This window comes from Rousettus aegyptiacus, unplaced genomic scaffold, assembly GCF_014176215.1.
Source record: "Rousettus aegyptiacus isolate mRouAeg1 unplaced genomic scaffold, mRouAeg1.p scaffold_m13_p_9, whole genome shotgun sequence".
Classification (NCBI taxonomy): Eukaryota; Metazoa; Chordata; class Mammalia; order Chiroptera; family Pteropodidae; genus Rousettus; species Rousettus aegyptiacus.
In genome coordinates this window covers 41,551,801-41,840,158 of record NW_023416312.1, presented here as the reverse complement: position 1 = coordinate 41,840,158, position 288,358 = coordinate 41,551,801, and the positions used below count along the sequence as shown (strand labels likewise).

Below are 288,358 nucleotides of genomic sequence, written 5' to 3'. Positions count from 1 at the left end.
AATAAATAATGGCCAAATTTTCCTAATTGAATATAAATGATAAACCAAGAGATCCAGTAACTATACAAGCCAGAGGAAGAAGAAATATTGGGAAAGCTATACAGTGCGCATGACAAATTGAAAACAACAGTGATAAGGAGAAAAGTCCCACAAGCAGCCAGAAAAGAAAAGTATATTAAAGGAACAAAACAAGAAAGCCAGAAGAAAATGGAGTAACATCTTTAAAATACTGAAAGAAAAAAAAAATCAAACTGAAGTAAATGACATTTTTAGACAAACACTGAAAGAATTAATTACCAGATGATTTTCACTACAAGAAATATTAAAACAAGGTCTTCTGAGAGAAAGAAAAGGATTCCAGATGGAAATTTGTATCTACACAAAGAAATAAAGAGGACCAGAAATGATAAATACAAAAGTAAATATAATTTTTTTCCAATTTTTAATGTTTTTTTAATGTGTTTAAATGTCTAAATGTTTATTTATTGAGTAAACAGTTAAAGTATAACTTTCAAAAAGAATAACTCACTACTTTCATACAAATATAAAGTGATCACGTCAAAGATTTTATTCGATTCTTCAACTAATGAGTGAACCAGAAAGATAGCAAAACCAGTTCATCTGAGAAGCAAATTATGTATAGACAATTTAATGAAAAAATGGTTAGGATAAGATTGCTAGATTAGATACAAAATGGATGAATTCTTACAAGGCCATAAAATTTCACCTTTGAATTATCGGTTCCAATAGACAGAAATTATTTACATTTCTACCGTGGCAACCTGACCCTACCTGACCATTTCCTGCTCAAATGAGTTAGTTCCTGATTGTACCCCTTGCCCCATCCCAGGACTCTCCGGCTGCCTCGGCAGTCCAAAAACCTGCTTAAACGATTAAGCCAGTTTCCTTATAGTTTGGCAGCCAGTCAACGTTCTCCTTATGTTCTCCTTCCTTATATGGAATATCTATAGCTGTGTAGAAATGTGGAAGTACAAGATTGTATAAAACTGCCTGCCACACTACAATCAGGGCTCAGCCTTTGCATAAAAATTCTTTGAGCTAGTGCCAGCATCAATAAATGCTGTTTCCTGCTTATTGCCTCGGTGTCCCATCTCTCTGTTCTAGAATTCTGCAACATTTCTACACAAAATTTATAACTTACCATGTAACTTTACTAAGTCTAGGACTTTTAATCAATAACATTGTATCAAACTAGGCTCATTTTTTTCGAAATAATCCTTGTGTGTCCTTTGCTCTATATGACATTAAAAGATATAGTGCCCACATGTTTACCTTACTTTCAATTTTTGGATAATATTTTATAGTCAAATGGGTAGATAAATAATAGTTCTTTCTTAGGATAAAAGGGAAAGTTTCAATATCTACCATGATAAAATGAATTGGTATATTAAAAAGGGGGAAAAATTGAAAGCCACTAGGTTATTGAGTAAAGGATACTAATTTTAGAGGCATATGACCAGCTTCACATCCTAATTCTTCTACTTCCTGACCATATAGCCTTGGAAAAACAATGTGCCCTATACAAGCCAAGACACTCTATTTTGGAAATGGAAATGATCATGATCATCATGATCATCATGATCATCATTATCATCATCATCATCATCATCATCATCATCATCATCATCATCTCTTTAGGTACATCACAACGTTGTGAGGATTAAATCACATGAAATAAGGTTTGTGAAAATATTCTCTTATATCTTAAGGAATCTAAAAATCGATATAATTATCAATAGTAGAATAACATAGCCAATGGAGTCATAGGTAAATTTAATTACATAAGTTCTTGGCTATTTCTTAAGAAATCTCCAGATTTAGAAATGTAAAGTAGAAAAGTCCCTCAGATTCAGCTTTCTCCATATCTTCGCGACTATCCTTTTTCTTAACCTAGCTACCTCCTTTATGTCATATTCATCTCCCCCTTATTGAACATTTATTGCACAAAGAATACAAAGACTATCATTAGTACACAGTTTTTGTGCATAGTCATTTGCACAAATGTTATTTGATCCATGTATGTTCCTCTGGGTTTTGAAGCTATAATGTAATCACCTACAATCTAAACAGAAATATCAAACCCTTAGATTTTTTAATGCCTCTCGCTGCATAATGCACAGAATTATCATATAGTTGTTAATTAATATTTTGAATAATTGGTGAAGTAATTAAAATATAACTAGTTAGTTTTGAAAAGTGGAAATTCTACACAAGTTGATTGATATGTGAAGGCATAATGTGCTGAAATGGTGTTCTGTATGGTTAAAAAAAAAACATACATGGTTTGCAGCCAGAGTGCCAGGTTTTAAATCCTAGATTTTTATTTGCTATCTGTGCGCTCTTTGGCAAGTTACTCTTTGTGTCTTTCTTACTTTCTTCATCAATAGAGTAAGGAACATAATAGACTCATCCCACAGGTGTGATATGATGATTAAATTAAATAATCCAGAAATCAATTTTAAAATCATATGCCTGGCTCATAGTAAGTGCTCAAAAATGTAGGCTATTATGATTACTCATATCTACTTCCCAAGAGGCATTGTGTATGGAACAAAATGTAATTAATCTCAAAAGATGGTTTTAAACTCTTTAAAGCACACTAAATACCTTGTTTGGGCCTAGGGAACATAGAATATGGAAGAGTGCAAATCAGAGGAAATTTGAGAGAAGTTTCAGTATTGGTGGAAGTGAAGGTTGGGGGTTGGTAGTTTTTCAGGGTCAGACAACTTTTGTAAAGACTTGGTTCCAGGGTAAAACTGTAACTGTAAATCATCACTTCTTTAAAATGATGTTTTCACTTCTCTTTCTCCTTGATACAAACTGGCCTCGGGCTCTCTTGCTTCTTTTCTTTCCTTATCCTTCTGCATACTGCATGATGGCTCCCTTAATGTCAGCATCAGTCTTAGGAACAAAGCCTCAGGTCTGTTGACCACAGAAAGAGTTTTTGTCAAATTAAAGATACCATCTTGCAGCTCAACACTCATGAAGGTAGGATGACCCTACCAGCATCCCCTTGAAACCAGACAGAATGATAACATGACTGACATCAGGACCCGATGTAATGATCGACTGCCTCCTACTGTAGCCCCGACCAATCAATAGAGTCCATGATCCCAACTCCCTTAGCTACTAATGAGTTTTCTCCTTTATAACCTATCACCTATAGGCCATCTGAGAGCCATGTCTTTGAGCATTAGTTCACCTGTGTCTCCAAGCTTGGTGCTATTTCCTTAAATAAACCTCTACTTTATTTGCTGCAAATGTCTGTCTGTCTGTGTTTCTTTTGGCTTTGACACGTGCAGGAAAAATGAACTCCTTCAATTCGGTAACAAAACTCTAAAGACAACAATTATTTCTCACTGCTCTTCTCCTTTTCTCTTTCTAAATTCATGTCCTTACAGTGCTTGCCTTATCTCTCAACACAGAGCCCATTAAATTTTGATTAAATATTTTAGATTAGCATTGATTTTTGACATTTCACCAGCATCTCAAGTTTCATAGCTGCGAGCAGTAGTTATACAGTGGGATTAAGCTAAATTTGACCTTTGGTCATTGAGAATAAAGTGGAAAACTAGTGCCACTTATAACTAAGGAATCACCCAGTAGATATCCTTGGAAGTTGGGGAAAAACACTCCTTTGCCTGCAGTGGAGAAAAGAGTTGAACGGAGGGTGGTCTAGCTCATACAGCCTACAGCCTAAAACCATTAATAACAAACTTGCAGTTTAACAAAATCAAGTTTACCGACCCATTGAAATGAGGGAGATTGTATACTAGAGGAATTATGCAGCATCTCACCAAAGTGTTGTAAGAAATGTCCAAATCTGTAGAAAATTTTAATGACTTTATTTGAGCCAAACTGATGACAATTGCCAGGAAACAAAATCTCATCAGATTAAGAAAATGCTCCAGAGAATGGCAGTTTTGCATCTTATTTTATTCATTCGTTTCAAAGGAGATGTAAGGAAGATTCATTGGTTATAGATTAAGGGAGCAGGAGAAAGCGAAGTGGGTAAATCTCTGGGACTGGGTAAAAAGTAAACCAGAGGGACATATACTTATTTTACATTGGTAGGTATGAGTTAATAACGAACATTTACAGCACATAGAGATGGTATGTGGAGGACAAGGTAACCATAATGGGTTCTGTGGTTTTCTGCTCTGATGCAGTAGGTTGTGCCCTGAGGGGTTTGGAGAAAAAACTGATTACTCTGAAGTTCCAAGGGTATGTTAAACAGGCTTCAAGGTAAAGATCAATCTTTGTCAAGAAAGGCCCAGTATGTGACTACCCACCATGACCTGCTTTTAGTTAGAAATTCATGCCGGCCTCCCCTAAGTTTACTAGGTTTTGTATGTGGCCTTTTTTTTCATCCACTAAAAAATATATAGAATTACTATAGGATTTGAGAGAAGGGTACAGTTTTAAGAAAATTCAAATGGATCAGTGTTTTCATGAGTAAATAAAGCAGGACTGTGCATAAAGGAAACAATTTCTGCTCTGGACTTCAAAGTGGACTCAGGATCCTGTTCCCTTTGGAAAAAACAAAGTTAATGTAGATGTGGAATGTTACATCCAGAAATGCCTCATCAAAATCTTTGTATCTTAGCTGGAAATCAAAGTGTCTTCTCTAGGTCAAGTGATTTAGATCTATAACAGTGAAATGCTCTTCTCTCTGAGTCTGCCTTAATTCCAACCTGCATTTCTCATGTGGCCTTCAGGCTAATAGCTCCTGCTATAGATATGCTAATTAACAAAGGAATTCTGCTTGAGGCTTGAGTATTTTGGGAAAAAATGGCCTCTTGTCAGAAGGTGCCTCTCCTGAAGAAGTGGGGAAATATGTACAAAATAATGACTGTTTTTCAAGATTTATAGGAGCATGGCACCCCACTTTCAGGTACTCCCTCTCGCAAGAGAATTGTAACTTTGTGTTTTCAATAAACCCTATCACTATACCTCTTCTTTTGTGTCCATGTCCTCATTCTCTGGGTTCTCAAGGCAACAAATTTTGCATGGCTATAACTAACGAGCACACCAAAAATCCTACATCTCTTGGGGACTCATCCAGAATCCCTAGGAGAGGTAAGCTTTCTCACCATTCTTTAAAATTCACTCCCTTTAACTCTTTACTTTTCTCGAGGCCTCCATTAAATCTCTTGTAAGTCCAAAAACATCAGGACTCCATCAGCCAGTTAAGAATGAATAGTGCGGCTCCTTATCTTAAGACTCAAAGGTTAGGCTTTACAGAAAGGAACTAGTCAATTCCCTTGGAATCCCACCTATCTTCTTTTCACAGAGGACTCTAGATGACCTGTATCTGTGAGGAATCTGCAGAAACAACTGAAGGGTCCTGACCGTGGCTGTGGGCGCTAGGTCTGGCTGGCCCAAGGTCTGGCTGTGATCCAAGCTCATGGCTAGGAATAGGACTCTAGATTTAGAAAATATGTAAACATACTTCAGCTTATTGTATCACTAAGGTGTGGCTGAATGCCACTTTTGTACTCTGCTATGTGAAGAGCCATGCGATCCCCTGGAAAACAGAAGAGGAAAGCAGAAGGAGAGAGCAGAAGGGAAGACACAAAAGGGGAGCAGAAAGGGGAGAAGAAGTGCACGCAAGGCTCCGTGCCCCATGCAATAGACTTCACTCCCCAATAGAACTGCACTTCCCAATAGAAGTGTGCTCCACACAATTAAAGTTGGTGCCTACCATTTCATTCTCATGCCTGCCTCTTGCGCATTCTTCCAACTAGGTGTCTCACTATCGAACCTTCCCTTCTCAGTCAGCAATACTGCTGATACTTGGCGTAGTGGACATGATCCCCTTGGCCCTGACAATTGGCGTAGTTGGCAGGATTGATCAACTGGGCCCTGACAATTAGCGTTACAAACAGGATTAGCATCCTGCTGACAATTGGCGCAGTCTGCGAGATGAGGTATGTATGGCCCCCAGCACGTTGGATGGTTCCTGGGTGGAAGAGACTCAGGTGGAGGATATGCGGCCCCCTGCCTCCCAGTGGCATCCCATGGCTGCGCATCTGGCTACATGGAAGTCTGCAGAGGATTGGGGATGGAGTGAAGCCACGTCTGGAGGATGTCTGGAAAGCTCTGGAAATGTTACAGCATGTGGGCGCCAGGCCTGACTGGCCCAAGGTCTGGCGATGATCCAAAGTCTGGCTGTTATCCAAGGCCTGGCTGATCCAAGTTTTGGCTATGATCCAGGCCCACGGCCAGAAATAGAACCCCAGACCTAGAAAATATGTAAATATAATTCAGTTTATTGTATTATGCATGTGTGGCTGAATGCCACTTTTGTACTCTGCTATGTGAGGAGACATGTAGTTCCCTGGAGAGTAGAAAGAGAAGGGGTGAGCAGAGGAGAAGAGCAGAAGGGGAGACAAGAAAGGGAAGCAGGAGAAGTACACACAAGACTGTGTGCCCCGTGTAATAGACTGCACTCCCCAATAGAACTGCACTTCCCAACAGAAGTGCACTCCACACAATAAAGTTGGTGCCTGCCATTTCATTCTGATGTCTGCCTCTTCTGCATTCTTCCAGCTGGGCCTCACACCGTCAAACCTTCTAGGTCAGCAATATCATGGATTCTGACAATTGGCATAGTCGACATGATCGAGCAGCTTGGCCTCGGCTCTGACAGAGCTGAATGTCCCGACTGCATACCAGGAGGCAGTGGGTGGGGTGGCCTGGATTTGCCTGGCAGTGCTATGGCAGGCCAGCCTGGAGGTTCAGAATCAGGTACAGCAGGTGCAGCAGCCACAATACCAGGGAGAAGCACTGTAAAAACAGCAAGTGGCAGCGGAATGTACGCTACAGGACCCTGACAGGTTGCTGCCATTTTCCTGGCCTGGGAGCCCACCGGTGATACTGCTGCAGGCACAGCCCATGATATGGCAACAGGTTGAAGTGGAACAGCCATTGGCTCTGGGGGGACAAGCCGATGGCACCCCTCCCCTCTCCAGGTTAAAAAAGCAAACCACCCTGATCCAGCACACCTCCATGTAACTCCCGGACCTGATGAAACAGATATGGCAGAGAGCTTAAAAAGTGGTTCCGGGGTGGCTGCTTCAGCTGTGGAGTTACAGGACCGAAGGGACTGAATTATTTTTGGAAAAGCTAGCTCAGCTGGCCTCTGGAATAGTGATACCACTCCCCCACAACCCCTCTGCCCCTGAAGCGCCTCCATAATGTAGCACACACTGCAGGCAGGGGCCGGGGTGGGGCACAGGGAATCGTTCCTTGATTAACTGGCTCATGCCAGCTGCAAAGACAATGTGGGCTGACCAGGAGGAGCTGCCAGAAACAGTAAACAAGTGGACCGCATACTTGATCTGATCCAGATAATTCAAGAAATGGGCATGCAACAGATGATGTTCTGCGCCCAATATACAAGCTCCGATGAAGATGTATTTACAACTAGTAAGAAGAACTTGATTTTAACTTCTGGCCTGGCTAGTACTTTTGGCACCATGGTGACACTGCTGGCCCCTTACATGGATAGGTAGATACACAAAGTGACTTCTTTCATAGCTAGGTTGGGGAATATGGAAGTGAAATGCAAGGAGTGTTCCACCCAAATGCATGGCGTACCACCCGCCGCACTCCCCAACTGGACAGTGCAGGGGAGCAATGACCAGCCCAATCAGCTGTGAAAGTGAGCCAACAGCTGATTTTCTCACAGCAGGGGTTGCTGCAGAAATATTAAGCAGTAACCCAATGAAATGCCGCTGGCACTGTGGAATCAGCTGCACCCTGACCAGCAATTGACTTTTATTACCGAGAGGAATAAAACACTGACCTGTGTTGGCCAGTGAAGAAGACTGACAGCTCCTGGCACATGAAAATTGACTATCGGGAGCTGAATAAAGTTATGCCACCCCTGCATGCTGCTGTGCTGAATGTCATGGACATCATAAACTGGTTGTCACATAAACTTGGACAATAACATTATGTGGTGGACTTTGCAAATGCCTTTTTCTCTAGCCCTGCCCTGTGCCGTGGTCTCTTTGATCAAAACGTAGCCATGTAAAAATGAACACCTGTAGTGCACTTATATTATATATAATGCTAATTTCTGATTCTTTTGCAGAACTAGAAGCAGTGACAATCAGCTTATAAGAAGCTCTTGCTCACTGGGGTGGGGCAATCAATGAGGACAAGGTCCAGGGACCTAGGTTCTCTGTTAAATTATTGGGAGTTATCTGGTTGGGTAAGACAAAAGTAATGCCAGAGGCAATGATTGATAAGATACAAGCATATCCCGACCTGAGTCTGTAAAGCAGATCTAAACCTATTTGAGACTGCTGGAGTTTTGAGCCCTGCACTGTTTAGTGCAATGGGGTGCCCAGTGGAATTGGATCCCCAAGATAGAAGAGATCTTTAAGGTTGACTACAAAGAAAGCTGTAGCACAAAAAACGTGGACGTGCAATGTTTTTCAATAAGAGCGGGAACACTGGTTGATAGAGATACAACTGGGTGGCATTATGCAGTCCTACAGCCGTGAGGATATCACTGGCTGTAATTCCATACCCCATGGAAGGGTGGATGCAGCCTTAAGGAAGACTCCTTTTATGGGAATTGCACAGATCCCTACTACTGTCCAAGTGGAGGAATGTACCTGGAGCAGTGGGTGCAGTTTTCTGCAAGCCCCCTGTTGGGTAAACTGCACCCCCTATTGAAACAAGTGCAGATCCAAGCAGAGCTCCTGGTGAGCTTGCTAAGATGGGAAATATGCCGAATCTCTACGTAAAGGGTCGGACTACCATCCCTGAGGATGCCTTGTACACAGATTGTTTGCACCATGGAACAGGTAGTGAAATGATGGAGGCTATCGTTGATGCAGACACAAACACAAGTTGCCATATCACAATGTCCCTGGTATGTTGAGCAGCACTCAGAAAGACAGTGGGTAAAGAACACCCCAGATGTAATGCCCTGCAGAACTAAGCCACTCCAAAAATGGAAAGTGGACATGGGCCCAAAGTAATGCCCTCCAGTCCAGATCCTGCACCACGACCCTGTAAGGGTGGAGTGTGGGTGTCAGGCCTGGCTTGTCTAAGGCCTGATTTGCCCAAGGTCTGGCTAGTCCAAGGTCTGGCTGTGATCCACGCCTGTGGCTAGGAATAGGACTCCAAATGTAGAAAATATGTAAACATACTTCAGTTTATTGTATGACTGAATGCTACTTTTGTACTCTGCTATGTGAGGAACCATGTGATCCCCTAGAAAACAGAAGAGGAAAGCAGAAGGAGAGAGCAGAAGGGAAGACACAAAAGGGGAGCAGAAAGGGGAGAAGTGCACACAAGACTCCGTGCCCCATGCAATAGACTTCACTCCCCAATAGAACTGCATTTCTCAATAGAAGTGTGTTCCACATAATAAAGTTGGTGCTTGGCATTTCATTCTCATGCCTGCCTCTTGCACATTCTTCCAACTGGGTGCCTCACCATTACATCTTCCCTTCTCGGTAAGCAATACCACTGACACTTGGCATAGTGGACACGATCCGCTCAGACCAGACAGTGGCTACTTTGCAGTGGGCTCTGAAGGTTCCCCCCTAGCTTCTCTCAGACAGACTGCTCATTAGGGGGTCACTTTGGTAGGCCCCTTCTGTTGCTATCATCTTCTCTTTCATGTGATACTCTGTCCTCTCCGAGGTGATGGTCCAGGCCTCTCCCTGTTTGACCCTCTCCAACAACCACACACATCATCCACTGATGACAAATCTCCATTGCCTTCAAGGCAAGAATTATGGACACTATTAAATACCAGGCTGAATTGGTTTCTAAGAGACTCCTCCTTTCCTGACTTGCTAGGACATTTGTTGAACCCCCATCAAGCCCTTTTTAGGGCCCTGAAGGATAGATGGTCCTGATGCAGCAAGAGAGGAGACATCTGAGAAATGCAAAGGAAAGGGCTTACAGAATGACTGACTCAGCCGGTTGTAGATTAACCATATCCTATAGATCTCTGAATGGCTTTCTGGAAACTCTTGTCACACCAACAAGAGAAACAATCTATAAATAGATAGAATTGGTGGTCCAGGAATTCCTTCTCCCTTGCAGCCTCTGCCCAAAACTCTCCTTTCCTTCCTGAGTCACAAGGTGCATATAGAACAACAAAGGAATAATGTTCCCCTTGCATGGACATTGTAGAGGTATATAAGCTGTAAGAAATCTAACCAAGGTGAGCTCGTGCTTTTGTGCTGTTTAAAGCCTCATGCGCTCCGCTGGCAATAAATTCTCCTTCCTCTAACGAAGTTGTCAGAGTGTCCAATTTCCTCTGTCGGATGTCACTTCCTGCAACAGCAGGACAAGGCAAATTTCCCCGAGCTTGTGGGGGGAGACCAAACCTTGCACAGAGGGAAGAGGGTCCTTTGACTGAGAGTCCAAGTTGGAGTGAAAAGGAAAGTTTATTAGAAAAGGGATAACACTCCATAGACAGTGTGGTCTCCTCTCAGAGGCAGAGGGTAAGAGGGACCAAGAGAGACTTGGAAAGACAGTGAGTAGGGGGTCCAAGTATTCAGGGAATTCAGTTTGTATATCATTCTTTAATTCCTGTGAATTATTGTTTAAAAGACTTTGTTAACCCATTTCCTTTGATATGGACATACAGTGTACAATGAGGAAGGGGAAGGGTATATAACATGAAAAGGTAAGAGAATAGAGAGTGAAAGGCCTGCTGGAAGTTCCTAGCCTTTAATCCATAGGTTCTCCATGGTTTTAGCCATAGAGAATGACTCTTTGTTCTTGCTTCCATAGGTGTGGAGGATGGGCTGTTAGCAATCCCAGTAGAAATCTTCCTTTGTTCTGAAGGTGTCCTCCTGGCCTGGCTGCAGGGCTGATCAGTATATTGAAGTCTCTAAAATGCAGTGGCATTTTTAGAAAGGTTGAGAGAAACCTTAGTCAAACACTGCTCTCTCTCCAGACACCTTAGAAGGTGAACTAATTTTGAAGGATAAATTTGTTACTCAATCCATCTCTGAAATTTGGAGGAAATTTAAAAAGTTGGCTGTAGGACCTAAAAAAACTCTAGATTGACTCCTTAAGGTTATCACCGTGATCTTTAATAATAGAGACCAAGGGGAGGCATGGGATCAGGAAAGGAAAATTTAAGAAAGAGACAGAGATGTAACTGATGGCCTTATAAACAGCTGTTACACCTGTGGACAATCTGGCTACTGGAAAAAGATTGCCCACATTGACAAGGACCAAAGAGAAGACCCCCTTGGCCCTGTCCTATCTGCAGAGGTGATCACTGGAAAGCAGATAGTCTTCAAAGGCCTTTACCCTCAGGGCTAATTCTGGCAGCCCAGCAGACTCAACAGGACTGAAGGGGCCTGGGTTTCTTCACTGTGGCTCCTTTAACTCAGCTGTCCAAAGGGACACCGGAGCTCTGGGTGATCCTAAAAGTCGAAGGAAAGCCCATTGATTTCCAGGATACAGGAGCTACTTTCTCTGTCCTCCTCTCTAATCCTGGAATCCCCTCCACCCACAGTGTGACTATACAAGGAGTTACCGGGAAGCCAACTACCAAATTCTTTTCTCAGCCTTTAGTTTGTATATGGGGAGACTTTATATTCTCTCACTCCTTCATTGTACTGGAAAGCCTTACCCCATTATTAGGGAGAGACATCATGACCGAATTAGGAACTGTTGCTTTAGTGGCCCCAGAACAGACTTAGAACTGTCTTCCTTTAGTTGAAGCCAATGTTAGCCCTGAGGCATTGGCCACTCAAGGGTTTTTTGGCCCAGTTTTGATGGCCACACCTATTCCCATTCATCTGAACGACCCCACCTTTTTTCCCTGCCAAAAACAACATCCTTTAAAACCTAAGGCATAAGAGGGTCTCATTAAAATAATAGAAAACTTAAAGGGACAACGTCTTCTCAAGGAATGCAATAGTCTATGTAATACTCTCATTTTGGGGGTATGGAAACCTAATGAGGAATGGAGACTTATTCAAGATCTCCATATTAATAATGAGACAGTAGTTCCTATACACCCAGTTGTTCCCAACCCTATACCCTACTTGCTCAAATTCCCAAGGAAGCCAAATGTTTTGCAGTACTAGATCTTAAGGATGCCTTTTTCTGTATTCCAGTATGTCCAGACTCACAATTTTATTTTCATTTGAAGATCCAACCAACAAGCCTACGTGGATAGTGCTTCACCAAGGATTCTGAGACATTTGGTCAAGCTGTTTCTAGGGACCTCTTGGAATTAACATATAAGGCTTCAAAATCACATAGAACATGATCTTCTAACAGCTGAAAAAGGGGGACTCTGTTTATTTTAAAGGGAAGATTGTTGTTATATGGGATGTGGCCAAAATGCTCATGAATAGGGCCTCCAGAATCCTCCAACAATTAAGTGAATAATGGGGAGTTCCTGGTCTAAGATTTGGAACTAGACATCCTGGCTTTTTACCTTTGCAAGACCCATACTGATGATTATCATAGCCCTAGTGCCTGGGCCCTGTCTATTAAATCTTTTCACAAAGTATTTTTCATCTCACTTGTAGGCCATCAAGCTACAAATGGTCCTCTACAGGAAATATTCTACCGAGGACCCTTAAGTAAACCTCTGGACCGGCCCTAATTGCCGATTCTTTTGATGCCCCTTTTCAGCATGAAGCAGCCAGAGTAGTCATCATCCATTTATCCTGATAGCTGTTAAGGTTACATGTTCAGAGGGGGGATTGAGATAGAAAAGTTAGTAAATGTTAGACAGAACAAGGCAGTACACAGTAGGAACACCCAGCCACAGAGCCAGAGCCTGCACTCTGGAAGGCAGGGTGGAGACTCCAACCCAACCAATCAGAAAGAGGCATGTCCTATCAGACCACGTCTTACCAGGCCAGAACGAGTAGCTAGCATAAAAGCTTATGAAAGAAGAAGCTTTTTTTCTACTCATGGGCATCCCACTTTCAGGTACCTCCTCTTGCAAGAGAGCTGTAACACTGCACTTTCAATAAATCCTATCACTTTAATCACTTTATCTCTTTAAAAAAAAGATTTACAGGAGCCTCAAGACCAGACTCAGATCAACATGGGACAATGGACCAACTAGGAACAAAGAAATTTAGAGATTTCGCACTCTTCCTTGGAACCCTGTCCTCTCCTAGCTGTCTATCCTCACCCACCTCTTGTCCTGCCCCTCCTCCCTTCCCTTGACATAAAAAAATAGTCAATTTGGGTTTCTCTTAAGATGAATTTGCAGAAGCTTGAAGGCATCTCTCCCCATCTTCCAGCTGGTGACTTCCAGATCAAATAACCTTTCCTTACTCTAAACTCTGATGTTTTGAATATAGGCTTTTGAAGTTTGAGTGCACGAATTTGAATCAGTAGCAGATCCTCCAGGTAGAATTGGGCTAATCATTTTTCCTGTTAGAGGTTCAAACAGCAATGTTTCTAATAGTCTATATTTTAGAGAAAACATTAGTCACTCAAGGAAAGGGATCTTATGGCACTTTACAGCTGCAATGTGTCTTTGAGGAAAATATCATTTTCTGTTAACTTTTGACTGGTTTTATCTTTGTCTATTATTTAAGTCAGATTGTTAAGCAAATAAGTAGACCTGAGCTTAGGGGGCATGAAAGCCCAACCCAGAGACTTCCCTTAAGGCCTCCTTGAAACACTATTTTAGGTTTAAAGATTATCATTACATCCTGAAATGCATGGAAGTGGAGAAAAACCCACAAAACTAACCACTGGTTTAGTCTGGCCACAGTTAGTATAATATACTGACCTTCCTTAACCTTAGCCTCATTATACCATCATTATAATATCATACATATGCCTAGAAGTTCATGAATCTAATTATAACAGACTGAATTATGGGTAATGGCATGTACAGTAGACAGAATTATATAACAGCCAAATGTCAATCAAATGATTTCACATGTCAATCATCTAGCACCACCCCTGTAACCACCCATCAAGGACCAGTATGAGGTTTACTTCCTAAATTTCATAGTGCTGCAGCTGTCTCTGGCATAGTCCATTTCTCTCTTGAAATGTACTTTAATACATCTTACTCTTTCTAAATTTCACTGATCTATAATTTTTTTACTGTACTGGTGTATAGAACTGAGGCCCCCTCAGTGCCGCTGCAGCAGCGATGAATTTGGATCACCCCCAACAGTGACAAGAAGAATAGAAACAGTAGACTTTTACAATTCAGATTAATTTTTTTTCTTCAAGAGCCATTTAGATAGTTAAATTTCAGAAGATAGGTAGCTAATAAAGAGTGCTTGACTTTCTATAGCCCTTTTAGTCAACTGAATTTCCCAATTCTGACTTAAGTCTCTACCCCTTTTCCCTCTGTCAAGAATGATAAACTCTTGTGATTTCATGTCTGAATTGGTATTTAGAATATGGTGCCCTCAGACAATTCTATTTTGATATATGCTTCCGCCTTAAGAGAAGACTAGTATGCTGAAGAGGAATGATTGAGAGAGACTTGTTGGGTTGGGCCCCAAGGTAATAGTAATTGATAAGTGTTGGTAAACAAGTGCAGGGGGTAACCTCATCTACCTACCTTGAGGTTTTCAATAGATAAAGTTGTTCACTAGGAAACTGCTTTTGGGGGCTATGGTTACATATATTCTGAAAGGCAGTGCAAATCTGTAGCAGGAAACAGATATTTGCAACAGTGATTGAGAGAGTTCTGCAACAATATCACATGGAGATCTTGTTCACACCTGCCTTTCAGTGACAATTACTCATATATCGTGTCCTTAGAGCATGCCTCTGATTGAGAAAAATTAATTGAGAGAAAATGATGAATAATTTAACAATTGCAAAATATGACTAAATATATTTTTTGTATATTTGGTTAGATATTGGAATACTGCAACATCGAATTTATGTGCCCACTAAACTGAAATGAAGGATTTTTTTCTTTTAGTCTCTTATGCTTGATTTTTAAATCTACAAATTAAACTGACAAAAGACATCTTAAGGCATATTAATGTGTTTAATTTTCATGAATGGTTGGGAAGACTTAATTAAAAGAAAAAGAGTGAAAACCCAAGAAGCAGTTATACCCAGGAGCTTATACATCATTTTAAAAAGCTGATAAATTGTGGAGGAACTACTAGACAAAGGAAAAGGGGATATTGGTTCCTAAGAGTGGTAAATTGTGAGAAGTAAACTAGGAAATGTATAATAGATGAGGGTTGTTTGTAGTAAGGCTTGTTATGCATACTCAAGCCATTGAACTTTAATAAGAATTGTTCTCTTCCTGGTAAGGGAGAGGGTAACACCTTTACAAATGGAAATTAATGTCACCTTTACAAAGGAAAACCATCTGCCTAGCTTTTAGGTAGATAAGGGGAGGGCATAGAGCTCTTTCTGCATTTTCTCTCCCCTAATTGTCTTCAGCTCAAAATAATCTTTATGCCAAAGTGGCATATGCTGACACTTGGTAATTTTGAAAATGTTCACTTACCGATAGCTTTTAAAAATAGTTTTGGAATGCATTCCCTTATAAAAAATAATGTTTCGAATAATGATGAAGTTTCTGTTAGCCCATAAGGCTGATTTATCACGTTAAGTACCTGAAATAATACGTATTCATAATATAAAATAATATAAATAAAACTCCCAGAATATATAGATGAAATACAACAGAAAAAAACTCCCTTTCCTCCACAACCCCCACCCCCCGGAAAAAGATAACATCGTTATTTTGAACTCTGATGGAAAAGCAGATTTAATTAGAGGAGTATGAGGCCTGAGATACTATTATTGAGATTCCATAATATGAATTATAGAACTTATATTACAAATCCTGATCACTTTCAAGTGCTCTAAAATAGACCATGATGTCTAATTTTATTTCAAACTGTATAGTTTTTCTTTATACATTACTTACATAAAACTCTTATGCTTTCAAATTTTTCTTATTCAGGTTTTTCTTTTAACCTCTAAGTACAATAGTAAAAAGGAGAGAGATGGAAAGATTTTCTTAAGAGAGTAACTGGAAAAGATGTTGAAAGAGAGAGAAAGAAATAGGAGAGAAACTAAGATATTAAGTACCCACTCTATTGTTACTGTTGGGGTTGATCTAAATCAGTCGTTGCCCCAGTGGTGCTGAGCAGTGGGGCTTGGTCCCTTTTGCTGACAGTAGTGAAGAATTACAGATCAGCAAAGTTTAAGAAAAGTAAGATTTATTAAAGTATGTTTCAAGAGAGAAATGGGCTACACCAGAGAGAGCCTTAGCCTCTTAGAGGCAGAGAGGTCTCATACCTGGGCAAATCTAGGTTACAAGGGTGGTGCTAGCTGATTGGCCTGTGAGGTCATTGGAGTGACAGTTGGTTGTTATATAACCTATTGTCAACTGTACATGTCCTTACCCAGAATTCAGTCTGTTATAATTAGATTCATGAACTTCTCTGCATTTGTATGATATTATCGTGATGGTATGAGGCAGAGGTGAAAAAATCAGAGTACTCCTTTGTCCCGACCCGCGGGACTTGTTATTTGGTGGGGGCGAGGGAGACCCAGCCTGTAAGGAAAAACGGGCGGAGAAAAAGGAGTAGAGGCAAGACAGTATTCTGATCAAGCCTCAAATTTTATTTTTGGATAACAAGCATATTTATACGGCAAGAACAAAGGGGGGCAGGCAAAGGGTACCTGTTGCAATATGATTGGTCTTCAGCTGGTGGTGTGAGGAGCGGTAAGGACAGGGGGAAGTACGAGGTGGGGGGGGAGAGCAGGAGATTATCAGCACCTTTGGTGGTCAGCCAGTTCTCGGAAAGGCTTGTTTATCATGGGTTTGGTTCTCACAGCCTGAGGGCTTGAGAGACCAAGGGCGCAGCTCCCAACATCTCCTCCCTTTCTATTTTAGAAAGGTGGGCCTTAACGGAGTGGGGGAACATTGACCTGGTTCCTCCCGTGGGCTATATACGCCCATCTATTGTTGGCTCTTGGTATCTTTTGGGGAGGAGAGGCAGAGCCGGTTTTAGATTGTGATTTGGATACCAACCTCTATGCAAACCAGGTATGTTCTCAGGGAAGGACAGAGGGGACCCTCTGATGGGGGTCTTCCCTTGCAGTAGCTTTGCATCTGCACCCATCTCGATGCCCATACCTTCCCTTGGTCTATCAAAAGGTGAAGGTAGACATTCCTCTGTCTCTTATGTCGTTCCCCGTAGGGAGGGAGCGTTTTATCGCCACCCGAGTCTGGAATACCAAGGTTTGTGAATATCTTCAACGAGGGTGGAAAAGTGGAGGGCGGTGCTGGGGTCTTTTCCAAAGAGCTTTAAGGCTGACTCCCACCCCAGGCGTAAGAGGGTGGCCACTAGTTGAGGGTAAGTAGCTAGAACTCGGGGGGGGGGGGGGTGAAGCCGGTAGATGGATCCAGAATAACGGGTGATTTTGCCAAAGCAAGCCCGTAGGGGAGAAAGGGGTGGGGAGGATAAGCAGCCAAAGGCAGGACTGTGGTGAGTGATATCCTATGTTCTGTTGGCTGATAGCAGTTCCGACCTTTTCTAATGCCTGTTTGGCCTCTGGGGTGAGGCAGCGAGGGGAGGTCGGATCTGGGTCCCCGCGCAATATGTCAAATAAGGGCTTGAGATCTCCTGTGGTTAATTTTAGATATGGTCTGAGCCAATTGATATCTCCAAGTAGGCGCTGAAAGTCATTAAGCGTCTGTAAGGAATCTGTTCTTAATTGTATTTTTTGAGAAAACACTCTGGTAGGGAAAAGTTCAAAACCTAGGAATAACTGAGGAGGATGCATTTGTATTTTCTCAGGGGAGATATTTAACCCTCTTTCTTTAAGAGCTTTTATTAGTTCCTGACCGGCTAGATGTAGCTGAGCCTCCTCGGCCCCTGCCAAAAGGATATCGTCCATGTAATGAATAATGTACAGGGCAGGGAAGAGTTTGCGAAAAGGGTCAATAGTTTGGGCTACATACTTTTGGCAAAGGGTAGGGCTATTGGCCATGCCCTGAGGGAGCACCCTCCACTGAAAGCGGGGCATTGGCCCAACATTGTTTACTATGGGGAGGCTGAAGGCAAAACGTTTACAATCTTTAGGATGGAGAGGGATTGAGAAAAAACAATCTTTAAGATCTATGACAAGTTTAAGGAAATCACGGGGAATGGCTACGGGGGAGGGGATTCCAGGCTGTAAAGCACCCATAGGAACCATGGTTTTGTTAACTGCCCTGAGATCTTGTAAGAGACGCCACTTCCCTGAGCGTTTTTGTATGACAAATATAGGGGTATTCCAAGGGGATGTGGATGGTTCAATGTGTCCCGCAGCCAGCTGTTCCTGCACTAACTCTATGGCTGCATCAAGTTTTTTGTGGGGAAGGGGCCATTGGTCTATCCAGACAGGATTATCATTTTTCCAGGTTATTTTGTCTGCCTGGTGTGCAGGAGGAGCAATGGCCCTTACAAAAAATGGTTATTAAATCCTAGGCCCGAACGATCTGGTTTAGGCGTAGCCATTACAGGATTGGGGTCTCCTTGTCCTGTTTTTCCTAAGCCCCGTCCAGGGAGATAACTCTGAGCTAACATTTGATGAGTAACGATGTCATTGGGGCTGCACATAATGACCTTCATTTGGGAGAGAATGTCTCGTCCCCAAAGGTTTACTGGTAAGCCTGGAACTACAAATGGTTGAGTGGTTCCAGTATTTCCCTCCTCATCTTCCCAGGTTAATAATTGTGAACTTTGTAAAGTATTTTTCGATTGGCCAATCCCTTGCAGGTGGGTTAGAGAGGCCTGTACAGGCCAGCTAGAGGGCCATGAAGCCCGGGAAATTACAGTGGAGTCTGCTCCAGAATCTAGAATGCCTTTAAATCTTTTCCCTTGAATTTTAAGTGTGAGCATGGGGCGTTCTTTGGTGATTGCTTGGACCCAATATAGGTCAGAAGAGCCCGGTTTAGAGGGGCCTCTTTTTGCATTAAGGGCAGGCTGGGAGGTGTCTAAGGGCAAGGATAGCGCCTGTGCTAGGCGCTGTCCCTGCGTGATGGTAATTGGGCCCTGAGACGCACTGGCTAGTATCTTAATCTCCCCCTGTATAATCATTATCTACCAGGGAGGGATGTATAGTAAGGCCACTCAGGGTAGTCGATGCGCGGCCTAATATTAAAAAATAAGTGTCTTTTGGGGGTGGGCCAGAAATCCCCGTGGACAAAACTTGAACACCATCCTCTGGTTTTAATATCGTTGAGGAGGAGGCACAGAGGTCCATTCCTGCGCTCCCGGGTGTAGCTCTGAGGAGGGCGGGAGGTTTATTGGTTGGCTGTCCCCCGAGGCCGGCAGAAATGAAATCGGTTGAGGGGCCCGGGGCTGGCCCCTCTGGCCGTTTCCCTGACGGGAGGGCATTGGGTTACCGAATATGCCGGTGGTAGAGCGGCAATCCTTAGCCCAGTGGTATCCCTTCTTACATTTTGGACAAACTGAGGGGGGGAGTATAAGAGGGGGTGAGTTATTAGGGGGATTGTTAGGACATTGTCGAGCAAAATGGCCAGGCTGGCCGCATTTAAAGCAGGGCCTATGTTGATTTTGAGGTGCGTGGACGGCAGCTCCCACCGCGAGATTAACAGCCTGAGATACCTTGGAGGCAAGGGGGTCTATGGCCAGATGCATGGCTTGGGACATTTTAGAGGTGAAGGGATCAACGTCACGGCACATGCGCAACATTTCATCAAGGGTTTTTTCTCGCGTCTTTCCGCGCAGCACCGCGCGGCAAGAGGCATTGGCATTTTCGTAGGCCAATTGTTTAACGAGCCTGTCATTAGAGGCTTCGCCCCCGAGGGTTCTTTCCGCCGCCTCTAGGAGCCTACTGACAAATTCGCTATAATCTTCTTGTGGTCCCTGAGTGATTTTTGTAAGAGTAGTCGTCGCAACCCCTGAAATAGGGAGTGCCCTCCAGGCCCCAAGCGCAGCGCTAGTGGTCTGGGCGAGGAGTGCAGAAGGGAACCTTCTCTGTTTAGCCTCCGCGGAATATTTTCCCTGTCCCGCAAGTTTTTCAAAGGTCCAGGTGGCAGAGGGAGAGCGGGGGTCCCTGTGGTTAATGACAGCGGTAGACTGGCATCGTTCTAAAAAATCAGCCCGCCACGTAAGGAATTGTCCGCGGGTCAGTACCGCCTGGACTATCCGAAACCACTCGCTGGGCAGGAGCTGACCCCCTTGTGCGAGGGTTTCTAGAACCGAAAGGGTGTAAGGGGCATTGGGTCCGTAAGTTTTAACGGCCATGTTGAGTTCTTTAAGGTTTTTGAACTGAAGCTTATGAAATTCTCTATGTTCAGGGTTAGTCTGCTCCTCCTTCTCACTATCCTCCTCCTGAGCATGTTCACCCTCCTCTTCTGAGTCAGAGGCAGGGGCCTCCGAGGTAGCCTCAGAGGTGGAAGTGGGCGGCGTGCGGGTGGAACGGGTAACCACGGGAAAGTTAAGACTCTTTTTGGGAGGTTTGGACGAAACCTTCGGGGAGGACTTTTGTGGTGGCGCGGTAAGGGTGACATTTTGGAGGGTAGCTAGCTTGGAGGGAAGTGAGTTCAGCCGTCATCTTTAAAATCTGCTTAACCTTAATAATCTGTGCCGAAAGCCTTTTTTCCGTCTCGGACAATGTAGAGGGGGAGAGCAGGGGCGGCAAAAGAGTGAGTGTGGGAGCTTGAGAAACATAGGATGGAGGAGGCCCCGGCAGGGCATAAGGCGGCCATTCTGGATTATGGTAACGGGCAGCCTCATCTTCTAGCGTAGCAGCATCGCCGGGGTCAAGGGGGCTGTCCCCTGGGTCTTTAGCAATCATAGGAAGTGTCATTTGGACTTCCGAAGGGGGGTGTTCTTTGGGGAGAGGGGGGTACAAACAACCTGGGGGCGGTCGGTGAGTGATCGGTCATGTCTATAATCACAGAAGGGGGTTTAGAGGGGGCCTTGTCTTGAGGGAGAGAAGTAGTGGATGGCGCGCGGGAAAGGGGTCTAAGACAGTATTCAGCGACAGAAAGCAGTTGTTGTTTATCTGGGTCATCAGAGGCGGCCTCAACGATGTCTCGTATTAGACCCCAATATGAGAAAACGGTGGCAGGGACCACATCGGGCCCCTCCCTGTGGAGCTTATCGTTTAAGTCACGACCTACTTTCTGCCATTTTTTAGGGTGAATTTCAGGTCCATTAACAATGAACCAAGGGCAAACCTTGTCTATAAAAAGAAAAAACTTAATGAGATCCTTTTTCTTAACTCTAACTCCTCTTTCTCTAAGAGATTCTTTTAGGTCTCGAATAAAGACCGCTTCTTTAGAGAGCTGGGAGCCCATGTCTCAGGGCGGGGGCCCGTTTGAGGGCGGGGGCCCGTTTTTCTGGAGACGGACGAGGGGAGACTTACCGAGGATGGGTGACTCTCATGAGCGGTGAGAGGCGTCCTCAACTTCAACTTCTCTCTTCTGTGAGGGGGCTCGAGCGACACACTTCGGCTTCAGGGGTCCGTCTCGGCGAGGGTCTCTACCTCGGGCCCCACGTTGGGCGCCACTTGTCCCGACCCGCGGGACTTGTTATTTGGTGGGGGCGAGGGAGACCCAGCCTGTAAGGAAAAACGGGCGGAGAAAAAGGAGTGGAGGCAAGACAGTATTCTGATCAAGCCTCAAATTTTATTTTTGGATAACAAGCATATTTATACGGCAAGAACAAAGGGGGGCAGGCAAAGGGTACCTGTTGCAATATGATTGGTCTTCAGCTGGTGGTGTGAGGAGCGGTAAGGACAGGGGGAAGTACGAGGTGGGGGGGAGAGCAGGAGACTATCAGCACCTTTGGTGGTCAGCCAGTTCTCGGAAAGGCTTGTTTATCATGGGTTTGGTTCTCACAGCCTGAGGGCTTGAGAGACCAAGGGCGCAGCTCCCAACACTCCTTACTGCACAAGCATTTGTGGCTGGCCTAAACTAGTTGCTATGTTATATGATCATTTATTTCCTCGTACTCTAGGATGTAGGAGTATTGTTAATTGAAATTTTTTTTTTTTGTCTAGGAGGTTATAGGGGCAGCCTTTGGGTTGGGCTGTCATCGTTGTCAATTCTATGGTTACAGGGCTGGGCCTTCGCTTCTGTCACTCATGGCTACCTAAATGCCTGACACCAAGGCGAGCACCATGCTAGGTGGCTAAAAGGGATTCAAATGGACAAATGAGCAAGGGATTGCCAAAAATTAGTTTAAAGACAGAGGGAAAGGAAGAATGGCATGAGTGTATGATCATGTTGGAGAGAAAGAATATGCCTAAAAAGAAAGTGTTCTTCACTTGTCAAAACTGTACTAAATTATTAGAGTTGCACTGCTACTTTACAAAAACATTTTCTGAATGGGTGAGAGAGGAAAAAGCAATGTGTAAGAAAAAAAAGTGAGCAGAATGATCACACCATAAAGACTGCCTGAATAATCAGAGTATATCTAGCAAGAAATGAGCCTATTTGAGAGAATATTCTGAAAGAGTTGATAGGGGCGAGGAAGGTTAAGCAGGGACTCGTTACCTGCTTTTGTCCATTCCAAGTACTATAATTTTTAACCTACTATAATTAGATAGGAGCCACCTGTCCCAGTTAACTATATATGATACTCCTTGATGGAATTTTTTTAAATTTGGGATTTTATGAAGATAATACAAGAATTCAGAGAATACCTTAAAACTTTCTCTTGTGAATTAGATACAATTTATTCTAACTAGACTAAATAGGTATAATTATAATCATAATAAAAGTACTGAGTAGAGTTCTGAGATGGGCTTCCAGTTCCTCCTCGCTAAGGATCTGGTGAAAATCTAAGCCTGTATAACAAAGAGAATAAGGCCTGTCTGGTCAAGTCTGGAATCTTTTTCACCTTGATGGTCCTGAATCTTTTACATGTCCCAGAATTTCATGTCCTTCAAAGATTTATGTTAAAATTGCTCAGATAATTTGCAAGTTATTCTCAGACTACTTAGATAATTCCTCAAAGTTTCCTTTAAGCACATTTTTCAAATTAGTTTGTTTCCACAAGAGATTTGTTTCTTTCAATATCTTATGCAAAATCCTTCTCATCTCCTTTCTTTGTCAACCAGGGAAACAGCTCAAGTCTTTGCTGGTTCTGTGACACTCTAACCTGAATACCTCTTTCTAAGTTCCTCTCAGCGTTCTTTTGTCTCTGCTGTTAAAATGCTGTGGGAATGAATTAGTCTGGAGTCAAGAAAGATAGTTATACATTTCATTTATTTTTCTCCATTGGGTGGGAAGTATCACTATCTGATTGGAATTCACACTAAATATGGATTTTCTTCTCCTTCCCCATGTTGAACAGTACCATGACTTCCTGCAAAGCAAGATTAAATATGCTCTGGCTGCAGTAGTAAATCCAATTCTTTGTACTAATATATATCATTATGTTATATCAATCCAATTCTTCAGAGTGTAATAATGTCCAGGGCTTAACATACACTTCTTTTCTTTAATCATTTGGCTTCTGTCAACAAATACACTTTCTGAAAAAAAAATATAGAGATTCACCTGTTATACTTAAGATTTTTTATTCTAAACCTAGCCCAGAACATGTGGATCAAGGAGCTGGTTTAGGCAAATTTTAATCAGAGCTGGGTTAGAATTTCTGAACCTGAGATTCTAGACTCTGGTGTTCTCCTGAAGCCTGTGTAAAACTACCTTGTCTAGTAACAATCATTCTGGTAAAAGGTAGTAATATCACTACTGGGAAAATGACAAGTCAGCTACATGACAGTATATACATTGTTCTAGCCACTGTACATGGTAGAAACTTTAATAGAGTTTACTATGCCTTGAAGACTACATACGGCTTTTGTTTATAGAATGGTATTTTACAGGAAAGCACTCTGCTCATTTTCTCTGTTTTTGCCATTACTAAAAACCACAAAATCTTTCAAGACATACAACCATATGAGCTAATGTTTTCCATTCACGAAGGATCTGTTTTTATGATGTTTCACATCTGAGATGAAAATAAAGCTGTTTTTTTTTAAAGACAAGAATTTCAAGTCTACAGCCATGCCACCCTGAACAAGCCCGATCGCATCTGATCTCAGAAGCTAAGTAGCATCAGGACTGGTTAGTACTCGGATGAGAGATCACCTAGGAAGACCAGGTGCTATAGGTGTAAAAAAAAGAGGGAAAAAAAGGGATTGTAAACTAGCTGACAAGGTCCTTGTAATCTGTAAGGTCAACCAAGTGTTGCCTCACCTAAAAAAAAATTCAAGCCAGAGTAATGATTACATCTGTTTAATTTCTTGTATGTTCACATTCTCCTGCCATATGATCTAGAAATTCTTTGAGCCAGGAGGAAATGCTTAAGTTTTTATATATTTTGTTTCAATAAACTTAATTACCTACAGATATGTGGAGGATGTAATGGACCCAGTTTTTACAGTATTTGATGGGAGGACAGACAGAATGAACATATGCACGCAGCTGAGAGGTGTGATTGAAAATTTGCCACCAAGTGAAAACTTCACTTTTCTTTGTGGCTAATTGTGTTCTTTAAGGTTATGTGAAGTATTAGCTGTTTGAAAAAACATAGTTTGTTAGTTGTAATTGAGGGAAATATGATGACATTCATGTGCTTGTTTGGAAGATATAGACTTAAAAGTGGATTCCCTAGAAAATGAGGAGGCAAAAGTAAGTAAATTGTTGTCGAGTTTTATTTTTTAATTAAATTTACATTGATTCCAGATTATGAGGTAATTTTAGAAGTTGCTGGGAAAGAAAACATTAATAACACATTTTGAAAAATTGAAATAGCTTTGCCTTTTTCTCTGGGATCGTTGGGTGTATAAGTAATTCATTTTTTAATATCTCTATTTTTTGATGTACCGTGAGATTGAGCTCCCCTTTCTTCCTCACGCTAAGAAGGAGAAAGGTGGTATGTCATGTGGCAATGTTGAATTTTATCTAAGCTCCATGCTCCCAGAAAGCAAGGACAGTGGAGGAGTACCTCCATCCCTTTGTGTTCCAAACACCTAACCACAAAGGATCCTCCTGCTCTGGTGTTTTCTGAAAACTACCTCCACCTGTCACATAAACCTCACGTCCACTCTCTTCATGACTCCTTTGTCTACCTGCTTCTATAAAAGCTCAGCCTCTCTTCCTTTTCTTTGAGTTGTTCTCCTTATTGCAATAGCCTGAATAAAATTATGTCCTTACTTGTCCAATGCATTTAGTCTTTGATAGTTTTGTACCATGACTCAGATGGTATTCCACCTTGTTTTGGATCCTTGTTTATTCATCCAGATAACCAGGCATCCCAAGCCCTTTCTCGCTCTATTCCTGACTGGTGATTGGGGTATCCAATGGTGAGTCTGATTCTTAGTCCTGTGTTCCAGACTCTTCATTGATAACTCAGTAAGAAGTTGATTGTTTCTGAATACTAATTTTTTGTTGCCAGCTTCTTTTGGTTTTATTTATCTGACCATTCGGTGATCTCTGTAAATGGATTAATGATTTATAGATATATGAGTGAAAGATGGCAGGTTTGCAAGTCTTTTCTGTTTGTCTATTTATCTCTTTTGAGCTCAAACCAATTAAAGACTCTTACCCGCTGAGAAGAGAATGGCTTTTTTATGAAGATTGGTAATTTTTTTTTTTTAATTTTGTGATTACTCTTGACTCAGGGCTAAAATGGAATTGAAACTATATGATTTTCTATCTTAGCATGTGTTTGTTTATGTGTCTGTAATGCAGAAAAGCTTTTATCTCTCATTGCATAAGTATGTAATGTTTTCCTACCTCCAGGTAGCATTACCAAATTAGGTTATAAACAACCTTAAAAATCTACTCTAATTGGTTCAGAGAAAAATAATTGCTTGTATAAAAGAAATATTCCTAAAATTCCCAGAAAATAAGGAAATTGTACTTTCAGTATTTTTAGCATGTTAAAAAATAAAAAGTAAATGTACAGAAACAAACTCAGAAATGTTTTAAGAATTCTGGTTCCCATAATGTAAGAAAATCTTTGACAAATGAGATTAGTCTAATATTTTTTATTTAATAAAAACAGCTATGTCTTCTCTGATAGTCAGTGTTAAGTATACAGGTGTCTAGATTTTTATTCTACTAGGATTGTTTTTCCCAAACTCGTACAGGTTTATTGATTGAATAAGCTAGCATTAATTCTACTAAATGTTTGAGTACAAAAAATGTAATTTTATGTTTAACCAAATTGAATTATTATTCTTACAAACTTTATTTCAACAATAATTATATTTTATAGTATGTTAGCCAAAAGATAATTTTTAAGATCTTTAGTAACTTAAAACCTTTATTAATATTAACTTGATTAATATATAATCATCAGATGTTTAAATCATTTGTAAGTAAGAAAAATACTGAAACATTGATTACTAAGCACAATTTAACTTTTTATACTTTGGATTCTTATTTTTATATGCTGCAGAGAAACTGTATCTTTGGGTCTGTTAATGAATGTGTTCATTTTTTGCCACTTTAAGAAGTTTTATAAAGGATGTGTGTGGCTACATGAAACTATGTTATATGAATTCATGAGCTCTGATAGCCTGCTTAAAAATGCTAGTGTGTGACAGTTCACAATACTTACCTCTTAGTTTTCTCTACAAAATAGGTAGTTCTTTAGTTAAAGTTATAATCATACAAAAATAAGACACAACTAAGAGCAATAGTGACAGAGAGGTTCAACTTTGTATGCAAGACATTCAGGATGTGTTTTGTTAAGAGAGAAAGAGGGTAGTTTGTCCTAAAATAAAATGGTTTTTCCAGAATGCAAAAGAGTAAAGTATAGGACAGAAACTGAGTATAAATAGAAAGTTAATGGAAAGGAAATTTTATCTACCATGAACAAAGCTGGCTAAGATTTGATTGGTCTCTTCATAAGGTTTTCAAAAAGAGCTCTGTGTCTTTTAGTATCAAATATTATTTGGATACAGAACTAGAATTTGCTTTTACTCTGGTTGATAAACTTTCCTTGGGTTATTTGTTTGCTTTTAATAAGAAGTTGTGGAAGATTATTCTGTGTAATGTACCTGTGGTTTAGGCTGACTCTATTATGCCCTCGATTATTTAAGAGAATAAAAGTTTCTCACTTAGGAAAAATGTGAATCTATACAATCATGTTACCTTCCATGTTTACTTTTAAAATCCTTTATTGTCATTGTGGTTAAATAGGTATCCAAGTATTGTTTCTCAGCAACCCATAATCCTATCTTAATCAAAAGTTCAAATCTGACAACTTATTATCCTCAAATTGAATTCTATTATACCTTGCACCTGAAACTGTCTTTGAGATTTCCTAGAGGATCCCTGGAAAAGCACAAAGGATTTGATCTTTTACCTTGTAAAAGGAGAGATGCTAATAATAGTTAAGCTTATTTGATATATAATGATTGATCAGTTGCATGGCAAGAGTTGTCAAATCAGAAGATGCTTAGACTTTTCTAGGTTAAATTGGTACAGGTAAATGCTATCAGTATAAATATTTTAGAAATTGCACGCTGTATGGGGAAGTTCTTAGAGATTCGTCAGTGCCTTCACTGTCAATAATATATTTCTGTTTGTCAGTCCTGGTGCTGCTTTAACAGTTTTTAGACGATAATAGTATAGTGTTATCAGTTATAATTTTAAATATTTTTGTGTTAACTTTGTCATAGTTTCAAGTCTTCAATTTGAATCTAGAACTGAGTATTCACAACACATTATTACCTGTGGAGTTTTACTAATACACAGACATTTAAGGCCTACTTCAGACTTATAGAATCTCTTTAGCTGATATTCTTAATATATTTTTGGTATAATCTAACTATATTCTTGGAATAGTCATGGCAAAGTTTGGTTCAGGATTATTATATCTGAAGGTTGTTTTTTCTGAAGACTACATTAATCCATTAATAGCTTTATTGAGATTTGATTATTATTAACATGTGCATTGAGATATAATTCACATACGATATATATAGTTCAACCATTTAAACTGTACAATTCAATGTTTTTAGTATATTCACAGAGTTGTGCAACTACCACAGTCAATTTTAGAACATTTTCATTATTTCTTAAAGAAGTCCAGTATTACAGTTACTCCTCATTTTACCCCAGCCTACCATAACAAATCCCTACCAGTCTTCTAATATGTTAACGTGCCATGCCTTTCTATTTATTTAGTTATTCCATAATTTGGGGGCAATGTTTTGTTTGAATAATATCAATTTTACACCTCTTTTGTTAAATTTATTTTAAGTATTTTATTCTTTTTGATGATATTGTAAACAGAATTGTTTTCTTTCTTTTCTTTTTAGTTTGTTCATTGCAACTGTATAGAAATACGAGTGATATTTGTATATTGATCTTGTATCCTGCAACATGTTGAATTCATTTGTCAGTATAATACTTTTTAGTGGATTCTATAGAAATTTCTGTCATCTGCCTTTCCATTCTGGACTCATTTTATTTCATTTTCTTGCCTAATTGTCCTTGTTAGAATGTTCAGTATATGATTAAATAGACATGATTAGAGTGAATGTCTTTATTTGTTCTTGAAATAAGGAAGAAATTATTCACACTTTTATCATTAAGTGTAATTTAAACTAAGTTTTTCATAGAGGTCCTTAATCACGTTGAATAAATTATTTTTTATTTATTATGTTTGTTGTTTTTATCATGAGGTATTGAATTTTCTCAAATGCTTTTTCTGCATTTATTGAGATGATAATGTAGTTTTTGTGCTTTATTCTTTTGATATGGTGTATTACATTAATTATATACGGATGTAAACCCAACCTTGCCTCCTGGAATAAATTGATTAGGATATACTATCCTTTTTATATAGTGAAGGATTAGATTTGCTAGTATTTTATTGATGATATTTGTGTCTATATTTATGAGATACTGTTTTGTAGTTATATTTTTTTGTAACAACCTTAGTCTGATTTTGGTATCAGGATAGTATTGACATCACAGAATGAATTGACAAGTATATCCTCCTTTCTATTATTTGAAACTGTGAAAAATTAATATTAGTTATTCTTTAAATACTTTTTTTTATAATTTAACGGTGAACCATCTGGGCCAATGCTTTACTTTATGGGTAGATTTTTATATTTTTAATTAAATCTCCTTACTTGTTATAGATTTATTCATACTTTATATGTGTCTTTGTAAAAACTTATTCACTTCATCCAAATTATTTAGCTTTTTGGCATACAGTCATTCATAGTATTTCCTTATAATCCTTTTTATTTAGGTAAGCTTGGTATTAATTCCCCTTCTTTCATTTATACTTTTATTAATTAGTGTCTTCTCTTATTTTATTCTTGGTAAGTCTAGCAAAAGGTTTTGTCAATTTTGTTGACCTTTTTAAAAATCACGTTTTTATTTTGTCAATTTTCTTTTTTATATTCTATTTCATTAATTTCTTCTTTAATCCTTTTTATTTCCTCCTTACTTCTTTCTTTAAATTTAGTTTGTTCTTTTTTTGACAGTGTTTTAAGGGGGAAAGTTAGATAGATTATTGTTTTAATATATTTTTATTGAGGCAAAATTCATATAATATAAAACTCACAAGTTAAAATATTTTAACATTTAAGATTCAGAGGCTTACAGACATACATACACAACCTTCTCCATTAATTACAGAACATTTTTTATCACTCAAAATAATCCCTGTATGAATTAGTCATTCTACTTATTTTCTCTTCCTTCAGCATTTGGCTACCACAACTTTGCTTTCTGTCTCCATGAGTTTGGCTATTCTGGATACTTCATATAAATAGAATTATTTGGCGTTTTATGTCTGGCTTCTTTTACTTAGTATAATGTTTTTAAAGTTTATCCATTTTATAGTATGTACAGTACTTCAATTCTTTTTATTTCCAAATGACAAACATAGTATTATATAACTACATATTGCTTATCCATTAATTTGTTGATGGACATTTGTATTAATTCCACTTTTTAGCTATTATGAATAATTCTGCTATTAACAATCATTTTGAAGCTTTTATTTGAAAAACTGTTTTTAATTCTCCTTGGTGTATACCTAGGGATGGAATTGTTAGGTTATATGGTACTATGTTTAAATTTTTGAGGAATCATCAAAATATTTTTCACAGTGGCTATATTATTTTACATTTCAGACAGAAATGTATGAGGGTTTCAATTTTTCAACATTCTTGTACACACTTCTCTCCTTTTTTTAATTTAAACTTTTTTGAGTTTTTTGAGATATAATTGACATGTAACATTTTGTAAGCTTAAGATCGACATAATACTCCCTAGGTCTACCCACATCGTTGCAAATGGTAAGATTTCATTTCTTTTAATGGCTGAATAATATTCCATTGTGTGTGTGTGTGTGTGTGTGTGTGTGTGTGTACACACACAATAACTTCTTTATCCAATCATCTGTTCATAGACACTTAGACTGCTTCTATATCTTGGCTATTGTGAATAGTGTTGCTGTGAACATAGGGATATAGAGATCATTATGAACTAGTGTTTTCGTTTTCTTTGGATAAGTGTCCAGAAGTGCAATTCCTGGGTCAAAAGGTATAGCCATTTTTAATTTTTTGAGAAACCTCCATATTGTTTTCCATAGTGGCTATGCCGATTTGAAGTCCCACAAACAATGTATGGGGGTTCCATTTTCTCCACATACTCACCCACACTTGTTTTTAGATTTATTGATGATAGCCAATCTGACAGGTGTGACGTGATATGGTATAGCTTTAATTTGCATTTCTATGATGATTAGTGACATTGAACATCTATTCATATGGCTATTGGACATCTGTATGTCTTCTTTGGAGAAATGTCTATTTAGGTTCTCTGTCCATTTTTGGATTGGATTGTTTGTTTTTGTGGTTATGAGTGGTATGAGTTCTGTATAAATTTGGATAATAACCCTTTATCAGATGTGTCACTGGTGAATATCTTCTCCCATTCAGTAGGTTGTCTTTTCATTTGTTGACGATTTCTTTTGTTGCACAAAAACTTTTTAGTTTGATTTAGTCCCATTTATTTACTTTAATTTTGTATCCTTTGCATGAGGTGACATATCAAAAAACATATTACTAAGAGCAATGTCAGAAAATTTACTGCCTATGTTTTCTTCTAGGAATTCCATGGTCTCAACTCTTACATGTACGTCTCCAATCCGCCTTGAGTTTATTTTTGTATATGTTGTTAAAAGGTAGTCTAGTTTTATTTATTTATGTTTTTTTGCGTGTATCTATTCATTTTTCTCAATACCATTTATTGAATAGAATGTCTTTACCCATCGAATACTCTTTTCTCCTTTGTCATAGATTAATTGACTGTATAGGCATGGATTTATTTCTGGGCTCTCTATTCTGTTCATTGGCTTATGTGTCTGCCTCCATGCCAACACTATACTCTTTTTACCACTATAGCCCTGTAGTATAGTTTGATATAAGGTATTGTGATACTTCCAACTCTTTTCTTCTTTCTTAAGATTGCTGTGGCTATTTGAAATCTTTTGTGGCTCCATAGACATTTTAGGATCACTTGTTACAGTTCTGTGAAAGATACCGTTGGTATTTTGATAAGAATTGCATTTAATCTATAAATTGCTTTTGGTGCTACAGACATTTCAATGTTGTTAATTCTTCCTATCCATGAGCAGATTATACCTTTTTCATTTATTTGTATTTTCTTCAATATAGTCTTCAATGTCATAATTTTGGAGTTTAAGTCTTTTATCTTTTTAGTTAAATTTATTCCTAAATATTTTATTTTATTTTTGATGCAATTGTAAATTTGATTGTTTTCTTAATTTCTCTTTCTGATAGTTTATTATTGGTGTATAAAAATGCAACCAATTTCTGAATATTAATTTTGTATGCTGCTACTTTACTGAATTCACTTATCAGTTTTGATAGTTATTTTGGGGGAAAGGGGTAGACTCTTTAGGGTCCACTCATCTGTAAATAATGACAGTTTTACTTCTTTCTTTCCAATTTGGATGTCTTTTACTTCTTATCTGATACCGTGGTCAGGATTTCCAATACCATGTTGAATAAAAGTTGTGAAAGTGGACATTGTTGTTTTGTTCCTTATCTTAAGAAAATTCTTTTAGCTTTTCCATGTCGAGTATGATATTAGCTGTGACTTTGATAGATATGGCCTTTTTTATGTTGATATTATTCCCTCTATTTCCACTTTGCTAACACTTTTTTATCATAAATGGATGCCGAATTTTGTCAAATGCTCTTTCTGCATCTATCGATATGATATTATGATTTTTATTCTTTATTTTGTTTATGTGGTACATCGCATTAATTGGTCTTTGGATATTAAGGGAGCCTGTATCCCAGGAATAAATTCCACTTGATCATGATGTATAACCTTTTTAGTATATTGCTGAATTAGATTTGCTAATATTTTGTATCTATGTTTGTCAGGGATATTGGCCTATAATTTTCTCTTTTTCTAATGCCTCTGCCTGGTTTTAGTATCAGGTAATAATGTCCTCATAAAATGAGCTTGGGAGCATTACCACCTCTTGAAGTTTTTGGAATAAGTCGAGAAGGATAAGTATTAATTCTCTTTTGAATTTTTGGTGAAATTCACCTATGAAGCCATCTGGTCCAGAACTTTTGTTGAAAATTTTGATTACTATTTCAATTTAGTTTGTACTAATCAGACTGTTCAGATTTTTTGTTTCTTCTCGATTTAGTCTTGGGAAATTATTTGTTTCTCAAAATATATTTCTTTCTTTCAGATTGTCCAATTCTGGCATATAATTGTTCATAGTATTTTCTTATAAGCCTTTGTATTTCTGTGGTGTCAGTTGCATTTCTCTTTCATTTCTGATCTTATTTTTTGTGTTTCTCTCTCTTTTTCTGATAAATCTGGTTAAAATTGTATCAATTTTGTTCATGTTTTTAAAGAATCATCTCTTGGTTTCATTGATCTTTTGTACTGTTTTTGTAGACTCTTACATTTATTTTCACTCTGATCTTAATTATTTTCTTTATTCTACTCACTTTGGGCTTTAGCTGTTTATCTTTTTCTAGTCCTCTTAGGTATAATGTTAGATTGTTTATTTGAGCTTTTATTTGTTCCTTGAGGTAGGCCTTTATTGTAATGAATTTTCCTCTTAGGACTGCTTTCACTGTGTCCCATTGATTTGGGGCATCATGTTTTCATTTTCATCTGTCCAAAAACATCTTTCAATTTATTCCTGATCTCATTGTTAAGTCATTCATTATTTAGTAGCCCATTATTTAGCCTTTGTGCTTTTGCGTGATTTTGTTTCTTTTCTTGTGATTGATTTCTATTTCTGTACTATTTTTATCAGAGAAGGTACTTGATATGATTTTGATCTTCTTAAATTTATTAAGACTTGTTTTGTGGTCTAACATGTGGTCTATGTTGGAAAATGTTCCATGTACAGTTGAAGAGAATGTATATTCTGTAGGTTTGTAGTTAAATATTCTAAAAATAACAATTAAACTATCTGATCAATTGTGCCATTTAAGGCCACCATTTCCTTGTTGATTTTCTGTGTAGAAGATCTATCCATTGATGATGATGAGGTATTAAAGTCCCCTGCTATGATCGTATTACTGTTGATCTCTCCCTTATTGTCAGTTAATATTTGCTTTATATATTTAGGTGCTCCTATGTTGGGTGCATAAATGTTTACAAGTGTTATATTCTCTTATTGGATTAATCCCTTTATCATTATGAATTATCCTTTCTTGTCTTTTATTATAACCTTTATTTTAAAGTTTACTTTGTTTGATATAAGTATTGGTATCACAGCTTATTTTTGTTTCCATTTTTATATATTTTTTCTATTTCTTTTCTTTCAATCTGTGTGTGTCTTTTGATTTGAAGTGAGTCTCTTATAGGCAACATATCAGAGTCTTGTTTTTTTAACCATTCAGCCACCATATGTTTTCATTGGAGCATTTAGTCCATTTATATTTAAAGTAATTGTTGATAGACATGTGTTTATTGCCATTTATTATTCATATTTTTGAATATTTTTCTTTTTTTTTCTTCTTAAAGAAGATTTTCTAACATTTCTTGTAATACTGGTTGGTACCGATGACCTTTAACTAATTGTCTTTGAAGCTTTTTATCTGTCCTTTGATTCTAAATGATAGTTTTTCTGGGTGTAATAATCTTGGTTGTAGGTCCTTACTTTTCATCATTTTAAATATTTCTTGCCAATCCTTTCTGGCCTGTAAAGATTGTGTTGTAAAATAAGCCTACAGTCTTATGGGAGCTCCCTTGGAGGTAACTAACTGCTTTTCTCTAGCTGCTTTTAAGGTTTTGTTTGTTTGTTTGTTTGTTTGCTTTTAACCTTTGGCATTTTGATTATGATGTTTCTTGATGTTACTCTGTTTGGGCTCCTTTTGTTTGAGACTCTCTGTGCTTCCTGGATTTGTATGTCTATTGCCTTCACTAAATTAGGGAAAAGAAAGTTTTTTTTATTACTTTTTAAAAAATGATTTATTAATCCTTCATTTTCTTTTCTTTTTCTTTTTGTGTACCCTTATGTTGCAAATATTGTTACACTTGATGTTATCTCATACGCCCCTTAAGCTATCCTCATTTTTTAATTTTGCTTTCCTGTTCTGATTGGGTGTTTTCTGCTACTTTGTGTTCTAAATCACTGATTTGATCTCTGCTTCATATAATCTGCTGTGATTCATTCTAATATATTCTTCATTTTAAATATTGTATTCTTAATTTCTGACTTTTTAATGGTTTCTATGTTTTTTTTTTAATACTTCCTATCTCTTCATTGAAGTTTCACTGAGATCATCTGTTCTTCCCCCAAGTTCATTGAACATCCTACAACCAATGTTTTGAACTCTGCATCTGGTAGATTGCTTGCTTCCATTTTATTTAGTTCTTTTTCTGAAGTTTTCTCCTATTCTTCCATTTAGGACATGTTTCTTTTTCTCTTCAATTTGACTGCCTTTCTCTGTTTGTTTCTATGAATATGTTAGATCTGCTACATCTCTAGTCTTGGCAGGGTGGCCTTATGTAGCAGGTGTCCTGTAGGGCCCATTGTAGAAGTCTCAATAGTGCCAAGTGCTTAGAGTTTTCCTTGTGTAGGCCGTGTGTGCCCTCCTGTTATAGTTGAGCCTTGATTGTTGTTGGCATGCCAGTGGATGAGGTTGACCCTCAGGCTGACTGGCTGTGAGCATGGCCAAGACCACTGCAAATGAGCCTCTGTGTGGGAGCTGACTCCATGGAGTGACATTTACCCAGTGGGCTTTGGTGCCTACCAAGAATACCCTTTGGGTGTTTAACTTTTAGAGTTAATTGGGTGGTACTCTGCTGTGGTTTGAAACTTGTCACTGGTTTTGTTGGTTTGGGAGCCTCTTGGCAGGGGCTCTGGTGTGGGCTTAGGCCAGCCATTGTTTGTGACAAGCCATGCACTATTTGATTGCAACTACAAAGTGATTTGGAGTTTGTATCTGCCTGTGCTCCCCTGGAGGCATGTGGAAGAGGCCTCTATTGAATTGAGGCTGGCTACCACTAGTCCTGGTCTTGGAATCACTCAGGGTACCCTAAAGCTTGCTGCTTGCTGGCTGCCCATAAGTCTGAGCTGGTGAAAGAGCCTCAAGTTTTATGCAAACTGTGTGAGGCAGGATTTCAGGGAGTCTCTAAGGTGGAGCAAGTAGTTTATGAGGTTAATACAGATTCAGATTTGGCTATGTGGGAGGAGGTCTCAACACAGGGACAAATGGTGGTTGTCCCTCCAGGCCTTTCCCTGAAGCCAACGCAATTCAGTTTCTCCCTTTATGTCTCTGGTAACTTCCAAGCTGCTATCCCTCAGCCACAGTCCAGGGTGAGTGCCTACCAGTGAATGAGTTTGCATGTAGATCATTTAAAAGAATGTCTGGGTTTCTAGCAGCCTTCCATCTCACCTGAATAAATGGAATCTCTACTGCTTTTCACATCCAGATGTTGTGTGGTCTCCTCTTCCCAGTACTGGTGCTCCTGACAGGGGAGCCTGGAGTGAGGCTGAGAACTCTTGCTCCTCAGGGTATCTGCAGCTGAAATAGCTCTCTTGATTCTCAACCAACACACATGGGTGTGGGGCCAGCCTGTTTCACATCTCTGGCCCTCCTACCAGTACCTCTGCAACTTCTTTTTTATACCTTCAGTTATAAGACTTATGTTCAGCTAGTCCTCAGATGATTCTTCAGGTTGATTGTTCTATAATTTAGTTGTAATTTTAATGTGGTCATGGGATGAGGCAAGCACAGCATTTTCCACTCCACCATCTTGACCAGAATCCTCACACCTAATATTTCATCGTGAGCATTTTTCCATGTCATTAATGACTCTTCGCAATTAAGAGTTGCTTTTTGCCCAGGCTGGAAATATCATATTTGTAACCTATTGCAAGATTTTCTCATCCACTTATCTAGTCTGAAAGCAATCTTCTCACTCCCACTCCCCTGCCTCACCCCCACCTCTTTGGAGACATCGTAGGCCAGGTTTTTAGTTCTGTGATACAGGTCTAAATGATTCAGTGCTATGGAGCTGGGCCTTGTCTGTCCTGTCCTCTGTCCAGCATATCTAGCTTGTTTTAATTTCCTTTGTGTTTGTCAATCATTAGAGTGCTTTAGGAGCTATATACCCACAGTTACTGTCCAGTTATGAATTGTTTACCAGAACTTATTTTGTTAAGTTGTAGGAGAAAAATGTAAAAAGGGACAATTTTCTGAGTTGTTCAGAGGTTCTACAACTAATGTGGTAAAAGTTTGAGATGGTGTATTATTTATTTTATGAAACAAATGCTTAATGAGCATCTATTATGGGTTTAAGGTATCACTAGGTACTATAAGTGGTCCAAAGAAACAAAGAGTGATTTTTGCCCTAAAAATCTCTTTGGAAAAAGAAGACAAAAATTAATTAAAACCGACTTATGAAACAACTAAAAATGATACTATTATCACAAAATGTTTTAATGTAGAAAGATATTTTTGTTTAGTTGAATAGAATTGAATTTATAGTTTATAATGTATGCCAATTTATGAATCATTAATTAATGACAAGTGAGGTCCTAAGGCTATAGGCCTCAGGAGACGAACTCTGCTGGAGTGGTCAAAAAAGTCTTCATGGAAGAGAAATTAGGGGGATCATTTTATAAACTATATAAATGTCTAACCAATATTATGTATCTTGAAACTAATAGCAAAATTAAATTAAAAAATAAAGAAAAAGAAAGTCTTTATGGAAGAGGGGAGAGTTGTTTTTTTCCCTTGATTTTTCCTTAGTTTGTCTGGGTTAATAGGTCTTATGTTTGCTCAGTGTTCTGTGGTTTACAAAACATCAAAATCTCATTAGAATTAACTAACAACATTGTGAAGTAAAAAGGTCAAATACAATGATGCTCATTTACCTGACTTGGATATTTCACTTTTGTTTATTTTCTCTTTACTGGTATTTATAGATTTTGTCTATATCTGCTTTCTTGTGTTCTTGGGAAAACAAAATTGTTTCAGTAAGACTTGAGTGAGCAAGGCTAGGAGATACCAACTTAAAAAAGGTAGATGAGAGCTCTAAGTAAGACAAATAGAAGTGAATTCCCTATAGGCGGGCATCACTTATATGATGTGAATCACAGAGTATCACAAATACCTCTATAAGTCTATCACATGTCTCTCAAAATAACATTATTATCTACTTTTTTGACTTTAGATACTATTAGTGTAATTTTTAAATTATTATTTGGACTGTGTATTTCAGTATCTCCTTATTGGCTTAGAATATTTTGGTATTAGTTGTCGAATCCATTATCTCCTTCATAAGCTAGATAGAGCACTGAATCAGGCTAAATAATTTCTCTCAGTCTTTCCCTTTTGTCTCATCCATTGAATTGCAGTAAAACAGAAGTCTGCTGTGATTATAGCCAGGGAGAAGGAGTCCTTCCTAGAATAGGGGAAAATTAGAACACAAAATCTTGGCCTAGAATAATATAATTTGGGCAAAGGGGGAACAGTAAAGAACTTTAGAGAAAGGGTCCTTACCTTGTGAGTTTAAAGGTGAACCTGTGAATATTAAAAAACAGAGGTTATTTCTACTTTTTTTTTAGCCTGGAGACAAAATTTAGCTACAGGCGTGAAGCCCATTTTGGGACCTGTTTTGCCACGGATCAAAGGTATATAAAACAACCTCTACTAAATTTTCTACTTAGGATCTCTAAGATTTGGCCTATCATACTATTGTTTTTTTCCCCTTGATTTGTCTGTCCTGTCCTCTGTCCAGCTAGATAGTTGGACAGAGGACAGGACAGACAAATCAAGGGACAGACAAATGTACTGCTGACATTTTTTTTTTGATGCCAACAGCTGCCTGCTCAGATCTCTAAATATCGTGAGCTTCTTTAATAGGTCAGTGAATTTCATCTATCAGCTCAGGTAACAAGTTGGAGTTTACTGATATTGATTGCTATGTTTCATTAACACTTGTTAGCTGTTGAAATTCTGATCAAATTAAATCAGCTGGACCATATTTCTTCCAGTATCTTCCTCATTGCCGTTTATGAGTTATTTCCTGGTCTTGGCTCCTACCAGTTCTTTTCTCCACAAATAAGATCATACATGGGATGTTAACATGTCATGGGTTCTCTCAGGGCCGCTAGCCTCATTTAAAGCAGAAATATCCCCTAGAAAAGGTGGTCAGTTATCTTTACGTTTGTATGAATTATTTCCATCAAATCCCTCTCTTCTAACTTAAGTCAAAACATTTTCCAATGTTGGCCTCTTTCGTGCAAGCATGTTCCTGTTATATTCACTCTAGTACTTATGTGAGGACCTGAAAATTTAATGGAGAGATGGAAGGATGGGGGTGCTAAACACCTAAACACATTGCTATTATTTGAGTATAGATGAAAGGAACATAAAAAGAGAATTGAGAGGAGACGAATAAAAGACACATCTCTCTTCATTTTGGTTGCAGTCCAAACTTTCCTCTGCTCATCCTGAGGGGTTCTGCTGATGATTGTTGGTCAAGACAAACCTATTTATGTTGTCCAATTGAGCCATTATTATCCAGGGAAGGAAGCGTCCATATTCAAATGTGTGGGGTCCTAAATTATCTTTTTTAGATTTGCATTACACAAATAAATATGGTTTGAACAATCTATTAGAAAGAGGCATAACTTTAACAAGCAACAGAATAGTTTCTACCAGGTTAAGGGATCTATTTAGGGATGTGTCAGAGTGCTTCTTAATATTCAGACAAAGCCAGTGCTGGGCCTTTAACTGTAAGAGGAATTTTCACAAATGAGCACAGTAACTTAGGTTGAAGAAGAGACTCAAAATTTATCAAAGAAGCTGGCTATACTTTTTCTAAAAAAAGAGAAGTCTCCAGGAGTCCTATTTTTGCCTTTTTACATACTTGAAGAAAAGGCATATTTTGACTCAAAGCTTTCCAATAGTGGTTTTGGAATCAACTGCTTGAGTTTGAATCCTTCCCATTACTAACCATAAAACTTAAAGCAAATTACATAAAGCTCAACTTTTGTTATCTGTAAAATGAGAAATAAGGATAATATATACCTTCTGGTGTTATTGTGAGGCAATGGAATGTTACCGAACCATAAGATGAAATACTGCCATTTGCAAAAACATGGATGGATCTTGAGATCATCATGCTAAGTGAAATAAGTTATATAAAAAAGTTGAGAACCATATAATTTCACTTATATGTGAGATACAAAACTGAAAGCAACAAATGAACAAAACAAAAAAACAAAAACTTATAGACACAGACAAGGATTTAGTGGTTACCAGAGGGAAAGTGGATAGGGGTAGAGGTAGATAAGGATAAAGGGTATCAAATATATGGCAATGAAAGGAAATTTCATTTGGGGTGGTGAACACACAAAGCAATATATATGTGAAGTATTATTGAATCGTACATTTGAAACCTATTTAATTTTATTAACCAATGTCACCCCAATAAATTTAATATAAAAAATAATTTATTTGAGGGAAAACTGATGACAGTGCTGGGAAGCAAGATCTCAGATGCTGTAAAGAATGATGGTTTTGCAGTTTCTTTTATATATTTGAATTAAGGAGGTAACATAAGGAACATTACATGAAGATGGAAAAAGGTATGTTTCAGTTAGGAGTTTATGTTCAGAAAAACTTGTGTGGTTACTTTTGTTTAGATTTATTACAGTGTCCCTTTTTCACCCCCAAGTTATAAGGTGATCAAATAGCTTTACCTTACAAAAATGGCACTAGGGTTTTCTTTCTTAATGCTGGCTCTAGGCTCTTGAAGTTTAATTCTTTTACCTTTTGTCAGCCTATTTATTGATAGTGATGCTGTTGGCTAGAAATGCTTGGGGAAACTCATCTGGGCCCAAAGTGAACCTCACAGATATTTTCCCTTTTGGATCCAATGTTGTGGCTGGACCAACCCTTGTGGTTCTTATTATGATTGCAAGATACATCATAGCAACGATTATCAGACAACTTTGAAAAAAAAGAAAGTTTATTATTTATAGGCTCTGGAGGGCACACTGCATGCCTGGAACCACAATGAGGCTGACAGGAGAGAGAGAGAGAGAGAGAGAGAGAGAGAGAGAGAGAGAGCAAGCGCAATCGAACATGGCCTCTGGGGTTCTGTTTTTTATTGTGGTCAAGGCCGACATGTGTATGGTTTCATGGATTTACTCTTTTCATTAATCATTTTTTTTAATTTTTAAATTACAGTTGACATACAATATTATATTAGTTTCAAGTGTATAGCATAGTGATTAGACATTTACATAAGTAATGTCTAATTACATTATGAAGTAATCACCCTGATAAGTCTGACACTATACATAGTTATTGCAGTTATTCACTATATTTTTTTGTGCTGTACTTTACATCTCCATGTCTGCTTTTATAACTGGTAATTTGCACATCTTAATCCCTTCCCTTTTCACCCATCCTCCCAACCTCCATCCCATTAATTTTATTTATTTATTTTTAATTTTGGTATTTTAATTTTTTTCAATTTTAGTTGACATACAATATTAAATTAGTTTCAGATATACAACACAGTAATAATACATTTACATAACTTATGAAATGATCACCCTGATAAATACAGTACTCATTTGACACCATACATAGTTATTATAATGCTACCGACTATATTCCCCTTTCTATACTTTACATCCCCATGACCATTTTGTAATCACAAATTTGTACTTCTTAATCTCCTCCCATTCATCCATCCCCCACCCCCCAATCTGACAAACATCAAAATGCACTCTGTATCTACAAACTTGTTTCTGTTGTTTGTTTATCTTGTTCTCTAGATTCCACATATGACATTTCTCTTTCTCTGTCTGACATAATCCACTCAGCACAAGATCCTCTAGGTCCATTCATGATGTTGCAGATGGCAAGATTTCATTATGTTTTTATGGCAGAGTGATACTCCATTGTATATATGTACTACCTCTTCTTTATCCATTCATATATTGATGGACACTCAGGATGCTTCCATGTCTTGGCTATTGTAAATAATGCTGCAATGAACTAAGAATTCACATGTCCCTCCAAAGTACTGTTTTGGTTTTTTTTTCAAATAAATACCCAAAAGTAGGAAGAAGTAAGATTGTTGGGTCCGTCTTTGTCTCTTGTTATGGCCTTTGTTTTATTTTACATACATACATTTATTTGTTTGTTTGTTTGTGCCTACAGTACCTGATTTTCCTAGGTGGTCTCCCAACCAAGTACTAAGTAGGCTTGATCTTGCTTAGCTTCCGAGATCAGACGGAATCAGGTGTGTTCAGGGTGGCACGGCCATAGACAAGCCTTTATTTTAAAGTCTACTTTGCCTTTTATAAGTATTGCTACCCCGGCTTATTTTCATTTCTGTTTTTATTAAATATCGTTTTGCATCCTTTTACTTTCAGTCTGTGTGTCTCTTTCAATCTGAAGTGAGCCTCTTGTAGGCAGCATACATAAGGGTCTTGTTTTCTTATCTATTTAGCCACCTATCTTTTCAATGAAGCGTTTACGCCATTTACATTCAAAGTAATTATTGCTAGATATGTAGTTACTACCATTTTATTATTCACCTTTTTAATCATTTTTTTTCTTTTTTTCATCCTTCTTAAAGAAGACCCTCTAACATTCCCTGTAATGCTGGCTTTATAATGATGAGCTTCTTTAACTTTTTCTTGTCCAGGAAGCTCTTTATCCATTCTTCGATTCTAAATGATAGTTTTGCTGGGTAGAGTAATCTTGGTCATTGGTCCTTGCTTTTCATCACTTTGAATAATTCCTGCCAATTCCTCTTGGCCTGCAATTTCTGTTGAGAAATCAGCTGACACTCTTACAGGAGCTCCCTTATAGGTAATTAACTATTCTTCTCTTGCTGCTTTTAATATTCTCTATCTTTAGTCTTTGGCATTTTAATTATGATGTGTCTTGGTATGGGCCTCTTTGGGTTCATTTTGTTTCAGACTCTCTGCACTTCCTGGGCTTGTATGCCTATTTCCTTCATCAGGTTAGAAAAGTTTTCAGTCATTATTTGTTGAAATAAGTTTCCAATTCTTTGTTCTCTCTTTTCTCCTTCTGGTATCCCTATGATATGAATGTTGTTACACTTGATGTCATGCCAGAGACACCTTAAACTATCCTCATATTTTTGGATTCTTTTTTCTGGTTGCTGTTCTGATTGGGGTTTTTCTGCTACCTTATCTTCTAAATCTCCAATTTGATTCTCTGCTACATCTAATCTACTGTTGATTCCTAAGGTATTCTTCATTTCAGTTAGTGAATTCTTCATTTCTGACTGGCTCTTTTTAATGTTTTCTATCTATATTTTTATGTTTTATCTGGCTTTGTTAAAGTTCTCACTGAGTTCCTCTATTCTTCCACGAAGTTCACTGAGCATCCTTATAGCCAGTGTTTTGAACACTGTATCCGGTAGGTTGTCTTCACTTTGTTTAGTTCTTTTTCTGGAGCTTTGTTTTGTTCTTTCATTTGGGACATATTACTTTGTCTTCCCATTTTGGCTACCTTCTTGTGTTTATTTCTATGCATTAGATAGGGCTGCTGTGTCTTCTGGTCTTAATAGAATGGCCTTCTATAGTAGGCGTGCTGTGGGGCCCAGTGGCATAGTCTTCCTTGATCACCTGAGCAGGATGTTCCACGAATGTCCCTGGTATGGGTAGTGTGTGCTATTCTGTTGTAGTTGAGCCTTGATTGTTGTTGGCACATCTCACTTAGCTATTCCAGACCAGGCATTCTACGTCCTCACCCTGTCCTACCTTCTGACATTGCAGGGTGCTTTCTTGGATTTCTCCCTAGTTGTATGGCTTGGTCATCTGGATCCTAGGTGATTTTTCTTTGCCACTGCTCCTTATTTCTGTCACAACTTTGATTTGATTGCCAGAGGAATGAACAGAGTCTCTATCATCTGAGCCATTTTTTCCCTCCCCACCTTGTTCTTTTTTCTTGTGATGGCATTGGCAACTTGGAGTTGTACTTCCACACAAATCTGATGATTTTTTTATTTCTTTAAAAAGTGCTGATGAAATTTCGATGGCGATTTCATTAAAGCTTTAGGTAATAAGGTCATTTTAACTATGTTGATTTTTCCATTCTAAGAACAGGAAATATCTTCCCATTTCTTTGTATATTTTTCAATTTCCTTTAATAGGATCTTATAGTTTTCATTATATAGGTCCTTCATGTTTCATTAGGTTTATTCCTAGTTTTTTTCTTTTTGTTGCAATTGCAAAGGGAATTGTTTTTTCCATTTCTTTTTTTTTTTGACAATTTAGTATTAGCATACAGGAACACTATGGATTTTTGAACATTGATATTGTATCCTGAAACATTACTGTATTTGTTTATTATTTCTAGAATTGTTCCTGTGAAGCCTTTAGGGTTTTCTATATAGAGAATCATGTCATCCACAAGTAGTGACAATTTGACTTCTTCATTTCTTATTTAGATGCCTTTTATTTCTTTCTCTTTCCTGATTACACTTGCTAGGACCTCCAATATTATATTGAATACTAGGGATAGGGGACAGCTTTACCTTGTTCTTAGAGGAAAGGTTTTTAGTTTTTCACCATTAAGTATAATGTTGGCTGAGAGTTTGTCATATATGGCCTTAATTATGTGATGTATCTTTTATTAAGTGTTTTGATCATACATGGATGCTATATCTTGTCAAAGGCTTTACCTGTATCTATTGATATGACAGTATAATTCTTATTTTTTCACGTGTTTATGTTGTGTATCACATTAATTTATTTGTGTATGTTGAACCATCCCTGTGCCCCTTGGATGAAATCCACTTGATTAATGTGTACAATCCTTTCAATGTGTTGTTGTATTCAGTTCGATAGTATCTTATTTAGGATTTTTACATCTGTGTTCATGAGAGATATAGGTCTGTAGTTTTCTTTTTTTGTGTTATCTTTACCAGGTTTTGGTATAAAGGTAACATTTGCATCATAAAATGAATTAGGAAGTAATGTCTTCTCTTTGATTTTTTGGAAGATTTTGTCGAGAATAGATATTAAATCTTCTTTAAGTGTTTGGTAGTATCCACTAGTCCTGGACATATAGTTTTTGTCAGGTTTTTGATGATTATTTCAGTTTCCATACTGCTTATCAGTATATTTAGATTTTCCAGTTCTTGATTCAGGCTAGGAATCTTGTATATTTCTACGAACTTATTCATTTCCTCTGTTATTAAATTTGGTGTTGTATACTTTTTCATAGTATTCTTGTACGATTCTTTGTATTTCTGCGGTATCTGTCATAACTTCTTTTCATCCCTGATTATGTTTACTTTTGTCCTTTCTCTTTTTTCCTTAGTGAGTCTAACCAGGGATTTGCCAATTTTATTAACTTTCTCAAAGAACCAGCTCTTTGTTGCATTTATTTATTTTTTCTGTTGTTTTTGTTGTCATTGTTGTTTTGTTCTCAATTTTATTTAATTCTGCTCTAATATTGATTCTTTCTTTCTTTTGCTGATTTTAGGGTTCATTTGCTCTTCTTTCTCTATTTTTTAAGACAAAGCATGAAGTTGTTTATTGGGGCTCATTCTCATTTTTTGAGATGGGTCTTTAATGATATAAACTTTCCTCCTTTACCACTTTTGTGTCTCAAAATTTTTTATGTGTCGTATTCTCCTTGTCATTCATTTCTATGTATCTCTTGCTCTCTCTTTTTATTTAGTCTATGACCCAGTCATTCTTCAGTAGTATGTTGTTTAAACTCCATATATTTGTGGTTCTTTCCATTTTCTTCTTACAGTTGATCTCTAGCTTCAAAACATTGTGAACAGGGACTATAGTTGTTATGATTTCAATTTTCTTTTATTTGTTGAGGCTAGTTTTGTGTCCCAGTATGTGGTCAATCCTTGAGAATGTTCCATGTGCATTTGAGAAGAATATATAAGCAGCTGTTTTGGGATGAAAGGCTCAGTAAATGTTGATTATGTCCAGGTGGTCTAATGTGTCATTTAAGAATGTTATTTCCTTATTGATTTTCTGTTTGGATGATCTGTCCCCGTATGACAGTGAGGTATTTAGGTCCCCTACTATGATAGTGTTTTCATCTGTTTCTCCCTTTAGTTTGTTAGTAATTGTGTCTTGGAGAAGGGCTTTTTGGGTTGAGATAATTGTGTGCTCTGTTGACTTCTTGAATTCTACCCTCCAGTTCATTCCTTAGATTTAGGAAATTCTCATCAACTATTTGTCTGAAATGCTTTTTAATCCCTGCTCCTTTCCTCCCCTTTGAGAATGCCCATTATTCTTATGTTTTCTTTCCTTTCCTGACAGTATCAGCTAGTTCTTGTATTTCTCTTTTATTATTTTTCATTCTTTGGTTTATCTCTTCTTCCTTCTGATTATTTCTAGATTTCTGTCTTTGATATCACTGATCCTTTCCTCTGTTTGGTCAACTTTATTGCCTAAGCTTTTCGTTTCTTTCTTTATCTCCTTTAGTGTGTTCTTCATTTCCAGAAGTTCTGTTTGATTCTTTGTATGGGTTTCAACCTCCTTATTTATAAAACTCATCATGCCTGTCTATGATTTTTTTTTTCAATTCTTGAAATTGTTGATCTAAGTTATTTTGCATCTCATTGAGTTCTTTCAGAAGTACAATCTTCAATTCTCTGTCATTTAAATAGCATATTTCTGTCTTTAAACTTATTTTCTGGAGACTTTTCTCTTTCTTTCCATGCTGCCTTGTCACTTTGATTATTCACAGTGTTTTGTGGCCTATTTCTCCTCCTTGGCATTAATGGGAGGGTAGTCTACTTTTTTTTCCAGAAAGAAGATTTATTATATAAAGGTCTCTCTTTATTCTGCTGCAAAGAAGTTGATTTTCTTTTAGTTTCTAGTAGATGGCATCTAAGCCTCTTGGATCTCTGCTTTGAGACTAATAATGCCTTTTTGTCTGATATTCAATTCACCATTACTAACTACCCTAGGTTTCATCCCCTGTGAGTGGTATTGACAGTGGATTTTTCTTTCATTAGCATTTGCTAAAATTCTCTCGGTGGTCTGCATTGCTGGATCTGGTAGGATATGGCATGGAAGGAGGGCACACTCTTGGTTGTTGGGTGGGGGTTGCTACTCGTCTCTGTTTCTCAGTCTCTTGCTTCACTTTTGTGGATAGGAAGACACAGCTGTTGTCCCTCTGCATTTAGTTCCTACTCCACTTCTGTCATGCATGGGCTCTGATTCACAGAAGTCTCAGATCCCTCAGGCAGTTCTGTTCCTCCAGCTGGTAGAGGCAACTTCTTTGTTCCTTCCAATCTACCCACGGACTCCCATGCTTCTGAACTCTGGAAGCTCCTAAGCGCAGATCGCTCAGACATGTTTGAGTGTAGGTTGGCTGTTATCTGTTGAGTTTTAGATGTTCAGTTTATTGTTATTTTAAGAGGAGAGATCCAGGGTCATCTCTCACTCCACCATGTTACTGTCCTCTGTGCACTTAAAATCAGAAAATTAATGTTTATTTTTATGAGTTTTTAAAATATATTTTGAATATTAATTCATTATCGGAGCTGTTATTTCCAAATATCTTCCATTCAGTAAGTTATCTTTTCACTTTGTTGGCAATTTCCTTCACTGTACAAAACTTTTTAGTTTGATATAGTACAATTTGTTCATTTTTGCTTTTGTTGCCCTTGCCTTAGGAGATATATTAAAAAAGCATTGCTAAGACCAATGTCAAAGATATTACTGCATATGTTTTCTCCTATGAATTTTCTATTTTCAGGTATTACATTTCAATCTGTAAATTAATCCTGAGTTTATTTTTGTATATGGTGTAATAAAGTGGTTCCATTTCACTTTTTTTGTGTGTGTATATCTGTCCAGTTTTCCCAACACCATTTATTAAAAAGACTGTCTGGTCCCCATTATATATTCTTGCCTTCTTCATTATAAATTAATTGACTATATAGGCATGGATTTATTTAAGGGCTCTCTATTCTGTTCCATTGATCTGTGTCTGTATTTTTACCAGCACCGTTCTGTTTCGATTACTATAGTCTTGTAATATAGTTCAATATCAGGTAGTGTGATACCTCCAACTTCGTTCTTTCTCAAGATTGCTTTTGCTTTTTGGGGTCTTTTTTGTTTCCACATAAATTTTAGGATTATTTGTTCTAGTTCTGTGAAAAAATGGCATGGGTATTTTCATAGGGATTATATCAAATATGTAGGTTGTCTTGGTTGGTATCGACATTTTAACAGTATTATTTCTTCCAATTTATGAGTACGGTTTTTCCATTTTTTTTGTGTACTCTTCAATATTTCTCTTGAAAATCTTATAGTTTTCAGAGTACAGATCTTTCATTTCCGTGAATAAATTTATTTCTAGGTATTTTATTATTGTTGATGAAACTGTAAAAGGGGTTGTTTTCTTAATTTCTCCTTCTGAAAGTTTGTTATTAGTATATATTAATGCAACTGATTTCAGTATGATAATTTTGTGTCCTGCTACTTTACTGAATTAATTTATGAATTCTATTAAATTTTATTGGATTCTTTAGGGTTTTCTATATATAGTATCGTGTCATTTGCAAATAATAATCATTTTACTTCTTTCTCCCGATTTAGATGCCTTTTATTTCTTTAGATGCTTTTTATTTGTTTTTCTTGTCTGATTGCTGAGAAGGACTTCCAATATTATATTGAATAATAGTGGTGAAAGTGGGCATATTTATATTGTACCTGATCTTAGAGGAAAATCTTTAAGCTTTTAACCTTTGAATATGATGTTAGTTGTGGGGTTGTCTTATATACTTAATCGGTTTGACATTAGATCCTTCTATACCAATTTTACTGAGAGCGTTTATCATAAATGGATGTTGAATTTTGTCAAATGATTTTTCTGAATCTGTTCAGATAATCACATAAATTTTATCTTTGGTTTTGTAGATATAATATATCACATCGATTGTTTTCTGGATGTGAAAGCATCCTTGCATCCCTGATATAAATCCCACTTGATTATGGTGTATATTCTTTGAAATGCACTAATGAATTTGATTTGCTAGTATTTTCTTGAGCATTTTTGCATCCATCTTTATCAAGGGAGTTGACCTATATATATATTTTTTCGATGTCTCTGGTTTTGTTATCGTGGTGATGCTGGCTTCATAGGATGAGTTTGGAAGTATTTTTTCCTCTTCAATTTTTAGGAATACTTTGAGAAAGATAGGTATTAATTCTTCCTTAAATGGTAGAATTTGCTTGTGAAGCCATTTGGTCCTGGGTGTTTGGTTTTTGAGAGATTTTTTTTTATTATCATTTTAATCTCCTTGCTAATAATCAGTCTATTGAGATTTTCTATATCTTTCTTTATGCTCATGCCTTCATCATTATGTTCAGTTTGGAAGGTTGTATGTTTGTAGAAATTTATCCATTTCTTTTAAGTTGTCCAATTTCTTGGCCTATAATTGTTTATAATAGTCTTTAACAGTCCTTTGTACTTCTGTGGTATCGGTTATAATCTCATCTTTTCTTTCTGATTTTATTTATTTGTCTTTTCTCTTTTTCTCAATGAGTATGGCTAGAGGTTTGGCCATAGAACCAGATTTAGCTTCATTGACCTATTTTTGTTTGTTTTTTAGTCTATTTTATTTCTGCTCTGATCTTTATTATTTTCTTCCTTCTATTTACTTTGTGTTTTGCTTGTTCTTCTTTCTCTAGCTCCTGTAAGTGTAAAGTTAGGTTTTTTATTTGGGAATTTTCCTGCTTCATGAGGTAGACCTGTATAGCTATTAACTTTCCTCTTATAACTGCTTTTGCTGCATCTCATAAATACTTTAAAAGTGTTCTTATTTTTACTGATTTTTGGGCAATTTTTTTTATTTCTTTGATTCATTGTTTTGTTGCATGTTACTTCATATCCATGTATTTGTGTTTTTTCCAGCTCTTTTCCTGTTGTTGATTTCTAGTTTTATTCCATTGTGGTAAAAATATACTTGACATAATTTCAATTTTCCTGAATTTATTGAGACTTGTTTTATGGCCTAATATGTGGTCTATCTAAAAATGTACTATGTGCACTTTAGAAAAATGTATATTCTACAGTTTTGTGATGACATTTTCTATAAATGTCTATTATCTCAATCTGGTCTAATGTGACATTTAAGGCCATTATTTCTATATTATTTTTCTGCCTGGATGATCTATCCATTGAGGTAATTTAAGTATTAAAGCCCTCTACTGTTATTGTAATACTATTAATTTCTGCCTTTTATCCATTTATATATGCTTTATATACTTAGGTGCTCCTATGCTGGATGCATAAATAATACAATTGTTATGTCCTCTTCTTGGATAGAACCCTTAAAAATTATATGATGTCCTTCTTTATCTCTTTTTACATTATTTGATTTAAAGTCTATTTTGTCTGATGTGAGTACTGCTACCTAACCCTTCCTTTTGTTTCTATTTGCATGGAATATCTTTCCCTATCCCTTCACATTTAGTCTCTGTATATCTATAGACCTAGAGTGACTCTCTTTTAGGCAGCATATAGATGAGTCTTGTATTTTTAAATTCACCCTGCCACCCTGTGCGTTTTTATAGTTATTTATCTGTTTTGTGAATCTTCTGGCTATTTATTGTAGCTATAGTTAATTTTATCACTTTTGTTTTAGGGACTTTTTTGTTTAAATGATTTATGCATTTACTAAAGTTGGGTATTAAATACCCTACTATCATTCCATTGTTATAAATTCTTTCTTTATTTCTGTGACTATTTGCTTTATATATTCAGGTGCTCATATGTGTGCATAAATATTTATAAATATTACCTTCTGTTGTTGGATTGATGCCTTTGTCATTATATAATACTGTTCTTTGTGTTTTCTTACTGTCTTTGTTTTAAAGTCTATTTTGATTGATTTAAGTGTTGCTACCACAGCTTTTTTTGTTGCTGCTGTTTTATTTGCATAAGATACCTTTTTCTATCCCTACACTTCCAGTCATTTTGTGTCTTTAGGTTTGAGATGGGTCTCTTGTAGAAAGCATATAGAAGAGACATTTTCTTATCCATTCAGTCACTCTTTATCTTTTTCTTTTTTACTAATTTATACTAAAATTATAGTGCTAAAGGGTGTTCATTTTCTGTTTTCTTTTTTCTTTTTTTTATTATGGTGACATTGGTTAATGAAATCCAGTAAGTTTCAGGTATACAATTTGACAGTAAGGCACATGTATACATTGCATTGTGTGTTCACTGCTCATAGTCAGATTTCTTTCTATCACCAGATATTTGACCCCTTTTACCCCAAGTACCTCCTCCTTCCACCCTCCCTGCCTCCTTGTCTCTGGTAACCACTATTCTATTGTCCATATCCATTAGTCTCTGTTTATCCTGTTTATTTGTTGCTTTTAGGTTTATATCCCACATATAGGTGATATTATGCAGTTTTCAACTTTTTCTGTCTGGCTTATATCCCTTAGCATGATTACCTCGAAGTTCATCCACATTGTCACAAATGGCAGTATTTCATCCCTTTTGATAGTTGAATAATATTCCATTGTAAATATGTATCACTGCTTCTTTAGCCAATCATCTCTCGTAGGACACTAGTGGCTTCCATGCCCTGGCCACTGTGAATAATGCTGCTATGAACATTGGTGTGCAGATATTTTTTCCGGATATGTGCTTTCAAGTCTTTGGGGTAAATAACCAGTAGAGGGATTGCTGGATCATATGGTAGATCAATCCTTAGATTTTGAGGAACCTCCATACTGATTTCCATAGTGGTTGTACCAATTCGTAGTTCCACCAGCATTGTAAGAGGGTTCCATTTTCTCCGCATCCTCTTCAACACTTGTTATTACTTGTCCTATTGATAATAGCTATTCTAACAGGTGTGAGATGATATCTTATTATGGTTTCAATTTGCATTTCCCTAATAGCTAGCAATGTTGAGCATCTTTTCATATATTTCTTGGCCATTTATATGTCTTCTTGGAAGAAATGTCTATTCAGGTCCTCTGCCCATTTTTGAATTGGATCATTTTCTTTGTTGTTATTGAGTAGTATGAATTCTTTGCATATTTTGGATATGAGGCCCTTATTGGAGGCATTGCTTGCAAATATATTTTCCCATTCAGATGGTTGTCTCTTTACCTTGTTGATGGTTTCTTTTGCTGAGCAGAAGCTTTTTAGTTTGATGTAGTTCCATTCATTTATTTTAGCTTTTACTTCCCTTGCTTTTGAGGTCAAATTCATAAAATCTTCTTTAAGTCCAAGGTTTATAAGTTTAGTTTTTATATTTTCTTCTATATGATTTATTGTTTCAGGTTTTACATTCAGGTCCTTATTCCATTTCAAATTAATTTTGGTGTATGGTGATAGACAACACATTAGTGTCATTATTTTGAAGGTGGTTTTCCAGCTTTCCCAGTCATTTTTTATTTATAGCTTTATTCAAATATAATAATTTTTGCTCATATTTACATTGAACAATTCAATGATTTTTTCCCCAATTTTAGTTGGCATATGATAATGTATTAGTTTCAGTTGTAAGCATAGTGATTAGAGACCTATATAACTCACAAAGTGCCCCACTAAATCTAGTACCTCTATTCCCCCTTACATATTTATTACAACATTGTTGACTATTTTCTTTATGCTACACTTTATATCTTCATGACTATTTTGTAACTATCCATTTGTACTTCTTAATCCATTTGCCTATTTTCACTGTCCCTCACAACCCCCCTCCCATCTAGTAGCTCTCAAAATATTCTCTGTATCTATGAGTTTGTTTGCTCCTTTGTTGCTGTTTGTTTATTTTGTTCTTTAGATTCCATATGTATGTGAAATCATGCGATATTTGGCTTTACCTGACTTATTCCATTCAATGCAATACCTTCTAGGTCTATCAAGGCAATATCTTTTTCTATCCCCTTCCTTTTAGTCTCTGTGTGTCTTTTAATCTGAAGCAAGTCTCTTGTAGGCAGCATATGTAGGGGTCTTGTTTTCTTATCTATTCAGCTACTCTATCTTTTGGATGGAGCACTTAATTCTTTTCTATTTGAGGTACTTGTTGAGAGGAATGTAGTTATTAGCATTCTTTATTCCTTTTTTTCGATGCATGCTCTTTCTTCTTAAAGAAATTCCTCCAACATTTCCTGTAATACTGGCTTGGTGTTAATGAATTCCCTTAGATTATTTTTGTCTGGGAAGCTCTTTACCTGTCCTTCAACTCTAAATGACAGCTTTGCTGGATAAAGTGTTCTTGGCTGTAGATCTTGGGTTTTCATCACTTTGAGTACTTTGTGCCAAGCCCTTCTATCCTGCATGGTTTCTTTTGAGAAGTCATCTGTCAATCTTATGAGTGTTCCCTTGTAGGTAACTAACTGTTTTTCTCTTGCTGCTTTTAAGATTCTGTCTTTGTATTTAACCTTTGGCATTTTAATTATGATGTATCTTGGTGTGGGCATCTTTGGGTTCCTCTTTCTTGGGACTCTCTGAGCTTCCTATGGTAAGGGAAGTTTTCTATCATTATTTCTTCAAATAGCTCTTTAAATTCTTGTTTTCTTTCAGGCACCCCTATGACATGGATGGTTTTACATTTAATTGTGTCACTTAGGCTCCTTAACTTACAATCATATTTTTGGCTTCTTTTGTATTGCTGTTCTGATTGGGTGTCCTTAGCTTTCCCATCCTCTGTAATGGCAGTTCGATCCTCTTCTTCATCCATTCTGTTGATTCCTTCTAATATACTCTTCATCCGTATAATGTATTCTTCATTTCTGACTAGTTCCTTTTTATAATTTCCATTTCCATGTTTATGTTTTTTTATCTCTTCATTAAAGTTCTCACTGAGCTTATCTACTCTTTCCCTAAGTTCACTGAGCATTCTTATAACCAGTGTTTTTAATTCTGCATCTGGTAGATTGCTTGACTCCATTTTTCCTGGAGTTCTGTCCTGTTCTTTTATATGGGTTCTGATTCTTTGTCTTCTCATTTTTCCTGCCTTTCTGGGTCTGTTTCTATGTAATAAGCAAAGATCCTAAGTGCTTTGGTCTTTTTAGCATGGCTTTGTGTAGTAGGTGTCCAGTGGCAAAGTCCTGAGAGGGGTTTAACTGCAGGCCAAATTTAGCCCCAGTCTGTGCCTCTCAAGCGCGACTTGTTAATGTTCAGCAGGCAATTCACAGATGCTGTACTTACAGTTGCCTAAAGAAGCCATGCCAGAAACCAAACCTAGCTGCCACCAGTATGGTTCTTGGAGTTGCTCAGCAAGTTGTACAGGGCACACCAAAGAGACAACTGGATGTGGCTTGGGTGGGGCCACAAGTTGGGGGAGGTGGAGTTTCATGTAATCCTTTAGGCAGAGCAACCTCTGTTGTCCAGTTTAACGACATCTTAGCTATGGTGGTGCCTCGTTTGCACACTGGGAGCAGGGAGGGCTCAACAGAGGAAGAATGGATACTACCAGCACTCTACCTGGGAGAAAGACTAGCCTCCAACACTTGCTTGGAAAATTTATTGTCCCCCTGTACGTCCCTGCTGTCCCTATCCCAGCGGTAGTTCTCAGAGCAAGTGCATTTACTTTAAGCTTTTTTTCTTTCTGGTTGCCATGAGGTTCACATATACTATCGGATGTGTATTAATTAAAATTGAGTATTGAGTCTTTTTTAAGTTGATAGTAAATTAAGTTGGAACACATGCCTGAGCTTTACATTTTACTACTCCACGATGTTTTACATTTTGATGATATATTTTAAATATTATTATTTAACAGACCTTTTAACTAATTACTGTAGTTTTAATTAATTTTACTACTTTTGTTTTTCACTCTTTAAACTTGCTTTATAAGTGATTGATCCACTAACTTCATTATTTATTTAACTATTATTGTGTGGTTTTCATTTTCATATGCTTTCTCATTATTAATTAATGCCTTTTTCATTTAGTTTAGAGAAGTCCTTTTAACATTTCTTGTAATGCCAGTTACCGGCCACGAACTCCTTTAGCTTTTTCTCCTCTGAGAATCCCTTAACTGCTCCTTTAATTCTGAAGAATAATCTTGCCAGCTAGAGAATTTTTGGTTAGCCTTTTTTTTTTTTTACTTTTTTTTTTGCGCTTTTAATATATCATTCCAGTTCCTTTTTTTTTTTCTGAATCTGGTTTTAATTTTTTATGGTGACAGTGGTTAACAAAATCCAGGAAGTTTCAGCTGTACATTTGAACAATAAAGCTTATATATATTTACACTGTGTATTCACCTCTCATAGTTAGATTTCTTTCTGTCGCCACATATTTGACTCCTTTTACCCCATCAACCTCTCCCCTCTGCCCTTCCCCCTAACCTCTGGTAACCACTATTCTATTGTCCATGTACATGAGTCTCTGTTTGGTTGTCCTGTTTGTTTGTTGCTTTTAGGCTTATATCCCACATATAAGTGATATCATGTGGTTTTCAACTTTTTCTGTCTGGATGCAAGTTCCTTTTGGATTGTAAAGTTTCTGCTAAAAAATCTTCTGATACGAGATTTTCTTTGTATGTAATAAGTTGTTTTTTTCGTTCTGTTTTTAAGAATTTTTTTATCTTTACTTTTACTATTTTATTCATAATATGTCTTAGCGTATTGCTCTTTGGCTTTACCTTATTTGGAACTCTCTCGGCTTTATCTTATTTGGAACTTTCTGGACCTGGATGTTTTCTTTCCCAGATAGGGCACTTTTCAATCATTATTTCTTCAAATAATTTATCTGGCCCTTTCTCACTCTCTTTTCCTTCTGGAACCCCTGTATACACATGTTATTCAGTTCAATGTTTCCCAGAGGTTTTTTAATGTATCATCTGTTTTTTGATTTATTTTTTATTTTACTGTTTAGTTGGTCTGGGACTTTTCCATTGCTTGTCTTCCAAGTTGCTGATTTGTGGTTCTATTTTATCTATTCTTCTGCTGAACATCTCTAATGAATTTTTCAGTTCATTTATACCTTTTGTTTGGTATGTTTTTATTTGTTTCTATATCTTCGTGAAATTTTTCAGCGTGTTCATCCATTATTCTCTTTAGATTGGCAAACATTTTTTATTAACATTACTTTGAATTTTTTCTTGAGTAGATGTTCTTAAGGTCTTTTTATGGGGTTTTGTCTTATTTGTTTGTTTGTTTGAAGTGTATTTCTTTTTCTTCTAAGTTTGCTTGACTCTCTGTGTTGTTTCTATGTATTAGTTGAACCAGCTACCTAACTTTGTCTTGAAGAACTGGCCAGGTGATGATCCTTGTCATTCACTCTTGCCCCAGCTTTTGGTCATGTATCAAACTTTTGTGATTGTTCCGTTTCCCTAATTTATAATTTTTTAAATTCGTGGTTCAGCTTTTTTTTTTTTAAAAAAAAAGTTATTTATTTTAATTAGTTTCAAGTATACAGTACATTGGTTAGACATCTACATAGTTCAAAATCAATCCCCCAATTGCTCCCTCTCTCCCTTGGCCCTCCACCTAGCCAACATATTAAGGCTAACTGTGTTCCCCATGCCATGCTCCCCATCCCCATGCCCAACTATCAACTACTAATTTGTACTTTTTAAACCTTTCATCCCATTCTCCCAGTCCCCAATCCTCCTTCCCTCTGTCCATCACCAAATTGTCCACTATATATGTGAGTCTATTTTTGATTAGTTCTTTTTGTTCCTTAGATTTCGCATATAAGTGAAATCATATAGTGTTTATCTTTCTTTGTCTGACTTAAGTGCTTTGTTGTGGAGAACATCAGTTCATCTAGTTTTCAGATCATTTTCAGAGGGAAATGATCCATGTGTAGCTGTATTTTGGCGTGCTAATGGGAGAAGGTGAATTCAGGATCTTCTTACGCTTCCATCTTTGATTCTGACTCTGCAGCACCCCAAAACTTTTCATATATTGAGATATCATTTTCATTAGTTTCAAGATATTTTTTGACTTATCTTTCAATTTCTTCTTTGACCTATTTGTCATTCTTGAGCAAGTTGTTTAATCTCTACATATTTGTGAATTTTCCAGCTTTCAGCCTGTTACATGTTTATGACATTGTGGTCAGAAAAGGTACTTGCTATGATTTTCATCTTCTTAAACTTGCTAAGAATCATTTTGTAATTATTATATGACTTATCCTTTAGTATGTTTTGTATGCATTTGAGAAAAATGTGTGTTCTCTTGCTATTGATGGATCGTTTTGTATATGTCTCTTAGGTTCATTTTGTCTAAAGTATCATTCAAGTCCATTATTTTCTTATCGATTTTCTGTCTGGATGATTTCTCTATTGTTGAAAGTGAGATATTGAAATCCCCTACTCTTATTGCATCACTGACTTTTTCTTCCTTCAGATTGGTTAATAATTGTTTAAAATATTAGGCGCTCCAATATTGGGTGTGCATATGTTTAAAATTGTTATAGCCTCCTGATGAATTTTCTTTATTATTACATAATTACCTTTGTTATCTCTTGTTAAAGTTTTTGAACTTGTGTCTATTTTGTCTCATATATGTATAGCTACCCTTGTTTTTTTATGGTTTCCATTTGAATGGGATATCTTTTCCTGCCCCTTCACTTCCAACCCGTTAGTGTCCTTAAAGTTTAAGTTAGTCTCTTATAGGAAGTACTAGTTGTTGTTGTGTTTTTTTTAATCATTTAGCCATTCTAAGTCTTTTAATTGGATAATTTAAATCACTTATATTTAAAGTAATTGTTGCTAGTTAAGGACTTAGTATCACCATTTTGTGAAATACTTTCTGATTGTTTTGCATTTCCTTTGTTCCATTGTTCCTCTCTTGCTGCCTTTCTTTGAGAATTCTTCATGTCTTTTAGTGGTATGCTTTGATTTTTTTCTCTTTATTGTTTGTGTATCTATTATAGATTTTTGCCTTATGGTTACCATGAGGGTTTCATAATATGTCTTATAGTTGCACCCATCTATTTTAAGCTGATAACAACTGAATTTCAATTGAAGAAGAGAGTTATACCATTTTCTTGCCCCCCACAATATATATATATATATATATATATATATATATCCCAATTTATAACTATTGATATTGTATATTCATCAACATAATATTGTACTTATAGTTATTTTAACCCATTTGTCTCGTTCTATATGCTGGAGTTCAGTGTGATTTGCATACCATCACTGCAGTATTAAATTGTTTTTGAATTTCACTATATATTTACTTTTACCAGTAAATTTTATACTTTCAGGTGTTTTCATATTATTAATTAGTTTCCTTTTGTTTCAGTTTAAAGAACTTCAGCATTTGTTGTAGGACAGGTCTAGAGGTGATTAAAGTCCTCAGTGTTTGTCTGGAAAAGTTTTTATGTCTCTTTCATTTTTGAATGACTACTTTGCTGGGGAAAATATGTTTGGTTGACTTTTTTTTAAAACTGAGTATATCATCCCATTCTTTCTTGGTCTGCAGGTTTTCTGCTGAGAAATATCATTATAACCTTATCAATATTACATTATATGTGATAAGTATTTTTTCTCTTGTTTCTTTTGAAATTCTCTTTGTGTCCTTGATTTTTTAAATAAATTTATTTATTTAAATTAGTTTCAAGTATACAGTACATTGGTTAGACATCTATGTTGTCCATAAAATGATGTCCCCAATTGCTCCCTCCCTCCCCTGGCCCTCCGCTTAGCCATAATATTATGCTAACTGCATTCCCTGTGTCATGCTCCCCATCCTCGTGCCCAACTATCATCTACTAAATTGTACTTCTTTAATTCTTCACCCCATTCTCCAAGCCCCACAACTCCCCTCCCCTCTGTCTGTCACCAAATTGTCTACTACACTTATGAGTCTGTTTTTGATTAGTTTGTTCTTTTTGTTCCTTAGATTTCGCATATAAGTGAAATCATATGGTATTTATCTTTCTCTGTCTGACTTATTTCACTCAGTATAATAACCTCTAGGTCCATCCATGTCGTTGCAAATGGTAGAATTTCATTTTTTTAAATGGCTGAGTAATATTCCATTGTATATATGAACCATAATTTCTTTATCCAATCATCTGTCGATGAACATTTAGATTGCTTCCATATTTTGGCTATTGTAAATCGTGTTGCCATGAATATTAGAGTTCATAGATCTTTACGAATTACTGTTTTGGTTTTCTTTGGATAAATCTCACCAACAATGTTGCAATCTCACCGACAACGTATGAGTGTTCCCTTTTCTCCACATCCTCTCCAATACTTGCTGTTTGATTTATTGATGATAGCCATTCTGACAGGTGTGAGGTGATATCTCATTTTAGTTTTAATTTGCATTTCTCTGATGATTAGCCATGTTATGAAAAACAAGAATCTACAACCATGGATACTCCACCCAGCAAGGCTTTTGATTAAAATGGAAGGTGAGATAAAGAGCTACCCATACAGAAAAAACTTAAGGAATTCATCACCAACAGGCCATCATTACAAAAAATATTAAAGGGTCTTCTGTAACAGCCATGCATCTTTGGTTTTTAAGAGCTGCAATGTAATGTATCTCAATGAAGTTCTCTTTGGGTTCAATCTGTTTGGAGATTTTTGAGCTTCATGTGATATAGTGATATAGCTTCATGGCTATATCTCTTCCCGAATTTGGAATATTTTTAACTATTATTTCTTTATATAAAATTTGTTTCTCCCTCTCTTTACCTCGTGGCAATCCCATAATGCAAATATTGTTTCTGTTGATGGTATTCCATAATTCACATAAATTTTATTTACTATTTTTTATTCTAATTTCTTTATTGTACTCTGACTGAAAAATATCAAGCATCCTGTCTTCCAACTCATAGATTCTTTGTTCTATCTAATTGAGTCTACTGTGGAAACTATCTATGAAAAAAATTTTTTTTTAATTTTATCTGTAGTATTCTCCAGTTCCAGAATTTATTGCTTGCTGTAAAACAGTATACTGTGTTGTGCCGGCAGAAGTATAATACATCTTGTTTTTACTGTCTACTTATTGCATCGTTTTCTCTTGTACTTGATTTAATGACATAGGTTTTTTTGTTGTTGTTCATCATAGCTCCTAAGTATAAAAAATCCACTGCTAATGTTGCCAGTAAGAGACCACATTAAGTATTTAATGCAGGAATGAAATTAAAAGTGATTAAGGACTACAAAAAGGGAAAATCAGTTATGGTTTTTGCTCATCAGTTATCATGTCTCATTCCACCATAGCTATGATCCTAAATAAGAAGAACAAATTGACAGAAGTCATTAAAGAATCCACTTCACTGAAGACAATGAGACTAACAAAAATTTGAGAAGGGCCTATATCAGGCATGCAGAAACTGCTAATGATTTGAATTGAAGACTAGATACAGAAGCATATTTTTTCTCAGCACCATGGTGATCAAAACTAAATCAAAAATTTGTTTGCCATGTTAAAAGAAAAGGCTGGACCAACTACAATGCTGACCAACTGCTAGCTTTGTGTTGTTTAAGTTATTCAAGAATTTTTATTAATTATATAATACGAAAGTAAGTGGTGAGTCTGTGAATGTTGACGTGAAGTCAGCTAAAGAATTTTTAAAATTCTAGTTAAGCTGATTATGGAGGAAAATTACTTGCCAGAGCAAATATCCGGTATGGATGAAAACTCCCTATTCTGAAAACATATGTCTAAAAGGATTTTCATGTATAGGGAGGTCAAGTCAATGTCAGGATACAATCCACTTAAGGCCAGGATCACAATTTTTCTTCTAGGCAATGTTACAGGCTACAAATTAAAATCCTTTGTGATTTGGCACAGTAAAAACCCTTAGGCCTTTAAGAATATTAATAAGCACACAGTTTGTGGACTACAGGAGCAATAAGAAATCATAGATGACCCAGATGGTCTTCTGAGATGTCCTCATAAATTTTTCTACACCAACAAAATAGAGAAGTACTATTTGGTGAATAGCATACCTTTTAAGATCTTGCTTATTGTTGATAATGCTCCCAAACATCTTCTTTTTTGTTGTAATCTTCAACCCAATATCTAAGCAGTGTTTCGCTCCCCAAACACTACCTCTTTCATCCAACCAATGGATCAAAGAGTTATAAAAGATTTAATGCCACTTACCTGAGGAGGTCCTTTGCCCAAACTATTGCTGCAACTGAGAAAGACATTAAGAAGACAGTGATACAATTCTTGGATTACAACATCTATGATTACATCAAAAACCTTGCTTGGTTTTGGGAGGATGTGACCAAAAAGTGTATTAATAGTATCTGAAAGAAGATACTCAAGAGGTTTGTCCATGACTTCAAAGGATTTGTCAATGACTATAGTTGAGATGGCAAACAATCTTAACCTAAATATGGATGAAGATGACATTGAGGTGCTCCTAGAGGTAATTCCTGGTGAATTGACTAATGGGGAGTTGTTGGAACTGGAGCAGGAACACATAGCTGAACAAGAGGCAAGAGGAAAGAAAAGGCATGAGAAGAAATAGAACTCTCCTAAAAATTTACAGTGAAGGGATTAGCAGAAGTTTGTCAGATCTTAACAATCTTTTTAAAAGTTGAGTCTCAACACTGAAAGGTTTTCGTTAATAAAAAGGAATATTCATGGTACATTATCTGCTTACAAGCAAATCTATGAAAAAATATATAAACCAAGAAAACCAACATGGATGTATTTCTAAAAAGAGTTACACCTCCTCAAGGAGAGCCTCAGGCAGGTCTTTCAGGAAATATTTTTAAAAATGCATAGTTATTATAGGAAATGACAGTTCATTCATATTATTGTCCATGGAGACCTTCCAGTGGGACAAGATTTTTGAATTGAAAGACAGTGATATTTATGGTCCTGGCTTGTGTAATCTTAAGCTGATGTGTATGTTTGTGTCTTAGTTTATGACAAAAAGCTTAAAAAACAGAAAAATAGAAAAAAAACACATAGAATAAGAATATAAATAAAGAAAATATTTTTGTACAGCTATATGATGTGTGTTTAAGTGTTATTACAGAAGAGTCGAAAGTCAAAAAATATTATAAAGTAAAAAATGTTACAGTAAGCTAAGCTTAATTTATTATGGAAGAAATTTTTTATAAGTTTAGTATAGCCTAAGTGTTTATAAAGTAGTGTACAGTAATATCCCAGGCCTTTACCTTCACTTACCATTCATCCACTGACCCACCCAGAGTAATTTTCAGTCCTGTAAGCTCCATTATGGTAAGTGCCTTATAGATATACCATTTTTATCTTTAATACCTTATTTTTACTGTATATTTTCTATGTGTATATATATTTAGGTACACAAACACTTACCATTGTGTTGCAGTTGCCTATAATATTCAGTACAATAATATGCTATACAGGTTTGTAGCTTAGGAAAAATTTGGCTGTACTATATAGCATAGGTGTGTAATGGGCTATACCATCTAAGTTTGTGTAAGCACGCTCTGTGATGTTTTCACAATAATAAAATCACTTAACAACACAATTTTCAAAACATATTCCCATCATTAAGTGATGCATGGATCTAATAAAACATGATAAACAATATAAATTTTGTAAATGCAGAATAAAATTAGAGGAGAAACTTCAGACATTATTACATAACTAAGAAGTGATTCAGATCTATCTAGGCACAGAAACAAAAATAACTCAAGGAAACATTAGCTGTAAGGAGAAAAAACATAATAGTAAATGCAGAAAAAAGAGAAAAATAATGGTAAGAATTAGAGAAGATAATAGATATAGAAACTTCCTCCATATCATTGTTTTTTTTTTCTCCTGACTCTTCTTTGCTATTCTTGAATATTAAAATTTCCAAAGGAATCTAGAATTATCAAGTCAAGTTAAACAGACAATTCTACTAGGATTTTGATTTAGGTAGCACTGAGTTATACTAATTTATGAAGAGTTAACATTTTCGTAGTATTTTGATTCCTCATGCAGCAACAAAAGATGATTTCCATTTATTTACCTTTAAAATGGTTCCACATTAAAAAATATTTATATAAGTTCACCACATTTCATAAGATTTATAAGTATTTTATAGCTATTTTATGCTTATTAGAAATATTTTTTACATTATATTTTCTAAATGGTGCTATTTGTCTTAATATAGGTAGTGACCTATGCATTGTGTTTAAAAAATACCAGCCACCTTGTTGAACTTTAATTATCATTAAAAAGTTTTGTTTGAATCATTTTGATTTCCTAGTATGAAGATCATATCATTTATAGATATTAAGTTTGCTCCATTCTCTCCAATATCTATAACTTCTATTTCTTTTTTGATTGTATTAATTAGTTTATATAGAATGATGTCAAATAATAGGGATCTCTGTGGACTATTTCTGTTTGTGTTTTATTATTAAGCATTATGCCAATTTTCACACTACATATTATCGCATGCTTGATGTGCTGTGTATATAGTAGTGAACAAGAATTAAACAGTTCCTCTCTTCATGGAGTTTATGGTCTAATTGAAAATACAGTTCTTGAACAAGTAATTATGAGCATAATGAGTCTTTTAAAAGGAGAAATACAGGATGCCTTAGAATTTAATTTATACTATAAATTATACTTTTATACAGTTATTAATATATGCTTACATATACTTTTACATATTCTACTCATATTTAATTATATACATTGATATGTAAGTATGTGCATTTATGTATAACTGTATGTAACTATATGGTTTAATATACATTTATGTAAATGTGTATGTGTATAAATAATTTGGATGATTATATCTATATGTAAAATACATATATACTTATATAAAAGTGTATAAATAATTTGAATTATTATTTGTAAATATGTAATACATATATAATTATTATATATAATTGCATATGTACACATAAGTAATTGAAGTTATACTACAAAACAAGGGAATTTCTTAATCTGGTTCATCATTGAAGGGCTAGACTAGAAGTAATATTTAAACTGTAGCTTTCAAGGATGAGTAGACATTAACTAAGATTGGGAACATGTACAAAGGTCCTGAGGTAAGACTTTAATATCTGTGACAAAAAAATAAAAGACCAATGTAGTAGCAGAGAATGTATAGTTTGAGAAACATGGTAAATATTGAAGTTTGAAATGTAGGCAGGAAGCAGACTATTGAGGGCCTTGCAAAAAATGGTGAAAATTTTGAAATTAATCTTCATGGCAAAGAGAAGTCATTGAAGGCTTTTAAACAGTAGAGTGATTAGTTTTTCTTTTCTTTCTTTCTTCTTTCTTTCTTTCTTTCTTTCTTTCTTTCTTTCTTTCTTTCTTTCTTTCTTTCTTTCTTTCTTTCTTTCTTTCTTTCTTTCTTTTTCCAGCTCCCACTTTCCTACAAAGGCCTCTTTGTTTTTTTTTCTAGCTTTATAAAAATATAATAGACAATTAGTTGCTTGTACTTACATTGTACAATTTAATGAGTTTTTCAATTATAGTTGGCATACAATAATATATTAGTTTCAGTTGTACAGCATAGTGATTAGAGATCTATATAACTCACAAAGTGATTGCCCCACTAAAACTAGTATCCCTCTTCCCCCTTAACATATCTATCTATCTATCTATCTATCTATCTATCTATCTATCTATCTATCTATCTATCATCTATCTATCTATCTATCTATCTATCTATCTATCTATCTATCATCTATCTATCTATCTATCTATCATCTATCATCTATCTATTTATTTATTTAATTTTTTTAAAAAAAATATGGAATTTTTCACAAACTTGCATGTCATCCTTGTGCAGGGGCAATGCTTATGTTCCCTGTATCATTCCAATTTTAGTATATGTGAGTCCAAAGTGAGCACCCCCTTACATACTTATTACAACATTATTAACTATTTTCTTATTCTACACTTTATATCTCCATGTCTATTTTGTAATCTAGGTTTTTCTTTTAAAAATAACAGTCTGACAGTAGTTTGGGGGAATGGTTTTAAATAAAGAAAAACTAGATAAAAAAGGAAAACACACATATGAGAAAAAAAAGTGCTAAAACTCAGGAAGCAAAATTGACACTAAAGTTGAATGCCTATGATAAAATAGGGTAGTAGGATTAAAAGAAAAATTTTATTTTAAAAATAAACTCAATAGGGTAAGGTGTTTTTTTTGACCTTAAAGATTGCAAGGACCTTGGCAGTTTACAATCCCTTATTTATTTATTTTTTTATGCCTACAGCACCTGGTGTTCCTAGGTGGTCTCCCACCCAAGTACTAACCAGGCCTAACCCTCTTAGCTTCCAAGATCAGACAGGACCAGGCTTGTTCAGGGTGGCATGGCTATAGACAAATAGGGTAAGTTTATCCATTAAATAAAATGACTTAAAGATTGGATCAAAACATAAAATCCAACTGTGTACCCTAAATAATAAATGCATTTAAAAGAAAATCACTAAAAAAGTTGAAATTAAGGGTTAAGGGGACGAAATATATGGTGATGAAAGGAAATTTAACTTTGGCCAGTGAACACACAATGATACACACACACACACACACACACACATATTGTATTATTAAATTAGACACTTGAAACCTATATAATTTTATTAACCAATGCCACACCAATAAATTTAATTTTTAAAAGTCGAAATTAAAATAATGAGCAAAAAGACACACATGGACTTTTGGTACCAGTATAAGGTGGCATGAACTTACTTTTCCCCATTTCTCTCTCTAAATACTACAAAGTTACTATAACTTTGGCGTACAAGTATCTATTTAAGTACCTGTTTTCAATTCTTTGGGATATAAATGTAAGAGCGGAATTTCTGGATCATATAGTGATTATATTGTTACATTTTTGTTTTTCATAGTGGCTCCACCATTTTACATTACTCCACTAGAAATGCATGTGTTAAAATTTCTCATCCTTGTCAGCGCTTTTTATTTTCCTGTTTTTGAAAAATTATTATTATAACCGTCATAGTAACCTTTTAATGCACTTATTTTCCATTTGCATATCTTCTTTGGAGAAGAGTCAATTCAAGTCTTTTGCCCATTTTATAATTGGGTTGTTTGTATTTTTGTTGTTGAGTTGTAGGAGTTTTTATGTATTTTGGATATTAAACCCTTACCAAGTATATGATTTACGAATTTTTCTATTCCGTTGGTTGTAGGCAAACAAGTCTCAGTTAAGGCTTCAGCAGCCTACACTGGTGATCGTGAATCTGGGATGGCCTAGCATAGTTATCTTAACTTGGGACAAAGGAGTTAGACTTTTATGCTTTCATATTGATCAATCATTGAATGAGGTCCTATAATGGGGTGTGACCTTGAGTGAACCATCTTTCTTCAGTCAAGGCATTTTTCCGGAGGGTTGACATCTGAGGGCTGTCTGTCAGCATCACTTACAGCAGCAGGAGGAAATACATCCTTCATTTATAAATGGAGATGTGGGCGTGGGTGTGTTGCTTGCTCCTGATGTGAATTCCTGGGTGAAATAATTGGATATGTTTATATATGTTTCTGTACCCTATTTTCTCAGGTTCAAAGAAATAAACTATATATAGCATTTTGAAATTCTCTAAAAGCAAGTGGGGCCTGATTCCCACCAAAGCTTGCACAATTTCAAACTCCCGTAAACATAGACAAGAAAATTTAGGTGTTAGGAATTCAATTACCTTCCCAACTCAGTTGACCAATGTTTATTACATACTTCAAATATTTTTTTAGCATAGTAATCTCTAATAAGTCATTTCACCTTTTTTGATTATTCCTCTACTATGGAATATTTATATTATTTACTTTGTTGTAACTGCACAAATGCTAGAACAAGTATTTTTGTATCTATAATTTTTCTCATTTAAGATAAATGCTCAGAAGTGGAATTGCCTGGCCAAGTGTAGGCATATTTATATTTTGATAAATACTGTCAAATTACCTATCAAAAAGGGCATAGTAGGTTATTAATTATTCCCATTATTAGCAAATGAGAATGCTCATATTTTTCTACACTTTACTCAATACTAGACAATGTTGTCTTTTTAAATTTGCTAGTTTTAAATAGCAACACATGGCATCTTTTTGTTTGGATTTGCATGTTTTTTGTACTAGTGAGATTGAGCTTATATTATTGATTACTCTGTGAATCACCTGTTCAATTAATTTATTCAGTTTTGATTGTCTTTTCCTTACTGATTAGTAAAAATTTGTATATGCTTTGGTCTTTATATATGTTTATCATCTTTTTCTTTTGTGTTACTTATCTTTAAACTTTTATCATCTTTTATATAAAATATTTTTTCATATCTTGATATATTACTTATTACTTTTATTAATTCTGAGTTTTTCCCCCTTAAAAGTCTCCTACTCACAGATTATACATAATTCCTCTACGGATTCTATATATAGTCTATATTTTCTTTTTTATAAAAATTGGAAAGATCTTTATTTATTTCTTTTTTTTTTCTTATAATGGTAAAAATCTTCCCTTAAACATCAGCTTTATTGAGGTATAATTAACAAATAAAATTGTACAATATTTAAAATGCACATTGTGATTTGACATAGACTGGAAAATGCTACCCCCATTTAGTCATTTAACACATTCATTACCTCACATATTTATCTTTTTTGATAAGAATATTTAAGTTCTCTCTTAGCAAATTTCAGTTATATAATACAGTGTTATCAACTATAGGCCCCATGATTTACATGGGCAGATTTTTTAAGGCATTTTATATTGATGTTAAACTTTTTTGAGTGTGGTATGTAATTAAGATTTCATTTTTTTAAATTATACTTTTTCCACATTATTATTTATAAAATTGTGCATTACTTCTATATTGATTGCATGTGCTATTTTAATCAAATACTTGGTTCCCATAAATATATGGATATTGTTTCTGGGTTCTCTATTATTTTACTGAAATATTTTAAGAAATTATGTTCTAAAAGACTTTTATCTATTATAGCTTTGTAGAATGTTTTAATATTGGATAGGACAAATTATTCCTCATTACTATTTTTAAATTTCTTGGTTTATGTAGTACATTTTCTCTTCTGAGTGAATTTAATTTTTTTAATTTTTACTTTTATTTAGGTTATATAAACACATTTAAAGAGTCAAATTGTTCTGTAAGGTTTTTGTACATAAACAGTTTTGTCTTACTCATCCATTTTTCTTTTCCAAGTCAATCACAGTTGCTTCTATTAACAATAATTATGATATTTATCTTCATGTCTCTATGTAATATTAATTTTTTTCTTGATGTTTTGACTTTAGAAATTGTTTGTTAACATATCACTATGGGATATGAGGATTTAACTTTTTTTCTCTCCTCTGTTCTTCCTTACAACATACACAAACAGTGTCCAATCTTCCATCCTCCCCATGAACACTTGTTCATTCAGGCAACTATGTTTTATATATCTCTTCACAACCCAGCCTAGTGGAAAACATGTCTGCCTACTTCCTCATGATGAAGTAACTTAACTCATCCCAAATTTATTACTGCCTCCTCTTGATTCTTCACTGAAACTATTTTAGTCAAGGCCATAGACCTCTGCTAAAACCAGTATTTATCATTTTACTTGAATTGTACACAGCATTTGATGTGGTTTGCTCTTTGAAATATTCACACTTTAACTTTTGTGATCCACCTCTGGCTCCCAGTTTCATGGTTCCCCTCCTATATTTCTGAATATCTACCTCAGTCTTGTCTGGGGATCTTCCACCTCTCATACTTTTGAATTTTAGAGTTTCTTAGGGCTCAGGTCTTGACTCCTTTCTTTATATTTTTTTCTTTAGATGGCTCTCAATCCTATGCTAATTTTTTATATAATTTATTAGAACTTATTGTTTTAACATTATTCAATAACAGTTATTAACTCTAAATAGTTCATTTACAAAACTTCAAATTTCTAGAGATAGCTCAGTCACTCCAGACAATAATGTTACTTACTAGAAAATTAAAGGCTGATTGTTCCTTTTCCTTGAGGTATAGAGAGCTATATGTTACACATACTTTCTGAGTACACTCATGTAATTTAAGCTATAATTTTGGATGCTCGTATTAAACAGTATTGGAAATATAATAAAAGCCTTTGGTAACCTCATAATTTCAATATTAGTTGTCTTTAAAAGATTTAAGTACTACTTTAAGAACTGTCTGTGATAAATACTTAGACATTTTTGTTCTGTCAAACAAATAATATCATTTAAGAAAATTGTAAAATATTTAGTAAGGAGTAATTGGTAATACTTTTCTTGAAAAAATAATATAATGGCTTATTTTAAAGAAAATACAAATCATTAGTAATTACTTAACTAGTAGAAAATAAAACAATAGAGTTTTTAATTTAGTTGTATTTATTTGCTTATTTTCCTCCATCCAATTAGTCTCATTGTTTGAGTTACCAAAACTATGTCCCATAGCTTTATGATAAATCAGGATATAACTTGCTTCATTTTAGGAATCTTGTATTTGGATTTTGGTACACAATGATTTAGTTTTGTATAGCAGAAACCTCTTCTTATTGCTTCCATCAGGGCATTCCTTGCTTTAGTGATTATTGGTAAAGTTGATGGGGCTTGCTTTAAAGTAGCATTCACTGGATCTGGTAAGAATTGGGACGCTGATAGAGCCCAAGGGCTTGAAATACAAGATGTGATTGTGCAAAAGAAAACAATGACCATAGGCTGAAAGATCTTTGTGACTTCAAACTTGAAGATCTTGGTTGTGGTGGAATCAAATTCCTTCTTGATCGTGCAACTGAAGAATTTTGTGATTGAGCAACTAATGTTCTTAATGACTGTGCATCTACACACTTTGACAATGTGGTGACTGAATTTCTTGGTGACTGGGAAATTGGATGTCTTGTTGATGAACTCAAAGATCTTGATGTTTGCAGACACAAAGGTATTTATGGTAATGGAACTGAATTTTGTGCTGTTTGTGGAGTTGAAGATCTTGGAAATTGTGGAATTAAATATCTTCGTGGTGAAATAAAATGGCTTGGTGGTGGTGAAAGTGAAGATCTTGGTGATGATGAAACTGAAGAACTTGATGATTTTGCAACAGAAGGTCTTGGTGATTATACAAATGAAGATCTAGCACATGGAAAAACCAATGATGTTGAGGATTGTACAACTGATGCAGAGCCAACTAGATCTGTAACTGTGACCCTTTTTTGAACACTAGGTGAAGTTATTGGAGAAAGAGATAGAGGTGGAAGCGTCTCCAGGTATTCACCTTGTGGGAGTAGATCATCTGTTGTCATTTCATAATATTGAAAAGGTTCAGGAGGAGAGAAGTCCACTTTAGGTGGAGTAGTTGGAAGAATTGCCTCGGGAGTAGTTGCAATGCAAGCAGTGGGTGATGTTGCTGCTCTTCTCAAAACAGGTGATGAAATTGGAATTGGGGAATGCATGATTGGGGAAGGAGTTGCCATCTTTGAAGCTCTTAATTGAGCTAACCAATAGGCGGTAATGGAGGTGATGAATTTGGTGCTGTAGGGCTTACAAACACCTCTGATTTAAGACGATTTCGAGGTTGGGGTTGCAGTTCTCCCATTCTAATCCCATAATTGACACATGTAAATGAAATTTTTACATCTCTGGCTCCATGCATTGGCATATGTAGAGAGCTGAATAACACTTTTCCTACAGCTCTTGTTACAAGTGTACTGATTTCACACAATGAGGAACTGGAAAATGAAGAACTTTCTGGGTATTGCTGATTGATTTAGATGGCCCTCATCTTTCTCTATATTAAAGGACATTTTAAATATGTCTTAGTTTGGTACAAAATGAATGAGCGACCTCATTACAAGCAGCTGGGACATGGTCCACTGAAACATCATCTTTCATCAGTTTACTTTGAGGCACACTTTCTCGTTATTGGAATGACCTTTGTGCTTCTTTTGCTTGAGCTTTCCCCCATTTTCTTCTTTACTTGCAGGAACAATCTTTTCTTTACAAAGTTCAAAGCAATATGAAACATCAGGAGAAATCTTTAAACCTTTTGTACCATCTTGGCAAGAAGATGTAGATGTATTAAAAGGTAATGTCTGTACAGAATCATTGTGTCTCTTACATTCTTTAACAGGTAATGGCTTGGAGGAGTATACCTGCTGGGTCTGAATATTTATACTTCTAACAGTCCTTGATTTCTTAATTTGCAAGGACAAATTTTCATTTGGCTCTTTGTAGTTAATACCATTAGTGAACTGGATTACATATTTTTGTAAAATCTTAAGTCTGAAAGAAATCCTACAAACCTCTTTGGATATTTTTTCAAATTTATCTTCGGCATATTTACTTAGATTATTTACTTGTATACCTATATTGTTTAAAGACATCCGGATTACATAAACTAACTCATCCTGAATTTTTCTGGGTATTGCTGATTGATTTAGATGCCCCTCATCTTTCTCTATATTTAAGGACATTTTAAATATGTCTTAGTTTGGTACAAATGTTAGGAGGCACTTCCACCTTACCCTATTTTAAGTATCCACACCTTTCTTTAGACCCACTCCAGGCATTGCTAATTTTTGAGCTTCAGGAGCAACATCTGATTCTGGTAGAGGCTGTTCTGATACGAGGGTGAGAGCTCCCCACCTCCGGCAGTAACCAGGCAACCAAGTTCTATGTCAGAATTTTAGGGTTGCATCAGCAGAGAGAGGACAATAACTCTAAGTTATCACCATGCCCCATAGGCCTGCCCTCTGCTGGAGAGAAATCAGCTAGTGAAGAAGTCACAGAGCTACTACACAACTTCTCTTTTATTGATTTTCAACGTGCATCCCTAGATTTGAGGTCAAATTTTCTACGTGAACTCAGACTTAGTTATCTGACTTCAAATAATGTCTCTTTGAGATGTCTCTTTTGAGCTCCACTTGAGTATCACACAGCCTTCTCACACTTGTACTTAAACTTGTTTTTGACATACAAAAAGCTATTCACAATTAATGTGTACAACTTTATGAGTTTGGAGATAAATCCCTCATCACATACTATGACGAAAACCTATCCATCACCTCCAAAAGTTTCCTCCTGCTGTCTTTTTATTATTATTACTATTATTTTTTGTTATAAGAATACTTAACATAAGATTTACCTTCTTAGTAATTTTAAAAAGTTAATTTATTAATTTAATTTGATTTTTTAATTTTAATTTTTATTATTTTTAATTTATTATAGTGACATTAACAAAATCTAATAAGTTTCAAGTGTATAATTCAACAGTAAGTCATATATATATATATATATATATATATATATATATATATATATATATTGCATTGTGTTTTCACCACCCATAGTTAGATTTCTTTCTGTCACCACATATTTGACCCCTTTTACATCATCTACGTCCCACCTCCCCCCAACTCTGGTAACCACTAGTCTACTGTCCATGTCCATGAGTTTCTGTATGTTTGTCATGTTTGTTTGTTGCTTTTAGGTTTATATCCCACATATAATTGATATCATGTGGTTTTCAACTTTTTCTGTCTGGCTCATTTTCCTTGGCATGATTATCTCAAGATTAATCCTGTTGTCACAAATGGCAGTAAATCATCTCTTCTTATAGCTGGGTAATATTCCATCATATATATGTAACATATCTTCTTTATCCAATCACCTATTGTAGGATTTTATGTCCTGGTCACCATGAATAATAATGCTGCTATGAACATCAGTGTGCATATATCTTTTCAGAAATATGTTTTCAAGACTTTAGGGTAAATACCCAGTAGAGGGATTGCTGGGTCATATGGTAGATCATTCTGAGTCTTTTGAGGAACTTCCCTACTGTTTTCCATAGTGGTTTTACCAATTTTCAGTCCCACTAGTGGTGTATGAGTGTTCCTTTTTATCTATATCCTCTCCAACACTTGTTATTACTTGTTCTGTTGATCAGAGCTATTCTAACAGGTGTGAGATGGTATCTCATTGTGGTTTAGATTTGCATTTCCATAATACCTAGTCATGTTGAGCATCCTTTCATACGTTTGTTGGCAATTTGTATGACTTCCTGGGAGAAATGTCTGTTCTGCTCTTCTGCCCATTTTTTAACTGGATTATTTGGGGTGGGTTGTTGTTGTTGTTGTTATTGTTATTCAGTTGTATAAGTTCTTTGTATGTTTTGGATATTAGGCCATTATCAGAGGTGTTGCTTGCAAATATATTCTCCCATTTGGATGGCTGCCTCTTTGTCTTGTTCACAGTTTCTTTTGCTGTGCTGAAGCATTTTAGTTTGATATGATCCCATTTATTTATTTTTGCTTTGACTTCCCTTGTCTTTGAGGTCAGATGAATAAAATTCTATTTAAGTCCAATGTCCATGTGTTTATTTCCTATGTTTTCTTCTATGCAGTTTATTGTTTCAGGTGTGTGCTGATAGACAACAGCCTAGTTTCATTCTTTTGCAAGTGGATTTCTCATTTCCCAACACCATTTATGAAAGAGGCTTTCCTTATTCCATGGTATGTTTTTGGCTCCTTTGTTGAAAATTATTTGCCCCTATAAATGGGGGTTTACTTCTCAACTCTCAATTCTATTCCCCTGGTCTGCATGTCTGCTTTTTGGCCAATACTGTGCTGTTTTGATTATTGTGGTGGCTTTGTAGTATAATTTGAAGTCAGGCAGAATGAAACCTCTAGCCTTGTTATTTTTTCTAAGGATGGCATTGGTGATTCAAGGTCTTTTGTTTTTCCATACAAATCTGATGATTTTTTTGTTTGTTTTATTTCTTAAAAAGTGCCAATGAGATTTTGATGGGGATTGCATTAAATCTGCATAATGCTTTAGGTAATAAGGTCATTTTAACTTGTTGATTCTTCCAATCCAAGAACATGGAATATCTTTCCACATTTGTGTCTTCAATTACTTTTAATAGTCCTATAGCTTTCATTATATAGAACTTTAACATGGTTCATTAGCTTTATTCCTAGGTGTTTTGTTCTTTTTGTTGCAATTTCAAAAGGAATTAATTTTTCCACTTCTTTTTCTGACTATTCAATTTCAGAATATAGGAATGCTATGGATTTTTGAACATTGATTTTGTATCCAGAAACTTTACTGTATTTGCTTATTGTTTCTAGTAGTCTTCTTGTGGAGTCTTTAGGGTTTTCTATATAGAGAATCATGTCATTCTCAAATAGTGACAGTTCAACTTCCTCATTTCCTATTTGGATGGTTTTTATATCTTTCTCTTGCCTGACTGCACTTGCTAGGACCTTCAATGTCATATTGAATAGTAGTGGTGATATTGGACAGACTTGTCTTGTTCCTGATCTCAGAGGAAAGGTTTTTTAGTTTTTCATCACTAAGTATAATGCTGGCTGAGGGTTTGTCATATATAGCCATTAGTATGTTGAGGTAGTTTCCTTTTATACTTATTTTATTAAGTGTTATAATCGTAAACAGATACTGTATCTTGTCAAAGAATTTCTCTGCATCTATTGATATGATCATATGATTCTTATTCTTTATTTTGTTTATGTGGTATATCACATTAATCGATTTGTATATGTTAAACCATCCCTGTGGCCTTGGGATGAAGCCCACTTGATCGTGGTGTATAATCTTTTTTATATGTTGTTGTTTTTGATTCACTAGGATCTTGTTTAGGATTTTTACATCTGTGTCCATGAGCAATATTGGTCTGTAGTGTTTTTGTGTTATCTTTACCAGGTTTTGGTAACAGAGTAATATTGGCCTCACAAAATGAGTTGGGAAGTATTGTCTCCTCTTCGATTTTTTGGAAGAGTTTGAGGAGAATAGATATTAAATCTTCTGTGACTGGTAGAATTCACTGGTGAAGCCATCTGGTCCTAGACTTTTACTTTTTGGTAGGTTTTTTGATGATTGTTTCAATTTCAATTTTGCTGATCAGTCTATTTATATTTTCTAGTTCTTGGTTCAGCCTAGGAAGGTTGTAAGAACTTGTTCATTTCTTTTAGGCTATACATTTGGCATTATATACTTTTTCATAGTTTCTTTTGTGATCCTTTGTATTTCTGTGTTATCTATCATAACTTCTCTTTCATCCCTGATTTTGTTTGTGTCCTTTCTCTTTTTTCTTTAGTTAGTCTAGCCAGTGGTTTGCCAATTTTATTAACCTTTTTAAAGAACCAGCACTTTCTTGCATTTATTTTTTATATATTTTTTTCAATTTCTTTTAATTTTGCTCTAATTTTATTTCTTTCTTTCTGCTGATTTTAGGCTTCATTTGTTCTTTTTTTTTACCCTAGTTTTTTAAAGATAAAGTATTAGGTTGTTTATTTGAGCTCATTCTTGTTTTTTGAGACAGATCTGTAATATTACGAACTTTCCTCTTATTACCACTTTTGTCATGTTCCAAAAGTTTTGATATGTTGTACTCTCATTGTAATTTGTTTCTATGTGTTTCCTGATATCTCTTTTTATTTATTCTCTGACCCAGTTATTCTTCAGTAGCATATTGTTTAATCTTCATGTATTTATGGTTCTTCCTTATTTCTTTTTGCAGTTGATCTCTAGTTTCTAAGCATTATGATCAGAAAATATGGTTGCTATGATTTCAAACTTCTGATATTTTTTGAGACTATCTTTGTGTTCCAGTATGTGGTCAATCCTTGAGAATGTTCCATGTGCACTAGAGAAGAATATATAAGCAGCTGTTTTGGGATGCAAGGCTCTGTACATGTCAATCATGTCCACTTGGTTTAATGTATCATTTAAGGATGTTATTTCATTTTTTGATTTTCTGTGTTGATGATTTGTTCATATCCAACATTTGGGTATTTAATCCCCTACTATGATACTGTTTTGGCCTGTTTCTCCCTTTAGTTCTGTTAATAATCCCTTTATATATTTAGAGGCTCCCTGATTGGGAGCATAGATATTGATAAGTGTTATGTTTTCTTGGTTCTTGATTCCTTTTATCATTATGAATTGTCCCTTAGTACCTTTCTTTACCTTTTTTATTTTGATTTCATCCAATATTAGTATTGCTAATCCTGCTTTTCTCAGAATGTCATTTGCTTGAAATATCATTTTCCACCCTTTCACTTTGAGTCTATATTTGTCTTTGGAGCTGAGATGTGTCTCCTGGAGACAGCATATGGTTGGTTTTTTTTTTTTAATCCATTCTGCAACTCCGTGCCTTTCTATTGGTGAGTTCAGTCCATTTACATTTAGTGTGATTATTAAAATATGAAGTCTTATAGCCATTTTTTTCTTTTTCTTTTTGGCATCTCAGTATTTCCATTGCTTCCTTGTCTTTGTGTTTCTATTTTCTTTATTTTGTTTGGGTTTTGTAGGTTTTCCCTCTGGTCTTTCTTGCTTTATTTTATATACTTCGGTTCTGAATCTTTGGCATGTGGTTACCATTATGAATATATCAGTAGTCCCTTTTCTTCTGTGCATGCCATATCTCCATTCCCTTTTGCGAATTTGGATCTTTGAATCCTCCTCTTTTCAGTCATTGTTGTCTCAGTTTGTCTCTATGTGTGCCGAACATTCATTATTATCTTGCTATAGCAAATTTCTTCTTATTTTTAAGCTTATAGTGCCCTGTTCCTAGTAAGGGTTGCACTCTTCTGCTTTTATCAGCCTGCTAGTCACCTTACTTCTAATTATGCATTTTTTTGTCATTTTGTTTTAGGTGAGTTGACCTCTTTCAGTATTTCCTGTAGTGCAGACCTTGTAGTGGAGAGTTCCCTCAATTTTTGTATGTCTGGAAAGGTCTTGATTTCTCCTTCATAAATAAAGGAGAGCTTAGCTGGATACATTATTCTATGCTGGTAGTTCCCATTATTTAATAGTTTGAATATTTGATTCCACTAATTTCTGGCTTATAAGGTTTGTGCTTAGAACTTCAATGATAATCTAATGGATTTTCCTTTATGGGTTACTGTCTTCTTTTTCCTGGCTTCCCTGAGAATTCTGTTTTGTCATTGATTTTTGATAATTTTAATATAATGTGTCTTGGAGAAGTCCTTTTTGGGTTGAGATAATTGGGTGTTCTGTTGACTTCTTGAATTCCAAGCTCCAGCTTATTCCTTAGATTTGGGAAATTCTCATCAACTATTTGTCTAAAATGCTTTCTAATCCCTGCTCCTTTTCCTCTCCTTTGAGAATGCCCATTATTCTTATGTTTCCTCTCCTGGTGGTATCAGCTACTTCTTGCATTTCTCTTTCATTGTTTCTCTCTTCTTCCTTCTGATTTATTTCTAAATTTGTTTTTGATATCACTGATCCTTTCCTCCATTTGGTCGACTCTATTTCCCAAGCTATCTATTGCATTTTTTCAACTCTTTCAGTGTGCTCTTTATCTCCAAAAGTTCTATTCATTTTTTTTGGGGGTTTCAATCTCCTTGCTAAAGAACTCATTCTGCTCATCAATTTTTTTTAATTCCTGAAATTGTTGATTTGAGTGGTTTTGGATCTCACAGAGGTTTTTCAGAGGTACCATTCTGAATTTTCTGTCATTTAAGTCACATATTTCTATGTCTATAAGCTTATTTTCTGGAGATTTTTCTTTTTCTTTCTGAGATTCCTTGTCACCTTGGTGTTTCATGGTGTTTAATGGACTATTTCTTCACTTGGGCATTAATGGAAGTGTATTCTGATTTTTTTCCAAAAAGAAGTTTTATTGTATAATGGTCCCTAGCCTGTTGCAAAGGTGTTTTTCTTTTGGTTTCCAGTAGGTGGCGTCTAAGCTTCTTGGATCTCTCTGCTCTATGTAAAGTCTTATATAGATGTTTAATCACGCTCTCTACTCTCAGTCTCAGTTCCTGTCAGTTTTAGCAACAGCGTGGGTAGAGTTTGCTCAGATTCCCCTGGGGCTCCGCAGTGTTCTGTGTTGGAGGGTATGGGCAGAGGGACCATCTGGGTTGGGGGATGGAGACTGCAACTCAGCTTCAGTTTTGCAACTGTGGCTGGTAAAAATCAACTGTTGTTTCTCCGCCATCCCTGCTTTTCAGCTGTCCCCGTTTCTCTGCCTTCTGCCCTGATGACTGGGCACTGCTGTCAGCCATGTGGAGCTCACAGCTCTCCCAGACAGGGATGTTCAGGGAACTTGCCACTGCTCCTCTCCCCCTCCTTCTGCAGAGAGGGGGCTCCGGTGGCTGTGACAGATCACTTCTTTATTTCTCTCAGTCTACTGCTCAACACCCAGGATTCTGATCTGTGGTAGCTCTTATGCACAGATCGCATGCTCAGATGTGCTGGTGTGCAGTATGGGTGGTTTTTTGTTGTTGTTGAGTTTTAGATGTTCAGTTTATTGTTTCAAGGGGAGAGATCCAGGGACATCTCTCACTCTTGTCATGTTTCTCACAAATCATACTGGGTGATTTTCGTTCTCTTCCTAGTTGTATAGCTTGTTCATCTAGAATTCAGGTGATTTTTTCCTTGCCGTTTGCTCATTGTTTCTGTCACAATGATGATTTGGTCACCAGAGGGATGAACAGAGCTTCTATCATCTTGCCATTTTTCCCCCATTGTATATAGAGGCATATCTTTAGCCTGTTACTAAGAAAATGTTTCCTTTTCCTTGCTAGTAGGTGGTACCCAAGCCTCTTGGATTTGTGCTTTTAGACTAATCATGCCTTTTTTTCTGATAAACATTCAAGTCACCATCACCAACGTTCATCCTACTCCCTGTCAGTGGTACTGACAGTGGATTTTTGCATCAGTAGCATTTGCTCAAATTTTCTTGGGGGTCTGTAGTGCTAGAATTGGGAAGATATGGGGTGGATGAAGGGTATGCTCTGGGTTGGTTTGTGGGGACCTTTGATAGTTTTTGTGTCTCAGCCTCACTGCTGGAAGGATGTTGGAGTGTTCACAGAAATGATGCAGAAACTGGAACTAAGCCTGAGAAAATGAATCAGTAGATGGTAACATATAGCTAAGGTCATGCCACAGAAATAGCTGTTGTCATTGTCACTGCATTTTTTATTAAAATTATTGGGGTGACATTAGTTAATAAAATTATATAGGTTTCAAGTGTGCAATTCAATAATTGCATTGTGTGTTCACCACCCATGGTTAAATTCCTTCTATCAGCACATATTTGACCTCCTTTACCTCTTTCTATCTTCTCCCTCCCCACTTCCCACTGGTGACCACTAATCCACTGTCCATGTCATGAGTATCTGTTTATTTGTCATGTTTGTTTGTTGTTTTCAGTATTATATTCCACATGTGATTGAAACCATATGGTTCTCAACTTTTTCTTTCTGATTTATTTTGCTTACCATGATAATCTCAAAATCCATGCATATTGTCACAAATGGCAGTATTTCATCTTATGGCTGAATAATATTTCATTATATATATGTACCAAATCTTTATTCAATCATCAATCCTAGGACACATTGATCGTTTCCATGTCTTGGCCACTACGAATAATGCTGCTATGAGCATCAGTGTGCATATATCTTCGTGAATAAATATTTTCAAGTTTTTTGAGTAAATACTCAGAAGAGGGATTGCTGGGTCATATGGTAATTCTATTAGTTTTTTGAGAAAACTCCATACTGTTTTCCATAGTGCCTGTACCCATTTACATTCCCACCAGCAGTGTTATGAGGGTTACTTTTCCCACACAATTTCTTCAACACTTTTTATTATTTGTCCTGTTGATGATAGCCATTCTAAAAGTTGTGGGGTGGCATCTCATTGTGGTTTTGATTTACATTTTCCTGATAGGTAGTGAAGTCGAACATTTTTTCATATGTCTATTGGCCATTTGTATGTCTTCTTGGGAGAAGTGTCTGTTCAGGTCTTCTGCCCATTTTTTAATTAGATTGTTTGCTTTTTACTTGCTGATATATATATATATATATATATGAATTTTTAAGAACATATTTGGATATTATCCCCTTATCAGAAGCATTTTTTGCAGATATCTTCTCCCATTCAGTTGGTCACCTCTGTCTTTTTGATGGTTTATTTTGCCATACAGAAGATTTTTAGTTTAATATAATTCCATTTACTTATTTTTGCTTTTACTTCCCCATATGATGTCAAATTCATAAAATCCCTCTCTAATTCCAAGGTCCATGAGTTTAGTACCTATGTTTTTTTTTCTATGCAACTTATTGTTTCAAGTCTTATATTCAAGTCTTTGATCCATTTTGAGTTAATTTTGATGTATGATGACAGCGGTCCAGTTTTCTTTTGCATGTGACTTTCCAATTTTCCAAGCACCATTTATTTTTAACTATCACTAGTACCATTTGAAATGATGAGGTAATGGGGGTAAAATATGTGGTGACAGAGAGAAATCTAACTATGGGAGGTAAACACACAATGTAAATATATGTACATCTTACTGTTAAAGTGTACAGCTGAAACTTATTGGATTTAGTTAACCAATGTCACCATAAAAAATAAACTAAATTTAAAAACAAGAAATTGTATATCTTTGCCATAGCATGCATCCCAAAGTTTCTGCTTCTGTTTTATTAGCAGGTTGGATTCTTCTAGAAGTAAACTGTGAAGTAAAGACTAGCAAGCAGGAAATTGATTAGGGAGTGCTCTTGGGATTAATACCTGTGTAAAGTAAGGGAAAGAAGTGGGTTTGCACAGTGAGAAAAGCAGGGCTGCTCTGCAGTCCAAGATGACCTCACTGTGATTTGTAAAGCTAGGATATCTCAGCACTATTATACAGAGTTGAGGCAAGGGATCTGGGTCTCTATATTCCCATACTGTTAATTCATTTTATGTGGTCTGTTCTGAAAACAGCATGTGACCTCCATTTTCAAAAAAATAGATGTGGTATAACATAAACTTTGAAAAAAGCAGAGAATAGCTGTATTGGATTATTGGACATATATGTTTAATTGTTTTCTACTACATATAATAAATACTACAACAAATACATGTATCTATAGTATCTACATGTTTCTGTACATTTAGGATAGATGCCCAAAGTGGAATTTCTTTGTTAAGTGGAAGCACATTTACATTTTATTAGATATTGTCCAATTACATACTGAAAAGCTCATATCACTATATTTCCTGTAGTTTCATTAATATAAAATGAGATTGCTTTTTTTTTTTTTTTTTGCACTCTAGCCAATACTGGTTAATGGCATCTTTTTAGACTTTGCTAATCTGATGGATAAAACATGGTATCTTTTGTTTGATTTTGCATAAATCTTGTATGAGTGAGATTTAGCTTATAATTATATGTATTGCTTTTTTCTATGAATGATTTTCAAATAATTATGCCATTTTTATTGCATTGAAAATTTTTTCATATTGACTTTAAGATTTTGTATATTCTTTTGTATTTTTCTAAGTTTCTAATTTTTTCTCCTTTGTGCTAATTATATTTTAACAATTTAATGGTCTCTTTCATATAGAAAATTCGATTACGACTGATGACATATTACTTACTTTCTGATTCTAGGAGTTAATTTTTGCTTAATAAGGCTACCTTTACTCACAAATTATATATACTCATTTATATATTTTATATATTTTTATGTTTTTTTCTTCTAATAGTTACATAGAGTTTTTAAAACACATTTTATTTCAAGTTGTTTTTTTCCAAACTTTTTTTGAGTGTGGTATATGGTTAGATCTCAGTTTTTGAAATTTCACTCTTTTTATGACATTAGTTATGGAATTATCTATAATTTCCACCTTTTAGTAAATGGTAGTTTAATCATATATTTAATTTCGATAAATACATGACTGTTTTCTGGATTCTTGCTTTGTTTCACTGACATATTTTTATAAGTTTTGTGTTAAAACATAGATTTTTACTTATTATAGCTTTGTAGAATATTGTATTAACTGATAGTACAAGTCCTTTGTTCTTTTTAAAAGTTTCAAGGTTGTATTAGTGCATTTTTACTTCTATATAAAATGTAGTTATTGAATTTTTATTTTTATGCATATAAAAATATATTTACAAAATCTAATGGTTTTATAAGATTTGTTACAGAAAGAGCCATTTCTATTTCTTTCCAATATTGCTTTCTCTGAAGCAATCATATTTATCTGTATTAGCTCACATTTTTTATATTTACCACCAAGTCTCTAAATAACATTTTTTCACTGATACTGCTTTATGTTTCATTTTAAGCATTGTTTATTGACCTCTTGTCATGGAATATTAGTATTTAGGTTTTTTTTCATTTTCTCTTAAACCTTATCATACTGACAGCTTCCAAAATACCATCGACCGTATAATCTCACATGTCCATTCAGCTACCATCTTCTTTGCTTCTCTTCACAACCTAGATAAACTAAACATGTATCTACTCACTTCTTATTGCTGCCTCCTCCTGCCTCTCCACTGAAACTATTATTGTCAAGGTCAATAGACCTCTGCATTGCTAAGACCACTAGTTCTTATTCTACTTGTCTGCAGATTTTGATATATTTGAATATTCTCTCCTTGACATATTCACATTTGGATTTCTGTTAACCAACTATGATCTCAAGTTTTCTACTTTTCTTCTTATATTTCTCATTATTTACCCTCACTCTTGTCTGAAAATATTTTACCTGTTGCAGATCATTAAATTTTAGAGTTGGTCAGGGTTCAAACCTTGACTCTCATCTTACATTGTACTTTTTCTTTTAGGTGAGCTCATCTAGCCTCGTAACTTCACTTTGTAAAATAATTTATTAAAATGATATTTTTAACATTATTTAAGGAACATTTTTAATTCTGAATATTTCATTTAGAAAACTCAAAAAAAAAACTTAGATATAGTTCAACTACCCTAGGAAATAAAGCCACTAAAAAAAACCCTAAAACTAATTTGAGTTATATCGGATCTACAAGTTATATAGACTTTCTGATATATGCATATAGATGAGGCAGGAATTTGAAAACTTGGGTTAAACATTAGTTGAAATGGCATAAAAGACCTTGATATCTGCAGCATTTCAATATGTTATCTTAAAAGAAATTTTCATATCTAATTTAGAGCTGTCAGTGTTTAATACTTAGTAATCTTTGTTTAGTTGAACAAAGTATGTCCTTTGAGAAAACAGCAAAATACTACGTATTAAATATGCATTAATCATTTTCTTGGAAAAAATAGGAAAATAGCGATTAATTCTATGTAAAACATTAGAAACGACTTCATTATCAGAGAATGAGACAATAGACAGTTATTTTAATTAATTAAGGTTTATTCGTTTATTTTCCTCCATTTAACAAACTTCACTGTCTGCTTTACCAGAACTACATTTTATACTTTCTTGATGGATTAGGATATAATTTGCCTCATTTTTAATAATCCCCCTTTTTGCTTTTTGTATGCCCTGATCTTTAGTTTTGCATACTAGAATCTCTTTATATTATTGTTTCCATCAGGGTACTGTTGCTTTAGTGATTATTGGTAGAGTTGATGGAGATTACTTTAAAACAGGAATAACTGGAAATAGTAATGATTGGGACACTGATAGAATACAAGAGCTTGAAATGCAGGATTGTTGCATTGAAAAATCTTACTAATAGTGCAATTGAAGATCTTGGTGGTGGTGAAACTGAAGAGCTTGGTGATTTTACAACTGAAAGCCTCACAGGTTGAAAAACTGGAAGTCTTGGAGGTTGTTCATTTGAAGCAGAGTCAACTAGATCAGTAATTGTAGTTCTTGTTTGAATACTATGTGGGGTTATTGAAGAAGGAGATAGAGGTGGAAGCATACTGATACTGCTTTATGTTTCATTTTAAGCATTGTTTATTGACCTCTTGTCATAGAATATTAGTATTTAGGTTTTCTTTTCATTTTCTTTACCTTATAGGAATATATCATCTGATGTCAGTTCATAATATTGAAAAGATTCAGATCAGGTATTGGAGGAGAGAAGACCATTTTATTTTATTTTTTATTTTTTATTAAATTTAGTGGGGTAATGTTGTTTAATCAAATTGTATAGGTTTCAAGTGCACATTTTAATGATATATCATATGTATATTGCATTGCCTGTTCACCAAAATTAGATTTCCTTCTTTCACTATATATTTGATGTCCTTTTTCCTTATCTACTACTCCCCTACCCCCTTTACCTCTGGTAACCACTAAACTGTTGTCTGTGTCTATGAGTCTATGTTTGTTTGTCTTGTTCGTTTGTTGCTTTCAGTTTCATACCCCACATATGAGTGATATCATATGGTTCTCAAATTTTTCTGTCTGACTTATTTGGCTTAGCATGATAATCTCGAGGTCAATCCATGTTGTCACAAGTGGCAGCATTTCACCTTTTCTTATGGAAGAGAAATATTTCATTGTATATATGTACCACATCTTCTTTATCCAATCATCTGTTGAAGGGCATTTTGGTTGTTTCCATGTATTGACCATTGTGAATAATACTGCAGTGAACATTGGAATGCATATATCTTTACAGATAATTTTTTTTCAATTAGTACTTGGATAGAAGTCCACATTAGGTGGAATAATTGGAAGAGCTACTTCAGGAGTAGTCAGGGGGCAAGCAACAAGTGACGTTGCTGTTGAGGCCCTTTTTTTGTCAGCTTTATTAAAATATAATAGACAATTAGTTGCTTGTATTTGTATTGTACAACTCAATGAGTTTTTTTTTCCAATTATAGTTGGCATACAGTAGTAGTTTTAGTTGCACAGCATAATGAGTAGAGATCTATATAACTCACAAAGTGATCACCCCACTGAATCTAGTACCCTTCTTCTCCTTTACATACATTTTTACAACATTGTTGACTATTTTCCTTATGCTACACTTTATATATCCATGTCTATTTTGTAACTAATCATTTGTACTTCTTAATACCATAGCCCTTTTTCACCATCCCCCAACTCCCTCCCTAGTAGCCCTTAAAATAGTCTCTGTACCTATGAGTTTATTTCCATTTTTATTGTTGTTTATTTTGTTCTGTAGATTCCACATGTATGTGAAATCATGTGATATTTGTCTTTCTCTATCTGACTTATTTCATTCAGTGCTATACCCTTTAGATCCATCAAGGCAATATCTTTTTCCATCCCCTTCCTTTTAATCTGTGTGTGTCTTTTAATCTGTAGTGAGTCTCTTGTAGGCAGCATATTGTTTTCTTACCCATTCAAGCACTCTATCTTTTGGATGGAGTACTTAATTCTTTTCCATTTGAGGTACTCGTTGATAGGAAGGTAGTTATTACCATTCTTTATTCATGTTTTTTGATACATGTTCTTTTTTCTTAAAGAAGTCCTTCCAACATTTTCTGTAATACTAGCTTGATGTTGATGAATTCCTTTAGCTTATTTTTTGTTTGGGAAGTTCTTTACCTGTCCTTCAACTCTAAGTGATAGCTTTACTGGATAAAGTATTCTTGGTTGTAAATCCTGGGTTTTCATTAAGTTCACTGTTTTGTGCCAAGTCCTTCTGTTCCGCATAATTTATTTTGAGAAATCATCTGCCAATCTTATGGGTGCTCCCTTGAAGGTAACTAACTGCTTTGTCTTGCTGCTTTCAAGATCCTGTTTTTGTATTTAACCTTTGGCATTTTAATTATGATGTGTCTTGGTGTGGGCCTCTTTGAGTACCTCTTTCTTGGGACTCTCTGAGCTTCTTGGGGTTGTGTGTCTATTTCCTTCACCAGGTTAGAGACGTTTTCTTTCATTATTTCTTCAAAAAACTCTTCAGCTTCTTGTTTTCTTCAGGTATCCCTATGACATAGATATTTTTACAATTTAGTTGTGTCCCATAGGCTCATTAAATTATTATTATAGTCTTGTCTTCTTTTTTCTTGCCATTCTGATTGAGTGTATTTGGCTTCCCAACCTTCTTTATCAGTGTTTCAATCCTCTTCTTTGTCCACTCTGTTTATTCCATCTAATATACTCTTTATCTCAGATGTATTCTTCATTTCTGACTGGTTGCCTTTTATAATTTCCATTTTTATTTTTATGGGTTTTTTTTATTTCTTTGTTAAAGTTCTTACTGAATTCATTTACACTTCCCCTAAGTTCATCAAGCATCTTTATAACCAGTGTTTGGAACTCTGCATATGTTAGATTGCTTAACTCCATTATATCTGGACCTTTATTCTTTTCTCTCATGTGATTTCTGTTTCTTTGTCTTCCCATTTTGGCTGCCTTTTCTGTGTCTGTTTCTATGTACTAAGCAAAGCTCCTAAGTCTCCTGGTCTTATTAGTGCAGCTTTGTGTGGTAGGTGTCCAGTGGCAAAGTCCTGAGAGGGGTCCAGCTCAGGCCAAGTTTAGCCCCAGCCTGTGTCCACCTGTTAAGATTCAGCAAGCAATCCACAGCTGCTGTGCTTATAGTTGGCTCAACAGGTCACAGCAGAAAACGAGGTAAGCTGCCACCAGTGGGAGTCTTGGCACTGCTCAGCAAGGAGCACTGGACTAGCCAAGGACACAACTAGATATGGCTTGCTTGGGCCATGTGTTGGGGGAGGTGGAGTTTCAGGGAATCCTCTTGGCAGAGCGACCCCTGTTATCCAGTTTGATGATATCTCAGCTATGGCGGCACTGTGTCCACCCTCTGGGAGGTGGGTAGGCTCAACAGAGGAACGATGGACACCAGGGCACTTCTCGCGATAGAGCCTCACCTCCAGCCCTTGCTTGGACAACTCATTGTCCCTCAGTAAGTCCCTGGTGCCTCACCAAGCAGCCAACCCAGCGTTGGTGCTCAGAGTGAGCAGGTCTGTTACCATGAAAGTCTGCTCGTGTAACACAGCCCCTTTAAGAGGTGGCTATATCTGTAGCTGCCATAGCCTCTGTCTCACTTAGCTGTCAGGACTCATGTCCTCACCCCCTCCTACCTTCTACTATTGCAGGGTGATTTCTTATTTCTCTAGTTGTTGTGCTTCTGTTAATCTAGATCACATGTGATTTTATTTGCTGTTTGCTCTGTATTTCTGTCACAACTTGGATTTAGTTGCAGGAGGAATGATCAAAGCCTCTATTATCTATATCACTTTTTTTGCTTTGCTGTTGAGGTTCTTAAAACAGGTGATGAAAGTTGAGTTGGGGGATTCATGATTAGGGTCAGATTTCCATCTCTGAAGCCCTTAATAGAACTAACCAATGAGATTGTAAAGAAGGTGGCAAACCTGGTATTGTGGAGCTCACAAACACCCTTGTTTTATTTTTTTTATTTTTAAAATTTTCAATTAGAGTTGATATTCAATATTATTTTATAATAGGTTCAAGTATATAGAATAGTGGTTAGACACTTATATAACTTATGAACTGATTGCCTCCACCAGTTAGTCTAGGACCCATCTGGTGCTATACGTAGTTAATATAATACTCTTGACTATGTTTCCTATGCTTTACTTTATATCTTAATGACTATTTCATAACTACCAGTTTGTACTTCTTAATCCCTTTACCTTTTTCACCCGTCCCCCAATTCTCTACCATCTGGTAACCATCAGTTTGTTCTCTGTACCTATAAGCCTGTTTCTGTTTTGTTTGTTCCTTTATTGTGTTCTTTAGAATCCACATATAAATAAGATCATATGATATTTGTCTTTTTCTGTTTGTTTTATTTCACTAAGCATAAGGCCTTTCAGGTCCATCCATGTTGTCACAAATGGTAAGATTTAATTATTTTTTTATGGTCAAGTAATATTCCATTGCATATATAATCACCTCTTCTTTATCCAAATGTGCAATTAATAGGTCATAAAATAGTTTTATTTTTCACTTTTTGAGGAACCTCCACACTGTTTTCCATAGTGGCTGCACCAATTTGCAATCCCACCAACAGTGCACAAGAGTTCCCTATTCTCCACATCCTGCCAATACTTGTGGTTTGCCAATTTATTGATGATGGACCATTCTGACAGGTGTGAGATGATATCTCATTGTTGTTTTAATTTGCATTTCTCTGATGATTAGTGACATTGAGCATCTTTTCATATGTCTATTGACCATCTCTGTATCTTCTTTGGAGAAATGTCTATTCAGATCCTCTGCCCATTTTAAAATTGTATTGTTAGGTTTTGTGATATTGAGTTAAATATATAAATTTTGGATATTAACTTCTTATCAAATGTATCACTGGTGAATATCTTCTCTTATTTAGCAGGTTGTCTTTTTTGTTGTTGTTAATAGTTTCCTTCACTGTGCATAAACTTTTTAGTCTGACATAGTCCCATTTATCAATTTATTTATTTTTTATTTGCTAAACTTGCCTGAGGAGATACATCAGAAAAAAATAGTACTAAGAGCAATGTCAGAATGTTTACAGCTAATGTTTTCTTCTATCAGTTTTATGGTTTTGGGTCTTACATTTAAGTCTCCAATCCATTTTGTGTTTATTATTGTATATGGGGTAAGAAAGTGGTTTCATTTTACTTTTTATTTTTTGCATTTATCTATCCAGTTTTCCCAACACCATTTATTGAATATACTGTCTTTACTTTATTATATATTCTTGCTTCTTTTGTCTTATGCACTGTTGGTGTGATTAAAAATTGATGGAGCAACTATGGAAATAGTATGGATGTTTCTCAAAAAATTAGAAATAGACCTGCCTTATGACCCAACATTTCCAGTTCTGGGTATTTATCCAAAGAAATCCAAAAACATTCATTTGAAAAAAAACATATGCATCCCTGTGTTTATTGCAGTATTATTTACAATAGCCAAGATATAGAAGAAACCTAAATTTTCATCAATAGATGATTGGATAAAGAATAAGTGATACATTTATACAATAGAAAATTATGCAGTCATAAAAAAGAATGAAATTTTACCATTCATGACAACATAGATGTACTATGAGAGTATTATGCTAAGTGAAATAAGTCAGGCATAAAAAGATAAATACAATATGATTTAACTGATATGTAGAATTTAAAATGCAAAATAATGGAATAAAAAAAACAGATTCAGATACAGAGAACAAACTGATGGTTGCCAGATGGAAAGGGGGTTGGGGAAACAGGCAAAAAAGTTTAAGTAACTAAAAAGTACAAATCAGCAGTTACAAAGTACTTTACAAAGTACTTTGTATAGTACAGTATAGGGAATATAGTCAATAATATTGTAATAACTATGTATGGTGTCAGGTGTGTACTAAACTTATTGGAAAGATCATTTTGTAAGTTATATAAATGTCTAATTACTATACTATACACCTGAAACTGATATAATCTTGAAAGTCAATTGAATTAAATTTTTAAAAATAAAATAGAAAATAAGAAATCCAATTTTTATTTGGTTAATTTTCTCCATTGTTTTCTGTTTCTTATTTTTTCCATTTCCAATTTTATTTCTATTATTTTCTTCCCCTTATTTAATATGTTCTTTTACTAGTTTCTTAAGAAGAAAGCTTATAAAAAAGATCATAGATATTTTATCTATTACAACAGAAACAAATAAATCATAGGCCTGAATATATATTTATTTAATTGAATTGAAGGTGCATCCCTGGTAGGCTCTTTCTAAGATAAGAATTTCCCATCCTCTGGCCTAAGCAATCTATTCTTATCCTTCTCACGAGCCAAGCCCAGAAATGATCCCTCCAAACTAGATTTTTTTGTTTGTTTGTTTGACAAAAAAATAAATAGTAATAGAAGCAAAACAAATTTACTCATTTTGTGGTCATTCTAAGAAAATCATTTGCAAATTGGACCCAATGATGTTTTTAATGTCACAAACCCTTGAGAAAGGTGTAACAATTCTCTAGCTCTTTGTCCAGAGACAAAGACTTCCAAAAAATTTTTGACCATGGTCGCTGAGAAGCAGAACATATTAGTGGGGATGGTTGGAAATTGCTGACAATTGACTATCACTGATGTGCCTTTGGGAGATTTTTGATAGCACTATTTTCCTGCTGGCTTTAGTCATCCTTTAACAAAACATTTTTTCCTGATGCAGATTGACAAAATTTTACCACTGCCTTATCTTTTTTCTACCATATCCTTACTATTTTAAATTTATTGATTTTGTTATCCTTTCCATTACAACTTTCTTTTTAAATTAAATTTACTATTTTAATGCATTCCTAGTTCAAGGGAAACAGTTATGCTTATTAATATGAAGCAACACAAGACCCTCTATCAGCTGTTAACATTCATTAGCACTAGAAGACTTAATATGGAGGGAAGCTTCCCCCTATTATCTTTCCCTGCTTGATACTAATAAAATGCGGCAATGTGGATTAAATACATATGAGCCAGCTAACATAATTCCTCTGTTGGTGAAAGCATTATGTTGATGACTTGACTGATCATAGAGCTTGTCACTAACTATTATGATGGTGTGCCCCCGGTAATAGAAAGGGTGGTATGGAGACAATCATTTAGATTTTCTGAACAATGCTAAGCCTTCAGAGAGAGAAAGATTTTTACTTCTCTCACCACTTCTTAAAAAAAATAATAATAGAAAGCAGTTGTCTATTATCTTCAGCCTTCTCGCAGAATACTTGAAGAATGAGGGATATAGCAACCTCTGGGAGGGTCCCACTGCATAAGAGAAAGTCACAGACATCTGTAGAAGGGGTTCGAACTGTGTGTGTGTGTGTGCGTGCGTGTGCGTGTGCGTGTGTATAGTAAATATAGCTGAGCTATAGCACTGAAACATTTATTACATCAATACTTACTAAGTCCATGCTGTGTGGCAGGAACTGTGTTGGGGGTACTAAAAGATAATATATAAGGACGGCAATTCACTATTTAGTGGAGAAGATAATCAACAGGTCACATTATAACACAGACATCAGAATAATGTTGCCTAACCTATATAATATGATAAAAGTGTTTAGCTGTGGCTATAATTTAGACTTTAGGACATTTTGCATAAAAATATGTATTTCTAAAGGGAGTCAAGATGGCAGGCTAGATAAAAGCAGAGCTCACATCCTACCACGACTGCATTAAAATTACAACAAAATTATAAAACAACCAACTTGGAGAACCACCTAAAGTCTAACTGATCATAATACATACATCCAAAGATATGAAGAAAAAGTCACATTGAGATCAGTAGAAGGAGTAGTGACATGAAATGGGGGGTTCCATATCCACACATGGTGGTCGAGTGCCAGGAGAGAGTGTGGCTGCAGAGGCCCCAGTGAAGGAATGAGGGGCCTTAGCCCCACACTGGGGCTCCCTAGCCCAGGGTTCCAGTCACAGGAAGAGGAGTTCCTGCAAAATATGAATGTAAAATTCAATGAGGACTCTGGACACCTGGGTAAGAGGAAAGGAACCTGAGAACCCAGACATCTCCCTAAAGGGCTCACACACAGACTCACTTGCTCACAGGCACTCACCCTGGGTGCTGGCAGAGGGTCAGCAGCTTTGGAGGTGCAAGAGACATACAGGGAAAAACTGAGTTGTATGGCACCAGGGCAAGGGCTAGAGGGACAGCTGCTATTGTTCTTTGTCAGGCTCCCCTCCAGTGCAGTCTACAGATTGGTGCCAGATTGCCTGGATCGCCCTTACACAGCCAAGTCTGAAGCTGCATTGGTCTGGTAAGATGGCCTGCTCCACCCTGTGTTTCCCTGGGACCCTGCCCCACCCATTTCATGAATTGCCCTTGGAGTAATTGTTGCCAGAAAGCCAGCTCCACCCTGCGCCTTCGCTGTGCTGCACATTTGTCAGCAGGCAGTAGTCCTCAGTTTGCGTGGCCCATGCACAGCTTGCATCTTTAGGGGGAAGGCCTTTTGATGGCAGGCCACTGGTGCCAGCCTGAGCTGCATTGTATCTTGGGCATATCCTAGGGGTCTACAGGCCTGAGGCAGATAGCTGCTGGATTCCCTGTGATCTGTGACTTTTATGAGAGGCCACAGGCTCAGCACAGGCAACAAATCTGAATCTGCATTTGTCCAATGAGATTGACTCACTTTGCCCCATGTATCTCCGAGACCCCATAACACCCAACCAACAAATTACCTGTGGTAAGCCTATTCCGTGGCAACCAGCCTTACCCTGTGCTTTCCCTGGGTTGCAAATTTGACATCAAAAAACAGCCTTCAGCTCAAACGACCCATTCATGGCTCACGTATCTGGGGACAGACTTTCAATGGTGGACCACACCCCTGCCCCTAACTACAGTATTTCATGAACAGATCTCAAATGTCTGAGGGTCCAAGGTGGGCAGTGGATGGCCTTGCTGCAATCTAAAACTTTTACAGGAAGCCAGATTAAGCACTGGCATGAATGTAAATCTTCATTGGCCAGATGAAATCTACCCGCCTTTCTCCGGTGACTTTCTGGGTTCCCACCCCACTCAACTAGCATTACACTCAAAGGCTCTTTCAGATGTTGAGGTCTTACAGTCAGCTGACAGGGAGCCTCTGGCCTTGAGGTGCACTGGTCCTTTTCCTGAGCTACCCCCGGCCCAGTACTGGGGGTAACTGGACCTTGGCTCATAGCATGATTTCTCCTACTGGTCTCCAGATCCAGCATAGGCAACAACAATCCACAGATTGCTTCGTAGCATGTATCAGGTAGCCCTGAGCAATCAAAGGAAGCAGCTGAACTTGGCCTACATGAAAGCATCTCCCAAGGGGCCACAAACCTACACACCCAGAGTCTGGCATCAGGCAACAGAGCACCACCTAACTAGCCTCATAAGCGGCACACCCAAAGGGTGGCCTCAACAGGTACACAAAGCCAGCTGAGGTAAATACCACTTCATAAGGCCAGCTCCTACATAGCAGCTTATATCCTGTGGGCATGGCTAAACTTCATAGCCAGTTAGTCCGAGAGTCAATCCCATCTACTGGCGTGCTAACAGGTACATCAGGAGAACACACACAATCATATAAGGAACAAAACCAATGCTCCCAGAACAAGTGACCATGGAGATTGTGCAACTTGGCACCAACAAATAGTACCAACTACATAAGGCCACCTGGCCAAGGCTGCGAGATGTACCAAATCTTCCTAATACATAGAAACAAACAGAGAGGAAACTAAAATGAGAAAACAAAGAAACATGTTGCAGATGAAACAGGAAAATGCTACAGAAATAAAATTAGTGAAATGGAAGCAAGCAACCTACCAGAGACAGAGTTCAAAACACTGATTATAAGGATGCTCAATGAACTTAGGGGAAGAATAGATGATCTTAGTGAGAGCTCCAACAGAGAGATTGTAAGCATGTAAAGAGACATAGAATTCTAAAAATAGGAACCAGTCAGAAATGAAGAATACAATAACTAAAATGAAGAATATATTAGAAGGAATTAACGTTAGACTAGATGAAGCAAAACACAGAATCAGAGACTTTTAAAACAAGGTAACAGAAAATACACAATCAGAACAGACAAGAAAAAAATAATTAAAAAAATGAAGGAACTTTAAGAGATCTCCGGGACCACATCAAATGTACCAATATCTGCATCATAGAAGTATCAGAAGGAGGAGAAGGCAACAAATTTTGAACCTATTTGAAGAAATAATGACAGAAAACTTTCCTAACCTAGCAAAGGAACTAGACATACAAGTCCATGAAGAGAAAAGGGTCTCCAACAAGAGGAACCCAAACAGACCTGCAACAAGACACAAAAAATTAAAATGCAAAGGTTAAAGGCAAAGAAAGAATTTTAAGAGAAAGAGAGAGGTACCTAGTTATTTACAAGGGTACTTCCGTAAGAACGTCAGATGTTTTTTCAACAGAAAGTTTGCTGGCCAGAAGAGAGTAATACAAAATATTCAAAGTGATGAAAAATAACAACCTACAAACAAGAGTACTACACCAAGCACGGCTATTAATTAAAATTGAAGGTGAGATAAAGAGCTTCCCAGATGGAAAAAAAGATAAATGATCTCATCACCAGAAAGTCAATATTATAAGATATGTTAAAGGGGAAAACCATAAATACAAATAATAAAACGGCCATAATTATATACATATTTGTAACAACTTTAAATGTAAATGGATTAAATGCCCCAATCAATAGGTATAGGGTGGCTGAACAGATAAGAAAACAAGATGTTTCATATGCTGATACAAGAGACTCACTTCAGATTAAATGACACACAGACTAAAAGTAAAGGGATGGAAAAAGATATTTCATAAAAATAGAAAATTTATAAAAAGCTAGGGTAGCAATACTTATATCAGACAAAATAGACTTTAAAGAAAGCTATAATAAGAGACAAAAAAGGCATTACATAATCATAAAAGGATCAATACAACTAGAGGACATAACCATAGTAAACATATACGTACCCAACATAGGAGCACCTGTATATATAGAGCGATTATTGACTGAGATAAAGGGAGAGATTGACAGTAGTATATTCATTGCAGGAGACTATTTACTTTTGATATTTTATTTTGGGAGATTAATTTCTTTATTTTCATGGAGACATTGGTTAACAAAATCTAATAAGTTTCAGCTGTACATTTTGAGTAAGGCATACACACACACACACACACACACATCTTGAGGACCATCCACATTGTTGCAAATTGCAGTATTTCATCTCTTCTTATAGCTGAGTAATATTCCATTGTATATATGTACCATTGCTTCTTTATCCAATCACTTATTGTAGGACACTTCGGTTGCTTCCATTTCCTGGCTACCATGAATAATGCTGCTATGAACATCGGTGTGAAAATATCTTTTCAGATATGAGTTTTCAAGTCTTTGAGGTAAATATCCAGTGGACAGGTTGCTGGATAATATGGTAGATCAATTCTTACTTTTTTGAGGAACCTCCATACTGTTTTCCATAGTGGCTGTACCAATTCATAGACCCACCAAAGTGTATGAAGTTTCCTTATTCTCTGCATCTTTTCCAACACTTATTATTACTTGTACTATTGATAACGGCTATTATAACAGGAGTAAGATGGCATCAATCTCATTGTGGTTTTGATTTGCATTTCCCTAATAGCTAGCAATGATGAGCATCTTTTCATATGTTTGTTGGCTATTTGTATGTCTTCTCAAGAGAAGTGTCTGTTCAGGTCCTCTACCATTTTTTTATTGGATTCTTTGTTAGTTTTATTATTATTATTGAGTTGTATGAGTTCTTTGTATATTATGGATATAAGGCCTTTATTGGAGGCATTGCTTTTGCTTGAAAATGTATTTTTCATTTGGATGGCTGTTTCTTTACCTTGTTGACAATTTCTTTTGCTGTGCAGCAGCTTTTTTAGTTTGATGTAGTCCCATTCATTTATTTTAGATTTTATTTCCCTTGCCTTTAAAGTCAAATTCATAAAATCCTCTTTAAGTCCAAGGTCTTTGAATTTAGTTCCTGTTTTCTTCTATGTATTTTATTGTTTCAGGTCGTATAGTCAAGTCCTTAATTTATTTTGAGTTCATTTTGGTATATAGTGATAGACAACAACCTAGTTTTATTCTTTTGCAGGTAGCCTTCCAGGTTTCCCAGCACCATTTATTGAACAGGCTTTCCTTTCTCCACTGTAAGTTTTTGGCTCTTGTTGAAAATTATTTGCCCATATAAACATGGGTTTACTTCTAGACTCTTGATTCTGTTCCACTGGTCTGTGTGTCTGTTTTTCTGCAAATACCATGTCATTTTGATTATTGTCACTTTGTAGTATGATTTGAAGTTGAGTAGAGTGATGCCTCCAGCATCATTCTTATTTCTCAAGATGGCTGTGGTGATTTGAGGTTTTTTGTGCTTTTATACAAATCTGATGTTTTGGGTTTATTGTTGTTGTTCTGTTTCTTTAAAAAATGCCAATGAGATTTTAATGGGGATTGCATTAAATCTGTATAATGCTTTGGGTAATAAAGTGATTTTAACTATGTTGATTCTTCCAATACAAGAACACAGAATATTTTTCCATTTATTTGTATCTTCTTCAATTTCTTTTAAATATGGTTTTATAGTTTTCATTATATAGGTCCGAACTTCATCTTTCGTTAGATTTATTCCTATGTATTTTATTCTTTTTGTTGCAATTGCAAAAGGAATTATTTTTTCCACTTCCTTTTCTGATACTTCGTTATTAGAGTATAGGAAGCTGTGTATTTTTGAAAAATGATTTTGTACTCAGAAATGTTACTATATTTGCTTATTGTTTCTAGTAGTGTTCTTTGGAGTTAGGGTTTTCTATATAGAGAATCATGTCATCCACAAATTGTGACAGTTTGACTTCCTCATTTCCTATTTGGATGCTTTTTATATGTTTTTTGCCTGATTGCACTCACTAGGATCTCTAATGTTATATTGAATAACAGGAGAGATAGTAGACAGCATTTTCTCAGAAAGAAAGTTTTTAGTTTTTTCACCATTAAGTATAATGTTTGCTAAGGGTTTGTCATATATGGCCTTTATTCCTTCTATACTGATTTTGTTAAGTGTTTTGATCATAAATGGGTGCTGTATCTTGTCAAAGGCTATTTCTAGATCTATTTAATATGATCATATGATTCTTATTTTTCAATTTGTCTATGTGGTGTATTACATTAATTGATTTGCATATCTTGAACCATCCCTGTGCACCTGGGATGAAGCCACACCATTGTAGTGAATAATCTTTTTAATATGTTGCTGTATTTGGTTCTCTAATATCTTATTTAGGAGTTTTACATTTGTGTTCATGAGAGATATTGGTCTGTAGTTTTCATTTATGTGTTATCTTTTCCAGGTTTTAGTATCAGAGTAATATTGGCCTCATAACCATTGACCTCAATGAGTTAGAAAGTATTGCCTTCTCTTCAAATTTTTGCAAGAGTTTGAGGAGAATAGGTATTAAATCTTTGAATGTTGGGTAGAATTCACTCATAAGGCCTTCTGGTCCTAGACCTTTACTTTTTAGTAGGTTTTTGATGATTGATTGTTTCAATTTTCACACTGCTTATCTGTCTACTTAGATTTTCCAGTTCTTCTTCCTTCAGGCTAGGATAGTTATATCTTTCTAATTACTAGTCCATTTCTTCTAGGTTATTAAATTTGGTGTTATATAATCTTTCACAGTATTTTTGTATGATCCTTTGTATTTCTGAGATGTCTGTCATAATTTCTCCTCTTTCGTCCCTGATTTGTTTATTTGTGTCATTTCTCTTTTTTCTTTAGTGAGTCTAGCCAGGGGTTAGTCAATCCTTGAGAATATTCCATGTGCACCAGAGAAGAATGTATAGCTGCTCTTTTGGGATGAAAGAGACTCTATAAATGTCAATTATGTCCAGTTGGTCTAATATGTCATTTAAGGATGTTATTTCCTTATTGATTTTTGATGATCTGTCCATATCGACAGTGGGGTTTTGGGTCTCCTACTATGACAGTGTTTTGGTCTGTTTTTCCCTTTAGTCCTGTTAGTAATTGCTTTATATATTTCAGGGATCCCTGATTGGTAGCATAGATATTAATAAGTGTTATGTCTTCTTTGTGCATGATTCCCCTTATCATTATGAAGCGTCCCTCAGTATCTTTCTTTACCTTTTTTATTTTGAAATCTATTTTGTCCAATGTTAATACTGCTACTCTCACTTTTCTCTGAGTGCCATTTGCTTGAAATATCATTTTCCACCCTTTCGCTTTGAGTCTATATTTGTCTTTGGAACTGAGATGTGTCTCACAGAGGAAGCATATGGTTGGGTTGTGTATTTGGTCCAATCTGCAACTCTATGCCTTTTTATTGGTGAGTTCAGTACATTTACATTTAGGATGATTATTGAAATATTAGGTCTTATAGCTATTGTATCTTTTGTTTTTGGGTTGCTTGGTGTTTCCATTATTTCCTTGCTCTTGTGTTTCTGTTTTCTTTATTTTGGTTGGCTTCTGTAAATTTTCCCTCTGGTTCTTCTTGTTTTATGTTATATACATACTTCCGTTCTGAATCTTTTGTGTCTGGTTATCATTATGAATATGTAAAGTATAATTATATATATACAGTGGTTCATTTTCTTCTGCTTGTTCCTTATCTCCTTTCCTGTTTGTGAATTTGGATCTTTGAGTCCTCCCTTTTTCAGTCATTGTTGTCTCATTTTGTCCCTATTTCTGCTGAACATTCAGTACTGTCTTGCTATAGCAAATCTCTTCTTATTGTTTAAGCTTATAGTACCGTGTTCTTAGTAAGGGTTGCACTCCTCTTCTTCTATTTGCCTGATAATCACCTTACTCTTAATTATGTTGTTTTTTGTATTGTCATTTTGTTTTAAGCGCACTAACCCTTCATTATTTTCTGTAATGCAAGTCTTTTCTTGGAGAATTTTCTTAATTTTCGTATGTCTGGAAAGTCTTTCTTTCTCCTTCATGTCTAAAGGAGAGCTTAGTTGGATATATTATTCTTGGCTGGTAGTTCCTTTCATTTAACAGTATGAATATTTCATTCTACTCCTTTCTGGTTATGAAGTTTGTGCTGAGAAGTCTGATGATTGTCTAATGGGTTTTCCTTTATAAGTTATCATCTTCTTGCCCTTGGCTGCCCTGAGAATTTGTTCTTTGTCATTTATTTTTGATAATTTTAATACAATGTGTCTTGGTGAAGGGCTTTTTGGGTTGAGATAATTTTTTGTTTGTTTGTTTGTTTGTTTTTTTGACTTCTTAAATTTCAAGCTCTAGCTCATTCCTTAGATTTGGGAAATTCTTGTCAAATATTTGTCTGAAAATGCTTTCCAATTCCTGCTCCTTTTCCTCCCCTTTGAGAATGCCCATTATTCTTATGTTTCCTCTCCTGATTGTATCAACTACTTCTTGAATTTCTCTTTCATGGTTGTTCATTCTTCCATTTCTCTTTTCTTCCTTCTGATTTATTTCTAGATTTTTGTCTTCGATATCACTGATTCTCTACTCCATTTGGTCGACTCTATTTCCCAAGCTTGCTATTTCATTTTTCATCTCTTTTAGTGTTCTCTTTATCTTCAGAAGTTCTATTCTGCTCTTTTCGAGGGTTTCAGTCTCCGTGCTAAAGAACTCGTTCTGCTCATCTAGTTTCTTTTTTAATTCTTGAAATTGTTGATATGAGTTGTTTTGGTTCTCATTGAGTTTTTTCAGAAGTACCATTCTCAATTCTCCGTCATCGAAGTTGCATATTTCTATGTCTATAAGCTTATTTTCTGGAGATTTTTCTCTTTCTTTCTGAGATGCCTTGTCATCTTGGTTGTTCATGGTGTTTAATGGACTATTTCTTTGCTTTGGCATTAATGGAAGTATATTCTGACTTTTTTTTTTTGCAGAAAGAAAATTTATTATATAAATGTCTTTAGCTTGTTGCAAAGAAGGTGTTTTTCTTTTGGTTTCCAGTAGGTGGCATCTAAGCCTCTTGGATCACTGCTTTATATAAAGTCTTAATAATGTCTTTTTTTTCTTCTAGATATTCAATCACATTCATTGCCCTCAGTCTCAGTGCCTATTAGTGTTAGCGACAGTTTTGGTAGCATTTGCTCAGATTCTCCTGGGGCCCGGTGGTTTTCAGTCTCGTAGGATATGGAGAGAGGGGCTCTCAGGGTTGGGGGATGGAGGTTGCAGCTCAGCCTTGCATTTTACAACTGCGGCTGGTAATAATCAACTGTTGTTTCTTTGCCGTCCCTACTTCTCTGCTGTCTCCTCTTGTCTGTTTTCTGCTCTGATGCCTTTGGACCGCTGCCAGCCTTGTGGAGCTAACAGCTCTTTATTCTAGGTTTTTCAGGGATCCTGATGCACCTTCTCCCCTTCCTTTACTCCTGCAGGGAGCTCTAGCTGTGAGAGGCAGCTTCTTTTTCCTTGTCTACCACCCGACTCCCAGGGTTCTCACCTGTGGTAGCTCTTATGCACTGATCCCATGCTCAAATGTGCTGGTGTACAGTTTGGGTGTTTTTTGTTGAGTTTTAGATGTTCAGCTTATTGTTATTTCAGTCATAGAGATCTGGGGATGTCTCTCACTCTGCCGTGTTTCTGTAGTCACTCTCATTACAGGAGACTGTAACGTCCCTTGACATCAGTGGACAGATATTCTAGATATAAAATTAACAAGGAAACTGCAGCTTTAAATGACACACAATACCAAACAGATTTAATTGATATTTTCAGAGGGCTTCAGCCCAAAGTAGCAGAATATACACTCTTTTCAAGTGCACATGGAACATTTTCTAGAATAGACCACACGTTAAACCACAAAACAAATCTCAATAAATTTAAGAAGATTGATTTTATATCAAGTGTTTACTCTGACTACAATGTTATGCAACTAGACATCAAGTACAAGAAAAAAAAACTTGTAAGTATACAAACACACGGAGGCTAAATAGTGTGCTACTAAACAATGAATGGGTTAAGCATTAGATCAAAGAAGAAATAAAAGGGTCACTAGAGACAAATGAAAATTAAAACAGACTCAAAATCTACAGGACACAACAAAAGCAGTAGTAGGAGGGAAATTCATAGTAATATAGGTCTACCTTAAGAAACAACAACCTCAAATAAACAATTTAACATTACATTTAAAAGAACTAAGAAAAGAGCAGCAAACAAAGCCAAAATTGAGGATAAGGAAGACAAAAGAGCAGAGTGGAGTAAATGAAGTAGAGTCTAGAAAAAAATATAAAATATTAATGAAACTAAGAGTTGGTTCTTCGAGAGGATAAACAAAACTGACAGATCCTTAACCAGATTCATTAAGAAAAAAATGAGGGGACTCAAATAAAGTCAGAAATGAAAGAGAAGAAGTAACTATGGACTCCACAGAAATACAAAAGATTATAAGAAAATACAATTATATGCCAACAAATTGGACAATCTGAAAGAAATGGATATGTTCCTAGGAACCAACAATTTCCCAAGACTGAGTCAAGAAGAAACAGAAAATTTTAATCTACTAGTTAGCATCAATGATATCGATCCAGTAATAAAAACTCTTCCAAAAACTAAACTGCTTTACTGAACGGCTTCTCAGGTAATTTTACCAAAGACTTAAAGAAGAATTAACACCTATTCTTCTCAAACTATTCCAAAAAATTTAACAGGAGAAAGGGCTCTCTGTTTCTTTTTCTGAAGCCACCATTACCCTAATCCCATATTGAGACAAAGATATCACAAAAAATAAAATTATAGGTTGATATTGCTGATGAACATTAATGCAAAAATCCTCAAAAAATATTAGTGAACTAAATTCAGCAATACATTAAAAAGATCATACAACATGATCAAGTTAAATTTAATTGTAGAATGCAAGGTTGGTTTAATATCTACAAATCAATTAATGTGATACATTCCATTAACAAATTGAAAGCTAAAAATCATATGATCATATCAGCGGATTCAGAAAAATTATTTGACAACATCCAACATCCATTTATGATTTAAAAAATCACAGCAAAATGTCAAAGGAGTGAACTTCAACATAATTAAGGCCAGATATGACAAAACCACAGCTAACATCATATTCAATGGGAAAAAGCTAAAAGCATTTTCCTTAAGATCAGTAATAAGACAAGGAGTCCCACTTTCACCACTTCTATTCAACATAGTATTGGAAGTTCTAGCTATGGCAGTTAGTCAAAAAAGAGAAATAAAAGGCATCCAAATTGGAAAGCAAACAGTAAAAGTGTCATTATTTGCATATGACATGATACTATATGGAGAGACCCCACAGACTCCACTTAAAAACTGAACTGATAAATGAATTCAGTAAAGTAGTAGGATACAAAATGAATAGAAATAAATCAGATGCATTTTTATACACCAATAATGAATTATCGGAAAGAGAAATTAAGAAAGCAATCCAGTTGAAAACAATAAAATACCCAGGAACCAAATTAACTAAGGGGTGAAAGACCTGTTCTCAGAAAATTATAAGTCATTGAAAATAAGACATTGAAGCTGAAACAAATAAATGGAAGCATACACCATACTATGGAGAACATATTAACATCGTTAAAATGGCCATACTACCCAAAGAAATCTGTATCAAAATGCCAATGACATTTTTCAGAGAACTAGAACAAATAATCCATAAGTATATATGAAACTATAAAAGATCCTAAATAGGCACGACAATTTTGAGAAAGAACAAAATTGGAGGTATAATACTTCCTGATATCAAACTATACTGCAAGTCTACATAAATCAAAACAGCATGGTACTGACATAAAAAGATATGTAGATCAATGGGCTAGAACAGAAAGCCCAGAAATAAATCCATGGTCATTTAATCTATGACATAGTAGGCAAGAACACACACACACACACACACACACGTATAACAAAAGTCTCTTTAACAAATGGCATTGAGGAAACCAGACAGACACATTAAAAAAATGAAACTGGACAACCTTCTTACACCATAATCAAGAATAAACTCAACGTGAATTAATGAATCGAATATAAGACCTAAACCATAAAACTTCTTGAAGAAAACATGCACAGTAAACTCTCTGATATTGCTGTTAGTAATTCTTTTGTGATATATTTCCTCAGGCAAAGGAAACAAAAGAAAACAAACAAATGGGACTACATCAAACTAAATATTTTTGCACAGGAAAGGAAACCCTCAACAAATGAAAAGACAACTCACTGAATGTGTCTGACAAGGGCTTAATATTCGAAAAGAATAAAGTACTCATTCCACTCAACAACAACAAAAAAAATGAAGAATCCAATTAAAAAAATGGGTAGAAGACCTGAATAGGTATTTCTCCAAAGAGGAAATACAGATGGCCAATAGACGCATGAAAAGATGCTCGAGATAAATGCAAATTAAAACAACAATGAGATATCACTTCACACCTGCCAGGATAGCTATTATCAATAAAAAAAAAACAAGTGTTAGTGAGGGTATGGTTGGTGGGAATGCCAATTGGTACAGCTACTATGAAAAACAGTCTGGAAGTTCCTCAAAAAACTAAACATAGAACTACCTTTTGATTCAGCAATTGCATTTCTGGGTATTTATCCAATGAAAATCAAAGCAATAATTTATAAAGATCTATGCACCCCAATATTCATGGCAGCACAATTTACAACAGCCAAGATATAGAAGCAACTTAAGTGCTCATCAATAGGCAATTGGATAAAGAAATTATGGTTCGTATGTACAATAGAATATTACTCAGCCATAAAAAAATGAAATCCTACTATTTGCAACAACATGGATGGACCTAGAGGATATTATGCTGAATGAAATAAGTCTGAGACAGGAAGATAAATACCATGTGATTTCACTAATATGAGAACAAGTTAAATAAAAACAGTTCTTTGTATGTCTTCAAACTGCCTCTGTTTATAATTAAGCAGCTTCCAACAAGGCATGCTTTGTAAACTGCTAATGTTTTTTCTTCATTACAGTTATCAAGTGTGGCCACAATTTTTATTTATTAAGCCAAGGTTCCCCATTTAACTTGATAAACCCAAACCTATAATCCAGAGACCACTTATTTTCTGTTCTTAGTCATAAAGCACTAATCTTAACTGACTCCTTGCACCTTGCCTGTCCTGATTTCACTTCTATATGTTATTGAGTTTGCCTCCTATTTCCATCTTTATTTTATCTCATATTGGTCATGTGCAGATCTCTTCCCAGATAAGACTTTCTTTTCTCTATTCAACAATGATTATATTTTTCATCTTGATTATGCTTCCTTGGATTGTCACTTTGAGTCTAATCTAGTCTACAAAATTCTCTTACCCTGGTGACTTAGCCTCATAATTAAGACACGATTATGCTAAATAGACATTCCCAGGCCTCATCCAGTATAAAAATGGTTCACAGATTCCATATATAGTTATTTTTCATCTCAGATAAAAGAAAAAAAAAGCAAACTTCTCCCTTAGGGTACAGCTCCTTGAGAATAACTAAACCTATGTTGAATTGAGGGCTAGAAATAAGAATCATGGAAACATCAGCTGACTTCTAACTCACTATGGCTATAAATAAAGACAGACTCTAGGAGGCATTAGTTTCAATATCTAATTGAAATTAGCTTTTCTTTTTAATCAAGATATCAAAGAAAATGAATTGCTTGGAAGATGTTTAGAAAATAACAATGCTTTAACAGTCATATGCCCATATGTGCTTTTAGCTTTCCATGTCGCAGGCCTGTTGGTATCCAATTAGTAGAAGAACAAAACAGAAGAAATAGAAGAAGATAGGAAATATCAACATGTCTAGCTATAACGAATTATATTTCCAGCACTGTGATGGGCAATGTAGAATATAAAGAAGAAACAGAAAACATTTATTATTCTTTGAAAACTCATAGACTTACTCACAGAAGATGAGTATCAGACAGAATTGTGTAGATATAACACAATCAGAACCATTATGGACCAGAGTGACCAAGGAGGTTTCATGGGGAAAAAAGTATTAATCGAAGCCAAGAAGAAAGAACAAGATCTAAATTGTATATCTCAGATTTCCCACACTTGGATTAGAAGAAGAATAAGAAAAGAAGACAAAGCTTAGCCAGACAAATGCTCTTTTTATTTTGTGATTCGAGGATAACAAAATGATGGAATTTGTAGATTTCTGACAGGTAATCACCTACCACCATTCATAATGTAAATAAGAAATAATTGGGCATATGACTACTAAAACCAATAATAATTTTTTTCAGGTATCTTTAATCTTTTTCAGATGTTGTCCAGAGCTCCAAACTGTAACTTCTTGTTTGTGTCTTCCCTCTCTAGCTGTGACACATTATATGGACATTTTCCATATACATCCTTTTGTTTGTTTTCCCCCTCAACATTCACTTTTATTTGTTGCATTCCTTCAAGGCTCTACTTCTAATTTCCAAGGTAGTAATAGGCTTATAAGAGTAGTTTGAATAGAGCTTAGAAGGATCAATAGTATTTGACAGGTAGGCTACTGAGATCTTTCTGAGCTCATTTCAATATTAGTTAATAATCATTGGGTGACCAAAGCTTGGAATCATTTTTTTTTATGAAGAGGAGAGGCAGAAGAAATTGCTTTAAGATAGCAGTAAGGATAATAGTTTTAGCTCATCAGATTAATAAGCCTTAAAAAGATTAGTAAAGTCTTCAGTAAAAACAGGCTAGAAAGTTTGGATTAATATTTCCACTCAAAACATCCATAAATGCTACACAAAAATATTTTTAAATATTATTAATATAAATGAATAGATAACAAGAAAGTGATCAACTGCCTGGCCAAAAATTTAAGAGAAATGGGAACACAGAGAAATAGGGTAACATGGAAACCACTATTGTTCTGAAAACTTCTGTCTATTATGAAAACTTTGAATTTAATTGAATTTCCATGGCCTCAGAAGCCAATGAGGATTGAAATGAAAGTCTAGGGCCTGGACAAGTTAAGAAACTTACCAGAGATTGTCCCACAATAAACCTGGGCTCATAAAGCTACATTCTTAGAGTAAGGGTGATTTGAGATCTGTCTTGCAGTTCAAGTTACAATATCTGGATGTTCCAGAGTTTCAGGTAGTTCTATATTAGTGTTCCCTTAGGTTGCTGACAGAAGCAAATTACTTTACATCTCATATTATCTCTAAAGTTAATTTTAGTGTATGATAATTTTCACAAAAGATAATGAGAACATAGAAAAGTAAACCATGAATGGAAAGCATCAGAAATAATAAAAACTGACCTGCAAAAAATTCAAATATCAGAATTATCAGAGCTGATAATTAAAAAACTTGCCTTCCTATGTTTAATTAAGTAAAAGCTAAGGTTGAAAATATCTACAGAGAATAGGAAAGTATAAAAAGTGGTATGGCAGATTTCAGAAATCATAAAATATAACCTCAAAATAAAAAAAAAACAATATCCAAAATGACTGTACAACATTGTGAGATGATAAGCAGTTAAAAAGAAATAATAAACTGAAAAATAAGCTAAAAGAAATTAGTCAAGATTCAGTACAAATGATAAAAAAAAAGAACATATAAAGGAAAGATGAAAACATAAGAGGAAAAGTTTTGACATCCATGCAATTAGAGTTTCAGAAAGGGAGAAGATTGAAGAAAAGATTGTATTTGAAGAAATAATAACTGAGAATATTCTATAATTAACTAAAAGCAAAACCAGAGATTTAAAAAGACAGAAAAATCTCAAGAAAGATGAGTAAAAATAAATATTTATGTAAGCATGCCAAAAAGAACTGAAGAAAAAAAAGAATGAGAAAACCTTTAATGAATCAAATGGGAAAACACAGATTCCCTTCAAAAATAGAACAGAGTATTTTCTTGACAGCTACAATGGAAGCCAGAAGATGGTGGAATGATACATTCAATGTGTATAGTGGTAATAACTGTCAATGTCAAATTTTATGACCTTGAAAAACTGATGGTGAAATAAAAAAACTTTCTATAAAAACAGAAGCTGAGAGATTTTTTATCACCCCAAGACTTTCCTTAAACATAATTTTAAAGGATGTACTTCATCCACAATGCAAGTGATCTCACTTGGAAGGCCAGTAATCTAAAAAGGGATGAAGAGCAAAGTATTAAGTAAATCTTTAAAAAGTATTAGATAAATCTAAAGGAATATTCTGTGATGTTTAAAAACATGTAATTAATTAATAGACATGTAAAAAAAGAAACCACATAAATAGGCAGAGTGGGTTAGAAAGTTAAATTCTTCAATGTCCTAGAAGATATAAAATATATTAATATTAGACTTCAACAGTTTAACTATACATTTTTAATTTCTAGGATAAGCACTGGAAGAATAAAAAGCATGTGTATATCTTCTATACTGATAAATCAAAATAGAATAATAAAACAATAATTCAATAAATTCCGAAAAGTAGAGAAAAAAGTGTAGATGGAACAAACAGAAAGCATAAAATAAGATTGTAGATTTAAACCTAAATATATCATTAATTGCTTTAAATTTTAGATGTTTTACTTAAAGTAAGAAGATTGTCAGGTTGCAAAAAAAACTAAAATCACGTAATTATGCTATTCTTAAGATACAGATTTATAGCATAAGAATACAGAATGATTAAAAGTAAAAAGGTAGGACAAGATATATTCTTCAACTATTAACCAAAGTAAACCTTGTATGACTATATTAATATCAGATATAATGACTAAATGCATTACTAAAAATAAAGCAATTTTTTGCATGATAAAAGGTTTAATAAATCAGAAAAAATATAACAGTTCTAAGTTTGTGTTTATCTGATAATTTAGCCTCAATATATATAGAACTACAAGAAAATTTAGACACTCTACAATTATGGAGGGAGATTTTCACACACTGCTCTATATAATTGAAGAACAATGAAAACCAAAATACATTAATGGTAAGTATGTAAAAGTTTTAAGAGTAGAATTAATAAATTTTGCCTAGTGTGGATACAGATATAGATATTATTACATCTAATATGCAGAAAATCCACATTATATTGAATCACACAGAGCATTTACAGAAATTGAATATATAAGATGTCATAAATAAACTATCGACAAACTTTAAATAATTGAAATAATACATAACATATTTTCTGTCCACAAAGCAAATCAAAAACTAAGAATAATAACTGGAAAAAACAACTTTTATAAATTATTAAATCCACTACCAAACAATTTAAGTGGCAAAGAAAAATTTTCATTGAAATTAGAAAAATTGGGAATGCAGTCTTTTCTGGTATGAATCATGAGCAAGCCTCTTACCCACCACAGTGCCCTGGAATTAAAAATTATTTATGTGGATTGACATAAAAAACATGGCAGAGTAAGAGATGTCCCCAGATCTCTCCCCTTGAAACAACAATAAGCAGAACACCTAAAATTCAACAAAAAACACCCGACCTGCACACAAGCATGTCTGAGTGAGGGATCTGTGAATAAGAGCTAACACAGGTTGGAATTGTAGGAGTTGGGTCATAGACTGAGAGAAACAAAGAAGCTGCCTATCCCAGCCAGAGCTCCCTACAGGAGGAGGAGGAAGGAAGAAGGTGCTGAGGGTTCACTGAACTGTCCTGCTTGTAAGATGTAAGCACGACACAGCAGAAGTGCCCATGAATCAGGGCAGAAAGCAGGGAAGTTGGGATTGCAGAAAAGCAACAATTGATTATTACTAGTCGTGATTAAAAACACGAGGCTGAGCTTCAGCTCCCAACATCTAACCTAGAAGGCACCTCCCCTCATATCCTCTAAAACTGAACACACAGAACCTCAGGGGAATCTGAGCAAATACTACTAAACTGTTGCTAACTCTGACAGGGATTAGACTGAAGGTATCAAGTGTGATTGAATATTTATAAGAAAAAAAAAGCATTATTAAGACTTTATATAAAGCAGGGGTCCAAGAGGCTTAGATGACATCTATAGGAAATCAAAGAAAAATACTTTCTTAGCAAAAGCCTAAAGAAAGACCTTTATATAATAAAACTTTTTTTCTGAGGAAAAAAGCAGAATACACTTCCATTAATGCCCATGCGGAGAAATAGCTCATTAAACACCCTCAAAAACCAAGGTGATAAGGCAACTCAGGAAGAAAGAGAAAAATCTCCAGAAAATAAGCATAAAGACATAGAAATATGCGAGTGACATAAATGAGAGAGAATTCAGGATAGTACTTTTGAAAAAAACTCAATGAAATCCAAAATAATTCTTATCAACAATTCCAGGGATGGAAAAATAACTAGATTAGCAGAATGAGTTTTTTAGAGAGGAGACTTAAAACCTCTAAAAGAACCAAATACAACTTCTGGAGATGAAGAGCACCCTAAAAGAGTTGAAAAATGAATTAACAAGCTTAGGAAATAGAGTCGACCAAATAGAGGAAAAGAACAGTGATATCGAAGATAAATCTAGAAATAAATCAGAAGGAAGAAGAGAGAAACCGAAGAATGAAAAACAATGAAAGAGAAATACAAGCACTAGCTGATACCATCAGGAGAGGAAACATAAAAATAATGGGCATTCTCGAATAGGAGGAAAAGGAGCAGGGATTAGAAAGCATTTTCAGACAAATAGTTGATGAGAATTTCCCAAATCTAAGGAATGAACTGGAGCTTGGAAATCAAGACATCAACAGAACACTCAATTATCTCAACCCGAAAAGGTCTTCGCCAAGACACGTTGTATTAAAATTATCAAAAATCAGTGACAAAGAAAGAACTTTTAGGGGAGCCAGGGAGGAGCAGATGGTAGCCTTTAAAGGAAAACCCATGAGAGTATCATTGGAATTCTCAGCACATACCTTACTAGCCAGAAAGGACCAGAACCAAATATTCAAACTACTAATGAAAGGAGCTACCAGCTAAGAACAATCCAGCTAAGCTATCCTTTATGAAGGAGAAATAAAGACCTTTCCAGACATACGAAACTTGAGGGAATTCTCTACTACGAAGCTTGCATTACAGGAAATACTGAAAGGGGACAGCTCACTGACAATAAAACAACAGAAAAATGCATAACTATGAGTAAGGTGACTAGCAGGCAGATAAAAGCAGAAGAATGCAACCCTTGTTAGAAAGTGGTTTGCTATTGCAAGATAGCAATGAATGATCAGCATACATACAAACAAATAAAGGCAACAATAACTGAAAATGGGAGGGTCCAAAGATTCAAATTTGCAAAAGGGAATGGAGATAAGTCACACACAGATGAAAATTATAGGAAAGCCTCACATTTCAATAATTACCGTAAATGTAAATGGACTGAACTAACCAATAAAAAGGTACAGAGTTGCAGATTGGATCAAGAAACAAAACCCAACCATATGCTTCTTCCAAGAGACATATCTCATTTCCAAATACAAATATAGATTTAAGTGAAAAGGTGGAAAATGATATTTCAAGTAAATGGCATTCAGAGAAAAGCGGGAGTAGCGGTACTAATATCTGGCAAAATAGACTTCAAAATAAAGAAGCTAAAGAAAGATACTGAGAGACACTTCATAATGATAAAGAGAATCATGCACCAAGAAGATATAACACTTCTTAATATCCATGTTCCCAATCAGGGAGCCCCAAAATATATAAAACAATTACTAACGGAACTAAAGGGAGAAACAGACCAAAACACTGTCGTAGTAGGGGACCTAAATATCTCACTGTCAAATATGGACAGATCATCCAAACAGAAAATCAGTAAGGAAATAATAGCCCTAAATGACACATTAGATCAACTGGATATAATTGACATGTATAGAGCCTTCCATCCCAAAACAGCTGCTTATACGTTCTTCTCTAGTGAATATGGAACATTCTCAAGGATTAACGAGATACTGGAACACAGAGATAGCCTCAACAAATCTAAGAGGGTGGAAATCATATCAACCATATTCTCTGATCATAATGCTTTCAAACTAGAGATCAACTGTAAAAAGAAAGGGAAAAAACATGAATACATGAAGATTAAACAACACACTACTAAAGAATGACTGGCAGAGAAGAAGCATAAAGAGAGATGAAGAGATACATAGAAACAAATGACATTAATAGTACAACATGTCAAAGCTTTTTAGAAATGGCAAAAGCAGTCATAAGAGGAAAGTTCATGTCATTACGGGTCTATCTCAAAAAACAAGAATGACCCCAATAAACAATCTACGATTCATCTTAAAAAAAAATTGAAAAAGAAGAACAAATGAAGCCTAAAATCAGCAAAATGAAAGAATAATAAAAATGAGAGCAAAATTAAATGAAATTGAAAACAAAAACCCTGGCTAGACTCACTAAATAAAACAAAAACCCTGGCTAGACTCACTAAAGAAAAAAATAGAGAGGAACAAATAAACATAATAAGGATGAAATTGGAGAAGTTAGGACAGATAGCACCTCTTTTTCTTACTCTTTATTCATGAATAAAGAGTAAGAAAAAGAAATACAAAGAATCATACAAGAATACTATAAAAAATTCTATAACATCAAATTTAATAACCAAGAAAAATGTACAAGTACTCAGAATGATATAACTTTCCTAGACTGAATCAAGAACTGGAAAATCTAAATAGACAATCAGCAGTATGGAAATTGAAACAATCATGAAAAACTTACCAAAAAGTAAAGGTCCAGGACCAGATGCCTTCACCAGTGAATTCTACCCAACATTCAAAGAAGATTTAATACCTATTCTCCTCAAACTCTTCCAAAAATTTGAAGAGGAGGCAATACATCCTAACTCATTTTATTAGGCCAATATTACCTTGATACCGAAAGCTAGCAAAGACAACACAGATGAAGAAAACTTTAGACTGATATCTCTCACGAACCCAGTTGTAAAAATCCTAAATAAGATAATAGTGAACTGAATATAACAACATATTAAAAAGATTATACACTACAGTCAAGTGGGCTTCATCCCAGGAGCACAAAGATGCTTTGACATATCCAAAGCGATTACTATGAAAAACCACATAAACAAATTAAAAAATAAGAATCATATGATCATATTGATAGATGCAAATAAAGCCTTTGACAAGATACAGCATCCATTTATGATTAAAACATTTAACAAAATTGGTATACAAGGAAAGTACCTGATCATAATAAAGACCATGTATGGCAAGCCCTCAGCCAACATTATACTTAATGGTGAAACACTAAAAACCTTTTGTGTAAGATCAGGAATAAGACAAGGTTGTCCACTATTGCCTCTGTTATTCAATATAACATTGTAGGTCCTAGTGAGTGCAATCAGGCAAGGGAAAGATATAAAATGTATAGAAATAGGAAACGAAGAAGTCAAACTGTCACTATTTGTGGATGACATGATTTTCTATATAGAAAACCCAAAAGATGCTTCAAAAAAAAAAAACAGTATAGAAACAATAAGTAAATACGTAAAGTTTCTGGATACAAAATAAATGGTTAAAAATCCATAGTGTTTCTATACTCTAAAAATGAAGAATCAGAAAAAGAAGTGAAGAAAATAATTCCTTTTGTGATTGCAACAAAAAAAGATAAAATATCCAGGAATAAACCTAACAAAACATGTGAAGGACCTATACAATAAAATCGCTAAAATCCTATTAAAAGAAATTGAAGAAGATACGAATAAATGGAAAGATATTCTGTGTTCTTGTATTGAAGGAATCACCTAGTTAAAATGACCTTATCGCCTACAGCATTATACAGACTAAATGCAATCCCCATCAAAATCCTGTCAGCATTTTTTAAAGAAATAGAGCAAAATATGTTCAGATTTCATGGAAGCACAAAAGACTGAATCACCAAAGCAATCCTGAGAAAAAAGAATAATACTGGAAGCATCACTCTGCCTGACTTTAAATTATACTACAAAGTGACAATAATCAAAATAGCATGGTATTGATAGGAAAATAGACACACAGAGCAGTAGAACAGAATTGAGTCCAGAAGAAAACCCATGTTTATGTGGGCAAATCATTTTTGACAAAAGAGCCAAAAACTTACAGTGGAGAAAGGAAAGCCTCTTTAATAAATGGTGTTGGAAAAACTGGAATGCCACCTGCAAAAGAATAAAACTAGGTTATTGCCTATCACCATATTACCAAAATTAACTCAAAATGGATTAAGGACCTGAACATAAGACCTGAAACAATAAAATTCATAGAAGAAAACATAGGAACTAAACTCAAGGACCTTGGACTTAAAGAGGACTTTATGAATTTGACCTCAAAGGCAAGGGAAGTAAAAGCAAAAAATAAATGAATCAGACTACATCAACTAAATGCTTCTGCACAGAAAAAGAAGTTGTCAACAAGATAAAGAGACGACCAAAGGAATGGGAAAATATATTTGCAATCAATGCCTCTGATAAGGGCCTAATATCCAAAATATACAAAGAATTCATACGACTCAATAACAACAAAAAAACAAACGATCCAACCAAAAAATGGGTAGAAGATCTGAACAGACACTTTTCCCTAGAGGGCATACAAATGGTTAACCAATATATGAAAAGAGGCTCAACATTGCTAGCTATTAGGGAAATGCAAATCAAAACCACAATGAGATGCCATCTCAAAGCTCTTACAATAGCTGTTCTCCACAGGACAAGTAATAACAAATGTTGGAGAGGATGTAGAGAAAAAGAAACCCTCACAAACTACTGTTGGGACTGCAAATCGGTACAGCCACTATCGAAAACAGTATGGAGGTTCCTCAAAAAACTAAGAATTGATCTTCCATATGATTCAGCAATCCCTCTATTGAGTATTTACCCCAACAACTTGAAAATTCATATCCAAAACGATATTTGCACACTGATGTTCATAGCAGCATTATCCACGGTGGTCAAGACATGGAAGCAACTGAAGTGTCCTACGATAGGTTATTGGATAACGAAGTGGTGGTACAGATATACAATGGAATATTACTTATCTGTAAGAAGAGATGAAACACTGCCATTTGCAATAACATGGATGGAACTTGAGATAATCATGCTTAGCGAAATAAGCTAGACAGAAAAAGTTGAAAACAACATTGTATAATTTATATGTGGGATATAAACCTAAAAGAAACAAATGAACAGTACAAACAGAGACTCATGGACATGAGCAATAGCCTAGTTGTTACTAGAAGGTAGGGGGAAGGGTGTGGGTAGACAGAGTACAAGGGGTCAAATATGTGGTGATAGAAAGAAATGTAACCATGGGAGGTGAACACACAGTGTATACACACACACACACACACACACACACACACACACACGCCTTACTGTTACAGTGTATTGGATTATGTTAACCAATGTAACCATAAAAAATAATAATAATAATAAAAATAAAAATAAAATACAGTCTCAAACGCTGATGTACTTCATTTTCCCAATCTGAAACATGTTATCATCTCTGCTGCTGCTGCTCTGCTTAGAAGATGACAGTGCTTTTGAATTTTCATCATCTTTTGCTTCTTTACAGATATTCCTGGAGTAACTTGCTTTTTTCTCTTTAACTTTTTGTCAACTTTACTGTCAGAATCACTGCCAGAAGAGCTTGAAGAAACAAGTTCTTTTGAATTAAGCATTGCTCTGCTCCTGCAGTCAAACAGTGCAGTGATCATTTGCTTGCAACTGACAGAGAACCTGATGCGATGGAAGCCAAGAGACACCACCCCAGCCTGCTGGAACATGCGACGGGGCATGGTCTTGCCACCAAAACCAACAATTTATCACTTTAAACCTACTAAACTAACAGAAATTAGAAAGCATGATGATTTCATATAAAGACAATGGAACCCTCATGCAGTGCTTGTTGGCACGTAGAATTATAGAGCCATTCTGGATAGCACTGTGACATGATTTTGTCAAATTAAATGTAATTTATCACTAGTAATTACTCTCTTGAGCATATTTACCTAGAGAAATATCCATACAGTTCCATAAGGGACATACACAAAAGTGCTTATTTACAGCATTGTGGTGGGTGGTGGTGCTTGGGAAAAATCTGGAAGTCCGTCACTGAGAGCTAGATGATAGGCATATTGAACATCTGTGTGCATTAACTCAGAACACCCATACTCATCTCTTATTCTAATCAATATTGTGGCAACCATTTCCATGTAAGATTTTATCAGCTTTGTCCAGATATAATTGATATTTGCCTTTCCTCAGGATCTTAGAGTGTAACTCTCATTTCCTGCCCTGGGGATTTTCAGGATCTACAGTGTGAGTCAACCATTGGACTCCACTTGAGACACATACACAACCCTGAAATGTCAGTGAGTTACAATCAGTAGGGTCAAACTTGACAATGGAGAACATAAGCCTATAGATAAAATGTTTATTTTGTCTACCATGAGAAGACAGTTCTTAAAAAAAAATTATAAGGCTCTTCAGAATGTCCTGCAGGATCAAGAACCAGTTATTTACAGATGTGACCAACTCAGTAACAAATTTTTGTATTGCCTTTCCTTTTTTCATTATATCACTCCTGTTGCTTACACCTGCCAGCTGTGATCACATTCCCATATAAATCAACTGCATGCAAACCTTTATTTTGAACTCTCTATTCAGAGGACTCCAGAATAAGATGATAAGTAAATTATAATGTATATTTATATGATGAACTATAATGCAGTTAGAAAAACAACAGATAAGATACACACATACACAACAAGATGGATCTTAAAAACACATTGCTAGTGAAAAGGTAGAAAATGTAAAGAGATATATAATATAAAACTATTTGAATAAATAAAAATACATTAATTCAAAACAATGCACATTTTACATGAGCACCTATAAATAAAAATATGTGCATTAAACATAGTAGATGATTTGCTTATAAAAAGGGGAAAATGGGGTTAAAGAGATAAATAAATGAAAATCCATAAGCAGAAACTTAAATAGAATAAGGATGAAGAAATTAATTTAGCTGTCTATACTTAAAAATTTTGACATTTAAAATTATTTTCTATTAGTTTCAGATGTACAGCATAATACTTAGACATTTATATAATTTACAAAGTGATCCTCCCGATTAGTCTTGTACCTACCTGGCACTACATATAATTATGTGTATAGTTGTTATTGACTATACTTCCTATGCAGTACTTTACAACCCTGTGACTATTTTGTAACTACCAACCTATACTTCTTAATTCCTTCATCTTTTCCACTCAGTCCCTGGATCCCCTCCCATCTGTCAATCATCAGTTTGTTCTCAATATCCATGAGACATGTTTTGTTTGTTCATTTATTTTGTTCCTTAGATTCTACATATAAGTGAGATTATGTAGTATTTGTCTTTCTCTGACTTATTTTACTTAGCATAATACCCTTTAGGTCCATTCACGTTGTCACAAATGGTAAGATTCATTCTTTTTTATGGCTAAGTAATAGTCTATTCTCTCTCTCTCTCTGCATATATATATATATATATATGTGTATATATATATGTATATACACACACACATATATGCACATACGCACACACATACATACATACATACATACATACATACATACATATACATACCACTTATTTTTTTAACCAGTCATCTGTTGATGAACACTTAGGTTGCTTCCATATCTTGGTTAATCTTAGTTATTGTAAATAGTGCTGCAGTGAACATAGGGGTGCATATATTGTCTCAATTTAGTGTTTTGGATTTCTTTGGATAAATACCCAAAATGGAAGTTCTGGGTCATAAGTTAGTTCTATTTTTAACTTTTGAGAAACCACCAAACTGTTTTCCATAATGATTGCATCAGTTTGCAATCTTTTCAACAGTGCATGAGGGTTCCTTTTTCTCCACATTCTTCTCAAGACTTGTTCTTTTTTTAATTTATTGATAATACACATTCTGATAGGTGTAAGGCGATATCTAATTATGGTTTTAATTTTCATTTCTCTGGTGAATAGTGACATTGAGCACCTTTTCATGTGTATATTGACCATCTCTATGTCTTCTTCTATGTATATTCAGGTCCTCTGCCCATTATTTGTTTGTTCATTTGTTTGGTTGTTTATTTATTTATTTTTAAATTGTATTTTACTAGTTCAGAATATACAGTACATTGGGTAGTCATTTATATAGTTTATAAAATGATATCCCTAATTGATCTTTCTCTCCACTGGCTCTCTGCCTAGCCATTACAGTAATGCTAACTGCATTCCTTAAGCTGTGTTCCCCATCCCACTGACCATCTATCAACTACTAATTTGTACTTCTTTAACCCTTCACCTCTTTCTTCCAGTCTCTCAACCCCCTCCCCTCTGGCCATCACCAGATTGTCCTCTATATCTGTGAGTCTATTTTTGATTAGTTTATACCTTTTGTTCCTTAGATTTCACATATCAGTGAAATCATATGGTATTTATCTTTCTCTGACTTATTTCACTCACCATAATAACCTCTAGGTCCATCTATGTTGTTGCAAATGGTAGAATTTCACTTTTTAATGGCCGAATTATATTCCATTGTATATATGAACCATAAGTTCTTTATCTAATCATCTGTTGATGGGCATTTACATTGCTTCCATATCTTGGCTATTGTAAATTGTGCTGCCATGAACATAGAGGTGCATAAATCTTCATGAATTATTGTTTTGGTTTTCTTAGGATAAATACCCAGAAGTACAATTGGTGGGTCAAAAGGTATAGCCATTTTTAATTTTTGAGAAACCTCCAGACTGTTTTCCATAGTGGCTATACCAATTTGCAAACCTATCAACAGTATATGAGAGTTCCCTTTTCTCCACATCCTCGCCAACACTTGTTGTTCTTTGATTTATTGACAGTAGCCATTCTCACATGTATGAGGTGATATCTCATTGTGGCTTTAATTTGAATTTCTCTGATGATTAGTGACCTTGAGCATCTTTTCACATGTCTACTTGCCATCTGTATTTCCTCTTTGGAAACATATTTGTTCAGGTCATCTGCCCATTTTTTAATTGGAGTTTTTAAAATGTTGAGTTATATGAGTTCTTTATATATTTTGGATATTAGCCTCTTATCAGATGTATTATAAGCAAATATCTTCTCCCAATCAGTGGGTTGTCTTTTAGTTTTGTTGATGGTTTCCTTTGGTGTGCAAAAACTTTTTAGTTTGATGTTGTCCTGTTTGTTTATTTTTTCTTTTGTTTTCTTTTTCCAAGGAGATATATCTGAAAAAAAAATCACTGTTAGCAGTATCAGAGAGTTTACTGCCTATGTTTTCTTCTAGAAGTTTTTCTGTCCATTTTTATAATTGGATTGCTTGCTTTCTTTATTGGTGTTGAGTCATATGAGTTCTTTATAAATTTTGGATATTAACCTTTTATCAGATGTATTGTTGGTGAATATCTTCTCTCATTCATTAGGTTGTCTTTTCAATTTTTTATTAAAATTATTGAAATGACATTGATTAACAAAATCAAATAAGGTTCAATTGTATCATTCAACAGTAAGTTGCATAATTTGTTCATCACCCAAAGTTAGATTTCCCTCTGTCACCACATATTTGATTCCTTTTACTCCTATCTACCTTCCCCACTCCCCTTCCTTCTGGTAAACACTAATCCACTATTCATATCCATGAGTCTCTGTTTGTCATATTTGTTTGTTGCTCTTTTGGTTTGTACTTAAGATTTTTTGAAAATATGACTTCAATCTCTCTCTCTCTCCCCCCCCCCTCTCTTTCTCTCTCCCCCAAACCCCCTTCTTCCTTTCCTATCCTAAGAACTAAAACTCTTGGAGGTGCAGGGACATGGAAAAAACTAAGAGCTACAACATATTTGACCATACTCAGAAATATTTCAGAATAGAATTTAAAAGACCTGTTCAAAGGTATACAAAGCTCTAACTAGTGTCAAATCAAAGTACCCGAAGAACATGCATTTTTCCAAAAACCACAACTTGGAGGGCTTGAAAACAATGCATTAGCCCCTAGATAGAGGTTATAAACTGTCTCCACCTTAACCCACTAGTTTCAACACCACCAATCTTATAATTGCTACTCTCACTTTCTTTAAGGTTATCTTCTGTCACTAGGTCCATGGTCCTTAAAGCCAACAAGATGAACAACCCTAAGGACAATCTTGCCCATGACATAAAAGCTTATGCATGTGGGGTTCCTCTGTCAGGAGAGAGTGTGGAACTAGCACAAAGCTATAGTATCTGCAAGCAGTGTTACACCATTCAGAGAAAGATCAGAGATAGTGGAGCGGAGCTACAAGCACATATGTGGTTGACCCACCTAAAGAAAGTATGGAATTAGTATAGTGCTGCTGTGCAGGTACATAGGGCTGACCTTCCCAGAGACATACAGAACTAGCAAAGTTCTTCAGTGCATGCACACATTTTCCCATTTGTAGAAAGTGTGGAAAGAGTGGGGCAGTGTGGTGAGTTTACGCAGAGCTTCCCTGTATGGAGAGGGGTTGGAACTGTTGGGGCACCACTGTACACGCACATAGAAGTGCCCTGCCCAGAAAAAGTGATGCTGGCAAAATGATAAAGAGCTGGCAAAGTGACGCAGTGCACACACACGGGGAGACCCAACTCATGCAACAAACAATTAAAGCAATAGAGCACACCATGTGCACATGAACATCCCTACCTGGATTAGAAGAGCAAGAAAACATGCACACACAAGGCTGCCCCACCCAAAACCACTCCTTCTGGCCAGGCAGTACACCAAGTACAGCAGTACACCAAGTACAACACTCATCCACCTTGACTAAAATCAGCCTGCCAAAACCGTCCAGCACAGTTTATACATATGCTACTTCTACCAAAAAAAATTCTTTTCAAGCTTGAGAGAGATATCTATTTTATATAACTCATAGGAACAAACAGAGAAAGTCAAACAAAATGGGGAGACAGAGAATGTTCCCCTAATGAAGGAACAAGAAAAATCCTCAGAGACAAACTCTAATGAAATGGAGATAAGTAATTTGCCTGATAAAGAATTCAAAGAAGTGGTCAACAAACTTGAGAGCAGAATAGAGAAACTCAGAGAGAATGTCAACAGCCGGCAGCTGCAGATGCTTCTTAAAGGGTTCGTGCTGTGAATGGACTTTTGCGGTGATGGACCTGCTGGCTCAGAGCACCAGTGCCAATTAGGCTGTACACAGGGGGCACCAGGGAGTTATGGAGGACACTGAGTTGTCAGAGTGAGGTCAGAGGTGAGATTTGCTCTAAACAGGGTGCTGGCAGTATCCATTATTTCTCTGTTGAGCCCTGACCCCCTCCAAGTGTCTGGACTCAGCACTGCCATACCTGAGACATCATCAAACTGGATAACAGAGGTTTCTCTGCCCAGAGGATTCCCTGAAACTCTACCTACCACAACTCAGAGACCCGCCCAAGCTACATCCAGGTGTATCCTCGGCAAGTCAGTTGGTTCTTGATGAGCAGCACCTAGATTCACACTGATGGCAGTTGGCTTTGGTTTATGGTGTAGCCTTCTGAGACAACTATAAGCACAGTATCTGTGGATTGCTTGCTGAATCTTAACAGGTGGCCCCAGAGGGACACAGGCTGGGGCTAAATTTGGCCTGCAGCTGAACCCATCTCAGGACTGTGCCACTGGACAGACATCTACTTCACAAATCCACACTAATAAGACTGGGAGACTTAGAAGCTTTGCTTAGTACATATAAACAGACACACAAAGGCAGCCAACATGGGAAGATAAAGAAGTAGAAGCCATATAAGAAAATAGAACAGAGATCCAGAAAGAATGGAGTCAAGCAATCTAACAGATGCAGGGTTCAAAACACTGGTTATAAAGATACTCAATGAAGTTATGGGAAATGTAGATGAATTCAGTGAGAAATTCAACAAAGAGATAAAAAACATAAAAATGGAAATAGAAATTGTATAAAGGAACCAGTTAGAAATAAAGAACACATTGTCTGAGACAAGAAGTATATTAAATAGAATAAACAAAGTGAACAAAGAAGAGAATCAAATGACCTATATAGAGGATGGGAAAGCCAAAGACGCTCAATCAGAATGGCAAGAAAAAAGAAGCCAAGACCATAATAATAATTTGAGGACCCTATAGGACACTATTAAAGGTAAAAATATCCATGTATAATGGTGCCTGAAGGAAAAAAAGATGTTGAAGAGATATTTGAGGAAATAATGATGGAAAACTTCACTAACCTGGTGAAGAAAATAGGCATACGACCCCAGGAAGCTCAGAGAACCAGAACCTCAAGAAAGAGGAATCCAAAGAGGACCACACCAAGACACATCATAATTAAAATGCCAAAGTATAAATAAAAAGACAGAATCTTAAAAGCAGCAAGAGTAAAACAGTTGGTTACCTACAAAGGAGCACCCTTAAGGCTGGCAGCTGATTTATCGAAAGAAACTATGCAGGACAGAAGGGCTTGGCACAAAATATCCGATGTGATGTTAAGACCCAGGATCTACAACCAAGAATACTTTATTCAGCAGAGCTATCACTTAGAGTTGGATAGGTAAAGAGCTTCCCAGACAAAAATAAGTCAAATAAATTTATCATCACCAAGCCAGTATTACAGGAAATATTGGAGGGACTTATTTAAGAAGAAAGAACATGTATCAAAAAATGAATGAAGAATGGTAATAACTACATTCCTATCAACAAATTTCTCAGATGGAAAAGAATTAAGTGCTCCAATCACAAGATAGAGTGGATGCATGGATAAGAAAACAAGTCCCCTACATATGCTGCCTACAAGAGACTCACTTCAGATTAAAAGACACACAGAGACTAAAAGGAAGGACATGGGAAAAGATATTGCCTTGATGGACATATAGGACATTGCACTGAATGAAAGGAGTCAGATAGAAAAATATGAATATCACATGATTTCACATACATGTGGAACCTAAGGAACAAAATAAACAACCACAATGAAAATGGAAATAAACTCACAAATACAGAGAATATTTTGAGGGCTACTAGATGGGAAGGGGGTTGGGGGGGGGCAGCAAAAAAAGGCAAAGGGATTAAGAAGTACAAATGGATAGCTGTAGAATAGACATGGAGATGGAGAGTGTAGCATGGAGAAGTTGGTTAATAATGTAATTAATATGTAAGGGGGAAGAAGGGTACTAGTTTTAGTGAGGTGATCGCTTTGCAAGTTATGTGGATCTCTGATCAGTATGCTATACAACTGAAACTGGTATATTATTGATTGCTAACCAAAATTGAAAATAAACTCATTGAATTGCATAATATAAATACAAGCAACTAATTGTCCACAATATTTCAATAAGACAAAACAATAGTAAAAGCAGAGCACATTCCCATAAATGCTCAGGTGGAGAAATAATCCATCAAACACCATTAAAAAGCCAAGGCGACAAGGCAGCTCAGAAAGAAAATAAAAGTTCTCCAAAAACTAAGATTAAAGGTATAGAAATATGTTATTTAAATAAAAGAGAATTCAAGGTTGGACTTATGAAGAAAGTAAACGAGATACAGGAGAATTCTGATAATTTAATGAAATCAGAACCAAAATTATTGAACAATAGGAATACTTTACTAAGAGATTGAAACTCTAAAAAAGAATCAAATGGAAATTCTGAAGCTGAAGAACTCAGTAAAAGAGATAAAGAATGAAATAGTAAGTTTAGAAAATGGAGTTGACCAGGTGGAAGCAGGAATTGGTGATATTGAAGACAGAAATCTGGAAGTACTGCAGAAGGAAGAAGAGACTTGAGGATAAATGAATGAATAAATAAATGAATGAACTTTATGAGAACTGACACTACGGAAAAAGCAATATAAGAATAATGTTTATACCAGAAGGAGAAGCGGGCTAGAAGGGAACAGAGAGCCTATACAAACAAATACTTGATGAGAATTTCCCAAACTTATAGAAGGAACTGGATCCACACATTATATTAAAACTATCAAAAATTAATGAAAAAGAAAGAATTCTCAAGGCAGCCAAGGAAAAGGACATGGTAACTTATAAAGGAAACCCCAATAACTATCATCAGACTTTTCAGTAGAGATTTTACAAGCTAGGAGGAAGTGGAACCAAATATTCAAACTATTAAAAGACAAAAATTAACAACCAGGAATAATATTTCCAGCAGAGTTCTCCTTTAGATATGAAAGAGAAATAAAAACCTTTCAGACATACAAAAGCTGAGGGAATTTTCTACCATGAGATTTGCATTACAGGAATTACTGAAGGGGGTCATTCTACCTGTAACAAAAGAACAACAACAACAACAACAACAAAACACCACAAAAGTATGAGTAAGATGACTAATAGGCATACAGAAAAAGGAAAGTGTGACCCTTATTAAGAAAAGAGCATTATAAACTTAAAAATTACATAATGGTTAGAGGTCAAAAATTTTTTTTAATAAAGAAGAAAAATACAACATCTACTGTAACCTAGAAATGAATTCACAGCATAAATAGGGATAATTAGAGACATCAAAAACTGTGAGAGGGAGTAGAGACCTGAATCTGCAAGGGAAAGGAGATTAGACGCAAGCAGAAGGAAAAAAGTCTACTGTATATATAAAACTTTCTTTTACATAAACTTAATGGTAACCACGCACAAAAATCCACAACTGAAACACATAACATAAATCAAGAGGGAACTGAGGGAAAAATCATAGGACATTACCAGATTAAAATAACAGACAGAAACGCAAGGGTGCATAAACAATGGAGACACCAAGCTACCAGAAAATAAAAGATAAAATGGCTATAGAAGAACTTCATATATCAGTAGTCACTCTAAATGTAAATGGACTGAAATCATCAATAAAAAGTCACAGAGTAATAGACTGGATCAAAATAACAGAACAAACCATATGCTGTTTTCAAAAGACACATCTCAGCTGCAAGTACAAATATAGACTCAAAGAGAAAGAGTGGAAAATGATACTCCAAGCTAATGGCATCCAGAGAAGTGGGTGTAGCCCTGGTTATATCTTTCAAAACAGACTTCAAGATTAAAAATGTAACAAGAGATAAAAATGGACACTTCATAATGATAAAAGGGACAATATATCCAGTAGATATAGCAGAGTTCCAGTGAAGGTGGCAGAATAGGTAGGTGCTGTGCTTTACTCCTCTCACAAACACATTGAAATTACAACTAAAGTGTAGTTAGAATAGCTATCATTGAGAGTCACCTGATGTCTAGCTGAACAGAAGTCTTACAACTGGGGATGCACAGAAGAGACCATCTTGAGAATGGTAGAAGGGATGGAGATGTGAAACAGGCTAGTCGCACACCCGTTTTGGAACTTGAGAATCAGGAGAAATATCTTGGCTGCAGAGGTCCTCCCAGAAGAGTGAGGGGTCTCCGCCCCACACCGGGCTTCCCACCCCAGGGTTCCAGTGCTGGGAAGAGAAGTCCCTCATAACTCTGTCTATGAAAACCAGTGGAGATTGTGACTGAGTGAGACAAAGGGCTGAAGATCTCTTAAGGGGCTAAAACATGGACTTACCACTGATGGACTCACTCACTAGGGACTCCAGCATAGGGGCCAGAGCTCGAAAGGCACCAAGACAAACAAGGAGAAACTGAGTTGTCTAACTTCAGGTTGAGGACTGGAGGGGCAGCCTTATCAAAGACAGAAGTGCATAGAGCATTGGTCCTTTGTTAAGCCCTTACCCACCCGACTTGCAGACCCAGGTGGGTACCATATTTCAATCTCCATCAATGTAGCTAAAGCTGGTCATCCTGCCCAGGCAATTCCCTGTGACCCCACCCCTTCCAATGTGTGGGCCTACTGAAACAACTTCCATTAGATTTTCCATACAAATGGCTTATCTTGACTCATGCTGCAAAATTTTCTAACATCTCTCAAAGGTTTGCTAAGCTTAAACAAGCAGCATCTGGCCTTGGTATGCCCTATACCTCTTTCTAAGCAGCCCCAAGCTTGGAACTAGCACTATCCAGCCTCAATTTGCAGTTTGGCCTCTTAAGGCCCAGCTTACATGGCAGTCATGTGTGGATCATCTGGTGCCTCATGCCAAGTAGCCCCAAAGGCAGGGAAGCCTGCAGCTAAATTTGGCCTGAGACAGGGCCCATTCTAGGAGGCCCTGACCTGCATAACCAATGACTAGTTTTGGTCTTAGGCAGAGCACCACTCAGGGTCATATGTCAGACAACACACTCAAAGGGTAGACAGGACAGGAACCAGAGCCCTTGCAGAACAAAATCCTGCTCTGTATGATCAGCCACTGGACAATAGCTCTTCCACTTGTGATAGACAGTCTAAGGGTCAATCCCTTCCATTGATGAGAACACAGCAATCAGGGCTCGACTACAACAGAAACACACACAACCCATACAAGGGACGTACCAGGAGCAGCTGGCTCAGGTAACCAGTGAAGACTGTGCCACTGAGACCCACAGCACACCTACTATATATGGTTCTTCTACTAAAACTGGGAAACACAGTAGCCTTACCTAATACATACAAATAAACACAAGGAAGCAGCCAAATGGAAAGACAAAGAAACATATCTCAAATAAAATAACAAAACGAAGCTCCAGAAAAAGAAAGAAATGGAGACAAGCAATCTACTAGATGCAAAGTTCAAAACGTTTGTTATAAGGGTGCTCAACAAACTTAGCAGAAGTGTAGGTGAACTCAGTGAGAACTTTAACAAAGAGATAAAACAAAACATAAAAATGGAAATGGAAATTATAAAAGGGAACCAGTCAGAAATGAAGAACACATTGTCTGAGATGAGAAGTATATTAAATGGAATAAACAAAGGAATAAATAAAGTGAATAAAGAAAAGGATCAAATGTTCTATCTAGAGGATGGGAAAGCCAAAGATACTAAATCAAAATGGCAAGAGATAAAATGCAAAGCCTATAAAAATATTTTAAGGAGCACATGGGACACTATTAAGGGTCAAAATATATATCTGATTGGCGTACCTGAAGAAAAACAAAATACTGGACAGCCGTTTGAAGAAATGATGATGGAAAACTTCATTAACCTTGTGAAGGAAATGGACATAAAACCCCACGAAGTTCAAAGAATCCCAAAAATCAGGGCTCCAAAGAGACACGCCAAAACACATCAAAATTAAAATGCCAAAGGTTAAATACAAAGAAAAAATACTAAAAGCAGCATGAGAAAAACAGATACTTACAAACAAAGGAACACCCATATGATTGGCAGCTGATTTCTCAAAAGAAACTGCAGGAAAGTAGGGCTTGGCACAAAATATTTGATGTGATGAAAACCTAGGATCTAAAACCAAGAATAACTTTATCCAGAAAAGTTATCATTTAGAGTTGAAGGACAGATAAAGAGCTACCCAGACAAAAATAGACTAAAGAAATTTATCACCACCAAGCCAGTATTGCCGGAAATATTGGAAGAACTACTTTAAGAAGAAAACAAGTATCAAAAATTTGAATAAAAAATACTAACAACTACATTCCTTTCAATAAGTACTTCAAATGGAAAAGAATGAAGTGCTCCAACTAAAAGACAGAGTGGATGAATGGATAGGAAAACAAGACCCCTACATGTTGCCTGCAAGAGTCTCACTTCAGATTAAAAGACACACACACAGACTAAAAGGAAGGGGATGGAAAAAGTTATTGCTTTGATGGACCTAGAAGGTATTTAAGTCATACAGAGAAAGATAAACACTATATGATTTCACTTACATGCGAAATCTAAGGAATAAAAAGAACAAACTAATCCAAAACAGACTCACAAATGTAGTGCACAATTTGGTGACAGAGAGGAGTGTGAGTTGTGGGTATGGGAAATGGGGTGAAAGGTTAAAGAAGTACAAATTAATAGATGATCACAAGAATGGAGAGCATGGCATAGAAAATTCAGTTAGCATTAATATGTTGGCTAAGTGGAGGGTCAGGGGAGGGAGGGAGCGATTGCAGGGATCATTTTATGAACTATATAGATGTCTAACAAATGTACTGTATACTTGAAACTAATTAAAAAAATAAATTAAAAAAATAACTAGGAGAGTTTGGAGAAACATGAAGTGAGAGACATCCCCAGATCTCTCCCCTTGAAACAACAATAAGCTGAATATCTAAAACTCAACGACAACAACAAAAAACACCCAAACTGCACACCAGTATATCTGAGTGTGGGATCTGTGCATAAGAGCTACCACAGGTCAGAACCCCGGGTGTTAGGTGGTGGACTGGGAGAAATAAAGAAGCTGCCTCTGGAAGCTTCCAGAGCCCCCTATAGGAGAAGGGGGAGAGGAGAAGGTGCAGCAAGTTCTCTGAACAGCTCCGCTAGGGAGAGTTGTGAGCTCCACCTGGTCGGTGGCAGGTCCCAGTCACCAGGGCAGAAAGCAGAGAAGCAGGACAGTGGAAAATAATAGTTGATTTTTACTGGCCACAGTTGCAAAACCAAGGCTGAACTGCAGGCCCCAACCCCCAACTCAGAGGGCCCCTCACCCCATATCCTCTGAGACCGAACAATGCAGAGCCTCAGGGGAATTTCTGCAAATGCTACTGAAACTGTCATTAATGCTGACAGGGACTGAGACTGAGAGTAGCAAGCATGATTAAAAATCTACAAGAAAATAAAAAAGGCACTATTAAGGTTTTATGTTAAGCAGGGATCCAAGAGGCTTAGGTGCCACCTACTGGAAACCAAAAGAAAAGCACCTTCTTTGCAAAAGGCTAAAGCGGGGCCTTTATATAATAAACCTTCTTCTTGAAAAAAAAAAAAAAAAGGCAGAATACATTTACATTAATGCCCAGGTGGGAAAATAGTCCATTAAACACCATGAACAACAAAGGTGACAAGGCATCTCAGTTAAAAAAGAAAAATCTCCAACAAATGTTACAAACATAGAAATATGGAACTTAAATGACAGAGAATTCAGTATGCTACTTCTGAAAAAACTAAATGAGTTCTGAAATGAGTTATATTAACAATTTCAGGAATTGAAAAAACAACTAGATGAGCAGAGCAAGGAGATTGAAAACCTCAAAAAGAACAGAATAGGTCTTCTGGAGATTAAGAACACACTGCAATAGTTGAAAAATAGAGTCAATCAAATGGAGGAAAAGATCAGTGATATCAAGACAGAAATCTAGACATAAATCAGAAGGAAGAAGAGAGAAATGGAAGAATGAAAAATAATGAAAAAGAAAAGAACTAGCTGATACCATCAGAAGAGGAAATGAGAATAATGGGCATTACCAAAGGTGAGGAAAAGGGACAGGAACTAGAAAGCATTTTCAAACAAATAGATGAAGAAAATTTCCCAAATCTAAGGAAGGAGCTGGAGCTTAGAATTTAAGGAATCAACAGAACACCCAATTATCTCAAGCTTAAAGGCCTTCAACAAGACACATTGCATTAAAATTATCAAAAATCAACAACAAAGAAAGAATTCTTAGGGCATCCAGGGAGAAGAAGATGGTAACTTTTAAAAGAAAACTCTTTAGATTATTTTCAAGTCAGAAAGGAATGGAATCAAATATTTAAATATTAAGTGAAAGGAGCTAGCATCCCTGAATAATGTATACAGCTAAGCACTCACATAGATATGAAGGAGAAATAAAGACTTTTCCAGACATACAGGAAGTGGAATTCTCCACTATGAGGCTTGCATTACAGGAAATACTGAAAGGGGTCAGCTCACCTAAAACAAAATGACCAAAAAAATACATAATTAGGAGTAAGATGACTATCAGGCAAATAGAAGCAGAGGAGTGCAACTCTTACTAAGAATAGATATTGTAAGCTTAAACATTAAAAAGAGAATTGCTATAGCAAGATAGTAATGAACATTCAGCATACATAGGGACAAATTGAGACAACAAGGACTGAAAAGGAGGGGATTAAAAGATCCAAATTTGAAAAGGGGAATGGAGATAAGGCGTGCACAGAAGAAAAGTGATGATTGGGTGTATGTATATATATGGGTATGTATGTGCGTGTGTGTGTGTGTGCATGTATACACACTATCCTTTTCATATTTGTAATGGTAACCACATACCTAAGATCCAGAACCGAAGTATATAACATAAAACAAGAATAACCAGAGGGAAAATCCACAAAAACCAACTAAAATAAAGAAAATAGAAATACAAAGACAAGGAAGCAATGGAAACACCGAGCTACCAGAGGGCAAAAAAACAAAATGACTATAAGAAGAGCTCATATTTCAATAATCACCCTAAATCACCCTAAATGCTAATGGACTGAACTCACCAATAAAAAGGCAGAGTTTCAGAATGGAACTCAAACAAAACCCAAACACATTTCAAGTCCAAATACAAGTATAGATTCAAAGTAAAAGGGTGGAAAATGATATTTCAAACAAATGATATTCAGAGAAAAGTAAGAGTAGTGGTACTGATATCAGATGAAATAGACTTCAAAATAAAAAAAAGAAAGACTGAGGGACACTTCATAATAGAGGGAATCATGCACCAAGACATAACACTTATTAATATCTATGCTCCCAATCAGGGAGCCCTGACATATATAAAGCAATTACTAACAGAACTAAAAGGAGAAACAGATCAAAACACTATTGTAGTAGGGGGCCTAAACACCCTGCTCTCGGATATGGACAGATCATCCAAACAGAAAATCAATAAGGAAGTAACATCCTTAAGTGATACATTAGACCAACTGGACATAATTGAAATTTATAGAGCCTTCCATCCCAAAACAGCTTCTTATACATTCTTCTCTAGTGCATATGGAACATTCTCAAGGATCAACCACATACTGGGACACAGAGATGTTCTCAACAAATATTAGATGGTGAAAATTATACCAACCATATTCTCTGATCATAATGCATTGAAACTAGAGATCAACTGGAAAAAGAAATCAGGAAGAACCACAAATACATGGAGATTAAACAGCATGTTACTGAAGAACAACTGGGTCAGAGAAGATATAAGAAGAGAAATCAAAAAATACTTAGGAATGAATGATAATGATAATACAACATATGACAACTTTTGGGACATGGCAAAAGTGGTCATAAGAGGAAAGTTCACATCATTACAGGCCTTCCTCCAAAAACAAGAATGAGCCTAAATAAACAACCTAACACGTCATATTTAAAAAAAAAAACTAAAAAAGGAAGAACAAATGAAGTCTGAAGTTAGCAGAAGATAATCAAAATTAGAGCATAAATAAATAAAATTGAAAACAACAAAAACAAAACAATAGAAAAAATAAATACAACAAAGAGTCGGTTCTTTGAGAAGTTTAATAAAATTGACAAAACCCTGGCTAGACAAAAGAAAAAAGAGAAAGGACACAAATAAGCAAAATCAGAGATGAAAGGGGAAATAATGAAAGAAATTGCAAAAATATAAAGGATCATACAAAAATACTATGAAAACGTATGCAACACTAAATTTAATAACCCAGAAGATATGGACCAGTACTTAGAAAAATACTTTCCTAGACTGAATCAAGAAGAACTGGAAAACCTAAATAGACCAATCAGCAGTATAAAAATTGAAACAATTGTCAAAAAACTAGCAAAAAGTAAAAGTCCAGGAGCAGATGCTTTCACCAGTGAATTCTACCAAACATTCAAAGAAGATTTAATACCTATTCTCCTCAAACTCTTTCAAAAAATCAAAGAAGAGGCAATACTTCCTAACTCATTTTATGAGGTCAATATTACTCTGATACCAAAACCTGGTAAAGATACCACACACACACACACACACACACACACACACACACACACACACACACACAAACTACAGATCAATATCTCTTATGACTACAAAAGCAAAAATCCTAGATAAGATACTAGCGAAGCGAATGCAACAGCATATTAAAAGGATATACAACATATACATCACGATCAAATTAGCACTATCCCAGAGGTACAGGGATGGTTAAACATATGTAATTTGATTAACATGATACACCACATAAACAAATTAAAAAATAAGAATCCTATGATTACATCTATAGATGCAGAAAAAGCCTTTGACAAGATACAGCATCCACTTATGATCAAAACTCTTAACAAAATTGGTATACAAGGAAAGTACCTGAACATAGTAAACACCATATACAACCAACCCTCAGCCAACATTATACTTAAAGGTGAAAAACTAAAATCCTTCCCTCTGAGATCAGAAATGAGGCAAGGGTGTCCACTATCACCACTCTTATTCAATATAACATCAGAGGTCCTAGCAAGTGCAGACAAGAGTAAGATATAAAAGGCATCCAAATAGAAAATGAAGAAGTTAAACTGTCACTATTTGCATATGACATGATTCTCTATATAGAAAACCATCAGGACTCCACAAGAACATTAGTAAAAACAATAAGCAAATACAGTAAAGTTTCTGGATATAAAATCAATGTTCAAAAATCCATAGTGTTTCTATACTCTGATAATGAAGTGTCAGAAAAAGAAGTGAAAAAAATAATTGCTTTTGTAATTGCAATAAAAAAGTAAAATACCAAGGAATAAATCTAATAAAACATGTGATGGACCTCTATAATAAAAACTATAAGACCCTATTAAAAGAAATTGAAGAAGATACACAGAAATGGGAAGATATTCCATGTTCTTGGATTGGAAGAATCAACATTGTTAAAATGACCATATTGCCTAAAGCATTTTACAGATTTATTATAATCCCGATCAAAATCCCATCAGCTTCTTAAAAAACAAAAACAAAAACAAAAACAAAAAATCATCAGACTCGTATGAATGTACAAAAGACCCTGAATTGCCAAAGCCATCCTGAGAAAAATAAAAATGAGGCTGGAGATATCACTCTGCCTGACTTTAAATTTTACCAGACAGAGACAGTAATCAAAACGGCATGCTTTTTGCAGAAAAATAGACACACAGACCTGTGGAACGGAATTGAGAGTCTGGAAGTAAAAAAATATTTATATGGGCAAATAATTTTTGTCAAAAACTACAAAAACATACAGTGGAGAAAGAAAGCCTCTTCAATAAGTGGTGCTGGGAAAACTGGAAAGTCAGCTGCAAAAGAATGAAACTAGAATGCTATCTATCATCATATACCAAAAGTACCTCAAAATTGATTAAGTACCTGAATATAAGACCTGAAACAATAAAATGCACAGAAGAAAACATAGGAACTAAGTTAATGAACCTTGGAATTAAAGAGGATTTTATGAATTTGACCTCAAAGGCAAGGGAATTAAAAGCAAAAATAAATGAATTGGACTACATTAAACTAAAAAAAACTTCTGCACAACAAAAGAAACCATCAACAAGGTAAAGAGACAGACATCCAAATTGGAAAATATATTTGTAAGGCAACACCTCCAAAATATACAAAGAATCATAAAACCCTATAGCAACAACAACAACAACAACAACAACAAATGATCCAATCAAAAAATATGCAGAGGATCTGAACAGACACTTCTCCCTAGAGGACATACAAATGGCCAATCAATATATGAAAAGATGCTCAACATCGCTAGCTATTAGGAAAATGCACATCAAAACCATAATGAGATGTCATCTCACACCTGTTAGAATAGCTATAATCAACAGGACATGTAATAACAAATGTGAGAGAGGATGTGGAGAAGAAGGAACCCTCATACACTGCTGGTGGGACTGCAAATTGGTACAACCGCTATGGAAAACAGTATGGAGGTTCCTCAAAAAAACTAAGAATTGATCTTCCATATGATTCAGGAATCCCTCTACTGGGTATTTATCTCAAAGGCTCGAAAACTCATATCCGAAAAGATATTTGCACACCAATGTTCATAGCAGCATTATTCATGGTGTCCAGGACATGGAAGCAACAGAAGTGTTCTATGATAGGTGATTGGATAATGTGCGGTACATATATACAATGGAATTTTACTCAGCTATAAGAAGAGATGAATACTGCCATTTGCAACAACATGGATGGACCTTGAGATAATCATGCTAAGCGAAATAAGCCAGACAGAAAAAGTTGAAAACCACATGGTATCACTTATATGTGGGGTACAAAGCTAAAAGTTACAACAGAATAGGACAAACAGAGACTCATGGTTATGGACAATAGACTCGTGGTTACCAGAGGGTAGGGGGTGGGATAGGGGTGAGGTAGATGGGGTAAAGAGGGTCAAATATGTGGTTACAGAAATAATTCTAACTATGAGAGGTGAACACACAGTGTAAGTATACATATGCCTTAGTGTTACAATTTACAGATGAAACTTACTGGATTTCGTTAACCAGTGTCACCATAATAAATAAAAAACAACAAAAATAATTATAGCTTTGGTATTTTGTTAATGAATAAACAATATAAAATATTTAAATTGAAATACCAACAATATAAAATACAGGGGAGGGCCAGTGAAATTTTAGAATTTTTTTATGTAGTTGAAATTAATTTGTTCTCAGCTAAAAGTGATTTATAACAGTAAGATGCATGATAAAAGCCACATGGTAATTACAAAGCAAAACTTATAGTAGCTATACAAATGATAAAGAGAAATAATCAAAGCTATCAACTACAAAATAACATCAATTCACAAAGACAGAGGAAGAAACTGTGACAATACAAAACAATCATAAAAAATAAGAAATTGCTGATAGTATGTTCTTAACTATCAATAATTTCTATAAATTAAATGATTAAATTCTCTAATTCAAATTTATGGAGTGACCGAATGGATAAAACAAGAGCGAGCTGTCTGCTGCATACAAGAGACTTACGCAGTTATAAGGATACTGAAAAGCTGAAAGTGTCCTTAGAAAAAGATACTCTACACAAGCCGAAAACAAAAGAAATCAGGGGTAGCAATACTTATATCAAATAAAATAAACTTAAGTCAAAAGCTGTAACAACAGACAAAGAATATCATTATATAATAATAAAGCGATCAATTCATCAAGAGGATATATCAATTGGAAATATATATGAAACCAATATTAGAGTACCTAAATATATTAAACAATTATGAACAGATATGAAAGAGAAAATAGACAATACAATAGTAGGGGATTTCTATAACCCACTTTCAACAAGGTCATCCAGACTGACAATCAATTAGGAAATAATAGACTTTAACTATATTTTAGGCCAAATGGACCAAACAGATATATACAAAACATTTCACTTAACAGCAGAAGAATACGCATTCTCAAATGCATAGAAAACATTCTCAAGGATACATCATATGTAGGTCACAAAACAAGTGTTAACAAATGTTAAGACCCAGTCAAGATGGTGGAGAAGGTTAGTGCTGTGCTCACCTCTGTTCATAAACACAAAAATTATGACTAAATTACAGAAAAATCAACCTGGAGAACCACTAGAAGACTAGCTGAATGTAACTAGAACAAAGGCTATAAATAAGAGGCCACATTGAGATCAGTTGGAGAGGCAGAGACTTGATTCCGGCTGGTCTCACACTCACGTGTGACAGATGAGAATTGGGAGGGATATCTCAGTTTGGAGGTCTTCACCAAGAAGCCAGAGGTCCCAGCCCCACACCCAGCTCCCCAGCCCAGAGATGCAATTCGAGGAAGAGTGGTCCCCATAAAAGCAGCCTTTGAAGATCAGTGGGAATTCTGTCCCATCCTAGTGTTATTAAAGGCTGCTGAAAACCCAGGCATCCTCTTAAGGGGCCCTTGCACAGACTCACTTGCTCATAGGCACTAACCCTGAGCTTCAGTGAAGGGATAGCACCTCAAAAGGTGCCAGGGACATATGGGAATATGTTTGATTTGCGTGGCTTCAGGGTTAGTGCCACCATTGTCCATGTGTTGAGCCCTTCCCCTACACAGCCTGCAGGGGCAGGCAGGCACCAATTCTGAATCTGCATGAAGCTGGTGAACACTGTTCATCCCACCCTGGAGAGTCCCTGAAATTCTGCTTCACCCAATTCACACACTGCCTTTGGCAATCACTAAATATAATAAGAAATTTTGTAATATGCAAGTACCTTAATGGCATCATTGTTAGGGACCCCAATGTAAGTGAATTTCATTTCTACTAATACTTAATAATGAAATAATGTTACAGTGCTTGATGAAATATACTATATAAACATAACGATGCCCTTTTTAATATATCACCCATGATTTAACTGACACATTACAAGAAAAACATTGTGAAACATTTTTTTTAGCTTGCATTTGTTGTTTACCATTTGTTTATAAATGTAAAGCTGGCTATTTTGTATAAGTGAATAATATCTATGGTTTCTGGTAAAGTTTAAAGTACCAGGCAAGGCCCAACTTATCCTTGCATATTATAATATTAAAAAATTTTGTTCATCGTGACAGTGGTTCATTTTGCTTTTTTATTGTAATCATCCATTTTACTTTGAGCTTTAGTTACCTAATAATTTACATTATGTAGAGAAAATATGCTATCTTTATCATAATGGTATTTACTGATATATTGCTCTGTATTTCACATGATACTTAATCATGTACAAAGTTGCTAGGTTGTTGCTAAAGCTGTAGAAACTTCAAGGAAACCGTATTGAGTAGTGTTTTATCTCCCTGATCACTTTTACCATAGTTCTTTATTCTTCAAATAAACACTTTATTGTAACCATAGAGTGATCACGTAATATCATTGCTTGAATATGTGGTCAGTATACACAGACCTAAGTAGAGATGTCATTTGGCTCTGTGAACTGTATGGTGTTTGTGTGTATGTATGTGTGTGAGGCAGGGGATTCAATACAATGTCATGTCATTTTAACTCATTTCCTTTAGTGATAACTGCCATTTTATTTATTTCATCACTGAACATGTTCTTAACCAATGTATTGTAGGCACCATTTATTGGAGAGGGATGGGAAGATAAACAAGGAAATTTTACCAATGTAAAATCAAATGAAATTTGAGAAATAAATGAATAGAAACTATTTATATAATTAGGCTATGTGAATGGGGTTATCTGTAGGTTAATATATATTATAAATGGTAACAATCAATTATAAAAAGCCATATTATACTGAAGGTCATTTTCATCCCATTGATTATCAATGGGGATTCTGTATAAATCTCAGGGTAGAGCTCCTTACTAATTACTTTTTTGAACACACTGAAAACAATTAATTTGGTGGTATTTGAAATAAGTATTTACCCATTTTGCCGTTGGCACAACAGTGCGTGTTTCACAGTGATTTTATTTCAAAAACGAATTTAATGTAATAACAGAATCTCTGTAGTGCTTTCTCCACACAATGCAAAAAACAAGACAAAGCAAATGAAAAAGATGAGCTGTTAGATAAATAATGAGTACAATTATAATCCATTTAAAAATAGTTTCTACCCAAAAGACCCTGAACTGTTCATATAACATTATTTTTTTGTCAACAGTATAATTCATTTTCCAAAATAGTACATACATGTCTCAGAGTTATATAATGAACAATAACATGGTAAAAAAAAAACCTGATTTGTTTTAACATATAGTCAACATTAAAGCAAAGATACATATTTTACTCAACTCTGGACATTTCAGTCATGTTAGATACTCCATTAATACACTTAAAGTTTTCATTTACAGAAACACAGTTCTTAAGAACACTTCAAAATTTTTATAGTAAAAGATTGGTGATGTGAACTATGAGGCTAAAAAGGCACCTAAAACATTTATAAAGCTATATTTATATTTACTGCTTTCCTAAAATGCTGAATTGTTTAATGCTAAAATGTAAATCTACTTGAATTAGTGTAGGAAATCATATCGGCAATTTTACTGGGTGCAGGACAACTACATTTAGATGTTTCTATTTCATTTCCCACTCAGTGACTGTAATTCCTTTCACTGACATTTTCTTTAATGCTAAACAATTCTAAACAATCGGAGTTGAATTAATTAAAACTTGAAACACATTTTTAAGATAAAAGTTTATGGATTTAATTTTTTTCTAAGCTTTGAAGTCAGATCTTCTAAATTAAATTTTCACTGGATTTATTGTTCGCACCTAGTGAAATAGTATTGCCAGACTTTTCTCATACCCAATAGTTATTTTTGGTCTGGTCTATATGAGAGAAAGGTAGTTATTCAGTGACTTGGACCATAAATAATTTAGGTACACTTTTCCTCATTCATTAGTGACATGTTTCTGGCCTGAATTATCCAGATAATTGCCTTAATTCTTTGTTTTGCATGTTAAGATTTCACTTAACATACAAAAGGACTTTAAAGAAAGAACTTTCTAGTTGTTCACACTTTTCAAACTAGAAGGAAATTACTGATTTCACTCAATCTAAATAGGGACTGTGTGATGTGAAACAATTAGCCACAAGCTGTCAAAAAGAACTTTGCTTTTTAACTAAAAATCTAGTAGCAGTGTATGGATATAAGTAGGTATATTTTTCTGATATAAGGGATTTGTTTTAAAATAGCAGAATATCTTTATTTAAAGATCAGTTAAGAGTTTGCTATGTCACCTTATGTTTTAGCATTACTCATTTGTAAATTGAGAACTTAAAAACATTAGACGAATTGGAAAAAAAAAGTAGCCATGGGATGTATTATGCAATTATAATGGATTGAGATCTGTAAAATCCAGGTAATCCACCAGGTTATTTCCAATACTTATTGGAAAACACTTAAGCTTTTTGAGTAAAGTACGTAAAATATACTGAAACTTTTCAACAAATGTGACATTGCATAATAATTAATGTTGAATCATCAATTAATAGTTTTATATTTTAATGTAGGAATTACAATTTTTTGTAAGTGTGTATACTTGACATATAATTTTATATATTAATCTAAATTGATACATGGCTTTTGATTTTTAAAAAAGTTTTAGTTTGACTTATACTTTTTATATATACTGAAACTGAAATGCAACTTCTTATGCAACTTTTAAAAATTTCCAATTATAAAAAAGTGCATAACAATGCTTAAATGATTTTGACTATTTCTTAGGAAAAAAAAGTCAGTTTATTATTTATACTAGTTGAACTCTGAATTATACAGTAAACCATGTAATCGATTTCATATTTAGTTGCCTAGAATTCCAGAGTTCTTAAAGAACTGAAAAGTGAATGTTTATCTCTAGAATCATGGCCTTTGAATTAAAGTGTTTTAGTGTATCCTTGTTAAATTTTGAAAAATCAGAGGTGCTAAAATTAGATTCTCCCCCATGCATACATGAAAGCTTTATTCTCTAGGATGGGACCATCTATGATCACTATTCTGAGTCAATAATTCTGAAGTTTCCAGACTCTTTCACTAGGAACTAAACTTATAACAGTGTTATTTTATCTTTTGGTAATATAAGCTATAATAATTTGCCCTTAGACTTCATTTCCTTCTTGCATCTTATCACTATGAATACAGGGAGGTATCATTTTCATAAATGAGAAAAAAGTGGAAGAAAAAGAGGAAGAATTAAACACTTGCTCTTCGGGAAAATGAATTACGGGTGCCTCCTTTTGTAAATTGTCAGGATTGCAATCTGTATGCCCTTTCTACGAGGTACTCTCCTTAACCTAGTAAACAAGCACCGAATTTCATATAAATCTACTGACAGCATATTAAATATAATTCTCTACACTTCTAAAGCAGATAACCTCCTTGGCATGGTTCCTGTTTCAGTATGTATACTATTTACCTAGAAGATGATGCCTTTCACTTTAATGATATATTTAGGTACTCTTAAAAGTAGTAGATTTTTAACCTTAATAACTGTTATAATTTACGTTTTTTTAAATTAGCTTACATTATCTGAAAGCATTTTGTCTGATAATAAATCTAAAGGAGTTGCAATAAGACAATTGTTATTTGGAGTTCACTGCCTGAACAACGCTTTTTGAAGGCATGTAATCCTAAGTATCCCAAAGCTACTCTAATAAAACTTCCAAAATCATAAAGAAAATAAAATTATGTAGAAATCCTTTTGTTCATGGAGGTCACATGTAAGGCCTAAAAAACATTATTATCAATTCTCTTTATTTAAATATCCACGAATATATTGGTTGACTAATTTTATTTGGGGAAGTGAAAATTTATAAAATAAACCTATTAAAACATAAATTTTAAACATTAATGGCTATCTAATACAGTTTTTAATTTAAAGAAACATTTTAGAAGTGATAAGTATACATATACTGGACTTCTTTTTTAATTCTGATAAAACATTTTTATTATTTTTCCATTTGGGATTGAAGTCAAATTCTATATAGAAAGATTTTTTATGTTGTTCACCTATAAAAAATTAATTTGTTGAATAAGATATTAGTGTGAACACTCATACCACTGTTTACCATCATTTTTATGGAGTCTGATCTCCCCTACTGATAGCTCTGGAACTATACAAATGCTAAAACAATAATTCGGTCTTGGGCTTCTGGATTCTCTAGTTGAGCCAAGACGAAATGTGACTTGGTCACACTTTATCACATAAAGTGAACTACTTGTTAGAATGTTAAAGAATTGTTCAAATTCTATCACCAGTCTAGAATGTATAACAAGTGTCATAAATCACCATGAAACTACTTGAGTTTGATTTTACAGGGTTATAAAATCCATGACTTTGAATTTGGAGGTGCAAGAGAAAATTTTGCAAAGAGGACCCTTCTCAAGACACTTCTCTTTTACAAAGACCACTTCCGCATCTACAGGGGCCATTTTCTTGGCCTTGAGGTACTTAAAGGTGTATCTATATACACTCTTTTTCTAGGAAAGGGTGTTTTTTTGACAGGTAATAAAAAGCACATATACAAAAAATTTCATCTATAAACTTTCTATTGTTCATTTGAGGGCAACAACTAAACAAAAAGGGGTTTCTGTTGTTTCAAAACTAATGTAATATATGTATCACTACCTTAGACCCAATCATTTTTCACAATTATTTTTGTGTAAAATAATTTCATACTGCCCCATATTAAAACAAAGCAAACAGAAAGTGTGATGTTTTGAGCTTACAGATTTCTTATTACATGTTAAATTAGCTTCCAGACAGCATGTAGTCTAAAGAATGATTTTTAAATCGTACTCAAAAAATTCAGGGAAACTTTCCTTAAGAAAGCACTTAACTTTTTAAAGGTCAAGAACCATATGATTTCACACATATGTGTAATATAAAACCAAAAGCAACAAATAAGACAAACAAATAAAAACTCAAAGACACAGACAACAGCATGGTGGTTACCAGAGGGAAGCAGGGGGGGCGGGCAGTAGAAAAGGGTAAAGAGGGTGAAATATATGGTGATGGAAGGAGATTTGACTTTGGGTGGTGAACACACAATGCAGAATACAGATGATATATTATTGAATTGGATACTTGAAACCTATATAATTTTATTAATTAATGCCACCCCAATAAATTTAATTAAAGAAAACATTTAAGAGCAATACACTGATGTTCCAACAAATTAGCTACCTTCAGTTATACATGCTGAAAAAATGTTTATATAATGGAGCAGTAGATCAGCAATACAATTTCTAAGATGTGTTATATAAATTTTAACATTATAACATATAGAATAAAACCACAAAAAGGACAGAACTAAAAACTAAACATCATTAAATGTATTTTATTTTATAATTGCAAAGCAAATGAATCCCAAAGCAGGTTAAAATGTTGGGTTTTATGCCTTATCAAACAATCTTCATAAGAATGTTCAACAAATTGTAGTCCCACATATTCCCAATCCCATTTTAATGTTAATTTACATTCAATTATTTTTAAAATACTCTATAAATGGTACTGCTGTATTTATATGTCAGTGTAATTTTGGAAAGCATTACAAACTTTAAAACTTCAAATATTTTCTCAATTGTATACTTTAACTTTCTATATTTAAAGTTGGATGAATACTTCCAGATAACAGATCCACTGAATGAAAGTTTTAATCACATCTTAGGTATTTGCATATTGACATCTTTATTAATACCTGAAATTAATTTTCTAAGATGATATTAAAAAAATGAAATTTGGGCTCAGGATGCTTTCTCAGTTTTCTTGAGAAGTTAACAACTGTTCTACCTCTGATATTTTGTTTTATATCTCATTTAAACCAGATAACCCATATTTTCAACTTTCTTTGACTAAACTGGACTTTAGTCACTATTAGAATATCTCTGAATTTAAAATTTAAAAATACTCTACTAGTTGAATTTTGATAGTAATGTGTGGATATTTATGAAATGCCAGAATATTTTGGTTTAAAAATATGTACCTGTAACTAACACCAAATGTGTCCCATTGATATGGATGCTAGAACTATATCAAAAAGGTTTTTCTTTTTTTTTTTTTGGCTTTTGTTAGGTTTCTGGGAGGAGGGGCAGGGGAGCAACTCCCAAACAAGACTCAGTCATGGATTTGTATAAAAAAATATGAAAAGACACCATTTTTCTCTTGTAATGGGATGATATATGCTCTAGAATCAGATTTTGCACTAACTTCTATTATTAACTTTTTTAGCTAAGAGGCTAGTACTCACCTTATAGAAAAAACTTTTCTATTTATTATTCTAGTATACAGAATGAAATAATAGTGCTGCTCAAGGTGACTAGCCTAACCCCGGAGAGATACTCATACACTATTGATGATAAACATTTTTCTATTTGGTTGGGAGCAAAGGACAGTCTAATTTAGTTATAGTATCTACATAATAAAAGTCATGAGAGATAAATCTTTCTCTTTAGAGATACCATTCCCATTCAACAGATTTGGATTATCTCTCTTGAAAATATCTCCCTACCAATTGTAAGCTTTTTTACTATAATGGAAACATATGCATGAATGTCAGGAGGAAGCAGGTCATTCTTCCAGCAGGATTTAAAGCTTTAGGAGAATACCAGAGAGGATTTGATTTTTTGAGGAGCTCGAATTCTCAAAGAAATTAAAGAAGCACAGGGGGTTAAGATGTTTCCAAAAGCTTCAGAATTATACTATTCAGCATAAAACGCTACTCTGAAAAATACTGAACTTTTACCTGTGACTTGTCACTATCATAGATCTTTTATTCTTAAATACTTTTCCTACACACTTTAGAATTGTTTTTTTTGGTACTGTTAATATAGTATATACTCCTTCAGTTTTATGTCAAGTACTCTCATGAACTGAAAACTAAAGAGAAAGATCAATTATTCTTAGCCAATACATTATATCGACAGATTACTGAATTTTCTCTTTAATACAGCATTTATTAATTCTTTATTTGTCTCAAGCAAGAAGGTCAATCCATGTTTTAAAGCCTCAACATTGTGTGACTTTATATATATATATACATATTATATATATATTAAATATAATTCATTAAAATATACTGATAGCCAATGGTGCTGTGGTATAAAACATCTCAGAAATATTGCTTATTTGAAAATGCCACATTTGGTGTAATTTTTGTGTCCAATATTGAAAAACAGAGAAGACAAATTAAGCACAGTATATAAGTGACATAGTCCCAAAATATGCCTGTTGGATGTTGTGATGGGAAAACTTGAAATAGTCAATGAAAACTGAGATGGAACTCATAAAAAATCAAAAGTGAGTAAAAACACTGAAGTTTTCTGATGGTCTTATTTATATTCATTCAGGACAGCTTCCTTTCTGTCATACTAGATAATATTTATTGTGGATTATTTTCTTCATTATGCAATGAAAATATTGTTTAATCCCACTATTAGATTTTATAGCAACATATTTAATATGCTAAGTAGATATTCAGATACCTGATGAACATATGCAATTGTTTAATAAATTAGTGTTATGTAAAAACTCACATTGGAGGCACTTGAGTGGCATATTAGAAACTGATCTTTGGTAAGGAAAAAATGAAAAAAAATGCTTCAGAAAATATCTTTACTTACTAACGATGTATCCAGATATATTAAGATGCTGGTCAAGTAGGTCATAAAAATAATAAATTCCATGGCTAAAAACATCTGCCTGTTTTTTGTGTTTTTTTTTTTTTTTGCTATTGGCCATTTAAAGTCTCTTTTTAACAGATGATGTAAACTTTCATATTCAGAGTTGGTCATGTCATTCTTTTCAACTTATTCTGGGAAAAAATCCTATATAACTGGTCACAGTATAGGTTTTAGAGCTGGATGATATTAGTCTTCTTATCTACACATTAACTAACTTATTGATAATTGATAAATTACCAATGTCCAGTGTTTTCAAGAATCATTTTTTCAGTGTTTCTTCTATAGTAGGATTTTGTATCTAACCCAATTTAATTTAGAAACAAAATAAATGTTGCAAAGTCCAGGGTTTTAATGTCTTCTGCATCCATTGTCTTTGAAATTAGGTATTTCTGTTAAGTATTGAAAATTCACTGATGGTAACATTCACTAGAAAAAAAATGAAGTGAATGTAACAAAGGAATAGATTGAATACAAAATGTTGGCACTTTTCTTTATCTCTGTTCTTTTATATTTTAATCAAAGATACAGGCATTTACAATGTATTTGTCATAGCAAATTTGAAAGTAATAAATAGTAAATAAGACTTGAAAATCATTTTAAGTGGTCCACTGCATTAGAAAGTTATTATAGGTAACCAATAACATTTTAAAATTGTTTGAAGTTGTTGGTTCGCTGATGATATTGTATTTACTATTACGTTTAAGCTATAATTAATGGAAAATAGTTGGTAACTACATTAAAATAAAAATAGATCTTAAATTTTATGAAGTTTGGAAACTTGCTTTTGAAGGGTGTTTAATTAAAGCAAAGTTTCTGTTATGTGTTTGTTTTTTAAACCATACCATTTGGCACATGAAAGTGCAGTGGGTGGTATGGCTGAAAGAAAATAGGTGGTGGTCCAGATGATACATAATAAGAAGGGTACCCTCCCTCAGAACCAAAGTATGGAGCAGGCTGATAAAAGCAAGTTACATTGTCTGTATTGGGTAGAATATTCTGTTCTCCAAGTACTTTTAAAGCCATAAGAGTGATCATATTGAGTGTCTGTCTTCTTTCATGACGCATGAGGCAAACGGTGCTTTCATTTACAACACCACGCAAGGTCATAAGGTAGTCATATTTGTTCTTTTCTTCACCTATGAAATGGTTGCGGAGGTATGATTCAATCTTCTTTTGCTGTTCTGCTACATCAGGAAAATCAATGAAGAATCTAGAACACATGTAACGTTCCAGGGTCTTGATTTCTGCTTCACAAGCTGGCTTAAAGTCACGAACTAGCAAGTTGCTGTACTTCAGAAGACCACCACCTCTAATCTCTTCAGGTTTCCTAGTAGATATAAGCTTATATTGCAAATGGGTCATTGCTTCTTGGAAGTCTCCATACATGCTTTCAGCTACCACAACAGGATAGGATTCTTGGGTTAGCTTAGCATTTTTCTCACTGTAGAAGTCTAACATGGGATCCAAGAGAATTTGAAAAGAATCGACACTAAATTCAAATTGTCGTCTGAGTGAATTCACAAATTTTAGTTCCACATTCTTCCCAGTGTTATTTGAAAGAGAGATGAGACTCCAACGATCTTGCTTATTGCAAATTTTGACCATCTTCTGCACATAAGCCTCTTTCATGGTCTTTAGGGTGATCTTTTCTTTTTTTACACCTTTTGGTAAAAAGTCAAGTAGACAACCTAGAACTACATCCTTAACAACCTGAAATTCTTGATCACTTGGTAGTTCAACACCAAAAATAATATCCAGATCCTTATAGCTGATTCCATTGTGGCTTGCAAGTATGTAACTTGCTGTGGAACCATTCAATCGGGTATCTTTAACAATAATTCCTTTCTCTATCAGTTGATCTTTTACGACATGAATTATATGTTTTGGTTTTACCTCCAAAGTGGGGAAATTCCCCCTTCCATGAATTGGAATTACTTCATCTAACACTTGATCTAGTATTATAACTTGATCCCAAGTGAGATTGCTGAATCTGATTTCAGACATTGTGAAGGCAGGAGGTCAGCTAGAAAGCAAGGAAAATATAAAGAGAAAATGTTAGCATCTTGAAATCAGCATTACACCTAAAGCATATGAAAAAATTAAAAACAGCCTCAGCATAAATCGAACTAATACTAGGAAGTAAATTATCAATGTTTCTAATAGTGGTTAAATTTATAAATAAAATAAAGCCACTATGATTATGTCAAAATTGTTAGATCATTTGGTGTATGAAAACAGATATTCTCAAGAACTTGTTAGAATTGTAATTTTTGATGTAAGATGGTAGCCTTTTTCAATCTTTATTCATATAAATACTATAATAATTGTTAGCTTGAAGTTATAAACTTTGTTTACGAGGTAATCATAATATATGACTGAGGTTAATTTTCATGAATTTAAAGTGAGATCAAGTAGCATGTGTCTGTATTAGACACAACTGACTGAATGATATGATGGGATAATGTTTAAAAGCAACATATAGTGATTTGGCCAAGATGGCAGAGTAGGTAAATGCTGTGCTTGCCTCCTCTCAAGTCAAAATTACAACTAAACTACAGAACAACCATCATTGGGAGTCACCTGATCTCTAACTGAACAAAAGTCCTACAACAGAGGACATGCAAAATAGGCCACCTTGAGATGGGTAGGAGGGGTGGAGATGTGGAACAGGCTGGCCCCTATACCAGATTGTGGTGGTTGAGAATTGTGAAGAATATCTTAGCTATTAAAAGCTCCCATGGGTCTCAGATCCACACTTTGCTCTCCAGACCAGGGTTCCAGTGCCAGAAAGAGACGTCATCCCAACTTCTGGCTGTGAAAACCAGCAGAGATTGTGGCTGAGTGAGATGGAAGGTGGCTAAAGTAGTAGATGATCCTCATAAGGGGCCTGTACACAAACATACTCACTGATGGACTCACTTCCTCTGAGCTCCAGTGCTAGGGAAGTTGCTTGAAAAGTGCCAGACACATACAGGGAAGATTTGAGTTGTCTGGCTTCAGGGTGAGGGCTAGAAGGACAGTATTCTCCTAGACAGAAATGGTGGCAGAATCCATTATCTCTTTGTTGAGCCTTCCCCTCACCCAGCATGCAGGGGAAGGCTGCTGCCATATCCAAGTCTCCATGAAACTGGCTAATAACATTGCCCTGCCCTGGTGATTCCCTGAAACCCCACCCCATTCATCTTATGGGCCCACCCAAGTTGTTTCCAGTGGTTTTTCCATACAAACAGTCTGTTTTGGTTCATGCTGAGGACTTTCCTAAAATCTCTCAAAGATTCACAAAACCCAATCAAGAAGCATCTGGCCTCAGCATGCCCCATACCTCTTGAGCAGTCATAGGCACAGCACTAGCGGCAGCCGGCCTTGGTTCATGGTTTGGCCTCCTGAGGCACATGGAAGCCCAGTGTGGGTGGCGGCTATCTGTGGGTTGTTTGGTGGCTCATGACAGGTGGCCCCAGGCAGCATACAGGGTACAGATAAACCTGGCCTGTGGCAGGGCCCATCCCAGGAGGCTCTGGGGCTGGCACACCTGGTGACCTAGCTTCTGACCTAGCCAGAGCAACACCTATGGCTGTATCTGAGAATGATACACCCAAAGAACAGACTGAGAAGGCACCAGAGCCCTGCTAAAGTGAATCTTGCTCCATGTGGTCAGCTATTCACCAACAACCCTCACAAGTAATTAGCCCAAGGTTCAAACTCACTTGTTGATGTGCAAACAGCAACAAAGGCTCAGCTACAACATGAGGGCACACACAACCCTTACAAGGAACACACCTGGAGCACCATGCTCAGCTGACCAGGAAAGACTGTGCCACTGAGACCCATGGCACACCTACTATATAAGACCACTCTACTAAGACCAAGAGACACAGCAGACCTAATTAATACATAAAAACAAACACAAGTAGGCAGCTAAAATGGAAAGACAAAGAAACATATTCCAAATAAAAGAACAGAACAAAGCTCCAGAAAAAAAAAACAAAATGGAGAAAAGCAACCTAGACACAGAGTTCAAAACACTGTTTTTATAAGGATGCTCAGTGAACTTGGGGGAAGAGTAGGTGAATTCAGCAATAACTTTAACAAAGACATATACAACATAAAAGGAGAGATAAAAAACATTAAAAAGAACCAGTCAGAAATGAAGAATACATTAACTGAAATGAAGACTCCCTTAGGAGGAATTAACAGTAGATTAGATGAAGCCGAGACTCGAATTAGCAATTTAGAAGATAAGGTAGCAGAAAACACCCAATCAGAATAGCAACAGCAACAACAAAGAGAATTTAAAAATATGGGGATAGTTTAAGGGGCCTCTTGGACAATATCAAGCATGAAGTACCAACATTCTCATCATAGGGATACTGGAGGGAGAAGTGAGAGAGTAAGGAATTGAAAACCTTTTCAACAAATAATGACTGAAAACTTCCCTAACTTGGTGAAGGAAATAGACAAGCCCAGGAAGGACTAGGAGTCTCAAACAAGATGACCCAAAGAGGCTCATATCAAAATACAACATAATTAAAAAGCCACAGTTTAAAGATATATAGAGAATCTAAACAGTAGCAAGAGAAGAGCAGTTAGTTACCTACAAGGAAGCTCCCATAAGACTGTCAGCTGATTTCTCAACAGAAACTTTGCATGCCACAAAATATTCAAAGTGATGAAAAGCAATGATCAATAACTAATATTATTCTACACAGCAAAGCTAACATTTAGAATCGAAGGACAGATAAAGAGCTTCCCAGACAATAAAAACTAAAGGAGTTCATCATAACCAAGCCAGTATTACAGGGAATATTAGAGAGACTTCTTTAAGAAGAAGAAAAAATAAAAAAAAGAAGGATAAAACATATAAATAATAAAATGGCAATAATTTCATATCTATCAACAATTACTTTAAATGTAAATGGATTAAATGCTCCAATGAAAAGAAGGAGTGGCTCAATGGATAAGAAAACAAGACTCTTGCATATGCTGCCTTTAAGAGACTATCTTCAGATCAAAAGATACACACAGACTGAAAATAAAAGGATGAAAAAAGATGTTTCATGAAAACGGAAACAAAAAAAAGCTGGGTTAGCAATATTTATACCATACAAAATAAACTTTAAAACAAAGGCTATGATAAGAGACAAAGAAGGACCCAGTAATCCCAGTTCTGTGAATTTATCCAAAGAAAATAAAAATACTACTTTGAAGGGACATGTGAATCCACATGTTCATTGCAGCATTAATTACGGTAGCCAAAATATGGAGGCATCCTGAGTGTCCATCAATGGATGAATGGATAAAGAAGTAGTAGCATATATATTCAATAGACTATTCCTCAGTCATAAAAAAAAGAATGAAATCTTGCCATCTGCAACAACATAGATGGACCTAGAGGGTACTGTGCTTGGTGGAGTAAGTCAGACAGGAGAAAGTCAAACGTTATATGTGGAATCTAGAAAACAAGATACAGAAACAACAGAAACAAGCTCATTGATATAGAATACATTTTGATGGTTCTCAAAATTGGGGGTGAGGTGATGGGTGAATGGGGAGGATATTAAGAGGCAAAAATTGGTGGTCACCAAATAGTCATGGGGATGCAGAGTATAGCATGGGGATTAATGTCGGTAGTGCTGTAATAAATGTGTATGGTGTCAGATCGGTACTAGATTTATTAGAGTAGTCACTTCATAAGCTATATAAATGTCTAATCACTGTGTTGTATCCCTGAAACTAATATAATATTATATATTATCAATAATTGAAAAATAAAAATATTTTAAAAAGCCCCCCCCACAACAGACACAGCACTTACCTATATATACTCCCAATCAGGTAGCTCCGAAATATAGAAAGCAATTACTAACAGAACTGAAGGCAGAAACTGGCAAAAACACATTTAGTAAGGAACCTAAATACCCTGCTGTCAGCTATCAATACATCACCCAAACAGAAAATCAATAAGGAAATATAAACCTTAAGTGACACAAACAGTAATTGGACATAATTGATGTTTATAGAACCTTTCATCCCAAAATAACAGGTTATACATTCTTCTCTAGTGCACATGGAACATTCTCAAGGATAGACCATATTTTGGGACACAAACTAGCCTTAACAAATTTAAGATGATTGAAATCATAGCAATCATATTCTCTGATCATAATGCTTCAAAACTGGAGAGCAACTGCAAAAAGAAAGTGGGAAACCACAAATATGTGGAGATTAAGCAACATACTACTAAAAAACTGGGTCAAAGAGGAAATAAAAGGAGAGATGAACAGATACATATAAGCAAATGAAAATGAAAATACAACATATCAAAAGTTCTGAGATATAGCAAAAGCAATAATAAGAGGAAATTTCATATTATTACAGGCCTATTTCAAGAAACAAGAAAAATCTCAAACATCCTAGCATTATATCTTAAAAAACAAGAAAAAGAACAAATAAAGCCCAAAGTCAGTAGAAGGAAGAGAAAAATAAAAATTAAAGTAGAATTAAATAACATTGAGAACAAGAAGATAATAGAAAAAACTAATGCCAAAAACAGCTGGTTCTTTGAAAAGATTAATAAAGGTGACAAACCCCAGGCTAGACTAAGGAAAAAAGAGAAAGGAACCCCCCCCAAAAAAAACAGAAATTAAAGAGAAGCTATGACAGCACTGAAATACAAAGCATCATATGAAAATACTATAAAAGATTATATGCCACCAAATTCAATAGCCTATAAGAAATGGACAAGTTTTTAGAAATATACAATCTTCCTAGAATGAATCATGAAGCACTGAAAAATCTAAATAGACTGATCAACAGTAAGGATACTGAAACAACCATCAAAAACCTCCCAAAAAGTAAGTCCAGGGCCAGATGGCTTCACTAGAGAATTCTACCAAACATTCAAAGATGACTTAATACCTGTTCTCAAACTCTTCCAAAAAAATAGAAGAGGCAGTATTTCCTAACTCATTTTATGAAGCAAACATTATCTGATACCCATACCTGTTAAACATAACACACGCAGAAAGAAAATAACAGACTAATATCTCTGAAGAATACAGATGCAAAAGTCATAAACTAAATACTAGCAAATCAAATACAACAATACATTAAAAAGATTATACATCATGATCAAATGGGGTTCATTCCAGCAGCACGAGGATGGTTTAACACATGCAAATTGATCAATGTGATCTATCATGTAAATAAAAAGATAAAAATCATGTGATCATATCAATAGCTGCAGAAAAAGCATTTGATAAAATGCAGCATCCATTTACAATTAAAACATTTTATAATGTAAGTATAGAAGGAAAGGACCACAACATAATAAAGGCTATATATGACAAACCCTCAGCTAATACTATATATACTTAATGGTGAAAAACTGAAATATTTACTTGTAAGATCAGAAGAGGACAAGGATGACCGCTCTAATCACTCTTATTTAATACAATACTGGAAGTCCTAGCTAGAGCAATCAGGAAAGAGGACAAAATAAAAGTCATCCAAACTGGGAATGAAGAAGTCAAATTGTCATCTTTTGCAGATAAGATTATTCTTTATACAGAAAACCATAAACACTCCACACACAAAAATATTCAGAAACAGTAAATCAATACAGTAAAGTTGTAGGATACAAAATTGATGTACCAAAAATTTACTGCATTCCTATATAGTAACAATGAGAATTCAGAAAAATATATGAAAAAAAAATTCTTTTGCAATTGCACGAAAAGAATAAAATATCTAGGAATAAATTTAACAAAGACTGTGAAGAGACCTATACGCTAAAAACTATGACATTATTTAAAAAAAAATTGATGAAGACACAAAGAAACAGAATGATATTCCATGTTCTTGAATTAGAGGAATGAACGTAGTTAAAATGACCTTATTACCTAAAGCAGTATACATATTGAATGCAATCCCCATCAAAATCCCAATGGCATTTTTTAAAGAAATAGAACAAAAAATCATCACATTTATATGGGATCACAAAGACCACAAATAGTCAAATCAATCCTGAGAAAAAAGGACAAGGTTGGTGTATCACAGTGATTTTAAATTATACTACAAAGTAACAATATTTAAAACAGCATGGTATTGGCAGAAAAATAGACAAACAGACCAGTGTAACATAATTGAGAACCCAGAAATAAACCCACATATATATGTTTAGTCCCTCAACAAAGGAGCCAAAAACATACAATGGAGAAAAGAAAGCTTCTTCAATAAATGATCCTGAGAAAATTGGAGGACCACGTGCAAAAGAATGAAACTAGACTGCTATTTGTCACCATACACCAAAAGTAATTCAAAATGGATCAAAGACCTAAACATAAGATATGAAACAATGAATTATATGGAAGAAAACATAGGTACTAAACTCACGTACGTTGGAGTTAGAGAGGATTTTATGAATTTGACCTCAAAGGCAAAGGAAGTAAAAGCAAAAATAAATGAATGGGACTATATCCAACTAAAAAGCTGCACAGCAAAAGAAATAATCAACAAAACAAAGCAGCAACCAACTGAATGGGAGAAGATATTTACAAATGACACCTTTGATAAGGGGCTAATATCCAAAATATACAAAGAACTTAAACAACTCAACACCAAAAAATCAAACAATCCAATTAAAAAAATGGGCAGAGAACCTGAATAGACACTTCTCCCAAGAAGACCTATAAATGGCCAACAGACATATGAAAAGATGATTAACTTCATTAGCTATTAGGGAAATACAAATCAAAACCACAATGATATCACCTCACACTTGTTAGAATGGCTATTATCAACAAGAAAAGTAATAACAAATGTTGGGGGTTCCAGTCAAGACAGTGGGATAGGTAAACACGGTGTTCACCATCTCCCATTACTGCATTAAAATTTCTAATAAATTATGAAACAATCAAGTTGGAGAACCAACTGAAGTCTAATTTAACATATAATCTATAACAGGATAAAAAGAAGAGGCCACATAGAGACTGGTAGGAGAGACTGTGAAGCAAAATGGGTGCCCTCCCACCCACATAGAGTAGTTGAGCACCAGTAGTGATATTCAGCTGCAGGGGTCCCCCTGAAGGAGCAAGGGGCCTAGCCCCACACTGAGGCTCCCCAGCCCAGTGTTCTAGTGCCAGGAAGTGTAGTCTGCACAAAATCTGGCTGTGAAAATCAGTGGGGAGGTCCAACTGTCTGGGTAAGAAGGAAGGAACAAGGAAATTCAAACATCCCCTTAAAGGACCTGAGCATATAATCACTTACTCTCAGACACTTAATCTGTGCTCCAGCAGAGGGATAGCAGCTCAAGAGGTACCAGAGACATATGGAGAATAACTGAGTTTTGTGGCTTTGGGATGAGGGCTGGAGGGACAGTCGCCATTGTCCTTTAGTTAGGCCCTCCTCCTGTGCAGCCTGCTGGCAGGAACCATCTTGATGATGTTGAGCCCTCTTACCACAGGGACAATTCTGAATCTGCATTGGCTTGTTGAGATCAACTCGATGCACTACAGTGACTGAATGAGACCCTTTCCTCACCCAACTTGCTAACTGCCCATGGCAATCTCATGGCTCAAAAACCAGCCTCATGATGTGCTCTCAGTAGGAGGGTCATTTGATAACAATCAACAGGGCTTGGCTCACACACTTTGGGAGAAACTTTTGGTGGTAGGTAACTAGCCCTGGCCTGAGCTGCACTGTCTCTTGAACAAATCTCAGGAGTCTCGGGCCTGAGGTGGGAAGCAGCTGGCCTCAGAGTAATCTGAGACTTCTGCAAGTAGCCTTAGGCTCAGCAATGACAGGAAATCTGAATCTGCATTGGCTTCATGAAATCTTCTCCTTTACTAGAGTGACTCCTTGGGACCTCACCCCACCAACTTGCATATCACCCAAAGGCTCAGTCAGCTGCTGAGCCTTATGGGCAGTTGGGAGGAAGCCTCAGGGCTTGGGGTTCCCTTGCCATTTTTCTAAGTTGCTCCAAGATTGGTACTAGTGGCAGTTGGCCTCGATTCACAGTGTGGTCTCTCCCACTTGCCTCCAAGTTCAGCACAGTTAGAGATAAACCATGGATCTCTTTGTAGCTCCTACCAGGTAGCCCTGGGAGATCAAAGGAAGCATCTGGTTTTGGTCTGCATGGAAGCATCTCCCAAAGGGCTACAGAACAAACACACATGGAGGATGGTATCAGAACACAACAGAGTATCAACTGATTAGCCACAGAAGCTGCATACCCAAAGAGTGATCTCTACAGATACAGTCCCCACAAAGCAGCTCATACCTTGTGGGAATGGCCACTGCTCACAGCCAGTGAGCCTGAGAGTCAATCTCATTCATTGATATGTTAACAGCAACCAAATCTTAACTATAATAGGAGAGCACAGACAACTCTTAAAATGGACAATCCTGGGACTCCTGGCACAGGTGATGATGGAGAGACTGCACTACTGGGCCACAAAGGGCACCTGCTACATAAAGCCACTTGGGCCAAGACTGGGAGATGTAACAAATATACCTAATACATAGAAACAAAGAGAGGCAGTCAAAGTTAGAAAACAAAGAAACATGTCATGAATTAAAGAACAAAAGAAAACTCCAGAAAAAAAAAGTAAATGAAATGGAGGCAGACAACCAACCAGATACAGAGTTCAAAACAATGGTTATAGGATGCTCAATGAAATTAGGGGAAGAACAGATGCTTACAGTGAGAATTCCAACAGAGTGATAGTAAGAATAAAAAAGAACATAGAAACCATAATAATAAAAAAAAAACAGTCAGAGATGAAGAATATAATTACTGAAATGAAGAATACAGTAGAAAGAATCAACAGTAGGTTAGATGAAGTAGAGATGAATCAGCGAGTTGAAATACAAGGTAGAAAAAAACACTCAGAACATTAAAAAGAAAAAAGAATTTAAAAAATGAGGAAAGTGTAAGAGACTTTGGGGACAACATCAAACATATCAATATTTGCATCATAGGGCTACCAGAAGAAGAAAGAAAGAGAGCAAGGAAAGGATTGAGAACTTATTTGAAAAAATGATGACAGAAAATGTCCCTAACCTGGAGAAGGAAACAGACATGTAAGAGTCCCAAACAAGAGGAACTCAAACAGACCCACACCAAGACACATGAACATTAAAATGGCAAAGGTTGGAGACAAAGGACTCCTAAAACCAGCATGAAAAATGCAGCTAGCTACTTACAAGGGCATTCCCAAAAGAATATCAGCTGACTTTTCAACAGAAACTTGGCAAGCCTGAAGGGATCGGCATGAAATATTTAAAGTGATGCGGAGTGAGAGAGGAGGCAGATGGGGTAAAAGAGGTCAAATATGCAGTGACAGAAAGAAATCTAACTATGGGCAGTGAACGCACAATGCAATATAATATATGCCTTACTGTTGAATTGTACACCTGGAACTTACTGGATTTCATTAACCCAATGTCACCATAATAAAAATAAAATAAAGTGATGAAAAACAAGAATACTCTACTCAGCAAGACTATCATAAAATTGTAGGTTTGACAGGAGCTTCCCTGACAGGAAAAAGCTAAAAGAATTCACCACCACCAAATTTTATAAAAAATGTTAAAGGGACTTCTTTAAGATGAAGAAGGGGAAAGAACATAAATTAAATAATAAAATGGCAATAACTATGTACCTATCGATAATTATTTTCAATGTGATTTAAATGATATGATCAAAAGATATAGGGCAACTGAATGAAAAAGGAAACAAGACCCACACATATGCTGTCTACAAGAGATGCATTTCAGATCAAAAGACACAGAGACTGAAAGAAACTGAAAAAGATATTTCATGCAAATGGAATTTAAAAAATGTTGGGGTAGCAATACTTATATCAGACAAAATAGACTTTAAAACAAGGCTATAATAAGACACTAAGAACATTTCATAAAGATAAAGGTATCAATCCAAAAGGAAGACATAACTCTAGTAAACATGTATGCAGCCAACATAGGAGCATCTACATATATAAAGCAATTTTTGACCAACATAAAGAGAGAGAGAGATCAACACTAATATAGCCATAGTAGGGGATTTAACACTCCATTGACACCAATAGTCAGATCTTCTGGACAGAAAATCAACAAGAAAAGTTGCCTTGAATGATACACTAGAACAGGTGGAGAATTGATATTTTTAGAGCATTTCACCCCAAAGCAGCAGAATGTACATTCTTCTCAAGTGCACATGGAACATCTTCTAGGAAAGACCACATGTTAAGCCCAAAACAAGTCTCAATAAAGTTAAAAAGACCGAAATCATTTCAAGCATCTCCTATGACCACAATGGCATGAAACTAGAAATCAATTACAAGGATAAAACTGAAAAAAAAAACCCATAAACACATGGAGGCTAAATAACACGTTAGTAAACAATGAATGAGTTAACAAAGAGATCAAGGAAGAAATCAAAAGATAACTTGAGACAAATTAAAATAAAAATATAAGCACCCAAAACCTATGGGATTCAGTGAGAGTGGTCCTAAGAAGGAAATTTATAGCAATACACAAATACTTCAAGAAATGAGAAAAATATCAAATAAACAAACTAAACTTACAGTTAAAGGAACTAGAAATAGAACATCAAACAAAGCCCAAAGTAAGTAGAAAGAAGGAAATAATAAAGATCAGAGCAGAAATAAACACAAAGAGTAAAAAAAAAACATAAAATGTTCATGAAACCAAGACCAGGCACTTTGAAATGATAAACAAAATGGATAAGCCTTTAACCATGCTCATCAAGAAAAAAAGAGAGAGGGCCCAAATAAATAAAATAAGAAATGAAAGAGACGTGACAAATGACACCATGGAAATACAAAGGATTATAAGTAAACACTACAAGAAATTATATGCAAATGAATTGGATAACTAGAAGAAATGGATAAATTCCTAGAAACATACAATCTTCCAAGACTGAATCAAGAATAAACAAAAAATTTGAACCAACCAATTACTACTTACAAAATCAAATCAATAATCAAAAAACTCAACAAACTAAAGTTCTGGATTGGGCGGCTTCATAGGTGAATTTCACCAATCATTCAAAGAAGATTTAACACCTATCATTCTCAAACTATTCAAAAAAATTTAAAGAGAAGGAAAAGCTCCCAAGTTCTTTTTACCAGACCACCATTACTAATTCCAAAATGGGATAAGACTTTATAATAAAAAGAAAATTAAAATTTGAAAAAAAATGGTGAAGATGATAGAGGCTCTGTTCATCCCTCTTGTGACAAAATCAAAGTTGTGACAGAAACAAGGAGTGAACAGCAAGGAAAATTTCCTGGGATCTAGATGAACAAGCCATACAACTAGGGAGAAATCTAAGAAATCAACCTGCAACAGCAGAAGGTAGGACAGGGCAAGGACGTGAGGCTGCCTGGTCCCAGTGACTGAGTGGGACAGAGGCCATGGCAGCAGCAGCTGCAGACAGATGGCTCTTAAAGGGGCCGTGTCCGAGAATGGATGTTCATGGTGATGGACCTGCTTACTCTGAGCACCGGCATCCAACTGGCTGTGCAAGGGGCACCAGGGACTTACATGGGTACACTGAGTTGTCAGAGTTGTGGCGGAGGTGAGACTGTCTCCCAAGTAGAAGTGTTGGGGGTATCCACTGTTCCTCTGTTGAGCCCTTCCCACTCCCAATGTGTGGACTCAGTGCTACCATAGCTGAGACATCATCAAACTGGACAACAGAGGTTGCTCCACCCAGAGGATTCCTTGAAACTCCACTTCTCCCAACTTGTAGCCCTACCCAAGCCATATCCAAATGTGCCCCTTGCTGAGCAGCACCTAGGCTCACACTGGTGGCAGCTGACTGTAGTTTCTGACATGGCTGCTTGAGGCAACTATAAGCACAGCATCTGTGGTTTGTTTGCTGAATTTTAACAGGTAATCATGGAGGGGCATAGGCTGGGGATAAACTTCACCTTAGCTGGACCCCTCTCAGGACTTTACCACTAGACACCTAAAACACAAAGCCACACTAATAAGATTTAAGAGCTTTGCTTAGTATACAGAAACAGACACAGAAAAGGCAGCCAAAATTGGAAGACAAAGAAGTGGAAACCATATGAGAGAACAGAAGAGAGATCCAAAAATAATGAAGTCAAGCAATCTAACAACAGATGCAGAGTTCAAAACACTGGTTATAAAAATGCTCAATGAACTAAGGGGGAGAGTACATGAACTTAGCGAGAACCTTAACAAAGAGGTAAAAGAACATAAAAATGGAAATTATAAAAGAAAACCAGTCAGAAAGAAAGAACACATTATCTGAGATGTAAAGTATATTAAATGGAATAAACAGAGTGAATAAAGAATGACCTATATGGGGAAGCCAAGGACACTCAAACAGAAAGGCAAGAAAAAGGAGCCAAGACTATAATAATAATTTAAGGAGTCTATGGGACATTACTGAATGTAAAACTATCCATGTCATAGGGGTACCAGAAGGAATAAGAAGTTGAAGAGCTATTTGAAGAAATAATGATGGAAAACTTCCCTATCCTGGTAAAGGAAAGACATACAACCCCAGGAAACTCAGAGAGTCCCAAAAAAGATGAACCAAAAGAGGCCCACACCAAGACACATCATAATTAAAATGCCAAAGGTTAAATACAAAGAGAGAATCTTAAAAGAAGGAAGAGTAAAACAGTTAGTTATCTACAAAGGAACACCCATAATACTGGCAGCTGATTTCTCAAAAGATACTATACAGGATAGAAGGGCTTGGCACAAAATAGTCAATGTGATGAAAACCCAGGATCTAAAACCAAAAATACTTTATCCAACAAAGCTATCATTTAGAGTTGAGGGACAGATAAAGAGCTTTCCAGACAAAAATAAGCTAAAGGAATTTATAACCACCGAGCCAGTATTACAGGAAATATTGGAGGGACTTCTTTAAGGAGAAAGAACATGTATCAAAAAAATGAATAAAGAATGGTAGTAACTACATTCTTATCAACAAGTACCTCAAATGGAAAAGAATTAAGTGCTCCAACCATAAGATAGAGTGCTGAATGGATAAGAGAACAAGACTCCTATATATGCTGCCTACAAGAGACTCACTTCAGATTAAAAGACACACATACACAAAAGGAAGAGGATAGAAAAAGATATTGTCTTGATGTACCTAGAGGGTATTGCACTGAAGGAAATGGGATGGATAGAGAAAGACAAATATCACATGATTTCATGTACATGTGGAATCTAAAGAACAAAATCAACAACAATAACAAAAGTAGAAATAAACTCATAGATACAGAAAATATTTTGAGGGCTACCAGATGGGTTGGGGGTTGAGGGGATGGCAAATAAAGGCAAAGGGATTAAGAGGTACAAATGGATAGTTGCAGAATAGACATGGGGATGTAGTGTGTAGCATGGGAAAGATGGTTAATGTTTTAATAAATTTGTAAGGGGGAAGAAAGGTACTAATTTTAGTGGGGTGATTGCTTTGCGAGTTATGTGGATCTCTGATCACTATGCTATACAACTGGAACTGGTATATTATTGTATGTCACATATCATTGAAAAAAATCATTGAATTGTACAATGGAAATACAAGCAACTAATTGTTTATTATATTTCAATAAAGCCAAAAAAAGAAAATTGTATGCCAATATTCCTGATGAACATTGATGCAAATATCTTCAACAAAGCATTAGCAAATAAAATTCAGCAATATAGTTGAAAAGATCATACATAATGATCAAGTGAAATTTATTCCTGTGATGCAAAGTTGGTTCAATATCCACAAATCAATTTACATAATACACCGCATAAACAAAATGCAAGTTAAAAATCATATGATCATATCGATGGCTGAAGAAAAAGTGCTTGACAAAATACAACATTCATTTGTGATAAAAACTCTCTGCAAACTGAGACTGGAGAGAACATACCTCAACATAATAAAGGTCATAGATGACAAACCTACAGCTAACATCATACTCAATGAGGAAAAGTTAAAAGTGTTTCTTTATGATCAGGAACAAGGCAATGATGTCCACTTTCATCACTTCTTTTAAACATAGTATTGGAAGTCCTAGCTACAGCGATCAGATATGAAAGAGAAATCAAAGATTTCCAAATTGGAAAGGAAGAGATAAAACTGCCATTATTTGCTGATGACATACTATATATAACCTAAAAGTTCCATCATGAATTCAGTAAAGTAGCATGATATGCAATTAATATTCATAAGTTGATTGCATTTTTGTAAAACAATGATGAATTATCAGAAAGAGAAATTAAGAACACTATCTCATTTACAATTGTATCAAAAACAATAAAATACCTAGGGATAAATTTAACCCATGAGGTAAAAGATCTGTACTTGTAAAATTATAAGACATTGAAACAAAGAAATTAAAGATACAGATAAATGAAAGCATATGCCATGCTCATGGATAGGAAGAATTAACACAGTTAAAATGTCCACACTACTCAAAGCAATCTATAGATTCAATGTAATCTCTATCAAAATACTAATGCCATTTTTCAGAGAATTAGAAAAAATAATCCAAAAATCTATATGGAACCATAAAGGATCCCAAATAGCCATAACAATCTTGAGAAAGAAGAACAATGTTGGAGGTATCATGCTACCTGATACCCAACTATACTACAAGGCTATAGTAATAAAAACAGTATGGTACTGCCGTAAAAACAGACACAGAGATCAATGGAACAGAATAGGGAGCCTAGAAATAAAGCTATACTTATACGGTCAATTCGATTATGACATAAGAGGCAGGAACGTACAATGGGGTAATGATGTCTATTCAATATATGATGCTGGAAAAATAGGACACATGTATGCAAAAAATGAAACTGGACCACCTTCTTACACCACATACAAAAATAAACTCAAAATGGATTAAAGACTTAAGTGTAAGACCTCAAACCATAAAACACCTAAAAGGCAACATAGGCAGTAAACTCTCTGACATTGCTATTAGTAATTTTTTTTTCTGATATATCTCCTTAGGCAAGGGAAACAAAAGAAAAAATAAACAAATGGGACTATATCAAACTAAAAAGATTTGCACAGCAAAGGAAACCATCAGCAAAACAAAAAGACGACCTACTGAATGGGAGAACATATTTGACTATCATACATCTGCTAAGGGGTTAATATCCAAAATTTATAAAGAACTCATATAACATAACACTAAAAAATCAAGCTATCCAATTAAAAAACAGGCAGAGGACTTGAATAAATATTTCTCCAAAAAGGACCTTCAGATGGCCAATGGATGCATGAAAATATGTCCAGCATCTCTGATCATCAAAGAAAATGCAAATTAAAACTACACTGAGATATTACCTCACATCTGTCAGAATGGCTATCTTCAATTAATCAACAAACAAGTGTCGGCGAAGAAGTGGAGAAAAGCAAACTCTGGTGCACTTTGGTAGGATTGCAAATAGGTGCAGCCATTATGAAAAACAGCATGAATGTTCCTCAACAAATTAAAAATTGAACTACCTTATGACCCAGCAATTGCATTTCCAGGTGTTTAGCTAAGGAAAACAAAATACTAATTCGAAAAGATATATGCACAGCTATGTTCACTGCACCATTATTTACAATAGACAAGAAGAGAAAACATCCTAAATGCCCATTAACAGATAATTGGATAAAGAAGTTGTGGTATATAATATACAACAGACTATTACTCAGCCATAAAAAACGAAATCTTACCATTTGCAATGACATAGATAAACCGAGAGGATATTATGCTAAGTGAAATTAGTCAGGAAAAGAAAGACAAATACCAAATGATTTCACTTATGTGTGGAATCTAAGGAACAAAATAAATGAACGAACAAAATGAAAAGAGACCCATAGATACAGAGAACAAACTGGTGATTGCCAGATAGGAGTGGGGATTGGGGGGCTGCATGAAAAGATGAAGGGATTAAGAAGTACAAATTAGTAGCTCCAAAATAGTCATGGAGATGTGAAATGCAATATAGGACACATAGTCAATAAATACTGTAATAACTATGGATAGTTTTGGGTGGGTACTAGACTAATCAGGGGGAATCACTCTGTAAATTATATAAATGTCTAACCACTATGCTGTACACCTAAAACTAACATAATATTGAATTTCAACCGTAATTGAAAAAGAAAAAATGATAAAGATCAATATAATTGTTATCAATACAGGCTTATACCTGTATTATGTTGAAGTAAATTAGTACAGCTACTGTGGAACACAGTATGGAGGTTCCTCAAAAAACTAAAAATAGAATTACCATATGTCCTTATTCTTAGTATTTACCCCGAAAACTTGAAAACATTTATCTGCAAAGATTTATGGACCCATATGTTCATATTGCATTATTCACAGTGACCAAGACATGAAAATACCAAAGTATCCTTCGACGGATGACTGGATAATGAAGATAAGGTATATATAATGGAATATTAGTCTGCCACAAGATGATATACTGCCATTTGTGACAACATGAATGGATCTTGAGATTCCCATGCTAAGCGAAATAAGTCAGACATAAAAAGTTGGAAACCATATGATTTCATTCATATGTGGGATATAAAACTGAAACCAACAAACAAGTCAAACAAAAACTCATAGACACAGACAACAGTTTAGTGGTTACCAGAGGGAAAGTGGGATGGAAGAAGGTAAAAAAGGATAAAGGGGGTCAAATATATGGTGATGGAAGGAGATTTGACTTTGGGTGGTGAACACACAATGTAATACACATATGACATATTATTGAATTGCATACTTTAAATTTATATAATTTTATTAATCAATGTCACCCCAGTAAATTTACTTTAAAAAGGATAAAATGGCATTTACTTAAGCTATGGTTTAGTCACCAAGTTTATTGTGCTTACCCTCCAAAATACAGATATAATTAGGGTGATTGTTTTATAAACTATACAAATGTCTAACCAATGTACTGTATACTTAAAACTAGTAATAAAATTAAAAAAAAATAAAAATAGAGATAATCATTTTAGAAAAAAGTAGTATTTTATATATCAAGAAAAAAATATTATGGTGACCAATGATATTAACTTTGATATTTCCATGCTGTATTCAATAAGAAAGTACAATACCCTGGCTAATGTTAACATTATAATGTACTAAATAAAAAAAGGAAAAGAAAATATCATCTATGAGACAAAAGTGATAACAATCTTATAGAAATATCTTGCATTGTTTTCACTCTGTGAAGTATTACATTAACCTAACGGAAAACCCCTACTGATATTTGACTCATTTAAATCTGAAAGAACAGTTAAAAAAATAAGGATAACCATTTAAGGCATAAGTTGGGCAGGGTCAGAAAGAACCCTCTTGTTCTAATAGTCATTGCTTTGTGTCTGCTCTGTGATAAAAAAAAAAAGTAAGATGTCTACTGTCTAGTTGTTTCCCTTTCAAAAATGAAGTTGTTATGTTAATCAAGTTATTGGTTACACAAATTATATTCTTTTGATTTAATAATTGCTAGGGAGTGGAGGGGTAGCTGTAAAATAAATTACAAAGTATTGCAATAACTATGTAGGAATGAATAATATCAACTTTTTAGTCAAATTGTCTTAATAGTCAGGTTTGATTTTGTTTTTAATTCTCAATACTGCAGGAACCTTTTCTCTTGCATGTTTAATTGTGCTAACCCCAAACAGAAGGATATCAGTCAGACATAGTAAAAGCAGTGAAAGGCAAAAAAGTGGGTTGCTTTAAATGGGATAAAAGTAATCTCTGTACCAATAAAGGGCTCCAGTGCTTTAGTTGCCTGATTACAGAGAAAGCAAACTCAAAATAGAAGTTGTTTCTGAGTCAATATATTGATAGGACTTTGAACGTCATGGATGTTTTGCAGTTATGTCTACACATCAACAATTTACCTATTTATCTCAGCTGTCTTGAGTCTACAGTAATTTTCTTTTCTTTTCTGAATATCTACCTATATATCCCTAAATCAATGCTTAGAATGAACACCAAATCAGAATATATCACCCTTCAAAGAGCTAGAAGTGACTCCACTGATTACTTCAGATTGTATGCCAGGTGAAACTAGTAGCAAGATGTAAGAAAATATTGGTACATATACTTAAAGTTGATTTCATGTAGTATGATCATGAAGATCCTTAGTTACAACACCTTGAGACAGAATCTTTCTCTATATGTCATACTAATTTATGCTTGTAATAGTGGAATTTTTTTAAAAAAATATATGATGGCTAAAGTTTTAAAATTTATATAAAGTAAATGGAAGGTAAAAAAATCTAAATAACCAATTTTTATTTTCTATTAGAGTCTTTAATTCTTTATTTCACTAAAATCAGAGTAGGCTTTGCTTACAAGGAAATATAAAAATAATCCTGTGTTTAGAGTCTAATCGTAGATGCAAAATATTTTAAAGGAAATTCATCTCTATAAAAACAAGTACTTCTGTGGACAACCTATAACATTCTTTTTATTAGTACCATAATTACAATGTGTTTATCAGTTGTTTTAAATAAGCATCTATCTTATAATCTGTTTGAAATAAATATATTGATTAAAAGTTGCTTATTATAATAAAGCATTTGTCTATTTCTCTTTGTGAACTTTTCTGTTAGCCATTACACTCAAAAGATTTAATTATAAAGCAATCTTAAAATATATTTCATATTAAATTCTGGCAAAGGATGAGCGTTTTAAATTTAAAAAGTTTGAACAATTAAAAGGGAAGCTGTACATTTCCAAAGTTCTTAATATAGATAAAAATCCATATTTATTTTATGCATTGTTGAATTTAGAATTATAATACTAATGTGTGCTATTTTAACAGATTATTTGAAAAAGTATTGAGAAGTCATAGGAAGTTAAAGCTATTTGAATGTTTATGTGAAACTTTCATTATTATGTGTATATAATATTTATATCACAAAACACTGTATTACTTATGCCATAATGAACTGTTGATATTACAAGTCTATAGCATTGAAAAATTTGGGAGACAATTCTCAATATCAGTTCACTTTTAGCATTAGTCATTTTTAAATTTCATTTTGAAGAATGAGTCATATCACTACTGATGCTAAAACAGTTCCAATTAAGTCAATTCACAAAACTTTTTGAGTTGCAAAGACTGACTTGTCTAGGATTCTACTCATGAAATTAGTGGGTTCTTTTTCCAAATATAGCTCCTTACAAATGTTCCTTAGATAATTATAAAGCTTCAGAAAAATGCATTTATTTTTTAAATTTTCTTAATTAAAAAGCGTTTTAAGTTACGTTAAAAATATGTGTAGTAACTTCATTTCCAATTACTAGGAGTAGCAAAGTGTTGAGATGTTTGTGGGGCTTATTAGAATTAGGCCTGGCCCAATGGAGGGAGGGAAAGGAGAACATCAATTTCCCCTGTACCAAAAGATTGTGAAAGTATTCAAGGTTTCTAGTTTCTATTTAGACCCACAAGGCAGGCACATGGTTTCTATGTTAGTGTTATTCATATCCTGGTCTGTCATTCTCTCTAATTATGACCACTTATTTTCAAATACTATGCTTAGCACCATTTCCAATTCTAATAGTGTTCTTACTGACTATTTACATGAATTCCTGGTTTCCTGTCATCGATGAATAGGTAAATAAATTGTTTTAGAAATTATTATACGTACGTGGATAGAATCATGCTAAAAGAGGGTTTTTGAGTTGAAAAACTCAGGTGAAAGGTGTGCTGGAACAATTAAAATGAACATGCCAGGCACCTAAAGAACACAAATGTCTCAAAGAGAAACAGCTCTGGATTTAAAAGCGTGCTCAGAAGCTTTAAAAAAACCTGCCTTCTTCCAGATGAAACCTCATCCCCTAATTCCAGAAAAATCTTATCACTTTCTTCCCATTCTTCCCCAACCCACACAGGTAAAATTTCTTGTTTGTTTTTGTTTCTTGTGTGCGCGCATGTGTGTGTGTGTGTGTGTGTGTGTGTGTGTGTTCCCGTGGATGTTGTTTTTTAAGTGTTAAAAGTGTGTATTGTTATGAGGAAATCATCTCCCAAATCCTTTCAGGTTTCACATCAATCCCTTACAGTGGGAAGTATGAAAGCTAGCAGCAGTATCACCTCCTTCTTCTTCCCCTCTACTCCTTACAGTGACTGGTAGAGGTTGATAGCTATGCAAATTCAACAACCACAGAGTCAAGCTTCTTTTGCTTCTGATGTACCTAATGCAAAGAGTTGCTGCCTCTCCAAACTGCCATCAACTTCAGAAAAGGGGAACTGTCCAAAGAGTACTCTAGTTCCCTTTGGAGGGAGCGAAGATACTACCGAGAAGATTCTGAATAGGCTTCTGGGCAATTTTGGAGCTAAAGCTATCTAGTGAGACCAAAGCTCCATCTCCTCTGCACTGGAACCTATTCAGCTTGCTATAACTCTCACATTAAACACAGTAACCAGGTAAGCATTTCCTAAGTCATTCTGGCTCTCTTATCACTTTGTAGATAATCCTGTCAACACTCACGGGGTCAAGGATTCTGTAGAGAATGAAAGGGACCAGAATTATAGCTAACAGAAGATACACTTTCCACGTGATTCATGAATACTATCTGCAGAAGCAGGAAAGGAGGAACTCATTAGAATGCTCCAGGGAAAAGCTTCAGCTGTATGTATGTATGTATGTATGTATGTATGTATGTATGTATGTATGTATGTCTCTTTCCCTCTCCCCTCACCGCACCTTATCAGCCATAAGAACTCACTTTACCAACTGCAGCTCTCCGAATCCGTCCTGGCAAGGAGCAACTGGAAGGGGGAGGGGATGTGCCTCTAGAGTGAAGCTCTGGAAAGAGCCTGCCGGCAAGCACACAGGAAAAGGGGAGAGGTTGTCAGAGAGAAAAAAAAAACATAAATGCATAAATTAAAATTAAAAGGAAGGAATATGGGGAGAAGTAAGGACAGAAAGAAATTAAAGAAGAAAAGAGAGAACGCAGAGAGCAAGCACTTTCAACAGCTGCCAAGGCTGCTAAGCTGCAGCTGTCCAAAGGCAACTGGGTGCTGAAATGACTTCCCCCAATACACCTCTCTAGTCCCACTCACTTGAAGACTTCCCTTCCTCCCAGGCTCATCCCCCTGGTAGCACAAACTATTTCCATGGCAACCTGTTGTCACACAATTTAAGGTGGTCTGTAGTATTGAGTCATATGGGTTCCATTTACCTCAGGAAGGCAATCTCTCCACTGCTTCCCTTTCTCCTTTAGTGCTGAACTTTTTCTGGTGGAATAATACCAACTTTCCTCCCTTACCACACAGAAAATCAATTTCCTCTCACCCCCATAAATACTGTCTGGCCTGTGTCTTTTCTATCTCCCACCCATCCAACTCACCCCACCACCACCACCACCACACCACACACACATACACACACAAAGGCACACAAATAACTCCTCTTCTTCCCCACAGTTCTTCAACCTTTGCCAACATAAACACAAACTTAAATCCATGCCCAGAAGGCAGTTTTTCTGAAACAAGTCTTATATTCCTAGTATCTATTTTTTTTAACTCTCTTTATCATGAGGAGTTCTCTCCTTCACTTCAATACCTTCTGCTCTTTATTTGGCTAGAAATATTATGTTTTTCCCATATCTCCTATCTCCCATATCTCCCATTGCCACTTCTCACAAGAGAAACAACTGAATAGCATTCTTTGAAGAAACAATTCAAATATCAGTCCTTGAATTTTGAATAGTTTAAAATAGAATTGTCTTGATAAAATCCACTGCATTTATTACTACTAATGTCAACTGTATTAATATGATTATAGTTTCTAATCTTTACTTGCATTAAATTGTTCTATTAGCATAAAATAGAATTCACTTTTAAGGTACTTAGAGACTACGCAAAATAGGTAACTGATGAGTGCTTTAAAGGAAGAAAGAAAATCTTAAAAGGAAGTTCAGGATTATAGAAAAAAATATATGTAAAATATATTTGCAAACATACTAGATTACTTGGCTATAACTTTCTTTCACTGGCATGTAATAGTTAAATGTACTTGATAGCTAAAAAACAGTGAGGTACAGAATTTTACTTTAATACTTCACTTTAGAAATATCTGAAGTTAAATTGTGGAAATCATTTATTATCAGCCTATTTATTGAAATGTTAATGTGTTAGTTAATTAATCTGGAGGATTTTGTAATTCCTTACCCTGGAGTTGTGAATAAACATAATTCCTGATACTACATTAACACATCAGTTATATTATGTCTCTCATCTATTACTGCTCCCCTTTTACAGGATTTCTCACCGTGTCTTTTGGTAGCACACTTTGTTCAATTTAACAGCACTCCTACTCTGAAGACTAACTTCCCTCTCCAGAGTTCCCCATCAACTGATCTCCTCACATTCTCTGCACTTCACTTGCCACAACATCATGGATACTGTTGCCAGGAGACCAAGAATATTATTGTTGCATCATTAATACTGTTAGAGTTAAGAGTATTTTCAAATAAGAAATTTACATGGGGCAATTTGGAGTCTCAAATCTCAAAAAATAACAATGCTACACTGGACATATTAAAGATGAAATACTTAGCTACAACTTACTTTGACTATAAAAAAATTGTAAAGATAGATAATCCATACAGATGTACATAGATAGCCAAACATGTTTGCTTCATTGTAACTGTATATCTGTCAAATAAAAATTAAGTCATTATATTTCAAATACAGACTTTGGAGAAATATTATCTATTTAATTTTTATTCTCCAAATGAATGCTGTTTTAAAACTCTTTAAACAGTTAAAAGGTAGTGTGGTTGATTAGCACTTGATAATTGTTTTAAATACCAAAAATTAAAATAAAACTATTTAAAAAGAGTTCTTCCTAATATAATGTCTTGTTATAGTATGTCCAGTTTACTGAAATCATCTCATGATGGTTCTTAAAAATATATCAAAGTTGAGAAGACAGACAAGGAAATAGATGTAAGACGGAAATTATTTATCAAAGCCAATGATCCATGGGATGTATTTTAGATAGCCCATGTAGGTCATTTTGCAGTAACGTGTAGAAGGGACAAAGCATATTTTGGAAGGGCTGAAGAAGAAACAATATACCTGATCACTAATTTTCTGGCATTCTAACATATGTCAAAAGAAGAAAAAAAATAATTTTAGGAAAACATCTAAGAGAATAAACCATGTATACAGAAAAGAGAATATTAAATAAGACCTTACTTTGAAAACTATATATATATATATATATATATGTACAGTTTCTAAAGAAAAAATATAGATGATATGATACTGAACATAATTTTAAATTTATATTTTTGAGTGTAGAATTTTTAAACATGTAATTAAATGGTAACACCAACAAAAATTATATAATGATAAAATGTGTCAGGTACTAACTGCTTTAATTAATTCCTTTGATGCTCACTCAAAAGAATGTAAAGAGATGTCAGAAACATGGTAGAATGAGAGATATCCCCAGATCTCTCCCCTTGAAACAACAATAAGCTGAACATCTAAAATCCAACAAAAAATACCCAACTTGCACACAAGCATATCTGGGTAAGGGAGCTGCGCATAGGAGCTACTACAGATCATAACTCCGGGAGTCAATAGTAGACTGGGGAAACAAGGAAGCTGCCTTTCCCAGCCAAAGTTCCCTTAAGGAGGAGGTGGAGATGAGAAGGTGCAGTGGGTCCCCCTAACAGACCTGCTTGAGAGAGCTGTGAGCTCCATGCAGCAGCAGTGCCCAGGGACCTGGATAGAAAACAGAGAAGTGGGAACAGCAGAGAAGCAACTCTTGGTTATTACTAGGCACAGTTGCAATATGCAAGACTGAGCCACAGCCCCCATCCCCCAAGCCAGAGGGCACCTCCCCCATATCCTCCAAAACCAAACACTGAGGAGACCCAGGGGAATCTAAGCAAATGCTACTGAAACCGTTGCTAACTGACACTGACAAGGACTGAAACTGAGGGTAGCAAATGTGATTCAGTATTTACAAGAAGAAAAGGTATTACTAAGATTTTATATAAAGCAAGGATCTAAGAGGCTTAGACACCACCTACTGGAAACCAAAAGAAAAACACCATTCTAGCAACAGACTAATGAGAGATTTTTATATAATAAATCCTCTTTCTAGAAAAAAAGCAGAATACACTTCCATTAATGCCCAGGTGGAGAAATAGTCCATTAAACACCATGAACAACTAAGGTTACAAGGCAGCTCAGAAAGAAAGAGAAACATTTCCAGAAAATAAGTGTAAAGACATAGAAATATGTGAGTGACATAAATGAGAGAGAATTCAGGATGGTATTTCTGAAAAAAACTCAATGAGATACAAAATAATTCATATCCACAATTTTAGGAATTGAAAAAAACAACTATATCAGCATAATGAGTTTATTAACAGGGAGATTAAAACTCTAAAGGAACCAAATAGAACTTCAGGACATGAATACACTGAAAGAGATGAAAATGAAATAGCAAGCTTGGACAACAGCATCAACCAGATGGAGGAAAGGATCAGTGATATCGAAGACAGAAATCTAGAAAAAAATCAGAAGGAAGAAGAGAGAAACCAAAGAATGAAAACTAATGAAAGAAAAATAAAAGAGCTGATACCATCAGGAGAGGAAACATAAGAATAATGAACATTCTCTAAGTAGGGGGAGCAGGGATTAGAAAGCATTTTCATATAAATAGTTGGTGAGAATTTCCCAAACCTAAGGAATGAGCTAGAGCTTGGAATTCAAGGACGCAACAAACATCTAATTATCTCAACCTAAAAAGGCTCTCTCTAGGACACATTATATAAAAATTATCAAAAATTAGTGACAAAGAAAGAATTATTAGTACATCCAGGGTAAAAAAGATGGTAACCTATAATGGAAAACCCATTAGATTATCGTCAGACTTCTCAGCACAAACTTTACAGGCTGGAAAGGAGTGGAACTACTAGCTAAGATTAATGTATACAGCAAAGCTCACCTTTAGACACAAAAATTGAGGGAATTCTCCACTACAAGGTGGGCATTACAGGAGATACTGAAAAGAGTCAGCTCACCTAAAATAAAATGACAAAAAATAAAACATAACTATGAGTAAGGTGACTAGCAGGCAGATAGAAGCAGAGAAATGCAACCCTTATTAAGAGATTTGCTATAGCAAGATAGTAATGAACGTTCAGCATACATAGGGACAAACTGAGACAATAATAACAGGAAAAGGGAGGATTCAAAGATCTAAATTCACAAATGGGAATAGAAATAAGGCACACACAAAAGAAAATGGACTAGTGTGTGTGTGTGTGTGTGTGTGTGTGTGTGTGTGTGTGTATACACATAAACTATCCTCTACATATTGGTAATAATAATCACACACCAAAGATTCAGAACTGAAGTATATAACATGAAATAAGAAGTATCAGAGGGAAAATCCACAAATTCCAACAACAATAAAATAAAAAATAATATATAAACACAAGGATGGGAAAGCAATGGAAACATTGAAACAAGAGAGCAAAGGATAAAATGGCTATAAGAAAACTTCATATTTAAATAATCACCCTAAATGTAAATGGACTGAACTCACCAATAAATAGGAGCAAGGTTGCAGATTGGATCAAAAAAAAAAAGAGAGAGAAAAAGAAAGAAAGAAATCCAACCATATGCTGCCTCCAGGAGACATCTCAGTTCCAAAGAAAAATATAGAGTCAAAGTATAAGGGTGGAAAATGAGTTTTCAAGCAAATAGCATTCAGAGAAAAGCAGGAGTAGTGGTACTAATATATAAAAAAATAGATTTTGAAATAAAAAATGTCAAGAAAGATCCTTAGGGACACTTCATAATAACAAAGGGAATAATGCTCCAAGAAGACATAACACTTATTACTATCTATGTTCCCCATCAGGAAGCCTTGAAATACATAAAGTGATTGCTAACAGAAATAGAGAAAAAGACCAAAACACAATCATATTAGGGGACTTAAGCACCCCACTGTCGATTATGGACAAAATAATCCAAACAGAAAATCAATAAGGAAATAACATCCTTAAATAACACATTACATCAACTGGACATAATTGACATTTACAGAGCCTTCCATCCCTAAAGGGCTGCTTATACATTCTTCTCTAGTGCACATGGTACATTCTCAAGAATCGACCACACTTTGGGACATGGAGATAGCCTTAACAAATATAAGAGGGTTGAAATCATAACAACCGTATTCTCTAATCATAATGCTTTGAAACTAGAGATCAATTAAAAAATGAAATCAAGAAGAACCACAAATACATGGAGATTAAAGAACATGCCACTGAATTATAACTGGGTCAGAGAAGAAATAGAGATCAAGAGATACAAAGAAACAAATGGTAATGATAATGCATCATATTAAAATTTGGGGAAACGACAAAAGCGGTCACAAAAGAAAAGTTCATATCATTACAGGCTTATCTCCAAAAGCAAGAATGATCCAAATAAAAAACCTAATGTTTCATCTTAACAAACTAGAAAAGGAAGAACAAATGAAGCCTAAAGTTACAGAAGGAAAGAAATCATCAAAATTAGAGCAGAAATAAATGAAATTTAAAACAAACAACAACAACAAAAAACAGAAAAAATAAATGTTACAAAGTGCTGGTTCTTTGAGAAGGTTAATAAAATTGCCAGCCCCTGGCTAGACTCAGTAAAGAGAAAAGAGAAAGAACACAAATAAACAAATCAGGGATGAAAGAGGGGAAACTACAACTGATATCACAGAAATACAAAGAATCATACAAGAATAGTATGAAAAAAGTATATAACAACAAATTTAAACTGAGAAGAAATGGACAAGTACTTAAAAATATATAATCTTCCTAGTCTGAATCAAGAACTGGAAAATCTAAATAGACCTATCAGCACTATGGAAATTACAACAACCATCAAAAAGCTATCAAAAAGTAAAAGTCCGGGTCCAGTCAAAGAAGATTTACTAAACAGTCAAAGAAGATTTAATACCTATTCTCCTCAAATTGTTCAAAAAATAGAAGAGGAGGCAATACTTCCCAACTTATTTTATGAGGCCAGTATTACTCTGATACCAAAACTTGGTAAAGTTGATGCAAAAAAAAAAAAAGAATACTACAGACCAATATCTCTCATGAACATAGATGCAAAAATCTTAAATATCATACTAGTGAACCAAATACAGCAACATATTAAAAAGGTTATATAACACGATCAAGTGGGCTTCATCTCAGAGGCACAGGGATGGTTCAACAAGTGTAAATCAATTAATGTGATAAACCACATAAGCAAATTAAAAATAAGAATCCTATGTTCATATCAGTAGATGCAGAAAAAGCCTTCAACAAGATACAGCATCCATTTATGACTAAAACACATTACAAAATCGGGATAGAAAGAAAGTACCTTAACACAGTAAATGCCATATATGAAAAACCCTCGGGCAACATTATACGTAATGATAAAAAAAAAAAAACTAAAAACCTCTTCTCAAAGATTAGGAACAAGACAAGGCTGTCCATTATCGCAACTGTTATTCAGTATAACATTGGAGGTCCTAGCTAGTGCAGTCAGGCAAGAGAAAGATATAAAAGGCATCCAAATAGGAAATGGAGGAGTCAAACTGTTGCTATTTGCAGATGACATGATTCTCTATACAGAAAACCCTAAACACTCCACAAGAACACTACTACAAACAAAAAGCAAATACAGTAAAGTTTCTGGATACAAAATCAACGTTCAAAAATCCATAGCGTTCCTATGCTCTAATAATAAAGTGTCAGAAAAAGAAGTGGAAAAAATAATTCCTTTTGCAATCACAACAAAAAGAATAAAATGCCTAGGAATAAACTTAATGAAACATGTGAAGGACCTGCATGATGAAAAGTATAAGACCCTATGAAAAGATATAAAAGAAGATACAAAGAAATGGAAAGATATTCCGTGTTCTTAGATATAAAGAATCAACATAGTTAAAATGACCATATTATCTAAAGCATTATACAGTTTAATGCAATCCCTATCAAAATTCCATCGGCATTTTTTAAGGAAATGAACAAAAATCATCAGATCTGTATGGAAGCACAAAAGACCCTGAGTGACCAAAGCCATCCTGAGAAAAAAGAAGGAGGTTGGGGGCATCACTCTGTCCGACTTCAAATTACACTACAAAGCGACAATAATCAAAACGGCATTGTATTGGCAGAAAAACAGACACACACACACCAGTGCAACAGAATCGAGAATCCAAAAGTAAACCTATGTTTATATGGGCAAACAATTTTCGACAAAGGAGCCAAAACATACAGTGGAGAAAAGAAAGCCTCCTCAGTAAATGGTGCTGTGAAAACTGCAAAGGCACCTGCAAAAGAATGAAACTAGACTGTCGTCTATGACCAAACACTAAAATGAACTCAAAATAGATTTTAAAAACCTGAATAGAAGACCTGAAACAATAAATTACATAGAAGAAAACATAGGAACTAAACTCATGGACCTTGGTCTAACAGAGGATTTTATGAATGTGACCGCAAAGGCAAGGGAAGTAAAAGCAAAAATAAATGAATGGGACTACATCAAACTAAAAGGCTTCTGCACAGCAAAACAAACCATCAACGACGTAAAGAGAAAACCATCCTAATGGGAAAATATATTTGCAAGCAATAAGGGCCTAATCCACAATATACAAAGAACTCATACAACACAACAACAATAACAACAAACAATCCAATCAAAAATTGGGCAGAGGACCTGAATAGACACTTGTCCCAAGAAGACATACAAATGTCCAACGAACATATGAAAGGATGCTCAACATAGCTAGCTATTAGGGAAATGAAATCAAAACCACAATGAACTACCATCTCACACCCGTCAGCATAGCTATCATCAACTGGACAAGTAATAAAAAGTGTTGTAGAGGATATAGAAGAAAAGGAACCCTCATACACTGATGGTAAGACTGTAAACTGGTATAGCCACTATGGAAAACAGTATGGAAGTTCCTAAAAAAACTAAAAATTGATCTACTATATGATCCAGCCATCCCTCTACTGGGTATTTACCCCAAAGATTTGAAAACCCATATCTGAAAAGTTATTTGCACACCGATGTTCACAGTAGTATTATTCACGGTGGCCAGGACATATATGCAACTGAAGTATCCTACAATAGGTGATTGGATAAAGAAGCTGTGGTACATGTATACAATGGATTGTTTCCCTACTATCGAAAGAGATGAAATACTGCCATTTGCAATAACAAGGATGGACCTTGAGATAATTATGCTAACGGAAATATGCCAGACAGAAAGAGTTGAAAACCACGTGATTGATATGTGGAATATAAACCTAAAAGCAACAAACAAATTTGACAAATAGAGATTCATGGACATAGACAATAGACAATAGACAATAGACTAGTGTTTATCAGAAGGTGAGGGAGAGGGGAGAAGTAGATGGGGTAAAGGCTACATGGAACAGTGAGGAAAAGATGGAAAGAAGGAGTCTTGGGAGAACAAAAAGACAAAAGAGAAGTCAAAAGAGAACTATCATGAAGTAGCTTTTTAGTGATCAAAATGTCTAATTTTAGCCCAATTCATACTAAAAGTCACAATACCCAATTTGATTAATAGTGCAATATCTCTTTTGATTCAGTTTGTTATATTTTTTAAAAAATTCATTAAAGATCCTTTTTTCAAACAAAACTTAACTTTAATATTGCTAAGTAAATTGTCACATTTTAGGGTGAAACACATAATTCCTTCACTGAGCACCTAGTAAAAGTGCTAGAGGAATTGTTTTCTGAAAAGCCAGAAGAGTAGAGATCAGGGTAACAGACTTTGAATATGGTGTAGACAGTGCAAAAGCATCCTGAATGGGTTTCTGAAAATAAGCTGCTAGTAATGGGAAAGACTCAATATTTGAAGTACATAGATGGCTACATTCTTGACCAATGATATCTTTCTTGAATGAAAACTATTAGTCATCAGCTGTGAGTTAGATAAAGAGCACTAACATTTTCTCCTGATGGGCTTATTGGAATAAGGAAGGGTTTGCCCCAGATTTTTTTATTTTACCAGTAAAATGTTGCTACATTTTAAAAGCTATACTATATTTTGGAGTGGCATTTTGTTTCACTGATGCACATTGACAGGTCCCTAAGAACAGATAATCATTGTAGTAAACTCAAAGATTACATTTCATCAGCAAATTTAATATCAAAACTCTGGGCATCAAAATCTATTTAATAGCGCTTTAGCAAAAGAAATAAGAAAAAACAACCTGACAATCTGAAAGTATCAAAAGATCTTGGGTTATAAATTAGATTGCTTTAAACAACATAAAGTTATTTTGATACAGTATAAAGCTTTGTCCTTATACACTAACATTACGTTGTTTGTATACATAGTAATCTTTACTGATTTTCAAAACATCTAGATATTCACTGGCAGTGCAGAGAAAGACGGGGACTATGTAAATGTTACTAGAGTACCTTATCTGAAATGTTTGGAGGGTGTCAGGGCAGATATTTTTTATTTATTTATTAATTAATTTTTTATTATGGTGTATTTATTAATGAAATCCAGTAAGTTTCAAGTATACAATTCTACAGTAAGTCATATATATTTTACACTGTATGTTCACCTCATATAGATTTATTTCTGTCACAACATAACGTGCATTGCATGTTCACCTCCCACTGTTAGATTCCTTTCTGTCACCACATATTTGACCCCTTTTACCCCATCTACTTCTCCCCTCTCCCTCACCTTCTGATAAACACTAGTCTATTGTCTATTATTGTCTATTGTCTATGTCCATGAATCTCTATTTGTCAAATTTGTTTGTTGCTTTTAGGTTTATATTCCACATATCAATCACGTGGTTTTCAACTCTTTCTGTCTGGCATATTTCCGTTAGCATAATTATCTCAAGGTCCATCCTTGTTATTGCAAATGGCAGTATTTCATCTCTTTCGATAGTAGGGAAACAATCCATTGTATACATGTACCACAGCTTCTTTATCCAATCACCTATTGTAGGATACTTCAGTTGCATATATGTCCTGGCCACCGTGAATAATACTACTGTGAACATCGGTGTGCAAATAACTTTTCAGATATGGGTTTTCAAATCTTTGGGGTAAATACCCAGTAGAGGGATGGCTGGATCATATAGTAGATCAATTTTTAGTTTTTTTAGGAACTTCCATACTGTTTTCCATAGTGGCTATACCAGTTTACAGTCTTACCATCAGTGTATGAGGGTTCCTTTTCTTCTATATCCTCTACAACATTTTTTATTACTTGTCCAGTTGATGATAGCTATGCTGACGGGTGTGAGATGGTAGTTCATTGTGGTTTTGATTTCATTTCCCTAATAGCTAGCTATGTTGAGCATCCTTTCATATGTTCGTTGGACATTTGTATGTCTTCTTGGGACAAGTGTCTATTCAGGTCCTCTGCCCAATTTTTGATTGGATTGTTTGTTGTTATTGTTGTTGTGTTGTATGAGTTCTTTGTATATTGTGGATTAGGCCCTTATTGCTTGCAAATATATTTTCCCATTAGGATGGTTTTCTCTTTACGTCGTTGATGGTTTGTTTTGCTGTGCAGAAGCCTTTTAGTTTGATGTAGTCCCATTCATTTATTTTTGCTTTTACTTCCCTTGCCTTTGCGGTCACATTCATAAAATCCTCTGTTAGACCAAGGTCCATGAGTTTAGTTCCTATGTTTTCTTCTATGTAATTTATTGTTTCAGGTCTTCTATTCAGGTTTTTAAAATCTATTTTGAGTTCATTTTAGTGTTTGGTCATAGACGACAGTCTAGTTTCATTCTTTTGCAGGTGCCTTTGCAGTTTTCACAGCACCATTTACTGAGGAGGCTTTCTTTTCTCCACTGTATGTTTTGGCTCCTTTGTCGAAAATTGTTTGCCCATATAAACATAGGTTTACTTTTGGATTCTCGATTCTGTTGCACTGGTGTGTGTGTGTCTGTTTTTCTGCCAATACAATGCCGTTTTGATTATTGTCGCTTTGTAGTGTAATTTGAAGTCGGACAGAGTGATGCCCCCAACCTCCTTCTTTTTTCTCAGGATGGCTTTGGTCACTCAGGGTCTTTTGTGCTTTCATATGAATCTAATGAATTTTTGTTCTATTTCTTTAAAAAGTTCCAATGGGAAATTTAAAAAAGATAATTCAGTTTATTGGGGTAACATAGGTTAATACAATTATATGATTTTCAGGTGTAAATTATCATCTGTCTTCTATATACTTTGTGTTTAACACCCAAAGTCCAGTTTCCTTCAGCTACTATATATTTGATCCCATTTAACCACTTCTCCCTCCCCCTTAAAACCTATATTTGGCCCCCTTAACCCATCTATCCCCTGTCCTTCCCCACCCCAGTAGTAACCACTAGTCTATATTCCTCTAGTAAACACTAACCTATTGTCCTTGTCCATGAATCTCTGTTTGTTTGTCCTGCTCATTTGTTGCTTTTAGGTTTATATCCCACATATAAGTAATATCATGTGATTTTTAACTTTTTCTGTCTGGCTTATTTCGCTTAGCATGATTATCTCAAGGTCCATCCATGTCGCAAATGGCAGTATTTCATCTCTTCTTATGGCTGAGTAATATTCCATCATATATATGTACCACAGCTTCTTTACACAGTCATCTATCATAGGACACTTCAGTTGCTTCCATGTCCTGGCCACTGTAAATAGTGCTGCTGTGAACATCACTATGCAAATATCATTTTGGATATGGGTTTTCAAGTCTTTGGGGTAAATACCCAGAAGAAGGATTGATGGATCATATGGTAGATAAATTCTTAATTTTTTGAGAAACCTCTAAACTGTTTTCCATAGTGCCTGTAACAATTTGCAGTCCGACAAGCAGTGTATGACAGTTTCTTTTTCTCCGCATCCTCTCCAACATTTGTTATTACTTGTCTTGTTGATTATAGCTATTCTAACAGGTGTGAGATGGTATCTCATTGTGGTTTTGATTTGCATTTCCATAATACCTAGAGATCTTGAGCATCTTTTCAAATGTTTGTTGGATATTTGTATGTCTTCTTGGGACAAGTGTCTGTTCAGGTCCTCTGCCCATTTTTTGATTGGATCATTTGTTTGTTTCTTTCTTTTTTTTGTTATTGAGTTGTATGAGTTCTTTGTATATTTTGGATATTAGACTCTGATTAGGGGTGTTGCTTGCAAATATATTTTCCCATTTTGATGGTTGTCTCTTTACCTTGTTGATGATTTCTTTTGCTGAGCAGAAGTTTTTTAGTTTGATGTAGTCTCATTCATTTATTTTAGCTTTTACTTCCCTTGTGTTTGAGGACAAATTCATAAAATCCTCTTTAAATCCAAGTTCCTTGAGTTTAATTTCTATGTGTTCTTCCATGTGTTTTATTGTTTCGGGTCTTATATTTAGGTCCTTAATCCATTCTGAGTTAATTTTTGTCTCCATTCCCTTTTGCGAATTTGGATCTTTGAATCCTCCCCTTTTCATTCATTGTTATCTCAATTTGTTCCTATGCAAGCTGAAAATTTATTATTATTTTGTTATAACAATTATCTTCTTATTATTTAAGCATATAATGCTCTGTTCTTAGTGAGGGTTGCACTCCTCTGCTTTTATTTGCCTGATAGTTACTTTACTCCTAATTATGTATTTTTGTCATTTTGTTTTTTTTGTATTTCCTGTAGTGAAGGCCTCGTAGTAGAGAATTCTCTCTATTTTTGTATGTCTGGAAAAGTCTTAATTTCTCCTTCATATCTAAAGGAGAGCTTAGCTGGATAGATTATTCTAGGATGATAGTTCCTTTCATCAATAGTTTAAATATTTGATTCCATTCTTTTCTGGCTTGTAATGTTTGTGCTGAGAAGTCCAAGGATAATCTAATGGGTTTACCTTGATATTTTACTGTATTTTTTTTCTCCCTGGCTGCCCTGAGAATTCTTTGTCATTGATTTTTGATAATTTTAATACGATGTGTCTTGGTAAAGGCCTTTTTGGGTTGAGATAATGGGGTGTTCTCTTGACTTCTTGAATTCCAAGCACTAGCTCATTCCTTAGATTTAGGAAATTCTCATCAAGTATTTGTCTGAAAATGCTTTCTAATCCCTGTTCCTTTTTCTCGCCTTCAAGAATTGCCATTATTCTTATGTTTCCTCTCCTGATGGTATCAGCTAGTTCTTGAATTTCTCTTTCATTATTTTTCATTTTTTGGCTTCTCTCTTCTTCCTTCTGATTTCTAGATTTCTGTCTTTGATATCACTGATCCTTTCCTCCATTTAGTTAACTATTTCCCAAGCTTGCTATTTAATTTTCAACTCTTGCAGTGTATTCTTCATCTCCAGAAGTTCTATTTGGTTCCTTTTGAGGGTTTCAATATCCTTGCTATACCCATCTAGTTCCTTTTTCATTTCCTGAAATTGTTGATTTCAGTTGTTTTGTATCTCTTTGAGTTTTTCCAGAAGTACTATCCCAAATTCTCTGTCATTTAGGTCACATATTTCTATGTCTGTAATCATGTTTTCTGGAGATTTTTCTCTTTCCTTCTGAGATACCTTGTCACCTTGGTTGTTCATGGTGTTTAATGTACTATTTCTTTGCCTGGGCATTAACGGAAGTATATTCTTCTGTTTTTCCAGAAAGATTTATTATATAAAAGTCTCTCTTTAGCCTGTTGCGAAGGCCCTTTTCTTTTGGTTTCCAGTAGGTGGCATCTAAGCCTCTTAGATCCCTGTTTTATATAAAGTCTTAATAATGCTTTTTAAATTTTCTTGTACTTATTTAATCACGTTCAATATCCTCAGTTTCAGTCCCTGTCAGTGTCAGTGACAGTCTCGGCAGTGTTTGCTCAGATTCACCTGATGGTCCAGGGTGATTGATGTTGGAGGGTATGGGGGAAGGGGCCCTCTGTGTTGGGGGTTGGGAGCTACAGCTCAGCCTCAGTTTTGCAACTGCGGCTGGCAAAATTCAGTTGTTGTTCCTCTGTGGTCCAGTCCCACTTCTTTGCTTTCTGCCCTGATGACTGAGCCCTGCAGCCACAGCTATTCCAGGAAGGAATGTTCAGGGAACTCACTACCCAAACTTGCCCCTCCTTCACCCCTCCACCTCCTCCTTCAAGGAGCTCCAGCGGCTTCAGGATGCAGCTTTTTTATTTCTCTCAGTCAACCATCCGACACCCAGGGTTCTAACCTGTGGTAGTTTTTATGTGCAGATCCCATGCTCAGACATGCTAGTGTGCAGTTTGGGTGTTTTTTGTTGAGCTTTAGATGTTCAGCTTATTGCTGTTTCAAGGGTAGAGATCTGGAGACGTCTCTCACTCTGCCATGTTTCTCACCAATGGGATTTTGATGGGGATTGCATTAAATCTGCATAACACTTTAGCAAATAATGCCATTTTAACTATGTTGATTCTTCCAATCCAAGAATATGGAATATCTTTCCATTTCTTTGTGTCTTCTTCAATTTCTTTTAACAGGATCTTTTAGTTTTCATTATATAAGGATTTCACAAGTTTCATTAAATTTATTCCTAGGTATTTTATTTATTTTATTTTTTTGTAATTGCAAAAGGAATTATTTTTCCACTTATTTTTCTGACACTTCACTATTAGAGTATAGGAATGCTATGGAGTTTTGAATGTTGATTTTATATCCAGAAACTTTACTGTATTTACTTGTTTCTAGTAGGGTTCTTGTGGAATCTTGAGGGTTTTCAATATAGAGAATCAGGTCATCCACAAATAGTGACAGTTTGACTTCTTCAAAATTTTCTATTTGGATACCGTTTATATCTTTCTCTTGACTGACTGCACTAGCTAGGACCTCCAATGTTATGTTGTATAACAGTTGCAATAGTGGACAGCCCTGTCTTGTTCTTGATCTTTGAGAAAAGGTTTTTCGTTTTTCATCATTAAGTATAATGTTGCCTGAGGGTGTTTTGTATATGACGTTTACTATGTTAAGGTACTTTCCTTCTACACTGATTTTGTAGTGTGTTTTGATCATAAACAGATGCTCTATCTTGTCAAAGGCTTGTTCTGCATCTACAGATAAGTTTATATGATTCTTGTTTTTAAATTTGTTTATATGGTGATTTCCATTAATTGATTTGTATATGTTGAACCACCCCTGTGCCCCTGGGTGACAACCACTTGATCAGGGTGTATAATTCTTTTAATATGTTGCTGCATTTTGTTTGCTAGTATCTTTTTTAGTATTTTTGCATATGTGTTCATGAAAGATACTGGTCTATAGTTCTCTCTCTCTCTCTCTCTCTCTCTCTCTCTCTGTGTGTGTGTGTGTGTGTGTGTGTGTGCGCGCGCGCACGCGTGTGTTCTCTTTACCAGGTTTTGGTATCAAGGTAATATTGGCCTCATAAAATGAGTTAGGATGTATTGCTTCCTCTTTGATTTTTTGAAAGAGTTTGAGGAGAATAAGTATTAAATCTTCTTTGAATGTTTGGTAGAATTCACTGGTGAAGCCATCTAGTCCTGGACTTTTTACTTTTTGGTAGGTGTTTGATAATTGTTTCAACTTCTATACTGCTGATTGGTCTATTTAGATTTTCCAGTTCTTCATGAATCAGCCTAGGAAGGTTGTATCTTTCTAAGTACTTGTCCATTTCTTCTAGATCATTAAATTTGGTGTCATATAGTCTTTCACAGTATTCTTATATGATCCTTTGTATTTCTGCAGTGTCTGTCATAATTTCTCCTCTTTCATCCCTGATTTTATTTGTTTCTCTTTTTCTTTTAATGAGTCTAGACAAGGGTTTGTAAATTTAATTAACCTTCTCAAAGAACCAGCTCTTTTTTTTTGCATTTACTTTTTCTATTTTTCTCAATTTCATTTAATTTTGCTCTAATTTTGATTATTCTTCCCTTCTGCTCATTTTAGGCTTCATTTCTTCTTCCTTTTCTAGGTTTTAAAGATGAAGTGCAAGGCTATTTATTTGTACTCATTCTTGTTTTCTGAGATAGCCCTGCAATGGTATGAACTTTCCTTTTATTATCAATTTTGCCGTGGCTCAAAGGTTTTGATATGCTGTACTATCATCATCACTCATTTCTATGTATTTCTTTATCCCTCTTTTTATTTCTTCTCTGACCTAGTCATTCCTCAGTAGCATGTTGTTTAATCTCCATGTAGTTGTGGTTCTCCCCATGTTGTCTTTACAGTTGATCTCTGACTTCAAAGCATTATGATCAGAGAATATGGTTGATATGATTTCAACCCTCTTATAGTTGTTGAGGCTATCTCTGGATCCCAGTATGTGGTCAATCCTTGAGAATGTTCCACGCACACTAGAGAAGAATGTATAAGCAGCTCTTTTGGGATGGAAGGCTCTTTAAATGTCAATTATGTCCAGTTGGTATAATATGTCATTACAAGATGTTATTTCCTTATTGATTTTTATTTGGATGATCTATCCATAATCGACAGTAGGGTATTTAGGTCCCCTAATATGATAGTGTTTTGGTATGTTTCTCCCTTTAGTTCTGTTAGTAATTGCTTTACATATTCTGGGGCTCCCTGATTGGGAGTATAGATGTTAATAAGTGTCATGTCTTCTTGGTACATGATTCTCTTTATCATTATGAAGTGTCCCTCACTACTTTTCTTTACCTTTTTTATTTTGAAGTCTATATCATCTGATATTAGTCGTTATTCCCATTTTTCTCTGAATGCTATTTGCTTGAAATATTATTTTACACCCTTTCACATTGAGTCGATAGTTGTCTTTGGAACTGCAATTTGTCTTCTAGAGGCAGCATATGGTTGGGTTTTGTTTTTTGACCCACTCTGCAACTCTGTGCCTTTTTATTACTGAGTTCAGTCCATTCACATTTAAGGTGATTATTCGAATATGAGATTTTCCTATAGCCATTTTACCTTTTGTGTTCTGATAGCTCACCGTTTCCATTACTTCTTGTCCTTTCATTTCCGTTTGGTTGTTGTTGTTGTTGTTGTTGTTGTTGTTGTTGTTGTTGTTGTTGGGTTTTGTGGATTTTCCCTCTGGTCCTTCTTCTTTTATGTTACATACTTCATTTCTGAATCATTGGTGTGTGGTTACCATTAATAATATGTAAAGGATAGTAGTCTATTTTCTTCTGCATGTGCCTTTTCTCCATTCCCCTTTGTGAATTTGGATCTTTGAATTCTCCCCTTTTCTGTTATTGTTGTCTCAATTTGTTCCTATGTATGATGCATGTTCATTACTATCTTGCAATAGCAAATCTCTTTTCTTATTGTTTAAGCTTATAATACCCTTACCTTAATAAGGATTTCACTACTCTGCTTCTATCTACATGGTAGTCACCTTGCTCCTAGTTATGTACTTTTTTGTTATTATTTTGTTTTACATGGGCTGATCCCTTTCAGTATTTCCTGTAATGCAGGCTTGTGTGGAGAATTCCCTCAATTTTTGTATGTCTAAAAAGGTCTTTATTTCTTCTTCATATCTAAAGGAGAGCTTTGCTGGATACATTAATCTTGGCTGGTAGTTCCTTTCATTTAATAATTTGAATATTTGATTTCACTCATTTCTTGCTTGTAAAGTTTGTGCCGAGAAATCCGAAGATACTCTAATTATTGTTCCTTTATTGGTTACTGTCTTCTTTTCCCTGATTGCCGTGAGAATTCTCTGTCATTAATTTTTGATAATTTTAATATAATGTGTCTTAGAAAATACTTTTTTTATCGGTTGAGATAATTGGGTGTCTGTTGACTTCTTGAATTCCAAGCTCCAGTTCATTCTTAGGTTTCAAAAATTCTCCTCAACTGTTTGTCTGAAAATGCTCTCTAATCCCTTCTGGAACACCCATTATTATTATGTTGCCTTTCCTGATGGTATTAGCTAGTTCTTGTATTTCCCTTTTGTTATTTTTCATTCTTCAGTTTCTCTCTTCTTCCTTTTGAATTATTTCTAGATTTCTCTCTTCAATATTCTGATCCTTTCCTCTATTTGGTCGACTCGTTTGCCCAAGCTTGTTATTTCATTCTTCTGTTTTAGTGTGTTCTTCATTTCCAGAAGTTCTATTTGGTTCTTTTTTAGGTTTTCCATCTCTTTCCTAAAATACTCATTCTGCTGATCTAGTTGTTTTCAACTCCTGTTATTGTTGATCTGAATTATTTTTGATCTGAGTCTTCAGAAGTACAATTCTAAATTCTCCGTCATTCAAGTCCTTCACATATTTCTATGTCTTTAAGCTTATTTTCTGAAGATTTTTCTCCTTCTTTCTGAGCTGCCTTGTTACCTTGATTGTTCATGGTGTTTAATGGACTATTTCTCCTCTTGAGCATTAATGGAAGTGTATTCTGCTTTCCTTTTATCTTTTTTTCAGATAAATTTATTATACAAGGGTCTCTCTTTAGCCTGTTGCTAAGGTGTTTTTCTCTTGGGTTCCAGTAGGTGGCTTCTAAGCCTCTTGGATTTCGACTTTGAACCTAAATAATGCCTTATTTTTTTTCTTATATTCGGTCATAATCACTACCCTCTGTCTCAGTTCATCAGTGTTAGTGACAGTTTTGGTAGCTTTTGCTCAATTTTCCTTGGGGCCTATGGTGTTCAGTCTTGGAGGATATGGGACGAGGCATGCCCTCTGTGTTAAAGGATGGAGGTTAGTATGGCTCAGCTTTGCATTCTGCAGTTGTGGCTGGTGATAATCAGCTGTTACTTTTCTGCTTTCCCTACTTTGCTTTGCTTTCTCTCCTGATCCTTGGGCTATACTGCTTTGTGGAACTCACAGGTTCGCCGGCAGGGCTGTTCAAGGAACCGGCCACAACTTCTCCCCACCCCTTCCTCTTGCAGAGAGCTCTAGCTGTAAGAGGCAGCTTCTTTATTCCTCCCAATCCTCTGCCGACTCCCAAGGTTCTGACCTCTGGTAGCTCTTATGCACAGATCACTCATTCAGACATGCTTGTGTGTAGGCTGGGTATTACTTAAGTTTTATATGTTCAGCTATTATTATTTTAAGGGGAGAGATCTTGGGACATCTCTCAATCTTCCATGCTTCTGATGTCACTAGATACCTTTTTTTTTTACATTTTTTTTTAATTTTAGATTTTAAAAAGGCAATTTTGATTTTGGGTGGTAAACACGAAATGAAATATAAAGATGATGTATCATCAAATTGTTCACTCGAAACCTATATAATTGTAGTAGCCAATGTCACTCCACTAATTTTAATTTTAAAAAAGGCAATACGAAAACATATAATTTATATTATATAACACTTCCATTGGGATCTGGGGTATCGCCCTATAATCAGACACATTAGTATTTCTTCAGTAAAACATATGATTATTCACACTAAATGGGATAAATATAATAATTAAGATCTCACATCCTTAGGTTTTGCTATCAAACCAATTCGAGTTAGGTCAGTTATGACACTAAAATTAATTATAAAAACATTGTTGACTTCTGGAGATTTAAATTTTTTTTCAATTGTGGATAAGGACTGTGGCTCTGTATATATAGACTGATTTCATACTGGGAATGTCTCCAGCCAAGGAAAAACAATTAAGAAAGTCAATAAAGTCAATTCATATTTATACAGCTATTATCTAATGCCAGAATTTTGTTTACAATTTCCATGTGATTAAATCTATAAATGTCCAAGAATAGATAATGATTTGAAATTTTATAACATCATTTGAATTTCACTGATGGGACCCATGCACAGTCAACACTTTGTTAAAATTTTACCTCAGACTATAATCAATCATTCTAATTTTTCTTAGTTATAATGCCTTATATTCAACAACTCTAGTGTTTACAAACTATGTTTATATACATTATCTCATAAGTCTGAAAGATAGGTAGGACAGATGGCACAGCATCATTTCATCGATGAGGAAATTTATTCATAAGGCTAAATGGCTATTATTTATCCATTGTCCAATGGTATTTTATTAGGGACTTTTGTAGAACATGGCCAATATAATTGATTAGTACTGAATACAGATTGTATAGAAGGAAAAAAAAAACATTATGGGTAGGTCAAAGAGTTAGAAAGCTATGAAGGAATGATTAAGGGAAGTTTGTTTGTGTACTTTATGCATTAAGGCCCAATGCATGGCCTCTCAGATATACCTTCCTTTACATATCTTTATACCTGCCTTTTGAGACACATTTCATTACACCGGCAGCAAAAATGTAACCAGAACCCTGATTCATTCATTTCCTAATTAGTTTTGCCAGTACAGACATTTACAAGGCAGTATTACTTAATACACCCGTTTCTCATTGTTAAATAATATAATGCTCTTCAACATGCTTTAATTTTACCACAAGCCATGTCTCATGGCTGAATTTTATCTTTTAAAACAAGTTAGACTCAGAAACAAAAATGAAAAGTTATTAATCATAGGATCTAAGAATTATAAAAGACCTAAAAAGCTATCCAGTCTAGTCATCCAACCAATTCTTGAATTCTCCATGCAACAGACCTAATATATAGTCACAAATTCAACTCAAAATATCCACAATGAGAATTAACACACTCTAGAGCACCCATTTCAGCTTGAGGTAGTTCTGTCAGAAAGTACTTATACAAAACTGAAATCTGTCTTTATGTTACTTTTGCCTATTGGCTGTAGTTCTACTGCTTACGTGGGTAGAGAAGTTCCATTACTACAAATGTTCTTCAATGTTTAAAGACAGTGTTCTCCCAGGAGCTGTCTCTCTTACAAGTACATAAATACCCTACTTCTTCCAACAGTTCTTTATATTGTATGGTTTTGAATCTTCTTAACATGCTTATCACAATATTCTGAACATGCTCCAGTTCTCGAGTTTGTTTATGTATTCAACAGATTTAATACATATCTCTCATAAATACTTAGTAAAATCTAGAAACCTACTAAAAGTACAGCATACACTACAGGTATTCCTATTTAAAATTATATATTTTACTATACATACTGACTTTGTTGGTAACCACTATCTTCTGTTCTTAAGAGAGGAAGTGCTCATTTGATATAAAGTATTCAAGAAAATTCTGCTGGTAGAAAATGTAAACAAATAGGAAGACACATTTTAGGTGCTAATTTGTAAGGTAAAACAAGTTACAACTGTGGATGCTGTGCCTTGATTCAATTTTATAACTTAAAATTCATAATTGTCAAAAAGCTCAACTCTAACAGTTTGTAAGATCTAGAAAATGCTATAAATTGAAAAAAAAGATATTAAAAATATATCTGATAAGCAGTATAAATGGCTTAATAAAGAGAATTATAAAGGAAATTAAAGTGTTTATTTTGCCAAGAAGAAAACAAAAGAAAATATCAAGTTGTTATTGGCATCAGAGGAGTATTTCAAGAGATAAAAAGCACAGAAAGAAAATAAAGAAACTGAGACCTGTAAGTCTGCAAATCCAGCTAAGGTGGCTGAGTTGTATTTAATGAACAGCTCAGGATTGATATAGAATAAGAGGTGGTAGGTGGAACATAAATGACAAACATTTATGAATGAAAATTAATTGACTGCTTCTTAATAAGGTAGCCTACAAGATAGTTAATGCAATAGACCAGCAATACTGAAACATTTTGGCCTCATGACATCTTTACACTCTGAAAAATTGAGAGACCTAAGTGTTTTTGTTTACGTGCATTATATTTATCCAGACTTACTCATCAGAAATGAAAACTGAGAAATATTTTAAAAATCCAAAATTCTAATTTTCACTTGAACGCTTACATTTTGTTATTGGCAATGAACACTGTCAGTTGTTTTCCTTGAAGAGAGAGACTAGTTTCATTTATTTTTGACAGAAAAGTCGGCCAAATGCCCAAGTCAGAATAACCATAGCTTCTCAGTAGTCCTTTCAAGTAAAAATTGTGTTTCATGAAAAAAGCAGCCAGGAAAGTCTCAAAATTCAAACAATCTTATAAGTGCTTTTCCTAGAGACAACCTTCATATTTGATAAGGGGAAGAAATGCTTTCTGCCTACTTTCCACCCTGTTGTATAGATTATTAAAGAGATGTATATTCAAGGATCCAGATACAATAAAAATAATAATATTTACTGCTTCATTAAGAACATTAGGTGAAACTGGCTTTTCACCCCACTATGAATGCATTGTAATGAAGAATACAAATGACTATTACTAGAGTTTAGTACCAGTGCTTTAGTTTATGCTAAGGCAGTAGCAGTTTTATTCATCATTCTTTTGGCGCAATTGTGCAGATATCAACATAGTGCATAATAAAAATGACATTTTAGTATTATGAAAATAGCTTTGAAATCATGGACTCCCCAGAAGGGTTTTAGGGAGTCATAAGTGTCCTTAGATTTCACTTTGAGAAACAATCCAAGTAACTATACCTTAATCATGTTTCCCATTCATTTTTATTTTCACTCAAAGTTTGCTTTATGTTAAAATATGCTTTACTTAATTAAATTTTAAATACTTTTATTGAATAGAAAGGCTTTTATTCCCATTCCAATGAGATAAAGGGGAATTACAATCTAATAGCTATTCTTAAATTAAATGTATTGGGGTGACATTGGATAACATATAGGTTTCAAGTATACAATTCAATAACATGTCATATGTATAGTGCACCATGTGTTCACCACCCAAAGTCAAATCTTCTGTCACCATATATTTGACCCCCTTTACCCTTTTCTACCCACCCTCCCCACTTTCCTTCTGGTAACCACTATACTGTTGTCTGTGTTCTATGAGTTTCTGTTTGTCTTCATTTGTTGCTTTCAGTTTTATATCCCATATATGATTGAAATCATATAGTTCTCAACTTTTTCTGTCTGACTTATTTTGCTTAGGATGACTATCTCAAGATTCATCCAAGTTGTCACAAACGGCAATATTTCATCTTTTATTACGGCTGAATATTATTCCATTGTATATATGTATCACCTTTTCTTCATCCAATCATCTATTGAAGGGTGCTTCAGTTGTTTCCATGTCTTGGCCACTGTGAATAATGCTGCAATGAACACTGGGGTGCATACATCTTCAGGGATACATGTTTTCAAATTTTGGGAGTAGATAGCCAGGAAGAAATTGCTGAGTCTTAATTCTATTCTTAATTTTTTTGAGGAACCTCCATACTGTTTTCCACAGTGGCTGTACCCATTTACATTCCAATCAGCAATGTATGAGGGTTCCTTTTTCCCCACAACCTCTCCAACACTTGTTATTACTTGCCCTGTTGATGACAGCCATTCTAACAGGTGTGAGGTAGAATCTCACTTGGTTTTTATTTGCATTTCCTTAATAGCTAGTAAAACTGACCATCTTTTCATATGTTTGCTGACTGTTTGTATGACTTATTGGGAGAAGTGACTGTTCAAGTCCTCTGCCCATTTTTAAAAATTGGATTGTTTGTTTTGTTGTTGTTGTTGAGTTATATGAATTCTTTATATATATTGGATATTCACTCATCATTGGAGGCATTGTTTCCAAATATCCTCTCTCATTTGGTTGGTTGCCACTTTTTCTTGTTGGTAGTTTCTTTTGCTCTGCAGAGATTTTTAGTTGGATATAGTCCCATTTACTTATTTTTGTTTTGACTTCCCTTGTTGAAGTCAAATTCATAAAATCCTCTCCAACTCCAAGATCCATGAGTTTAGTACTTACATTTTCTTCTACGTCATCTGTTTTATGTCTTAAATTTAGATCTTTAATCCATTTTGAGTTAATGTTCTTGTATGGTGACAGATAGCAGTCTAGTGTCATTCTTTTGCATGTGGCCCTCCACTATTCCAAGCACCATTTATTGAAGAGGCTTTCTTTTCTCCATTGTATATTTTTGGCTCCTTTGTCAAAAATTATCTTCCCATATATATGTGGGTTTATTTCTGGCCTCTTGATTACGTTCCACTGGTCTGTGTGTCTGTTTTTTGTTTTTTTGGGTTTGTTTGTTTGTTTGTTTGTATTGTTAATACCATGCTGTTTTGATTATTGTCGCTTTGTAGTATAATTTGAAGTCAGGCAGTGTGATACATCCAGCCTTGTTCTTTTTTCTCAGGATGGCTTTGTCTCCAAAGCAATCTCCCTTCTTTTAAACACTTTCGTTTCTTAGGTTTCCAGGATGGCACACTCATCTGGTTTTTTATTATCTTTCTGGCTACTCCTTTTCATTATTTTGTGTGTTCCTTTTTATTTCTCTACAATTGGAGTGAATTCAATTCCAGGATTTTTTAAAAGTTATATTTGCTACTTGAGTGATCTCATCAGTTTAAACACCATCTGTGCGATAATTGTTTTTCAATACAAATCTCCAGGTTGAACCTCAACCCTAAACTCCAGCCTTCTACATCTAAGTGCCTACTTAGCATATCCACCTTGATGCTGACTATGCTTCTCAACTTCAATGTTTCCAAAATTGAGTTCATGACAGCACTCACCACCACAAAATATATCCTCATGCGTTTCCCACATCTCAGTTAACTGTGTCATTGCGGGCTCATCTTTTTCACTCACACCTAAATCTACTCTATCAACAAGTACTGTGGACTCTACCTTCAAAATATAACCAAATGTCAAACCACTTCTTATTATCCAATAGCCCCCACTCCAGTACAAGCTATCATCATCTCTTGACTGGATTATTGCAATACCCTCCTAACTGGTCTGCCTCTACCTACCCTTGCTTTCTTGCAACTTTTTTTTCAACATATAGTAATCCTTTAAAATTTAAGTCTGATTATGCTATTCCTCTGCTCAAAAGCCTCTAGTGCTTTCCTGCTTCACTCAGCATAAACAGCAAAGCCTGGACTATAGCCTAAAATAATGTAGATGATTTGACTCCCCACTACCTCTCTGACTTACCTTGTTGATTACTCTCCTTCTTATATCCAGCTTTACTGGCCTTCTTACTGTTCCTTGAGCATGCCTGGCACACTAACATCTCAGTGTTCTGTGGTCTGGAATACGCTTTAACCATGTATCTACATGGTTGCTCCCCTATTTTCTTCAGGTCTTAACTCAAAAGTCACCTTTTCAGTAAGATCTTCCTTAGACACCCTTTGTAAAATTTCACCGTACATCTCCACATACCTCTCACACCCTCTTTTACTTTTTCTTGCTTTTTCTCATTAGTACGTATCACTTTATAATATTCTATATTTTTATTTATCTCATTTATTGTCTACCACCACTACTATTAAAAAAGGGCAGGCTTTTTGTTCATTGAAAATAAAATAGTGATCTGCACATGGTTGATGCTCAACAAATATTTGTTAAGTGAAAGCATGAATTGACTATAGGCCAGGCACCGGACATTCAAAGTTAAATAAGGCTCACTCTCTGCTCTCAAGTACCTTATGATCTATAAGAGGATACATAACCTTAAAGCAATCTTTCCATTTACTTGTATTTTGTTTAATGTGAATCATAATACCTTTTGATTGAAAAAGAGTAAAATATACCCAGTGTTCTGTAATGTCAGAAGTCTTTGCTTATTTATCTTTGATAGTAAGCATATCATAATAGTTATCACAGTAAACATAAAATATATATTAATATATTTTGTTAAATAGATAAGGGGATTAAAAAATAGAAATGTGACCATAACAGAGAACAATTTGGGATTATATCAACTAGCCTTCTTCACTGAATTCTGTAATTTTTTCTGAGGAAATTTCTAGAAATGGCATTTTTCCTAATAGCTTAGATTAAAGGCTTATAATGAGACTGGATATGCTATACTTAACTGAAGTATAGAAGAAAATGTGTTCGAAATTTAAAGCAAGATTCCAACATTCAAATAAAATATTGTTAGGTTTATAAAGGAGTTGACAATTTTAATATCTTTATATTTATCTCTGCATATAAATACCTAATGAATCATAAATTTACATCATCTAAATATTTACCTTCAGATTTAGAAATATCATGTTTTTACTTTCTTTATTTCTACTTTCATAGTGATACTTACATATGTATCTTGTTAATGTTAGAAACTGTAGAAGGAGAAGATTCCAACTTCTTCCAATGCTAAGTCTGGTTTGGGTCACCCTCTTATTCAGACATTCAGAGTATAGGACCCACATTGTGCCAGGAATTTGTGGACGGAGGGTCAATAAATTAGAAAAAGATTAGTTTTGCAAATGCCCAACATGGACTAAGATGCGAATGGCACTCTCTAAAGTTAATGCAATGCAAAAACTCTGGATGTGGGACCTCTATCTCTGGCTTCCTGCCTCAAATCTAGATCAAGTCAGCTTCCTTAAGATAAACTGAACACATCTTTTCTCTCTTCCTTTCTACTTCCTATATAGTAAAACGGTTTAGTTAAAACAGGACCTGCTTCACATACTATATATTTATTTTATTTTTCTCGTTTTTGCTTTTGTCCAGCTCTACTCATGGGGTGCTGTTCTAAATATTTCTATCTGAGAGTGCTGGTCCAGAAATTTTATCCTAAGGGTAAAATAGACCCACTCCCACATTCTCCCTAAAATATTAAGCACATGCTGTATCATAAAATGTAGCATAGTTCTACACTAAGGTATACAATGCTAGGTCAGCTAATAATAAAAAGAAACTTTGATTCCCATTCTTCTTTGTTGCTTGGTTGGAGAGAAACCCTGCAGGGAGAAGGGGCAATTGACAAGGCAGAATCGAGGAATTTCTGTCTATTGTACCATCTAGTAGAAATGTAAACTTTTACCTCTAGCAGAAACTATCATTCAGCTTCTCTACGAAAATTCTGAATTTATTATTTCTTTAAAAAGAATAGGACTCTGAAAAAAATTAAGCCTGGTATTTTTGCATTATTTATATATAGTATTGCAACTTAAAAATTATTAAATAAATTTCCTCATTTTTTTTATTAAAACACACAAACAACACCCCACCCCACCCCCACCCCCGAAGCAGTAAGGGTAATGAATACCACTTGAATGTTTCCTCATATCTAACTTTGTATTTGATGGGTACTTTTAGTCTCTGACTATCTTCCCATCATCCAATAATGAAATTTTTAAAAAGGGTGACCCAAAATGTATTTATTTATTTAGAGCATAAAAGAAGGAGAAATATTCCCCAAAAGAAAGGGGATATGTAGTGTTGTGAGTGAAATAACATGAATGATAGAAGGTATTTAGGAAGAGAAAAGACAATAAATTCTGTATCGCTCTGTTCATTAAGAATCTTTTAAAACAACTAGAATTACTATGTTTTGTGCATTGTTTCATTGAAGGCTAGTGACAGGAAGAATTTGATATCAGGGACTTAATGAGAAAATTAACCATCTATAATAGGGTTAGTATAGCTTCAGCTAAATATTGTAAACCTCATCATACATAGTAGTTAACATTTTTAATAACGATCCTGAGATCTGTGAAATTCTCATATGTCTTATGAATAACACAAGATTAAGCTTAGAACAGTGATTGTGCTAAATATATTTTATAATACCTGGTTTCTCTGAGAAATGACAAGCCATATACGGTATCTGTGGCAACTTAAAGTTAACCACAACATTTTATTAACCAAAACATCTTAATATCTAACATTCTAACTATATGAGATTTACTACAAACTAAGCGTAGAGTCCTTAGTTTTCAAATTCCCACTTACAACACATTTAGTCATCACCAAAATATGTATTTTCTTTGCTCACTTACATGATGTGTGGCCATTGTCATGTCACTATCAGAGAAGGGAAAGGAAACCAGAAATCAGACCTATGGTTAGAAAATATCTCTCACTGAATAGAAAAGTTGCAACTCTAGCTGATTTGATCTGAGAACAAATAGAGATCAATGTATCTGACAGGTGTGTCATTATGTTTATTGCTCTGACTTCGTATTTCACATGCTGGTCCTTGTTGTGACATAAACAGCTTATAAGTCAGTTGTATAAGTCCAGAACATAGTAGATGCTATTTTTATAAACAGAAAAGGCACAAGATAGTTAACCAGCTTGAAGGGTTCTCCTCTCAAAGATACATCCTGCTTTTTTTTTTTTTTTTAAAAAAAGATATTTGCAGCTATTTTAATATCTTTGGAGAAAAAATTTAAGTTCTCATAAAATAACTATTATGTGTGAATTTTTCCATTTTTTTGTTTTGTAGGACTCCAGAAGTGCTATAGACTAAAATGAAAACCTCGAGATAATAAGATATGACTGACAAAATACTGAAAACACATAAACATGAAGACTTACTTTTATAAAGCAGAAAAAAAGAGATTTACATTGGATTTAATTAAATATTTTCTATTTTTAAAACAACAATGAATTAATACTGTGTAAAAAAATTATAATGGCAAATACGTAAAATAAAACCTTCTATCAACCAAATAGTTACAGCATAGTAATTTAATGAGATTTGGCCAGCTATGATTCAACCATGACCTAATGGGGCAACTCCTTAGATTGCTCCCAGCTTGTATCATGTAACAGATTAAAATAATATTGATAGCAGCATTGTGACTGCACCAACCTCATTTATAACATAAAGTAAATATCTATGCATTAAAATAAATCTGGTACTGAGTAGCTATTATTCGCAGGCACCATTCTAAGTGTTTTACATATATGGTCTCATTTATCTCACTGCAACCCCATGAGATAGATACTATTATTACTCCAATTTTACAAAGCATAAACCAAGACTCAGAAAAGTAACTTGACAGTTTGGCTCTTCCTTAACAAAACAGTTACAAAATTGATGAATTATTGGGTGATTATATTAGAAAATGTTTCCCCACTGTGTTTCTTTAGTGAGTTCCACTACAAATTTAAATTATAATTTAACTCAATGTTATTTTCACATCTGTGAAAATGAAGTCCATGAATTGAAAATGAGACAAAAAAACTGGTAATGATGTAAATCCAATTTAAAAGCAACAAAAAATGAACCAAGTAATAAAGTACTAAAACAATATAGAATAAGGTGGTGTCTATCAGGGAATACTTCCTAGAAAATGGAACTTTTAAACCATTGTTGTATGTGGTGAGAAACCCAAGTGAAAGGAAAGGAAAGGGGATGGCATTACAGATAGGAGAAGAAAAAGCAAGACCTTTAGAGGAGAGGGGAGTAGAAAGAATAAAGAAAAAATAAAGGGAAAAAGAAGAGATGATATAAAGAGAAATACATGGCAAATGAACATTAAAAATGTGGAGTTAACTTTGAAGAGTTAGTATATAACATAGTGGCAAAAGTGGGTGTGATTGGTATTTTTTAAAGAAATAGAACAAAAAATCATCAGATTTAAATGGAAGCACAAAAGACCCCGAATTTCCAAAGACACTCTAAAAAAAAATAACGAGGCTGGAGGTATCACTCTGTCTGACTTCAAATTATACTACAACGTGACAATAATCAAAAGAACATGATATTGGCAGAAAAATAGACATGCAGAGCAGTGGAAAAGAATTGAGCATCCAGAAGCAAACTCATATTTATATGGGTAAATAATTTTTGACAAAAAAGCCAAAAATATACAGTGGAGAAAGGAAAGCCTCTTCAATAAATGGTGCTGGGAAAACTGAAAAGCTAGCTGCAAAAGAATGAAACTAGACTGTTGCCTATCACCACAGACAAAAATTAACTCAAAATGGATTAAGGACCTGAATAGAAGACCTGCAACAATAAAATGCATAGAAGGAAACATAGGAACTAAACTTAAGGACTTTGGAATTAAAGAAGATTTTATGAATTTGACCTAAAAGGCAAAAGAAGTAAAAGCTAAAATAAATGAATGAGACTATAGCAAACTAAAAAGCTTCTGCTCAGCAAAAGAAATTGTCGACAAGGTAAAGAGACAACCATCTGAATGAGAAAATATATTTGCAAGCAATATCTCCAATAAGGGTCTAATATCCAAAATACACAAAATACTCATACAACTCAATAACAACAAAAACAAACAATCCAATCAAAACATGGGCAGAGGATCTGAACAGACACTTCTCCCTAGAGGACATACAAATGGCCAAGAAATATTTGAAAAGATGCTCAACATCGCTACTATTAGGAAAATGCAAGTCAAAACCACAATGAGATACCATCTAACATCTGTTAAAATAGCTATAATCAACAGGACATTTAATAACAATATATATAATGGAATATTACTCGGCCATAAGAAGAGATGAAATACTGACATTTGCGACAACATGGATGGACCTTGAAATAATCATGCTAAACGAAATAAGCCAGACAGAAAAAAGTTGAAAATTGCATGATATCACTTATATGTGGGATATAAACCTAACAGCAACAAATGAGCAGGACAAACAAACAGAGACTCATGGACATGGACTATAAACTAGTGGTTTCCAGAGGGTAGGGAGGAGGTAGACGAGGTAAAGGAGGTCAAATACGTGGTGACAGAAATAATCTAACTATGGGAGGTGAACACACAATGTAATTATACACACACACATACATATGTGTGTATGTGTGTGTATATACATATATATATATCACCATAAAACAATAAATTAATTAATTAAAAAAAACAGGGTTCCCCATCTTAGACCTACTAAATCAGAATGGCTAGGGGGAAAGCCAAGAAATCTTTATTTTTTTTTAAAGTCTACAGATGATGTTTGGGAACAAATAATCTAGGTCGCTGAGAGTCAGACAACAATATTGAAACACTGCAAGATGTTCTGTTCAATCAGGTTCCATACGCTACACTTATTGGGCATAACATCTAATAAAATACAAAAACAAAAGAAAAAAATCGATATGAGGCTCTGGAGTCTGACTAACGAGATTTACTTTCAGGTTCTAGCACTTAATAGCTGCCTAGCCTTAAAGTAGTTATTTTTCATCCCTCTGAATAAGTTTCAATATCTCTAAAATTGAGAGAAAAATATTTGCACTTTATGGGTTATTTTGATGATTATATGAGTTATATTTACAGCCTTTAGGACAGTACCTGGAGTATCATGTTAGCTGTGTGTGTGTGTGTGTGTGTGTGTGTGTGTGTGTGTGTGTGTGTGTGAAAAAGCAAGCATGTGTATTTGTACAAAAATAAGCAATCCTTTCAATTTACGTCAGAGAAAGAGGTTCAGAAAGGTTAAATGACTTGTTTAAGGTCAAACCTCTGGGATGGAGTATGCAATAAACTTTATAATGAAGGTACTGGGACTAATTTTCAGAATTTATTTGACATAAATGTAAATATTTGTGCTTGGAGAAGAAGCAGTTAAAAATGAAAAATGTTTTATGTTATTTAAAGACATAGGTAATAAGACTGAAAACAAGTAAGGTTTTCTACTAAATTAGATAGTGGAACAAACAATTTTTGAAAAACAATTTCCTAGTTATTATGGAGAAGAAAGGATTAACTTACTCAGTATCTTTGGAGAGCTAAGATTTTTTTCTTTAAATTCTTGCTAATACCTAGTCTTAGTCCTTAGAAAAATTGGGGAAATAAGCAGAGTGGCTCCAGCAGCCCCTATGATGGTCTTCATCCCGACAAATAAATGGCGCTTCCTCCTTGACTCAGTTGCTCATTATAGTCTTAACAGGTCTTGAGTTTCCCATTATAATTAACTATGTGTCATGATCTAGGAAGTTAGCTGTTTACTATTGATTATGAGTGCTAGAGTGAGAGTGAAAAGACACAGATAACTAAAAACAATAGATAATCCTAATAACTACTATGTTTGACTTTAAAATGTATTACAGATTTTTGGTAGCAAATTTACCTTTTTATGCAATCTTTTGATTAGGGGAAATAATGTGATAAAATCATATTTCTTGAGTATGCATACACTGGCTACCCAGTAAGAAAAAACCTGCATAATAACATGATGACAGATGGGTAAAGCTAAAATATAGGAAGGAGTTTATCTACAAAATAATCAACACATGAAAAACTGAGACATGACTATAAAGATAATAGCCAATTTCAAAACAAGTTTTTAGAGACACATATATCTAATGTACATTCTATTGAGTCTGAAAAGAATGTCTGGCTCAAAGATAGGTCGGACAGGAATAACTAAAAGAAGAGGATGAAACATTATCAAAATATACAGAGAAGAGTAACCTGTTGAACAAAAAGATACATTTCAGTCATCAATGTTTAAATATTAGAAATAACTCTCTGATGGTATTCATTCATAGCAGATATAGTTTTGTTGCTGACGATTTTCTAATTATCAGAGAAAACTGCAATAGGATTAAATATAAGAAACTTTTAAGTACGTTATTGATTTTATACATGAAGATTAACAATAAAAAATAGGATTTTTAACACAGTGAGTAGATTATTTCTCTCATTCCTTCAACAGAGGAAAATTAAAATTCCATGGGATAATCAATTAGGTTATCAATTTGAATCATTATAAGTAGCAAAATACTAAACTGTCTTAAAGAGCTATCATATACTACCTCTAAAAATTTAACATTGAAATTTCTTATCTAGCTCAACAGTGTAAATGTTTCATCTAGCCTAACAGTGTAAACATTTCAGAAAACTTCTGTGTTTTTCAATATACCATCTAAAGGCATCTATTTCTATCAAATAAGAAGTAAAGAACATATGGCACATGATATTTATTGCCTTATTTATTGCAATCAGGTATTCTATTTTACCAAAATCATCAGGAAACATGAAGCAGAATTCTTAAGAGAATAAAAAAATAATACTAGTACCCTATAAACAGGGCTATGTTTTTTTCAGAATTTTGTAAGCTAGAGATTTGAGTTTTAACATTGTTTGTCATTAAAGATTTCTACTATTTTTTATTTCCAGAAATACTATGTTGAATTACCATATAAAGTTTCACTAAAAATTGGCATGGGACATACTAACATCATAAAAACACTTTTTCATGAAGAGTTTTTTTCTTTCAGAAATGAGCACAGAAAAGAGGTAGAAAACAAATAGAAAGGAGGTAGAAAAGTAGTGGGAAACAAATATAATCACAAAACAAGTGATTATCAAACTTTAGCCTGCATCGGATTCACCTGGAAGGTTTCTTAAAAAACAGATTGCTGACCCCATCCCTAGAATTTCTGATTAGGAAGGCTGGAGTAGGGTCAGAGAATGTACATTTCTAACTTACCAGATGATACTGATACTGCTGGTACAGGGGCCATACTTTAAGAAACCCTACTTTAGGAAATGAGAAATCCATTTAAATAGAAGCTGTATACACTACAATGTGGAAGGGTTCTCATAAAAGCATTCCAAATATTCAGAAAATTGTTTTCCTTTATCACTGGTGTATGTATTTAATAACTAAGGTGCATAAAATTTCACATAAGAAAATGAAATCACAGAATTATATATGTAGTTTCATAAAGAGTTATAGCTGCTGCTTCTGGTTTGCATAGCACTTTATACATATATGTATTACTTCATACTGTTGACACTTCGTTTTGTAATACCATATTATTTGCTTTCATGTCTGTCTCTTTCATTAGACCCTCAAGTACTTGAGGAAGAGGCACATCTTATCTTTTATTCCCAACATATAATAATTCTTGAAACATATCAAGAAAAGGAAAATAACGATGAGAATTTTTGCTTAAAGTAGCAATTTAAAATGCAGGTGTAAACAAAGATTTATGAACAAAGACATCCAATAAAGGAAAGGTTAGATACATTATGGATGATAGGCTATTAAGCTAACACTTAAAATCATTTAAAAAGAATAAAAGCATTAGAAAATTTCAAGATGTTAAAATTGAATACAAAATTTTATATAGTATGATCCAAATTATAAAAATGACATACATAATAATATATGGGTAGAAAAATAATAAAATATAATTTAGGTTTTTAGTGATAGTTCATGTTTTAAAAATATTTTGGAAATTTTTTTTTGAAATTAACATGTTTTATGATCAGAAAAGTATTTTAAATCAATAAAAGGTATACAATTTCATCATCAACTCAAGGTTTATTTGTTGTATATCATATCAGAGTTGAATACAAACAGTTTTGCAGTGCTTTTATTTGCTTCTTATGATTAATATATGTTTATGGAGAAATTAGTCTGGGTAACCATAATGTTAGGTGCTAAGGATAAACATTATTCTCAAACCATTTCTTTGGAATTTATTAATTGGCATATGAAATTTCCTTCTAAATGCTAGATAACTCATTATTTCAAATGTTAGGGGTCTATCATATTTCTGGCTTGATCTTTTGCTGATGTACTTTCAAAATCCCTTTCATTTCAGACATTAAGAATGGAATGTTTCTTCAGGAAAAAGTAAAATCTAAGTATTTCAGGACAAAGTAAAATCTAAAAAATTCTTAATATGATCCTCCTTAAATTTGGATTTTTATTTTGAATATCTATCTGAGAATATCTGTATTTGCTAAGAAACATCTTTCATTTTAGTCATGATAAAGAATGAACAATTATCATGACCATGAAAAACTCTTTTTAAGCTTCTTTATTAAGATGCGTCTAACACAAAGTAAAGTAGCATTCAAATAAAATAAGATGCTATTTGAACAATCCAAGCCCCCAAATCACTTTAACTTGATATTATCATATGACTGAAGCAAAAATCATCATTATGTGTATACACAAGTCCATATATGCTTTTTATATCTCTGGATTCCTTTAACAACACCTAGTGAAAAGTCTGGTAGAAATATAAGTGCTCGATTAACAATGACTGAAATAGCATAGCCATAGTATTTAATTATTATCATCACTAGTGCCGGTTACTAGTATTTTAAGAGAAAAGCTGGTTAATAGAAAAAATAAGTTCCTGCTTTCTATGATTTACAGTGTATGGTAGTGGTCTTCAAGCTTCTTAATTATGAAGACCTCTTTGTAATATTTAAAAAATCCCAGTTGTTTTAAGAAGAGCTACTGCCATGTTCAGTGCTGCTGACTGAATCACTACATAACAATAATAATTTTTATAAATTCGATAATACTTTTAACTAATTGTGTTTTATGTATTTTATTTAAACTACAGTCAGTTCCACAATGCAATATACATATGATGTATTATTGAATTGTATGACTGAAGCCTATATAATTTTATTAACCAATGTCACCCTAATAAATTTAACAAAAAATAAATAAAAAACCAAACTACAGTCAATTCCAAAATGTGGATCACCTACAATAACTCATAGCTCTTGATCCTTTAGGGAATCACTGCTCAGAGTTGTATAGCTTTGGCTAAGATTACACACACACACACACACACACACACACACATTAAATCAATTGATTACAGTAAACATTTTTAAAGTACCTACTAGGTGTCAGGCACTAAGACAGGCCCAGATGATAAAAGATAAATTGAATCCCTACCTTTAAAAAGTTCTATATAGTGGGGAACACTAAATGAAAATTATAAATACAATCAGTCAGTACAAAGAAGGATATAATTATACAGGGATGTAGTGAGATGGCCAAAAACATTTCTATGGATGACATCAGAACCAAATCTTAAATGAGAAATAGGAATTACTGGAGTTTAAGAAAAGATGAAATTCCAGGCTGAATGACAGCCCATAGCAAAGCCACAGAGGTGATAACTAGCATTATATGGACTTAGAGACAAAGTTTTGGATAATTGTTATAAAACTGTATAAATCAAGCAATTGTAGAATATAAGGCTAAAAGAGATAGAAAGAGGCTTAATCATGAAGGGCCTTATGTGACTATATTAAGGAGCTTGAGTCTTATGCTGCAAATGATGTGGAACTATTCAGGGCTTTCAGTTGAGGCACGGCATAATCAGACTTCTGTTCTAGATAGAGGTTTATAATAGCTGTATAGTACATGGTTTGAAAGGAATAAGAATAGAGGTAACAAAAAAATTTTTGAATAAAATACTGACTGAGTGAATGAAGCTGTAATCATCCAGACAAAAGATGGTGAGAGTCTGAACTATGGCTGTGGTAGTAGTAGAAAGGAACAGACTAAAAAAATATGTATTTATATCAAATCGGCAGGACCAAGTCACTGATTAAATGTGAAATATAAAGAAGCAAAAGGTAAATCCTGGTTTGAGTAACTGGGTGGAAAATGGTGTCTCTAAGGGAAACTGGAAATACTGAATGAAGAGCTCTTTTGAAGGGAAAATGAAAAGGTCTATTTTAGATATGCTAAAGTGCCTGTGAGACAGAAATATCTAGCAAGAGTTGGATAACGCATTTTGAAGCTCAAATGAGAAAAATGTGAGCTAGACATATATATTTGTGATTCATCATCATATAAGTAATAGAATATAACAAGGTATAAATTAGTTAATCCAAGGACAGAGGGTAAAATCAGAAAAAATAAATAGTTGTTTAATAGAATCCTGGGAACACCTACATTTAGAGGGTGGAAAGATGAAGAGGAGTTCTTGAAAGGTACAGAGAAAGCACAGCTAAATATGTATAAAGAGAGCCAACAAAAATGTTTAAGAGTGCTATGAAGTAGAAAGTTTCAAAGGGAAAAATGCAATGAACATTATGAAATGAAGTTGTGTTATGTAGTAAGATAAGACATTTAAAAAATGTTCATCAAATTTGGAAATTAAATAAATAACAACAGTGATAAATAACATAATAATTTCTGTGAAGAGAAAATCAGAGTGCAGTTGGCCATAAATTCCATTATTCATTCAAGATATTTATTGAATGTCTTCTACTTGCCAAGATGCTAAATACTAGGTTGGGCATAGAGTGGTAGATGAAATAGACATGTATTCCTGCTCTTATGAAACCTTTACCATGTGGGTAGGTGCCTATCTCACCAAAGCTTTGGACAATGGAGAAGAACAATTTTAATGAACAATATGTAAAAATCAAGAAATTGATCTGAGACCATTTTCCTGGTTGGAGAGAAGAAACATATTCTCTATTATGAGGAAGACAGATTATATATTTACACACACACACACACAGACACACACACACAATGACCAATGACATAATCCTGAATTAGCTGAGCTCCAGGAAAACCTACAAGTAACATGGATTTTTTGGTCTCCATTTTAGCAAATGACAAAAACAAAGGAAATAGATTTAAAATGAAGCTGTATTGTATAAAATAAAAAACTGTTTGGCTGCCAAGGATATTAAACAATGTAGAAAAGAATCAGGATGAAAAACTACTGACCACAGTTTTGTTATGTGTTGTTTTGTTTTGTTGTCAAACAAGATTACTAAAAACATTATAGATGGGATTTCTCATTAATTACCTAAGCAACGGGCTAACTTAGAGTATCTTTAGGGTCTCTTGAAGTTTTGGGTCTCTGAGTTTATTTTTTTTTTCCTTTTTTATTCTATATGCCATGCATTACCATAATGTGTAACTTGAAATGGTGCTTGGTCCCCACAGCAAGTATAAACATGAACCTATTCCAATAAAATGACTTTCTAAAGTTGTATTAGATTGTATAGAGACTTAGAAAGTAAACAGCCTTATTGATATGGCTCATTTGAATTTTTAGTCTGACATGGCTTTAGACTAAAATTCTAGATTTAATTTCTCTGGTTATGAGATGGCTCAAACTATATAGTTATGATTATTATTGTGCCCACATTTTTTAGTGTTCTGACTTCAACATGTAATTCTCTTATTGTTTACTGACCAATTAGTCCATATAATTCTAGCAAACATCAAGAAATTATTTCTTATTTCATACCTATTTTCTATCTCTTCACTGCAGAAATGTGCTTTCCTGGGCCTATCTAGCATTAGGTTAAGTAGATTATATGCATCTATATCTCTAATGTGTTTGGACTTTTTCACCAAGAACTCTTAGTTTTCTACTATTCTTCCTAAATTTAAGATTTCTTTACTTTCCAGTCTTATTTTTGTTAATTTTCCTGGGTACTTATAACTTGGATGTTTTCTCATTTTAAGCCTATCCTGTTCTTTATGGGTATATTTGGGTAAAAGTTTGTAGCTACCTCTGAATACTTTGTTTTCCTACTGATACCCTCAATTTTGTTGCTGTTGTTGTTATTCTAATAGTAAATAAATTTTCTAATTTCAATTTGAAATTTTAAAATCTTTTGATCTCCCTAGACATTATCAAAATTTACCACTGTTCTTTGCCACTTTGAAAGTGTTGTTTGGTGCCTGTATTTGCCACAAAATGTGCAAAAAACTGTTAGAACAGATCAGTGCATTCAATAAAGTAGCAAGTTACAAAATAAATATTCAGAATCCAGTGACATTTTTATACAGCAATGATGAACTTTCAGAAAGAGAAATTAAGAAAACAATTTCATTTACAGATGTGTTGAAAACTACAAAATACCTGGGAATCAAATTAACCAAGAAAGTAGACCTATTTTCAGAAAATTGAGGACCTTACCACCAAGGGCTTCACATACAGGATTTCCTATCTTGAAAAGAAAGGGTGGAAGGGAAGAAGGGAGGGAGGGAGAAGGTGGGGGTGGAAGAAAGGAAGGAAGGAAGGAGATAGAAACATCTCTTGGAAATAAACAATATATATATTTATATTTGCAAACAAAATATCTGGAGTGATATTTAAAAGTAACAAAAGTAAACTACTAACTACGTGTGGTTGAGGAAACAGAGATCAGGAATGAGGGACAGGGATGGGAGGGAAACCTCACTGTTTTAGATAGATGGACAGATGGACGGATGGGTGGGCGGGCAGGTAGGCAGGCAGGCAGGCAGGCAGGCAGACATATGGTGTGTGTTTAGATTTTGAACCTATCTAAACTAAATAAAACAAAAAATAAGCAAATGAAAGAGGGCCCTGATCTCTTAGCCTCCTCTTCACTGACTTTTAACTCTTCATCTGGCTTCTACCTCCCTCACCCTAAATGCACTGAAATTCTTATGTTCATGCACAGAGAACATATTGAGAAACCTAATAGATACTTTTCAGTATTGTTTCATTTCATTTGGAGGTAAATTAACAGATTTAGAAATGTTTTTGAGGTAGAGTACATAGGATTGGTGGTAGATTCAACGTGGAATGAAAGAAAGGGGATGGAATTAATCCTTGCTTTCTGGCTTGAGCAATATGGGTGAATGTTTGTGTCATTTACTAAACAAAAGTAAAGAAAGGAAAAACAGATGTGTTATGTGGGTGTGTGTGCATATGTTGCAGTATGGTAAATCATTATTTCACTTATAGATATGTTAAATATGAGATGCCTGAGAAACATCAGTTTATAAAGTAGTCAGTGGAGTCTTTGAGACTAGAATTCAGAGAAGAGGTTTAGCCTGGAAATCTAAATTTGGGAGTAATCTGTGTAAAGATGGTATTAAAAGTTATAGAAATGGAAAAACTAATCAAGGAAGAGAATATATAGAAAGAAGAGGAACCAAGAAAAAATGTTTTATGAACTCCAACTTTAGGGCAGATAGACAAAGAGGAACCAGCAAAGGTGACTGAGAAGAAATAGGCAAAGAAGTAGGAGTAAAGCAAGGAGAATATGTTATCATGAAAATGAAGAGAATAGAGTTTTTTTTTAAAAAAAAAACATGGCTGGGGCTAACTTTGTGGCATATTCCAATGAAGGAAGACTGAAATATATGTCCGATCAAATAAAATACTAAATTAAGACCACTAAAATGTTTTGTAAGGAAAAAAATTAAAACTATGTACCTTTCGAAGTCACTGTTGTTAAAAGGTTGAAAACAAATGAATAACTTTGTAAAATTAATGGCAGTAAAGATAAAATGTTAACATTATCAAATTCTGCTCTAACCTGGATACATTCATATAACGACTATCGTACTCCATTTTGTGTTAAGGATGTTAATGTTAACAGGAAACTTTGGTTTTATATTCAATGCCTTCTAAGTTAATGCCATTAAGTTAGGAAAATGCAGTAATTGGTAAATTATGACATCAATAATTCTGTACTAAAATTCTACGGTATTTTAAGATAGTTAATTTAAAAAAGAACCACCTATTCTAAGCCTGTCAGGAACACAGAAAATCAATGCTATAGTTGGTTAAAATAAATGTTAAACAAAAATCTAAAGGACTCATGTTATCTTCATACTGCCAATGGTTAATATGTTTTAACACCTCCAAAATTCCTGATTATAATTACATGACTTTTATTGAATTAATAACATTTTAAACAAAATAAAAATTTAATTGCATGACTGGATTGGTTTACATAGCATTATATGAGGTTTTTACATGTGTTAATTTATCTTAAAACAATTTATAATTTTTATTGTCTAATCTTTTTATGTTTACCTTACCTAGAAATTATGTCTTTTTTTCTGACAATGAAAATATATGAGAGCACTGACACTGATTAATTGCATATAAGGATTGTCTAAGACATTTAGTTGATTCATGTTTCATTTCATAACCCATAATAAATGCTGTGGTCATTCCTTGACTGAATGGAAGAGAATCCCATTAGAGAGAAGGGGGACTCTTGGACCAAAAAGAGCTTTATTACTATTCTTACTCTTTTAAGATAAAGATTCAAGGAAGGACAGGATCAGTTGACAAAGAAAGAGTTAGATGGGGAAACTGGCACAAGAGAGCTAGAGTTAGGGAAACAAAAAGCCAAGTGCAAAACTCTAAAATGCTGGCAGCCAGCAACTCAGGAGGGAATAGAAAAGAAACTAAAAGATTTACTTCAAAAATATGGCTAACTGGGTTTTATTACTGCTTTAGACACATGCCCAAAGGTTGTATCTATGCTACATCTGACACAACTCAGCTTACTTACATGGTCACTTAACACTAAAAAATTGAGATATTTTGAGATAATTTGAGATCTTTTGAGATAAAAAGACATACTGAATAAAATGAACATCAAAAACAATTTCAACCTGAGAATAAAAATTATAAAATAAAAAGATAACTCCACAGATGTACTAAAGTTCAGAGAAGCTATACATACATCATTAACTGGAAACTGGGCAGAAAGAAATAATAAGAAACATACAGGAAAATGGCTCATTCCTCATTAGACTTCAAAAGCACTACAAACACAGTAAAAATATATAGTCAATTCTCATTATTTGCAGTAGTTACATTTTATAAAGTAACCACACACACTGAATTAGCGAGTACTAAACCACTGTTCCTAGGGTTAGATACCTGTAAACCTCTGGTCACCACATTTTAGTCAATGATTTAATAGAAGAAATTTTTTGCATGTGTTTTCATTTTAACATATCTTATTTTACACACACACACACACACACACACACACACACACACGCACACACTGCTGATTCATTAACATTGATTTACAGGCAACAGCATTATAACCCATGCCTGAATGAGGCTTATCTAACACATGTATTTTCTCCATAAGGTATATCACAACTTTCTTGTGCTTAGAAACATTAGACAGCACGTTAGAACTACACCTGAGGGGCATTTTAAATGTCAAAATCTTAAACACACACACACACACACACACACACAAATGAGAAAAGCATGGAACCTAAAAGAATGGTGAAAAGAACCATTGTTTATGATATAAGAGCTGAAATTAGAAGGTAGAGCATCACCTTATTTGACCTCATCTGGAGACCTGCACACTAGACACCTCAAATTTTTTACTGAGCTATACATGTTAGAAAAATGATCAAAAACCAAAACTAAATTAAACTAAAACAAAAACTCTACAAGTATTGATTTGAGGTTACAAATAAGTTTTAGTGAGTAGGTGAAACTGCAAATAAACAATTCATGAATAATGAGGATCTATTAAACCTGGAAGTCATCACTCTACTTAGGACATGTAGAGATATGTGCTATACCTAAACCTGGACTCTTAGGACAGTAGCAGGTTTATTAAAAAAAAATTATTTGCTTGGGACCTGCAACCAGTTGATTAGTCCACCATGAAATCTCCATTGTTATATTTAAGGTCTCCTATAGAGGGCACTCACTATAAATACAGCCACTTATCAATACTTCTATCAGTTAACAAACAAACACACACACAAAAAAAGATACCAGACAAGATTAAGGTTTTCTCATTGTTCAATTATTTCACAAATCAACACTGTAATTAAAAGTAGATAACTTGATTGTGTAAAATGAAATAAAGCTTTGATTACATATAGCATGCTCTGACAATATACACTCACTATACCTACATCAGAACCAAGGAGAAAAAAAACAGGAGACTGAAACCATTTTGAACAATATGCCTCTATAGAATATGTCTCCTTTTGACTCGGTCACTCATTAAGTTCATACCATTCAAGCTATAGGCCATATCATAAGATTTTATTTTCCAATTATATTAGAGTCTATAAAAATTATACATTAAGACCCACATGGTTCAAATACAAAAAAAATCTATTCCAGCCAGAAAATAGATTTCTTAAACTTAGACAGATCACATATTCTCTTTTTTGAAAAAAGGAAAGGGAATAAAAGCAGCATATCTGAGACTCATTTTGATAAAGAGAACTTAAATTCTGTAACCTAAGTCATTTCTATTAAAATTGGTAGAATAAACCTTCTTTCACAGTTTTGCTTATGCAATTATTTTCCTCTTTTATCTTTGGGAACAAAAACTGTGCACCCCAGAGACCCACACCAAGACACATCATAATTAAAATGCCAAAGGTTAAATAAAAAGACAGACTCTTAAAAGCAGTTAGTCACCTACAAGGGAACATCCATAATACCGGCAGCTGATTTCTCAAAAGGAACTATGCAGGACAGAAGGGCTTGGCACAAAATAGTCAATGTGATGAAAACCCAGGATCTATAGTCAAGAATACTTTATCCAGCAAAGCTATCATTTAGAGTCAAGGAAAAGGTAAGAACTTCCCAGACAAAAAATAAGCTAAAGGAATTTATCAACTCAAAGCCAGTATTACAGAAAATGTTGGAGAGACTTCTTTAAGAAGAAAAAAACATGTATCAAAAACATGAATAAAGAATGGTAATAACTACATTCCTATCAACAAGTACCTCACATGGAAAAGAATTAAGTGCTCCAACCAAAAGATAGAGTGGTTGAATGGATAAGAAAAATATGCTGTCTACAAGAGACTCACTACAGATTAAAAGACACACTCAGACTAAAAGCAAGGGGATGGAAAAATATATTGCCTTGATGGACCTAGAGGATATTGCGCTGAATGAAAGGAGATGGATAGAGAAATACAAATATCACACAATTTCACATACATGTGGAACCTAAAGAACAAAATAAACAACAAAAAATGGAAATAAACTCATAAATAAATACAGAGAATATTTTGAGGGCTACTAGATGGGAGAGGGTTGGGAGGAACGGCAAAAAAAAGGGCAAAGGGATTAAAAGTTACAAATGGATAGCTGCAGAATAGACATGGAGATGTAGAGTGTAGCATGGGGAAAATAGTTAATGTAATAAATATGTAAGGGGGAAGAGGGGTACTAGATTTAGTAGGGTGATCATTTTGCAAGTTATGTGGATCTCTGATCACTATGTTGTACAACTGAAACTGGTATATTATTGTATGTCAACTATAATTGAAAAACTCATTGAATTGTACAGTGTAAATACAAGAAACTAATTGTCTATTATGTTTCAATAAAGCTGGGGGGAGTAGCTTTTCCTCATGATCTCTCTCCTCCCTCTCAAAAAACTGCACTCTAACAGATATTAATTTTTCCCTTTTTTGGCAATAAACTTTTAATATTTTTGTTTTTATAAAAAACGATATAGAGTTAGATGTAACTCAAAATCATGGGGAATGAAAGGAGACATCACAGCAAAGGTCAAAAAATAGAGTTTAGTGATTTATTTCTTTGTAACATCCAAGAAAAAATATATAAAACATAAAATACAACTGACAGGAAGTTTAATAATAGCAGCTACTTCAAATACATGTTCAATCTAAAATTTAGAATTTGCCCTGTCTGCTGTTTGGGTAGTTTCTACTATTAAGCCCTGTATAGTTGGATCTCATGCACTTCTATTACTTGAGAAAAAGGCATTTATATTGTGTCAAATAATTCTATGCATAGCACTCTATTCTTTCCCCTGAACCTGCTGCCATACAGCTTGTCAAAAACAACAGGCTATTTTGAGACAGTGCTTGTAATTAAAAACTTTGGTTGTTCAATGACTTTCACTTTTTTTTCTGTATTTATTTATTTATTTTTAAATTAAGTTTATTGGGGTAACATTGGTTAATACTGTTATATAATTTTCAGGTGTTCATTATCATTTGACATCTGTATATTCTATTGTGTTTACTACCAAAAGTCCAGTTTCCTTCAGTTACCATATATTTGATCCCCTTTACTCACTTTACCCTCTCCCATCCCCCTATATTTCACTTTTTTCTCCTAAAACATTACTTACTTCCTTTCACATTTGTGAATGAAATGAACTTTGTGTTCAATGCCATACTACTTCCACTTCTCATTTCTGCATCCTACAATCTTTCGAAGCCCCACTCCTACTCCTAAGGATATACCAAAGTGTGATTTCCCTCTCAGACCTGCCCTTTTTGGGCACCACTGCATGTTTCAGAACCTTATTATTTTTCTTTTCTTATTTAAGCTCACCTGTGCTCCATGTCCTCTAGATTTTGAAGCTTTTAGCCCTTAATAGACTAATTCATGCTAAAAAGTTACTGGCTATAGTAGATTATACCCTTTAGGGAATATTGAAGAAAGATGGCATAGGAATCACTAATATTGGGAATGTCTGGTATATGAGAGGATGGTCATAAGATTTACTGGAATTCGCATCTTTTTTAACAACAACTTCCAAATCATACTGTGTCTCATGTGTTGCAGCAAACAACAACAAAACTAGATTGGAAGGAAGGATATCTATATTTTTTATATTGACACTAATATGTGAGACTTGGCACATCACTTTGAACCTTAGTCTCTTCCTCTGTAAAAAGAGTTGGACTAGATCATTAAGAGCCTTAGCATCTCTATATGATTCAATTCTACATAGACAGGTCAGCTGTACTGAGCACACTGCATAAAAATACTTTTCTTGATTTGAAATTATCTTCATTATAGTTTCCAAATTTCATAACTATCAGTGTAGAGTTCCCTTGGTTCTTCCAATATACATGCCTTTATTACAAATATTCAGAGAAACTGAGCTACTGTTCTATAATCTCTCTAAACAAAGACTATCAAAATCATACACCATTCTTCTCTCATGTCATGTGCAACCAACAATCTATAATCCTCCAGTAATTTCTACAGACCAAGAACTTGAGTTGAACTTTTTCTGTACTTTGAGGGAACAAAATTGGACTTAAAAAGAACAGTGGAGTGAGGGTCATCCCCAGATTTCTCCCCTTGAAACAACAATAAGCTGAACAGTGAAAACTCAACAAAAAACACCCAAACAGCATACCAGTGTAAGCATGGGATCTGTGCATAAGAGCTATCACAGTCAGAACACTGGGTGTTGGGCAGTGGACTGGGAGAAATAAAGAAGCTGCCTATTGCAGCCACTGGAGCTCCCTGTAGAGGAAGGAAAGGGCAGAAGGAATGGAAAGTTCTCTGAAAATCCCTGCCTGGGAAAGCCGTGAGCTCCCTGGAGCCAGCTGTTGACAGGGCCCAGTCATCAGGGTAGAAGGCAGAGAAGCAGGATGGCAGAAAAACAAGTTGATTTTTATTGGCCACAGTCGCAAAACTGAGGCTGACCCGCAGCCACCAACCCCAAAACCAGAGGGCCCCCCCCCCATACACTCTGAAACCAAAGACCGCAGAGCACCAGGGAAATCTGAACAAAAGCTATCGAAACTGTTGTTAAAACTGACAGAGACTGAAACTAAGAGTAGCGAGTGAGATTAAATATCTACAAGAAAATAAAGGCATAATTAAGGCTTCATATAAAACAGGGATCCAAGAGGCTTAGATGTCAATGACAGGAAACGAAAAGTTCCTTCTTTGCATCAAGCTAAAGAGATACCTTTATATAATAAATCTTCTTTCTGGAAAAACAGCAGAATATACTTGCATTAATGCACAGGTGGTGAGATAGTTCATTAAAACCAAAAACAACCAAGGTGACAAGGCATCTCAGAAAGAAAGAGAAAAATTTCCAGAAAATAAGCTTACAGACACAGAAATATGCAACTTAAATAACAGAGAATTTGGGATGGTACTTCTGAAAAAACTCAGTGAGTTCCAAAACGAGTCATATCAACAATTTTAGATTTTAGGAATTGAAAAATTAACTAGATGAGTAGAGCAAAGAGATTGAAAACCTCAAAAAGAACCAAATAGAACTTCTGGAGATAAAAAACGAAATGCAAGAGCTGAAAAATGAAATAGAAAGCTTTGGTAATAGAATCGACCAAATGGAGGGAAGGATCAGTGATTTTGAAGACAGAAATATAGAAATAAATCAGAAGGAAGAAGAGAGAAACTGAAGCATGAAAAATAATGAAAGAGAAATAAAAGAACTAGCTGATACTACCAGGAGAGGAAACAAGAATAATGGGCATTATCAAAGGTGAGGAAAAAGTGCAGGGACTAGAAAGCATTTTCAGACACATAGTTGACGAGAATTTCCCAAAATAAAGGAATGAACTAGAGCTTCGATTTCAAGAAGACAATGGAATACCCGATTATCTCAATCAAAAAAGGCCTTCACCAAGACATACTGTATTAAAATTATCAAAAATCAATGACAAAGACAGAATTCTCAGGGCGGCCAGTGAGAAGAAAACAGTAATTTATAAAGGAAAACTCATTAGATTATCATCGGACTCCTCAGCACAGACCTTACAAGCCAGAAAGGAGTGGAATCAAATGTTTTAATATTAAGTGAAAGGAACTACCAGCCTAGAATAATGAATCCAGCTAAGCACTCCTTTAGATATGAAGGAGAAATAAGACCTCTCCGGAACATACAGAAATTGAGGGAATTCTCTACTACGATGCCTGTGCTACAGGAAATACTGAAAGGGGTCAGCTCACCTAAAACAAAATGACCAAAATAATAATAATAATAATAATAATAATAATAATAATAATAATTAGGAATAAAGTAACTATCAGGCAAATAGAAGCAGCAGACTGAAACCCTTACAAAGAACAGGGCATTATAAGCTTAAAAAATAAAAAGAGAATTGCTATAGCAAGATAGTAATGAACATTCAGCATACCTAGAGACAAATGGAGATAACAATGACTGAAGAGGGGAGAATTCAAAGATCAAAATTCACAAAATTCACAAAGGGGAATGGAGATAAGGCACACACAGAAGAAAATGGATGACTGTATGAGCATGTGTGTGTATGCATGTATACATATTTATACACACACTATCCTTTACCTATTCATAATGGTAACCACACACCAATGATTCAAAACCAAAACATATAACACAAAACAAGAAGGACCAGAGGGAAAACCCACAAAAGCCAACCAAAATAAAGAAAACAGAAATGCAAGGAGAAGGAAACAATGGAAACACCAAGCTACCAGAAAGCAAATGATAAAATGGCCATAAGAAGATCTGATATTTTGATAAACACCCTATATGTAAATGGACTGAACTCACCAATAAAAAGGCAGACTTGTAGAATGGATCAAAAAAAAAAAAAACTCAACCACATGTTGCCATCTCAGCTCCAAAAACAAATATAGACTCAAAGTGAAAGTGTGGAAAATGGTATTTCAAGCAAATGGCATTCAGAGAAAACCAGGAATAGCAATACTAATGTGAGACAAAATAGATTTCAAAATAAAAAAAATGTAAAGAAAGATACTGAGTGATACTTCATAATGATAAACAGAATCGTGCACCAAGAAGACATAATACTTATTACTATCTATGTTCCCAATCAGGGAGCCCAGGAATATGTAAAGCGATTACTAATTGAACTAAAAGGAGAAACAGACCAAAACACTATCATAGTAGGGGAACTAAATACCCCACTCTCAGATATGGACAGATCATCCAAACAGAAAATCAATAAGGAAATAATATCCTTAAATGACCCATTAGACCAACTGGACATAATTGAAATTTACAGTCTCCCATCCCAAAACAGCTGCTTATATATTCTTCTCTAGTGCACATGGAACATTCTCAAGGATTGACCACATACTGGGACACAGAGATAGACTCAACAAATATAAGAGGATGGAAATCATACCAACCATATTCTCTGATCGTAATGATTAGAAACTAGAGATCCACTTCAAAATGAAATCAGGAAGAACCACAAATACATGGAGATTAAACAACATGGTATTGAAGAATAACTAGGTCAGAGAAGAAATAAAAAGAGACATCAAGAAATACATAGAAATGAATGATGATGATAGTACAACATAGGAAAACTTTTAGACATGGTGAAAGTGGTCATAAGAGGAAAGGTCGTATCATTACAGCCTTATCTCCAAAAACAAGAATGAGCCATAATAAAAACCTAACACTTCATCTAAAAAAACTACAAAAGGAAGAACAAATGAAGCATAAAGTCAGCAGAAAGAAAGAAATTACAAAAATTAGAGCAGAAATAAATTAAATTGAAAACAAACAAATAAATAAATAAATGAATAAATAAATACATGCATGCAAGAAAGACCTGGTTCTTTAAAAAGGTTAATAAAATTGAGAAACCCCTGGCTGGACTCACTAAAGAAAAAAAGAGAAAGAACACAAATAAACAAAATCAGGATGAAAGAGTAGAAATTATGACTGATATCACTTAAATACAAAGTATCATACAAGAATACTATGAAAAAATATATAATACCCAATTTAATGACCTAGAAGAAATGGACCAGTAGTTAGAAAAATACAACCGTCCTAGACTGAATCAAGAAGAACTGAAAAATCTAAATAGACTAATCAGCAGTGTGGAAATTGAAACAATCGTCGAAAACCTACCAAAAAGTAAAAGCCCAGGACCAGATGGCTTTACAAGTGAATTCTACCAAATATTCAAAGAAGATTTAATACCTATTCTCCTCAAATTCTTCCAAAAAATTGAAGAGGAGGTAATACTTCTCAATTCATTTTATGAGACTAATATTACTCTGATAACAAAACCTGGTAAAGATAACACACACACACACACACACACACACAAACTACAGATCAATATCTCTCATGAACACAGATGCAAAAAACCTAATTAGGATATTAGCAAACCAAATACAGCAACATATTAAAGATATTATACATCATGATCATTGGGCTTCTTCCCAGAGGCACAGGGATGGTTCAACATACACAAATCGATTCATGTGACACACCACATAAACTAATTAAAAAATAAGAATCATATGATCATATCAATAGGTGCTGAAAAGCCTTTGAAAATATACAGCATCCATTTATGATCAAAACACTTAACAAAATCAGTACAGAATGAAAGCACCTTAAAATAATAAAGGCCATCTATGAAAAACCCTCAGCCAACATTATACTTAATGTTGAAAATCAAAATCCTTCCCTCTAAGATCAGGAACAAGGCAAGGCTGTCACTATCACCACTGTTATTAAATATAACATTGGAGGTCCTAGGAGAGCAATCAGGCAAAAGAAAGATATAAAAGGCATCCAAGTATGAAACTTCAAAGAAAAACTGTCACTATTTGCGAATGACATGATTCTCTATATAGAAAACCCTGAAGACTCCAGAAGAACACTACTGGAAAAAACAAGCAAATACAACAAAGTCTCTGGATACAAAATCAATGTTCAAAAATACATAGCGTACCTATGCTCTAATAAAGAAGAGTCAGAAAAAGAAGTGGAAAAAATAATTCCTTTTGCAATTGCAACAAAAAGAATAAAACACCTAGGAATAAATTTAATGAAACATGTGAAGGATCTATATAATGAAAACTACAAGACTCTATTAAAAGAAATCAAACAAGATGCAAAGAAATGAAAAGATATCCGTGTCCTTGGATGAAAGAATCAACATAGTTAAAATGACCATATTACCTAAAGCATTATAAAGATTTAATGCAATCCCCATCAAAATCCCATTGGCTTTTCTAAAGAAATAGAAAAAAAATCATCAGATTTGTATGGAAGCACAAAAACTCTGAATTGCCAAAGCCATCTTGAATGAAAAGAATAAGCTGGAGACATCACTATTCTCAACTTCAAATTATACTACAAAGCAACAGTAATCAAAATGGCATAATATTGCCAGCAAAACCAAAACACAGACCAGTGGAACAAAATCGAGAGTCCAGAAGTAAACCCATATTTACCCATATATGGGTAAATAAGTTTTGAACAAAAAGGCCAAAAACATACAGTAGAAAAAGAAAAGCCTCTTCAATAAATGGTGCTCAAATAAGTAGAAAGCCACTTGCAAAAGAATGAAACTAGACTATTGTCTATCACCACACACCAAAATTCACTCTAAATGGATTAAGGACCTGAATATGACCTGAAATAATAAAATGCATAGAAGAAAACATATGAACTAAACTCAAGGACCTTGGACTTAAACAGGATTTTATGAATTTGACCTCAAAGGCAAGGGAATTAAAAGAAAAATAAGTGAATGGGACTATATTGAACTAAAAAGCTTCTGCTCAGCAAAAGAAAGCAACAAGATAAAGAGACAACCATCCAAATGGAGAAATATATTTGCAAGCAACACCTCTGATAGGGGCCTAATATCCAAAACATACAAAGATTTCATATGACTCAATAACAGAAAAGGAAATGATCCAATCAATGAATAGGCAGAGGACCTGAACAGACACTTCTCCCTAGAGCATATACAAATGGCCAACAAATACTTGAAAAGATGCTCAACGTCCTTAGCTATTAGGGAAATGCAAATCAAAACCACCATGAGATATTGTCTCACACCTGTTAGAATAGCTATAATCGATAGGAGAAGTAATAATAAATGCTGGAGGAGATGTGGAGAAATAGCAACCCTTATACACTGCTCTTGGGACTGCAAATTGGCATGGCCCCTATGGAAAACAGTATGGAGGTTCCTTAAAAACCTAAAAATTGATCTACCATATGATCCAGCAATCCTTCTACTTGGTATTTACCCCAAAGACTTGAAAACCCATATCCAAAAAGATATTTGCACACCGATGTTCAAAGCAGCATTATTCACAGTGGCCAGAACATGGAAGCAACAGAAGTGTCCTACAATAGATGACTGTTTAAAGATGCTGTGATATTCCATTATATATATATATATATATATATATATATATATATGAAGAGATGAAATACTGTCATTTACAACAACATGGATGGACCTCCAGATAATGTTACCCGAAATAAGCCTGACAGAAAAAGTTGAAAATCACATAATATCACTTATATATGGGATATAAACCTAAAAGCAACAAATGAATAGGACAAATAAACAGAGACTCATAGACATGGACTATAGACTAGTAATTACCAGAAGGTAGGGGGTGGGGGTGGAGGGAGGAGGTAGATGGGATAAAAGGGGTCAATTATAGTGGGTAAGGAGAGGGTGAAATGGGTAAAAGGGATGAAATATATGGTAGCTGAAGGAAACTGAACTTTGGATGGTAAACACACAATATACAGATGTCAAATTATAATGTACACATAAATATTATATAATTATATTAATCAATGTTACCCCTATAAAGTTAACTTTAAACATAAATAAATAAATCGAATTTTTCAAAGTTAAAAAAAATCATAATTTACTGAAACCCATTTTCTAGTTCTAGTTTATACTGAATCCCAAATTAATTTTGTTTATACTCAAATTCTGCTTTAAATCACATAGTCAGTCTGAACAGGAACCAATGCTATGAATTTCTAATTCAATCCATCAAAATATTCTCCAAATCTACCTGGACAAAAATAGCATTTCTTTTGGTTCAAATGCCTAAATTAGGTTCTTCACTCTTCTATTAGACCTGTGTGGTTGCTGATCTCACACCTGATAAGACAGCATTAGTTTAAGATTTATTCAAAGGAAAAAAAAAACAAGAAATAACACATTTGCAGTGCCAACAACCTAAATTTTATTTACAACTTGTAAATAGTCTCATTATGTCTTCCCATTGAGTTCTTTAGTAGTATTAAGAATTTATTGTAGTATCATTGCTTTTGTGTTATATTAAGTATAAAGTGAAAAAAATGATGACATAACTAGAGGCAGTAAAGTAAAGGCTCTAATGATTTGCATTTCCTTATGTGAAAACTGGTGTAATGATGCCATGGCATAAATGTTAACTGATGAAACAGGGACAACTCTTCTGAAACCTGTAAAATTATTTTAATAATATATAGCTTTAATGTAATTTTTAAGGATCCTACTTAGGACAGAGTTAACTAGGAAAACGTTACGACAATATTAACCTTGATATGCTTATTAGATTTGTATTGTTTTCATTCAGTGAATATATGTAATAGAATATACAAAAAATATATTACTTATATAAAAAATGAGTATCATAGTCTCTCAGTTAAGATATAAAGTAGAATTACTGATTAAACCAACAGAGGCATATCCCTGGAGTGTAAAGAGGTATTAATCATCACCTCTGTGTCTTTCTTGCCATTCTACCTATATAGGATTAATTTCCTTTTCCCCTTGGCCTGTCCTAATCTTTTAAGTCTAATGTCTTCCATGAAACCTTGAGTGTTCTAGTCAACAATGATCTCTTCTATAGTGAGCCAGTGCTGCAAAGTGAACAATGTTCTCTAATTGTTTAATATATGCTAGTTTGATTTCTACAACTGAGTTGTAACTTCCTTGGGGACAGGATTAATATCATAAATTTCATTTTCATCTAGAGTTTTGGTAAAATAGAAGGTATCCAAAACTGTGCACAATTTGATTAATTAGATTCAACAAAGGCATCCCCCAACTATTATGACATTAGTAGAAAGACATTATAGGAAGACCCTTTCTCCAAAGAAAAATTCCCAAATAGTAATTAAAACCACAGGTCTGCTTCATGAAAAAGTGGAAATTATTGGTTGTAATAAATTTGGTATATTCTTTGTGAAGCTTGTGTTCTCAATTTTCTTGATTACAAGTTGGAAGACAGTACTTTGTTTATTCCATTTTAGAAAGGGCCAGTATTTAAAAGTCCTTTATACATTTCTATCACTAAATGCTTCATACACAGTTAAAAAAACAATATAACGTCATTAGCTTCCCGTAGCACTTAACTACATGGTATTTTGACACAGTTTTCTTTTTAGGCTTCCCTCAATGAAAATCATCTTTTGTGTTTGGGAGTACTCTAACAAAAAGGGTACTTTATTATATGATATTTAATAACTGCAAAATTACAGTATCATTAGTCAACTAAGTTGTAATTATACCATTCATAAAAATATTAGTCATAAATTCAGAACCAATTTTGCTAGCACCAAAATTGATTAATTTTTATCATTATCAGCTCAAAGAAACCTAAAGTTCATAAGGAAGTGTTTTTCACTACTAATTCTGCTGGAAGCTGATTCATGTTCAGTTACTGCCTGATAGAAAAAACATTTAATATGTTCAAATATAAGAAATATGCTATTTGTATTAAATAAGGAGTTCTCAAATTTGGGTATATTCACTTAAGGAGAAAGATAATTTTAACAGAAATTTTTGGTTGTTGCAAATAAACCAAGAGTTTCTCTTCTCTATTCAGTCATTTCTCTGTTCTAAACCTTTTACTCCTCAAAGATTTGTGTATTTCTCTCAATAACAGAAATGTAACTGAATAAAAGGAATAGCTCTAATTTAAAAAGTAATAATAAAACCTCATCAACATTAAGTGTTCTAAGTTTCAACTATATGCAAGGAAATCAGTTGGTTCCAGGAGTTAAAAAGTTATATAAGGAATAAAGTGACCTGGTCTTAAAAAAGCTTATAAACTAATTAAAGAGATAAGACACACATATAAAAAGATAATAATTTATTTAGTAATCTAAGTTGTTTACCAAGGTGATTACCACAGTGAATGTCCAACTCTGAATATGATACCAAATTTCTAAATTGCACCTTTTCAGAAGTTGACAGCTTTCTAGTAAATATTAAGAAACATGTGGTGTTAGAACATTTATATACTCATGCACCTGGTGTGTCTCTTATTTGCATAATATTAGACTGTTAACTAAACCTTCATCTTAACTGCATCCTACAAATTCCAGTAGACCCTTCTGAGTCAAGTAAAGAAATCTACGCTGAGCTTAAGATTATTTAGTTAAGCAAGACATTAAAAGTGTTCAAAAGTGCTGCGCTGAAAATAAATATGGGAATTAGTACAAAAAATAGAGAAAATCTAATAAGAAAGGAGAAAGAATCACTAATAAAAATATCACCGATTTAAACAAAAGAAAGAAGAAATGTACCATTTGCAATGGCATGGATAGACCTAGTAGTTATTATGCTGAGTGAAATAAATCAGACAGAGAAAAATAAATACCATATTTCACTTATATGTGGAATCTAAGAAACAAAAAGAACTAATCAAAAACAGACTCACAAATATAGAGGGCAATCTCGTGATGGCCAGAGGGGATGGGGGTTGGGGTACTGGAAGAATGGGGTGAAGGGTTAAAGAAGTACAAATTAGTATTTGATAGATGGTCATGGGGATGGGGAGCATGACATAAGGAGTGTAGTTAGCATGAATGTAATGGCTAGGTGGAGAGCCAGAGGAGAGGAAGAGCAATTAAGGGGATCATTTATAGGCTATATAAATGTCTAACCAAAGTATTGTATACTTGAAACTAATAATAAAATTAAATTAAAAAAAGAAAGAGGAAATGTAAAATAATAATGTAATAGAGAATATACCTGTCAAATATCTGTCCATAATCTTCTAAAATTGAACAACTATTTATTAAAATCATATCTTATTTATTGTCAAAGGAAAATTTCAAGACAGTCTTTTGTACGCTGTTTATAGATATATCTTAAATAATGGGTTATCTGAAGGCTGAAATAAAAAAAAATGACAGGCTTAATTTATACCAACCTAATGTATGGTCTTTAACAAGTTATAAAACCAGACCTCTATCTGTCACCATATACCAAAAGTAATTCAAAGTGGATCAGAGAGTTAAATATAAGACATGAAATAATAAGTTCCATACAAGAAAATATAGATATTAAACTCATGGAACTTGGTTTTTAGAGAGAATTTTATGAATTTGACTTCAAAGGCAAGAGAAGACAAAAATAAATGAATGGGACTATATCCTGCACAATGAAGGAAATCATCAACAAGACAAAGAAGCTATCATCTGAATGAAGAAGATATTCGTAAACAATGCCTTTGGTAAGGGCCTAATATCAAATATATACAAAAAAAAACCTCATACAATCTAACAATAAATATAACAACCAATCCAGTTAAAAAATGGGCAGAAGACTTGAACTGACATTTCTTCTAAGAAAACATACAAATGGCCAACAGACATATGAAAAGATGCCCAATTTCACTAGCTATTAGGAAACTGCAAATTAAAACCACAATGAGATACCACCTCACACCTGGTAGAATGGCTATCTTCAACAAGACAAGTAATAACAAGTGTTGAAGAGGATGTGGAGAAAAAGGAACCCTCATAAACTGCTAGTGGGAATGTAAATTAGTATAGCCACTGTGGAAAACAGTATGGAGTTTCCTCAAAAAATTAAGAATAGAATTATCACATGACCCAGCAATCCCTCTTGTGGGTACCCACCCCAAAAATTTGAAAATATTTATCCATAAAGATATATGCACTCAATGTTCATTGCAGCATTATTCACAGTGGCCAAGACATGGAAACAACTGAAATGCCCTTTGATAGACTGGATAAAGAAGCTGTGGTACATATATATTACTCAGCTGTAACAAAAAATGAAATATTGCCATTTGTAACAACATGGATAGATCTTGAGATTATCATGCTAAGCGAAATAAGTTAGAAAAACCTGAGAACCATATGATTTCACTTATATGTAGAGTATAAAACTGAAAGCAACAAATAAACAAGACAAACAAAAACTCATAGACACAGAAAACAGTTTAGTGGTTATAGAAGGGAAAGGGGAGATGGGGAGGTAGATAAGGATAAAAATAGTCAAATATATGGTGACAAAGGGAAATTTAACTCTGGGTGGTGAACCTACAATGCAATACGCACATGCCATATCATTGAACTGTACGCTTAAAACCTATTTGATTTTATTAACCAATGCTGCCTCAATAAATGTAATTTAAAAAGATTTTTAAAAAGTTATGTAACCCCTATTTTCTCCTATAATTTATAAATTTGTATCTTTATGAACTTTATTTCTTACCTCCAGTTAGTGAAACTTCTGTTAGATAGACATGAAATACTGGATGATTTCTTTTTACAAAAAAATTTAACCTGAAAAAAAAGAAATTAAAAAATTATTAATTTTCTTGTAGTCTGGATCATCATCTAGCCTTGATTAATCTTTGGCTTAGGATCTGACTTAATTAGAAATTAATCAGTTGAATTCAGTTACCATAGAAATTAACTTTTTTGTTTTCAGTAAACCGAAGTATACAAGGTCTGTAACAATTTGTGAGATAAAATTTTAAGACTTTTTTGGCCAAATATGGAATTTGAGATTTGTGATCAAAGTAGTCACATCAATGAAAAGTTCTATGAAAAGTCTAACAAATGCCATTTGAATAAGTTGCTCTCAAGAGTGCCCATAAGTTTGGTTTCTCATAGTTCTACATTTTTTTCTATAAATTCTTATTTTTTCTTTGCATTATTGTCAGATTTCATCTTTTGATTGCCTCTTTTGTTCTAGTTTTATGGTAGACCAAGTGATATATAAGTCTTCAATTAACATTGTCAACAGGTTCTGCAACTTAAGTGAAAGGACATATAGTGAAAACAATTTCCGCATAGGCTAATTGATATAAATGAGAGTTAAGTTCCTATGGCATCTCATAAACTTAATAACAAAATGCCACTGAATCAAATGATGGCATTTGAGGACCTGCTGCATATTTCCTTCTATATCTTCACACATCTTACTTAATACCCATTTTAGGAAAGAATTACATATATGGATATGTTAACTTTCAATATATCTCACCGATGACTAAGTAACAATGGTCTTTAAAATTCAGTTTTTTAAAAGGTCCTGAAAGGATGAAAGCATATGACAAACCTAGATCAGAGCTATGCATATTAAACAGGTAATTAACATGGTATATATACACTTTGTAGATTTTTGCCTGATACACTGATCTTATCCTGTGGATAGTCTTTCCTTCTGACTAAATAAGAGCATAATAAAAGCCATTCTGGATCAGACCCATACTCCATCCAGTTTAGTATTCTGTTTCTGATAATGTTAGTTGTACAATGCTGAGCACACAGTAGGCAATCAATATTTCACTGAACTGTTCTTGAAATAAGCAGGCATGTCTGATTTCTAAGGCGCCAATCCCAAAAGCCAGCTTTTTCATAAAATGCATGTAAATTTAACTCCTTTCTGAATCTACATTTTTAATATATAAAACCTTTTAGCACATAAAACATTACTGCTTTTATTTACCTTAAAATAGCTATTCCTACACTTTCGAACTCATTCTACGAGGCTAGAGTTACCATGATACAAAAACTAGACAAAGACACTACAAAAAAAGAGAATTACAGGCCAATAACCCTGATGAACATAAATGCCAAATTCTCAACACCATGATCAAGTGATATTTACACCAGAAATGCAAGATACATACACAAAATATGGTTCACATCAACCAAACCAAGGACAAAAAGCATATGATTATCTCGATAGATGCAAAAAAAGCATTTTACACAATTCAGCATCCATTTATGATTAAAAAAAACCCTCAACAAAGTGGGCATAGAATGAATTTACCACAACTTAAAAAAGGCTATATATGACAAGCCGACAGCTAACATACTCAATGGTGAAAAGCTGAAAGCTTTTCCTCTAAGATTAGGAACAAGACAAGAATGCCCACTTTCACTATTATTCAAGATAGTATTGAAAGTTCCAGCTACAGTAATCAGACAAGAAAAAGAAATAAAAGGCATCCAAATTGGAAAGGAATAAGTGAAATTGTAACTATTTGCAGATTACATGCTACTATATATATAAAACCCTAGAGAATCCACCAAAAACTAATAGAATCAATAAAATAATTCGGTAAATTCACAGGATACAAAATTAATATACAGGAATCTGTCATACTCCTATACACTAGTAATGAAGAATCAGAAAGGAGAAATTATGAAAATAATCCCATTTACATTGTATCAAAAATACCTACAAATATATTTAACCAAGGAGGTAAAAGACGTATACTCTGAAAACTATAAGACACTAAAGAAAGAAATTAGAAGAGGACAAAAATAAATGGAAGGATATACTGTGCTCCTGGATTGGAAGGCGTAATATCATTAAAATGACCATACTACCCAAAGCAATGTATAGATCCAATGCAATTCCAATCAAAATACCAATGACATTCTGCTCAGAACAAGAAAAAAATAATTCTAACATTTACATGGAACCACAAAAGATCCCAATAGCCAAAGAAATCTTAAGAAAAAAAGAATAAAATTAGTGGTATCACACTCTCTGGTTTTAAACTATAATACAAAGCTATAATATTTAAAACAGTATGGTACTGGCACAAAAACAGACATAGATCAATGAAATAGAATAGAGATCTCAAAATAAACCTTCACTATATGGTCAACTAATCTATGACAAATGAGGAAAAATATACAATGGAGTGAAGACAATCCTTTCAACAGTGGTGTTGGGAAAACTGTACAGATATATGCAAAAATTAAATTTCTTTTAAAAGAAAACTCAAAATGGATTAAAGACTTAAATGTAAAGCCTGAAATCACAAAACTCCTAGAAGAAAATATAAGTAATAAACTATTTGACATCAGTCTGAGTAATATCTTTTTTGGAAGGTCCCTATGAGCATAGGAAACAAAAGCAAAAAAAAAAAATAATAATCAAATAAGACTATCAAACTAAAAAGCTTCTGCACAACAAAGAAAACCATCAACAAAATGACAAGACAGCCTACTACTGAATGGGAGAATACATTTGCCAATGATATGTTCAATAAGCGATTTATATCCAAAATATATGACACTCATACAACTCAATAGCAAAAAAAATGAACAATCAAAAAAAAAAAAAAGAGAAATGCACAGAGGACATGAAAAGACATTTCTCCAAAGAAGACATGCAGACAGCCAACAGACATATGAAAAGATACTGAACGTCACTAATTATCAGAGAAATGCAAATCAAAACCATGCTGAGATACTACCTCATACCAGTTATAACGGCTATTACCAAAAAGTCAACAAATAACAAATGTTAGTGAGGATGTGGAGAAAAGGTTACCCTTGTGCTATAGGTGGGACTTCAAATTGGTGTAGTCACTATGGAAAACAATAGTGGAGATTCCTCAAAAATCTAAAAGCAAATATACCATATGACCCAGCAATTCCACTTCTGGGATTTATCTAAAAAAAGTGAAAACACTAAATTAAAAGGATATATGCACCTCTATGTTCATTGCAGCATTATTTGCAATATCTAAGATATGGAAGCAATCTATCAATTGATGAATGGATAAGAAGATACAGTACATTATATAATGGGATATTACGCAGCAATAAAAAAGAATGAAATCTTATCATCTGCAACAACATGGATGGACCTAGAGGGTACTGTGTTAAGTGAAATAAGTCAAGTAGAGAAAGACAAATACTGTATGTTTTTACTTACATGTGGAATCTAAAAAAAAACAAAGAAAACAAAAACAGACTCAGAGAAACATAGAGCAAAAGGATGGTTACCAGAAGGGCAGGAAGTTGTTTAAAAAGACAAAAGGAAATATAGTCAATGATATTGTGATAAGTTTGCATGATGAGAGATTACTGAAATTAGTGAGGTGATCATATTATAAGGTATAAAAATGTTAAATCATTTAATTGTACACCTGAAACTATTATAACTAATATATCGATTACTAACTATATTTAAATAAAAAATAAACATTAAATAGCTACTTCTACCCTATATCCCAGTAATTCCACTTCCAGTATATGCGTTAGAAAACTCTTGCCAATGTGTACAGTAAGACAGTGAGCCACTACAGAACTGCCTGTAATTGGAAAAAAAATGAAAGCAACCGAGAAATGTCCATCGAGAGAGAAATGAATAAATAAAATGTGCCATATTTATATGATGGATTATTACATATACAAATGTAGATACATCAACATGTGTAGATCTCAATAACAATGTTGCATAAAAAGTATAGAACCTAGACATATACTAAGTGTAAATTTATGTAAACTTAAAAACATACAAATATTGTGTATTATCCATAAATGCACATTAATGAATGGAAAAGAAAACACAGTACCTCATGAAAGTAGTCTCCAGGAAGGAAAGCAGAGAATAAGACTACCAAGTGTAGTCAAAGGAGACTTCAAGTATATTGTTTTGTTTTACTTTAAGAAGGACTTGAAATAAATGTGACTAAATATTAACTATTGTAAATTATTGGAGGAGGTGGAAACATGGGTGTTTTATTTTTCGTATTTTATATATTTTAATTTCTCAAAATTAAAATTTCTTCTAAAACTAGAGGATCATGTAATATTGAGAGAATATGCTATTAAACTTATTAAAAATTAAAAAAATGAATATTTCTAACACCGAGTAAGCTAAGACATAGGAAGATCACTTACTCTTGCATGCTCAAGATCCTAGAAATAAATTAATATTTACTCATACACTCCATGATTTTTCACACTGATTCAATCAACATTTACCCTTTCGTTCTATACAGAAAAATATTAAACAGTGTATTCTGATCAAAGCTCTTCTGGCATTTGTTGTAAATGTCTTTCTTTGGCTTCTCTGTCTCTCTGTCTCTCTGTCTCTGTCTGTCTGTCTGTCTCTGTCTCTGTCTCTCTCTCTCTCTATATATATATACACACACACATACATATACACACACATATATATACACATATATACGTGTGTGTGTGTTATATATAGATTTTTTTTTTCTGCAGAGGACATTCCTTTGCTACTGTTTCGGAAGTGCCTCTATTCTAAGGATTCTAACATTCAGGATAACCTCATCTAAATCTCCCAATAAACCAAAGAAATAAATATCATTCCTGTTTTTTTTTCAAATGAGGGCATTGAAACACGAAGAGATTAATAAGTTTTCCAAGATAATAGATATTAAATATAGAAACCAGAAATTTAATACTAGCTCTGAATGACTCCAAATTCCCTGCTCTTCCCACTGCCTATAAAGTGAAACATTTTACAATGACTTCAAAAATCCTTTTCATTGATCTTAATTTTATCAATTTTAATAAAGTGGTACAAAATCTGGAGATGTTATTATTGCTTTGTTCTTGTTATGGTTATTCCTGAAAAGGAATAAGCTGAAAGATGTTTTTGTTGCTATTTCATTGTATGTCTATTGGTTTAATATAAAGGCAGTGCTAAATGATTCTAGAGCTAGAACAGTGGTTCTTAACTGGAGGTGATTTTTGTACTTCAGAAGATATTTGGCAATCTCTGGAGACATTTTTGGTTGTCACAATTGGAGTTAGGAGAGCTACTGGTATCTAAGGGGTAGAGGCCAGGGATACTGCTAAACATCCTACAATATATATGACAGTCCCCCAAAACAAATAACTGAAAAGCCCAAAATGTCTATAGTACTGGCTAAGAAACCCTGATCTAGAGGTAAGATTTGTAGACCACATTATAACTGATTTTCCAAAAGTATTCAAAAATCATAGAATATGTGTATTAAAATATAGATGACTCAAAATATTTACAAAGCATGCTAACTCTAACCAATTATTAGATAAAGTTTTAAAACCCTGGGAATTATTTTGATAGAATTTTGACTTCATATTCCAAAATTGATCTTGGATAAAGTGTGGTAAGAAAGTAATAGTAAAAGCAGTATCTGGAACTAAGTGTATGATTTTTGTGGCCCATAAAATGGGATATAGGAGTGCAGAATACTAGTTTTTTTAAGAAAGCGTTTTGTTTGTTTGTTTGTTTGTTTTACCTTGCTTTTGCCTACCTTTCTGATAAAAGTCTCTTATCTTTGCTTTTTCTTAAGACTTTTCTTCAAACGGCTCCTGGTTAGTAAAGTAATGAAGATAAGGAAAAGGTTTATTAAAAATGAGTATGATTATGAGCATTTACATCTATGTGAAAGAATTTGTGAATCATACAACTCTCAAAATTAACTTGGAATGATCCCAAAGTGGGAAATTATTGCTAATAATAGCAAATGCTTTATTCTTTAAGAACAAATCAACTCAGCTAATGATAACAAACTATAATTTCATTTGATTATTCAAGTTTTAAAAATGTTTCCTGGCAAAAAGAAAATTTAGTCGAGTGCTCTGTTAAAATCAAAAGTTTCTAGAGAAATGCTCTAGATAACTACATATTATAATCACCAAATATTGCCAATTATTAAAATAACAAAGAAATATTAGAAATTATCATTTATAAGAATGGTAAATATGTGGATATATTTTTCCTAATTATCCAAGATTATTTTTTCATTTTTTCCTATTCACTTGAATATTACATTCAGATTCTCATCTTGTCTCATTGTGCTTACCTCTCACTTCCTAATTATAAATTGGATAATTTTTCAGGCCACCTTTGGCAGTCACTCAAACCCATTCTTCATGTCTTTAAACTTCTGTTACCACCTAATCTTGCTTTTGCCTCAGTTAATAGAGCTTTATCTTTTCTGTAGCTCTAATCTCTTTCACCTGTCACTCAGAGTTCTAGGCTAGGGAATTTTGCAAATCAAATAAAAAATAGAACAATGAAATCAGTAAGTTGTTCTTTGCCTACTTAGGAAAACAATTTTTCCATTATGAACAGGAAAGGCTTTCAGTTTTTACCACTCTAGGATTTCTAGGAAACCTAATCTTCTTATGGAAACCAGAAAGACTGCTAGCCAGTTGGAATAATTTTTCATTGTACTTTTATACTAAATGAGCACATAAGCTACATAAAGCAAGAAGCAGGAATGGTTTTATTTATGACTCCTCCTTGTCAATCTGTTTATACACATTCAAAAAGTACCTGGATTAAGAACCAAAGAGGCCTGAATACAGATACCATTTGCTCAAAACTTGTTTGGGCAAATCATGTAATTCCTCTGTGCTTTGCTTTTCTTTCTTAATTGGTAAAAAGAGGATGATAATACTTGCCCAGTTTGCTCCAGATTACTTTAGGTATCAAATGAAATAATGTATAAGAAACATTTTGTAAACTATGAAATTCCATCCAAACTGAGCTATATTAGGCAATATAGGATTTATATTACTCTATGTTAGAATGGTTACTTCCATTATCCAAACAGATGCAAAACATGACTTCTGGCCTCAACTACAAACTTATTCTATCAGAATCTACAGAAGCAAGGCCAGCTGCCTGTATTTTCGACAAAGACACCGAAATTTGAAAAATACTATAAAATACTATACTATTTGCATTTCTGCTGTACTCCCTACTTCAATGAAAGTTTAACTGTATGTATTATTTAATTTTCTAATCATCTTGACACTATTTGTTTAAAAGTAACAAAAGTTTTGTGTTGTCACAAAACAGAATTAAAATAAAAAATTAAGTAATTTAGATTTCAACTGCAATTGTTTTATGAACATTTTTAAGTTTAAAAAGCAAAACTTGTTATGTGTAACACAGTGGATTGTAAAATAGAGAACTAAGAATGAATACATAAATATAAATCAATTTCTTGGAGGAATTATTATTTTACCTCATTAACTTCATTCATGTCAAACATCAACATATTCGATAGTTCCTAAGATAGTGTGTTAGTTCTTTACATCTCAATTACCCCAGTGAAAATTCAGATATTTTAAAACACACCTTTGTAAGTATCCATAGGTGAAATCTACCATGCCTGAGTTTATCAGTATGCAACTGATGTTGCTTCAGTCAAACCTTCATGTTTAGAGTTAACTAAGTTCCAAAGAACAATTTAGGGGGTACTATAACTATCATCTTTATCATCATATCCCTGTTATAATGGTGAAGAGAAAGGAGTTGCCTATTTAAATGGAGTAGTAGTTATTACTAAATCTGGTAGAGTGGAAGAAACAAAGCTAAGATCCAAGATATCCCAAAACAATAAGAAATGTGAATACATACAATAAAGGATGAATAAATAAATGTGCCTAGGCTGAGATTAAAATTATATTTTTAAATATTACACCTGGTTTAAAAGATTAACCTTAATCATCACTATGACAAGTATTTCAAGATTTCATCCTAACATGTTTAGGAAACTAAAGTTATTGATCTTCAGTGTTTAATTAGAGTACGTGTTAACAATAATACTAATATATTCTCAGAGGCTATATTAACCTGGAATCAATCCAAATATCCATCGGGAGAATGGATGAATAAATTAGGATATATTCATATAATGGAATAATCTATTATAACAGTGAAAATTAATCAACTATAATTACACAGTAACATAAATAAAGAACATTACAATGAGTTACAGAAGTCAAAGAAGAAAAAGCAATATGATTTCCTTTACAAAAAGTTAAAAAACATACACCACTAAATAACAATGTTTACAGATGCATTGGTAAATACTATGGTAAAACTACAAAGAAAAACAGGGAAATTATAAATTTAAGACAGTTTCCTCTAAGGAGGGAAGGAAAGGAATATGATTGGGAAAGGGGTACACAAGAATATAAAGGGAATGGTAATTTTCTTAAATTGGTTGACAGGTCACAGGTGATTTCTTTATTGCTTTTATTTTGTATTCTGGCTTTGCAAATATTGTTTTATAGGTATTCAGAACTTAGCAAAAACAATTAATGTTTGATGTCTTCCTTTTCTATACTCTTTCTGTAATAAAACATGTTCCTGATTTTAACAGATTTCAATTCCTTCTTTCAACAGCCTCAGTTAGAAATGAACATACATATACTTTAAATAGTTCTATTATTGCACCTAAGAGTTTAAAAAATCTAAGTCTAACTTTAAGAAATTAAAGATAACTAATTAAAAATAAGGGCAATTTTCGTAATAAAACTTAATTCAGAACTCATAAAAACTACTTCGTAATCTTTTAAGTGGTTAGTAAATCAATATATAGGCTATATATAGGCTATATATTTTACTTAAGATGGACATTAGTAACAAATTTCCTAACTGAACAAATATCTTCAGATCTTAATTTTACTAAAAATCTGCTCCCAAGGAATCTTCTGTTAAGAAATTCTACAATATGCAAAAACACTTTAGAAACACTTTTTTTTAAAGGTTTATTCTTATAGGTTACCTACGTATAACAAAACTCTTTACATAAAACCTGGAAATGCTTAAGCTTTAGTGGATTGTTCTGGTCCATGTGGATTTATTGAAAGCTGCGTTAATACATATTAATCACGTAGGGGAAAACTAAGAAATATTTTTTTACCTTTCTACAAAAAAAAATATTCAAACAGTGAAATACAATTGGTTAGCATGGAAAGTGATGAAACAGTGAAATCTACCAAGTTTTGCCTGTCTCTATCGAAATATAATTTACATCGCAAACACACACACACACAAACACACACACAGAGGAGAGGGGGAGGGGGGAGAAGGGGAGAGAGAGAGAACGAGAGAGGGAGGGAGGGAGGGAAAGGGAGAGAGAGAGAGAGACAGAGAGAGAGAGACAGAGAGAGAGAGACAGAGAGAGAGACAGAGAGAGAGAGAGAGAGAGAGAGAGAGAGAGAGAGAGAGAGAAATCTTTATACAGTTTCGTCTGTGGAAGTGGTTTCCAGATTTAATCTTACGTTCAAAAGGTTTGTTTTTCCAGCATCAAAGGTTTATACTTAAGTAACAGTTTGTCCGAAGCCTACCAATTATCAACACAAGAGGAAAACAACAGCTTTTAGAAACATTTTAGGTCAATAGCAAACAATTCTAAAGATAAAGAGCTCAATTATATACTCATTTTCCACACAAATTGAAATTTTGAAGAGAAAAATTTTAAAGCCAAACTTGTAAAATTCCTCAGCAAGAAGATAATTATTCTATTTTTCCTCAAAGTAATATCTCTTAGGTCTTCCTTGGAATTTTCCAGTTTTGAATTGAAATACAGAGACACGAACGCCAGAGACACTTCCTTCCCAGAAATCTAGAGATGGTGTCTTATAAATTACCTTTGGTTATTTTAATAAGTCTCATATAAAATGCCAACCACTAGTAGCTTGATTAACCTGCCCTCCCATTATAGAGAGATTTCAGTCATTTTCGTATTGCACACCATCTGTTATAGAAACTAATAATCAATTTATTATGAATATATATTTCACAGAAACTTTGCCTCTTAAACCTAGGGCTTTTTGCGTCCTTCCCTTACCTAAAAGTTTAAGGATCAGGATCCTTTTTAAAACTTCAACTGAAACTCGCGATTCAAAACTGCCAAACCCGCTTACCCCTTAGGTTTTTATTTCATAGGATAATTTCTTAAAGAGTGCTTTAAAAGCCCTATACCTTTTCTTCCTTCATCCGTAAGATTTAAGCTCTGAGAACAGAAGTGAGGGGCCAAGGCTAGTATGAAATCTGAGGAAAGAGGTGTGGCGGAAGGTTAAGAAGAGCTGAGTTCGACAACGGAAAATACTAGAAGCTTAGCTGGGTGGCGAAAACCGTTAGGCGCTGGGTTAGACTAGGGTGCACGCGAGGAACGCGGGGGGGAGTGGCGTAACCTCTTGCCCTCTAGTCCCTCAACGGCCTCCAGCTACCGCAGCCCACCCAAACCGCCTCCTCAGGCGGCAGCCATTTTGGCGTTGCCCCAGCTCCGCCCCCCCGGCGCAGCTGGCCCCGCCTCCAGGCGAGCCCAGGGCAAAAACAGGAAGTGGGCTCCCCAACGTAGGAGCCCAGCTGGCGGCAAGGTTGGGACTAAGGCGGTAGTCAGAGTGTACTCCCGTCAAATTCGTGCCGCTGCCCCGGGCTGTCGCCTCTCAGAAAAGTTGTGGTACCATGTCGAAGATGGAGAGTATCTTTTCCCATCTGAAAAACTTGCTAGAGCTTAGGGAAAAGGGGGGAGGGGCTGGGGCCCTGAGAGGAGCCCGGTGGTGGTGACTTTTTAGGTCTAGTTGTGGAGGGGTGAGGGCACTGAACTCTGATTGGTAAGCGCCAACAGCTTTTTCTGTTATTGTTTTCTGGTAGTCTCCGCCATCCTAGAGTCTGGAAGCTTGAGACAGCTTTGGTAAGAGAGGAGTCGCGGGACAGGTTTGAAAAGATTATCTAGTGCGAACCCTCCGTTGAGGGCTGCAGTCACCTACTCTTTCACTGAATTTATCCACTTAGAAATCCAGGGGTGATGGTGCAGAAACAGGCGGCAGGAGTTTGCCAGAGGTTTGTCGCGGAATTATAGGTTTTCAGTGTAATATGAGGGCAAATAGCTTTTGTGGAACAACTTTTTCTGTATGGAGGTGACTGATAATAAGATAAAGTGCTTGATACCAGCCCTCCAAAGTTAAGTGCTCGCGTGTTAATGATTTGATTTAGCAAATGAGGAAGCTCATAGTTCTCTAAAGCTATAAAAATTAATCAGTTGCATCTGTGTTCCCACTTAAGCGATGAAGTTGGGGTTAGGAACCAAGCTGTGTGAAGCCCTAAATTGAAGAATTAAACTGCTTTTCGCAACTGCAATACCATCACAGGTTTTTGTATATCACTGTAATTGCTTTTTGTAGAAAAGCAATTATAGAAAATAAGAGTAGCTTGTTATCTTGCCATTAAATGAAACTTGGCAAAATGACAAAATAGGGGTAATGGTATTTGGTCATTCATGTTGAAGCTTCTTTTGCCTTCATTAGTTTGTAAGTCTGAAATGTAGACTTAGAGGATTAAATTATATAAGCCATACTGGGAATATTGATAACATATATTATGCTGAACTGTCCAAGATAAACCAAGAATAAAAAAATGTGCACCCTTGAGGAGGTGCAGAAATAAGTCATTTTATGTACAGAGTAGATTACTAAAAGTCTCAGCTATCATTGCAATTTAAAGTATATAATTTATGGAAGTGTAGTTGAGTTAGCTGAAGCAGTGGCATAAAGGAAAGGCCACTGAACTGTGAGTCAGAAGGTCAATTTCTAATCCCAGTTATACCTCTTAAGAAACATAAGTACAAGATATATAGCCTCTGTCATGCAAGGTTTACTCATCTGCAAACATACTGACCTGCCAACCTTACAAAGCTCTTCTGAAGATAAAATGAAATGGAAGGGCATACTAACTTGTAAAGCTTTGAACATGCTTTTAAGTATTAAGGAATAGAGTACAAATTCTTATCTTTTTCCGGAACTTTTGGAAAGATTTGAGGTAACAGCTCTAAAATTGCTTTTGTGTTCTACTCTAACAAGGCAAGTTAATTTTGCTCAACCTAAGCCTACCCTATGTGATTTCCAATAACAAGATAATTAGTTACTAATCTTATTTCACTGAAAGATATGTATGTCTGACTATAAGTAAAATTAATGGTACTGTAATCAATAGTTTAATATGTAATAAAAATGAACTGTTAACTACCCTTTATCAGAGGAAGTGAGGAGGTTTAACTTGACTTACATCATCTGGCGGTGATTACTTCTCTTGGTTTCATTTTGTAGAATCCAGAACTTTTCCTTAGCATATACAGGAGGAAAATTATGTACAAACTCAGATCTGTCTTCCATAAATAAATAACTTGAACTGAAACTTGAGTAACATTTGTCACCTATATGTAATGCAAAAAATTTCATTGTTACAGTATATAAGAAGATTAAATGGGCTAACAATTGAATTAGTATGGTAATTGTGACTTCTGTCTTTGGACAGTTAAAACCATTTGTCATGGCAGATTAGATCAAATTTATTGGTTGTAACATGTCGTATAGGCGTTTTACAAGTATAGAATTAATAGCAATATGTGTTTCAGGAGTAGTGTTTGATTATAGGAATGAAACTAAAGAAATATTCATTATTCCCCTACTCTGTACTCTTTTTTTTTTCTTTTGCTTCTCTGTTTTTACCCCTCTTCTGGCATTTTGTTATTTTTGTTGGACTTAGCTCAAGCACGCTTTGTTTCCAGGAAGCTTTCTATGTCATCTTTTTAATCTCCTAACCCACAATCCCAAACAAACCTAGAAAGCTGAGAACATCAGTTCCCACAAGTTCCTACACTGTGCTCCTTTCCCCATCTCTTTTCCCCTGCATTTTAGCCTTTTTGTTTTTTGTTTTTGTTTTTGTTTTTACTATTGCAATTATATGTTTACTTATATCTTACATTAAACTGAGGTTTTTGAGGATAGGGTCCTTATTTAATCTTTGAATCCTCATTTCCTTGTACACCACACAGCATTTGGTGGACGGAAAATGGGTAAATGACCTCTGCTAAGAATTAATTATTGAGTCTCTCCTCAATAATTGAGTCTCTACTATGGGCTGAGCAATGCACCCAGGCTGTCGATACAAGGGTTATAAGACCCCTTCCCAATTCTGAGTAACTTTCGATGTAACTGAGCCGGGACACACATGGGTAGGGATAAATAGCAATATGAGGTAGCGTATACTTAACTTAGATGAATACTAGAACAGCGATTCTTGACCCTATGTGTGGATTTATTAAACTCCTTGAAATTGTATGCAAAATTTTGTATGTTAGTATGTGTGTGTGTGTGTGTGTTTTTTTTCCTGAGGGAAAATATCTATAGTTGATAGCTGTTTCTCCAACCTTAAAAATGTTGAGAAGTAATGAAGTAGGTAGTAGGTACTGTATATTTTCTGAGTACAGAAGGGAATGTGAACCGGACTGGTATCATTGTTTTTGTGTAGTCTCCTAGGCAGATGAGACTGTTTTAAACAAAGATTGCTAGCCACCTTAACAATGTTCACCATTATTAATTGGTTTATACCCTAAAACATAACTAATTACATATCAGAGTCTCTGCGGCTTTGCTAATGTTGACAAACATATTGTGATTTTTTGACCAAGATAACAATATTTCAAATTTGTAAATACTGTTACCTGATAGTAGTCTTATAATTTATGGCCTGGCTAGCTAGTAGAACATTGTCTTACAAGAAGTATTGCAAGTAAGGATTCCTTATGGTTCATCATTTAATGCCATTTGAGGATCAATTCTGAGCAATTCACTATGGAAGTTAAAATGCAAAGAAATAAGAGTTGCTGGATTTGCGTTCCTGTTTATTCTTTTATTCAGCAATTACTCCTTTATCATCTATCTCTAGGCTTCCATTTTCATATCTGTAAAATGAGGAAAGTTAAGTGATCTCTAAGGTTCCTTTCAATTCTGATCTCCCTATGTTTCTATGACCCCTAACTACCTCCAAGAAACTGAAAAAGGGGAAAGTTGGATGCATAATAGTTTTTGTCACCAAATGTATGCATAAAAAAAATCTATAGTATTGGTACCACTGTTTTATTCTGGGGCAGGCAGGTGCTAGTGGAACATTTTTCTTTTCTTTCTCTTACCTACTTTTTTTTTTTCTATCCCCTACTTCCTTGTACCCAAAGGATTGCATAATCCAACTTTTGGCACTTGGAATCAAATAGTTTTCTGCCCTACTGTGTTTGCATAACTTAACTTTAACTTCTTGGTGTTGCTTCATTCACTTCAGAGAGGGAGGCCAGACCTGAGATTTCTACTGCGAATTTCTGTAATAAACTAACATTTTTTTTCTGAGGTAGCAGATTGAAATCTTAAAGCGAGCCTGCCTTCTGTATGCATAATGGGTATGTTGAACCTTAATGATTTTTTATTTAGATTTTAAAGCAATAAACTATTAAAACATAACTGATTTCCATCCTTTGTCAGCAGTGTACTTGCAAATAAATGAAATCCCATAAGATGTTTTAAAGAGACAATGGGACTTCTTATTCCCTGACTAACTACATTGCCCAATTAAGATAGGTGACTTAGTAAAGCCATGAGGTAGTAATGACAATTTATTGAACAAAAAATTATGTGCTAAACTTTGTGTTGAGGATTTTGTATATTTTACCTCAAACTCTCAAAACATCACTGGAAGACAGATGGTAGTAGTCTCATTTTTTGGAAGAGGGAATTAAAGCTAAGAAAGCCACAGAGCCTGTAAAGGATCTGGCTGAGGCTCCAAAGTCTGCTGTGTTCACTTTTGCACAGTGACTCCACAACTTACAGTGCACTCAGTTAATGTTTGATGGAGTCCTAGGGGTAAGTAAAGCTACTTTTTCTATGTATTGACATTCCACTTTAGATTTTGCTTTAAAAGATTGTGGAAAGCCATGAATCTCCACAATCACTTTAGGAAAAGCTTAGCTTAGATTTCTCTCTTGATGACAAGTCTAGTTCATAGATATTTCCTATTAAAAGGTACACCTGTATAATGTAATGTTTTAAAATTTAATTTTGTAGAATTGGAGGGTGGGGAATTAAACTTTCTGAAAATTTGACATAATTGAGATGTTCGGATGATTCATTGATTTCCTTATTTATCAATCCCAAGGACCAAATAAGTGAGTTTTGCACGTTTGCATGGATTTTGGCATGCGGGGGGGGGGGGAACTTATTACCATTAATGGAGGTCTTTGAGACCAGTTTTTCAGAGCCCGTTATATTGTTTGTGTTAATCAAAAAGCAAGCATTGTGGTGTCTGCTAAACCTAACAGGGATTAAGAGGAGGGTTCTAGGGAAGGGAGGAAGGAGAGAACACTATGCTAAGGAACTGTATGTGAATACAGTCAGGTAACTGGTGGAGGCCAGCATTACTGATGCACAGGGTGCTGGAGCCTGGAATTTCCCAACACCTAGTTTAGGGACTTATGCATCATTCTATACATGTTAATAAATACTATTGTTCAGTCTTTCAAAACATTCACCCATCTATCATAAAGTATTTCAGCTATTGTCTTTTCAGTAGGCAAAGAAAAACAAATGCTGTCTTTGTAGTAATCACTTTGCCAACTTGAATTTATGATTAGTCAGTGAAGGAAATTTATTCTGTCAGTGTTATTTTTCCAGATATCTAATATTGCTCAATATATCAAGTCTGGTTCCAAAGCCCAATTTAGTAGTTGAATTGATGCCATTATTTTCTATATCAGCAATCAATTCTCCCACTTCAAGGTAGAGGATATTCACTTATTGTAGTATACACAGAGTATGATTATTTGAATAGCAGATGGTCATAGGAGAATTTACTCATTCCATATCCTGTTTGTAGAAAGTACCCAAGAGTTAGAAGTAAGGTTTTAGACCCAGGGAGGTTTTGATTTCTGGTCTAGGGCAAAAGATTCCTCAGCAGAAAAACACTGGTGTTACAAGTTGTCTGGATTACATAGACACATATGAATATATTTGACAATGGGGATAGTCTAAGATATTAATCCTCTATGGGTTCATGTATTTATACTTATTTCTACTTAAACTATACTTAAACTGTTTTAACCTTGCCTCTCTGCCATATTCTAGTATAAGGTTGAGGTCAGGGAATTCTCCTTATTTCTGAATGTATAGAATTATTTAGAATAGGAAATAAAAATTTGCATGCCCTTATTGTACTGCTAGTCTTATGATAGTTAATATTTCTTAAATTGAAAAGAACTTGGAGAGAGAGAATATGAATGTGTATGCACATGCAATTTCGGCATTCATGGGACTGATTATTACTCTGAATTTATTAAAGCAAGTGTAATACTAGGGCTGTTGTTTTCAGAACTGCTAGTAATTATGATTTAATCAATAGTCTCACGCTTTATTTCATTAATCATTTTTGAATTGTATGAAGTTAAAATATCTAGCAATTAAAAGTAAACTACATTTGAAATTATAAGTATTCAAGAGTATAAAGTTTTAGACTGTTTACTAAGCCCCATAGCCTTTCAAAGAGAAAATATTCCCAACAGGAACATATAAATTATTTCTGCAAGAAAGTAACTGTTTACATAGAACTCCTTTCCAAAAGGAAAAATTGACTTCTTCCTCATTCTTACGTACTTTTATACTTTTAAGGAGTGAACATTTTAAACAATAACCATTTCATATAATGGGTAATTGAGAAAATTGCCATACATAGGGAAACAGGTTTTGATTTGAGTTGCTATCTGTTTTAATATTCAAATCATAATTTATATTTCTTTAAATTTTACAAAGGCTATAAGGCACATGTGCCATATGTTGCATTATATCTTGGTGTCTTTGGGCATCACCTCAGAATCATACACATTAATATTTGTACACTGAAATGTGCGAACAGTAGAATAAAGACTATACATAATTTGTTAGTTGAGATTAGGTTTTGTCATCAAATTTTTCTAGTCGGGTTGTTTTGCTACCAAATGTTATATGTAACTTTCAGTTTTCAGAACTTTTCATAATTTGGAAAGGTGAGTAAGTCATCATGGAGATAGGGAGGGAGGAAGGAAGGAAGAGAGGAATGGGCAATTTCTTGGTGGTTTTTAGTGGTTGTGCCAGTTTACATTCCCACCAGCAGTGTATGAGGATTCCTTTTTCTCCACAACCTCTCCAACACTTGTTATTACGTGTCCTGTTGATGATAACCATTCTAACAGGTGTGAAGTGGTAGCTCATTGTGGTTTTCATTTGCATTTCTCTAATAGCTAATGAAGTTAAGCAACTTTACATATGTCTGTATGTCTTCTTGGCGGAAGTGTTTGTTTAGGTCCTCAGCCCAGTTTTTAATTTTTTTTTTTGGTTATTGTTCTTGTTGAGCTGTATGAGTTCTTTATTTATATATTTTGTATATTAGCCCCTTATTGGAGGTGTTGATCCCAAATATCTTCTCCCATTCACTTGGTTGCCTCTTTGTCTTGTCGATGGTTTCTTTTGTGCGGCAGAAGCATTTTAGTTTGATGTAGCCCCATTCATTTATTTTTGCTTTTACTTCTCTTGCCTTTGAGATTACATTCATAAAATCCTCTCTAAATCTAAGTTCCATGAGTTTAGTACCTATGTTTCCTTCTATGCAATTTACTGTTTCAGGTTTTACATTCAGGTTATTTACTTCTTAGATCCACTTTAAGCTAATGTTAGTGTATGTTGACAGATAGCAGTCTAGTTTCATTCTTTTACATGTGGCTTTCCAATTTTCCCAGCACTGTTTATTGAAAAGGCTTTCTTTTCTTCATTGTATGCGTTTGGCTCCTTTGTTGAAAATTATTTGCCTATCTATGCTAGGGTTTATTTCTGGACTCTCAATTCTGTTCCATTGGTCTGTGTATCTGTTTTTCTGCCAGTACCATGATTTGCTTATTGTTGCTTTGTGGTATAATTTGAAGTCAGGCAGAGTGATCCCTCTGGCATTGGTCTTTTTTCTCAAGATGGCTTTGGCAATTAGGGGTCTTTTGTGCTTTCATACAAATCTGATGATTTTTTGTTCTTTTTTAAAAAAGTGCCATTGGTATTTTGATAGGGATTGCATTAAATCTGTATATTGCTTTGGCTAATAATGTCATTTTAACTGTTGATTTTCCATTCCATGAACATGGAATATCTTTCCATTACTTTGTGTCTTCAGTTTCTTTTAATATTGTCTTTTATTTTTTCAGTGTATAGGTCCCTAACATACTTCGTTAAGCTTATTCCTAGGTATATTTTTACTTTTGTTGCAATTGCAAAAGGAATTGTTTTTATCATTTTTTCTTGAAATTTCATTCTTAATGTATAGGAACACTATGGAATTTTGTATGTTGATTTTGTATCCTTGTATCCTGAAGCTACTGTTTTTGTTTATTGTTTCTAACAGTTTTTTAGTGGAGTCTTTAGGATTTTCTGTATAATCATATCATCTGCAAAAAGTGACAATTTGACTTCTTTATTCTCAATTTTTATGTCTTGTATATCTTTCTCTTCCTTGATTGCTCTAGCTAGGACTTCCAACACTATATTGAACAAGAGTGGTAATAATGGACAACATTGTTTTCTTCCTAATCTTAGAAGGAAGGCTTTTAGTTTTTCACCATAAATTATGATGTTAGTTAAGGGTTATCTCATATATGGCCTTTATTATGTTGAGGTCCTTTCCTTCTATAACCATTTTATTAGCTGTTTTAATCATAAATTGATGCTGTGTCTTTTCAGATGCATTTTCTGCATCTATTGGTATGATCATATGATTCTTATCCTGTATTTTGTTTATGTGGTATATTGTTCAACTTGCATATGTTGGACCATCCTTTTGCCCCTGGAATGAAGCCCACGTGATCATGATGTATAATCTTTTTAATGTATTCTTGTATTTGATTTGCTAGTATTTTATTTAGGATGTTTGCATCTGTATTCATCAGAAATATCGGTCTGTTTTATTTTTTGTGTGTTACATTTAACATGTTTTCATATAAGAGTAATGTTGGCTTCATGAAATGAATTAAGAAATAATCGCCTCTTCAAGTGTTTCGAAAAGTTTGAGAATAACAGGTATTAAATCATCTTTGAATGTTTGATAGAATTCACTAGCGAAAAAGCCATCTGGTCCTAAACTTATAGGGAGGTTTTTGATGATTGTTTCTATTTTTTTAATGTTCATCAGTCTATTTAGATTTTCCAGTTTGTGATACAGTCTAGGAAGGTTGCATATTTCTAAGAACTTGTCCATTACTTCTAGGTCATTGAATATAGCGGCATATGATCTTTCATAGTATTCCATGTATGATATTTTGTATTTTGGTGGTATCTGCCTTAACTTCTCTTTAATTTGTATTTTGTTTGTGGTTTTTTGTTTTGTTTTGTTTTGTTTTACCAAGAAGCAAAGACACCAGGAAATGTGGCTGCTTTGCATCTTGCCCAGTTAGAGAAAACCTGTTCACACTGCTGCACTTTTGCTTTGGTGTTCATCTAAAGTCATACTGAGACTTAAAACTACCCACTCTTTTTTTTAACTTTTTTTCTGGCTTTATTGAAATTTATTGAAATTGCTTGCATTTACATTGTACAATGTAAGTTTTTTAAAAATTATATTTCACATACAATAATATTCCAGTTTCAGTTGTATAGCATAGTGATCAGAGATCCACATAACTCGCAAAGTGATCACCCCACTAAATCTAGTAGCCCTTGTCCCCCTTACATATTTATTACACTATTAACCATCTTCCCCATGCTATACTCTACATCTCCATGTCTTTTCTGCAGCTATCCATTTTTACCTCTTTTATCCTTTTGCCTTTTTTTTGCCATCTCCCCAAACCCCCTCGCATCTAGTATCCCTCAAGATTCTCACTGTATCTATGAGTTTATATCTGCTTTTGTTGTCCTTGTGGTTGATTTTGTTCTTTAGATTACACATGTATGTGAAATCATGCGATATTTGTCTTTCTCTATCTGACCCATTTCCTTCAGCGCAATACCCTCTAGGTCCATCAGGCAATATCTTTTTCCATCCCCTTCCTTTTAGTCTGTGTGTATCTTTTAATCTGAAGTGAGTCTTTTGTAGGCAGCATATGTAGGGATCTTGTTTTCTTATCCATTCAGCCACTCTATCTTTTGTTTGGAGCACTTAATTCTTTTCCATTTGAGGTACTTGTTGATAGGAATGTAGTTATTACCATTCTTTATTCCGTTTTTGATACGTATTTTATCTTCTTAAAGTAGTCCCTCCAACATTTCCTGTAATACTAAGTCGGTGTTGATAAATCCCCTTAGCTTGTTTTTGTCTGGGAAGCTCTTTATCTGTCCCTCAACTCTAAATGTTAGATAAAGTATTTTTGGTTTTAGATTCTAGGTTTTCATCACGTTGACTATTTTGTGCCAAGCCCTTTTGTCCTGCATAGTTTCTTTTGAGAAATCAGCTGCCAGTCTTATGAGTGCTCCCTTGTAGGTAACTTTTTCTCTTGCTGCTTTTAAGCGAGATTCTCTCTTTGTATTTGCCATTTTAATGTGATGTGTCTCAATGTGGGCCTCCTCAGCTTCATTTTTTTGGGGGGGACTGTCTGAGCTTCCTGGGTTGTAAGTCTGTTTCCTTCACCAGGTTAGTGAAGTTTTCCATCATTATTCTTCAAATAGCTCTTCAATGTCTTTTTTTTTTCCTGGTACCCCTATGACATGGATATTTTACATTCAGTAGTGTCCCATAGGCTTCTTAAATTATTATTATAGTCTTGACATCTTTTCTCTTGCCATTCTGAGTGGGTGTCCTTGGCTTCCCCATCCATTATATTGGTGGTTTGATCCTCTTCTTTATCTACTCTGTTTATTCCATTTAATATACTTTTCACCTCAGATAATATGTTCTTCATTTCAGACTGGTTTCCTTTTATAATTTCCATTTCCATTTTTAGATTTTTTATCTCTTTGTTGAAGTTCTCAGTGAATTCATCTACACTTCCCGTAAGTTCATTGAGCATCTTTATAACCAGTATTTTGAACTTCACACTGTTTGATTGCTTGACTCCATTATTTCTGGATCTCTGTTCTGTTCTCTCATATGATTTCTGCTTCTTTGTCTTCCCATTTTGACTGCCTTTGTGTGTCTGTTTCTAAGTACTAAGCAAAGCTCTTAAGTCTCCCGGTCTTATTAGTGTGGATTTTTGAAGTAGGTGTCCAGTGGCACAGTCCTGAGACAGGTTTGGCTGCAGGCCAAGTTTAGCCCCAGCCTGTGCCCCTCTGGGGCCACCTGTTAAGATTCAGGGAGCAATCCACAGATGATGTGCTTATAGTTGCCTTAGGAGGCCTCACCAGAAATTGTGGACAGCTGCCACCAGTGTGAGTCTAGGCGCTACTCAGCAAGGGGCACCTGACTAAGCAAGGACACACTTGGATGTGACTTGGGTGTGGCTGTGAGTTGGGGGAGGCAGAGTTTCACGGAGTTCTCTGTTATCCAGTTTGATGATGTCTCATGGCAGCTCCGAGTCAGCACACTGTGAAGGGGGCTGGGTTCAACAGAGGAACAGTGGATACAGAGGCACTTCTGTATAGAACGAATCTCACTTCTGGCCCCCACTTGACAACTCAGTGTCCCACTGTAAGTCCCTGGGGCCCCCTTCCCAGCTGACCCAGCACTTGTGCTTAGAGTGAGTGGATCCATCACTGTCAAAGTCCTCTCATGGACACGGCCCCTTTAAGAGGCATCTGGATCTTCTGGCTGCTGCTGCTATGGCCTCTGTTCCACTCAGCTTCTCCAGACTGAGCAGCCTCGCCTCGTTGCCCTATCCTACCACCTCCTGTTGCAGGGTGATTTCTTCTTTCTCTCTCTAGTTGTATAGCTTGTTCATCTAGATCCCATGTGATTTTCTTTGCTATCTGCTCCTTGTTTCTGTCACAACTTTGATTTGGTCGCCAGAAGATGAATATTCAGAGCCTCTGCCATCTATGCCATTTTTTTCTTTCTTAAAACTACCCACTCTTATCAGGCGTCTTCTCTTTGCAAAAAATTTCCACTAGGTCTAATCTTCACAGTTTTGTTCTTCACAGTCTGTTGACTCAGCATTACGTGTCCCACATTTTTGTCAGTTTTCAAGTCTACTTCTGGGGCAAGTATCAAGGATCCAGACCTTATAGGTTCAATGATTTTTAAAACATCATTAAATATTCTTTAGAATTCTGACATGTTTTAAAATACTGCCACCCGTTTTTGCATTTCTAGAAACAGTCATGCTTCTTTATGATGTAACTGCTACAACAGCCACGTATGAAGAAGTGAAGTGAGGTAACAGACAGGAACTTTTAAATATTAGGTTCATCTTCAATTCTCTTCACTTGTTTTTGGCTCCCATCTGTTTGTGAGAGGTCTAATCTAGAAGAAGTGTGACACTTTCCTATCTTGGCAGGGTGGTTCCAGCTCTCTTCAGGGGCTCCCATCTCCATTCTGAGTGCCACCGAGACCTTCATTAAGCACATCATAAGCCATCAGAAATTGTCTTGTCCTCTACATTCTGACCCTGAACCAAAAGGGACCCAAGTCCCAGAGCATAGGAATACCACATACTCTGAAGTGCTGCGAGAGAGAAAAATACTTCTTTATATGTGTCTTTTAACTTTCTTCCTTAGTGAGTCTAGCCAATGGTTTGTTAATATTATTGATCTTTTCAAAGAACCAGCTCCTTGTTGCCTTATTTATTTTATTTTCCTTTATTTTATTTTTTATTTATCATTTTATTTTTATTATGATGACTGGTTTAAAAATTCCAGTAGGTTTCAGGTGTACAATTTAATAGTAAGGCATATATATACTGCATTGTATATCTACTGCCCATAGTTAGATTTCTTTCTGTCATCACATATTTGACCCCTTTTATCCCATTTATGTCCCCACTTGCCCCCCTCCCGTACACTCTGCTAACCACTAGTCTATCATTCATGTCTGTTGGTTTGTCCTGTTCATTTGTTGGTTTTAGGTTTATATCCCACATATAAATGATATAATGTGGTTTTCAACTTTTTTATGTCTGACTTATTTCACTTAGCATGATTATCTCAAGATCCATCTATGTTGTTAGAAATGGCAATATTTCATCTCTTATGGCTGAGTAATATTCTATTGTATATATGTACCACAGCTTCTTTGTCAGTCAATCATCTGTTATAGGACCCTTTTGTTGCTTCCATGTCCTGTCCTGGCTACCGTGAATAATGCCGTTGTGAACACTGGTGTGCAAATCTTTGGATGTATGTTTTCAAGTCTTTGGGGTAAATACCCAGTAGAGAGATTGCTAGATCATATGGTAGATCAATTCTTAGTCTTTTGACAAACCTCCATATTATTTTCCACAATGGTTGTACCAATTTGTAGTCCCATCAACAGTGTATGAGGGTTCCTTTTTCTCCACATCCTCTCCAACATTTGTTATTACCTGTCCTATTGATTATATCTCTTCTAACAGGTGTGAGATGGTATCTCATTGTGGTTTTGATATGCGTTTCCCTAATAGCTAGAGATCTTGAGCATCTTTTCATATGTTTGTTGGACATTTGTATGTCTTCTTGGGACAAATGTCTGTTCAGGTTCTCTACCCATTTTTTTTTAATTGGATTGTTTTTTATTGTTATTGAGTTGTATGAGTTCTTTGTATATTTTGGATATTAGGCCCTTATCGGAGACATTACTTGCAAATATCTCCTCCCATTCGGATGGTCAGATGGTTGTCTCTTTACCTTGTTGATGGTTTCTTTTGCTGAGCAGAAACTTTTTAGTTTGATGTATTCCCATTCGTTTATTTTTGTTTTCACTTCCCTTGCCTTTGAGGTCAAATTCATAAAATCCTCTTTAAGTCCCAAGTCCATGAGTTTAGTTCCTGTTTTCTACTACACATTTTATTGTTTCAGGTCTTATATTCAAGTCCTTTATCAATTTTGAGTTAATTTTGGTGTGTGGTGATAGACAGCAGTCTAGGTTCATTCCTTTGCAGGTTGCTTTTCAGTTTTCCCAGCACTATTTTTTGAAGAGGCTTTCCTTTCTCCACTATATGTTTTTGGCTCTTTTGTTGAAAATTGTTTGCCCATATAAATATGGGTTTACATCTGGACTCTCGATTCTGTTCCACTGGTCTGTGTGTCTGTGTGTTTTACTGCCAATACCATGCTATTTTGATTACTGTCACTTTATAGTATAATTTGAAGTTGGGCAGAGTGATGCCTCTAGCCTTGTTCTTTTTACTCAGGATGGCTTTGGCAATTTAGGGTCTTTTGTGCTTCCATACAAATCTGACGATTTTTTGTTCTGTTTTTTTTTTTAAACATGCTAATGGGATTTTGAAGGAGATTGCATTAAATCTGTATAATGCTTTAGTTAATAAGGTCATTTTAACTACAATGATTCTTCCAATCCAAGAACATGGAATATCTTTCCATTTCTTTGTATCTTCAATTTAAAAAAAAATTAGGGTCTTATAGTTTTCATTTTATAGATCCTTCACATGTTTCATTAAGTTTATTCCTAGGTATTTTATTCTTTCTGTTGCAATTGCAAAAGGAATTATTTTTCTACTTCCTTTTCTGATACTTCATTCATTGTTAGAGTATAGGAATGCTATGGTTTTTGAACATTGATTTTTATTCTGAAACTTTACTATGTTTGCTGATTGTTTCTAGTAGTGTTCTTATGGAATCTTTAGGGTTTTCTATATAGAGAATTTTGTCATCTACAAGTAGTGACAGTTTGAGTTCTTCATTTCCTATTTGGATGTCTTTTATATCTTTCTCTTGTCTAATTGCACTCACTAGGTCCTCTATTTTTATATTGAATAACAGCGGCTATAAGTGGACACCTTGTCTTGTTCCCAATCTTAGAGGAATGGTTTTTAGTTTTTCACCATTAAGTATATTGTTGGCTAAAGGCTTGTCATATATGGCCTTTATTATATTCAGGTACTTTCCTCCTATACCAGTTTTGTTAAGTGTTTTGATCATAAATGAATGTTCTATCTTGTCAGAGGCTTCTTCTGCATCTATTGAAATTTGTTTATGTGGTGTATCGCATTGATCGATTTGTGTATGTTGAACCATCCCTGTGCCCTTGGGATGAAGCACACTTGATCATGGCGTATAATCTTTTTAATATGTTGCTGTATTCAGTTCTCTAGTGTCTTATGTAGGAATTTTACATCCGTGTTCATGATAGATAATTGGTCTGTAGTTTTCTTTTTTTTGTGTTATCTTTACCAGATTTTGGTATCCGGATGCCTTATTTTCTCTGTTGTCATTTGTTGTCAGTTTCATTTAATTCCAAAATTTTTATTCTTTCCTTCTGACTTTGGGCTTCATTTTTCTGTTTCTAGTTAAGATGCAATGTTATTTATTTGGGATTTCTTGTTTTTTGTTTGTTTGTTTGTTTTTTGTTTGAGAAAGGCCTGTAATAATGTGAACTTTCTTCTTATTAAAACTTTTGGGATACAGCAAAACTGGTAATATGTTGTATTTTCATTCTCATTTGTTTCTATGTATCTCTTGATCTCTCCTTCTTTGACCCAGTGTTCTTCAATAGCATGTTGTTTAATCTCCACATATTTGTGGTTTTCCCAACTTTGTTTTTGCAGTTGATCTCCAGTTTCAAAGAATTTTGATTGTAGAATCTGCTTGGTATGATTTCAACCTTCTGAAATTTATTGAGGCTAGTTTTGTGTTTCAACTTATGGACTAAACTTGAGAATGTTCTACGTCCACTAGAAAAGAATGTATAGTCTGGTGTTTTGGCATGAAATGCTCTGTAAATGTCTATTATGTCTAATTTGTATGATATGTCATTAGTGTTTATATTTCCTTATTGATTTTCTGTTTGGATGATGTATTGATAGCTGACATTCAGGTATTTAGTTTCCTTATTGTAATTGTGTTTTTGTCAATTTCTGCCTTTATTTATGTTAGTAATTGCTTTATATATTTTGGTGCTTCCTGATTGGGAGTATATATATTTATAAGGGTTATATCTTCTTGATATATTATCCCCTTTTATCATCTTGAAGTGTCCTTCTTTGTCATTAACTTTTTTATATTGAAGTCTATTTCATCAAATATACGTACAGTTATACCTGCCTTGCTCTGGATGCCATTTGCTTGGAATATCATTTTCTACCCTTGCATTTTGAGTCTATATTTGTCCTTGGAGCTGATATGTGTCTCTTGATGGCCACATATGGTTGGGTTTTGTTTTTTGATCCAATCTGCTACTCTGTGGCTTTTTATTGGAGAATTCAATCCATTTACATTTAGAGTGATTATTGAAATATGAGGTTTTCCTATAGCTATTTTATCTTTAGTTTTCTGGTAGCTCTGTGTTTCCATTGTTTCTTTTCCCTTGTGTTTCTGTCTGTTAATTTAGTTTTGTGAAATTCTATGATTTATCCCTCTGTCCCCTCTTTTTTAGGTTATATATCTTAGTTCTGGATTTTGTATATGTGTGTGGTTACCATTAATTCTATGTAAAAAAAATTTTATATATGCAGTAGTTTGTTTTATTCTTTGTGCATTTTATCTCCATTTCTCTTTTCAGATTCAGACCTTTACCCCCTACCCTTTCCGTTTTTCTTGTTTCAAATTATTCGTATTTATGCTGGGAGTTCATTTCTGAGTTAGAGTACCCGTTATCTTCTCTTTTAAATTTTTTTTTTATTTCCTTTAACCATTATGTAACATTTAAGTTTATAATACCTTATTCATAAAAAAGGTTTGCACTTTCTGTCTATTAATCATCCTACTCTTTAGTTCTTTTGTTTCAGGTAGAATGACCCCATTCAATTTTCCTATAATGCAGCCTTTGTAGTGGAAAATTCTCTCAGCTTTTGTGTTTCTGAAAAGATTTTTATTTCTCCTTCATAGCTAAAGGAGAACTTTGCTGGATATGTTATTCTTGGCAATTTTCCTCTTTTAATAGTTTTAATATTTGGCTCCACTTCTTTCTTGCTTATAAGGCTTATACTCAGAAGTCTGAAGATAGTTTGATTGGTTTTCCTTTGTAAGTTACCATTGTCTTTTCTCTGACTGCCTTGAGAATTCTTTCTTTGTCAGTTTCTTTTTGACAGTTTTAATATAATGTGTCTTGGAGAAGGCCTTTTTGGATTGAGATAATTAGGTGTTCTGTTTGCTTCTTGGATTCAAGGATCCAGTTCTTTCCATACATTTAGGCAATTCTCTTCGAGCATTTGTTCGAATAGGTTCTCTGTTCCCTTCTCCCTCTCTTCTGGTATACCCATTATTCTTATATTGCTATTTCTGGTGGTATCAGATAGTTCTTATAGAGTTCTTTCATTTTTTTTAACACTCAAATCTATCTTTACTTTCTGTGTCATTCCCAGATTTCTGTCTTCAGCATCACTAATTCTTTTCTCCATCTGGTCAGCTCTGTTTCCTAAGCTTGTTCTTTCATTCTTCATCTCTGGAATTTCTATTTGATTCTTTTTTAGAGTTTCAATCTCTTTGGTAAAGTATTTCTGTTGTTCATTGATTTTGTTTCTTAAGTTCTTTGAACTGTTGATCAGAATTTTCTTACATCTTGTTGAGTTTTTTCATAAGTACAATTTTGAGTTCTCTCTCATTGGAATCACATATTTCTGTAGCTTTAAGTTTATTTTCTTTTAATTTTTCATTTTCTTTCTGAATTGCTTTGCCATCTTGTTTCATGGTATTTGATGTTTTTTTTTCTGTGCTTAGGTATTTATGGGAATATACTGTTTTTAAAAATTATAATTATTTAGAGTGACCTCTTTTTAGCTGGTTGATAAGAAGAGGTTTTTATTTTGTGTTTTACTACATGTCACACAAGACTTCGGCACTGCCCAGGCCTCCCTGACCTCTCTGTGTGGTAACAAAGTGCTCTTTATTCTCTGGGAAGGTGTGTGTCCCTTCTATAACTAGCTCACCTCGTTCCCAGGGCTCCATCCCTGTGAGAGAATGTGATGAGTGTTGGGGATACAATTTTCTCCAGAGCCTCTGAATTCCTGGTGCTGCCCCAGCAGTCAGATATATAGTGTTGCATTGCCCCAGTGCCACCTCCATGTTAGCCTGGATGGGTGGAGGTGCGGTAGTTTGGGTGAGGCCACTGGTGTGGCTGTTGTTGTTCTCCTTCCAATAATGCTGGCTGCCAAGGTTTGGCTACCTGGCCTCTGTATCTGAGGCCAAGTCACTGAGATCAGTAGCAGTGTACTTCTCTACAGTTCATGGGGTACTCTACTTGCTGCTGTAGTTTTCCTTGGGAGGTTTGGGAGGGCAGGCTCTAGGAAGTTGGAGGTAGATGGCCAAGCTCTGTGACTCAGCTTTCTGCCTGGCAATACAGCTGTCACCTCTCTGTATTCTGTCTCTGCCCAGATCACTGGGTTCCGTCCTATAGTTCCACATATCTGATCACTCAAGCAGGAATGCTCAGGACTACAAAGAGTGCACACCCACCTAATTCACCCTCTCTCTCTGAGTCCCACAGGGACCTCCCAGCTGAGTCTGCAGCACCAGTCCTCACTCCTCTCCCTTTCCTCTTCCCTTACTTGACTGAGTCACCTACCTTTAGGTGCTCTGATGCGCAGACCTCTCAGATGTGTTTGTGTGTTTGGCTGGGTGTTTTCCATTGGATTGTAGCTATTCAATTTGTTGTAATTTCAAGAAAAGAGATTTTTACCCCTTTATGCTTCTTTTGAAATTATCCTGTATTTTTCCTGACTTTGTGAGATGAATGTTTGTTGTGCTAATTTTTAGCCTACCTTTCTTTCTAATGTAAATTTTTAAGTCTAGAAAATTTCATCTGAGCATTAGTTCTACATCCCACAAACCACATTCCACTCATTTCTTTGTTGTTCAGTTCTATTTTTTGTTCATTTTAATTTTTTAATCCATATGTAGATTTTTTTAAAATTTCTAAATATATATTTTAATAAAGTTTTTATCTTAGAAAAATTTTAGATTCTTACAGAAAAATTGTGGAGGGAATTATCATATTAATTAATTCATCATTGAGTTGTGGTTAGACAGTAGGTACACCTCTGATTATTTCAGATTTGCTTTATGGCCTAATGCATGATCAGTTTTTATGTCTTATGCTTGAAAACTATGTATTTTCAAATTACTGGCTACAGGATTCACTTTAACTTTCTATATGTATTAAGCTTCTTAGTAGGGTCTTTTATAAGTTCTCTATTCTTACTGAGTTTTGTCAGTTACTGAGAGTTTTGTTAATATCTCCCAAGCTGGATCATTTTTTCTTTGTCATTTTTATATATGTATACATAAAGACACCTTGAGGCTATGTAGGAGTACATGGAAAATTAAAATTATTTAATCAACTTGTAAATTTTCTTTTTATCATTTTATAGTAACTCCCACGTAAAATTCCTTATACTGCTTTAGGTATCTGTTTTGATTGATACTAATAAAGCTACACTTGCTTTTTTTTAAGTTAGTGTTTGTCTAATTTTTTTCTGTCTTTTTACGTCTATCCTTTCTGTCTTGATGTTTTAAAATCCCATTTAAATCACATAGTTTTAATTTATTTCAGTTTTTAATCCAACTTGACATTTGGGGGGTATTTCTATCTTTATGATTTCTGCTTATCCTCTTTTCTCTGTAACTCACTTCTCTTTTGCTACCTTCTTTTGGATTAAGTGGTTCGCCCCATTTTTCCCTTTTCTATTTTGGAAGTTACATGCTATTTCCTTAGCAATGCCCTTCATATTTTAACATGCACAGTTAATTCAGTGTCTGAGTAATCAGAAATGCTTTCTTCTAAATAATATAATGATTTTTAAACATTTAATTTCAGTCACCTCATCGCCAACAATAACAATGTTATTGTCTAGGAATAACAACATCGTTCTGCCTTTTTTATCTCCCAAATTAGACACTGAGATTAAAGTCAGTTTTTCTCTGGATTTACTTGTATGTTTCAGTCTGTGCTCACTAAGCCTTTCATTTTGTCAGACCTAATTTTATTTTTTATAAAGTGCAGTGGATCATCATTAGTTATCATTATTTGTGCATTTTGTATTTACAAATTTGTCCAGTTGATAAAAATCTATCTGTAACCTGAAAATTAGTCCTCACTGTGCATTCAGGATCATTTGTGGACATGCTCAGGCAATGAACACTTTGAGTGGCCAGATTACATATTTGCATCTGAGGCTGAACAATGCAAGGCTATGCCTTCTTCTTTTAACTCTCTTAGTATAAACAAGTGTATTTTTTACTTTCTATTTCATGCCACATTTTTTTGTGCTTTCTGTTGGTGATTTTACTGATCCTCATGTAGTGTCGAAGTACTGTGTAGTATTGTAAGTACAAGGCTGTGACATGGCTTATGGAGAATATATGTGTGCTAGAAAAGCTTCTTTGAGGCATGAGCTATGCTGCGGTTGACCATGAATTCAATGTTAATGAATCAGCAATATATATTGTATAAGGTGTGTTAAAACAAATACGCATAAACCAGGTTTATGCTGACAATCAAGAGACTCACAGGAATCTAACCCTACATTTCCCGTATGAGCAATGATTGTACTAATTCACTGTTTACAGCGACTTTATGAAACATAACTACTCTGAATAATATGAATCTACTGTATATCTCTTGGAAGTTACTTTAGCATCTTGTTTGAAAATTCAGCTCAGTCTGATTTTTATAAGTAATTTGAATGTTCACTATGGTTCTTTTAAAGTTATTTTAGTCTTTTGTATTCTCAGGTTTACTATGATGCATTCAAGTGCAGATTTATTTTTATTCATCCTGCTTGGAATTTGTTTGAGGGGTTTTGTAAATCTGAAGGATTTTTCCTCTCATCAGTTATGGAAGACACTGGCATTATCTCTTCAAATATAACCTTTCACACATTCTCTTTATTATGTCTTCCTGGGATTTCTAATATTAGAGTTTTTTATTCTAGTTTCTTCTCTTCCGTATCAACCTTATTTTTTCACTCCACTCTCAGTTCATATCTATATTCAGTTTACTAATGTTCTCCCCAGTTTATCTAATTTTCTTTTATCTTCTTTGCTATACCCCCAGCTATGAACCAAGGCCCATAATATCAGTTAACCTTGTCATCTCCTTTGCCAGCTCATAAGACTATTTTCTATCCCACCCTGTGTTAGTGTTGGAGCCCTCAAGGGTTCTAGCTTTGTTCAGAAAGTTCAGTTCTATCACCTCATCTTGTGTGGGCCCAGTAGGGCTCTTCAGCTTCTGGGGCTTCAGTGCTTACCTACTACTGATATTTTCTTCTTCCTCTTTGGTTCTGTACCCTGAGGATTTTCTTTCCTTTTTTGCATGCTAAACTCTGTACTTAAAAGGACATTTGTTGTAGTTTATTCAGTATTTCCAGATGTTTTTCTAAATATCTAGCCTTCCATATTTATGGAAGTGGTTCATGTCTTTTTAGAATGAAGGGGAAAAAAGCTTTCTGGTATTAAGTGAACCTTTGTAATGGATCTCCTATTTTTTTGGTCAATATTTTATACCATGATCAATCTTAATAATTAATTGGCTACTTAATTCAGCTTTTAACTATAGTGACTTTTTCTACAGAGACAGTGATTTTATTTGGGAGATGATTGGAGAAATGAAAAATTCATTATTTTTTTCTTTATTTCCATCTATATTAGTGATTCAGATTCTCAACCAGTTTCAATTTTGCCCCCCTTACCCAGGTGATATTTGGGTAAGGGGGGCATTTTTGTTTTTCTAATAGGTGAGAGAGGAGACAAGTGTCATCTAGTGGATAAAAATCAGGGATACTGATAAACTTTCTAGAACTCACAGGACAGCCCTGCAACAAAGTATGATCTGGCCCAAAATATCAGTAGTGCTTATGCTGAGGAAAACTGTATTTATAAAAATGTTATAACTTTCTTAGTCATCTAGCTGAAATTGATAAATCTTACTTATAAATGTAACGTATATTTTACATTAAAATTACCCAGAAATTTATACACATATACTTGTTTTCTAAACAATTCTAGGTATATCTGGCATTGATGAAAAATACTCAGGGGTAGCAAAGTCATCTGTCTTATGATCTGTTAATAAGGTGTTAAATCAGACCCATGTTGCCATTGAGAGATGAATAGGATAGATTAATTTATGATTTAGCTTTGATAAATAAAATTATCAAACAGTTGTTTTCTGATAGTGATATAATCAATCTAAAAGTTAGCTTTTGAAACTATATGCTGTATTTCTACCTTTCCAAAAAAAGTCTTTCATAGATGTCCTGAGGAAATACAGAATCAAGGTTAAAAAAAAAGATTTTACTATTTTCTAAAGGGCAGAAAACCCATAGAATCTCTCTTACTAGTCATTTACAATAGCAAAAAACAAGTTGGTTTTTAAATAATCCACATTGCTTTGTCGTGTTCATGTGCATATACTTCATTTTTTTTTGTTGTGTCATGAAAATGAAAAGTTTATGGAATTGCAAATTGGAGTCTTACTAAACAGAGAACTTCTCGTTATTATTTTTAATTAAAAAAATTTCCTTTTCCCATTTTTAAAAAAATTAAAAAATTTATTATTAGTTTCAAGTATACAGTACGTTGGTTAGACATTTATATAGTTTACGAAACTATCCCCCCTCCCGATTACTCTCTCCCCTCTGGCTCTATACCTAGCTATTACATTAATGCTGACTGCATTCCCTGGTGACCATCTATCAACTACTTATGTGTATAGGTATACTACTTCTTTAACCCTTCACTGCTTTCTCCCAGCCCCCCACTCCTCTCCCCTCTGGCTGTCACCAGATTATCCTCTATATTTGTGAGTCTGTTTTTGATTAGTTTGTTCTTTTTGTTCATTAGATTCTCCATATAAGTGAAATATGACATTTCTTTTTCTCTGTCTGACTCAGTACACTCAGCATAAGAACCTCTAGAAGCTTGGTAAAGGGTATAAAATAACTTTTCTTTTGCAATTTTCTTTAAGTCTAGAACTATTTACCAAGTTTCATTTAGTATTAACATCTTACAAAACCATAGTGTAATTATCAAGAAAAGGAAATTAACATCACTACAATATTATTAACTAAACTACAAATCTTACTTGGATTTCACCAGTTTTTTTCACTAATATCCTTTTCTGTTTTAGGTTCTAGTGCAATATCCCACATTTCATTTAGTCAGTCTGTCACCTTAGTTTTCAACACTCTGTGCTAGTTCATCCATCTTTCTTTTCATGAACTTGACACTTGAAGAATACACTGGTCAGTTATATCATAGGGTGTCTCTCTGTTCAGGATTGTTTGATGTTTTCTCTTGAGTAGATTGAAGTTATGATTTTTGGCAACAACATCATAGAGATGATGCTGTACCCTTCTCAGTTCATCATTTTAGAAGGTAAATGATGTTGAAATGTCTTAACTACTGGCGATGTTATCCTAGGTAAAGTTGTGTTTGCCAGGTTTCTCTACTATAAAGTTACTATTTTCCCTTCATAATAAATATCTTTCTTGCTGTTAACTTAATGAAGTTTTAAAAATAGAAAACAAATGTGGAAGAGATAAAAATTGTTCTGTTTCTTCAAATACTTTGCGAATAGTTAGCTTAAATAGCATAATTTTATCTGATAACTTTTATAAATTTAACTTCTTGCTTGCATATAGTTAGGTTGGGAAATGACTTATTTGAATAGCCTTAACATATATTTACAGAACACCTATTTAACTTGAAGTTTGCAGCAAAAGAACTTAATAGGAATGCCAAGAAATGTGATAAAGAAGATAAGGCTGAAAAAGCCAAGATTAAAAAGGTAAGCCATTTTTAATATTTTTACCTTTTTTAAGACTCGTGAGATGAGGACAGTTAATCATGGAAGAATATTTTAGTTTTTTTTACATTGAAATATTGCTGACTTTAGTATTCTAAAACAAATATCTATTTAAATAAATAATTTACTATATGACCCAGTTAATAATGGCTCTTTTATATTCATTACTATTTATGTGTTCAAGTATGGCTCACATAGAGTATAACTATTCTGTTACCTGTGTCTGAAAATTATCCTTTGGTTCGTAGCCAGCACTACTCTTACTGAGAAGTATAAAGCCTACATTAAGAGTAATATTTAACGTTTTGGCTCATAATAATTTCTCTAAAGTTTTATATCTAAATAGTGCATAACATTAATGTATATTGTGATTTGTGTATTCGTTAGGAAGATTCACAGGACTCAGCATAGAGTTGTACTTATGGCTATGATATATTACACTAAAAGGATACAAAACAAAATAAAAAATTTAAAAAAGCTATGAAAAAGGAAATCCTGCCATTTGTGATAGTGAGGATAGTCCTTGAGGTCATTATGCTAAGTGAAATAAGTCAGACAGAGAAAGGCAAATACCATATGATCTCACTTAAGTGGAATCTTAAAAAAAAAAAAGAACAGATTAGTGGTTGTCTAGGTGTGGGGAAGTGAAATGGGTGAAGGTGGTCAAAAGGTACAGACTTCTGGTTATAAAATGAATAAGTCCTGAGGATGTAATATATACATCATGGTGACTATAGTTAATACCATATTGTATGTTTGAAAGTTGCTAAGAGTGTAGATCTTAGAAGTGCCCATCACAAGAAAAAAAAGTGGTAACTCTGTGTGGCCGTTGATGTTAACTAGGAAAAAAAACTTGGGAAGTGTGTGAGGTTGCATGTCCTAGTATGTTTATCACATTGCTGTTTATATTATTGAAGAATTGGAAGCAAACTAAATACCTAGCTGTTAGGGATCTTAATCCTCGTTCTCAAATTTCAGTCACTTCTATACCTTCTTGGTTTTGCTGTTTTAGGGGACCATCTGAACCATTTAATATTTTCCTTTAAATTGACTTTTAACTTTAACCTCGGACAAAGCTATTATAGCAAGAAAAGCATCGATTTGTTAATTACATCTATTTCAAATATTTATTTAAATAAGTGCATAATTAAAATGAAGATACTTATATCTGTAATACCCAATATCATTTTATATGCTATCAGTAGTGTTCCACTCACGTTGATGGCACATCTTCCTACACAGCCTTTAGAAATGATGATGTAGTTATATATTTGACTGAAAAGATTTTTTTAAAGATTAGGTAAGAGAGAAAACAGTATGCTTTATACATTTACTATTATGGTTAATTTATATTGTCATAAATAGGTTTATATACTTGGAATACTGAACACTAAAACATTAACAGTGGTAGCGGCTTAGTAATGTGATTATGGGAAATGTTTTAAAACTTATAATTTATTAAAATGTTAACAAGTGTATATTTTTTAATTATAATTTTAAAGTCAAATAACTATAAATTCTTTTATTTCCTTAAAAACTAATTGTAAAAGCTCATATTATTTTTTTTAATTTTTTTCAATTTTTATTATGGTGACATTGGTTAGCAAAAGCTAGTAAGTTTCAGGTGTACAATTTAACAGTAAGGCACACACACACGTGTGTGTGTGTGTATTGCATTGTGTTCTTATATATTATTAAAACAGATTAATTTGGGGTTGATTTCCTCTTTTTAAAATATTTGTACCTTTGCTTCTTTTTTGGTTAATATTTACTTTTGCTCTTTGCCTTCATCGCTGTTTACTTTTGCTCTGTTTAAAACAGGCCATTCAGAAAGGCGATACAGAAGTTGCAAGAATACATGCTGAAAATGCAATCCGCCAGAAGAACCAAGCAATTAATTTCTTGAGAATGAGTGCTAGGGTTGATGCTGTGGCATCCAGAGTTCAAACTGCAGTAACAATGGGCAAGGCAAGACTTAACATTTATAAATAGTAGGAACTCTTGATTTAAGTTTAATGAGAGTATTAGGAGTTGTCAGAAATTTAAATTCATTGCAAAGTGCTATAAGGTGCTGGCGAAGGCCTTTATGGACAAGAGAGATATAGTCAAAATGCTTTGTAAGGAAGATTTTGGCAGTGGCTTTTAAACTAAGATCTGTTAGTTTTCTTGTGGTGAAGAGTCAAAGATAAAAGATGGCCAGTGCCAATACAAGGAATATATACTGTATTTTCACTCTTAAGGAGAGAATAGACACATTTCATAAATTTCTCTGTAAGAAATATATTTAAGAGACTACATACATTTTGCGATTACTTACATAATGTTCATTCTCTATTTTATACTTCCAATAGGTAACCAAGTCCATGGCAGGTGTAGTTAAGTCTATGGATGCTACATTGAGGAGTATGAACCTTGAAAAGGTAAAACAAAAAATTATTTGATCTTCAGATGGCATCTTTTCAGTGTTTTTCTTACGACCTTATTTCTTTTTACAGATTTCTGCCCTGATGGACAAATTTGAACACCAATTTGAAACACTGGACGTTCAGACACAACAAATGGAGGATACAATGAGTAGCACTACAACCTTAACAACACCACAAGTAAAAATGGTTTCTTTACTTAGATTAATTTGTTAAAATTCCCAACTTCAAAATATAATAGCTTTGTGAATCATTTATAGAATGTGAAGTAATTATGGCATGTCCCCAGAATGCAAGTAAGAAGTTATGCTCTTCCCCTGGATTCCTGAGAACATATTGGAGATGACATTCCCTATCTTGTTTTGAAGTGCTAAGAATTATACTAGATCACATATCTTAAGAGTGTTTGGAACTTGATTCTACCTTGCTGCCAACGGTCCTTATTGATGAAGGCATTGCACTAGAGGCTCAGCGAACCCAGTGGGTATTTGGTATTATCCTGAGCCTCAGCTAATTCATCTTATTACAAATATTTTTCTGCTTCCTCCCTACTCCTTTAGTTGTGTTATTTATGGGCAAGTTATGAGTGAGCAAATAGTAAATCGCAAGGTCAGTTATTTTTCAGAAAACTAGGATGTTTTACTAAACTTACAACTCAGAGATGTGCTACAGAGAAAATTAAAACATGAAACTAGTTTGCATTTGACATGAGCCAGAAACAGTTTTGAGAAATTTAAATCTTCAGATAGAAAATTTCTTTATCACTCTTCTCTTTGATCCCAGTACCTATCACACAGTTAATCAAATGAACAAAGACCTTGTTACCACTACTTTGAATGTTAATATGGAAAAAATATAATTTACAAAATGTGTTAGGAAGAAATCTACAACCATCCATCAGTATTTTACTGCAGATAACTCTTTTCACAAATAGGTAAATAAGAGAACAAGCTTATATTCACATTTTATAGTTAATAAGAAAGAATTTACACTTATGTCTTATAGTGAGCATATATTTAGCCATTACCTTTCTACTTTCTCCAGAGCCTTGATCCCCAAAATGTGATTTAAGAATTAAGTACATCTGCATCATCTGGAAGTTCATTAGGAATGCGGAAATTTAGACCCCATCCACAGACATACAGAATCAGACTTGTTTTAATAAGATTCTCAGGTGATTTTTATGCATTGAGTTTGAGAAGCACTGTTCTAGGGTTTCTGATTCTTATTCACACACTTTAAGTGGTTCCTCAGGTGATTTTATCATCAGTCAAGTTTAGGAAACACACGTGAATTGGAAAAATGACTAAAGTTAGGACACTTGGATTTCTAATCCCTACTCTACAACTAATTATCTTTGGGACCTTAAGATATTTACTGTCCTGGGCTTTAGTGTCCTTAGCTGCAAAATGTAGGAGTTGAATCTGATATCTAAATGCCTTTTATCTCTGAAAATCTTGAGAGTCATTCACTCAACATTTGTTGCATGCCTTCTCCTTTTTCAGGTATTGTGCTAGGTATTAGAGGTATTCAAATATATACAAAATGTTCTTCATAAAAACCATCAAAACTTAAAATAGATCTGGAGAGAGGTCTTGTTGAACACACTTAGTAGCCCACATTCTTATACCCTTAATGAGTAGTTAAAATTTAAATTGGCATATCTACTTTGGAAAGCCAATTTGGTAATACCTACAGTCTGTTCTTAACATAGCAACCAGAGTGATCATGTTATACAAGTCAGATCATGTCACTCTTCTGTTCAGAACCCTCAAGTGGCTCCACATCTTCCTCAAAATAAAAGCTAAATTCTTTCCAAAGGCCTTGTAATGCCCTATGGAATCTGCCTCTCTCTGCTTCTCTGACCTTACCTCCTATTACTGTTTAGCGCTCCATTCTGACACGTGGCCTCGTTTTTTCTCAAACACACCAAGTACATTTCTGCTTCAAAACTGCTCTTCTTGCAGTTTCCTTTGCTTGAATGTTCTTCCCTCCATCTAGCAGATATCCTCATTGCCTACTCCCCACCTCCTTCAGTTCTTTGTCCAGATGTCATTTTCTCTATGAGGTCTTCTTGACCATCCAACTTTATAAGTACATCAATAACACACCCATCATTCCCTATATTCTCTATATCCCTGCTTTATTTTTCTCCATAGCACTTATCACCTTCTAATATACCATGTAATTTTTTAAAAGTTTTATTTGCCCTCCCCTCCTTTTACGGGCACACACTAGAACGTAAACTTAATGAAGGCAGGGATTTTTATCATTTTTGTTCATTGCTGCATTCCTAGCACTTAAAACAATGTCCAGTATGAAGTATGCCCTCAATATTTGTTGAATAAATCAGAGAATGTGAAAATGGATGTAACTTATAATCTAGTACTTCTACTTCCAAATCTATACACAAAGAAACCCCTATGTGTGTACAAAGATACTTATACATAGAATGGTCATTGAACCATTGTCTATAATTGGGAGAAATTAGACAAAATGTCTAGAAATTCATGGATAAATAAAATTGAGTGAATTTCTATAGTATTATACAGGAACAAATGTGAATGAACTAAATCTCTAGCTCTCAATATCATCTTACAAGGTCGAATAAGAAAAGTAAGTTGCAGAATAGTATACATAGTATAATACTATTTAAGTAAGTTTTAAAAACAAATAATGCTATTTTAGCTATAAAATAAACAACACAAATATAAATACACATAAGCATTCAATCTATTATTTTCTGAACTTTTTCTGCATTTCGGAAATGTTTTAAAAGTGAATTAAAGAGAACAAGAGAAATTAAAGCCCAACAGCAAGGTTAGTGAGTTGCTTAAAACCATAAACCTTGTTAATGGTAGAGCTGGGACTACATCTTAGAACTCCCACTTGTATGTCCAAACTATTTTTAACCACTAAGTTAAAAGTGAGTTTTTTAATTTATTCAGACTCTATTTCCTGAGAACTCCTGTACTGTAGTAAATATCTCAATATATTTATATTTTATTCATCTCTAGATATTTTTGGAGTAATCCTTAATATCAAATTTGTATCAACTAGCAGAAAGCAAAGTAGGTTAGAAAAGAGCTTTATATATTGGTTTACTCTGTTAGAGAGCTATGTTACCCAGGTTCAAATTATATGTGAATATCACTGCTAGTATTTTTCACATAATTCCATAATTTGAAGTTTAAAAAGGCTTTATCATTTAACATTATTCAGAAATCTCTTCTGAAATAATTCAGCTCCCTCTGGTGGTAAACAGTATTTTTTTACATCATATTTCTTTTTTAAATTAAATGTATCAAGGTCACATTGGTTAATAAAATTATATAGGTTTCAAGTGTACAGTTCAATAATATTTTATCTGTATATTGCATTGTATATTCACCACTCAAAGTCAAATTTTTTTTAAGTTTTCTTTTAAAAATTATAGGCCAACCCCCCCCCTTTTTAAAAGCAAAATCAGAAAGAGAAACCACCCCAAAAAATTATCATTAAAATACAAATTTTCATATTCTTATTCTAGAACCAAGTGGATATGGTGCTTCAAGAAATGGCAGATGAGGCTGGGTAAGAAGTTATTCAGGTGTTTTGGATAATTTTGATTTAATATCTGGAGGTCCTAAAATTATGTAATGTGAATAAAAATATTTGTCTTTACCACCAATAGTCAGAGTTAGGTTTTTTACCCTGGAATTTAGTGCTGGAAGGGTCTTTGAAATAGTCATCCAGCTCTTTACCATGCTTATAAAAATGTAACTTGGTTCAGATCATTCTAGAGTTTACTTAAAAATCTCTGGAGATAACATTCATTTAGTGTGTGATAAGAAATGGAGGAAGGTAATTGAGAGAGACAGGAGTGTTTAAACATTTCTCAACACCTTCCGTGTTCAATATATATCAAATATTCAAATTCTTTTTGTAAAAAGGATCATCCGAAAGAATTCTAAATGATCAGGTCATTAAGTCTTAAGCCCAATTTGAGTTCTGCAAACTGAGCGATATATGCAAAATATCCAAGGGATTTAAAAGAAGGCAGCATTGCATCATTGCAGCTGGTAATATATTTTTTTTAAAAAAGTAAATAAATGACACTCTTCGAGGTACTACTATTAGAAACAGGGTATCTGATAATGGGCTGTTTATTTCAGGCCCTCATATTCAAAGGGGGTAACTTGACCATGATAATATTTGTGCTACGGAAATCATGTTATATCAGTATTCACTAGTATATTATTTAGTTTAAGAGACCATTGTAGGTAAAGAATAAAAATACAGGTTTTTCAAAGATAAAGATTAAAACTGGGTGATACTAAAGTTTTATACTTTTTTTATCAAAGGTAGAGTAATAGATTGAAATAGGTTTCATGTACTTTACTATTTTCTCCTGGAAAGAGATTTGAATCCAGATTAATAATTTTTTTAATAAATTAACAGGACTGGTGGTTAGGTTGTGTACTGTTTTGCTTTGTTAGTATCCTGACATAGCCCACATACTAACAGAGAAGATAGTAAGAAAGGTGATTTTTATTATTATAAAAGAGACCAAGGCATTGGATGTCAGAAGACCCCATCTTGGTAATATGAGGCTAAAGATTTGTTTCTGTTACTATATAAGACTAAAAAGAAGATTGGGCTTGAAAACACAGCAAAGGATGTCTTGTAATATGAACACTGCCACATTTTAACCTTGCCGACCCTCGGTGGAAATCAAGTTCAGTAGACAACTTTGTAATGAGATTTAGCATAGGATTTCTCAGCCTCAACACTACTGATATTTTGGGCTAGCTATTTTAGGGGGTTGTCGTATGCATTGTTGGATGTTTAGCAGCATCCCTGGCCTCTACCCACAAGATACCAGTAACACCCCTACCCGGCTGTGACAGAAACACATTCAGACACTGCTAAATATTCCTGGGGCCATGGAGGAGTCGGGGCCCAAAATCTAGAGAGGTTAGTTATGTCAATAAAGGGTGGTGACTGGAACAGTAGAAACAAGTAGAATCACAGATATCGAAATACTGATGCCTGTTCTTAAAGATGTTTAAGTATCTGATTTCTATTTGAGTTTGTAATTCCCTCAAAATTTCAGTATAGCATATCTTTACTTTTAAAATAACAATCTGTCCGTAGACTCTTCTATTTGACTGTTAAAGTTACGGTATTCCCTGTAGTGTTTCAAACTGAAGTTGGCATGCACTGGTCTAGAGACAGGCAGAAAGGCCACTTCATATTCTAGAGGAGTAGTTATAATGGAAATAAAAATCACAGGATTTGGAGGCAAGACAAACTTGGGTTTAAATCTTATCCATCAGAAGGGAGATCTTGGGCAAGTATACTTTTCTAAACCTCAGTTGTATGAGTGGGTATAAGAAATTATTCTTACTAAGGGTAGCTCAGGAGCTAGACACACTGAATTCGAAGTTAGCCCAAATGTTAGATATGGATCTTGAGGCTGCATTTATCTAGCTTGTTATCTTTATTTGGCATATTAATTTTCCTTTACAGTAAAAGTCATATAGCAACCTCCAGTAAATTGAAAACATTGGATGAGTTTTATTTTGGTCTTTTGTTCAGACAACCAGATCATTTTCCTGTCTTTTACTAGTTTTTCTATCGTGACCTTATCGCACACATGGGTCACCATTAGGGCTTGCCAAAAAAGCTTTAAAAGTAGTAAATTCATTTTTCCTAAGGTGGACATTCAAAAGATGTTTAAGTGCTATTTACATTTATAAAATTTAACCAGTTTCATTATTTAAATTAAGATAAAATGCTAGGTGGAATATTCAAATTTGCAATAAGCCTATTTTATTGCTTATAATTGCATAAGAAAATGCCTATATTGATATCAATTTATGCTAATTATTTTTAAATTGTAGCCTTGATCTCAATATGGAACTACCACAGGGTCAGACAGGATCTGTTGGCATAAGTGTTGCTTCCACAGAACAGGTAGAAGTTGGATTTTATCTTGATTGGTATAAACTTGATGTATGAATTAAGTATATTATATATATAGGTGTATATATAAATAAATATATTTATAATTTTTTCTTTTATAGAGAATTTTATTACTATAATATGACATCATAAATTAGCAAAATGTGGTTAGCCTTTAACTCCTCAATGATGGACATTTTCTGTTTGCATGCACATTTCAGTTAGAGATTGACTTCGCTCCCCTTCATAGCTTCTGCTCTATTAAGTTCTCCATTTATTCTGAAATGTTTAAAAAAGTGAATTCTTAATTTTAGTTTTTGTGTGAATTTTTGAGACGAGTTTATTTAAAATATTAGTGATTCGTATTTTCACAGCCTTGTGACTTAAAATTTGCTTTCTCCAGGATGAACTATCACAGAGACTTGCTCATCTACGTGATCAAGTGTAATTTAAAGAACTGGTGCTTTCGTTTACTTCACCTGCTTCTGAAATATTTTGTGTGTATACATAGATAGTTGCACTCCAGTTACACTAAGAACACCATATATTACAGAATGCTTAAACATTATTTATATGTGCTTTCTTTTGCCATGCGGTACTTTCAAATACTTTAAGAAATTCCAGAGAGTTTCCATCTTGACAGGTTTTACAGTTTCATATATTATGTTGAAAAGTGTGAGGAACATTTTTATTTGTTGATGTCTTAGCTTGTTGTATATGAAACATTTTCCTCAAAATTTACATCAAAATCTAGCCCAGAAGTACTACAGAAATAAAGTACTTTATACAGAATAAAGTATAGACTAAAGGTTTTACTTTCTTTTTAATTCAAAGTAGTTTTAAATCTCTGTCTGCATTCACATGTGAAGCCTAAAAATTAAAGCAGGGAAAACATGTTTACTTAGCATGTTTACATAGCCAGAAACACTTCATTTGGTGTCATATAGTATACAATGCTATTTTTTGTTTTATGTTTTGTTTTTGCTGTTCAAGCAGAAATTCAGGTAACTTTTAATTCGTGTTCATCAGCTTTTAAATTTAGATTATTATTGGAATTTTTACCTAGTAATCTAATGACTATTTAAATACCTTATATTTAAAATAGTTGTTCATTAATAATTTTCCTGTGTAACTAGAAGAAATCTACATTAAAAAAATCAAGGTTTACTCATTTAAAATTTTTTTCTTTGCTAAATATCACTGTTAAAACTCAGAGAAATTTAACCTTTTATACTTTCAAATGAAACTGAAACACATTTTTCATGATTCTTTTACTTTTACTCTACCCTTGTTACACTGTATTTTAAAAATTTAACTTATATGGACTTAATATCATTTACATTTTCCATAGGGATGTTGATTGCTTTGCTATTTGAGAATCTTGGCCTACATTTTTAAACCAACCAACAAAAATTAACAAAACAATATCGAACCAACTCAAGTTACAACTACCGTAAGCCGTGATTAAATGTGTTCGTCTTTGTACCTTAAACAAAAACTCTTTAATAACTGGAAGAAATGAAGTAGAAATAAATGTTAGAATAAAATGTTTTATCTAGCAATGCAAATAACTTCCAATCCAGTGGAAGTTAGCCATATAGTATAGGGGGAGGGGGCACAGAATAGTACTAGGGTCATAAAGAAGGCTAGACTCTGCAAGGCCAGGATTCTTGGGGGAAAGCATTTGATGGCCAACTATACTAATTTCCATCTCTCTAGAAATACTCTGTTTTACTCAACTAAAATTAATTAACACGTGTCTGTAATTTTCTAATATAACAGTCTGAAATACAGAAAGTGACTAAGTTATATTTTAGCAAGTGTACTACTAATCTAGGTTAAGTAAGGTGTTTTTTTATTACTTACTGCATGATTGATCCATAAAGTAATTTTAGTATTTCATTAAGTTCTATTGAAGAACAGATCTGTTTACAAATTTTTCTGTTGCTAAGGCATTCAAAGTGCAATTATGGAGACTCTTTTTTGCTAAATATTCCCCATTCATATGTGTTTCCTACTTGAAATGAGAGCGTGTATAATCAGAGAGTGTGTATAAATGATTATTTTCACTGGTTAATGAAATGAGAAATTACTCTTTTGCTAGGTTTAGGTTAAACCTATTTAACTTTTTTGGTACTTGACTGTATGGTGTAAATAAATGTAGTATACTTCCGGTTTGTTTATAATTGATGCTTTGTCGACGAACTTTCTACTTAAAAGCTAAGTTTGTTTATATTGGAACATCTTAGAGAGCCATAGAAAAGAGTATTACACACTAAAATATCTATTAAATAATTTTTTTTTTAATTTTCCATTGGTGGAAATTGTAGCTTTTGTTCCTTTGAATTCAGGAAAAATATTTAAATTGTGAGTACGGCTTACTTAAATCTAGAAATATAAACGATTCTGATCTCAACATAACTGCTCATAGTTTTGTTTCACAGCCATATCAGATTTGACTTTTAAAATATTGTTCTTTGATAGACATCGTTTTACTTTTTTTTACTATCTTATAAATGTAATATTTTTTTCAGTTCTTAGACCAAGAGCCCCACAACCTGTACCTTGTTAGTATAAAGCACATTTCTAGTTTGATAAGTGATTTAATAATTGAAAAGTAACACATGCCAGACTATACTATCTTGAAAAGTAGACATCATAGTGCCTTTTCATTTACTTTCAATTTTAGTTCCTTATCAATATAATTTTCTCCTGAATCTAATATTTTTTCTAAATATGTGACTATATCATTCGATAGAATATATAAGGTCAAGTACTCAAACATTTTACTGTACCTTCAACCCTATAGGCAATGTGGCTGTTATTTAAAGAGTTAAGAACTTCTGAGAAAAATTATACCCCTGCTCCTATGCTTCAATGTCTAAAATCTTCTACCTTCTGGTGGACCATCTTAAGTAAACATTATGGGCTGAGTTATTTTGTCTGGTTATTTTTTTTCCATCCATTGCTGCAGAGAGGAAACAGGCACAGGAGATAGAACAAATAAATTCTGATAAGAGGTAAGTTTGTGTTATAATTTAGAAAGTTATGGGAACAGAACCTCTAGATGGACTATGTGAAGAGAATCTAAGGGTACCAGTTATCTATAAATAACAAAATAATTGATAGGATTCCAAAGTCAAACAGCCTAATTTTCTATAAATTTTCTGAGGTTAATAGATAACAGCTCCAAGATAATGTCTTAAATTGGCTCTAGTGTAGACTGTGGTGGAGAAAAGCCCTGGATCCATACAGTGACTGATACGGGTTTCTGGCCTAGCTCCTATACTAACTTCTAACTTGGATATTTCTCTTAGCCCATACTGGCCTTAGATTTCCTTTCTACAGATCTTTCACGTTACAGTAGGTGCTCCTTTAAAGGCATCAATAGGTTTTGCCACTTTAAGTGAAATGACATATAACAAAACCATTTTACCATAGGCTAATTGATAGAAAAATGAATTAAATTTCTATGGCATGTCATCAAAATTATGCTGAAATGATGTTGAACAAAACATTATTCAAGGACCTGTTGTGTATTGGTTGTGCAAATTGAAGTGAGTTGCTATAGTACAGTACATTCCCTCTATGTTTTATATCATTCCTCCAAAAGAATTCCAAATGCTATATTAAGATGTAATGGGTCTTAGAATCTTTTGTCTCAGACCTAGAGAATATCTAGTTCACCCCACTACCCATTTTATAGAAAAGGAGACCAAAGAAATTTAGATTCACCACACTTGTTTAGCATCTGCTAAGTGCTAGGAATGGTTCTAAGTACTTTGATATATTGTGGTTTATTTAATCCTCAAAAAAATCCCGTGAGCAGGTGGATTATTGTTATCCCAATTTTTAGAGAATAGGAAATAGGCTGGTTTTCTAAGTAAATTGTCAAGATTTTTACAGCTACTATAAAGTAGAGCTAGGATTTTATTACAAATGTGTTTTACTTTAAATTCAGTGTTCAAGGCACTGTATCACACCTGGATTCTAACTGGAATTACAAGACTTGTCTTGTTATACCTCATCCACATTTTATCCCCAATCTATAATTTTGTGATTTCCTTGCTGAGACACATGATGAAAGTTACTAAAATTCTTGACTAGGGGTAATTAATCCCCCAGAAAACAGGTGTTAGCAGAGTATTTCTAGGCACAGATAGGTCTTTTTTCCTCAGTCTGAATTATCAAAATTTTCCACACTGAAAAATGATCCTAAGAAAAAAGATATATTAGTAAAATCATTAGACTGAAATTGTAAAAATAATATACCCAGCCAACTGATACTTTGGAAATAGAATACTTCCCTACTATAGTAGCAGGTGCAAAGCTCTTGAATGTTCCTTGCTACAATTAAATGATTAATATGCCTGTGGTACTTAATAAGTAGCTTATGTATTAACCACCGACTCATGAGTTTTGTTTGCCAGATAGTTAAAGGCCTAGCAGCCTTCAGTTAGAAAAGTTCAAATAAAGTGTTAAAGGAAAATGTATGCCTATTAAAATAAATTATTTGTTTTTCTGTTTTATATTCATTCTCAATTTACTAATGAAAAGGGGAAAAGTTTTCATTTAATATCTTTTGGTCATTAAAACAAAGTTGGGTCCCGTGTTCCAAATGAAGGGTCATATGATGAACTCCATTTCTTGGAAATCTTACTTAAACTTGATCATGCTAGAACTTCACATGTTTACCTTTTGTTTTATGAAAATGACATAAAATCATTGGGAGGAAAAATATTAAAAATTTTGGAAAAGAAAAGTGACATCAAAAATGATGGAGAGATGTCCCCAGATCTCTCCCCTTGAAATAACAATAAGCTGAACATCTAAAACTCATCAAAAAACTCCCAAATTGCACACCAACACGTCTGAGTATGGAATCTGTGCATAAGAGCTACCACAGGTCAGAACCCTGGGATTTGGGCCGTGGACTAGGAGAAACAAGCTGCCTCTCACAGCCAGAGATCCCTGCTGGAGGAGGGGGAAAAGGGCGGAAGGTTCCCTGAACAGCCGACCCTGCCTGGGAGAGCTGCGAGCTCCATGCAGCTGCCTGCAGTGCCCTGGCATCAGGGCAGAAAGAGAAGTGGGGACAGCAGAAAAGCAGTTATTACCAGCCGCGGTTGTAAAAGGAGAGGCTGAGCAACAGCTGCCATTCTTCAACCCAGAGGGCACCTCCCCACCATACGTCCAAGACTGAACACCTTGGAGCCCCAGGGGAATCTGAGCAAATGCTACCAAAACTGTCACTAACACTGACAGGGACTGAGACTGAGTTTAGTGATCATGATTGAATATAAGAAAAAAAAAGCATTAAGATAAGGAGGATAGTGGACTAGGTAAAAGCAGCATTCCTATACTCTAATAATGAATTGTCAAAGAAGTGGAAAAATAATTTGTATTGCAATTGTAGCAAAAAGAATAAAATACCTAAGAATAAATTTAATGAAACATGTGAAGGACCTATATGATGACAAGTATAAGACCATATTAAAAATAATCAAAGATAAAAAGCAATGGAAAGATAGTACGTGTTCTTGGATTGGAAGAATCAACATAGTTAAAATGACCATATTACCTAAAGCATTATACAGATTTAATGCAATCCCCATCAAATTCCCATTGGCATTTTTTAAATAAATAAGACAAATAGGCATCAGATTTGTATGGAATTGCAAAAGATCCGGAATTGCGAAAGCCATCCTGAGAAAAAAGAATGAGGCTAGAGGCATCACTCTGCCTGACTTCAAATTATACTACAAAGTGACAATAATCAAATTGACGTAGTATTGGCAGCAAAACACACAGACCAGTGGAACAATCCAGATTCCAAAATAAACATGTTTATATGGGCAAATAATTTTTGACAAAGCCAAAGACACAGTAGCAAAGGAAAGCCTCTTCAATAAATGGTGCTGGGAAAACTGGAAAGCCGCCTGCAATAGATTGAAACTAGACTATTGTCCATCACCACACAGCAAAATTAACTTGAAATGGTTTAAGGACCTAAATATAAGACCTAAAACAATAAAATGCATAGAAGAAAACAGGAGTTAAACTCAAGGACCCTGGACTTAAAGAGGATTTTATGAATTTGACCTCAAAGGCAAGGGAAGTAAAAGCAAAAATAAATGAATGGGACTACGTCAAACTAAAAAGTTTCTGCTCAGTAAATGAAACGTCAACAAGGTAAAGAGCCATCCGAATGGGAAAATATATTTCCAATCACTGCCTCTGATAAGGGCCTAATATTCAAAATATACAAGGAACTCATACAACTCAATAACAACAGCAGCAACAACAACAAAACAATTCAAAAATGGGCAGAGGACCTGAACAGATACTTCTCCCAAGAAGACATACAAATATCCAACAAACATATGAAAAGATGCTCATCATCGTTAGCTATTAGGAATATAAATCAAAATCACAATGAGATACCATCTCACACCTGTTAGAATAGTTGTTATCAACAGGACAAGTAATAACAAATATTGGAGAGAATGCAGAGAAAAAGGAACCCTCATATACTGCTGGTGGGACTGCAAATTGGTATAGCCACCATGGAAAACATTTAGGAGGTTCCTCAGAAAACTAAGAATCGATCTACCTTATGATCCAGCAGTCCCTCTACTGGGTATTTACCCTAAAGTCTTGAAAACTCATATCTGAAAAGATATTTGCACACCAATGTTCATATCAGCCTTTTTTACAGTGGCCAGGACATGGAAGCAACCTAAGCGTCCTACAATAGATGATTGAATAAACAAGCTGTGGTACATATATACAATGGAATATTACTCATCCATAAGAAGAGATGAAATACTACCATTTGCGACCACATGGGTGGTCCTTGAGATAATCATGCTAAGCAAAATAAGCCAGACATAAAAGTTTAAAACCACATTATACCACTTACATGTGGGATATAAACCTAAAAGCAACAAACAAACAGGACAAACAGACTCATGGACATGGACAACAGACTAGTGGTTACCAGAGGGTGGGGGGAGGGGGAGGATGGAGGTAGCTGGGGTAAAAGGGGTCAAATATGTGGTGACAGAAATCTAACTATGGACGGTGAACATAATGCTATATATATATATATATATATATATATATATATATATATATGCATTACTATTAAATTGTACACCTGTAAGTCACCGGATTTCATTATCCAGTGTCACCAAATAATAAAAAAGTAATAATTAGAACAAAATGTCAATACTATCAAAAGCCAGCTATAGATTCAGTGCAATCCTTATCAAGGTTCCGATGGCATTTTTTTGAGAAGTTGAGAATGACCAATCCTACAATTTATATGGAGCCTCAAAAGATTTCAAATGGCCAAAGAAATCCTGAGAAAGAACACAGTAGGAGGTACCACAGCTCCTGATTCCAAACTATGCGGTAAGGCTATATTCATCAAAACAGTATGGTACTGACATAAAAACAAATAGACCAATGGAACAGTATCGAGACCCCAGAAATAAACCCAAGCTTGCACAGCTAACTAATATTTGACATGAGAGCCATGAATATTCGATGGAGAAAAGACAGTCTTTTCTATAAATGGCGCTGGGATAAATTGTCTAGTCACATGTAAAAGAATTAAATTGGGCCTGTATTTTACACCAGTCACAAAAATGAACTAAAAATGGATTAGAGACTTAAATATAAGACTTGAAACTATGAAACTCATGGAATAAAACAGGAATAAAGCTCTTTGATATGGGTCTTGATAATGGTGTTTAGATATGACACCTAAATCACAAGTAACAAAGTTGAAAATAACCAGGACCGCATCAACCTAAAAAGCCTCTCCACAGCAGTAGAAGCCATCAACAAGTGAAAAGAAAACCTACAGAATGGGAAAAAAAAATTCAAGTCATATGTCCGATGGGGGTTAATATCCAAAATATATAAATTACTCATACAATTCAATAGCTAAAAAGAAAAAAGGCAACCCAATTAAAAATGGGTGAAGGACGTAAATAGACGTTTTTTCCAAAGAAGCTATTTGATAGGCCAACAGGTACATGAAAAGATGCTCAACATCGTTAGTCATTAAGAAAAATGTAACAAAACCGCAATGAGGTAACACCTCATGCCTGTTAGAATGGCCATCATCAAAAAAAGAAAAATGCTGGTTTGGATGTGAAGAAAAGGGAACCCTTGTACACTGTTGATGAGGTTGTAAAATAGTGCAGCCACTATGGGAAACAGTATGGAGGGTCCTCAAAAAGTTAAAAATAGAAATAGCATGTAATTTAGCAATTCTTCTGGGACTATATCCATAAGAAACAAAAACACTAATTCAGAATGGATCTGCATCCCATGCTCATAGCACCATTCTTAATACTAGCCAAGACATGGAAACATCCTAAGTGTCCATCGATGGATGAATGAATAAAATGTGTGTGTGTGAAACATATATATAAATTGAATGTTAATCAGCCATAAAAAATAAAACAATGAAATCCTACCATCTGTGACAACATTGATGGATCTTGAAGGCATTATGCTAAGGGAAATAAATGAGAGAAAAACAAATATTGTATAGTATCACATATGTGGAATTGAAAAATCATAGAAAAAGAGATTAGACTTGTGGTTAACAGAGGCAGAGGGTCGGAGGAAGGTGGTCAAATGGTACAAGCCGCCTGTTATGGGATAAATAAGTGCTAGGAATGTAATGTACAACACGATGGCTATAGCTAACTAACACTGCTGTATGATATACAGGAAAGTTGTCGAGCGCAAATCCTGAGTTCTCATTACAGGAATTGTTTTTTGTTCCCCTTCCCCCCCCTTTTTTTATTGTATCTCTATGAGAAGATGAATGATAAGTGAACCAAATGTTATAATCATTTCACAATATATGTAAGTCAAACCATCATGCTGTATGCCTTAAACTTATACAATGATGCATGTCAATTATTTCTCAATAAACCTGGGGAAAAATGAAAGGCACAATGAAGGATGTTTTTACAGGTAATGGGAAGAAAAGAAAGATTCCAATTATTAAAAGCTATAAAGATTTGCCAACTCAGTATGCTTTTTTGATATTCTCCAGGTGGAATTGCCTGTTTATGAAAGAAAGATAATTGAATCCAAGGCCAAATTCATTATTCCCATTAGCGTTGCATCCCTTGTAAGCTTCATAGAGAACAGGCATTAGCTGGGTTGAGAATAATGACACCATCTCCCTTATAACAGTCTTGAAATTATCTTCCTTTTAACTGACCAAGAAGGCCTAGACCTATGGAAAAACCTTCCTATTGCTATAAAACTCCAAATGGAACCATATCTGAGCCACCCCAATTCTTATGAGGCTGGGTGTGAAGGTAATGTGAAAGAGGCTCAAAAAGGTAACACTCATTGAAGTAGTAACTTATCACATTAAAACTACTTATCATTTACTAGGCCCAAAGCCCAAACTTGTTTTCACTGTACTGCCCAGATGAGTGTTCAATAATTCCAAATACTTATGTTTTTGAGAGATGAAGGCAATAACATATGAAGTACCATGTATATAGCTATGTACTGTTTTATCTGTTACTTCATTTGATCCAACGGTCTCATGAGATGAATATAATATCGTTTTACAGATAAGAAAGCTGAAGCTCAGGTTGTTAGCTGTCCAAAGTAATGATAATGATAATTAACATTTTTTAAACACTTGCTATATGCCAAACACTATTCTAAATACTCTGTATGTATTAAATCCTTTAATCCTCACAACTTCTATTTTACAGATGAAGAAATTAGTGACTGGAAGGGCTAAAATTCACACTAAAACATTTAAGTTCTTTCCATTTGCAATGAACCCAGATATGCTCAGATCACATCTACTAAAGAGGATTATTATAAATATATGTAGAGAAATACAGAGGTCAGGACACCATTTGATCATGCAACTAGGCCTCATAGATAACTGGAATCTACCTATTCAGGATACAACAGTAGCTACAGAAGTCTGACAAGAGGTAGGGATTATGAATACTTCTAATAACAGTTCCTCTCAGAACCTGATATCTGTTTCCCTTGCCTCTAATGTAACAGCATTGTGCTGACGTAATGATCACCATTATCAACTTACTCTACCTGTTTCTACTGCTCCAGTAGGCACTCATTATTGCAATAAACAGTCTTTTTCTATTTTCTCCCTCCCTCACCAACAAATCCGAGAGAGGGTCTGATGGGCTCAGCCAGTCATCATCTCATTAATTCCCCTACTGGGTGAAATGCTTATGCTAGACTATGTCATAGCCAATTGAAAAACCCATTATATATGCTCCCAGGGTGGGATGTTCACTTAAGGATAAGGAAGCCCTCAGAAGGGTACAATGAGCCTGGGAAACACCTTAATGTCATGCCCTGTGTGTTGACTCTTAAGCATATATATGGTTATTTTCTGAGTATAGCAGGCTCTTATGTACTTTGGGGTTGAACACAGTTTCAGTGTTTTAACCCTTCTCCACTTGAACAGTCTCTGCTTATTTAATTCAGTACTGGGAGGTAGAGGCTGAGGACTGCAGATAATCAGGGCAAACAGAGCAAGTCTCTCCCATAAGTTATCTGCTGTTTTTTCCCCTGTGGGTGATTCCAAGAGAAATGATCCTAGATCATTTCAAGTCCTTGGGATATTTGCTATTGATTGAGCAATCATTTCATATTTAATGCCTGGAGCTGTGAGCCAGTATGGACAAGCATTTAACTGCCCTGTAGTGCCTTTAGAACTTGTAAATTTTCCACTGAAAGCAGCTCACTGGTATGGAGCAGCACTAGGCTATTCAGGGTTCTCCAGGTGGCCTTCAGAGTACAAACCCCTACAAAAGGTCACTGTTTTTTCTCTGGCCCTCAGGCTACCCCTTCTGGACAGGAGAGGAGGCTCTCACCTAAGGATAAGGAAGCTGTCACCTATGGCTGCAGTGGCAGCCAGTTTCTTTTCTCCCTGTGAATACCCAGAAAGCCATGCTATCTATGAATGTCTGGGCCTCCTACCCCCTCACAGAACAGATGGGGACACTGAGACCCAGAGAAGGGCATGCATGGTAAGTATGCTATATCCATATGGCAAAGAATTTTTTTCTTATTTTCACTATCAAAATCATTATTATTCAATTACTCAAAAAACTTGAATTACTCTAACACCTACTAATTTAGAGAATACTTTCACATGTGAGGGAAGATTTATTTTCACAACCCTAAGGAGAGGAATGGTGCAAGATATTAACCATTTTATTGGTGGATAACTGGAGGCAAAGATATTGTGTGATCTCTCCAAGGTCAAACCCAACCACCTGTGATGCTAAACTTCTATTAGTCTCCCCACTTTCTCTGCTCTAAAGAATGTTGGCACCTATTACCTATATACCACCTAGCAAGCAAATTTTCTTACCTGCTCCCAAAGATGGAAAGAGTATGATGTGAGAAATGGTTCAAAGTCCCTTACACCCACATATCACACATTAAAAACAAAAGAAACAAAACTCTGCCATCAGCCATGATATCTGGCTTTCCACAATTTGACACATTCTTTTGAGTTGCTTCCTTTTATGCAAAGTCCTGGAAATAAATCTTCAGCAGTATCAACCATTTACATATTCAGTGTGAATTTCTGTACCTCGCTCTAGCCAGACATTAGAGAAATAGAAATTAAATCAAAATAGATTTTGAGTAGGGTGAGAGTTAACATGTATATTGCCCTCTGTCTAGAACTAGAATGTTGGAGACTTGGGAAGCCAAGGTTAGGCAATGTGAGGGGAGTACCTGGCAGAGTCACTAAAAGGAGTACCTGGCAGAGTCACTAAAAGGAAAGGTGGAAGCGTATATCAGAAACGAACTTTGCCAACTTCCTATTGAGCTCAGAGTTTGTCACCCCAGAATTGATTACCTCAGTAGCTGTCAGAACTAGAGCACACATTTGCCAGCTTCAGTCTATTTGTCATAACCTCCCTAGTCATACTAAAAAACATCTTCATTTCTCTGATAGTTTTCAGTGAGAAATAATCAGAAACCAACCGTTTTGATGCATTTTACAAGCCTTAACATATGTTTACATATTTATTTGCTCTTTCTATAAATATGTGCCACTTTAATGGTATCTTTTCTAAATTTGAGGGCATGTGAGGAGTGGACAGGAAAGTTCTCATAAAATAGTGCTGGAAAAGAAAAAATTCCCAAGGCTGCCTCTACTCTGGTACAAAAATCGCCTTCAGAGAAACCTCTGATCTGTCCACTGCTTTTGAAAACTCACCTTAAAATTAATGTGATAGTCAGCTTCCTACAAGGATATCTTCCACCCCAGAGTATCTCCACACTGTCAACTAAAGTATCTTAAGTTCTACCATAATAATATACTTGGAGTGTATTAAAGTATCAATACTCTTTTGAAGAGGAACCTTAAACTGCTAAAGCTCAAATGGTGGTTCCCAAAGTGTAATGCTCAAACCAGCAGCATCAGCATCTCCTGGGAATTCGTTACAAATGCAAATTATTTGTCCCACAACAGAACTGAAGAATGGGTGGGGAGAGGCAATCTGTGTTTCAAGAAGCCTACAGGTGATTCTGATATATGCTGAAGTTTGAGAACCATTGCTTTAGGATTTGATTTACCAAATACTTTTTATTTTGCATTGTGGCTTATTATTATAACTTTTTAAACACTTACTACTTGCCACATACTGGCCCATTGTAAGGCTTATATCATTTAATTCTCAGAATAAACACATAGTACTATTACTTTCTCCGTTTTTAAAATTAAAAAAAACTGTATGAGATTAAGTTACTAGTCCAAGCTGGTAAGTGATGGAGTCTATAGTAGATTTCAGGCCTTCTGACTAGACCCGTGATTTTTCACCCTGACTCTACATTAATATCACTAGGGAGCTTTAAAAAATCCCAAAGTTAAGGTCACACCACAGATCAATTACCTCAGAATTCTGGAGGTTGGGCATTTTGGTAACTTTTAAAAGCTCTCCATATGATTTCAACTTAGAGATTCAAGATGGCATAGAATATAGAGGCCGTATACTACACCAAAATTATAGTGACCATACCAAAATTATAACAAAACTACAGAGTCCAAGGTCTGGCTAAACAAAAGCCCTAAAGCTAGGTCACCTCAAATAGTAGGTTACCTCAAAATGGTAGGAGTGGAGACGTCAAACACCCTGGTCCCACAACTGCATGCGACGTTTGAGAATTGGGAGGGCTATTTTGGCTGCAGAGCCCCCTTCCCCACCTGAGGAGCGAGGAGTCTCAGCTGCACCCTGGGCTCCCCATCCCAGGGTTCCAGTACTGGAAAGAGAAGTCCAAACAACCTCTGGCTGTGCAAACCAGTGGAGTTTGTGATTGAGTGAGATGGATGGCTGTGGGAAGCAAAAACTTTTCCTTTTAAAGGGCTCATGCCTGGCCTTACTCACTGACAGATTTGTTCTCTCTGAGCTCAAGTGCTGCTTAAGGGGTGCTAGGGACATATGGGAAGGCACTGAGCTGTCAGGCTTCAGGGCGAGGGCTGGAGGGGCAGCTTTTACATGGACAGAGGTAAAAACAAAAGCTGTTGTTTCTTTGTTTAGCCCTTCCCGCTCCCCACCCAAAGATGCAGGCACCATCAACTTGGATAACACAGGTTGCTCAGCTCAGGGGATTCCCTGAAACTCCACTTCTCCCAACTTGTGGGCCCACCCAAGCCACTTCCAGTGATTTATTCCATACAAATGGGATGTCTTGGATCCTGAGGTGATCTTTTCTAAAATCTCTTAAAGGTTCACAAAACAAAGAAGCAGCATCTGGCCTTGGCATCCCTTGTACCTCTTGCTGAGCAGCCCCAAGTTCTGCACCAGTGGAAGTGGCCTTCGTTTCTCATTTGGCCCCTCGAGACATCTATAAGCCCATCACAGGTGGCACCCATATGTGGATTGCTTGGTGACTCTTATTAGATAGCCTCAGAGGTACACAAACTGCAGTTAAACTTGGCTTGCAGCTGGACTCCTTCTAGATCTATGCCAAGGGGACCCACAGCACACCTACTACATAAAGCCACTCTACTAAGACTGGGAGATTTAGGAGCCCTACCTAATACATAGAAGCAGACTCAGGGAGACAGTTAAAACAGGGAGACAAAGAAGCATGTTCCACATGAAAGAACAGAACAAATTCCAGAAAAAGAATTCACCAAAATGGAGACAAGCAATATACCAGCATTCAAAAACCTGATCATAAGGAAGCTCAAGGAATTTGGGGGAAGAGTAGATGAACTCAATGAGAACTTTAACAAAGATATAAAAAAAAAACATAAAAATGTAGATGGACAACATAATAGGGAGCCAGTCAGAAATGAAGGATACAATATGTAAGATGAAGAGTACATGAGAGGAAATCAACAGCTTGGATGAAACAGAGGATTGAATCAGTGACACAGAGGATGGGGTAGCAGAAGACACCCAATCAAGCAACAAGAAAAAAGAATCCAAAAAAATGAAGACAGTTTAAGAAGCTTCTGGGAGAATGTCAAGCATACCAACATTTGCATCATAGAGATACCAGAAAGAGAAGAGAGAGAGCAAGGAATTGAAAACCTATCTGAAGAAATAATGACAGAAAACTTCCCTAACTTGGTGAAGGAAATAAACATCCAACCCCAGGAAGTTCAGGGAGAAAAGAACTTAGTTACCTATAAGGGAGCTCCCATAAGACTGTCAGCCGATTTCTCAACAGAAACTTTACAGGCCAGAAGGGCTTGGCACAAAATATTCAAAGTGATGAAAACCCAGGACCTACAACAAAGATTATTTACCCAGCAAACTTATCATTTAGAATTGAAGGATAAAGAGCTAAAAGAGTTTATCACCACCAAGCCAGTATTACAGGAAATGTTGGAGGAACTTATTTAAGAAGGAGAAAAAAGTGTGTATCAAAAGTCTAAATAAAGAATGGCAATAACTATATATTTATCAATGGGTACTTCAAATGAAGAAGAATTAAATTCTCCAATCAAAAAATAGGGCAGCTGAATGGATAAGAAAACAAGACTCTAAAGGATGGAGGGAAGATGGTGAACTAAGTAAAAGCCGGGTTTGCCTGCTCACAGGTCCACACTGAAATTACTACCAAATTATAAAATGATCGATGTGGAGAATCACCTGAAGTCCAGCTGATCATAACACATGCATCTGATAATATAAAGAAGGAGCCACATCAAGGCTGGCAGGAGGGTCAAAGTCAAAAATCAGGCTGGACCCGCACCCACAGGTGGTAGAGAAACACTGAGAAGGAGAGTGAAGCTGCAGAGGCTCCTCTGAAGGAGAGAGGGGTCCTAGCCTCATTCAGGGCCTCCCCAGCCCAAGGTCACAGCCCATGGAAGAGTAATTCCCAAAAACTCTGACTGTAAAAAATCATAGGGGATTCTGGCCATCTGAGTGAGACAGAAGGAGACTGAAACCTTAGATGTCCCTTTGAAGGGGCTACCACAGGCTCTCTTACCTGTGGACACTCACCTGGGGCACCAGTGGTGGGTCAGAGGCCCCTGCAAGATTCATATGGGGAAAGACTGCATTACCTGGTGCTAGAATGAGGGCTGAAAAGGCAGCCACCTTTGTGCCTTAGTCTGGGCCCCACGATGGGGTAATCTATAGACTATGCTAGCTTGCCTATGCAGATCTCTCCTACAGGCCAATATAGACGTGTTGGTCTGAGGAGATCAGCCCTCTCCATCCAACCTGCAGATTCCTTGGAGTTTTTGTTTTTGGATGGTTGCCACACACTGCACATTTTCAGGACCAAACATCCCCAGCTGGCAGCCAGTGCTGTGAGTGCACATTTTGGAAAAAGTTTCAGGCAGATCACTGCTATCAACATGAACTTGGGTGGATCTTGGAGATCTGTGGGCCAATCCCAACCAGTAGCTGGTCTTGCAATGATCTGTGACTTTTGTGGGAATGTGCAAATGGGAAGTTGTAACAACACTGTGGCTGTACTGACCTGATGGCCATTGTCTTCCTGAGATCCAGCGCCACCCAACCCACAAATAGCACCAGGCAGCCTATTGACAGTCAACCACCACAGCCCCGCCCCCGCCCCCCGGGTCTCTCAATCCACACAGGCAACAAACATTGGCTAGTACAGTGCGGGCATTGCCGGGAAATCAGTTTCAGGCAGACCTCTGCTGCCTACAAGAGTCACAATATGGTGTGGGAGGTTTGCATACATGTGTGGGACCACCCCAGATGGCAGCTTGTCTCACTGTGATCTGTGTCCATAGTGGGAACATGCAGGCACAGAAGTTGGAGCAAAACTGAATCTGTATTGGCCTGTTGGCCCTTGTCTCCCTGGAATCCCACTTCACCCAAACTACAAAGTGCCTGCAGGTCATTGACAGACAACCTCCCTAGCATTGCTCCTTTCTGGGTGGTGGTGTGCATTCTGTGCAGGCAACAGACCTTGGCTAGCACAGTGAGCGCATTTTGGAGAAAACAGTTGTGGGAAGACCACTGCTACCTGTACGAACTACAATATCTCTTGGGGGGATCACAGGGGTCACTGGGACCGCTCCAGGCAGCAGCTTGTCTCCTTGTGATCTGTGACTACTATGGGAACCTGCAGCCACAGAAATTGCAGAAAACTGAGATTATTGGCCTGATGGCCATTGAGTCCCTGAGATCCTGCCTCATCCATTCCACAAAGTGCCCACAGCATGTTGACAGGCAGCTTGCCCCTGCCTTGGGGTCATGCATTCTGTGCAGTCAACAGATCTCAGCCAGTGATGTCAGCAAAGTTCAGGGAATGCAGTGATGGGAATATCAGTGCTGCCAGCATGAGATACAGTATCACTTGGGAAGATCTCAGGGGTTTTGCGGGCCCATCACAGATAACAATACGTCATACAGAGATACCTAACTTCGGTGGGAGCCCGCAGTCCCAGAGCTGTCATTAAATTCGGTGCTGTGTAGGCCTGATGACCCCATGTCTCACTGAAACAATGCCCACCTAACCCACAAATTACCTGTGGCAAGCCTGCTCCCAGGAAACTCAGTCCCATCCTATGATTTCCTTGGGTCACAAATTCAGTAGCAAACAACAGCACTCACTTCGTGTGGCCCACACAAAGCCCATTCATCTGGGAGAAGCATTCAATGGCGGGTCAAAAACTCATGCCCATGAGCTTCAGTAGTTTTTAAACAGAGCTCAGGTGTGTTGTTGGCCCGATGAGGACAACAGTTGGCCTTACTATGATTGGAAACTTGTACAAGGAGCCACAGAGACAGTGCTGGCATGTAAACTGACACTGCAGTGGCAGGGGGAAATTTACTCAATAGATTCAGGAGACTCCTAGGGTTCTTGCACCATCCGAAATGCATATCACCTAGAGGCTCTCCAAGCTTCAGAGACTTAAGGGCAACTGATAGGCAGTGTCAGACCATGAGAAAAACTAGTACTTCTGTTAAACTGCCTTAGGTCATGGATGGGGGATAACCAGATTGCAGCCTATAGTGTTGTTTCTTCCACCTACCTATATAGATCCAGCATAGGCAGCAACCATCTGTAGATTGCTTTGTAGCTCCCACCAGGTAGACTTGAGCAACCAAAGGCAGCAGCTGACCTTTGCCTACTGAGGAGCAACTCCCAAGGAGCCACAAGACCAACACACCCAGAGGCTAGCGTTAGACCAAAACAGGGCAACTCCTGACTAGTCCCATAAGTGGTACACACAAAGGGTGGTCTTAACAAGTACACAAGCCTGCTAGGGCAAATCTCACTCAGTAGGGTCAGCCCCCATATAGCAACTCTTACCCTATGGGTGCAGCCAGTTCCCACAATTAGTCAACCTGAGTGTTAATCTTATCCACTGATGTACCAACAACAATAATGGCTTGGTGACAACAGAAGATCACACACAACTCACACAAAGATCACATCCAGAGCCCCTGGCATAGGGGGTCAGGGAGAGTGCGCCACTGGGCCACACAGGACACCTTTCACATTAGGCCATCTGGCCAAGGTTGAGAGGTGAAACAAATATTCCTACCATATAATAATGAACATAGAGAAGTTAATAAAAGGAGAAAACAAAGAAACATGCCATGAATGAAACAACAGGAGAAAACTCCAGAAAATAAGCTAAATAAAATGGAGGCAAACGACCTACCAGAGACAATGTTCAAAATAATGGTTATAAGCATCTTCTACAAACTTAAGGGAGAATGGATGAGTACAATGAGAATCTCAACAGAGAGACAGTAAGTGTAAAGAAGGACATAGAAACTATAAAAAAGAACCAGACATAAATGAAGAATACACTGCAAGGTTTCAACAGCAGATTGGTGAGCAATAGATCAAGTCAGCGAACTGGAAGACAAGGTAGTAGAATACACCCAATCAGAACAACAAAAGAAAAGAGAATTTTAAAAAGTGAATTAGTTTAAGAGGCCTCTGGGACAACATGAAGTGTAACAATATCCACATAATAGGAGTACCTGAAGGCAAAGAAAGAGAGCAATGGATTGGGAATCTATTTGAAGAAATAATGACAGAAAACTTCCCAAACCTGGCAAAGGAGTTAGATATACAAGTCCAAGAAGCAAAAGAGTCCCAAACAAGAGAAATTCCAACAGACCCACACCAAGATACATTATAATTACAATGTCAAAGGTGAAAGACAAAGAGAGAATCTTAAAAGAAGAGAAAGGGAGCTAGTGATGTAGAAGTATACCTCCATAAGAATGTTGGCTGTCTTTCAAATGGAAACTTTTCAGACCAGAAGGGATTGGTAAGAAATATTCAAAGTTATGAAAACAAGAATCTACAACCATGAATACTCTACTCAGCAAGGCTTTTGATTAAAATGAAGATGAGATAAAGAGCTACCCAGACAAGGAAAAGCTTAAGGAGTTCATCACCAATGAGCCAGTACTACAAGAAATGTTAAAGGGACTTCTATAAAAAAGGAGTAAAAAATAAAATAATAATAACACATATGAAAAATAAAATGGCAGTAACTATGTACCTATAAATAATCACTTGAAATATAAATGTTTTAATGCTCCAATCAAAAGATAGATAGCCGAATGGATAAGAAAACAAGACCCATGCATAAGCTGTCTACAAGAGACCCACTTCAGATCAAAGGATACTCATGGACTGAAAGTAAAAGGACAGAAAAAGATATTTCATGCAAATGGAAATGAAAAAAAAAATCCTGGGGTAGTGTTGTGAGAGACGCCTGCAGTCCTGGCAGGATGCCTGGTGCTTGGAGCAACAAGGTCATCAGAAGCAGGTGTGGACTTGCACACAAGGGCACATTGCAGGGAGGGCACACACGCCTGACCAATTCTGGAACTTCTTGCTCTAGGGACAAGGACGAGAAAAAGATACTTGAGAAGAAATAGCCGAAAACATGGTGGTGGCCTTGAGGCTGAGTCTGGGAACTGGCTGCAGTTCGTAATTACTAACCTGATAGTAACTAATAATAAATTACAAGGCCAGCTTTGCGAGAGAGAATAAAAAGCCATGGAGACAGGGGTGAAGGATGCTAGCATTGCCATTCCTTGCCACTCCTCCTCTGCCTTATCTATGTTAGTAAAAGCATTTCCAGACTCCAACTCTTCTTCCAAACCGTCTCTGCAACAGGGTAGCAATACTTATATAAGACAAAATAGACTTTGAAACAAAAGCTATAATAAGAGACAAAGATGGTAATAAATCAAGAGGACATAACCCCAGTAAACATATATGCACCCAACATAGGAGCAGCTACATAAGTAAAGCAATTACTGACTGAAATAAAAGGAAAGATCAACAGTAATACACTCATAGTAGGAGATTTTAACATCCTATTGACACTAATGGACATATCCTCTAGAAAAAAATCAACAAGGAAACAAGGGGCCTAAAAGACACACTAGACCAGATGGGTTTAATAGATACTTTCAGAACATTTCACCTCAAAGCAGCAAAATATACGTTCTTCTCAAGTGCACATGGAACATTTTCCAGGATAGACCACATGTTAGGACACAAAACACGTCTCGATAAATTTAAGAAGATTGAAATCATATCAATTGTCTTCTCTGATCACAATGGCATAAAGCTAGAAATCAACTACAAGGAAAAACTGGAAAATACACAAACACATGGAGGCTAAATAACATGCCACTAAACAATGGATGGGTTCACAATGATATCAAGGAAGAAATCAAAAAATACCTAAAGTCTATAGTCATGCCACCGTGAACGTACCTAATCTCATCTGATCTCGCAAGCTAAGCAGGGTTGAACCTGGTTAGTACTTGGATGGGAGACCACCTAGTAATACCAGGTGCTGTAGGTGTAAAAAAAAAAAGATACCTAGAGACAAATGAAAATGAAAACACAATGACTCAAAATCTATGGGACGCAGCAAAAGCAGTCCTAACAGGGAAAGTCATAGCAATATAGACTTAAGAAAGAAGAAAAAACTCAAATAATTTAACCGTACACTTAAAAGAGCTAGAAAAAGAACAAATAAAGTCCAAAATGAATAGAAGGAAAGAAGTAATGAAGATCAGAGCAGAAATAAAGAAAAAAGATTAATGAAACCAAGAGCTGGTTCTTTGAAAGGATAAACAAAATTGACAAATTCATTAAGGAAATAAGAAAGAAAACACAAATAAAATCATAAATAAAAGAGAAGTTATAGCTATAGACTCCACAGAAATACAAAGGATCATAAGAACATACTATGAGCAATTATTCACTGACAAATTGTACAATCTGGAAGACATGGTTGCATTCCTAGAAACATATGATCTCCCAAGACTGAGTCAAGAAGAAACGGAAAATCTGAACCAATCGATTACCACCAATGAAATCAAATCAGTAATCAAAAACACCCCAAAAACAAAAGTCCTGACCAGATGGCTTCATAGGCAAAATTTACCAAAGATTCAAAGAAAAATTAACTCCTTCTCAAACTATTCTGAAAAGTTCAAGAAGAAGTCCCCCTAACTTTTTTTATGAGGTCACCATTACCTTGATTCCAAAACCAGACAAAGACATTACGAAAATGAAAAACTATACGCTGACACTTCTTATGAATATTGATGTGAAAATCTTCAACAAAATATTAGTAAACCGAATTCAGCAATATATTAAAAAGATCAACATCATGATCTAGTGGAATTTATTCCTGGGATGCAAAGTTAGTATGATATCCACAAATCAATTAATGTCATCTACCACATGAACAAATCTAAACGTAAAAATCATATAATAACATCAATAGATGCATAAAAAGTGTTCAACAAAATCCAGCATCCATTAATGATAAAAACTATCAGAAAAGCGGGAGTAGAGGGAATATAGCTCATATATGACAAACCTACAGCTAACATCCTACCCAATGGGGAAAAGAAAAAGAAAAAGTGTTTTCCTTAAGATCAGGAACAAGACAAGGATGCCCACTTTAGCCACAGCAATAAGACAAGAAAGAGAAATGAAATGAATTCAATTGAAAAGGAAGAAGTAAAACTCTTGTTATTTTCCAATGACATGATACTATATAAAGAGAACCCTAACGATTCCACCAGAAACCTGTTAGAACTGATGAATGAATTCAGTAAAGTAGCAAGATACAAAATTAATATTCAGAAGTCAGTGATATTTTTATACACCAATGATGAACTTTCATAAAGAGAAATTAAGAAAACAATTCCATTACCAATTGAAATGAAATCGATAAAATACCTGGGAATCAAATTAACCAAGGAGGTCAAGGACCACTTCTCAGAAAATTAGATTTCTTTGAAAAAACAAATTGAAGAAGGCACAAATAAATGGAAGCATATATCATGTTCATGGGTAGGAAGAATCGACATCATTAAAATGGCCATACTACCCAAAGCAATCTATAGATTCAAAGCAATCCCTATCAAAATACTAATAGCATTTTTAGGGAGCTAGAACAATAATCCTAAAATTTATATAGAACCATTAAAGACCCCGGATAATCAGAAATCTTGAGAAAGAAGAACAAAGTTGGAGGTGTCACACTGCCTGATATCAAACTATTCTACAAGTCTACAGTAATGAAAACAGCATGGTACTGGCATGAAAATTGAAACATTGGTCAATGGAACAGATAGAGAGCCCAGAAATAAATCCTCACCTATACGCTCTCTTAATATATGACAAAGGAGGCAAGAATATACAATAAGGTAAAGACAGACTCTTCATATTTGGTGCTAAGAAGGTTGAACAGATACATGCAAAGAGGAAGAAGAAGAAGAAGAAGAAGAAGAAGAAGAAGACATAATACAGTCGGAGGAGGATTGAGAAGGAGTCGAGGAGAGGACGGAGTCAGCGTGTATTCGGTCTTCGTCGTTCTCTCTCCTTGCCCTTCGCCTCTTCTTTCCTCCTTCTTCGTGCTTCGCCTTATCCTCGCATCCTTCTCCTCCTCCGTCCCTTGCCCCTTCTCCTTCTCCCTTCTCCGCTCTCGTTGAACTTCTTACTCTCTTCTTCTTCTTCCTATTCTGTCTTCTATCTTCTGCTTCGTCTTCGCTTCCTTCTCGCTTGCTTGCTTCTTCTCCTCCGCTCCTTCTCCCCTTCCTCCTCGTGCCCTCGCCTTCCCTTTTCACTCTTCGCCTCCGTCTCTTCTCCTCACTCCTCCTCCTCCTCCCCGCCTCCTCCTCCCCTCCGACGCAGAAGAAGAAGAAGAAGAAGAAGAAGAAGAAGAAGAAGAAGAAGAAGAAACTTCTATAAGAAAACATAGGCAGTAAACTCTCTGATATTGCTAACAGTAATTTCTGTTTTGAATATATCTTCTCAGGCAAGGGAAACAAAATAAAAATAAAGTAGCAGGACTATATCAAACTAAAAAGTTTTGTACAGCAAAGGAAATCATCAACAAACTGAAAAGATAACCAACTGAATGGGAAAAGATATTCACTTATGATACATTGGATGAAGGGTTAATATCTAAAATATATAAAGAACTCATACAACTCAACGACAACAGCGACAACCTCAACAACAAGAATAACAACAAAATAATCCAATTAAAAAATGAGCAGAAGACTTAAACAGATATTCCTCCAAAGAAGAAATGCAGATGGCCAATAGACATATGAAAAGATACTCAAGGTCACTAATCATCAGAGAAATGCAAATTAAAACAACAATTAGATATCACCTCACATCTGTCAGAATGGCTATCACCAATAAATCAAAGCACAATAAGTGTTAATGAGGATGTAGAGAAAAGGAAACTCTCTTATACTGTTGATTGGTTTACAGGTTAGTACAGTCACATGGAAAACAGTCTGGAAGTTCTTCAAAAATTAAAAAATGGATATACCTCAGAGTAGAAAAAAATAGCATAGTTGATATACCTTTGTTCATCCCTCCTGCGACCAAATTAAAGTTGTGACAGAAACGTGGAGAAAACAGAAAGGAAAATTGCTTGGAATCTAGACAAACAGAAGCATGACAACTAGGGAAAGAAATAATTAATCACCCTGCAACTTTAGAATGTAAGACAGGGTGAAGACATGAGGCTGCCCATTTCCTAGCAGCTGAGTGGGACAGAGGCTGCAGCATCTGGTATCTGCAGACATCTCTTAAAGGGGCCATGTCTGCCCCCGGAGTTTTGCAGTGACAAAACTGCTAGCTCTGAGCACCAGTGCCAAATTGGCTACGTGGGGACCAACAGGGATTTACAGGGAGACACTGAGTCATCAAAGTGAGGGTCAGAGGTGAGGCTCTCTCCCAGAACAAAGTGCTGAAGGTATCCATTGTTCCTCTGCCAAGCCCAGTGTCATGATAGCTAAGAGGACATCCAAGTGGAAAACAGAGGTCACTCTTCCCAGAGGATTCCCTGAAACTCTGCCTCCCCCAACTAGGGGCCCCACCAAAGCCACATCCAGTCGTGTCTTTGTCTAGTCCGGTACTCCTTGCTGAGCAGTGCCGAGACTCACACTGGTAGAAGCTGGCCTCATTTTCTGGTGTGGTTTCTTGAAGGAACAATAAGGACAACATCTGTGGATTGCTTGCTGAATCTTAACACATGGCACCAGAAGGGCACAGGCTGTGACTAAACTTGGCCTGCAGCTGAACCCCTCTCAGAACTTTGCCACTGGATACCTACTACACAAAGGCACACTAATAAGACCGGGAGACTTAAGAGCTTTGCTTAGTACATAAACAGACACAGAAAGGCAGTCAAAATGGGAAGACAAAGAAGCAGGACCCATATGAGAGAACAGAACAGATATCCAGAAATAATGGAGTCAAGCAATCTAACAGATGTAGAGTTAAAAACACTGGTTATAAAGATGCTCAATGAACTTATGGGAAGTGTAGATGAATTCACTGAGAACTTTAACAAAGAGATAAAAAAACAAAAAAATGGAAATGGAAATGGAAATTATAAAAGGGAACCAGTTGGAAATGAGGAATACATTATTTGAGATGAAGAGTATGTTAGAAGTAATAAACAGAATGGATGAAGAAGAGGATAGAACCACTATTATAGAGGATGGGGAAGCCAAGGACACCCAATAAAAATGGCAAGAAAAAAGAAGCCAAGAATGTGATAGTAAGTTAAGGAGCTTATGGGACACATTTAAATGTAAAAACATCCATGTCGTAGGGGTACCTGAAGGAAAACAAGACATTGAAGAGCTATTTGAAGAAATAATGATGGAAAACTTCCTTAACCTGGTGAAGAAAATAGACATATAACCCCAGGAAGCTCAGAGAATCCCCAAAAAGATGAACCCAAAGAGACCCATACTGAGACACATAATAATTAAAATGCCAAAGATTAAATACAAAGAGAGAATCTTAAAAGGAGCAAGAGAAAAGCAGTCAGTTACCTACAAGGGGACACCCATACGACTGGCAGCTGATTTCTCAAAAGAAACCATGCAGGACAGAAAGGCTTAGCACAAAATATTTGACATGATGAAAATCCGTCATGTATCTACAATACAACCAAGAATATTTTATCCAGCAAAGCTATTATTTAGAGTTGAAGGACAGATAAAGTGCTTCCCAGACACAAATAAGCTAAATGAATTTATCGACACCAAGCCAGTATTATAGGAAATGTTGGAGTAACTTCTTTAAAAGGAAAAAAAAAACTTGAGTCAAAAACAGAATAAAGAGTGGTAATAACTACATTCCTATCAACTAATATCTCAAATGGAAAAGAATTACGTGCTCCATCCAAAAGATACAGTGGCTGAAATGATAAGAAAACAAGCCCCTTACATATGCTGCCTATAAGAGACTCACTACAGATTAAGACACACACAGACTAAAAAGAATGGGATGGAAAAAGATATTGCCTTGATGGACCTAGAGGGAATTATGCTGAATGAAATCATTTGGATAGAGAAAGACAAATATCACATGATTTCATGTACAAATGGAATCTAAAGTATAAAATCAACAATAACAAC

The 288,358-nt window shown here is 35.0% G+C and overlaps 2 protein-coding genes, 1 non-coding gene and 3 pseudogenes across 6 annotated transcripts; 2 read left to right on the top strand and 4 right to left on the bottom strand.

The window, feature by feature from the left end:
- Positions 1–41,697: 41,697 nt before the first annotated feature.
- On the bottom strand, positions 41,698–41,816 carry LOC118608025 (annotated as a pseudogene).
- A 22,351-nt stretch (positions 41,817–64,167) lies between these two features.
- LOC118608124 lies at positions 64,168–64,274 on the bottom strand. Its single transcript, XR_004952924.1, has one exon. It is a non-coding gene; the product is annotated as a U6 spliceosomal RNA (small nuclear RNA).
- Positions 64,275–64,636: 362 nt separating this feature from the next.
- Positions 64,637–64,754, bottom strand: LOC118607909 (annotated as a pseudogene).
- A 77,379-nt stretch (positions 64,755–142,133) lies between these two features.
- TENT5D (terminal nucleotidyltransferase 5D) lies at positions 142,134–232,964 on the bottom strand. 2 transcript variants are annotated; one of them, XM_016164904.1, is made up of 3 exons: positions 232,951–232,964; positions 220,576–220,646; positions 142,134–143,425 (listed from the first exon to the last, which is right to left on the bottom strand). In XM_016164904.1, the coding sequence occupies exon 3, from the start codon at positions 143,404–143,406 to the stop codon at positions 142,234–142,236; it is 1,173 nt and encodes a 390-aa protein (XP_016020390.1). In that variant the 5' UTR covers positions 143,407–143,425; positions 220,576–220,646; positions 232,951–232,964; the 3' UTR covers positions 142,134–142,233. The 2 variants fall into 2 exon arrangements, with proteins under 2 accessions (XP_016020390.1, XP_016020391.1); XM_016164905.1 differs by lacking the exon at positions 232,951–232,964 and adding an exon at positions 226,391–226,448.
- On the top strand, positions 231,236–264,095 carry LOC107520764 (charged multivesicular body protein 1b-2). 3 transcript variants are annotated; one of them, XM_016164906.2, is made up of 8 exons: positions 231,236–231,367; positions 254,429–254,526; positions 256,366–256,512; positions 256,896–256,964; positions 257,040–257,147; positions 260,497–260,540; positions 262,853–262,925; positions 263,317–264,092. In XM_016164906.2, the coding sequence occupies exons 1-8, from the start codon at positions 231,352–231,354 to the stop codon at positions 263,359–263,361; spliced, it is 600 nt and encodes a 199-aa protein (XP_016020392.2). In that variant the 5' UTR covers positions 231,236–231,351; the 3' UTR covers positions 263,362–264,092. The 3 variants fall into 3 exon arrangements, with proteins under 3 accessions (XP_016020392.2, XP_016020393.2, XP_016020394.2); XM_016164907.2 differs by lacking the exon at positions 262,853–262,925 and having other exon boundaries at positions 263,317–264,093; XM_016164908.2 differs by lacking the exons at positions 260,497–260,540; positions 262,853–262,925 and having other exon boundaries at positions 263,317–264,095.
- Positions 264,096–283,129: 19,034 nt separating this feature from the next.
- On the top strand, positions 283,130–283,248 carry LOC118607962 (annotated as a pseudogene).
- Positions 283,249–288,358: the final 5,110 nt, after the last annotated feature.

Coding starts and splice junctions, on each gene's coding strand:
- TENT5D (XM_016164904.1), bottom strand. CDS start 143,406: ATGTCTGAAATCAGATTCAGCAATCTCACTTGGGATCAAGTTATAATA.
- LOC107520764 (XM_016164906.2), top strand. Junction 254,527..256,365: donor AAAAAGCCAAGATTAAAAAG/GTAAGCCATTTT, acceptor TGTTTAAAACAG/GCCATTCAGAAAGGCGATAC. Junction 256,965..257,039: donor GGAGTATGAACCTTGAAAAG/GTAAAACAAAAA, acceptor TTCTTTTTACAG/ATTTCTGCCCTGATGGACAA.